This window comes from Myotis daubentonii, chromosome 6, assembly GCF_963259705.1.
Source record: "Myotis daubentonii chromosome 6, mMyoDau2.1, whole genome shotgun sequence".
Taxonomy (NCBI): domain Eukaryota; kingdom Metazoa; phylum Chordata; class Mammalia; order Chiroptera; family Vespertilionidae; genus Myotis; species Myotis daubentonii.
Window position 1 is genome coordinate 96,382,629 of NC_081845.1, and position 288,358 is coordinate 96,670,986.

The 288,358-nt window shown below is 40.9% G+C and overlaps 3 protein-coding genes, 2 long non-coding RNA genes and 1 pseudogene across 17 annotated transcripts; all 6 read left to right on the forward strand.

The window, feature by feature from the left end:
• The first annotated feature begins 17,818 nt into the window (after positions 1–17,818).
• Positions 17,819–137,873, forward strand: LOC132237505 (butyrophilin subfamily 1 member A1-like). Of its 11 annotated transcripts, XM_059702060.1 has the most exons (15): positions 17,820–18,004; positions 18,515–18,602; positions 18,785–18,966; positions 28,981–29,001; positions 31,760–31,780; positions 32,481–32,501; positions 34,273–34,293; positions 36,156–36,176; positions 36,877–36,897; positions 38,670–38,690; positions 134,234–134,254; positions 135,530–135,556; positions 136,035–136,061; positions 136,621–136,647; positions 136,825–137,873. In XM_059702060.1, exons 3-15 carry the CDS (start codon positions 18,819–18,821, stop codon positions 137,376–137,378), a joined length of 951 nt encoding a protein of 316 aa, XP_059558043.1. In that variant the 5' UTR covers positions 17,820–18,004; positions 18,515–18,602; positions 18,785–18,818; the 3' UTR covers positions 137,379–137,873. The 11 variants fall into 11 exon arrangements, with proteins under 11 accessions (XP_059558054.1, XP_059558043.1, XP_059558042.1 ...); XM_059702071.1 differs by lacking the exon at positions 18,515–18,602 and having other exon boundaries at positions 17,819–18,004; positions 136,621–136,715; positions 136,825–136,959; XM_059702059.1 differs by lacking the exon at positions 18,515–18,602 and having other exon boundaries at positions 17,821–18,004.
• Positions 41,954–44,614, forward strand: LOC132237506 (butyrophilin subfamily 1 member A1-like). Of its 3 annotated transcripts, none has more exons than XR_009453537.1 (3): positions 41,954–42,580; positions 43,061–43,674; positions 43,852–44,614. XR_009453537.1 is itself a non-coding variant. In XM_059702072.1 (3 exons), exons 1-3 carry the CDS (start codon positions 43,066–43,068, stop codon positions 44,403–44,405), a joined length of 603 nt encoding a protein of 200 aa, XP_059558055.1. In that variant the 5' UTR covers positions 43,051–43,065; the 3' UTR covers positions 44,406–44,604. The 3 variants fall into 3 exon arrangements, 2 of the variants coding, with proteins under 2 accessions (XP_059558055.1, XP_059558056.1); XM_059702072.1 differs by lacking the exon at positions 41,954–42,580 and having other exon boundaries at positions 43,051–43,087; positions 43,648–43,674; positions 43,852–44,604; XM_059702073.1 differs by lacking the exons at positions 41,954–42,580; positions 43,061–43,674 and adding an exon at positions 43,718–43,742 and having other exon boundaries at positions 43,852–44,604.
• A 26,138-nt stretch (positions 137,874–164,011) lies between the features above and the next one.
• LOC132236581 (uncharacterized) lies at positions 164,012–167,201 on the forward strand. Its single transcript, XR_009453328.1, has 4 exons — positions 164,012–164,096; positions 164,831–164,863; positions 165,620–165,652; positions 167,174–167,201. It is a non-coding gene; the product is annotated as an uncharacterized LOC132236581 (long non-coding RNA).
• Positions 167,202–208,320: 41,119 nt separating this feature from the next.
• Positions 208,321–228,385, forward strand: LOC132236582 (uncharacterized). Its single transcript, XR_009453329.1, has 6 exons — positions 208,321–208,344; positions 208,970–208,993; positions 210,283–210,303; positions 210,878–210,898; positions 227,067–227,087; positions 228,368–228,385. It is a non-coding gene; the product is annotated as an uncharacterized LOC132236582 (long non-coding RNA).
• A 13,475-nt stretch (positions 228,386–241,860) lies between these two features.
• Positions 241,861–251,146, forward strand: TSBP1 (testis expressed basic protein 1). The gene is made up of 4 exons (XM_059699725.1): positions 241,861–241,984; positions 244,473–244,493; positions 245,778–245,792; positions 250,252–251,146. The coding sequence occupies exons 1-4, from the start codon at positions 241,861–241,863 to the stop codon at positions 250,992–250,994; spliced, it is 903 nt and encodes a 300-aa protein (XP_059555708.1). The 3' UTR covers positions 250,995–251,146.
• A 14,198-nt stretch (positions 251,147–265,344) lies between these two features.
• Positions 265,345–266,638, forward strand: LOC132236632 (T-complex protein 1 subunit zeta-like; annotated as a pseudogene).
• The last annotated feature ends 21,720 nt before the right edge of the window (positions 266,639–288,358 follow it).

Genomic DNA, 288,358 nt, shown 5'->3' on the forward strand with positions numbered 1-288,358 from the left:
TCCCAAAAGTCATGCAAGATTTGCAATTCAATTCAATTGCAAATCTAGCATGAATTTTGGGACACCCTATATAATAAAGCGATAATATGCAAATTGACCATCGCCCCAATACACAAAGATGGCTGCCCCATGTGGTCAAAGATGGCTGCCCCCATGTGGTCACAAGATGGCTGGCAGGGTAGCAGTTGTGGGCAATCAGGCCAGCAGGGGAGGTCAGTTGGGTAAGACCAGGCCGGCAGGGGAAGGCAGTTGGGGACGACCAGGCCAGCAGGGGAGGGAAGTTGGGGGTGATTGGGCCATCAGAGGAGCAGGTAGGCGTCAATCAGGCTGGCAAGGGAGTGGTTAGGGCAGTGATGGCGAACCTATTGACACGCGTGTCAGAGGTGACACACAAACTCATTTTTTTGGTTGATTTTTCTTTATTAAATGGCATTTAAATATATAAAATAAATATCAAAAATATGTCTTTGTTTTACTAAAGTTGCAAATATCAAAAAATTTCTATATGTGACACAGCACCAGAGTTAAGTTAGGGTTTTTCAAAATGCTGACACGCTGAGCTCAAAAGGTTCGCCATCACTGGGTTAGGGTGTGATCAGGCTAGAAGGCAGAAGCGCTTAGGGGTAATCAGGCAGGCAAGCAGTTGGGAGCCAGCAATCCTGGATTGTAAGAGGGATGTCCGGGATCAAACTAAAATGCTTCTGCACAGCAAAAGAAACCATCAACAAGAAAAAGTAACCTATGGAATGGAATAGGAGATGGCATTTTCAAACAACAGCTCTGACAAGGAGTTACTATCCAAAATATATAAAGACTTCATACAACTCAACAACAAACAAACCAACAATCCCATTGAACAAAATGGACAAATGAGTGAGCAGACACTTTCCCAAAGACGTACAAATGGCCAACAAATATTTGAAAAATGCTCAACTTCACTAGCTATTAGGAAAATGAAAATCAAAACTACAATGAGATACAACACACACCTGCTAGAATATCTATTATCAACACAACTAGTAATAACAACTCTTGGGTAAATGGTGAAGAAATAGGAATCCTCATTCACTGCTTGTAAAATGTTACTGGTGCAGCCACTACAAAAAATAGTATGAAGATTCCTAAAGGACTTGTATGCATGCATATAAGGATAACCAATGAACACAGACACTGTGGGGGGGGGTGGGCGGTGAGGACATGTGCCGGGGGAAGGTCAATGGGGGGAAAAGGAGACATATGTACTACTATTTCTAATACTTTAAACCTTAAAAAATACTCCCACATTTTTCAAATTTTCTACAATGAGCATGTAATATCTTTATTACACTAATTTTATTATAAGTTATGGTTAAAAACCACACAGATTCTCCACAGTAAATGTTGAGCCAAAAGGGATTTGGTGTTAAAGCTCAATTAAATTTTTATAACTGCCAGTATTCAGATTAATTGAAGTCTGGCTGTATTAAGTGACAATAAATGAATCCTCACATTTGTATCATTTAATAGTGCACTTCCACACTTGGATGCCTCCCTTAACCATAAAAAAAGTTAAACATAAAGTTACCATATTACCCAGCAACTCCTCTGATAGATATCTACTCCAAAATTTTGAAGGCATTTATTTGCTGGAATATATGCACCTTTATGTTCATTGTGCCATTATTCAAGATGACCAAGAGGTGAAAACAACAAAAGTGTCCCTCAATAGAGGATTGGAGAAAGATATGCCACATATATACAATGGAATACTCAGAAGATTAAATATTGCCATTTGTGGCAACATGGATGGATCTTGAGAGTATCATGCTAAGTGAAACAAAAGTCAAGAACCAATGGTTGATTGTTTACCTATGAACCAGGAGGTACAGATTTCAGGTCAGGGCGCATGCCCTGGTTGCAGGCTCAATCCCCATTAGGGGGGAATGTAGGGAGCACCCTATCAATGATTCTCTCTCATCATTGATGTTTCTATCTCTCTCTCTCTCTCTCTCTCTCTCTCCCTTTCTTATTGAAATCACTAGGTAAGGAAGTAAACATGGCTCTGATCAAGTCTTATCTCTGTCACTTACAAGTTAATAAATGGTTGATTTAAAATTCTTCACTCTTTAGTTGATATAAGATTACCTGTAAGCTACTAAATTTTGGAAATGGAAAAATATCTTAGTCCTTCAAGTTTTGAGGTTGGGGCACCTCAAATCTACCTGGGACATTTACAGGTAGGCATAGTAGAGAGGTTGGAATTCTCTAGTCTCTTGTCATGTTTTCTGCTACAGAAAATCCCTTAACTGAGTCCTAAATCCCAACCACCTTTGAGTCTCTCTATTCTTAGGAATTTATTTCTAACTAGAGGTCCGGTGCACAAAATTCATGGACTGGCGAGGGGGGAGGGTCGTCCCTCAGCCCAGCCTGCTCCCTCTCACAGACTGGGAGCCCTCAGGGGATGTCCTACTGAGCTGCTGTCTGGCCTCCCTCTGCAGGAGGTGACCAGGCTGATCAGGGGAAGGCGCCAGCTCCATCACCCCGCTACTGCTGTCACTGCCGGCCACCACAGCTGTCAAGGTGTTTTCATCAACACAGAGTCCAGTACCTTCACCACAAAAAAATGACAACTTAATTTAGGCATTTTCAAGATGTGTCTTTCATAGGATATGACCTTTCTTTTTTTTTTTTTATCCTCACCTGAGGATATGTTTCCATTGATTTTTAGAGAGCTTGGAAAAGAGATGGAAAGATAGAGAGAAATATCACTGTGAGAGAGACACTTTGATTGGTTGCCTCCTGCATGAGCCCTGACCTGGGCCCTGGCCAGGGAGGAGCCTTCAACTTAAATTAAGTACATGCCCTTGATAAGAATCGAACCTGGACCCTGCAGTCGGCAGGCCGAGGCTCTATCCACTGAGCAAAACTGGCTAGGGCAGGATATGACATTTCTTATCCCCTGCAGCGGTGGACCTTAGTTTTTTCCTCCAGGAGTGTGGTGGAAAAACCCTAGATCACCTTGGATTCTTATTACCCAAATTGCCAAGAACACTACGAGTGATGGTGTACAGTTAACTTAGCCAATGAGCAGTTAGAAAAGGTGTTTCCTCTGCAGCTCATGTGCAGAGGCCCCCTTTCATTGTTTCCACTGGGGTGGGGATTGCTCCGAGCTGCGGCGGCTGCCGGGAGCACACCCCCAGCCCTGCGTTGTGTCCGCTGGGCTGGAGGTGTGCTGCCTGCCATGACACCCTCCCTCCTTCCCTCTCTCCCTTTCCTCCCTTCCTCCATGGCCAGGATGCAGGATGCTGGCCTCGTGGCCAGTGTGATGATGCCAACATCCCGCCCTGGCTGCTGTGGGCACTACCATGGGCACTGCCATCTTTGTGGTGGAGTGATGGTTAATTTGCATATTATCCTTTTATTAAATTACATGGTTCACTTGAGTATGGGACACTATTTAAATCCACATCCTCTATGCAACATAGGTTTTGGAGAAGACTTCTGTTTCACCTAGATCTGAACACACACTTTCTAAGTTGCTTGAACATTGACAGCCTTGCTATTTTTTCCCTACAATTTTAGAATAATCTGTATCCCCTGCGTCTGAAAGCTTCACTCTGCATATTTTAATGTTCAAGTGCCTGTAACACTCGTGCTCTCACTCACCTACCATTACATCCTCCACCAATCATAACATTTCTCAGATTTCACAAGGTCCCCTTGCACATAGACTTCTGAAGACTTTTCTAAAATCACAGAAAACCCACTTGTTTCTGTGTGTGGAAAGCCCATAGGCTTCATTAAGCATCATAAACCTACCCTCTGTGGTTCCAGCACTAGTGCCTCGTGGGCAGCTGAACAAAGCAGGCTGACTGCATAGGTCCAGAGAAACCAGGCTCACTAAAGGGGATGGCGAAGGTTAGTCAGATACAGGATGCAGTCCAACAACTGCAAGAGGAAGGAGTTTCTTAAAGCCAGGAGACCTCATCTATACTAATAAAGAGCTAATATGCTAATGGTCAGGATGATGTAATGCATAACGACTGGACCATTAACATATTAGCTCTTTATTAGCTCATATCAGCAGGAGACAGCCTGTGGGCACCGAGGGGTGTTGCTGCAGAGACAGGACAAAAGTGGGGAGGTGCCCGGAGGAGGCAGGACCAGCCCGAGGTGACTCAAGGGACTGAGGGCGGGGCTTGAAGCAGCCATAGAAGGCCAGAGAATTTGGAAGCTGGGCCCAGCATGATGGAGCTCTGTGTGGAGAGGTTTGGGTGTCAAGGCAGGGTGGCAGGTGGGTGGGCTGTGCCACAGATTCCACATGCTGGGCTCCTAGTATAATATGAAAGAAGGGACAGCTGGGCAAGTGGTCAACTTCAAGGTTAGAGGACTTGTCATAAAGAAAATGCAGAAAAACCTATAGAGAGTTTGGTGAGCATGCCGAGCAATCAGAAAGCTAACCAAGTAGGCACTGGTATTGGAAGAACAGATGCTAATCCTTGGACAAGTGAAGATCCAGTATTGGAGCTAAGTCTAGCCTTAGCCGCCTGGAAGAGACAGGGATTAGCAATGCCAAAGCAGAAACAAGAGGCAACTGTATACCTGAGAGGACAAGGCAAAATCTCAGCATGGATTATAGTGCCCGAGTTCTTAGAGCTGAAATAGAAAGAAAGTGGCTGAGTTACTAGACATCTAAACAATGACTGTACTAAAGTAGAATCAATGCTTGTGGAATGATATTATTTTGCAGTACCTATGTGAGTGAAAAGACATTTTCCAAGATGAAATACATAAAATCTCATTACTGATAGACAGAGATGAACACTTGTCTTCAATTTGGAGATAGCAAACAGTAATTGTTAACCTCAATTAAACAAAATGTTATCACCCAAACCCTGAAAAAAAAAAAAGTTGCATTTTTCTTATCACTAGACCTATTACCAAAAAAGTACTTTATTATATTTTTAAATTTATCAAAAATGGGAATTTTTAATCTTATTATATAAGTATGCATACCTTTGGTTTTGTGTACATACTTATACATAGCTGCATTATATCTTTGGTTTTTCCCTCTGGGCCTACAAAGGCTAAAATAGCTACAATCTGACCCTTGTTGACATATGTCTGGAAGAGTTTTTCTTTTATCACTTGAGTTTTAGTGTCATTTCTCAGAACTTGCATGAGGCTACAAAGTTTTTTCTCCAATTTTTAAAAATGGATCTTACACTTCTGGCTTTTATCCTTAGGCCAATCCACATTCTAAGTCAATTTTGTGGAGGAGTAATGGAAGATCTAAATTTATCTTTTTACATGTGGGTATTCAATTGTGCTAACACCAACTCTTGAAAAGACTACTCTTCTCCCACCGAATTGCCTCAGAACCTTTTGACAAAATCAATTAGTCATAACTATATATTTTTCTACTCATCTAGTTGTCTACCATTATGCAATACTTCACTTTCTTTATTACTAGAGATTTATAGTATGTTTTGAAATTTAAAAGTCTAAATCTTCTTACTTTTAATCTTTTAAATAAATTTTTTTGGCTCTTCTGTTTGTATTTCCAAATGGATTCTAGAATTTTACTTAAAAATTTCTGCAAAATAAGCTGCTGAGCATTTTATAGAAATTATGCTGAATCTATAATTTAGGTTGAATTGCCATCTTAGTAACAGTGTGTCTTCCTATTTATGAGCAGAGGGTGTTCTCCTTTCACTTTATGTCTCTTTTATCTGTCTCAGCCATGTTTTCTGGTTTTCGGTGCACAATCTTGCACTATTTTATTAAATTTCTTACTGAGTATTTATATTTGTAATTGAGAATGGGATTATTTTCTTACTATCATTTCAAACTGTTAATTTTAATATATGTTAATACAAATAACTCTTGTGTATCACTTTTTATACTCTGACCTTGTTGGATGTATTTATTTGTTGTAGTTCTAGTAGGCATTTGTGGATATATTATGATTTTTCCACAGGCACAATAAGTCAACTGTGAATAAAAGTGTTTTGGGGTTTTTTCAAATCCAAATGCCTTTTTTTTCCAAAACTTCACTCTATGGATCTCTTATTAGAATTTTAAATAAAAAGAGAAAGGCAGAGACATCCTTGCCTTGACCCCTATCATGGAATAAAAGTATATATATTCTTCTGTTAAATATTTTGTCAGTCATAAATTTTTCATAGATACCCTTTGTCAACTGATGATTATTGGCATTAATTCAGTGCCAGCAGTAATCTCAGTTTGGGGTACAGTTAAAAGGAAATTTTATTCAGTGTAAAACAGCTCAAATGTGATACAGTGTGGCTGTGAAAACAGCATGGTGTGAGGCAGCCCTGGGACCCGATTGCCGCTAGGCAGGGCCCCTCTCTGGCTAGGCAGCTCTGCTTTGCCCTGCACTGGTGCACTTCGCTCTGCTCCAGTGAGACATATTTGCTGTTTCATTTTTGGTGTTTGAACTCCAGGTGGGGAGATGCAGTCTTCAGTCTTCAGTCTTCAGTGGAAAGGGAAAGAACACTCTCAGAGCCAGAGGGTGGCTGACTTACACAGTCAGAGTCCTTGCTCCTAGTGCATGATTTGTTCATCCTCATGCGAATAAGGCATCCAAATCCTCACAGTTTGATTGATCTAAATGTCACTGTCCTCATTGGTCAGAAAGGAGCTGCTCTGACTGGTCCACAAAGAAGCTGATGAAGATATAGTTGCACAGCTCTGGGTGGATGGAGAAAAGCTAAGTCCTATTGGTTGAAATAGGATTTCAGGAACCACTTTATAAGGGCCTGCACAGATGGCCCAAACACAGTGCAGGCAGGAAGATCAGTGCAGGTTTCTCCCTGAAGTGCAGTCTGAATAAGTGGCCCTTGTGCAGACATGTCTGCTAGGCTCTTTTCCTTTTTAAAATTTGAGCCCAGTTAGTGATGAGGAGCACTTTTTAAAAAGTATCTTCTTTTGCAAGGTCCACATTCTTCACCTATCCATCAGAACCTCTTGGCAGACAGCAGAGAATCTCATTTCCTCCAGCTACATACAACCCTAGTAAAGAAAGTTTTACACTATCTAACAAAAGCACATATAAATTTAGCTCAAACCAGCAATCCCATTCCCAGGGGTTTACTCTGTCCCCAATAACACAAACATGTTTTTGTATAATGTACTCATATCAACATCCTTTTGTAATGGTAAAATATTGGAACAACTTAAACACCCACACGTCAGAGAGGGGCTCAATAATCTATAGAACATCCACACAGGGGAGCCCTCTGTACCTGCAAAGAATGAGAAAGATATCTAAGCTTATGCAGAGTTTTCCAATACATATGGTTATGTAAAAAAGAGAAAATGTGCAAAAGAGTATCTGTGTAAAAGGAAGGTAAGAAAAAAAACAGAGAGAACACATGTATGTATCTGCTAATTTTTTCAAAAGGAAACATGGGTAGGATAAACCAGAAACTAATACAATTGGTTATCTGTGGAGATGGGTGGGAACAGAGTGGAAAGAAGAGTGGCTGTGTTGAGGTAGACTCATTGAAAAGATGTAAATACTCTCATAGTATACCTCTTTGTACAGTTCTAAGCTTTTGAAAATGTACTATCTCATATATTTTAAAACAAATAAATAAAAATGAGAAAAAGCACCCTAAGCACAAATAGCAACAAATACAATTTCAAATGAATAGTATAAGCACACTAAAAAAAAAACACGTAACTAATTCAAGTAACTTCTAAGTACAATTTTAAAAAAATGCTTCTGAGATCAGATGAGATCGGGCTCATTGAAGTATGGTGGTTACCAGAGGGAAGGGGCCTGGGCGGTAAAGGGGTCACCCCTCAGGTGAGTTTGGCACCAGGGAGAATATGCTCCAGGGAGGGTTTTCCTCCTTTGCGATTGGTACCCAAGGAAAGAATCTTCCAGTTGCATTTGGTCCTGGGGAGGGTCCCCTCTAAGTTGGGACTAGACTTGTCTATAAGGCTGTGAGGATGCTTACACTACAGGCAGCTGGAGGAGTGAGGGCCCATAAGGAGGAGCGCAAGATGGGTAACCCAAACTCTAAATTTTCTCATGCTAATCGGCCACTTTTGGGGAGTTGGGCTGATTACATGTGTTCAAATTATCATCTAGAGAATTGCAATTGGCAATACTGTACCTCTCAGAAACAATGGAAAGTTTTATTTTATTTTTTTGAAAATCTGGTACCTTGAGAGTTCTAAATGAAAGCAAGAGGCTCATCTACCTTAGAGAAATATAATTCTAATTTAGGCAAATGCCTGATAAATTAAAAAGGAAACCAGTGCTCATGAAACTGCAGCCTTGGAAAATTTTTCCTCTGACCCTTGGGCTTACAACTCAAAAACTAGGTTTACTAAAAAAACCTCAGAGATCCCTCACTTTCCAGGCCCTCACCCTTGCCTGCCACCCAGCCTCCCTAGCCTACCCTTTACCTTCTGCCCCTGCCCTATCGCGGTTTGCAGATTGACTACAACCATCTGATGCCCAGGCTTCACCGATGGAGCCACTTTTCAATATTTTCTCTAGTAAAATATGCCCTTTTAAGACCCAGGTCTTTGGAGGCCATTTTCTTTACTTTTGGAGCTTTTCAACTTCATGGTGAACACTCATTTTCTATTTCCTTTATTTGTGTTTGTTGATAAGTCCATGTTAAGGTGAAATGTTAAAGGAAAAAATGTTAAACCTCTCAGAGAAATACATCCTTTGATTAAAAAAATCTTTAAAAAATCCCTCTTTTTAGTATCTACCTGAGAAATTTGAAAACATTTATTTTCAAAGATATATGCACCCATATGTTCATTGCAGCATTATTTATGGTGGCCAAACATCGAAAATTAACATAGTGTACCTCACTAGATGATTGGATAAAGAGGATGTGGTACCCGTATACAATGGAATATTACTCAGCTATAAGAAAGGATGAAATAATTCCATTTGGATGGACATGATGGACCTTGAGAATATGATGTTAAGTGAAATAAATCAGTCAGAAAAAACTAAGAACCGTATAATTTCACTCATATATGGCATATGAAATTGAAACACACAGACACAGACAACATTATGGTGGTGATCAGAAGGAAGGAGGTGGAAAGGATTAAAAGGTAAAGAGGGTCAAATATATCATGATCGAGGAAAATTTCAATTTGGGTGGTAAGCACAGAATGTGCTATACAGATGATGTACAATAGACATGTACACTTGAAACCTATGTATATGATCTTATTAAGCATTGTCACCCGAATTAATTTAATAAAAAAATTAAAAATAGCACCCTAACATTAAAAATTAAATAAATAGCTTTAAAGAAATTCTTATAACACACAAAACATTAACCAACTGAGACAAACGTAAACATTAGTCCATTTGCCAGAAATCATATTTGGATCCATAGTTTTGTTTTTGTTTTTTTTTTAGTTTTGTATTACTGTGCTGTTTGTGTGGTTATGTGTTTCTATGTCTGTTGTAGATATGATGTTACTGCCAGAAAAAGATTTTAAAATACAAATTTAAATTGTAAAAAAGCCTATTCAATTAGCAACCAAAGGACTTGTATGCATTCATATAAGCATAACCAATGGACATAAGACGCTGGGGGATAGGGGAGGCTAGGGGACTGTCAAGGGCAGGAGGAAAAAAAGGACACATATGTAATACCCTTTGTAATACTTTAAGCAATTAAAAAAAAAAGAATTCTCTTTATAAAAGTGGCCTGACACCAAAAAAAAAAAAAAAAAAAAAAAAAAAAGAATTGACAAACCCTGACTAGACTCACTAAGGAAAAAAGAGAAAAGACCCATATAAACAAAATAAGAAATGAGAGAGAAGTTACCACAGACATCACAGATATACAAACTATCATAGTAGAATACAATGAAAGATTCTATGCCACCAAATTTAATAATCTGCCTATACCAGTGGTCGGCAAACTGCAGCTCGGCAAACCGCGGCTCGTGAGCCACAAGCTACTCTTTGGCCCCTTTAGTGTGGCTCTTCCACAAAATACCTGCTCTTCCACAAAATACTGACTTCTGCGCATGGGCCACGAAGTTTCAATCGCACTGTATGTGCACTCCTGTACGTGGTATTTTGTGGAAGAGCCACACTCAAGGGGCCAAAGAACTGCATGTGGCTCGCAAGCCACAGTTTGCCAACCACGGGCCTAGACTAAAGCACGGAAAATTGGAACTCTAAAGAGACCAATCAGCATTGAATAAATTGAAATAATCATCAAAAGCTCCATATAATAAAATTCTAGGACCAGATGGCATCACCAGTGAATTATAATAAACATTCAAAGAAGATTTAAAAATCTATCTTTTTCAAACTCTTTTAAAAATTTGAAGGAGAGGCAATACTTGTTAACACATTTTATGAGGCCAACATAACCCTGCTGCCAAAACCTGCCAAGAACAACACACATAAAACTACAGACCAAAACACAACATTAACAAAACAAAGGTTAAAATATGTGACTTCCTCAGCAGATGTGAAAAAAGCATTTGATAAGATACAACATCCATTTATAATTAAAACACTCCATAAAATAGGAATAGAAGGAATGTACATCAACACAATAAAGGCCATATATGACAAACCCTCAGACATCATCACACTCAGTGGCGAAAAACTGAAAGCTTTTCCTCTAAAATCTGGAACAAGACAAGGATGCCCACACTCACTGCTCTCATTCAACATAGCGCTGGAAGTCCTAACCAGAGCAATATGGCAGGAGAAAGAAATAAAAGGCGTCCAAATTGGGAAGGAATATGTAAAGGTGTCACTTTTTGAAGATTATATGATTCTGTATATAGAAAACTCTAAAGACTCCACCAAAAAAAAAAAATTAGAAACAATAACCAAGTACAGTAAAGCTGTAGGATACCAAATTTATGTACACAAATCTACGGCTTCCTTATATACTAAGAACAAAACTTCAGAAAAAGAAATGAAAAAACTCCTATTGCAACTAAAAGAATAAAATGCCAAGAAAAAAACATAACAAAGAATGTGAGAGACCTATACACTGAAAATTAAAAAGCATTATTAAAAGAGATTTTAAAAGAAACAAGGAAATGGAAAGATATTCCATGCTCATGGATTGGAATAATCAACATAGTTACAATGGCCATATTACCCAAAGAAATATAGACTTAATGCAATCCCCATTAAAATCCCAATGACAATTTTTAAAAAAATAGGACAAAAAATCAACAGATTTATATAGAACCATAAAATACCCTAATTAGCCAAAGCAATTCCAAGAAAAAATATGAATGAAGCTGGAGATATCACACTACCTGACTTTACATTATACTACAGAGCTATGATAATCAAAGCAGCATGGTAATGGCAGAAAAACAGACACACAGAACAATGGAACAGCATTGAGAGCCCACATAAAAAAAGGAAACCCACATCTATATGGGCAGTGAATTTTTAACAAAGGAACCAAAAAGACACAATGGAAAAAATAAGATACTTTAAGAAATGGTGCTAGGAAATTTAGAAAGCCACATGCAAAGAATGAAACAGGATTATAGTTTCTCCCCATGTATGAAAGTTAATTCAAAGTGGATCAAAGAACTAAACATAAAGTCTGAAACAGTAAAATACATAGAAGAAAACATAGGCACTAAACTTATGGACTTTGAGCATAGAGAACATTTCATGAACATGACCCCAAAGGTATGGAAGTACAGGCAAATACAAATTAATATATCTATATCAAACTATAAAGCTTCTGCACAGCAAAAGAAACTGACAACTAAACAGAGGCAGCTGACAGAATGGGAAATGATATTTGCAAACAATAGCTCCGACAAAGGTTTAATATCCAAAAGATATAAAGAACTCATAAAACTCCAAACCAAACAAACAGTCCAATTTAAAAATGGTCATAGGACTTGAACAGATACCTCTCCCAAGAAGACATACAAAGGGCCAGTAGATATATGAAAAGATGTTCAACCTCACTAGCCATTAGGGAAATGCAAATCAGACCTACAATGAGATACCACTTGACACCTGTTAGAATGGCTACTACTAACAAGACAAGTCATAACCAGTTTTGGAGTGTTTGTGAAAATGAGGGAGCCCACCTTCACTGCTGGTGGGAATGTAGACTGGTACAACCACTCTGGAAAACAGTCTGGCAGGTCCTCAAAAATTTAACAATAGAGTTAGTATATGATATAGCAATCCCCATCCTGGGTATCTACACAGAAATCTTGGAAACATGTATTAGCAAAGATATATGCACCTCATGTTCATTGCAACATTATTCACAGTGGCTAATACATGGGGACAACCAAAGTGTCCTTTGATAGAAGGTTGGAAAAGGACATGTGGTACACATACACAATGGAATACTACTCAGCCATAGGAAATGATGAAACATGGATGGATCTTGAGAATATCATGTTAGTGAAATGAGTCAGGCAGAAAAAGCTAAGAATCATATTATCTCACGACATTGAGATATAAAACTGCAACTCATAGTCACAGACAGCAGTATGGGGTTGCCAGAGGGAAGGAGTTGATGGGAAATGATTTGATTTGTGTGGTGGGCATACCATGCATACAGATCTTCTATCATAGAAATGTAGACTTGAAACATATGTAATGCTATTAACCAATGTCACCCTAATATATTTCATAATAAAAAGATAGGAAATAAAGAAAAACACAACCACAGTTCATAGTTGACTTGTATTTTGAAGTTGAATGTGGTGGCTAACAGCAGAATAATACTCATGATCCAACAACTGGAAAAATGACTAAATTGAAAAAGAACCATGTATTTAAATAAGTAAAAAATCTAAGGAAGAAATATTGACTTGATGAACTAGATGAACTGATTCCCTGGCAATATCACACCCCCACCCCCTCTGATTAGGGCAAGGGGCAGGGCCCAAGCGGAGGGATGACCCTGGGAAAAGGAAAACCACAGAGCAGTGGACAGCTGAATGTGGAACAATGAGTTAGAAACTAGAGGCTCCCAATCTCAGGGTTATATTTTCCCAAGGGGCATTTACTAATTGTCGGGGCAGTGAAGGAGGCTAGCAGGGGAGGGCAGGGAGAAGAGGAGGACAGAGTAAATTTTCTAAAGTTTTCAGGTGCTTGGGAAAAAATATCCCTGCAAAGAAGAGGCCATCAACAAATGCATATTTGCCAACTTTGAAACATGTTTTCCAACATAGCAGTATTTTAAAGAAAATGAGTATTTGCACTTTTATGACTATTGCAGTATCAGGTCGAGTAGATAGGATTAAGATACCAAATAAAGCTACTCATATTCCCAGCAGTAACACTCTGAAATTACAGTAAAAATGTTAAAGTCTATTGTAATTTTTTTAAATAAAAATTTTCCTTTTATTAAAATATTTTCTTGACATAATCATTATCAGTAAAGTAAGAATGGAAAGTGTAAAATATAATATGTGTGGAAGACTTGACATTCTCTGAGAACGGGATGACAGCCACAGGAGAACTTGGAGGAGAGACCATGCATTCAGCTTTGCATGTGCTGAATTTGAGTGACAAGTAAGATGACCATGAGGAGACCTGCTGGGGGTAGTTGATATACCTCTCAAAAGCTCCGCAGCAAAGCCTAAAGCATTCACATAGGTGATCACTACAGTCAGGAGACTGGATAACATTAACAATGTAAATCACACGGTGAAAGAAGTAAAGAGCAAGCTTGCAGGCCCAGGTCAGAGGACATGAGCTGTGGTGAGGAGAGTAAGGACTGGGCTGAAGAGAAAGACCCTGTGATTGGCCCATGGAGACCCAGAGAGGCTGAAAATTGCACTCTTTCTGGGAAATCTAACAAGACAAGAGTGGCATAAACTTAATGACCGTGTATGTCAATCCTGTGGAAGTTCAAGGCTAAAAAATGTGGGAGTAGAACATGAAGGAATTGGCTGAGGCACTTTCAGCAGACTTGGGGGTGGGAGTGAGAATGGATATTAGGTAAGTGAAGAGGCTGGGGGCACCACACTTTCAAAGATATACTGGCTTAAAAGGAAGAAAGTTAGGGAAGAACCTACTAGAAAATAAAGGATGAAATTTAGCTTGTGCTTCTTCTCAATTATTTGTTATTTGTGTTCTGTTTTGAAATGGGAGATAACAACACATATGCTTATGTTGAAACTAGAGCAGAGAGTGAGAGATAGAAGTTACAAGAAAGATGTCACCTGAATCGTTATGGCTGGGGAAGAATAGAGGTGATATTTGAGCCCAGGACTGAAGCCAAAACAGAGCACTCTTGGTGGAGAAGACCTGTGAGGCAGAACACCACTATCAAATCTGTGGTTAACATGCTCACTCAGGCTTCAGTTATGATGACTAATCTGCACACGGAATGTTATATATAACTGGAGGCCTGGTGCACGAATTGGTGCATGGGTGAGGTCCCTCTGGGTGGCCTGATGGGATTGGGCTGAAACCCGCATTCCAATGCAGCCTGCAGCTCCTACCTGCTGCTCTCACTTATCCAGGCCCCACTGTGCCTGCCACAGGCTTGAGCCCAATCAGAGCCCTGTGTCTGGCACCCTCCAAGGGGAGTGGCCTGCGGAATCAGGCTAAAACCGTCTCTCCAACATCCCCCCGAGGGGTCTTGGATTGAGAGAGGGCTCAGGCCAGGCTGAGGGACCCCACAGGTGCACAATTGGCCTGGAGAGGGAACACAAGAGGGGCTCCAGGGCTTGTCTGGCCCATCTCGCTCAATCCTGATCGGCCGGACCCCAGCAGCAAGCTAACCTACCAGTTGGAGCATCCACCCCCAAGTGGTCAGTGCACGTCATAGCGACAGGTCGACCAGTTGACTGTCTACCTACTGCTGGTCAGTGCACGTCATAGCATGTGGTTGAGCAGCCTTAGATATCATTACTAGTAGCATATTATGCTTTGATTGGTTGGTTGGTTGTTCTGCCGTTCAGTCTATTTGCATATTACTCTTTTATTAGATAGGATTATATCCCAATTTATATACGTGATTACTTCTGGAGAGTGATTGCCTCTGGAGGCCAAGTCCCTAAAAACAGGAAGTAACATCCTGAGAGTAGTGGGAATCCTGGGCTCTGGAGAAGAGGAACATCTCTGAGTGTCTGGGATGATGAAAGAGTATGAGGAACTGTGGAATTATTTGTGCAGATAGATTATAGAAATTGTTCCAGTTCCAATTTAGTCTCTCTTTATGGTCTGAGTTTGTCACCATTTGGCTTTTTTGAGAGGGGAGCTCACATACTGCCATATCCCATGAAGTTTGTGTTTAATTATCACAACCCCAGACTGAGCCCAGAGCCGCCTGTTATCTGTTCAGTTATTAACAAAGGCCAATGTTATACACATCAATGCCAAATCATCTCCCAACATTGTGTTGGCTCTCCCCAAATATATGCTCTTCAGTCTTTCTGAAAGTCCCTCAGACCTGTATATTCATTGGTTAGATTCTTTTCAAATCTCCTTTTCTCTAATTGTACTTGTGTGCCATTTTCATCTCTGAAATGTACTAATAATTATCTTTATTTTTATAAATCCTAAAAGATTTTCTGTTTTCAAAACTAAAACACATAAAAATGTCTGCATCAAATTGCTCTCCCAATATGTAAAACAATATCTCTGATTTCTCAACCCCATGGACTAAATAACAAAGGTTAATCAGTTTATAACCATATATCTTTACTAAGTTATTGGTTGTGCAAAATTTATTGCTATAATAATTCTTTTCCAGGTAATAAAAACATCCACATGAACTTTTTTCACATTATTTAAAGCAATATGTTCAAAGATCAACAATATATCAAGAAGGGAGGGAAAAGTGAGAAAACAACAGGAGACAGGCTCCTTATTATCCTCAGCAGAGAATTCACGGAGAGCAAATGGAGATGAAAAATTAGCAAACTTTGGGAAATGAAGATGTATGGATTATTATGAATTACAGTGGGGCCTTGACTTATGAGTTTAATTCGTTCTGAGACAGAGCTCGTTAACTCAAATTACTCTGTCAACTCAAAGCAAAAAATTGGCCAAGAAACAGCTGGTATCTCAAAAAACTCATTAGTCGGGACACTCGTAAGTCAAGGCCCCACTATACTTTGAAAATATAGGTGACAATAGAGTGACATAAACAATAAATATAAGGGAACGAAAAATTCATGTGTTCAACTCCTCATTTGTTCAAAATGCATTTACCAGGTTTTCATCCTGTCTCACACTGTGTGAACAGTATAAACTCACACATTTTCAAACATGCTTGCTATCAAGGCAGTGCTCTCTGAGAATTACATAAGACAATTCATGGCTTCCTGATTGGATGTGGATTTAATTCTACTGTTGGAAATAGGTTTTATGAGAAACACTATGTACCCGGGGATCTCAGGGTTGGCATCTCCTGCCCCACTGAGAGGTGTGAGGACTCAACTGCAGGTCTGGCGCCAACAGGTGGGACCACGGAGTCCACACTGAAGGCAACAGAAACACAAACTCAATGTCTCAAAAGAAAATATAACTCAGCAGGTGCAACTGCAATTCAAGGAAAGCTGCACAGAGAATTGATGCATCCGATGAGGCTCAGGCTCAAATTCGGGAATCTGACGCCATTGTCTTTTCCAGGCAAGCTCAGGATGTACAGTGAAGGAACTCCAGAAATGCCTTTCTCATTACTGACCCTTTTTCAGCCTCCATAAAGGTTCATGGCAGGGAATCCAACCCCCACTCCTTCAGTTAGTAATGGCCAAGGCTCCCCCCTGAGCAGCTTAAATTACAGCAGGTTTCCTTGGTAGAAGTTCCTCATCCTTTTAATGGTTGTTACTTTTTGGCTTATTTTATTTATTATTTACATTTTTTTATGTTAGCCATGGAGCTGTCAGTTTGGCCAGTAGTAAAACTTATTAGCAATTTTTAGGTACATGGGCTCAGAGAGATATGGAGAACAGCATCTGGGCATCTTGTTTTCTGTGCAGTTGAAGGCCATAATTTCCTTCAAGTTCCAATTGGAGGAGAGTGTGGATTTGGTAACTTTTCTCCCTAAGTCATCCAAATTTCCAACCTGAGAATGAGGATCATGTCAGGTATTCTCAGCCATGAAACAAACTTCTTTAAGACCAGAGAAGTGCAGGATGCTGGCATAGGTGTGGGGGACCAAGAGAAATGAGGGCCAGTTGGGGCCTCAATCAGACACCAAATCCATGGCATCAGGACATCAATCAGGAGAGCTCTGGTAAATCCAGGTTATTTCCCTAGGATTTACTTCATCTCCTGTGTCAGAGGTAAAACTGAGTGCAAATGACCTCACAGCACATCAGTGTGGGTGTCCCCTGTGCTCTCACCTAGAGCCACCATCAAAGTTCCCGTTCGGCTCCGTGGGCACTCCGTGCACAGCGTGTCCAGGAGAAAGCTCGCTCTCCAAGACCGTGAGTGTCTGCACTAGGTTTTGCACGGACAGACTGCAATCATGGGGCTGGAGATGTAAAAGCAAACCTCAGCTCCCCTCAGTACTCTGGGTATATTTTCCATAAAGTATAGGACCAATCAGTCTGGATGATAAAACACTGTGGAGGTAGCATGTACACACATCCCTTACTCTGAACAAGATAAATACATAAATCTGGGAAGTTGGTATGAGAATATTTCACTTAAATTTCTTCTATCTATTGTCATCCTAAAAATGAAAGGAGAAGAAATAAAAGCAGGCAGAAGGGCAGCCATTCTTCAGAGATGTGTGTTTTCATATCAGCACATAAATATCTAGATTGAACACCTGGCTTTATGGTCATGAGAGGTCTTTATCACCATCATATTAATGAAGAGGAACAAAGTGCATTCTAGAGTCCCCTTCCTTACCATCCCATTTCCTGTGCTTCTCTCCAACATGCTGGTCACGGTGCAGGGAGGCAAACAACTAGGTGGTCTGACTGAATCTTCCAGGTAACAAGCTTCCGTGTTTCAGAGGAGAAGAAATATGTCATATTTATCCTGAGAAACTGATTTGTCTATTGATGCTTCAGCCAGGTAAGTTTAAGTTGTAATTTTTATCATGGGATAAAGAGCAGTGTGTGTGTGTGTGTGTGTGTGTGTGTGTGTGTGTGTGTGTGCATGTGTGTGGTTATGAAGACCCTGAGAATGGTCAACAGAAACAACAAAGAATCTAGGAAGAAAGTCACAAGTTTAGCATCTTTGATGCACATAATTTGTCTATTTTTGTTTTAATTTATTTCTTTTCTTAGAAACCTTAAGGATTATTTTGAAAAGCTATAATTCTCTCCAGTCTTAAATATGAGACTGTAATCTTAGTCTCTCTTGTCCTGAGAACTTGCCTGACTCAATCGCTATTGGTTCGGGATTCGTTCTCTTGTATTTTCTCTACATCCCTCAGTTCTCCTTCCATCAGGAACATTTATTTTCTGGTAGATGAGAACATCCTGCACCCCATTCTTGATATTAACCATTCACCCAAAACCCATGCAAGAATTCACTCAGACAAACCCTCTAAATAACTGGGATCTTCAATATTATTTCCAGCTACCCTCATTCAGGGAGAAAGATGAGTATGAGAGCAGGCCTGTGATCAGACAGGGCTTCTCTCACTGCCATGGGCTGGTGCTGCCAGGTGAGGTCGCCTTGCCCAAAGCCCACACCTGACCCAGGGGAGCAGCTCCTCCCGCCCCAATGCAGTTCTCAATTCCCCATTGCAGACCAAGCCCAGGCAGCATCTTCCCTTGTCCCAGACAGTGGTGGGCGACACTTCTGAGGAAAACTGATCTGGGTGTTGATTATCCTGTTTTGTTTCAGGAAAGAAGTGAAGAAAAACACGATTATCATCAATATGGGAGTCAGAAAAAAACTTCTCCAGATTCCATTCTTCACATTTAACATCCCAATGACTAATTTACAAGTGATCACATCAGGTGTCCTTCTAATTCTGTGGATACCTTTGTCTTATCAAGTGTTTTTCAAGCAACCCAAAGAAAACAGTAAGTTTCAAAATGAGTGAAGAGATAGAGCTGGGTGTTTTTGGCACTGACCTTGTGAATAGAGCCAAGGAGACTTTTAGACAGAGATTTTAGTGTGTCTGTAAAGAAAGTAATTTCCACAGGAACCACCTTATAATCTCCTTCTAACGTCCCATCATTCACGGCTCACAGCAAACCTGCATTAACCATGGGCATCAGCATTGGTAAGGACATGAGGTTATAGTGTCCAGAATCTGCAGGGCCCCAACACTCTAATTCAGAAAAAAATGATTAAATAACTGTAAGATGGTTAGATTATGGAAAGGAAACCTTTGCAGAATGTGGCTGTTTCTTTCAAATACATAAAGGGCTATCAATTTTGATAAGATGTCTAACTGGGTGGATTCATACACAGAATTAGAACTAATCTGTATGAGCTTTAAACAGTCCAACTGGGATAGATCCTTCTTATGATTGTGGTGATGAAGAATGATTGTGCCTGAAGTGCATGCACCCACAGGGGGGAATGTTGTCTCACTCACTGGGGCATCCTGCACAGGAAAGATCACATGTGCAAGAAGTTACTGAGGAAATGCTAGGACCAGACAAATGGTGGGAATCAGGACCTTAGAATTATTTTCTGCCCCACTCACTGCCAAGGATAATATTTCTTAAAATGAATGCCCATTTCCATTCACCATCCTTCAGTTCCCTGTTTTCAGAAGTTTGTTTCCTGCTGCCCTCCCTTAGTCCCCTAACTGGGTTTCCCTCCCCAGCCTCTTCCCAACAGTGTTCTCATTCTTCCAGGCGGCACCGCATGTAACTGGGCAGTTCCTGCTTCAGGGTACACACAGAATAAACTATTTTTTTAAATCTTTATTTCTGAAAATATTACAGATGTCTACTTTGTTGTGTGTGTTTTTCCCATTGAACACCTCCACTCGGCACCCATTATATCCCACATATGAGTGAGATCATGTGATATTTTTCTTTCTCCGACTGGCTTATTTTGCTTAGCATAATGCTCTCCAGTTCCATCCATGCTATTGCAAATGGTAAGAATTCCTTCCATTTTATAGCAGTGTAGTATTCCATTGTGTAGATGTACCACATTTTTTTAATCCACTCATCTGCTGATGGGCACTTAGGCTGTTTCCAAATCTTAGCCATTGTAAATTGTGCTGCTGTGAACATAGGGGTGCATATATCCTTTCTGATTGGTGTTTCTGGCTTCTTGGGATATAGTCCTAGAAGTGGGATTACTGGGTCAAATGGAAGTTTTATTTTTAACTTTTTGAGGAAACTTCTACTGTTCTCCACAGTGGCTGCACCAGTCTGCATTCCCACCAGCAGTGCACAAGGGTTCCTTTTTCTTCACATCCTCTCCAGCACTTGTCATTTATTCATTTGTTGATGATAGCCATTCTGACAGGTGTGAGATGGTATTCATTGTTGTTTTGATTTACATCTCTCAGATGATTAGTGACTTTGAGCATGTTTTCATATGTCTCTCAGCCTTCTATATGTCCTCTTTTGAAAAACGTCTATTTCGGTCCTTTGCCCATTTTTTGATTGGATTGTTTATCTTCCACAGCAATTCTGAGAAAGAAGAACAAAGTAGGAGGGATCACCATACCAGATATCAAACTATATTACCAAACCACGGTTCTCAAAACTGCCTGGTACTGGCACAAGAACAGATATATACACCAATGGAACAGAACAGAGAACCCAGAAATCAACCCAAGACATTATGCTCAATTAATATTTGACAAGGTAGACAAAAGCATGCAATGGAGTCAAGAGAGTCTATTCAATAAGTGGTGTTGAGAAATTTGGTCAGATACATGCAAAAAAAATGAAACTAGACCAACAACTTACACCGTACACAAAAACAAACTCAAAATGGCTAAAGGACTTAAATGTAAGATGGGAAAACATAAAAATACTACAAGACTCCATAGGCAGTAAAATAGCAGACATATGTCATAGCAATATTCTTATCTACACAGCTCCTAGGGAAATGGAGATTAAGGAGAAAATAAACAAATGGGACTACATCAAAATAAAAAGCTTCTGCACAGCAAAAGAAACCATCAACAAAACAACAAGAAAACCCACTGCATGGGAGAACATATTTGCCAATACTCTTTCAGATAAGGTTTAATCTCCAAAATTTACAGAGAACTCGTACCCATCTTTTAATTGAATTGTTTGTCTTCCTTTTGTTATGTTGTATGAATTCCTTATATATTTTGGAAATTAACCCCTAATCAGAAGTATCATTGGCAAATATCTTCTCCCAAACAGTGGGCTCTCTTTTCATTTTGTTGATGGTTTCTTTTGCTGTGCAGAAGCTTTTTATTTTAATGTAGTCCCATTTGTTTAATTTCTCCTTAGTGTCCTTTGCCCTAGGACAGTGGTCAGAAAACTGAGGCTTGCGAAACACATGTGGCTCTTTAGCCCCTTGAGTGTGGCTCTTCCACAAAATACCAACTTCTGTGCATGGGCCACGAAGTTTCAATCCACTGTAAATGCGCGCCCACACGTGGTATTTTGTGGAAGAGCCACACTCATGGGGCCAAAGAGCCGCATATGGCTCACAAGCCACAGTTCGCCAACCATTGCCCTAGGAGAAGTATCAGTAAACATATAGTTACAAGAGATTTCTGAGATTTGGGGGCCTATGGTTTCTTCTCAGATTTTTATGGTTTCACAACTTACATTTAAGTATTTTATTCATTTTGAGTTTATTCTTGTATTTGATGTAAGTTTGTAGTCTAGTTTCATTTTCTTGCATGTGTCTGTGCAATTTTCCCAACACCATTTATTGAAGAAACTGTCTTAACTCCATTGTATGCTCCTGCTTTCCTTCTCAAATATTAATTGAGTGTAATAGCTTCAATCAGTTTCTGGGTTTGATGTTCTGTTCTATTTATCTATATAGTGTTCTTGTGCTAGTACCAGCCTGTTTTGAATACAGTGGCTTTGTAGTATAACTTGATATCTGGTATTGTGATTCCTCTAACTTTGTTCTTCTTTCTCAAGATTGCTGCAGGTATTCAGGGTCTGTTTTGGTTTCATATGTATTTTTGCAGTATTTTTTCTACATCTATAAAATATGCAATTGTTATTTTAATAGAGATTTCATTGAATCTATAGATTGTTTTGGGTAGTATGGACATGCATTGATGTTGATTCTACCAATCCATGAACACAGTATATCTGCCTCTACCTCTTTTTCAACATCCTATAGTTTTCTGAGTATAGGTCTTTTACTTCCTTGGTTAAGTTTATTCCTAAGTATCTTAAATATTTGTTGCAGTGGTAAATTGGATTGTGGTTAGTTTTATCTGTCTTTTATTATTGTTTTATAAAAATGCTAATGATTTCTACATGTTAATTTTGTATCCTGCTGCATTGCCAAATTCATTTATTAAATCTAGAAGATTTTTTGATGGATTCTTAGGGTTTTATATATACAACTAGAGGCCCGGTGCACAAAAATTTGTGCACTGGGGGGGGAGGGGGTCCCTCAGCCCAGCCTGTGCCCTCTCGCAGTCTGGGACCCCTCGGGAGATAACAACCTGCTGGCTTAGGCCTGCTCCTGGGTGGCAGAGGACAGGCCCAATCCCTAGGTGCAGCCCCTGGTCGGGCTCAGAGCAGGGCCGATTGGGGAGTTGGGGTGCCGCCCCCTGTCATGCACAGAGCAGGGCGATCGGGAGGTTGTGATGCCACCCTCAGTCACACTCAGGGTAGGGCCGATTGGGGGGTTGGGGCACCGCCCCCTGTCACACTCAAGGCAGGGTCGATGGGGAGGTTGTGGTGCCACCCCCTGTCACACACAGAGCAGGGCCAATCAGGGGGTTGGGGCACTGCCTCCTGTCACGCACAGAGCAGGGCCCATCAGGGGGGTTGGGGCTCTGTACCCTGTCACGCACAGAGCAGGGCCAATCAAAGGGTAGAGGAGCTCCCCAAGTCATGCACAGAGTAGGGCCAATAGGGGAGTTGGGGAACCACCCCCTATCACACACAGAGCAGGGCGGATCAGGGGGTTGAGGAGCTCCCCACTGTCACTCACAGAGCACCGCCCCCTGTCACACACAGAGCAGGGTGGATCAGGGGGTTGGGGCACCGCCCTCTATCACCCACAGAGCAGGGCCGATCAGGGGGTTGGGGCGCTGCCATTGTCACACTCAGGGCAGGGCCGATGGGGAGGTTATGGCTCTACCCCATCACCCACAGAGCAGGGCTGATCAGGGGGTTGGGGCGCTGCACCGTGTCACACACAGAGCCACAGGGTGATCAGGGGGTTTGGGTGCTGCCCCCTGTCACGCTGATCCCGGTGCCGGGAGGCATAAATAGAGGCCTGGTGCACAGGTGGGGGCTGGCGTGTTTGCCCTGAAGGGTGTCCTGGATCAGGGTGGGAGTCCCCACTGGGGTGCCTGGCCAGTCTGGCTGAGGGGCTGAGGGCTGTTTTCAGGCTGACGGGTGACTGAAGCTCCCAACCGCTCCTTTCTTTTTTTTTTTTTTTATTCTGGGCCAGCTTTAGCTCTGAGGCCTCAGCTGCTGAAAACAGGTTTCTGGCCTTTGTTTACCGTCTGTATTTGATACAATGTTGCGGTCCGGTTGGCTGAAGCCCGGCTGAGTAAAGCAGGTTTCTGGGTTTTTTTTAGCTTCTATATTTGCAACATAGTTGTTTAGAGTTGCAGCTGAGAGGCCGGCAAGTCAGGCGGGGAACGTTGGAGTCCTCCGTCACTGAAGCAAGCAAGCCTTCCTGTTCGCATCAGCTGCCTGGCTGCCAGCCGCCATCTTGGCTGGCAGTTAATTTGCATATCTCCCTGATTAGCCAATGGGAAGGGTAGCGGTCGTACGCCAATTACCATCTTTCTCTTTTATTAGATAGGATGTTATGTCATATACCAATAATTACAGTATTACTTCCTCCTTATATTTTTTCTTTGTGCCTGATTGTTATGACTAGGACTTCCAGTACTATGATGAATTAAGTAGTGAAAGCAGACATCCCTGTCTTGTTCCTGGTTTTTGTTTCTGTCAATTGAGTATGATTTTGGCTGTAGGTTTGTCATATATGGCCTTTATTATGTTAATATAGGATCCCTCTCTTCCCACTTTGCTAAGACTTTTTATAAAAAATGGGTGTTGGATTTTGATGAATGTCATTTTTCATCAATTGATATGACCATGTGATTTTTGTCTTCCAATCTGTTTAAGTGATGTATCACACTTATTGATTTGCCAATATTGTACCAGCCTTTCATCCCTGGAATAAATCCCACTTGGTCATGATATATGATTTTTTAAAATATACTACTGTATTAGATGTGCTAATATTTTGAGGATTTTATCATCTATGTTAATCAGAGATATTGGCCTGTAATTCTTTGTTGTGGTGTCTGTATCTGGTTTTGGAATTATAGTAATACTAGCCTCATAAAAATAGATTAGAAGTGTTTTTGTGTTTTTCTATTTCTATTTCTTCTTCTTATAACAGTCCCTTTAGCAGTTCTTATAATTCTGGTTTGGTAGTAATAAACTCTTTTAGCCTTTTTTTTTCTCTGTGAAGCTCTTTATTTCACCTTCATTTTGAATGATAGCCTTGTTGGATAGAGTAGTCTTGGTTAAGTCCCTTTGTTTTCATTACTTTGTGTATTCATGCCATTCCCATCTGGCCTGATGTGCGTCTAAGAAGGAGTCAGTTGACAATCTAATGGGAGCTCCATTGTAGGTAACTTTCTGTATCTCTCTTGCAGCTTTTAAGATTCTTTATTTGTCTTTGATGTTTGCCATTTTAGTTAATATGTGCCTAGATGTAGGTCTTTAGGGATTCATCTTTATTTGGACTCTCTGTGTTTCCTGAACTTGAGTGATTTTTTTCCTTCGCCAGGTTAGAGAAATTTTCTGCCATTATTTTCTCAAACAGGTTCTCTCTTACTTTCTCAGATTCTACTCATTCTCCTATAATATGAATGTTATTATGTTTCATGTTGTCCCAATGATAGTGTAGACTATCCTCCTGATTTTTTTTTCATTTGCTGCTCTGAATGGGTGCTTTTTCTACCTTATCTTTTAAATCATTAATTTGGTCCTCAGCTTCTTCTAGTCTATTATTGAATCCTTCTACAGTGTTCTTTATTACAGCTATGACATTCCTCATTTCCAATTGATTCTTATTTATTGGTATGAGGTCTCTTTTCATGTTGGCATAACTCTCATATTGTCCCTTGTAATTATTAAGTTGCTTGTAGTTCTCAATGAGTTGTTTTAGTACCCTTGCTACTATTGATTTGAATTATTTATCTGACAAAGTACTTGCCTCCATTTCACTTAGTTTCTTTTATGGCAATTTCTCCATTTCTTTCATTTGGTGCTTGCGTCGTTGTCTCCCCAATTTTGCTGTCCTTTTGGTTTGGTTTCTGTGTATTAAATAAAACTGCTATGCCTCCCTGACATTGTGGTTTGGTCTTATGTAGTAGGTGTTTTGTGGGCCCCAATTGTGCAGTCTCTTAGATATCCTCAGCTGGGGACTCTAGTAATGACCCTTGTTAAAATCATTTGTGTTTTCCTGTTGTAGTTTGGTCCTGAATGTTTATGACCCATTCATGGATGAGTATCCTTTCAGGCTGGCTTAATATGTGGCTCACACCTGACCATGTCAGGGTAGCTGTTGTGGAAACTCTAACCAAACAGAATAAAATACAACAGAACAAACCTTGAAACAAAAGAAACAAAAAAAAAATACATACACAGGATTCCTAAATCACCAAAAAAAGTAACCACTAGAAAATAGAGAATTATGAAAGAGGAAAAAGAACAAGAATGATAGGAAAAAAACAAAAGAAAAATATGAGGAGAAAAGAAAACAAAACAAACAAACAATGATAAAAAGTCTGAACAAGAAACAATAAGAATAGGGAAGGTTAGAGTTATATAGATGCAGACTGAAATAAATAAAATAAGAATAACAATTAGGGGGTTAGGGGAAGGAAAATGATTACAAATAAATGAAGGGAAAAAGTCAAAAATAAAATTTGAGGAGGAAAATAGAGGAGAAAGCAGAAGACCTAAAATAAGAAGAAAAAAAAACCTGAGAAAGCAGGAGAAAAAGAAAATAAACAAAAATTGAGTAGTGAAAAATGGAAAAAAAAATGAGTAGGCAAAGGGAAGAGGAAAATTAGTTACATGAACACAACAAGAGAATAGAATAATAAAAAAATCAATAAAGCAGATAAACAGATAAAATTTAAAAGGGAAAAAGGGAAGGAATGAGAAAAAAAATGAAAAGAAAAAATAAGCAAAGTAGCATTTGTTTCAGCAGAATTTAGGGCCACATAGGAGCTCCCCTTGGATCCTACTCTTTTGATGACTGTGTTTGACTGTTCTGTTTCTCAATTCTGGGCTGCCTGTGAAGCTCAAAGTGATCCCCCTTTTGTGTCTGTCTCTTCAGAGACTAATTACAGAGTGAATTGTGAAGAGGGTACCAATGTTATTCTCCTCCCTTCCCCGTGTTATGTTTTCACCTGACATGAGTTGTTTATTTCTCCCTTTTACTTTTCAACGGACAGTCACAAGAGAAAAGGCAAGTACCAATATCAATCACTTCTTTGAACTCCTGATTTAAATGCTGAAAATGGCAAGGTGTTTACAAGAGGTAATTTTAAAATTTATATCTTTTGAGAATTAAGTGTGTTGAAATTTCATGAAACTCAAAGATTTAAAACCATTAAACTTGCACAAAGATTTGTGTCCACAAGTTATAGTCATGCACTTTCTCAATGATTATAAAAACTACTAAAAAAAATTTGCTAGGATTTGTAGATTATCTTGTAATTGTTCAAAATAGATTTCCCTGAAAGACACCTTGCTTAATTTAATATACATGGAAAAATTGGCAAAATTAAAATACCAAATTATATATACTACTGCTAAGAAAATATTTGAAACAAAATTATTTTATTTCAATAAATAAGTGATGTGGTCCAAACCTTGAACTTCCCAAATACCTTAAGCCACCCAAAAAGAAATGTGTGTGGGGCACAATCCTAGGAGTGATTTCTCTACCACTTCAGCAACATTTTCCTTGTATTTAGTCATTTGAGAAGATTCGCTTGTTTTTCTCTCTTTTCCAAGGAAAAAGAAGTGCTAATTTTTCTGTTTGCATTTGTTCCCCGCTTACTCTTTATTCATATTCATTGTACTAGATGAGTTTGCAGTGGCAATTTTTAACGGATCTTAATTTTCTGTGATTATTGCCCTTATATTTACAAAAGTTTCTCATTGTCTTTTTCAGAAAAACTTCAGCAACAACTTGGTAACTTTCCTCAGACTCGCATTCCATTAGAGATATATTTCTCTGAAAAGATTCTTTTCTTGTCCATATCTTCATGTCTAAATCATTACCCACCACCATCTTTACTCTTTTTTTATTTTTTCATAAATGTTAAATTATGGTATCCATTTCCTTGTTTGCTTCCTGGGATTCTCCCATCCTCTGCCTCTACCCTTTCCATTCTCTTTCCTTCACTCGCTATATCTACCTCACATTTGCGTCCTATAACTGCATTTCAAAGTGGGTGAGCTAAGATCAGGTAAGGGAGCTTGTGCTTGCTTCCACGCCAGGTATCTTCTGGAAAACTACCTTTTACTTGGGTTCTCCAGCAGGGCCTCTGGATGGGTGTGCCCATTGCTGTGCACACAATACTATGCTAATTCTTAAGGGAAGGAATCAAGCTTCAAAGTTTCTGATGTATGATTTCTCTTCTATTGGACTTTTAAACACTCTGAACATACAGACTGGTGGCAAGTTGACCTTGAGAATTGCTATTCTACTTCCCTTGACCATATTCTCACATGATCCAAGATATATAACTATTTTTACCTGATTGTGCCTGGTTATTTGCTCTTTCCAACCATAGTTATTACTGCACTTTCATTTTTATTCAATTGTTTACTAATGCACCAAGTTGCTCTTCCTTTGGGATCTTTATACATATGTTTTTCACTCAAGAAAATTGTCTAAAATCTAAGGTTGGTTTCTAAGATATTCCCACGTCACTCTTCAGTACCCTACTCAGGAGTTATTTCAATCTTTCTGCCCCTCCATATGAGATGACATTTTTATGCAATTGTACCAATGATTTCGGTAGAATGGACTTTCCTGAGTTGTTCTCCATTTACAGAAGGGACGTGACTGGCCATGTTGTAGAAATAGTTGTGAGCAGATGTGGGACTTTAGTTTCATCTCTGCACAATGTTTATAAAACCTCTCTCCTAGAAGTGCGTTTAGATGTCGACTTTTCAGTTAGGAGACAGGCACAGTAAAGGTCCAGTGAGAGGCAGAATCCCTGTCAGAGAATCCCAGTCCTTTCTCTCCCCTGCATTCAGCACCCATGTGAATTGATTAAGAAAAGCTCGTTCAGGAACGACCTAACACAGAAGCTCTGGTGCAGTTCCACTGGAAATTAATCCATGGACTAAAGCACTGTGAACACGGGCACCAGCACCCTGACCCTGTATTGTCTAGCGCAGCTTTGTCTCAGTGTCCCCTTCCCCAGGCTTTGTGACCACTTTGTACAGTGTAGCTGCCACAGTGATGAAAGTGACCCATAAATTTCAAGGTAGCCAATGACTAAAGTTAACAAACTGACTAGCAGGAACATAAACTTACCAAAATCAAGAGAGTCTTAACAATTAACTACCAAAGGAATATTTTAAAACTTTGTTATTTCACTAAATTAACTCCACTTTCCTCCTGTTTATTTACTGAATAGTAGTGAGCTCTGATCCACTGAGTGTGAAGGCAGCATGATGTGTGTGCGCGTGGGTGTTGGGGCATTGTGTATATGTATGTGTTCATGCATGTGTGTGGCTTTGTGTTTGCATATTCCTTTACATATGTGTGCGTTCATCTGAAACCTGGTAAAGTTATTATTAAATATGAATTTATTTGTAAATGTTAATTCCCTTTGTGATCCTTTCCCACTCACCTGACATTGGTCTTTCCTTTTCTTTCAGAGGAGGCTCAGAACAAACTAGGTAAGACTTCTGATATCCCTTTACTCTTGGTAATGAAAATGTTATTCATTGGTGAAGTGTAAGTTGCCCTTGAATATATAACCCAGGTGTTCTAAGGACATCCTATCTAATAATAGAGAAACATGGTAATTAACCATAACTTCGCTACCCTTCCCATTGGCTAATCAGCGAGATATGCAAATTAATCACCAGCCAAGATGGCAGTTAACCGCCAACAAAGATGGTGGCTAATTTGCACGCTGCAGGCAGGGCAGGACAGCGCCATCCCGCCTGCCCTGCTGCCATCTGGGCCTGCTATTTGCAACCCAGGTGGCAGGCGGCCCGTATGAGAACAGACCCAGGGCTGGCGGCTGGACCGCAGCGATCGGCCACCGGCCATGCCAACAAATATCCATCCTGAGGGGATATGAGGCTGACAGGTGCTAATACACTGATCTGCCACCTGCCATGCCCACAAATGACCCTCCGGGGGGATCCCAGGCCGACAGGTGCTAATGCACCAATCTGCCACCGGCCATGCCCACAAATGGTCTTCCCAGGGGGATCCCCGGCTGACAGGTGCTAATGCCCTTATCTGTCACTGGCCACGCCCACAAATGTCCCTCCGGGAGGATCCCAGGCTGGCAGGTGCTAATGCACTGATTTGCCAAAATGCACACCTGGGCAGCCTTTGCCCTGCACGAACTATGCAGCCGGGAAAGGGGAGTGGGGTCACTGGGAGCAGGGCATTAACTTCACTGGGTTTGCATCAGGCAGCTCAGAGCAGAGTGCGAACTATCTCCGCTGGTAGCTCCTTGCTCATTCACTTACTCGCTCATTTGTTCACTCATTCACTCACTCAGCAACCCTCTCAGGTCCATGGCACCAGGCCAGGCACTGAAGTAGAAGCAGGATAAGACAGAGCTATGTCCTCAAGATGTTAGTAATTCAGTATGCAGCCAGGAGAGGGGCCCCAGGCCGCTGGGAACAGGGAAGACCTTTCCTGGGGTGGGCTTCAGGGAGCTGGGAATGGGGCCTGAACTTCTGCCATGTTGCCATGGCAACGCGTTCCTGCTCCTTAGCTGCTTGCTCATTCACTTACTCACTCATTCAATCACTCATTCATTCACTCATTATTCACTCACTCAGCAAACTCTCTCAGGTCCATGGCACCAGGCCAGGCACTGAAGTTGAAGCAGGATAAGACAGAGCTATGTCCTGAAGATGTTAGTAATTCAGTAGGGCGAAGCAGGCACAGGAACGAGGCAGTTGTATGCACAGATGCAGTGTACTGAGTTCTGTGAGAGCTCTAACTAACGCCGACTTTGTTCTCTTGATAAAATGGGGCCTCGGGAGCCAGGCTGCCCAAGCCTGTAGACCTGTGCCTAGGCCAGGAGTAGCTGGGGTCCCAGAACATGACAGAGGGTGCAGGTCGGGCTGAGGGGTCTGGCCCCACTCCTCACCCTCACCCCTGAGTGCACAAATTTTTGTGCACCAGGATACTAGTAGGTTAACATATAAGTATTTTTTGTAATTTTTCTGGATATAAAAAATACTCAACCGTGCCATTTTTTTATTCTTTTGCATTTACATTGACTCAGTTATCAAATGACAAACTGCACTTTTTAAAAACCATTTGCAGCCCTACCTCTGTAGCTCAGTAGCTAGAGTGCTATCCTGATGCACACAGGTTGCAGGTTTGATTCCCGCAGGTTTGATTTCTCTTTGATAATGAAAATTCCAATCATATTTTGTTTGCTCGGGAATGGTCTCTAAGAATATGTTTCTTATACCACAGCTCTTTCTAGCCACTCATCTGCTGATGGGCAGAGGGACTGTTTCCAGAACGTGGCTATTGTAAATAATGCTGCTATGAACATAGGGGTGCATATATTCTTACTGATTGGTGTATGGGGATTCTTAGGATATATTCCCAGGAGTGGGATTACACAATGGAATATTTGGGGCTGAAAAAGAAGGAAATTTTACCTTTTTTGACAGCACGGAGGGACCTGGAAAGTATTTGTTAACTGAAATAAGCCAGTCTGAGAAAGACAAATACCATATGATCTCACTAATATGTGGAGTCTAATGAACAAAATAAACTTCTGAACAAAATGGAACCAGAAGCATGGTGGCCAGTGTCTGAGGGTGTGGGGTGGAGGTGACAGAATAAAGAAGGTGAAAGGATTGGCTAAAGAGCCTATATGCCTACCCCGTGGACACAACAATAGTCTGCTGAAGGCCAAGGGAGTGGGAGGTGGCGGTAGGTTGAGGTGGGCAAAGAGGAGGGATGGGAACATCTGCAATAGTGTCAACATTACAAATTATTAATTTAAAAAGAATATACTTATTTAGTGTACAGTGCAAGTTCCATATGATCAGTGCAGCAGGTACAGTTTTGAACAGATGGGTGTCTTTCTTGTACGTGTCCTCGTACCTGTCTCATGTAGGAATTCATGTTTGCATTTCAGTCTGAAACAGGTGATAGTCCACAGACAGAGGAATGATTGGTACTGTGCCTCCAAGAAGGTCTGTCCCAGCTCCCTCATGAGTTTATTTCCTCATTTAGTTCCTTTTGCACAAGGCATGGAGGACGGAACATGTTGCCTCTGATGGTTGAGCTGTCGTTTGGAAACTTTTGTTTGCAATTTTCAGAAGCATGCAATTTTTAACTACAGAGTGAGCCATGAAGAGGGTACCAATTTTATTCTCCTCCCTTCCCCATGTTGTGTTTTCATTTGACATGAGTTGTTTATTTTTCCCTTTTACTTTTCAGCGGACAGTGACAAGAGAAAAGGCAAGTACCAATATCACTCAACTCTCTGAACTCCTGAGTTAAAAGGGCAAAGTGTTGACAAAAGTTAATTTTAAAACTGCTTTCTTTTGACAATTAAGTTATTTTGCAGTTTGGCTAAACTCAAAGATTTAAAACCTGTCGACTTGCAAAAAGATTTGTGTCCACATATTATAGTCGTGCGCTTTCTCAATGATTATAACAACTACTAAAAAGACTTCTAGGATTCACAGATTATCTTTTAATTGTACAAAATAGAGCTCACTGAAAGACGCCTTGCTTAATTTAATATACATGGAAAAAATGGCCAAATTAAAATACCAATTTATATATACTACTGCTAAGAAAATATTTGGAACAAAACTATTTTATTTCATTAAATAAGTGATGTGGTCCAAACCCTGAATGTTCCCAATACCTCACGCCACCCATACAGATATATGTACGGGATACAAGTCTAGGTGTGCTCTCTCTAACATTCTAGCAACATTTTCCTTTTATTTAGTCATTTCAGAAAATTCACTTACTTTTCGCTTTCCTAAGGAAAAAGCACTGCTAATTTTTCTGTTCCCATTTGTGTCGTGCTTACTCTTTATTCATATTCACTGTACCAGTTCACTTTGCAGTGGCAGTTTTCAACGGATCTTAATTTTCTGTGGTCATTTCCCTTATATTTACAAAAGTTTTCCATTTTCTTTTTCAGAAGAACTTCAGCAACAACTTGGTAACTTTCCACTTTCCTCAGACTGGCATTCCATTAGAGATATATTTCTCTGAAAAGATTCTTTTCTTGTCCATATCTTAGTCTCTAAATCATTACCCACCACCATCTTTGCTCTTTTTTTAAATTTGCTTCCCGCCGCCCCCAAACCCCCCCCACCCTCATGAATGTTAAATTATCCTATTCATTTGTTTTTTGGTTGTGGTTTTTTTGTTTTTGTTTTTGTTTTGCTTCCTGGGATTCTCCCACGTCCTGCCTCTACCCTTTCCATTCTCTTTCCTTCACTTGCTCTCTGCCTTGCAGATGCTTCCTATAACTGCATGTCAAGGGGGATGAGCTGAAGATCAGGTTAGAGAGCTTGTGCTTGCTTCCACGCCAGGTATCTTCTGGAAAACTACCTTTTACTTGGGTTTTCCAGCAGGGCCTCTGGATGGGTGTGCCCATTGCTGTGCACACAATACTATGCTAATTCTTAAGGGAAGGAATCAAGCTTCAAAGTTTCTGATGTATGATTTCTCTTCTATTGGACTTTTAAACACTCTGAACATACAGACTGGTGGCAAGTTGACCTTGAGAATTGCTATTCTACTTCCCTTGACCATATTCTCACATGATCCAAGATATATAACTATTTTTACCTGATTGTGCCTGGTTATTTGCTCTTTCCAACCATAGTTATTACTGCACTTTCATTTTTATTCAATTGTTTACTAATGCACCAAGTTGCTCTTCCTTTGGGATCTTTATACATATGTTTTTCACACAAGAAAATTGTCTAAAATCTAAGGTTGGTTTCTAAGATATTCCCACGTCACTCTTTAGTACCCTACTCAGGAGTTATTTCAATCTTTCTGCCCCTCCATATGAGATTACATTTTTATGCAATTGTACCAATGATTTCGGTAGAATGGACTTTCCTGAGTTGTTCTCCATTTACAGAAGGGACGTGACTGGCCATGTTGTAGAAATAGTCGTGAGCAGATGTGGGACTTTAGTTTCATCTCTGCACAATGTTTATAAAACCTCTCTCCTAGAAGTGCGTTTAGATGTCGACTTTTCAGTTAGGAGACAGGCACAGTAAAGGTCCAGTGAGAGGCAGAATCCCTGTCAGAGAATCCCAGTCCTTTCTCTCCCCTGCATTCAGCACCCATGTGAATTGATTAAGAAAAGCTCGTTCAGGAACGACCTAACACAGAAGCTCTGGTGCAGTTCCACTGGAAATTAATCCATGGACTAAAGCACTGTGAACACGGGCACCAGCACCCTGACCCTGTATTGTCTAGCGCAGCTTTGTCTCAGTGTCCCCTTCCCCAGGCTTTGTGGCCACTTTGTACAGTGTAGCTGCTACAGTGATGAAAGTGACCCATAAATTTCAAGGTAGCCAATGACTAAAGTTAACAAACTGACTAGCAGGAACATAAACTTACCAAAATCAAGAGAGTCTTAACAATTAACTACCAAAGGAATATTTTAAAACTTTGTTATTTCACGAAATTAACTCCACTTTCCCCCTGTTTATTTACTGAATAGTAGTGAGCTCTGAGCCACTGAGTGTGAAGGGAGCATGATGTGTGTGCGCGTGGGTGTTGGGGCATTGTGTATATGTATGTGTTCATGCATGTGTGTGGCTTTGTGTTTGCATATTCCTTTACATATGTGTGCGTTCATCTGAAACCTGGTAAAGTTATTATTAAATATGAATTTATTTGTAAATGTTAATTCCCTTTGTGATCCTTTCCCACTCACCTGACTTTGGTCTTTCCTTTTCTTTCAGAGGAGGCTCAGAACAAACTAGGTAAGACTTCTGATATCCCTTTACTCTTGGTCTCCTTCACAACATCTGCTTTCTCTCCCCCTCTGACATTTCCTGCCTTTTTACCTGTGCCTTCCATTGGCCTTTTCTTCTCCTGATGTCTGCTCTCCCCCCGACCTCCCCACGCCCCCGGATTTTGGGGACTGGGCTGCTCCTATTTTGAATTCTGGCCCTTTGGTTTTCCCTACTTTCCATCCCTTCCTGTTCCTCCTTTTTTCATTTTATACAAAATTATTTCCCTGTAAACATTGGCTGCTGTCTTGCCGAGAATTGACAGTTTCATTAAGAAGTTGGTGAGATGAAGGGTGGTAACCTCATAGACACATGGCTCCTTTTATATTTATTTCTGGAAAATATCCAAACTCAGTACCTCTGTCAGGTATTCCAAGTTAGAGGGTCCATTATTATGCAGCTGATACTTCTCCAAATCCTTAAGAGGCCACAGAAGATTCCAAACTTCAAGTTTCTCTGTCCATTGTTTTTCCAAAGTCTCTGATATAATGAAAATGTTATTCATCAGTCAAGTGTGAGTTGCCCTTGCATATATAACCCAGGTGTTCTAAGGACATAGAATTAATATATAAGTATTTTTTGTAATTTTTCTGGATATAAAAAATACTCAACCGTGCCATTTTTTTATTCTTTTGCATTTACATTGACTCAGTTATCAAATGACAAACTGCACTTTTTAAAAACCATTTGCAGCCCTACCTCTGTAGCTCAGTAGCTAGAGTGCTATCCTGATGCACACAGGTTGCAGGTTTGATTCCTGCAGGTTTGATTTCTCTTTGATAATGAAAATTCCAATCATATTTTTGTTTCCTCGGGAATGGTCTCTAAGAATATGTTTCTTATACCACAGCTCTTTCTAGCCACTCATCTGCTGATGGGCAGAGGGACTGTTTCCAGAACGTGGCTATTGTAAATAATGCTGCTATGAACATAGGGGTACATATATTCTTACTGATTGGTGTATTGGGATTCTTAGGATATATTCCCAGGAGTGGGATTACACAATGGAATATTATGGGGCTGAAAAAGAAGGAAATTTTACCTTTTTTGACAGCACGGAGGGACCTGGAGAGTATTTGTTAACTGAAATAAGCCAGTCTGAGAAAGACAAATACCATATGATCTCACTAATATGTGGAGTCTAATGAACAAAATAAACTTCTGAACAAAATGGAACCAGAAGCATGGTGGCCAGTGTCTGAGGGTGTGGGGTGGAGGTGACAGAATAAAGAAGGTGAAAGGATTGGCTAAAGAGCCTATATGCCTACCCCGTGGACACAACAATAGTCTGCTGAAGGCCAAGGGAGTGGGAGGTGGCGGTAGGTTGAGGTGGGCAAAGAGGGGGGATGGGAACATCTGCAATAGTGTCAACATTACAAATTATTAATTTAAAAAGAATATATTTATTTAGTGTACAGTGCAAGTTCCATATGATCAGTGCAGCAGGTACAGTTTTGAACAGATGGGTGTCTTTCTTGTACGTGTCCTCGTACCTGTCTCATGTAGGAATTCATGTTTGCATTTCAGTCTGAAACAGGTGATAGTCCACAGACAGAGGAATGATTGGTACTGTGCCTCCAAGAAGGTCTGTCCCAGCTCCCTCATGAGTTTATTTCCTCATTTAGTTCCTTTTGCACAAGGCATGGAGGACGGAACATGTTGCCTCTGATGGATGAGCTGTCGTTTGGAAACTTTTGTTTGCAATTTTCAGAAGCATGCAATTTTTAACTACAGAGTGAGCCATGAAGAGGGTACCAATTTTATTCTCCTCCCTTCCCCATGTTGTGTTTTCATTTGACATGAGTTGTTTATTTTTCCCTTTTACTTTTCAGCGGACAGTGACAAGAGAAAAGGCAGGTACCAATATCACTCAACTCTCTGAACTCCTGAGTTAAAAAGGCAAAGTGTTGACAAAAGTTAATTTTAAAACTGCTTTCTTTTGACAATTAAGTTATTTTGCAGTTTGGCTAAACTCAAAGATTTAAAACCTGTCGACTTGCAAAAAGATTTGTGTCCACATATTATAGTCGTGCGCTTTCTCAATGATTATAACAACTACTAAAAAGACTTCTAGGATTCACAGATTATCTTTTAATTGTACAAAATAGAGCTCACTGAAAGACGCCTTGCTTAATTTAATATACATGGAAAAAATGGCCAAATTAAAATACCAATTTATATATACTACTGCTAAGAAAATATTTGGAACAAAACTATTTTATTTCATTAAATAAGTGATGTGGTCCAAACCCTGAATGTTCCCAATACCTCACGCCACCCATACAGATATATGTACGGGATACAAGTCTAGGTATGCTCTCTCTAACATTCTAGCAACATTTTCCTTTTATTTAGTCATTTCAGAAAATTCACTTACTTTTCGCTTTCCTAAGGAAAAAGCACTGCTAATTTTTCTGTTCCCATTTGTGTCGTGCTTACTCTTTATTCATATTCACTGTACCAGTTCACTTTGCAGTGGCAGTTTTCAACGGATCTTAATTTTCTGTGGTCATTTCCCTTATATTTACAAAAGTTTTCCATTTTCTTTTTCAGAAGAACTTCAGCAACAACTTGGTAACTTTCCACTTTCCTCAGACTGGCATTCCATTAGAGATATATTTCTCTGAAAAGATTCTTTTCTTGTCCATATCTTAGTCTCTAAATCATTACCCACCACCATCTTTGCTCTTTTTTTAAATTTGCTTCCCGCCGCCCCCAAACCCCCCCCCACCCCCATGAATGTTAAATTATCCTATTCATTTGTTTTTTGGTTGTGGTTTTTTTGTTTTTGTTTTTGTTTTGCTTCCTGGGATTCTCCCACGTCCTGCCTCTACCCTTTCCATTCTCTTTCCTTCACTTGCTCTCTGCCTTGCAGATGCTTCCTATAACTGCATGTCAAGGGGGATGAGCTGAAGATCAGGTTAGAGAGCTTGTGCTTGCTTCCACGCCAGGTATCTTCTGGAAAACTACCTTTTACTTGGGTTTTCCAGCAGGGCCTCTGGATGGGTGTGCCCATTGCTGTGCACACAATACTATGCTAATTCTTAAGGGAAGGAATCAAGCTTCAAAGTTTCTGATGTATGATTTCTCTTCTATTGGACTTTTAAACACTCTGAACATACAGACTGGTGGCAAGTTGACCTTGAGAATTGCTATTCTACTTCCCTTGACCATATTCTCACATGATCCAAGATATATAACTATTTTTACCTGATTGTGCCTGGTTATTTGCTCTTTCCAACCATAGTTATTACTGCACTTTCATTTTTATTCAATTGTTTACTAATGCACCAAGTTGCTCTTCCTTTGGGATCTTTATACATATGTTTTTCACTCAAGAAAATTGTCTAAAATCTAAGGTTGGTTTCTAAGATATTCCCACGTCACTCTTCAGTACCCTACTCAGGAGTTATTTCAATCTTTCTGCCCCTCCATATGAGATGACATTTTTATGCAATTGTACCAATGATTTCGGTAGAATGGACTTTCCTGAGTTGTTCTCCATTTACAGAAGGGACGTGACTGGCCATGTTGTAGAAATAGTTGTGAGCAGATGTGGGACTTTAGTTTCATCTCTGCACAATGTTTATAAAACCTCTCTCCTAGAAGTGCGTTTAGATGTCGACTTTTCAGTTAGGAGACAGGCACAGTAAAGGTCCAGTGAGAGGCAGAATCCCTGTCAGAGAATCCCAGTCCTTTCTCTCCCCTGCATTCAGCACCCATGTGAATTGATTAAGAAAAGCTCGTTCAGGAACGACCTAACACAGAAGCTCTGGTGCAGTTCCACTGGAAATTAATCCATGGACTAAAGCACTGTGAACACGGGCACCAGCACCCTGACCCTGTATTGTCTAGCGCAGCTTTGTCTCAGTGTCCCCTTCCCCAGGCTTTGTGGCCACTTTGTACAGTGTAGCTGCCACAGTGATGAAAGTGACCCATAAATTTCAAGGTAGCCAATGACTAAAGTTAACAAACTGACTAGCAGGAACATAAACTTACCAAAATCAAGAGAGTCTTAACAATTAACTACCAAAGGAATATTTTAAAACTTTGTTATTTCACGAAATTAACTCCACTTTCCCCCTGTTTATTTACTGAACAGTAGTGAGCTCTGAGCCACTGAGTGTGAAGGGAGCATGATGTGTGTGCGCGTGGGTGTTGGGGCATTGTGTATATGTATGTGTTCATGCATGTGTGTGGCTTTGTGTTTGCATATTCCTTTACATATGTGTGCGTTCATCTGAAACCTGGTAAAGTTATTATTAAATATGAATTTATTTGTAAATGTTAATTCCCTTTGTGATCCTTTCCCACTCACCTGACTTTGGTCTTTCCTTTTCTTTCAGAGGAGGCTCAGAACAAACTAGGTAAGACTTCTGATATCCCTTTACTCTTGGTCTCCTTCACAACATCTGCTTTCTCTCCCTCTCTGACATTTCCTGCCTTTTTACCTGTGCCTTCCATTGGCCTTTTCTTCTCCTGATGTCTGCTCTCCCCCCGACCCCCCCACGCCCCCGGATTTTGGGGACTAGGCTGCTCCTATTTTGAATTCTGGCCCTTTGGTTTTCCCTACTTTCCATCCCTTCCTGTTCCTCCTTTTTTCATTTTATACAAAATTATTTCCCTGTAAACATTGGCTGCTGTCTTGCCGAGAATTGACAGTTTCATTAAGAAGTTGGTGAGATGAAGGGTGGTAACCTCATAGACACATGGCTCCTTTTATATTTATTTCTGGAAAATATCCAAACTCAGTACCTCTGTCAGGTATTCCAAGTTAGAGGGTCCATTATTATGCAGCTGATACTTCTCCAAATCCTTAAGAGGCCACAGAAGATTCCAAACTTCAAGTTTCTCTGTCCATTGTTTTTCCAAAGTCTCTGATATAATGAAAATGTTATTCATCGGTCAAGTGTGAGTTGCCCTTGCATATATAACCCAGGTGTTCTAAGGACATAGAATTAATATATAAGTATTTTTTGTAATTTTTCTGGATATAAAAAATACTCAACCGTGCCATTTTTTTATTCTTTTGCATTTACATTGACTCAGTTATCAAATGACAAACTGCACTTTTTAAAAACCATTTGCAGCCCTACCTCTGTAGCTCAGTAGCTAGAGTGCTATCCTGATGCACACAGGTTGCAGGTTTGATTCCTGCAGGTTTGATTTCTCTTTGATAATGAAAATTCCAATCATATTTTTGTTTCCTCGGGAATGGTCTCTAAGAATATGTTTCTTATACCACAGCTCTTTCTAGCCACTCATCTGCTGATGGGCAGAGGGACTGTTTCCAGAACGTGGCTATTGTAAATAATGCTGCTATGAACATAGGGGTACATATATTCTTACTGATTGGTGTATTGGGATTCTTAGGATATATTCCCAGGAGTGGGATTACACAATGGAATATTATGGGGCTGAAAAAGAAGGAAATTTTACCTTTTTTGACAGCACGGAGGGACCTGGAGAGTATTTGTTAACTGAAATAAGCCAGTCTGAGAAAGACAAATACCATATGATCTCACTAATATGTGGAGTCTAATGAACAAAATAAACTTCTGAACAAAATGGAACCAGAAGCATGGTGGCCAGTGTCTGAGGGTGTGGGGTGGAGGTGACAGAATAAAGAAGGTGAAAGGATTGGCTAAAGAGCCTATATGCCTACCCCGTGGACACAATAATAGTCTGCTGAAGGCCAAGGGAGTGGGAGGTGGCGGTAGGTTGAGGTGGGCAAAGAGGAGGGATGGGAACATCTGCAATAGTGTCAACATTACAAATTATTAATTTAAAAAGAATATATTTATTTAGTGTACAGTGCAAGTTCCATATGATCAGTGCAGCAGGTACAGTTTTGAACAGATGGGTGTCTTTCTTGTACACGTCCTCGTACCTGTCTCATGTAGGAATTCATGTTTGCATTTCAGTCTGAAACAGGTGATAGTCCACAGACAGAGGAATGATTGGTACTGTGCCTCCAAGAAGGTCTGTCCCAGCTCCCTCATGAGTTTATTTCCTCATTTAGTTCCTTTTGCACAAGGCATGGAGGACGGAACATGTTGCCTCTGATGGATGAGCTGTCGTTTGGAAACTTTTGTTTGCAATTTTCAGAAGCATGCAATTTTTAACTACAGAGTGAGCCATGAAGAGGGTACCAATTTTATTCTCCTCCCTTCCCCATGTTGTGTTTTCATTTGACATGAGTTGTTTATTTTTCCCTTTTACTTTTCAGCGGACAGTGACAAGAGAAAAGGCAGGTACCAATATCACTCAACTCTCTGAATTCCTGAGTTAAAAGGGCAAAGTGTTGACAAAAGTTAATTTTAAAACTGCTTTCTTTTGACAATTAAGTTATTTTGCAATTTTGCTAAACTCAAAGATTTAAAACCTGTCGACTTGCAAAAAGATTTGTGTCCACATATTATAGTCGTGCGCTTTCTCAATGATTATAACAACTACTAAAAAGACTTCTAGGATTCACAGATTATCTTTTAATTGTACAAAATAGAGCTCACTGAAAGACACCTTGCTTAATTTAATATACATGGAAAAAATGGCCAAATTAAAATACCAATTTATATATACTACTGCTAAGAAAATATTTGGAACAAAACTATTTTATTTCATTAAATAAGTGATGTGGTCCAAACCCTGAATGTTCCCAATACCTCACGCCACCCATACAGATATATGTACGGGATACAAGTCTAGGTGTGCTCTCTCTAACATTCTAGCAACATTTTCCTTTTATTTAGTCATTTCAGAAAATTCACTTACTTTTCGCTTTCCTAAGGAAAAAGCACTGCTAATTTTTCTGTTCCCATTTGTGTCGTGCTTACTCTTTATTCATATTCACTGTACCAGTTCACTTTGCAGTGGCAGTTTTCAACGGATCTTAATTTTCTGTGGTCATTTCCCTTATATTTACAAAAGTTTTCCATTTTCTTTTTCAGAAGAACTTCAGCAACAACTTGGTAACTTTTTTAGACTGGAATTCCCTTAGAGATGTATTTCTCTGAAAAGGTTCTTTTCTTGTCCATATCTTAGTCTCTAAATCATTAGGGTGATATACTATTATAATTTAGTAATGGAGTTATTCCATTACATAGAAAGCTTCCTTTAACTTGGGTTCCTCCCCCCGCCCCTCACCTCCATGCGCTCTGAGATGGAGAGCTATTGTTTTATGTGTGATGTCCCAATTCTTAATGGAAGGTTTCAAACTCCAAAACTACTGAGTGAGATAGTTCCTTCTATGCTGCCTTCTTCACATTTGTCTAGAGTCTAGACCAGTGGTTCTCAACCTTCTGGCCCTTTAAATACAGTTCCTCATGACCTAGCTGGTTTGGCTCACTGGATAAAGCGTCGGCCTGGAAACTGAAGGGTCCCAGGTTTGATTCTGGTCAAGAGCATATACCTTCGTCGCGGACACATCTGCCGTAGAGGCTGTGCAGGAAGCAGCTGATTGATGCTTCTCTCTCATCGATGTCTCTAACTCTCTATTCCTCTCCCTTCCTCTCTGTAAAAAATTAATAAAATATATTTAAAAAATAAAAATTAAAAAACAATAAATACAGTTTCTCATGTTGTGACCCAACCATAAAATTATTTTCGTTGCTATTTCATAACTGTAATGTTGCTACTGTTATGAATCATAATGTAAATATCTGATATGCAGGATGGTCTTAGGCGACCCCTGTGAAAGGGTCCTTCTATCGCCAAAGGGGTCACGACCAACAGGTTGAGAACCGCTGGTCTAAAGTCATGTCAAATATAATCTTGAGACTTGCTTCTCTTGACCATATTCTCAAGTTACCCATGGTACATAAATATTTTTGCATGATTTTGCCTGGTTATTTTTCTTAGTTATTACTCCTCTTAATTTTTATTCACTTAATTATTAATTCAACAAATTATGTTTCCTTCAGAGTGTTTTATACATGTGTTTTTCACTCAATTTAACATAATTGACAATTTATCTCTAAAGTCTAAAGCCATTTTCTAAGATATTCCTATCCCCTTACAAGAATTCTTTAAATCCTCATGTATTTTTAATTTGTAGGAACGTTTTTTAGATGGAACAAACATTAGAGATTTCTTTCATTATTTTTGAAATGGGCATTACCTGGCCAATATGCAGACACAAACATTGTTGAATGTATGGCTTTAACTGCATCTTCTTAATGAAGTTGAGGAAACCTGTCTCATATTTGTGTGTTTGTATCTTTTATCTCAGCTTGGAGGAAGGCTCAATTTAAGTTGGGTGAGTAACGCTTCTTCTCAGAAAGCTCCATTTGTTTGTCACTCGGGTCCTGCCCTGATGGCAGTAGGAGAGGAGGCAGAAGTACAACAAAGTGTCTATAGTTTGCAAAGGAGCATTTGAAACATCTTCTTTTTAAATGTCAATAAATTCTCTCTGAACTGCAAACCACACATGATTCTGCATGACCTTTCTCCTCTCCTCTTTCTTCCTTCCTGTCTTCATGCTATGCTCCCTCCTTCCACTCCTCTCTCTGTGGCTCCCACGTTTTGTTGCTTCTGTTTCCATCTGTCCTACACCAGAACATTATTATCATGCTTGAAAAAAATGGAATATGAATATAATAGAAGACAGAAAGAGGAAGTTCAAAGAATTCATAAGAAATGGGACAAAGACGGGGAGAAATGGAAAGACATTGAGAGAAAACAGGAAAAGAACAAAGCTAAAGCTCCCTGTTTTGTTTTTGTTTTTTGTTTTTTGCAGTTTGGATGAAGGCGCCATTGTATGCTGGTGAGTGACATGGACTGTGATTAAAGAAATCTTATTATCAAAGATTTTTAGTTGAATACTGTGTGTGCAATTCTGAAAATCAAAGAAACCCCAAAGTATACATTCCATGAACTCAATAGATTATTCAATATTTTAACAGATAAGGATGTGTTTAAAACATTACATTTTAGTAGATTTTATTTATTAATTTCATCTCACATTGTCTTAAGCATAGGTAGAGTGTTCATCATCTGCTAAAAATTTAGGAAACTAAAGCAAAAAAATAAGTTATTTGGTCAGACTCACCTTATGCCCTATTTACTGTCAAACATCCTAAATAGATTATAGATATTTATCCTATAGGAATGTTGTGTGAGGAGCGCATAAGAATGGGTCAGATCTTCAAGTCAGACATAATTTAGGAGGTGGTACAAGAGCCTGTAGTATATTACAGAGTATTATCTTTTGTTGTTTTATCTTGAATTAACCCCAGTGAATTTATACTAATAGAATTCTGGACAGACAGACAGCGTATCTTTCAAATGGTGGGTCCTGATGTTCATTTGTTCTGTTCCTTTCAGATTGGAGAAAAGAGGAGTTCGAAACTGGTGGGTCTGTGATGGTCCCGAAGAGACCCTGATCCTTGTGGGGTGACCTTGGGGAAAGATGGGTGGAGGTGAGCTGGGTCTACCCAGGGCCAGAGCAGATCTCACAGAATGGGGACTCTCTGGCCCAGGTCTATGGAAACTTTCCTAGAAAACATGGCGGTCCACTTGTCTTTGCAGTAAATGTGATTCTGGATGCAGGCACTGCCCATCCTGCCCTCCTGTGTGAAGATGGGAAACGAGTAACCTGGCGAGAGCCTTGTCAAGATCTACCCCACTCCACACAGAGATTTGACTCCCTTCCCTGCGTGCTGGGTCAGCTGGACCTCAGGAGAGGGAGATCCTTCTGGGAGGTGGAGGTTGGGAACGCACGTTCCTGGGACCTGGGAATTTGCAGGGATAATGTCACGAGGAAAGGGAGGGTTACTATGTCTCCACAGAATGGTTTCTGGGCCATAAGGCTCTATGAGGGGGCGTACTGGGCCCTCACTTCCCCAGAAACCCCTCTTAGTCTAAAACAAAGACTCCTTAAATTGGGGATATTCCTGGATTATGAGGCTGGAGATGTATCTTTCTATAACATGACAGATGGGTCCCACATATTCAGCTTTCCTAAGAACACGTTCTACGGTGCCCTAAAACCTCTTTTCAGGCTTTGGTCATCTGACTCAGGCTCCCTAACCATCTGCCCGGGGGGAAGAACGCCTGATGTTACAATTGATATTCCTAATTAACTCTCATAAGAAAGTATTACTTTGGGCCCCAATTATGATATAAACTGATTTTGTCCTTCTTCTTACTGGTTCATGTTCAAAATGAAGCTCTGAGACACTGATGATTTCCCTCATATCAGTTCCTCCTTCTTCCTTAGTTAGACTCCTCTCATTATTGCCTTGTCCTAGGACAGCCTAATACAGTGATGGCGAACCTATTACACGCATGTCAAAGGTGACATGCGAACTCATTTTTTTGGTTGATTTTTCTTTGTTAAATGGAATTTTAATATATAAACTAAATATCAAAAATATAAGTCTTTTTTTTACAATGGTCGCAAATATCAAAAAATTTCTATATGTGACACGGCACCAGAGTTAAGTTAGGGTTTTTCGAAATGCTGACACGCCAAGCTCAAAAGGTTTGCCATCACTGGCCTAATACAAATGTTAGATTTCCTAACCTCCCCTGCTGCATGTGACTGAATAATGGCCCCTGTATTGTAAGGTGAATTATCCTATATGACTGCTGAAATGTGTCCTTAAGGGAAATTATGTCCTTTTTCCTTTATTTTTTGCTGGCTATAATGTTTCATCATGGATGGAACTCAAAACACATCTATGACCATGTACAATGACATGGATGATAGAAAAGACAGAATGAGCTTGGGTATTTGACAACATCATTGAAATACTGTATTGCCCAATTCCAGAATTATTTTCTGTGAGAAATAAACTTGTATATCTTTAAGATGTTTATATGTTGAATAATTGTCTCTAGTGATTGAATCTGACTGACTGATGAATTCTCCCTTGAAGGATGGTAGCAGATGACATCTACAGTTGAATATTCAAGTAAACCCCGAGGTGTAAAGTCCTGCGCCCCCAGTGTGTCAGTCTCCTTGGGGCCTCTCACTTTCTCCTGACCCGTCAACACTCCTGACTTCACTTACTCCCCTTTTCTCTATCGGTGTCATGGTTCATACTGTCAAGTATTCTATTGCTAATAAATGGAAATCTGGATGCTGTTGTTCTCCTGTCACATCAGCTTGGAAAAACAATATTGATTAATCTAGTTATCTATTTCTCAGACAGGCAGCTTACCATGCTACAAAGATCTACACATACAAGATAGTACAGTCACTATCACAGCATGGACACCAGCACTCTGGTACTCCTCACATGTATCTCCAACCATTTGCATTTCCTTAGTTTTGTGGTCAATTTTATTAAAAATTTCACTTTCTTTTAAATTCCACCTTTACTGCTCCCCTTTTCTCGATATTGCTATATGTCCACTGTGAATACTAATAATTAAGGAGGAGATGTCAAAAGGTAATTGTCTCAACATTGTAAGATGAAATTGTCTCAACTTTGTAATAACTAATATAACAAACCTATTTGAGTAAGCATCTCTCCACTACTCCTCCCTGGCCATTACCTTAAGGGAAGCATCCCTCTTCCTTTACAGGGATCACCACTCCTTCTTCTCTGCATCCATCCTGTACTCTCCTCTCTGGTACTAGAATCCATCAGTTACTCCTCTCAGCCTTTATCATAGCTTTCTTTTCCATTGATATTAAAATTTTTTAAATATTTCTCATCTTAAATTCAAAACTATACAATTTTTCATCAGCTCTGTATTCTCTGAGATATGCTCCTAATTCTCTTTTCATAATCAAACTTTTCAAAATAGTTACCTAGTATATAAATAGTCTATTTATATTTCCCTGTTTCCCAGTCCCTCCTCAGCATACACTATGATACAGGTTGAATTGTACTCCCCCACTCCAAATTTCAAATTCATGGGTTGAAGTCCTTACCTCCAGTGTTCAGAATGTGACATTATTTGGAAGTAGGGTCATCACAGATATAATTCATTAAGGAGAGGTCATACTGGATTAGGGTGGATCCATAATCCAATATGACTGGGTCCTTTTAAAAGGGGGAAATCTGGACACTGACACGCACACAGGGAAACATGACGCCAAGATTGGAGTTTCACTGCCACAAGTCAAGGAATGTCCCTGGTTGCTGACAAACCATCAGCAGTGAGGAGAGAGGTATGGGACAGAGCCCTTCCTAGTCCATTCAGAGGTGCTGTGGCCCTGCCAGTACCTTGATCTCAAACTTCTAGTCTCCACAACTGTGAGACAATAGACTTCTGTTGTTTAGGCTGCTCTATTTGGGGTTGTTTGTTACAGCAGCCCTAGCAAACTAATGGACTATTTTTATCCCAATAATTCCACTGAACTTTTCATCCTAATGCCACCATTCTCACAGGGCCTCAGTGGGTGCAATAGCAGAGATGCGGCCCATATGTGACTGCTGTATATGCCCAGGTGCCCCTGAAGAGACGGCGTGGAGCTCTGGTATGTTGTGGGACCAACTGAGTGCAGCCCTCAGGCACTGACTGCCAGGCATCAGGCAGTCAAGCTACACACCCACAAAGTGCCATCAATTCTTCTAAAACAGTTTTCTACAGTTCAATCAAAATGTTCCCCAAACAAGATTTGAACCCAACATACTATCCAAGCCTCACCTTCCCGTTTTATGGTTAATCTCCCATGGCTTTTATACGCTTAAGAGACAGAATCTGGGGGGTAAGAGATCAACCAAAGGACTTGTACGCATGCATATAAGCATAACCAATGGACACAAGACACTGGGGGGTAGGGGAGGCCGGGGGAAGGTCAAGGGGAAAAAATAAAGGAGACATATGTGCTACTCTTTGTAATATTTTAAACATTAAAACAAAATGAAAATAAAAAAGAGACAGAATCTAAGGAGAGGAAGTCTCCTTATAAGTCAGCAGGCTTAAAGCAAAAGCCTACATCCTCCAAAGATAATTTCTTTGGAACTCCTATCAAAACCACTCATCCTTCAAGGCTGGCTTCATGGCGAACAGGATTCTAACAAGGAGAAATAAAGTTCCACCTCCAGAGCAGTACTGCTCCTTCTCTGTTTTGTCATACAAAACCCCTAATTCATGCTCTATCACAAATGCTGTTCACAGTTCTACAGTAATTTCTTGGGATAGAGAGACCTGGACTATATGCTAATGACAAAGTAACTGTGTGTTCATACTGAACACCAAACCATATGCAATGGATCCTGGGACTGGCACCACGGGCACCGAGACACAGCCTCATTGTTTCCACGTCAGAGAGCCACAGGCCCACTTTAGTGCAGTGTCAGCCTGACCCACATTTCCCAAATGACATGAGAGTCCGATTTACTATAAATATCACCTCATCGCTTGCTTTGGTACAAGGAACCTGGGTTCAGATCACAGGGCACTTTAAAAGACTCAGCCTTGCCCTGGCCAGTGTGGCTCAGTTGATTGAAGCATTGTCCCAGGCACCCAAAGGTGGCAGGTTCAATTCATGTCAGGGCACATACCCGGGTTGTGGGTTTGATCCCTAGTTGGGAATCGAGGCGCATATGGGGTTGGGGGAGCAGCCAATCGATGTTTCTCACTCACATGGATAGCTTCACTCTTTTGCACTCTCAAAGAGAGAGAGAGAGAGAGAGAGAGAGAGAGAGAGAGAGATCATTAAGTCTAGAGGAATGATTGACTATGAAGCAATGAGGGGAGAGGGGGAATTAAAAAATTATATAAGTTGCCTTTGGCCCTCCCCCTGCCATTTATGATTTTATTTTTATTGTATGTTATTTATTTACTAGAGGCCCGGTGCATGAAATTTGTGCACGGTGGGGAGGGGGGATCCCTCAGCCCCTCCTGCACCCTCTGCAATTTGGGACCCCTACACCTTTTTCTTATGTAGCTGACCCTTCACAATCTGTATCAAGTATTTTCATAGATATCATTTTTTTTCTTTTGCAGCAACTTAGAGTGGATGCAATGTGCTTCTCATTCTTGCATCTGAATTTTTTCTTCTTGCTTTGTAATAGCAAAGCTTATCCAATTTACATTTGCCCCTCAAGGGCTTATATTTGGTTCAGTTTTTAGTTGGCTCCCTGCTTTTTTTTAAGCAATAAATGTGGGTTGTGATAGTAAACCTCACTTGTAATCAAGCCTGTAGGTCTCCCTATCTGAATATTTCTATAATACCTATCACTTTAGCATACCAGAGATGGTGTTCATTTATAGAAAATAACAATAAATGTCACCTGATCATTTGATCTTCTAGTAATATTTTATAGCAAGATGTATTATTCTAGTAATTAAACTATTACAAAACTGAGGCGTACAGAAATATATCACATTGAACAATAAAGAATGACTCAAATATCAAAGCATAGTACACTTAGGGCCTCCCTTGTCCTATGCCTCAGATATCATAGCATATTACCCAGTTCACATGGAACTCAGCTTCCTTTAAATAGGAAGGGATGCCATACCCATGAAGCAACTACTTACACACATTTTTTTATTCAATTCACAGCACATACTCTTTGTACTAATTGTTGGAAAGTCATCCTAGTAATTGCCTCTGTTCCTCTCTGTATTGTTGCCTTATGTTCTGATGTTATTACTGCACTTTTATCATCCACTAGCTCTAATAAGATTGTGAATTTTTTAAGGGCAGAGATCATGACTTGAACTTGTGCGTCTCAGTCATGGTGCCTAGATCAGTGATGGCGAACCTATGACACGCGTGTCAGAGGTGACATGCAAACTCATTTTTTTGTTGATTTTTCTTTGTTTAATGGCATTTAAATATATAAAATAAATATCAAAATATAAGTCTTTGTTTTACTATGGTTTCAAATATCAAAAAATTTCTATATGTGACACAGCACCAGCGTTAAGTTAGGGTTTTTCAAAATGCTGACACGCTGAGCTCAAAAGGTTCACCATCACTGCCCTAGATAAATACTTAAATGCCACCCAGTCCCAATGACTGTGATGAGAGAGGCCCACCATTGCTGGAGACCTCTGATTTTTATTTTTATTCACTTGTTCTGTGCCTTTACAAAGGGGTTATAGATTTTGCTAAGCTGGTGCCCGGGACCTGGGGCGACTTCACCACAGGCACTCAGGCTGGCTTTGTCAGAAGAAAAAAAGATAAGAAAGCATGAGAAAAAGCAAAGAGAAGGAAGAAAAAAAAAGTTGACTTGTGGAAAAAATAAAAAAAAGAAAAACTGGAGTAGGAAAAGAAAAGAGAAAAATTGGATATATGAACAACAGAGACTAGAATCAATAAAGCAGATAGATAAGGGTTTAAAAAAACTGAAAAAATACAAGAGAAGAGAAAAGAAAATAGAGAAACATAACAAAAAGGAGACAACAATGAAGTGGCCTTCATTTCAGCCGAGTGTAATGCCCTGTGGGAGCTCACTTTGGAACCCACTCTTCTGTTGCTTGCCAATTCTGGGCTTCCTGTTAGGAACTTTGGTGCTAACCACTGGTCAGACACTGACTTTTGGATTTCAGCAACCCGCTTGAAGCTCCAAGAGATTCCACTGATCCACTGCTTGTGTCTGTCTCCACAGGCCTTGGCTGCAAACAGGAGGGGCCAATTGCCCTCTAAAGTATATATACTATCACAATGGGGTCCACAGCTGGGTAGGCAAACTTCCCCTGGTTCCCTGGGCTCCCCCTCTGCCCGCCTTTGCCTGCTAGCCAGCTGTGGATCTTAATCACTCAAGTCTGTTTCTGAAAGGGCTTTAGGTAGGAAAGGTGCTGTTTAGCTTTGAGGAATATGGTAGGTGTTTTTCCCTTTCCCAGAGCTATGTCTCAGCAAGTGGCCCAAAATATTACTCTGCCCTGGGCTGGACAGGGATCCTTGGATGGGATCTGCTGGAAACCCAGAGTTTTTCTCAGTTCTCCCGCATGTGGAAAATATCAGCCTGGCTCCCAGGATAGTGGGCCAATGGCCTCTCCCCCAATCCAGTCTCTGAGGGCTCCTTGAAAGTGTTTGCCTCTGAAAACCTCAAAATGCAGGGTGTGCAGGCAGGGCTCCTGAGGCTGAGCTGTATCACTTAGGGTGGGGTATTACTTCTTCACCTGCCCTCTGGCTGTTGGGAGCAGCTAGCTCTTCTCAGGAAAAATGGCCTTTTCAGCTTGGGGGCCAAGGACCAAATGCTCCTGGCTGCTCCCTGCAATGCTTCCCACCTCAGCCTCTCCCTGAGCACCTGGAGTGCACATCGCCCTCTCTCCCTGCACCAAATGAGTATTTGCAAATGAAATTCCTGGGCTCTGGGTTTAGAGAAAAAAAAACATGAAATTGTGGCTTTCTCTCCAACTGACTCTGGTCTGTGGCCTCCAGACTTCCTTGCAGCTAGCAACCCTGCCACCTTTCACGCCTAAGTGTTACAGGGGCTGCCTGTCTTGGCTCTGGTGTTTGGTGCTGTGAAGCCCAGTCAGGGTTCCAGCCCTCTATCTTATGAGGGGACAGACTAATGTAGCCAGCAGTTCCCGCCTCCCTCTCTGCCTGCTGGCCTGTCACCCTTGATAGCTGGGTCAGCTCCTCTAACCACCTCGCCCTTCCTACCAGTCTCCAGGTGTTTTCTGTCATTCTTTGATATAAGTCTCCTCCTCAGCTGGACATCAGAAATGCCAGGTGAATGTTCTCCAATTTAGTTGTATTTCTACTCTGGCCCTAGGACAGTGGTTCTCAACCTTGGCTGCACATTAGAATCACCTGGGAATCTTTTTAAAATGCTGATTTCTGGGCCTCATCCTCTGGAAATTCTGTTTCTTTGTTGTGGGGTGGGGCAACAACATTAGTAAAAAAGAAACAGAATTTCCGGAGGATGAGGCCCAGAAATCAGCATTTTAAAAAGATTCCCAGGTGATTCTAATATGCAGCCAAGGTTGAGAACCGTTGCCTGAGGTGCATGACATGTCTGCCTATTTGGCCAGCACTTTTTTTTTTGTCAAAGTGTTTTTATTTTAAATATGCGAAAGGAAAAAACTATAATATAATCATGTCGTTTCATGAAGAGGGCAAACCATGGTAATTTATTATAATTTGGGGCTAATTATTTGTGGATGACATGGAATAGCAGTAATTACCTTAGATTCAAATCACAGTGTCTTCAAGCTGTAGGCAGGGAAAATATAACCTGCACTCTAGTGTATTTCTTTAAAGAGATTTTTAATGGCTGCTCTAGCTATTACATTTATATAAATACTGTTTCCTCTAAAATCCGGAACAAGACAAGAATGCCCACTCCACCACACTCATTCAACATAGTGCTGGAAGTCCTAGTCAGAGCAATATGGCAAGAGAAAGAAATAAAAGGCATCCAAATTGGGAAGAAAGGTGTAAAAGTGTCACTTTTTCCAGATGACATGGTTCTATATATAGAAAACCCCAAAGACTCCACACACAAAAAATTAATAAAACAATAAACAAGTACAGTAAAACTGCAGGATACAAAATCTATGCACAAAAATCTATGGCTTTCTTATATACTAACAACAAAACTTCAGAAAAAGAAATGAAAATATTCCTATTGCAATTGCATTTAAAAAAATAAAATACCAAAGGGGAAAAAACATAACAAAGGATGTGAAAGACCTATATACTGAAAACTACAAAGCATTATTAAAAGAGATTTTTAAAGAAACAAGGAAATGGAAAGCTATTCCATGTTCATGGATTGGAATAATCAACATAGTTACAATGATCATACTACCCAAAGCAATACAGACTTAATGCAATCCCTATCAAGATTCCAATGACAATTTTTAAAGAAAGAGGACAAAAAAATCAACAGATGTATATAGAACCACAAAATACCCTAATAAGCCAAAGCGATTCTGAGAAGAAAAAAAATGAACGAAGCAGGTATCACACTACCTGACTTTACATTATACTACAGAGCTATGGTAGTTAAAGCAGTATGGTATTGGCAGAAAAACAGACACACAGGTCAATGGAACAGAATTGAGAGCCCACATTAAAAGAAAACACCACATTAATATGGGCAGTGAATTTTTGGCAAAGAAGCCAAAAACACAAGATAAAAATAATATTCTTCAATAAATGGTGCTAAGAAATTTAGAAAGCCACATGCAAAAATATAAAACTAGATTATAGTTTGTCCCCATGTACAAAAAATTATTCAAAGTGGATCAAAGACCTAAATATAAGGTCTGAAACATTAAAATACATAGAAGAAAACATAGGTTCTAAACTTACAAACTTTGGTCATATAGGACATTTTATGAACTTGATCCCTTTACTTTGGAAGTAAAGGCCAAAATAAATGAATAGATCTATATCAAACTACAAAGCTTCTTCACAGCAAAAGAAACTGACAACTAAACAGAGACAGCTGACAGAATGGGAAATGATATTTGCAAACAATAGCTCCAACAAAGGTTTAATATCCAAAAGATATAAAGAACTCATAAAACTCCACACCAAAAAAACAGTCCAATTAAAAAAATGGTCAGAGGGGAGGAAGAAAATGGCAGAGGTATAGATGGACGTGTCCCATGCCTTGTCCTGGAGCAGATAGGGTGAGCAGCTGAAACAGGTAACATACAGCCTGAATAAGCAGAAGGTATTCAGCTGGGAGACAGTTTGCAGCTGGGAAAGGCAAAGGACTCTCGGAGAAAGGAGACGGTTGGAGACTGCGGCTGAAATCTCTCCCGGAGCGCCGGCTCAGCAACGGAGACCACGCCATCTGGAGTGGCTGTTATTGGAAGCCTATACATCCAAAGACCCGGCATCCACGGCATCCAGAGATTGGCTACTAACCCAGAAACACCGGATCTCAAACAGCACGACTATGTGGACTCAGAGGATCCCACTTCTTCTCACGGAAAGGTCAGATTTCGCCTAGATAAAGGTGTGGTTTGCACTTCAGGTTGGAGAGAGGTATGCGCATGGGAAATCTGCACCCCAAAAAGTCTGCGGCCATTGGGGCCAGCGTGATCCTCGAGTGTGGAAGGGGTCCTGGCAGAAGGGAACGCTAAAAATAAGCCCATAGCTGGACTGGATGCAAAAAGGCAGCAGGGCTGCTGGCAGAAGGGAACGCTAAAAATAAGCCCATTAGCTGGACTGGATGCAAAAAGGCAGCCTCGGATTTTGCCAGTGTGCTGGCTGCTTAGTGCCAGGGGAGAAAGGATGCACAGAAGAGACTGCGCACAGAGTTGGAAGGTGGAGGGTTGCAAATTTGTGCAACTTCTCGGGATCTTGTTTTTTCTCTCCCTCTTAAATCTTTGTGTTTGATGATTAAACTCAATACATAGGATTGCCCAATTGGGGTCACTCACAGAGTCTGCATGGAAAAGTTGTTATTGTGGAACCTGGGAAACACAGCAGGGAGTAATGATTAAAGAACCAGCTCAGGGCAGTTGACTCTCCCAAACCAGTTTTAAGTGCAATAGGGAAAATAAACACTAACTACTGGATAGAGAGGACTTATAGCCTTGGCGGTCAATCCAGAAACACTGCAACCCAGGGGCTGAACCATGAACTGACTCTTCTGTAAATAGAAATTAAGGCAGTCTGGGAAACAAATACAGCCTGCTTTAAAATCAGGACTGTGGTTTAAAAGACGGAGGAACAGTGTATCACAGGGAAATTCAACACTCTCCTGAATACCTGGCAGGACTAAGGCGAGCCAGACTGACGAGTACAGGATCTGAAGGACCTTTACTACTGCACATTTTTATTTTTCTTAATTCTTTTTTCACCTCTTAATTAATAAACAATTTCTTTTCTTTTTTCATCACCTGATTTTATCTTTTTAATGACTACATTTCTATTTTTAAACCAGTATTATTACTACTACAATTTTACCATTTTTTAATGTGTCATTTTATTTTCTCTCTCTTTTTTTTTTTTTGCTTAAAGTATTACAAAGGGTATTACATATGTGTCCATTTTATCCCCCCGCCCTAGACTCCCCTATCCCCCAGTGTCTTATGTCCATTGGTTATGCTTATATGCATGCATACAAGTCCTTTAGTTGATCTCTTACCCGCCTACCTCCTGCCCCCAAACCCTCCCCGGCCTTCCCGCTGCAGTTTGACAATCTGTTTGAGGCAGCTCTGCCTCTGTATCTATTATTGTTCAAAAGTTTATAATGGTCTCTATTATCCATGAATGAGTGAGATCGTGTGGTATTTTTCCTTTATTGACTGGCTTATTTCACTTAGCATAATGCTCTCCAGTTCCATCCATGCCGTTGCAAATGGTAAGAGTTCCTTCCTTTTTACAGCAGCATAGTATTCCATCGTGTAGATAGATGTACCACAGTTTTCTAATCCATTCATCTACTGATGGGCACTTAGGCTGTTTCCAGATCTTAGCTATGGTGAATTGTGCTGCTATGAACATAGGGGTGCATATATCCTTTCTGATTGGTGTTTCTGGTTTCTTGGGATATATTCCTAGAAGTGGGATCACAGGGTCAAATGGGAGTTCCATTTTCAGTTTTTTAAGGAAACTCCATACTGTCTTCCATAGTGACTGCACCAGTCTGCATTCCCACCAGCAGTGCACGAGTGTTCCTTTTTCTCCACATCCTCTCCAGCACTTGTCGTTTGTTGATTTGTTGATGATAGCCAGTCTGACAGGTGTGAGATGGTACCTCATTGCTGTTTTGATTTGCATCTCTCGGATGATTAGTGACTTTGAGCATGTTTTCATATGTCTCTTTGCTTTCTGAATGTCCTCTTTTGAAAGGTGTCTATTTAGGTCCTTTGCCCATTTTTTGATTGGATTGTTTATCTTCCTTTTGTTAAGTTGTATGAGTTCCCTATAAATTTTGGAGATTAGGCCCTTATCAGATATGACATTGACAAATATGTTTTCCCACACAGTGGGTTTTCTCATTGTTTTGATGATGGTTTCTTTTGCTGTGCAGAAGCTTTTTATTTTGATTTAGTCCCATTTGTTCATTTTTTCTTTAGTTTCAAGTGCCCTAGGAGCTGTATCAGTGAAGAAATTGCTTCGGCATATGTCTGAGATTTTTTTTTTTTTTATTGCTTAAAGTATTACAAAGGGTATTACATATGTATCCATTTTATCCCCCCGCCCTAGACAGTACCCTAGCCTCCCCTATCCCCCAGTGTCTTATGTCCATTGGTTATGCTTATATGCATGCATACAAGTCCTTTAGTTGATCTCTTACCCCCCTACCTCCTGCCCCCCAACCCTCCCCGGCCTTCCCGCTGCAGTTTGACAATCTGTTTGAGGCAGCACTGCCTCTGTATCTATTATTGTTCAAAAGTTTATAATGGCCTCTATTGTCCATGAATGAGTGCGATCATGTGGTATTTTTCCTTTATTGACTGGCTTATTTCACTTAGCATAATGCTCTCCAGTTCCATCCATGCCGTTGCAAATGGTAAGAGTTCCTTCCTTTTTACAGCAGCATAGTATTCCATCGTGTAGATGTACCACAGTTTTCTAATCCATTCATCTACTGATGGGCACTTAGGCTGTTTCCAGATCTTAGCTATGGTGAATTGTGCTGCTATGAACATAGGGGTGCATATATCCTTTCTGATTGGTGTTTCTGGTTTCTTAGGATATATTCCTAGAAGTGGGATCACAGGGTCAAATGGGAGTTCCATTTTCAGTTTTTTAAGGAAACTCCATACTGTCTTCCATAGTGGCTGCACCAGTCTGCATTCCCACCAGCAGTGCACAAGTGTTCCTTTTTCTCCACATCTTCTCCAGCACTTGTCGTTTGTTGATTTGTTGATGATAGCCAGTCTGACAGGTGTGAGATGGTACCTCATTGCTGTTTTGATTTGCATCTCTCGGATGATTAGTGACTTTGAGCATGTTTTCATATGTCTCTTGGCTTTCTGAATGTCCTCTTTTGAAAGGTGTCTATTTAGGTCCTTTGCCCATTTTTTGATTGGATTGTTTATCTTTCTTTTGTTAAGTTGTATGAGTTCCCTATAAATTTCGGAGATTAGGCCCTTATCAGATATGTCATTGGCAAATATGTTTTCCCACACAGTGGGTTTTCTCGTTGTTTTGTTGATGGTTTCTTTTGCTGTGCAGAAGCTTTTTATTTTGATGTAGTCCCATTTGTTCATTTTTTCTTTAGTTTCAAGTGCCCTAGGAGCTGTATCAGTGAAGAAATTGCTTCGGCATATGTCTGAGATTTTGTTGCCTTTGGCTTCTTCTAGAATTTTTATGGTTTCCTGTCGTACATTTAAGTCCTTTATCCATTTTGAGTTTATTTTTGTGTATGGTGTAAGTTGGTGGTCTAGTTTCATTTTCTTGCATATATCTGTCCAATTTTCCCAACACCATTTATTGAAGAGACTATCTTGGCTCCATTGTATGTTCTTGCCTCCTTTGTCAAATATTAATTGAGCATATTGGTTCGGGCCGATTTCTGGGCTCTCTATTCTATTCCATTGATCTATATGCCTATTCTTGTGCCAGTACCAGGCAGTTTTGAGAACAGTGGCTTTGTAATACAACTTGATATCTGGTATTGAGATCCCACCTACTTTGTTCTTTTTCAGGATTGCTGCAGCTATTCGGGGTCTTTTGTTATTCCAGATGAATTTTTGGAGAGCTCGTTCTAGATCTCTGAAGTATGCTGTTGGTATTTTAATGGGAAGTGCGTTGAATTTATAGATTGCTTTGGGTAGTATGGACATTTTAATGATGTTGATTCTACCAATCCATGAACACGGTATGTTCTTCCATCTGTTTATGTCTTCCTCTATCTCTTTTTTCAACGTCCTGTAGTTTTCTGAGTAGAGGTGTTTTACCTCTTTAGTTAAGTTTATTCCTAGGTAGCTTAATGTTTTTGGTGCAATGGTAAACGGGATTGTTTTTATAATCTCTCTTTCTGAAAGTTCACTATTGGTGTATAGAAATGCCTCAGATTTCTTGGGGTTAATTTTGTATCCTGCTACATTGCCAAATTCATGTATTAAGTCTAGTAGCTTTTTGATGGAGTCTCTAGGGTTTTGTATGTATAATATCATGTCGTCTGCAAATAAGGACAGTTTTACTTCCTCTTTTCCAATTTGGATGCCTTTTATTTCTTCTTCTTGCCTAATTGCAATGACTAACACTTCCAGTAATATGTTGAACAGGAGTGGTGAGAGGGGGCATCCCTATCTTGTTCCTGTTCTTAGGGGAAATGGTGTTAGTTTTTGTCCATTGAGTATGATGTTGGCTGTGGGTCTGTCATATATTGCTTTTATTATGTTGAGGTATGATCCTTCTACTCCCACCTTGCTGAGAGTTTTATCAAAAATGGGTGTTGGATTTTGTCAAATGCTTTTTCTGCATCAATTGATATGACCATGTGGTTTTTTTCTTTCAATTTATTTATGTGATGTATCACATTTATTGATTTGCGGATATTGTACCATCCTTGCATCCCTGGGATAAATCCTACTTGGTCATGGTGTATGATCTTTCTGATGTACTGCTGGATTCGATTTGCTAAGATTTTGTTGAGGATTTTGGCATCTATGTTCATGAGGGATATTGGCCTGTAATTCTCTTTCATTGTGTTGTCTTTACCTGGTTTTGGTATTAGGGTGATGCTGGTTTCATAGAATGAGCTTGGAAGTGTTCCTTCCTCTTGAATTTTTTGTAGCAGTCTGAGGAGGATAGGTTTTAGTTCTTCCTTGAATGTTTGGCACAACTCCCCTGTGAAGCCGTCTGGTCCTGGGCTTTTGTTTGCTGGAAGCTTTTTGATGACTGCTTCAATTTCTTCCATAGTTATTGGCCTGTTGAGATGTTTAGATTCTTCCTGATTGAGTTTTGGAATGTTGTATTTTTCTAGTAATTTGTCCATTTCCTCCATGTTGTCTAGTTTGTTGGAGTAGAGCTGTCCATAGTATTTTTTAACAATCATTTGTATTTCTGTGGGGTCTGTTGTTATTTCGCCTCTATCGTTTCTGATTTTGTTTATTTGGGTCCTCTCTCTTTGCTTCTTGGTGAGTCTGGCTAGAGGTTTGTCAATCTTGTTTATCCTTTCAAAGAACCAGCTCTTGGTTTCATTGATTTTCTGTATTGTTTTTTTGGTCTCTATGTCATTTATTTCTGCTCTAATCTTTATTATCTCCTTCCTTCTGCTCACTCTGGGGTTTTCTTGTTGCTGTCTTTCTAATTCTTTGATTTGTAGAGTTAGATGATTTACTACCATTTTTTCTTGTTTTTTGAGATAGTCCTGTAGAGCTATAAACTTCCCTCACAGGACTGCTTTCATTGTGTCCCATAGGTTTTGGATTGTTGTGTTTTCATTGTCATTAGTTTCCAGGATGTTTTTAATTTCTTCTTTGATTTCATTGGTAACCCAATCAATATTTAATAGCACGCTATTCAGCTTCCAGGTGTTTGAGTATTTTGGGTTGTTTTTATTGTAGTTTATTTCTAATATTATGCCATCGTGGTCTGCGAAGATGCTTTTTATGATTTCAATCTTCTTGAATTTGGGGAGACTTTGCTTGTGACCCAATATATGGTCTATTTTTGAATATGTCTTATGAGCACATGAGTAGAATGTATATTCCCTGGCTTTGGGGTGAAGTGTTCTGAAGATGTCTATTAAGTCCATCTGATCTAGTGAGTCATTTAGGATTGCTGTATCTTTGCTGATTGTTTGTCTAGAGGGCTTATCCAGTGCTGTCAGTGGTGTATTAAAGTCCCCTATTATGATTGTATTGTTGTCAATCTCTCCTTTGATATCTTCCAGGAGTTTTTTTATGAATTTGGGTGCTCCTGCATTGGGTGCATATATGTTTACCAGGGTTATATCTTCTTGTTGTATTGATCCCTTTAGTATTATGAAGTGGCCTTCCTTATCTCTTGTTATGGCCTTCACTTTGAGGTCTATTTTGTCCAATATAAGTATTGCTACCCCAGCTTTCTTTTCCTTTCCATTTGCCTGAAAGATATTTTTCCATCCTTTCACTTTCAGTCTGTGTGAGTCCCTTCTAATGAGGTGAGTTTCTTGTAGACAGCAGATGTATGGGGCATGATTTTTTATCCATTCAGCCACTCGATGGCTTTTGGTTGGAGCATTTAGTCCGTTTACATTTAAAGTTATTATTGAAAAGTACTTGTTTGTAGCCATTTCTTTTTGTGTGTGTGTGTGGCTGTTTTCTTTCTGAGCTTTTTATTTCTTCTTTTTGTACCAGTCCCTTTAGCATTCCTTGCATTGCTGGCTTGCTGGTGATAAACTCCCTTAGGCTTTTTTTGTCTGTGAAGCTTCTTATTTCCCCTTCAAGTTTGAATGATAGCCTTGCTGGATAGAGTATTCTTGGATTCAGTCCTTTGCTTTGCATCACTTTGTAAATTTCAGTCCATTCTTTTCTGGCCTGATGTGTTTCTGTTGAGAAATCATTTGACAATCTAATGGGAGATCCCTTGTATGTAACTTTCCGTCTCTCTCTTGCAGCCTGTAAGATTCTCTCTTTGTCCTGAACATTTGCCATGGTAATTATGATGTGTCTTGGTGTGGGTCTTTTCGGGTTCACCTTGTTTGGGACTCTGTTGGCTTGTGTGACTTTTTTCTTCCCCACCTCAGGGAAGTTTTCTGATATTATTTCTTCTAATAGGTTTTCTAATCCTTGTTCATCCTTCTGTTGTTCTGGTACTCCTATTATTCGTATGTTGTTTCGTTTCATGTTGTCCCAAAGCTCCCTTAGGCTCTCCTCCTGTCTTTTAATTTTTTTCTCCAATTGCAGTACATTTTGGGTGTGTTTTGCTTCCTTGTCTTCTAATTCACTAATTCGGTCCTCCGCTTCTCCTAGTCTACTGTTGATACTTTCAATGGAGTTTTTCATTGCAGCTATATCACTCTTCATTTCTTCTTGGGTCTTACTTAAGTTGTTAATTTTTTCATCTGTTTCTTCTAGCTTCTTCCATATGTTATCGATTTTTTCATCTGTTTCTTCTTGCTTCTTGCGGAGGTTGTCAATTTTTTCCTCCATCCGGTTTATGCACTCTAGGACCCTTATTCTGAATTCTTTTTCTGTCATGTTGCATGCCTCTGTATTACTTAGCTGCTTTTCTGGAGAGTCCTCCTTCTCTTTCCTTTGGGGGTTTCTTTGTCTACCCATGTTTCATCTCACTGACATATCTAGACGTTGAGTCGTTCACTGGTTGCTCCCTTGGTGGCAGTGACTCCTTGGTCTGTGGTTGCTCTTCCGGTGGTTGCGGTAGCAGCTGCTCTTCAGTTGGCAGCAGCTCCTCTGGTGGGTGCTGTTCACAGCTGTGGTGGCTCTTCTGGCTGGTGGGGCGAGGTTTCACATACAGCTGCTGTTCCTCAGCAGAGGGTGTGGTACTCAGGAGGTTGCTGTTGCTTGGACCTGCTGCGTTGATTTAAAGGCACAAAATACAACACAACAAGGCACCATGTACCAGGCACTCTACACAAATATATTCACGATATTAATAACCCCAAATAAAGGTGACCACCCGAATTAAGAGAATTAGGGGACAAGGAAGAAGGAAGAGAAAAAGATAAAAGAGAAAAAAGAAAAGAAAAGTAGGGACCAAAAAAAGGAGTGCAAAAATGAAATTGGGAAAAAGGAAGGGGGAAAATAAAAGCGAGAAAAGAAAAAAAAAAGAGTGAAAAGAGAGAATGAAGTGGAAGAGGGGAAGAGACTTTTTATATGAGGAGAATACTCCTATAGAACAGCCATTAATCCCAACAAATTCCAGCAACAGCTCCCTGGAGATGAATGCAAACTAGAAACAACCAATAATAGAATGATGAAAATAGAATGGAGAACACTAATCCCAAAATAAAATAAAGAGAAAATAAAATGGCACTTTAATAATGGTAAAATGGTAGCAGTAATAATACTGGTTAAAAATAAGAAGGTAGTAATTAAAAGGGTAAAATCAGGTGATGGAAAAAGAAGAAAAGAAAAAAAAAGAAGAAAAAGAGAAAAAAAATTGGTTTCTTAGTTAAAAGGTGAAAAAAGAAAAAAAAATTGCAGTAGTGAAGGTCCTTCGGTTCTTCTATTCTTCAGTGTGGCTCACCTTAGACCTGCCAGGTATTCAGGAGAGTGTTGAGTTTCCCTGCGATACACTGTTCCTCTGTGTTGTAAACCACAGTCCTTATTTTAAAGCAGGCCGCATTTGTTTCCCAGACTGCCTTATTTTGTGTTTAGCAAAGAGTCAGTTTGTGGATCAGCCTCTGGGTGGCAGTGTTCTGGGGTTGGCCTCTGAGGCTATAGGGCCTCTCTGTCCAGTGGAAGTTCACTGCCCAGAGCTGGCTGTGTAATAGTTAGTTACCGGCGCTGTGTTGTTGCTGGGATTAAAGAGCCCTCTATAGGCCAGACCCTGTTAACTCCCAGGGACTGATCAGGTTATTTTAATCCTGGATCTCATATAGGGTGGAATCTGGGTGTGGCTGTGCTCCTTGCCTGGGGGCTGTGGGGAGGAATCTCACTCTCCAGAGAGAATGGCTGCCCCAGTCCTGGACTCAGGGGTGTCTCAGCACTCAATTCGCTGCCACCTCTCCCAGCTCCCCCTCTCTCCTCAGTCCCTCCCCAGATTCCACTCCTCCGCACACTCTCCCTCTCTTCAGCACAGGTGAGTGTCTGTATCCAAAATGTCCCATGGTCAGGATTCAGTGAAAACAAACAAACTAACGCCGGCCGTGGAAACGGGGAAGGCTTGGTTTCTGTAAGCTTCTTCTCTTACCGGGCCTGCATGGTCTGGTCAGCTCTTCAGGCTGCCCCCTTTAGGTTCAGTCCTCTGTGCTCACAGAACCCAGCTCTCAACTCCCCCGGCAGCGCCAGGAATCCCTCGGTTCTCCTTTCCCTCCGTCAGGGGCTATGCCTGTCCCAAGGGACGCAGTCTTCCTCCGACTCTCTGGGCTCAGAGGTCTGGCAAACTTTCCTGCCCAAATCCCTGGTTTTTTTTTACCTTTCCAGGGGAGTTCTGCTCTTCCCGGCTGCAAACCATCTCACCAGCTGAGCAATTTCGCCAATTCGGTGTGGGTGTTACTAGTTTCAGCTGCTCACTCCATTTGCTCTGGGACAGAACCTGGGACGCGTCTGCCTATATCGCCGCCATCTTCCGTCCCCCTCTAATTTTCTCTTTATTTTATTTTGGGATTAGTGTTCTACATTCTATTTTCATCATTCCTTTAGCATCATTTTTCTCTACCTCAACTTTACCTTGATGCCAAAACTCTTCTCCTCACTTTTCCCCTTTTGTTGTCCTGCTTCTGTTACCCTATTCCTGCTTTAGATTTTTCCTATTCCTTCTTTTTACCCCCTGTCAAAACTTCACCCCACTTATATATCTAATTTCCAATCCCCTACTCTAAATCCATATACACCTCTCTCTTATCTTTCTTCACTATCCAATTTTATTTCTTCTCTGTCATTCTGTTGTTGTTTGCTTGATTGTTGAGTATATTGGGTTTTTTTATGCTTGTTTGTGAGATTGTCTTGCTTTTACTTTTTATTTTTCTGTTGTTTTTTTTTTTCTGGTTATTTTTGGGCTTCTGTTTTCTCTTGCCTCGCTTAATATTAGTGGTTGTTTGTAGTTTGCATTCATCTCCGGGGATCTCTTGATGAAATTTGTTGGGATTAATGGCTGTTCTATTGGAGTTTTCTCACCATATAAATAGTCTCTTCCCCTCTTCTATTTCATTCTCTATCTTTTCTCTCTTACTTTTTTCTCCCTTTTTCCAATTTCATTTTTTCACTCCTTTTTTTTATTTTTGTCTTTTATCTATTTTCTTCCTTATCCCTTAAATCTCTTTGCTCGGGTGGTCACCTTTATTTGGGGTTATTAATATCGTGAATACATTTGTGTTCAGTGCCTTGTATGTTGTGCCTTGTTGTGTTGCATTTTATGCCTTTAAATCAATGTAGCAGAGAGAACTACATAACCAACACCTGGAGAAGAGAGATCATGGGTAGACAAAGAACCAGCCTGCATATGAAAGAAAAACAGATATCACCAGAAAAGGAAGTAAATGAGATGGAGGCAAGCAACCTGTCAGAGAAAGATTTCAGAGAAATGGTCATTAGGTGGATGAAAAAAATGGAAGACAAATTCAGCAATATGTGTAAGAACCAAGAGGAAATGAAGAAAAACCAAGAAGAAATGAAAAAATGACATCACTGCTATAAAGAACTCAATAGAAGGCATCAACAGTAGACTAGAAGAAGCAGAGGACCACATCAGTGAGTTAGAAGACAAGGTAATAAAAAATACCCAAGCAGAGCAGCTTCTGGAAAAAAAGAATAAAAAAGCAGGAGAGCCTAAGAGAACTCTGGGACAATACGAAACAAAACAACATCCACATAATAGGGGTGCCAAAAGGAGAGGAAACTGAGCAAGGAATAGGAAACCTGTTTGAAAAAATAATGACAGAAAACTTCCCTGATATAGGGAAGAAAAAACTCACACAAATCCAAGAAGCTCACAGAGTCCCAAACAAAATGAACCCCAAAAGACCGACGCCAAGGCACATTATACTTAAATTGGCAAACACCAACGACAAAACAAGAATCTTAAAAGCGACCAGAAAGAGACAGAAAGTTACCTACAAAGGATCCCCCAACAGACTAGTGACTGATTTCCCAAGAGAAACACATCAGGCAAGAAGGGAATGGAATGAAATATACAAAGTCATGCAAAGGAAGGGTCTAAATCCAAGAATACTGTAGCCAGCAAGGCTATCAATCAAAATTGAGGGTCAAATCAGGAGCTTCACAGACATAAAAGGACTACGGGAGTTTATTACCACCAAACCAGCAATGCAAGAAATGCTAAAGGGTCTGCTGTAAAAATAAAAATAGGAAACAAAGAAGGAACACAGGGGTAAAGAATAAAAATGGCGACAAACAAGTATCTATCAATAATAACTTTAATTGTAAGTGGATTAAATGCCCCAATCAAAAGACATAGGGTAACTGAGTGGATAAGAAAACATGACCTGGAGAAGAACCAAGATGGCGGCATAGGTTAACACCGGAGTTTGCTGCTTTGAACAACTACTTCAAAAGTGAAACTAAAAGACTGAACAGACATCACCCAGAACCACAGGAACGCTGGCTGAATGGAAGTCCTACAACTAGGAGGAAAGAGAAATGCATACGGACACTCAGAGGAGGCACAGTGCTGAAGTCAAATTCTGAGGTGCGGAGTGCGCGGAGCGGGCTGGCAGCAGAGGGCGGGGTTGTGGTTTTCAACCGGGAGGGAGTCACAGACTCTGAGCTCCAGATACAGGCGAGTCTTTAGGGACCCAGACTCAAACGGGACTGTCTGGCTTCGGTCAGAGCGAGTGCAGCTATCTCTCTGAGCTTTGGAGCGGGTGCTGGGACTCAGAGAGGCAGAGCCCCTAGGGACAGGACTGAGAGCCACCATAACTGCTCTCTCAGGCCCACCCTGTTGATCCTGTGCGACCCGCCCTGCCCAAGCCCTGCACAGAGGCATTTGCCCGATAGCCTCAGGCAAAGGCTAGATTAGCACCTCCCTAGAGGACAGAAGTTCTCTCACTGCTGACACAGCTGCTTCTCATAGCCACTTGGCCTGGAGGTCAAACCCTCCCTGGTATTAGCTACAACAATCAAGGTTTAACTATAAGACTGCGCACAAAGACCACTAGGGGGTGCACCAAGGAAGCATAACAAAATGTGGAGACAAAGAAACAAGACAAAATTGTCAATGGAAGATATAGAGTTCAGAACCACACTTTTAAGGTCTCTCAAGAACTGTTTAGAAGCCGCCGATAAACTTAATGAGATCTACAAGAAAACTAATGAGACCCTCGATGTTATATTGGGGAACCAACTAGAAATTAAGCATACACGGACTGAAATAACGAATATTATACAGACTCCCGACAGCAGACCAGAGGAGCGCAAGAATCAAGTCAATGATTTGAAATGCGAGGAAGCAAAAAACACCCAACCGGAGGGGCGGAATGAAAAAAGAATCCAAAAATGTGAGGATAGTGTAAGGAGCCTCTGGGACAGCTTCCAGCGTACCAACGTCAGAATTATAGGGGTGCCAGAAGATGAGAGAGAGCAAGATATTGAAAACCTACTTGAAGAAATAATGACAGAAAACTTCCCCCACCTGGTGAAAGAAATGGACTTACAGGTCCAAGAAGCGCGGAGAACCCCAAACAAAAGGAATCCAAAGAGGACCACACCAAGACACATCATTATTAAAATGCCAAGAGCAAAAGATAAAGAGAGAATCTTAAAAACAGCAAGAGAAAGTAACTCAGTTACATACAAGGGAATACCCATACGACTGTCAGCTGATTTCTCAACAGAAACTTTGCAGGCCAGAAGGGAGTGGCAAGAAATATTCAAAGTGATGAATACCAAGAACCTACAACCAAGATTACTTTATCCAGCAAAGCTATCATTCAGAATTGAAGGTCAGATAAAGAGCTTCACAGATAAGGAAAAGCTAAAGGAGTTCATCACCACCAAACCAGGATTATATGAAATGCTGAAAGGTATCCTTTAAGAAGAGGAAGAGGAAGAAAAAGGTAAAGATACAAATTATGAACAACAAATATGCATCTATCAACAAGTGAGTCTAAGAATCAAGTGAATAAATAATCTGATGAACAGAATGAACTGGTGATTATAATAGAATCAGGGACATAGAAAGGGAATGGACTGACTATTCTTGGGGGGGAAAGGGGTGTGGGAGATTCGGAAAGAGACTGGACAAAAATCATGCACCTATGGATGAGGACAGTGGGTGGGGAGTGAGGGCGGAGGGTGGGGCGGGAACTGGGAGGAGGGGAGTTATGGGGGGGGGGGAAGAGGAACAAATGTAATAATATGAACAATAAAGATTTAATTTAAAAAAAGAAAAAAGAAAACATGACCTATAAATATATCTGCTGTCTACAGGAAACCCACCCTAGAAAAAAAGACGCACACAGACTGATGGTAAAGGGATGGAAAAAGGTTTTTCAATCAAATGGAAACAGAAAAAAAGCCAGGATAGCAAGACTTATATCTGACAAATTAGATCTCAAAGTGAAGGACGTAAAAAGAGATAAGGAAGGCCACTTCATAATACTAAAGGGAACAATCGAACAAGAAGAAATAACTCTGGTAAACATATACACACCCAATATAAGAGCACCCAAATACATAAGAAATCTTCTGGAGGATATCAAGGGACAGATTGACAACAATACAATCATAGTAGGGGACTTTAACACCCCATTATCACCATTGGACAAATCCTCTAAACAAAACCTCAGCAAAGAAACATCAATCCTAAATGACTCACTAGATCAGATGGAATTAATTGCCCTCTTCAGAACTATTCACGCCAAAACCACAGAATATACATTCTTCTCCAGTGCACAAGGGTCATTTTCAAAGATCGACCATATATTGGATCACAGGCAAAGTCTCTTCAAATTCAAGAAGATTGAAATCATATCAAGCATCTTCTCAGATCACAATGGCATAAAACTGGAAATCAACTACAATAAAATCAAACAAATGGAGAGTAAATAGCACTCTATTAAACAATGACTGGGTTACCAGAGAAATCAAAGAAGAAATAAAAAACATCATGGCAACAAACAACAGTGAAAACAGAACAATCCAAAACCTATGAGACACAGCGAAAGCAGTCTTGAGGGGGAAGTTCATAGCTCTACAAGCCTACTGCAAGAAACAAGAATCAATGAGAATAAATCACCTAAACCTACAACTCAAAGAGTTAGAAAGAGAGCAACAAGAAAAGCCCAGTGTAAGCAGAAGGAAGGAAATAAAAAATATCAGAGCAGAGATAAATGACATAGAGACCAAAAAAAAAAAAAAAAAAAAACCAACAATACTAAAGATCAACAATACCAAGAGCTGGTTCTTTGAAAGGATAAACAAGAAAGCCACTTGGCCTGGAGGTCAAACCCTCCCTGGTATTAGCTACAACAATCAAGGCTTAAAAACAAGACTGCACACAAAGACCACTAGGGGGTGCACCAAGGAAGCATAACAAAATGTGGAGACAAAGAAACAAGACAAAATTGTCAATGGAAGATATAGAGTTCAGAACCACACTTTTAAGGTCTCTCAAGAACTGTTTAGAAGCCGCCGATAAACTTAATGAGATCTACAAGAAAACTAATGAGACCCTCGATGTTATATTGGGGAACCAACTAGAAATTAAGCATACACGGACTGAAATAACGAATATTATACAGACTCCCGACAGCAGACCAGAGGAGCGTAAGAATCAAGTCAATGATTTGAAATGCGAGGAAGCAAAAAACACCCAACCGGAGGGGCGGAATGAAAAAAGAATCCAAAAATGCGAGGATAGTGTAAGGAGCCTCTGGGACAGCTTCAAGCGTACCAACGTCAGAATTATAGGGGTGCCAGAAGATGAGAGAGAGCAAGATATTGAAAACCTATTTGAAGAAATAATGACAGAAAACTTCCCCCACCTGGTGAAAGAAATGGACTTACAGGTCCAAGAAGCGCGGAGAACCCCAAACAAAAGGAATCCAAAGAGGACCACACCAAGACACATCATAATTAAAATGCCAAGAGCAAAAGATAAAGAGAGAATCTTAAAAACAGCAAGAGAAAGTAACTCAGTTACCTACAAGGGAATACCCATACGACTGTCAGCTGATTTCTCAACAGAAACTTTGCAGGCCAGAAGGGAGTGGCAAGAAATATTCAAAGTGATGAATACCAAGAACCTACAACCAATATTGCTTTATCCAGCAAAGCTATCATTCAGAATTGAAGGACAGATAAAGAGCTTCACAGATCAGGAAAAGCTAAAGGAGTTCATCACCACCAAACCAGTATTGTATGAAATGCTGAAAGGTATTCTTGAAGAAGAAGAAAAAGGTAAAGATACAAATTATGAACAACAAATATGCATCTATCAACAAATGAATCTAAGAATCAAGTGAATAAATAATCTGATGAACAGAATGAACTGGTGATTATACTAGAATCAGGGACATAGAAAGAGAATGGACTGACTATTCTTCGGGGGAAAGGGGTGCGGGAGACGCAGGAAGAGACTGGACAAAAATCGTGCACCTATGGATGAGGACAGTGGGTGGGGAGTAAGGGCGGAGGGTGGGGCGGAAACTGGGAGGAGGGGAGTTATGGGGGGAAAAAGAGGAACAAATGTAATAATCTGAAAAATAAAGATTTAATTTTAAAAAAAAAAGGATAAACAAGATTGATGAACTTCTAGCCAGGCTCACCAAGAAACAAAGAGAGAGGACACAAATAAACAAAATTAGAAATGAAGGAGGAGAAATAACAACAGACCCCACAGACATACAAAGGATTGTTAGAAAATACTATGAACAACTCTACTCCAACAAACTAGACAACATGGAGGAAATGGACATATTCCTAGAAAAATACAACCTTGCAAAACTAAATCAGGAAGAATCTAAAAATCTCAATAGGCCAATAACTATGGAACAAATTGAAGCAGTCATCAAAAAGCTTCCAGCAAACAAACGCCCAGGCACAGATGGCTTCACAGGGGAGTTTTACCAAACATTCAAGGAAGAACTAAAACCTATCCTCCTCAGACTATTCCAAAAAATTCAAGAGGAAGGAACACTTCCAAGCTCGTTCTATGAAGCCAGCATCACCCTAATACCAAAACCAGGGAAACGCAACACAATAAAAGAGAATTACAGGCCAATATCCATCATGAACATAGATGCCAAAATCCTCAACAAAATCCTAGCAAATCGGATCCAGCAGTACATCAGAAAGATCATACACCATGACCAAGTAGGATTTATCCTGGGGATGCAAGGATGGTAAATATACACAAATAAATAAACGTGATACATCACATAAACAAATTGAGAGATAAAAACCACATAGTCACATCAGTTGATGCAGAAAACACATTTGACAAAATCCAACACCCATTTTTGATAAAAACTCTCAGCAAGGTAGGAATAGAAGGATCATATCTCAACATAATAAAAGCCATATACAACAAACCCACAGCCAACATCATAATCAATGGTCAAAAACTAAAACCATTTCCCCTAAGAACAGGAACAAGATAGGGATGCCCACTCTCACCACTCCTGTTCAACATAGTACTGGAAGTACTAGCCATTGCGATCAGACAGGAAGAAGAAATAAAAGGCATCCAAATTGGAAAAGAAGAAGTAAAACTGTCCTTATTTACAGATGACATGTTATTGTACATAGAGAACCCTAAAGACTCCATCAAAAAATTATTAGACTTAATAAATGAATTTGTCAATATAGCAGGATACAAAATTAATGCTAAGAAATCCATGGCATTTCTTTACACCAATAGTGAACTTACAGAAAGTGAAACTACAGAAGCAATCCCATTTACCATTGCACCAAAAAAATTAAAATACCTAGGAATAAACTTAACTAAGGAGGTAAAAGACTTATATGCGAAAAACTACAGGACACTGAAAAAAGAGATAGAGGAAGACATAAACAGATGGAAGAACATACCGTGTTCATGGATTGGTAGAATCAGCATCATCAAAATGTCCATACTACCCAAAGCAATCTATAGATTCAATGCAATCCCCATTAAATTACCAACAGCATATTTCACAAATCTAGAACGAACATTCCAAAAATTCATCTAGAATAAAAAACGACCTTAAATAGCTGCAGCAATCCTGAGAAAGAAGAACAAAGTAGGTGGGATCTTAATACCAGATATCAAGCTGTATTACAAAGCCACTGTTCTTAAAACAGCTTGGTACTGGCACAAGAACAGACATATAGGTCAATGGAATAGAATAAAGAACCCAGAAATCGATCCAAACCACTAGCCCAATTAATATTCGACAAAGGAAGCAAGAGCATACAATGGAGTCAAGACAGTCTCTTCAACAAATGGTGTTGAGAAAATTGGACAGATACATGCAAAAAGATGAAACTAGACCACCAACTCACAACATACACAAAAATAAACTCAAAATGAATAAAAGACTTAAACATAAGACAGGAAACCATAAAAATACTAGAGGAATCCACAGGCAGCAAAACCGCAAACATATGCTGAAGGAATTTCTTCTCTGATAATGCTCCTAGGGCAATGGAAACTAAAGAGAAAATAAACAAATGGGACTACATCAAAATAAAAAGCTTTTGTGCAGCAAAGGAAACCATCAACAAAACAACAGGAAGACCCACTGCATGGGAAAACATATTTGCCAATGATATCACCGTTAAGGGTTTAATCTCCAACATTTACAGGGAACTCATGAAACTTAACAATAGGAAGATAAACAATCCAATCAAAAAATGAGCAATGGACCTAGATAGACACTTTTTGAAAGAGGACATACAGAAGGTCGAAAGACATATGGGAACATGCTCAAAATCACACATTATACAAGAGATGCAAATCAAAACAACAACGCGGTATCATCTCACACCTGTCAGTATGGCTATCATCAACAAATCAACAAACAAGTGTTGGAGAGGATGTGAAGAAAAAGGAACCCTTCTGCACTGCTGGTGGGAATGCAGCCTGGTGAAGCCACTGTAGAGAACAGTATGGAGCTTTCTCAAAAAACTAAAAATGGAACTCCCATTTGACCCAGTGATCTCACTTCTAAGAATATATCCCAAGAAGCCAGAAACAACAATCAGAAAGGATATATGCACCCTTATGTTCACAGAAGCACAATTCACCATAGCTAAGATTTGGAAACAGCCTAAGTGCCCATCAGCAGATGAGTGGATTAGAAAACTGTGGTACATCTACACAATGGAATACTACGCTGTGGTAAAAAAAGAAGGAACTCTTGCCTTTTGCAACAGCATGGATGGAACTGGAGAACATTATGCTAACTGAAATAAGCCAGTCAGAGGAAGATAAATACCACATGATCTCACTCATTTGTGGAATATAGAGAACAACATAGACTGATGAACAGGGACAGATCCAAAGACAGAGAAACAGCGATCAGATTATTAATCCTCAGAGGGAAAGTAGGGGAGGGTGGGGGTCAGGGGAAGAGATCAACCAACGGACTTGTATGCATGCATATAAACCAAAACAATGGACATGGACAACAGGGGGATGAGAACATGAGTGGGGGGGGAGGATAGGGGTTAATGGGGGGATGAGGACACATTTGTAATACCTTAACTAATAAAGAATTTAAAGATAAAAAAATGGTCAGAGGACCTGAACAGATACCTCTCCCAAGAAGACATACAAATGACCAATAGCTATATGAAAAGATGTTCAACCTCACTAGTCATTAGGGAAATGCAAATCAGACCTACAATGAGATACCACTTGACACCTGTTAGAATGGCTACTATTAACAAGACAAGTCATAACTAGTTTTGGAATGTTTGTGAAAATAAGGGAACCCACCTTCACTGCTTGTGGGAATGTAGACTGGTACAACCACTCTGGAAAACAGTCTGGCAGGTCCTCAAAAATTCAACAATAGAGTAACCATATAATATAGCAATCCCCATCCTGGGTATCTGCACAGAAATCTTGGAAACATGTTTTAGCAAAGAGATATGCACCCCATGTTCATTGCAACATTATTCACAGTGGCTAATACATGGAGACAACCAAAGTGTCCTTTGATAGAGGGTTGGATGAAGAAAATGTGGTACACATACACAATGGAATACTACTCAGCCATAGGAAAAGATGAAATATGGGTGGACAACATGGGTACACCTTGAGAATATCGTGCTAGTGAAATGAGTCAGGCAGAAAAAGCTAAGCATCATATTATCTCACTAATATCTATACTAATAAAAGAGTAATATGCTAATTAGACCAGGAGACCTTCCAGATGTCCTTCTGGACAAAGCCATGGTGGCGGGGCCAAGGCAGAGGTGGTCAAGGGCGATCAGGCCAGGAGGAGAGGGCAGTTCAGGGTCATCAGGTGGCAGGGGAGGACAGTAGGGGCAAACAGACTGGCAGTGGGCACAGTCGTGGGTACACTTGGGGGTGATCAAACTGGTCGGGGGGCAATTGGGGGTGAGCAGGCTGGCGGGGGCGCAGTTTCAGGCAAGTAGGCCAGCAGGTAGAGTGGTTAGGGGAGATCAGGGAGGCAATTAGGGGAGCGGTTAGGAGCCAGTAGTCCCGGATTGCAAGAGGGATGTCCGATTGCTAGTTTAGACCTGATCAGGCCTAATCCGGCAGTGGGACATCCCCTGAGGGGTCCCAGATTGGAGAGTGTGCTGGCTGGACTGAGGGACACTCCCCCCCCTGCACGATTTCATGCACTGGGCCACTAGTTGAGATATAAAACTGCAACTCATAGTCACAGATAGCAGTGTGGGTTGCCAGAGGGAAGGAGTTGATGGGAGATGATTTGACTTTGTGTTGTGGACACACCATGCAATATACAGATCTTGTATCATAGAAATGTAGACTTGAAACATATGTAATCCTATTAACCAATGTTACCTCAATATATTTCATAATAAAAAGATAGGAAACAAGGAAAAACACAACCATTCTTCATAATTAACTTGTATTTTAAAGTTGAACGTGTTGGCTAACAGCAGGATAGTTAGTACTCATGATCCAACAACTTAAAAAATGACTGAATTGAAAAAGAATCATATATTTAAAGAAGTAAAAAATCTAAGGAAGAAATATTGACTTGATGAACTAGATGAGCTGATTCATTAGCACTATCACACCCCCACCCCCTCCGATTAGGGCAAGGGGCAGGGCCCCAGCGGAGGGATGACCGTGGGAACAGTACAACCACAGAGCAGTGGACAGCTAAATGGTGGAACAATGAGTTAGAAACTAGAGGCTCCCAAACTCACGGTTATATTTTCCCTAGGGGCATTTACTAGCTAACTGTCGGGCAGTGAAGGAGGCTAGCAAGCAAGGGCAGGGAGAAGAGGGGGACAGAGTAAACTTTCTAAAATTTTCAGGTGCTTGGGGAAAAAATATTCCTGGAAAGAAAGGGCCATCAACAATACATATTTGCCAGCTTTGAAACATGTTTTCCAACATAGCAGTATTTTAAACATGTAAGAAAATGAGTATTTGCACTTTTATGACTGTGGCAATATCAGGTTGAGTAGATAGGATTAAAATAACAAACAAAGCTACTCATATTCCCAGCAACAACACTCTGAAATTTCAATAAAAATGTTAGTCTATTGTAATTTTTAAAAGTAAAAATAAAATTTTCCTGTTATTAAAATGCTTCCTTGACATAATCATGATCAGTAAGAATGGAAAGTGTGAAATAGCATATGAGTGGAAGACTTGACATTCTCTGAGAATGGGATGACAGCCACAGGAGAACTTGGAGGAGAGACCATGCTTTGCATGTGCCGAATTTGAGCTACAAGTAAGATGACCATGAGGAGACCTGCTGGAGGAAGTTAATATACCTCTCAAAACCTCAGCAGCAAAGCATCATACATTCACATAGGTGATCACTACAGTCAGGAGACTGGATAACATTAACAATGTAAATCACATGGTGAGAGAAGTAAAGAGCAAGCTTGCAGGCCCAGGTCAGAGGACGTGAGGTGTGGGGAGAAGAGTAAGGACTGGGCTGAAGAGAAAGACCATGTGATTGGCCCATGGAGACCCAGAGAGGCTGAAAAGTGCACTCTTTCTGGGAAATCTAACAAGACAAGAGTGGCATAAACTTAATGACCGTGTATGTCAATCCTGTGGAAGTTCAAGGCTAAAAAATGTGGGAGTGGAACATGAAGGAATTGGCTGAGGTACTTTCAGAAGATTTGGGGGTGGGAGTGAGAATGGATATTAGGTAAGTGAAGAGGCTGAGGGCACCACACTTCCAAAGACACACTGGCTTAAAGGGAAGAAAGTTAGGGCAGAATCTAGTAAAGAATAAAGGAAGAAATTTAGTGTGTGCCTCTTCTCAATTATTTGTTAATTCTGTTCTGTTTAAAAATGGGAGATAACAACACATATGCTTATGTAGAAAGGAGAGCAGAGCGTGAGAGACAGAAGTTACAGGAAAGGTGTCACCTGCAGCGCTTCTGACTGGGGAAGAACAGAGGTGATATCTGAGCCCAGGACTGAAGCCAGCACAGAGCACGCTTGGTGGAGAAGACCTGCGAGGCAGAACACCATCAAACCTGGGGTTAACATGCTCACTCGGGCTGCAGTTATGATGACTAATCTGCACACAGAATGTTATATACTGATTATATCCCAATTTATATAGGTGATTACCTCTGGAGAGTGATTGCCTCTGGAGACCAAACCCCTAAAACCTGGGAGCGACATCCTGAGAGCAGCAGGTCTGGAGAAGAGGGACATCTCTGAGTGTCTGGGATGATGAAAGAGTGTGAGGAACCGTGGAAATATTTGTGCAGGTAGACTGTAGAAATTGTTCCAGTTGCGATTTAGCCTCTCATTATGGTCTGGGTTTGTCACCATTTGGCTTTTTTGAGAGGGGAGCTCACATACTGCCATATCCCATGACGTTTGTGTCTAATTGTCACAACCCCAGACTGAGCCCAGAGTCGCCCATTTTCTGTTCAGTTATTAACAAAGGCCAATGTTATACACATCAATGCCAAAATCATCTCCCAACTTTGTGTCAGCTCTCCCCAAATATATGCTGTTCTGTCTTTCTGAAAGTCCCTCAGACCTGCTTATTCATTTGTTAGATACTTTTCAAGTCTCCTTTTCTCTAATTGTACTTGTGTGCCATTTTCATCTCTGAAGTGTACTAATATTTCATCTATATTTTTATAAACCTTAAAAGATTTTCTCAATTTTCAACACTAAAACACGTAAAAAGTGTCTGCAACAAATTGCTCAGCCAATATTTAAAACAATATCTCTGACTACTCAACCCAACGACTAAATATCAAAGGTTAACCAATTTATAACCATATATCTTTACTAAGTTATTGGTTGTGGAAATTTTATTGCTATGATAATTCTTTTCAAGATTCAAAAACATTCACACGAACTTTTTTCACATTATTTAAAGCAATATGTTCAAGAGCAACAATATATCAGGAAGGGAGGGAAAAGTGAGAGAACAGGAGACAGGCTCCTTATTATCCTCAGCAGAGAATTCACGGAGAGCAAATGGAGATGAAAAATTAGCAAACTTTGGGAAATGAAGATGTATGGATTATTATGAATTACTTTGAAAATATAGGTGACAATAGAATGATATAAACAATAAGTATAAGGGAACAAGCAATTCATGTGTTCAACTCCTCATTTGTTCAAAATGCATTTACCAGGTTTTTACCCTGTCTCACACTGTGTGAACAGTATAAACTCACACATTTCAAACAAGCTTGCTATCAAGGCAGTGCTCTCTGAGAATTACAAGAGACAATTCATGGCTTCCTGATTGGATGTGGATTTAATTCTACTGTTGGAAATAGGTTTTATAAGAAACAGATGTACCCGGAGATCTCAGGGTTGGCATCTCCTGCCCCACTGAGAGGTGTGAGTACTCAACTGCAGGTCTGGCACCAACAGATGGGACCACGGAGTCCACACTGAAGGCAACACAAATGCAAACTCATTGTCTCAAAAGAAAATATAACTCAGCAGGTGCCAACAACTGCAATTCAAGGAAAGCTGCCCAGAGAATTGATGCATCTGAGTGAGGCTCAGGCTCAAATTCGGGAATCTGATGCCATTGTCTTTTCCAGGCAAGCTCAGGATGTACAGTGAAGGAACTCCAGAAATGCCTTTCTCATTACTGACCCTTTTTCAGCCTCCATAAAGGTTCATGGCAGGGAATCCAACCCCCACTCCTTCAGTTAGTAATGGCCAAGGCTCCCACCTGAGCTGCTTCAGTTACAGCCGGTTTACTTGGTAGAAATGCCTCGTCCTTTTAATGGTTGTTACTTTTTGGCTTATTTTATTTATTATTTATATTTTTTATATTAGTCATGGAGCTGGCAATTTGGCCGGTAGTAAGACTTATTAGCAATTTTTAGGCTCATGAGCTCAGAGTAGTGGAAAACAGCACCTGGGCATCCTGCTGTCTGTGCAGCTGAAGGCCGTAATTTCCTTCAAGACCCTGAAATTCCCCACAGCAGGAAAGAAGTTTGGGGAGCAACTTCCCCTTCTGATTTCCTTTTGCATGCAAGATCTTTCAATTCTGTTCTTAATCTTGCCCATCATTGCAAAATAACAGCCTCCAAACATACAGTTCTGCATTTTTCACCTGCAGAGTGTCTGTACCCATGCTTTCTTTTTTAAAAAAAGATATTTTATTGATTTTTTACAGAGAGGAAGGGAGAGGGATAGTTAGAAACATCGATGAGAGAAACATTGATCAGCTGCCTCCTGCACACCTCCCGCTGGGGTTGTGCCTGCAACCAAGGTACATGCCCTTGACCAGAATCAAACCTGGGACCCTTCAGTCTGCAGGCTGACACTCTATCCACTGAGCCAAACCAGTTAGGGTCCCATGTTTTCTTAAATCTGGTGGATGGGAAGAGGGGGTGGGTTTGTAACTTTTCTCCCTAAGTCATCCAATTTTCAAACCTGAGAATGAGGCTCATGTCAGGTATTCTCAGACATGAAACAAATTTCTTTAAGACCAAAGAAGTGCATGATGCTGGCATCTGTGTAAGGGACCGAGAGCCATGAGGGTCAGCTGGGGCCTCAATCAGACACCAAATCCATGGCATCAGGACATCAATCAGGAGAGCTCTGGTAAATCCAGGTTATTTCCCTAGGATTTAGTTCATCTCCTGTGTCAGAGGTAAAACTGAGTGCAAATGACCTCACAGCACATCAGTGTGGGTGTCCCCTGTGCTCTCACCTAGAGCCACCATTAAAGTTCCCGTTCGGCTCTGTGGGCACTCCGTGCACAGCGTGTCCAGGAGAAAGCCCGCTCTCCAAGACCGTGAGTGTCTGCACTAGGTTTTGCATGGACAGACTGCAAACGTGGGGCTGGAGATGTAAAAGCAAACCTCAGCTCCCCTCAGTACTCTGGGTATATTTTCCATAAAGTATAGGACCAATCAGTCTGGATGATAAAACACTGTGGAGGTAGCATGTACACACATCCCTTACTCTGAACAAGATAAATACATAAATCTGGGAAGTTGGTATGAGAATATTTCACTTAAATTTCTTCTATCTATTGTCATCCTAAAAATGAAAGGAAAAGAAATAAAAGCAGGCAGAAGGGCAGCCATTCTTCAGAGATGTATGTTTTCATATCAGCACATAAATATCTAGATTGAACACCTGGCTTTATGGTCATGAGAGGTCTTTATCACCATCATATGAATGAAGAGGAACAAAGTGCATTCTAGAGTCCCCTTCCTTACCATCCCATTTCCTGTGCTTCTCTCCAACATGCTGGTCACGGTGCAGGGAGGCAAACAACTAGGTGGTCTGACTGAATCTTCCAGGTAACAAGCTTCCGTGTTTCAGAGGAGAAGAAATATGTCATATTTATCCTGAGAAACTGATTTGTCTATTGATGCTTCAGCCAGGTAAGTTTAAGTTGTAATTTTTATCATGGGATAAAGAGCAGTGTGTGTGTGTGTGTGTGTGTGTGTGTGTGTGTGTGTGTGTGTGCATGTGTGTGGTTATGAAGACCCTGAGAATGGTCAACAGAAACAACAAAGAATCTAGGAAGAAAGTCACAAGTTTAGCATCTTTGATGCACATAATTTGTCTATTTTTGTTTTAATTTATTTCTTTTCTTAGAAACCTTAAGGATTGTTTTGAAAAGCTATAATTCTCTCCAGTCTTAAATATGAGACTGTAATCTTAGTCTCTCTTGTCCTGAGAACTTGCCTGACTCAATCGCTATTGGTTCGGGATTCGTTCTCTTGTATTTTCTCTACATCCCTCAGTTCTCCTTCCATCAGGAACATTTATTTTCTGGTAGATGAGAACATCCTGCACCCCATTCTTGATATTAACCATTCACCCAAAACCCATGCAAGAATTCACTCAGACAAACCCTCTAAATAACTGGGATCTTCAATATTATTTCCAGCTACCCTCATTCAGGAAGAAAGATGAGTATGAGAGCAGGCCTGTGATCAGACAGAGCTTCTCTCACTGCCATGGGCTGGTGCTGCCAAGTGAGGTCACCTTGCCCAAAGCCCACACCTGACCCAGGGGAGCAGCTCCTCCCACCCCAATGCAGTTCTCAATTCCCCATTGCAGACCAAGCCCTGGCAGCATCTTCCCGTGTCCCAGACAGAGGTAGGCATCACTTCTGAGGAAAACTGATCTGGGTATTTACTCTCCTGTTTTCTTACAGGAAAGAAGAGAAGAAAAACACTATTTTCTTCAAAGTGGGAGTCAGCAAAAAACTTCTCAAGATTCTGTTTTCCACTTTTTACATCATAATGACTAAGTTACGCAAGAAAAAGTTAGCTACCCTTCTAATCATGGTGATCATGATGACAACTTTGTTTTATCAAGTAACTTCTGAGAATCCCGAAGAAAGAGGTAAGTTTAAAAATGAGTGAAGTGAGTATTGGCCAGGTAACTCAGTTGGTGGGAGATTTCTTTTGGTACACCAAGCTTTTAGGTTTGATCCCTGATCAGGGCAAACACAAAATGTACCAATGAATGCATACATGTGTGGAGAGTAAATGGATCTCTCTCTCTCTCTCTCTCTCTCTCTCTCTCTCTCTCTCTCTCTCTCTCTCGTAAAATGCTTATTTAAAAAATTGAGTGAAGTGTTAGAGTTGGATATTTTGGGCACTGAACTTGTGGATAGAGCCAAGAACAATTTTAGACCATGTTTTAGTGTGTCTGTAAAGATAGTAATTTCCACAGAAATGATCTTATAATCTCTTTCTTATACCCAGCAATTCACTGCGAACAGCAAATCTGTATTAACTCTGGGAATCAATATTTGTAAGGTATAATCTCCAGAATCTGCAGGATCCCCAAACTCTAATTCAGGAAAAATGATTAAATATATGGAAGATGTTTAGGTTATGGAAAGGAAACCTTTGCAAGATGTAGTGGCTGTTTTGCTTTCAAATACATAATGGACTATCAATTTTTATGAGATGTCTGAATGGATTAATTAGGCAGAGTTAGAGCTAATCTGTATGAGCTTTAAACAGTTCAGCTGCCAAAGATCCTTCTTATGATTGTGATGATGAAGAATGATTGTGCCTAAAGTGCATGCACCCACAGGGGGGAATGTTGTCTCACTCACTGGGGCATCCTGCACAGGAAAGATCACATGTGCAAGAAGGTACTGAGGAGATGCTGTTTTGCCTCTCCCTTAAAGTCCATGAAGAGTTTCTTTTTTATATTTGGTTGCTCCTGTATTGGGTACATATATGTTTACAAGGGTTATATTTTCTTATTGAATCATTCCATTTTCTATTATATAGTGGCCTTCTTTGTCTCTTGTGATGGCCTTCATTTTGAAGTCTATTTTGACTCCTATGAGTATTGTTACACCAGCTTATTTTTTTTCTTTCCATTTACGTGGAATAATTTTTTCCCATTCTTTCACTTTAAGTCTGTGTGTATCTTTTGTTCTGAGTTGGGTCTCTTGTAGACAGCATATATATGGGTTATGTTTTTCTTATCCATTCAGTCACCCTATGTCTTTTGCCTGGGGCACTTCATCCATTTACATTTAAGGTTATTATTGAAGTGTATTTATTTATTGCCAATTTTATTTTCTTTATGCCTATGATTCTCTCTCTCTCTCTCTCTCTCTCTCTCTCTCTCTCTCTCTCTCTCTTTCTCTCCTTTTCTTCTCCTTAAAGCAGTCCCTTAACATTTCTTGCATTACTGGTTTGGGGATAATGTATTACTTTAACTTCTTTTTTCCTAGAAAGTTTTTTTTTTTATTTCACCTTCAATTTTAAATGATAATTTTACTGGATACAGTAGTCTTGGATTTATTCTCTTCCTTTTCATTACTTTGAGTACTTTATGCCACTCCCTTCTGAAGTGTTTCTATTGAGGAGTCAGCTGACATTCTAATGAAATCTCATTTGTAGGTAATTTTCTTTCTCTCTTGCTGTTTTTAAGACTCTTTCTTTGTCTTTAACATTCTCCATTTAATTCTGATGTGTCTAGGTGTGGGTCTCTTTGTGTTTACCTTGATTGAGACTCTCTGTGTCTCCAGAACTTGTGTGACATTTTCTGTCACCAGGTTGGGGAAGTTTTCTGTCATTATATCTTCAAACAGGTTCTCTGTTCATTGCTTGCATTCTTTTCCTTCTGGTACTCCTATGACCTGTATGTTGTTACTTTTTATGTTGTCCCAGAGCTCCCTTAGGCTATCTTCCTGCTTTTTTATTATTTTTTCTATTTGCTGCTTTAATTTGGTATTTATTTCTACCTTGTCTTCCAAATTTGATTTGATCTTCTATTTCAGCCAACAAGGACCTGATTCTGCTTATGCCTTTAGATCATCAGTGAGCTTGACATTTTTCTTTATAATATTAAGATTTTTCCTCTACTTGTGATGATGTGTTAATCCACATAAAGCAAGTCTCATTTATCAGATCGCATGTCCCTCCTACTTCTGCTATTAGTATGTTTAGGACCTGTTGATTCTGAAGGACCACAGATGCTAAGGGGCATAGTGACTCCTATTGGGCTTCAATTTCTCCTACCATAGCCTTCCAAAACTGGTAGTTTAAGAGGGTAAGGTTAAGGACAGACCTTTCAAGCAGGGGAATCGCAGCAAACCAAAGTAAACCTGGCACAATGGAATGACCAAAGCCTGGTCTCTGGAGAAGGGGGTTGTCATGGGTGTGTTTGACCCAACCCCAAACTTCAAATCCTGAAGTGAGGCCGGGGGTGTGGGGAGGACACTATCTCTCTCTTTTTCCTTGAAAAAGTTGTTAATGACTGTTCAAGTAAGGATCCCAAATTAGAAAAGCTGCTTGATGATATCATTTCTGTGGTTTTAAGAAATGTCACCCTAACCAGCTTGGCTCAGTGGATAGAGCATCCACCTGCGGACTGAAGGGTCCCAGGTTCAATTCCGGTCAAGGGCATGTACCTTGGTTGCAAGCACATCCCCAGTAGAGGATGTACAGGAGGCAGCTGATCAATGTTTCTCTCTCATCAATATTTCTAACTCTCTATCCCTTTCCCTTCCTCTCTGTAAAAAATTAATAAAATATATTTTTTTAAAAAAAAAAAAGAAAGAAATGTCACCAATGGGACTGCTGTTACAATGGTACATAAGCCCCACCAATTCCTGGGAAATGTAAGATATAGCCATTCACCAAACAGGAAATAAAATCCAGTTCCTTTGAGAGAGGGTTCCCCAAATATGTCAAAAGGAAAAAAAGTGGAGTAGTTAAACCAGAGGACATGAGGTGGGAGTCGTTAGGGAAAAGGTAATAAACTCCCAGCTAGCTTGGATCATAAGCTGTATTTCCAATAAATTGGGTAGTCTCACAGGCTAGATGTTTGGGAGAGAGACTATATATGGTGGTTCTAAGTATTTTTTTTATAAAATATTGCTAGGATAGGTTAACAATTGTGATTGATTGCAAAAGTTGGGGATCATCACAGGCCCTGTAATCCCACAAAGTAATGAGGAATAACCTGCTGGACTAGTCAGTTTGTTTCAGATCCTTGACCCACTTATTTGGATATTGCCATGAGACATTGTGTCTCTCATAGAAATGAATACCTCCCTGAGGCTACCAGAAAAAGCTTCCCCAAACGGTGGCATCTGGCATATCAGATGAGCTAGAGATAATTCAAAGGAAAAAAATTGTAAAGACTATGGTGTGATTGCAATTCTCCCAGGAAACCCATCCCCATAAGCGTCCTCTTGAATCACATGACTTAAAGCAAATAGAAGTATTGCCCATTATTGCGGATATTGCCCCTACCCTATGTGTGAGTGTGTCTTCTTGCTCACTGGTGGACAGCTGGGTGCCTCTGATATACTGGATGCCCCTTCCCTTCTCTTGGAGTGTGGGAGGCACTTCTCCATTTCAAATCCAGCCAGGCACTGGGGGATAGGGGAGGCTAGGGGACTGTCTAGGGCGGGGGGAGAGAAAAAAAAGAAAGAAAAAGAAAAAAAATGGACACATATGTAATACTCTTTGTAATACTTTAAGCAATAAAAAAAAATAAAATAAAATAAATAAATAAATAAATAAATAAATAAATAGGAAAAAAAAAAAATCCAGCCAGGACCCATGTTTGAGCTGTATGTTCCAGGGACAAGAGAAAAGCCACCAATGGGAATTGGTCAGGGTGTGTTTGATTGTACTCTTTGGGACAAACCCAGCAATTAAAATAATTTCCCACCTTGGCCATAAATAATGGAGCTGGGGCCATAGGGTGGAAATTTCCATGACCACTATAGGTTGTGAGGAAAAGAAAAAGCAAAATATTTAAATCCAATGGAGCCATTGTTAGAAGAATTTTAAAGTTGGATCATGGAGTAGTGTGATTCCCCTGCTCCAGGTGTACAAATTAAAAGTACACAATCCCCCAAAATCTATAAGTGTGTAAGTCAGACCAAACCCTGTCTGGAGTGTTAGGGACGTTAATCACCCAGAACAGTGTTTCCTTCTAAAGGCTGTGTTCAATCATTACTTATCTGAAGTCTATGGGGTACGCTGGGGCTCTCCAGAGAGGAGTTTCAGGTCCTCCAGGGGCTCACGGGAATACTGGTGACTGATCTGGTGTCATTGGATGTTCTTCCTGGTCTTCCCCCTCCTCAGCCGTATCTGGTGTCCAAGCTTTCACTCTCGAGTGGTGAATCCAGGAGTCAATCCCACTGACCTTGACTGCAGTGAGTGTAGACAGGATTACTGTATATGGCCCTTCCCAAAGTGGGCTAAGGGTGGATGGAAGAGAAGGGAGAGGCTTTAACAGTACTAGAGATCTCCAAGGGAAAAGAGAGATTTGCCAATTTCCTTGGTGCAGGCTTCAGCAAGCTGTTGAAAACTCTGCTGAAACCTGGCCAGGATAGGAATATCTAAGGGGGTTTCTCTCAGGTCCTCTCTAGCTGCATAAGTCTGAAGTATAATCTTCACAGTCATGACTAATGCCTTCACCCTCTTCTGGGAGGAAAGTGGCTGGATTAAGAATGGGTCAAGTTTTTAACTGGACAGCTGGTCCCTCTGACAAGAGTGCCTGATATTTGAGAAGGCAGCTGTGTGAAAGCCAAAGTCCTCCCTTAAAGGCTAACAGAGTGGCTACATTATGAGGGATATAGACAGTTAAATCTCTCTCCCCAAGGTTAACTTAGTGGCTGCTGGTTCCCAGCAGGGCTACTGCCACTACAGCTCAGATGCAGGATGGCTAGCCCTTAGCTATGATATCTAATTCTTTCTCAGGTATCCCACTGATGGGGCCTGAGTCAAGACCACCAGGGCGATGTCTCCCCTTTCTATTACATATCGATAGAAATACGTGCTGGTGGGAAGGCTCAGGGCTGAAGCCTGAAGGAGGCCCTGCTTGAGTTGCTTAAAAGCCAATTCAGCTGCTGGCTCCCACTCCAGCAAAGTTAAGTTCCCTTTATGAGCTTCTTTAATCATCAACACTAATAAAAGAGAAAAATGGTAATTGGCGTACGAGCTACCCTTTTCATTGGCTAATCAGGGCTATATGCAAATTAACTGCCAACTAAGATTGGCAGTTAACTGCCAACAAGATGGCGGTTAATTTGCATATGTAGGCACAATGCAGGGAGGCGAAAGGGAAAGCAGGAAGAAGCCCCCTGCCACTGACAGTGATCAGAAACCCAGGGGGGAGCTAAGAGCTGGGGGGCAGGGCAAAGGCGGCCCTCCAGCCATGATCGGAGAATCAGGTGCCTTTTCCGCCCTGGCCAGTGATAGCAGGAAGTAGGGGTGGAGCCAGCGATGGGAGCTGGGCACGGTCGAAGCTGGCAGTCCCAAGAGCTAGGGGTCCCTTGCCTGGGCCTAAAGCGAAGCCCACGATCATGGGGCCGCTGCAGCTGCGGGTCCCTGCTGCCCGAGCCAGACGCCTCAGCCAGAGGCGTCAGGCCTGGGCAAGGGGCCGATCCTGTGATTGGAGGGTGATGGGGGTCAACGCCTGAGGGCTCCCAGTATGTGAGAGGGGGCAGGCTGGGCTGAGGGACACTCCCCCACACACACACCCAGTGCACGAATTTCGTGCACCGGGCCCCTAGTCCTATATAATAAAAGGCCAGGGACCATAAGCATAACAACCAGAATGACCACTCGACCGGTCACCATGAGGTGCATTGACCATCTCTCGGTACCTCCACTCCCCGGCCCACGAGAGGTGATGGGCGTGGTGGTGAGTGGTGGTGGGGCAGGACTGGGGACTGGCAAGTGGGCTGAATGACTGACCTCTTGGTCTCTCCCTGTGACCTGCAGGCTCCAATGGATCAGTGATGGTGAACGGGCAACCTGGGATAGATGGCAGGACAACCGGGCTGGCTGTCAGGCTGGTGGGACCCACAGGTCATCCCTGGCTGCACGGGGGCTCGGGCTTGTGGGAAAGTGGGTGCTGGCAGTGTTCAGCCTGGGGACTGGTGAACAGGCAGAAGATGGCCCTGATCACAGGCTTGGCCTAGGGACCCTACCCGCACGATTTTGTGTGCTGGGCCTCTAGTGTGATATAAGGGACTAGTAATCTCCCCATACCCTGGAATCCATAATCTACAAAATCCTGTTATGTATTAAGGTACAGGGAAAGGGGAAGGAATAGGCTTGACCATATCTTCCCCGATGGCCCTACTTCCTTTTGTTAAAACCAAACCCGTATTTGTTACAGATGACTGGCTAAGTTGTGCCTTAGGCCTCAGGACTTTATTATTTAATTTTTTAAATCTTTATTGTTGAAAGCATTGAATATGTCACTTTTCCCCCCAATTGACACCCTCAACCTACCCCCACCACCCACCCCAGGCCTTCACCACCCCATTGTCTGTGTGCATGGATTATGCATATATGCATACAAGGTCTTTGGTTAATTACCTTCCACCCACCCTCCCTCTGAGAGTCCACACTCTGATCCATGCTTCCATGTCTCTAAATCCACTCCGTTCATCAATTTATTTTATTACTTAGTTCCACATATGCGTGAGATCATGTGATACTTGTCTTTGTCTGACTGACTCATTTCACTTAGCATGATACTCTCCAGGTCCCTCCATGCTGTCTCAAAGAGTAAGAGGTCCTTCTTTTTTACCACTGTATAGTATTCCATGTTATAAATGTACCAGAGCTTTTTTTTTTATCCACTAGTCTACTGATGGGCATTTGGGCTGTTTCCAGAATTAGCTAATGTAAATTGTGCTGCTATGAACATAGAAGTGCATACATTCTTTTTTATTGCGTTTCAGGTTTTTTAGGATATATTCCTAGAAGTGGGGTCACTGGGTCAAATGGCAGTTCCATATTTAGTTTTTTGAGGAAACTCCATACTGTTTTCCACAGTGGCTGCACCAGTCTGCATTCCCACCAGCAGTGCTCTAGGGTTCCCTTTTCTCCACATCCTCATCAGCACTTATCATTTGTTGATTTGTTGATGGTAGCCATTCTGACAGGTATGAGGTGATATCTCATTGTCATTTTAATATGCATCTCCCTGATGTTTAGTGACTTGGGACATTTTTTCACATGTCTCTGGACCATTGACATGTCCACTCTGGAGAAGTGTCTATTCAGGTCCTTTGCCCATTTTTTAATTGGATTGCTTCTTTTCCTTTTGTTAATTTAAATTAGTTTCTTATATGTTTTGGATATTAATGCTTTATCAGATCTGTCATTGCCAAGTATGTCCTCCCATGCAGTGGGCTCCCTTTCATTTTATTGATGGTTTCTTTTGTTGTACAAAAGCTTTTTATTTTTATATGCTCCCGTATGTTTATTTTCTCAGTTTCCTTAGCCCTGGGAGATGTATCTGTGAACATATTGCTGTGAGAGATGTCTGAGATTTTTCTGCCTATGGTTTCTTCTAGGATTTTTATGGTTTCCCAACTTACATTTAAATATTTTATCCATTTTGAGTTTATTCTTGTGTATGGTGTAAGTTGGTGGTCTAGTTTCATTTTTTTCTTTTTGCATGTATCCGTCCAATATTCACAGCACCATTTATTGAAGAAATTGTCTTGACTCCATTGTATGTTCTTGTCACCTTTGTGAAATATTAATTTAGCCTAATGGCTTGGATCAATATCTGGGTTCTCTGTTCTGTTCCATTGGTATATATGTCTGCCCTTGTGTTTTGAGTACAGTGGCTTTGCAATATAAGTTGATTCCTCCAACTTTGTTCTTACTCAAGATTGCAGCAGCCCTTCAGAGTCTTATTTGGTTCCATATAAATTTTTGGAGTATTTGTTATAGATGTGAGAAATATGCTGTTGGTATTTAAATAAGGATTGCATTGAATTTGTAGATTTATTTGGGTAGTATGTACATTTTAATGATACTGATTCTACCAATCAATGAACACAGTATATTCTTTATTTTTCCTTTTTAAAATTCTTTATAGTTACAGTATTAAATATATCTCCTTTTCCCCATTCCCATTGACCTATCCACAGCTGTTCCTACTCTCCACCACATGCTCTCATCCCCCTATTGTCTATGTCCATGGGTTATGCTTATATACATGCATACAAGTCCTTTGGTTAATCTCATACTGCCTCCTTTCCCCTGCCTTCCCTCTGAGGTTGGATGATCTGTTTGATGTTTCTGTCTCTGGATCTATTTTGCTCATCAGTTTATGTTGTTCATTATATTCCACAAATGAATGAGATCATGTGATATTTATCTTTCTCCAACTGGCTTATTTTGCTTAGCATAATGTTCTCCCGGTCCATCCCTGCTGTTGCAAATGGTAAGAGTTCCTCCTTCTTTACAAGAGTGTAATATTCCATTGTGTAGATGTAGCACAGTTTTCTAATACACTCATCACCTGATGGGCACTTAGGCTGTTTCCAAATCTTAGCTATTGTAAACTGAACTACTATGAACATAGGGGTGTATGTATACTTTCTGATTGGTGCTTCTGGTTTCTTGGGATATATTCCTAGAGGTGGGATCACTGGGTCAAATGGAAGTTCCATTTTTAACTTGTTGAGGAAACTCCGTACTGTTCTCCACAGTGGCTGCACCAGTGTGCATTCCCACCAGCAGGGCACGAGGGTTCCTTTTTCTCCACATCCTCACCAGCACTTGTTTGTCGATTTGTTGACGATAGCCATTCATTTTAATTTGCATCTCTCAGATGATTAGTAACTTTGAGCATGTTTTCATATGTCTCTTGGCTTTCTGAATGTCCTCTTTCGAAACATGTCTATTTAGGTCCTTTGCCCATTCTTTGATTCAACTGTTTATCTTCCTTTTGTTAAATTGTATGAGTTCCCTGTGAATTTTTGAGATTAAACCCTTATCAGAAATAATATTGGCAAATATTTTCTCCCTGCAGTAGGCTTTCTTGTTGTTTTGTTGATGGTTTCTTTTGCTGTGTATAAGCTTTTTATTTTGATGCAGTCCCACTTGTGTATTTTCTCCTATGTTTCCATTGCCCTAGGATTTATGGTATATCGTTAAAGATATTGCTATGACATATGTCTGATATTTTGCTGCCTATGCACTCTTCTAAGATTTTTATGGTTTCCCATCTTACATTTAAGTCCTTTATACACTTCGAGTTTATTTTTGTGTGTGGTGTAAGCTGTTTCATTTTTTTGCATGTATCTGTCCAATTTTCGAACACCATATGTTGAAGAGATTGTTTTGACTCCATTGTATGCTCTTGCCTCCTTTGTTGAATATTAATTGAGCATAATGGCATAGGCCAATCTCTGAGTTCTCTGTTCTGTTCCATTTGTCAATATGTCTGTTCTTGTGCAAGTACCAGGCAGTTTTGAGAACAGTGGCTTTGTAATTTGGCTGGATATCTGGCATTGTGATCCCTGCAACTTTGTTCTTCTTTCTCAGAATTGCTGCAGCTATTCGGGGTCTTTGTTTATTTCATATGAATGTTTGGAACGTTTGTTCTAATTCTGTGAAATATGCCATTGGTATTTTAATAGGGACTGCATTGAATCTATAGATTGCTTTGGGTAGTATGGGCATTTTAATGGTATTGATTTTACCAAGCCATAAACATGGTATATTCTCCTGTTTGGTTATGTCTTCCTCTATCTCTTTTTTCAACATCCTATAGGTTTTGGAGTACAGGACTTTTACTTCCTTAGTGAAGTTTATTCCTAGGTATCTTAATTTTTTTGGTGCAATGGTAAATGGGATTGTTTTTTAGTTATTCTTTCTGTGAGTTCATTATCTATACTAATAAAAGGGTAATATGCTAACTAGACCAGATGTCTCTAGACATCCTTCCAGACGTCCTTCTGGACAAAGCCATGGTGGTTAAGGCCGAGGCAGAGGCAGTTAGGGACAATCATTCTAGCAGGGGAGAGCAGTTAGGGATGATCACGCAGTCAGGGGAGCAGTTAGCGTCATCAGGCAGGCAGGCAGAGTGATTAGGGTCAATCAGACAGGCAGGCAGGTGAGTGGTTAGGAGCCAGTGATACCAGATTGAGAGAGGGATGTCCGACTGTTGGATGTCCCTGTGGGATCGGGCCTAACCTGGCAGTCGGACATCCCCTGAGGGGTCCCGGATTGGAGAGGGTGCAGGCCAGGCTGAGGGACACCCCCCTCTGCACAAATTTCGTGCACCAGGCCTATAGTTGGTGTATAAAAAGGCCATAGATTTCTGGCTGTTAATCTCATATCCTGTTACCTTGCTGAACACATTTATTAAGTCTGAAAGTTTTTTGGTAGAGTCTTTAGGGTTTTCTATGTACACTAGCATATCATCTGCAAATAATGACAGTTTATTTCTTTTTCAATATGGATGCCTTTTATTTCTTCTTCTTGTCTGATCACTATGGTTAGCACTTCCAGTACTCTGCTCAACAGGAGCAGTGAAAGTGGGTCTTCCTGTCTTGTTCTTGTTCTTAGGGGAAATGGTTTTAGTTTTGCCCATTGAGTATGATGTTGCCTGTAGGCTTTTATTATGTTGAGGTATGATCTCTCTATTCCTACTTTGCTGAGAGTTTTTATAAAAAAAAATGGTGTTAGATTTTGTCAAATGTTTTTCTACATCAATTGAAATGATTATGTGATTTTTGTCTCTCAATTTGTTTATGTGATGTATAATGTTTATTGATTTGCAGATATTTTACCAGCCTTGAATCCCCAGAATAAATCCCAGGTGGTCATGAAGTAAGATCTGTCTAATGCAGCCGTGGGCAAACTACTGCCCGCGGGCCGGATCCGGCCCGTTTGAAATGAATAAAACTAAAAAAAAAAAAGACCGTACCCTTTTATGTAATGATGTTTACTTTGAATTTATATTAGTTCACACAAACACTCCATCCATGCTTTTGTTCCGGCCCTCTGGTCCAGTTTAAGAACCCATTGTGGCCCTCAAGTCAAAAAGTTTGCCCAACCCTGGTCTAATGCAATACTAAATCTAATTTGCTAGAATTTTGTTGGGGATTTTAGCATCTATGTTCATCAGGGATATCTTTGTTTGTAGCAATTCTATCTGGTTTTGTGATTAGTGTACTACTGGCTTCATAGAAAGAGCTTGGAAGTGTGCCTTCCTCTTGAATTTTATAGACTAGTATGAGAAGGGTATTTTTTAGTTCTTCTTTAAATGTTTAGTAAATCTCCCCTGTGAAACCATCCCCACCAGGGCTTTAGTTTGCTGGAAGTTTTTTGATTTCTGCTCCATTTCATCAGTAGTTACCAGCCTATTCAGGTTTCCTATTGAGTTTTGGAAAATTATATACTTGTAGGAATATGTCCATTTCCTCTAGGTTGTCCAGTTTGTTAGAATAGAGTTGTTCATAGTATTTTTTACAGTCCTTTTTATGTCTGTGGAGTCAGTTGTTAGTTCACCTCTTTCATCACTGATTTTGTTTATTTGGGTCCTCTCTCTTTGTTTACTGGTGAGACTGGCTGGAGGTTCATCAATCTTGTTTATCCCTTCAAAGAAGCAGCTCTTGGTTTTATTGATCCTTTTATTATTTCTTTTGTCTCTATGTCATTTATTTCCACTCTGATCTTTATTATTTCCTTCCTTCTGCTTTCTCTGGGCTTCTCTTCTTGCTCTCTTTCTTATTCTTCAAGTTGTAGGGTTACGTAATTATTACCATTTTTTTCTTGTTTTTTGAAGTAGGCCTATAGATCTATGAACTTCCCTCTCAGAACTGCTTTCACAGTATTCTATAGATTTTGGATTCTTGAGTTTTCATTGTCATTTGTTTCTAGGATACTTTTTATTTCTTCTTTGATCTCTTTGATAACCCAGTCTTTGTTTAATAGCATACTATTTAGCCTCTAAGTGTTTGATTTTTTCATTGTTTTTATTGTAGTTGATCTCTAATTTTATGGCATTGTGATCTGAGAAGATGTTTGAGATGATGTCAATCTTCTTGAATTTGAAGAGACTTTGTCTGTGTCCCAATATGTGGTCTATATTTGAAAATATCTCATATGCACCTGAGAAGAATATATATTGTGTAGCTTTGGGGTGTTCTGAAGCTGTCAATTAATTCCATGTGATCTAGTGAGTCATTTAGGATTGCTGTGTTTTTGTTGTTGTTGTTGTTGATTTTTTGTTTAGAGGATTTATCCAGTGGTGTAATGGGGTATTAGAGACCCCTACTATGACGTTATTGCTGTCAATCTCTCTCTTGATATTTTCCTGAAGTTTTTTATTTTTTAATGTATTTGGGTGCTCCTACATTGGGTGCATATATGTTTACCAGAGTAATATTCTCCTGTTGTATCAATTTCCTTAGTATTATGAAGTGGCCTTCCTTATCTCTTGTTATGACCTTCAATTTGAGGTCTATTTTGTAATATATAAGTATTGCTGCCCCAGATTTTTTTTTTTTCATTTTCATTTGCCTGAAAAATATTTTTTTCATCCCTTCACTTCAGTCTCTGTGAGTCCCATGTTCTTAGGTGAGTCTCTTCTAGACAGAATATATATATAGGTCATGTTTTCTTATCCATTCAGCCACCCAATGTCTTTTGATTGGAGCATTTAATCCATTTACATTTAAGGTTATTACTGATAGGTATTTGTTTGTAGCCATTTTTATTCTTTATGCCTGTGTTCCTTCTTCCCTTTCTATTTCTTCTTTTTACAACAGTCCCTTTAGCATTTCTGACATTGCTGGCTTGGTGGTAATAAACTCCCTTAGCACTTTTTTGTCTGTGAGGCTCCTAATTTCACCTTCAATTTTGATTGATAGCCTTGCTGGAGAGAGTATTCTTGGATTCAGTCTCTTGCTTTGCATCACTTTGTATACTTCATTCCCTTCCCTTCTGGCCTGATGTGTTTCTGTTGAGAAATCAGTTGATTGTCTAATGGGAGATCTCTTGCAAGTAGCTTTCTGCCCCTCTCTGGCAGCCTTTAAGATTCTTACTTTGTCATTGACATTTGCCCATTTAATCATGATGTGTGTTGGTGTCAGTCTTCTTGGGTTCATCTTATTTGAGACTCTCTGTACCTTTTGGACTTGTGTGACTTTTTTCTTCCCAAAGTCAGGGAAGTTTTCTGCCATTGTTTCTTCAAACAGATTTTTTTTCTTTGGTCAGCCTCCTCTACTTCTAGCACCACTCTTATGCAGATGTTGTTTTGTTTTGTGTTGTCCCAAAGCTCCCTTAGGCTCTCCTCCTGCTTTTTAATTTTTTTCCAGTTTCTGACCTACTTGGGTGTTTTTCACTACCTTGTCTTCTAACTCACTGATGCAGTCAGCTTCTTCTAGTCTACTGTTGAAACTTCCCATTGTGTTCTTTATTGCTGCTGTGTCATTCTTCATTTCTTCTTGATTCTTCTTCATTACTTCTTGGTTGTTACACAGATTGTTGATTTTGTCTTTCGTCATTTTTAGCATTTTTCTAACAATTTTTCTCAATTCTTTCTCTGACAAATTGCTTGCCTCTGTTTTGTTTATTTCCTTTTCTGGTGATTCCTCCTTTTCTTTTGAATCGGGGTTGTTTTTTTTGTCTCCCCATTTTTGCTGTTCCTTTGTGATTGTTTCTTTGTATTAGATCAAACTGCTATATCACCCTGATTTTTTGAGTTTGTCTTATATACTAGATGTTTTATGGGACCCAGTGGTGCAATCTCTCAAGTCTTCTGTTCTGGGTATTCTAGGCATGACCTACTTGGGATATTTGGGTTATCTTGGTGTAGTTGGGTCTTGAGTGGTATTACATGGAGTGTCCTCTCAGGGTATCTGGTTATGTGGCTCGCGCTCTACCATGTTTACTGAACAGCACAAAATACAACTTGACAAGGCACGACACAAAGGGAACAAAACACAAATGTACTCATGACATTAATAACACTAATAAAAGTGACCACCAGAGAAAAGAGAATTAGGAGAGAGAAAAGAAATAAAAGATAAGAGAGAAAAGAAAAAAAAGAAAGATATATGAGGAGAAAACACCACAAAATAAACAAATAATCCAATAAATGCAAACAATAAACATCCAGAAAAATGGGGGGACAGAATCTGTAGAGGCAGAGCTTATATACAGAAATTAATTTTAAGGAATTGAATGAATTGGGGAATGACCATGGTTCAGTATGAGGAGGTGAAAAGAGAGTGAGTGGATAAGAAAAGGAAAATAAATAAATCAACCAAAAAATTTTTTAATTTATCTATTTATTTATTCATTCATTTTTGGAAAAAGAAAAGAAAGGAGAGAGCAGATAGGTTTGAGTTTAGTGAGTGAAACTAAACAATTAGGAGAAGAAGAGAGCAAGAGAGGACAGGGAAAACAAACGCGTAAAAAATTGACTAGCAAAGAAAGAGAAAAGTGAAGAGTGTATGGACTTGGAACAGGGAAGAGGAAATTAGGTATACAAGTAAGTCAACAATGACTACAATAATCATAAAATGTCACTAAAGCAGATAAAGAAGATAAATTTTAAGAAGAGAAAAACTAAAGCATGGACAGGAGAAGAGAAAATAGGACGAGGAAGAAAAGTGTGAGGGAAAAAGAAAAAATAAGATAAAATAAAATAACTACATAAAAATAGAATAAAGAAAAATTATACATAGAATAAAAGATTTAACAAATACAGGAAAATAATTTTATATAAACATTGATGTGTTGTTCGCTTCAGCTGAGTTTTGATGCACTAAGGCAGTGGCCAGCAAACTCATTGCACAACAGAGCCAAATATCAGCAGTACAACGATTGAAATTTCTTTTGAGAGCCAAATTTTTAAAACTTAAACTATATAGGTAGGTACATTGTTATTAACTTAATTAGGGTACTCCTAAGCTGGCCTTTGCTAAAAACATCCTCAATCTGATTGAGGTATGTTCGCTGAGGTCGACCCCTTCCTACTCTCCCATCCACACTCATCTGGACTGGCACACTCAACTCATGCATCTCATGCATGAATTGCACGCGCCTCCCCCCCCCACCCCCCCACCCCCCCTCCCCACCCCCCCCCCACCCCCGCGCTGTCTATCCCGCATCTGCCTGCACTGCCTCTCCCGTCACCAGACCAACCAACAACCCCCACTTCCGAAGGACTTCTTTGGAGGACTTCTTCAAAATAGACTCGCCCCGGCTGAAAACTGACTTCTGCACATGAGCCACGAAGTTTCAATCACACTGTATGTGCGCACCCGCACGTGGTATTTTGTGGAAGAGCCACACTCAAGGAGCCGCATGTGGCTCTCGAGCCACAGTTTGCTGACCACTGCCCTAAGGTGATTGGTTTAAGGCACCACTCTTCTGTTCTCTCTTCTACTTCTTAGTTTCCTGTTAAATAGTCAGCACTGTGTTGAAGTTCCAAGGGATCCACTGCTCCTCTGTTTGTGTCTATCTCCACAGCTTTGCCTGCAAGCATTCAGGGTCAATCTGCTCGCTTTGCCTGTCTGCCTACTGTCAATCTTAATCACTCCAATTTCTGTTTCTGACAGGGCTTTAGATGGAGGTGGTATTGTACTGCTTTCCAGGACTGAAAGGCCCCCTTCACCCCAGTCCCTGTGAGCTCTTTGGGGCTTTTCAGAGTCCTTGTTTCCTTTGTAAAGCTCCCATGTAGGCAGGTGTGGCTATATTAGCTGCCTTGAGGCTGCTGGGAGGGGCTGGCCCTTCAGGAGAATAATGGCTGCTTAAGTTTGGAGGGTCAGGAAGGTCTCAGTGCCAGATTCCTGGTCACCTCTCCCTGTCCTGCTGTCCTCCAACGCCTCTCCCTAGACTCCCCAAATCTGCACCTCTACCTGGACTACAGCCTCGGGTGAGTGTTTATAATTGAAAGGTCCTATGAACTGAGTTTAGCGAATTAAAGCAAAGACAAAACAGAGGCAAACAACCACATACCTGCAAGTTACTTTGTCCCTGGCACCGGCACCACATCAGACTGCCTTTGAGGGCACAGCCCCTTGCAGCTATGAACTTAGATCTAGATTCCCCAGCCATGAGCAGCCCTGTGGAATTCCTGTCCACAGTCAGATGTTATGTCTGTTCCCAAGAGTTGCAGACTTGGTGCAGTGCAGCTTCCTTTTGACCCTCTCAGCCTAGTAGTCGCACTTCTCTTTCCAGCACAGATCCTATCCTACTGATCTCCAGGCGTCCTCTGCCCTTCCAGATGTGAATTGTCTCGACAGCTGTGTCTAATTTGCCAATTCCAGGTGGATGTTATTCAATTCTATCTCCTCCAGGCCAAAGCACAGGCAGGGCACATTCAGCCGCCATTTTTTCTGTCATCAAGGTTCCATTAAACATTCAAACACAGTATATTCTTCCACTTGTTTATGTCTCCCTCCTTCTCTTTTTTTTCAAAGTCCTGTAGTTTTCCATGTAGAGTTCTTTTATCTCCTTGGTTAATCTTATTCGTGAGTATCTTATTTTTTGTTGGTATGTCAACAGTAAATGGGATTGTTTATTAGTTTCTTTTCTGAGACTTCATTATGGTTGTATAAAAATGCCATAGATTTCTGGGTGTTAATTTTGTATCCTGCTACATTTTTGAATTCATTTATTAAATCTAGTAGTTTTTTTTCCATGGTGTCTTTAGGGTTTTCTATGCACAATATCATGTCATCTGTGAATAATTTGAGTTTTACTTTCTCATTTGCAATTTGGATACCTTTTGTTTTCTTCTTCTCTATGGCTAGTACTTCCAGACTTATCTATACTAATAAAAGAGTAATATGCTTATTAGACTGGACATCTTCCAAAGGTCCTTCCAGGCAAAGCCATGGTGGCAGGTGCCAAGCAGAGGCAGTTAGGGGCAATCAGGACAGCAGTGGGGAGCAGTTAGTGGGTGATCAGGCTGGCAGGGGGGAGCAATTAGGGGCAATCAGGCCAGCAGGGGGTAGCACTTAGGGGCGATCAGGCCAGCAGGGGATGAAGTCAGGGGGCGATCAGGCCAGCAGGGGAGGGCAGTTAGGGGCAGTCAGGCCAGTAGGGGAGCAGTTAGTGAGCAATCAGGCTGTCAGACAGAGGCAGTTAGGGGCAATCAGGTCAGCAGGCAGAAGTGGTTAGGGGCAATCAGGCCAGCAGGAGAGAAGTTAGGAGCATCAGGCCAGAAGGCAGAAGTGGTTAGGGGCGATAAAGCAGGCAGGCAAGTGAGTGATTGGGAGCCAGCTTCCCTGGATTGCGAGAGGGATGTCTGACTGCCAGTTTAGGCTCAATCCTGTGGGGTCCCGGATTAGGGTGAAGGCTGGCATGAAGTACCCTCCCATGAACAAATTTTGTGCACCAGACTTCTAGTCCTATATAATAAAAGCATAGCATGCAAATTGTCCCCTCCACCAGATTTCTTCTAGTTCTTCCTGGGGGAGGGAGGGAGTCCCTATTGCTGGCAGGTGGCTGGGGGAAGGCAGGGAGTGCCTGGCCAGCAGCCAGAAGCTGCTAGGGACCCTACAAGTGCACACACTGGGCCTCTAATATTAAATAAGAGTGGTGATATTCCTGTCTGTTTCCTGTTCTTAGGTGAAATTGTTTTGTTTTGCTCCATTGAGTATGTTCACTGTAGATTTGTCATATATGGCTTTTATTAATTTGAGGTAAGATTCCTCTAGCCCCAGTGTGCCAAGTGTTTTTATCAAAAAATGGGTGTTGAATTTTGTCAAATGCTTTTTCTGCATCTATTGATATGATTATGTTATTTTTGTCTCTCAATTAGTTTAGGTGATGTGTCATGTTTATTGATTTGCAAATATGATACCAGCCTTGAATCACCAGAATAAACCCTACTTGGTCATGCTAAATCATCTTTTAAATATACTGCTGGATCCAATTTGCTCGAATTTTATTGAGTATTTTATAATCTACTAGGGGCCCGGTGCACGAAATTCGTGCACTGGGGGGGGGGGGAGTGTCCCTCAGCCCAGCCTTCCCCCTCTCACATACTGGGAGCCCTCAGGCGTTGACCCCATCACCCTCCAATTGTAGCATCGGCCCCTTGCCCAGGCCTGACGCCTATGACAGAAGCGTCAGGCCTGGGCAGGGGACCCTCATTTCCCCCCATCACTGGTTCTGCCCCCAGCCCAGGCCTGATGCCTCTGGCCCAGGCGTCAGACCTGGGCAGGGGACCCCCAGACCCCTCCGATTGCTGGCTCTGCCCCTGCCCAGGCCTAACGCCTCTGGCCTAGGCCTCCGGCCCGGGCAGCGGGGACCTGCAGCTGCAGTGCCACGATCGCGCAGGCTCTGCCCGTGCCCCTGCAGGGCGTCTCTGGCTGAGGTGTCCACCCCGGGCAGTGGGGACACGCAGCTGCAGTGGCCCCGCGATTGTGGGCTTTGCTTTAGGCCCAGGCAACGGACACCTAGTTCCTGGGACTGCCAGCTTCGACCGTGCCCAGCTCCCATCGCTGGCTCCACCCCTACTTCCTGCTATCACTGGCCAGGGCGGAAAAGGCACGTGATTCTCCGATCATGGCTGGGGGGCAGGGCAAAGGCGGCCCCAGAGCCGCCTTTGCCCTGCCACCCAGCTCTTAGCTCCCCCCTGGGTTTCCGATCACTGTCAGTGGCAGGGGGCTTCTTCCTGCTTTCCCTTTCGCCTCCCTGCATTGTGCCTACATATGCAAATTAACCGCCATCTTGTTGGCAATTAACTGCCAATCTTAGTTGGCAGTTAATTTGCATATAGCCCTGATTAGCCAATGAAAAGGGTAGCGCCGTACGCCAATTACCATTTTTCTCTTTTATTAGTGTAGATGTCCATCAGCATACTGGCTTGCAATGCTCTTTCTTTGTAGTGTCTTTATCTGGTTTTGGGATTAGGGTCATTTTGGTTTCATAGAAAGAGCTTAGAAGTGTTCCTTTCTCTTGCATTTTTTGGAATAGTGTGAGGAGGGTAGGTTTTATTTCTTCTTTGAATGTTTGGTAAAATTCCCCTGTGAAGCTGTCCAGACCAGAGGTTTGTTTGCTAGAAGTTTTGTGATTACTTCTTCAATTTCCCTCATAGTTATCAGCCTTTTCAGATATTTTAATTCTTCCTGATTGAGTTTTGGAAGACTGCATTTTTTTAGGAATATGTACATTCTTACTAGGTTTTCCAGTTTATTCGAATAGAGTTGTTCATAGTATTTTTTACAAGTATTTTGTATGTCTGGAGGTCTCTTGTTACTTTGCCTCTTTGTTTTCTGATTTTGTTAATTTGGTTCCTCCCTCTTTGCTTCTTGATGAGTTTGGCTAAAGGTTCATCAATCTTGTTTATCCTTTCAAAGAACCATCTCTTGGTTCTATCATTCTTTTTTATTATATTTTTGGTCTCCACGTCATTTATTTCTGCTCTGATCTTTATTATTTCCTTTATTCTTTTTGCTCTGGGCTTTTTTGTTGCTCTCTTTCTAATACTTTTAGTTGTATATTTAGATAATTTATTAGCAGTTTTGCATGCTTTTTGAGATAGGCCTGTAATGCTATGAGCTTCCCTCTCAGAACTACTTTCACAGTTTCCCATAGATTTTGGATTGTTGTGTTTTCATTGTCATTTGTTTCCAGGATGTTTTGTATTTCTTCTTCGATCACTTTGGTAACCCAATCATGGTTTAATTACATGGTATTTAATCTGCAAGTGTTTGATATTTTTTTATTGTAGTTGATTTCTAATATTATGCCATTCTGATCTGAGAAGATCTTGATATGAGTTCAATCTTCTTGAATTTGAAGAGACTTTGCCAGTGTCCCAATATGTGGTCTCTCTTTGAAAATGTCCCATGTGCACTTTAGAAGAATGTATATTTCGTACTTGTGGGGTGAAATGTTCTGAAGATATCAATTAATTCCATGTGATCTAGTGAATCATTTAGGATTGCTGGGGTTTTTTTGTTGATTTTATCTATAGGGGATTTATCAAGTGATATCAATGTGGTATTCAAGTCTCCTACTATGATTTTATTGCTGTTGATCTCTCCTTTGATATCTTCCAGAATTTATTTATGTACTTGGATGCTCCTGTAAACGTTCATATATGTTTACCAGAGTAATATCCTTTTATTGTATCCATTTTTTTAGTATTATGAAGTGGCCTTCCTTATCTCTTGTTATGGCCTTCAGTTTGAGATCTATTTTGTAATATACAAGTATTGCTACCCCAGTTTTTTTTTCATTTCCATTTGCCTAAAAATATTTTTTTCATCCCTTCACTTTCAGTCTGTGTGAGTCCCTTGCTCTGAGGTAAGTCTCTTGTAGACAGCATACATATGGGTCATGTTTTTTTATCCATTCAGCCACCCAATGTCTTTTGATTGGCACATTTAATCCATTTACATTTAAGCGTATTATTGATAGATACTTGTTTGTAGCCATTTTTATTCTTTATGCCTGTGTTCCTTCTTCCCTTTCTATTTCTTCTTTTTACAACAGTCCCTTTAGCATTTCTGGCATTGCTGGCTTGGTAGTGATAAACTCTCTTTGCCTTTTTTGTCTATGAAGCTCCTGATTTTCCCTTCAATATTGAATGATAGCCTTGCTGGATAGAGTATTCTTTTTTTAATATATTTTATTGATTTTTTACAGAGAGGAAGGGAGAGAGATAGAGAGTTAGAAATATCAATGAGAGAAACACTGATCAGCTGCCTCCTGCACACTCCCCACTGGGGATGTGCCCACAACCAAGGTACATGCTGTTGACCGGAATCCAACCTGGGACCCTTGAGTCTGCAGGCCAACCAACACTCTATCCACTGAGCTAAGCTGGTTAGGGCAAGTATCCTTGTATTCAGACCTTTGTTTTGTATCACCTTGTCTACTTCATTCTCTTCCCTTCTGGCCTGATCTTTTTCTGTTGAGAAATCATTTGATAATCTAATGAGAGATCCCTTGTAGGTAACTCTCTGTCTCTCTCTTGCAGTTTTTAAGATTCTCTCTTTGTCATTAACATTTAATATTATATTTACGAAGTGACTTAGTGTGGGCCTTTTTGGGTTCATCATGTTTGGGACTCTCTCTGCTTGTGTGAGATTTTTGTTCCCCAAATCAGGGAAATTTTCTGTCATTATTTCTTCAAGTAGGTTTTCTAATTCTTGTTTCTCTTCTTGTCTTTCTGGCATCCCTATTATACATATGTTACTTCATTTCTTCTTGTCCCAAAGCTCCCTTAAACTTTCCTCCTGCTTTTTAATTTTTTCTCCAATTTCTGTTTAGATTTGGTGTTTTTCTGCCCTGTCTTCTAACTAACTACTAATTGGTTCCGTGACGGAGCTCATAACTCAAATTACTAGTATGTCAAATCACTGTGACGGTCACTGCGCCAACTAGCGGTGGGGTATCTGAAGCTGGCTCGTACGTAACCCAAATTTTAGCCCACAACTCAAAGCAAAAAATCGGCCGAGAGACGGCTCATATCTCGAAAAAACTCATTAGTCGGGACACTCGTAAGTCAAGGCCCCACTATATTTCGTTCCTTTGCTTCCTCTAGTCTACTGTTGAAAACTTCCATTATTTTTTTTTATTGTCACTATGTCATTCTTCATTTCCTCTTTATTCTTACATTAGAAGCCATATGAATGAAATTCGTGCAGGAGTCTCGGCGTACGCAGCCTCTCTGGCTTGCCTGGCCCCTCACAGCCCTGGCTTTGTCCAGAAGGTCATCCAGAAGGATGTCCAGAAGGTCATTCAGCTGTCTCGTCTATTTAGCATATTACACTTTTATTCTTATAGATAAGTTATTGACTTTCTCATCCACCCAGTTGGGAACTGTATGACCCTTACTCTGAATTATTTTTCTGACATATTGCATGCCTCTGTTTTATTTCCTTCCTTTTCTGTTGATTCTTCCTTCTCTTTCCTTGGGGTTTTGTTTCTTTGTCTCCCTATTTTTGCTGTCTCTTTCTGGCCCTGGGCACTCTGCTTGTGGTTTGAGAGGTTGAAGACCCTATCAAGGCAATGGTTCAGAAATCATGGTCCCAGAGGCTTGGTCTACCTTGAGTTTCACACCTTTATTTTCTTTGCTCTGAGTTGTATCCCCTTTTCCCTCAGTTGCCTGGTCCCTCAGTTGTCTGCTTCAGATCCTCGGGGTGGTGGGAAAGCATGCACAGTTCCTTTAATGTGTGACTCCCTGTGAGGACCCGGAGCCCTCTGGCATGCAATGTTCTGTGAAGCCCCAGAACCCATGGCCAGGTGGTGCCCTAGGTTCCTCTGGCAGCGCAGTTGCTGCACAGTCCCTTGGCCCCTGGCTTGGCACACTGGTTTTCTCCAGGCTGCAACTGCAGCACTTTCTTGTTGCCCGGAGTGGGTCGCATGCTGGGTTGCTCTAGGTAGCCACTCAGGACCGTCTCAGAGACCAGGGTTAAGGGGGTGCGGGTTGCTCTGGCTTGCAGCATCAGAGCTCTACTGTGGCTGGGGATGGGCCACATGCTGGGTTACTCCAGGTTGGCCCAGCAGCCAGTCCCTTGGCTCAGATGGAGTGGTCACAGGTTGCTCTGAGTCTCAGAGTCCTGGTTTTCTTGTAGCCCAGATTGAGGCACATGCTGGGTTGCTCCAGTTTGCCCTTCCCCAGTGTGGACCGAGGGCAAGTTTCTCTGGGTCACACAGTCTGTGCTTTCCTGTGGTCCGGAGTGAGGTGCTCACTGGGTTGCTTTGTGTTGAACAGTCTGTGCTGGCCTGTGGCCCAGAGTGGGTCATGCACTGGGTTGTTCTGGGTCACCCCAACAGGGCTGTTTCAGGGGCTAGGGTGGAGCAGGTGCCAGTTGCTCTGGGTTGCACAGTCTGTGCTCTCCTGTAGCCCAGTGTAGGACATACTCTGGGTTGCTCCGGGTCTCCCGGGCATCAGGTCCTGGGGTTTAGGGTGGAGCATATATGGGGTGGCTCCAGGTCAGGGTAGCAGTATGGTTCTTGGGCCCAGGGCAGGGGTGGGGCACAGGGTTCCCCCTGGCTTGCACTCAATGAGGGATACTGGAGACAGATCCTAGGATGCTGGGTCCCGCCAGGCTGATGAGGAGGCCTGGTGCAGGAGATCACTCTGGCCAGCACTCCCTGCAGACATCTGGGAGCCTGCTGAGAGGCACTGTGCCACTCAATGCCAGGGCATGGTGGTGGTTCCATGTGGGTTATGTCTGGCAAGCGGCATTCTCCAGGTGTCCTCGGCCCTTCCTTATTGAAAATTGTCTCCTTAGCTGTGTCTAATTTGTTAATTCAGGGTGAATGTTCTCCAATTTTGTCTATGTTTTCTTTATACCTACAATTTCTGATTTGACATTTGGGTCTATAAATGTAATTAAATTTGTATACAGTTCAAGGTATAGATCACAGCTTTTATTTTTATATGGATATCCATATTTATCTATCTACTGTCTTTTTACCTTTGATGACAGTCACTTGTTTATATGTGCTTAGGTAAGTTTAACTGCCACACTGTCTTTACTACTGTATCTTTATAATAAATCTTGTCACTGGATGTTACTTACTTACCCAAATATTTAGTTGCAATAATAATGCTCTCTCCTTTGTTCTTCGTTCTTCTTTTTGTTTTGGTTATTCAAAGTCTTGAATTTTCATGTGAATTTTAGAGTAATGTCAATTTCAACAACATAAAAGTATGCTGGGAATTCAATTGATATGTTGAATCTGTAGATCAATTTGGAGAGATTTGATGTTCTAACAAATTGAGTATTCTAATCTATAAACATCCATTTATTTAGGTATAATCATCAAGGTATTTGTCTTTTTTTATTATTTTCAGCTAGTTTTCATGCTGAGGTAGTTTTTTCACATGCATGTGCTATTCAACACTTGCTGGAGGAGTCAGGGTGGTCCCTTTGCAGAGCTTTGGAGTCATTTCTTTGTGCATCTCTCTTCTCTTCTATCAATGCCTTGGTCAACTAGGCCCTCAATTCTTTCCCCTCAATTCAGGGAGTCTCCAAGTCTCTGCCTATGTTCATCCCTTTGTCTCTCCCACTCATTATATTGGGTTTATCATAATTTATTTCATACTGCTTTTTACATCTTACCTTTTTTCCAGACTATACTTATGCAGTTTGGATGGAAACATTATTCAGAGAATAATCAGTGTCGATTTTAGATTTTATCTCAATATTTTCTTATCTCTAGTGATAAGACATATAGATAAAGTAAATATAGTTAGCGTTATTTCATCTTCACTGGAATCAGAAATCTTGAACCAATTTTAAAACCGTTTCAACCAACCAATGTTTTAAATAACACTTTAAGGCATATTTTGTGGAGTTGTGGCACTATTACTGTACATATACAGAATTTTCTTTTAAAAATAAAGGAGTTCTAAGTGTGATTTTAGAAAATAAATTCAAACTGTGAACAAATTTTATGTTATGTTAATGTGAACAGTTCTTTCCAAATACATTGGCAAGGTCCCTTATATGTGTAAAAGAATCCAAGAGTGACAAGCAGCTCTGAAGTGTGTCATCAATGAGTTTTCTCAAAAAAAGTGTTAAGGAGGAAATATTGAAATAATCTGGGAAACTGATGTTTAAAAATCAATATTTATTCCAACTAAACATGACAATTAAATGTTTGGACGGGCTGGATTGCCAAAGGAAGTAGACCTGTTAGTACAGTCTGTCACTAAATGTTCTGGGAGTAGCTTTCAGAGTATATAGGAGCGTGATCTCTCTCTCTCTCTCTCTCTTTTTTTTTTTTTTTTTTTTTTTTTTGCCCTTGACCAGAATCGAACCAGGGACCCTTCAGTCCTGAGGACAATGCCCTATCCACTAAGGCAAACCAGTCAGGGCGTGATCTGTCTTCTGAGGCTAGAGGAAAAGAGGCCTTGGGTAAGTAAGTAACATCCAGTGACAAGGTATAGATAGGTAAGTAGTGTTTGCTTAAATGAAATCCTAATATCATTTAGTGTAAATGGAAACCCCTGGAAAAAGAGTTTGATGGTATTTATTAACTTTCTGTAATATAAAGAGCCAGAAAAGAGAATGGCAAAAATAGGTTAATTCAGAAAACAATATCTGAATTGAATGAAAATGAGCTCAAAGGTTGAACCTCACATGGGACATGTGAGGCTTTTCCTCCCCTCCTTCCTTATTGCTTTCCTATTCCCTTTGGGCTTTCTTCTTCTCCTTCTGAATGAAGGGCTACCTTCCCTTTATTTTGTAAATATAGACCTTTTGCTGTTTCCAGAGAAATGGAGGTTTACATCTTAGTGAACTGGAATTTTTGGATGGGACCCCTGATTCTGTGTCTGCAGGAATTGAAGAATGAATCCATGGACAGAAGGTGGAATAGCAAAGGTGGAGATTTATTGAAGAACAAGTAGACTCCTGTTATGCCCAGATTTCAAGATCCCCAATAGACCATCAGGGAGCCAGCTGAGCCCAATGCAAAAGCAGAGAGTCTTTATTCAAACTAGTTTGTGCCCCCCCCCCCCCCTTCCATCAGCCACATTTGCCGAAGCAGCGGCAAGCAAATGGCCAAGAGAGCACCTGAACCCCAGGGGAAGAGGGGTTTAATAGGGGGGTTGGAGTAAGGGGGTAAGGGGAGGAGAGATGGCTGTGGGCCCTGCGGATTGGCTGGGCGTAAGTCAGTGTCTCCAGAGTAAGATGGAGGGCTTAGCCCTCCTTCTTTCAACCCCCACGTAGGGAGGGGGAAAGAGTCCCACTGAGTTCCTTTTCCCTGCAACCTTATAAAGGCTGCAGATCCCAGTGCCTTGATACCCCTCTGCTTGGTCACTATTTCCTATCTGCCTCTGTTTGCTTGGACTGACTGACTGTGGAGCTCCTAGGCAGTTTATCTGCCTCTGTTTTGGGACTTCCCAGAGAGTAAGTAAAACTCAGACTGCAATAAGAGTCCAAGTTTAGGGGCAGAAGGGCTCAGTAACTTCTGAGCTCAAAGGTTGAACCTCACATGGGACCTGTGAGGCTTTTCCTCCCCTCCTTCCTTATTGCTTTCCTATTCCCTTTGGGCTTTCTTCTTCTCCTTCTGAAAGAAGGGCTTCCTTCCCTTCATTTTGTAAATATAGACCTTTTGCTGTTTCCAGAGAAATGGAGGTTTACATCTTAGTGATATGGAATTTTGGGATGGGACCCCTGATTCTTTGTCTGCAGGAGTTGAAGAATGAATCCACGGACTGAAGGTGGTATAGCAAAGGTGGAGATTTATTGAAGAACAAGTAGACTCCCACGTGGGGAGGGGGAAAGAGTCCCACTGAGTTCCTTTTCCCTGCAACCTTATAAAGGACGCAGATCCCGGTGCCTTTATACCCCTCTGCTTGGTCACTATTTCCTATCTGCCTCTGTTTGCTAGGACTGACTGACTGGAATTTTTGGATGGGACCCCTGATTCTTTGTCTGCAGGAGTTGTAGAATCAGTCCACGGATAGAAGGTGGTGTCGTGTTATGCCCAGAGGTCGGGGTCCCCAATAATCAACCACCAGTGAGCCTTCTCCGCTGCAAAAGCAAAGAATCTTTATTCAAACCCAGGTTTGGCTCCCAGCCTCTTTCTGACTCAGCAGTGAGGGGGGGAGAGAGAGAGAGAGAGAGAGAGAGAGAGAGAGAGAGAGAGAGCACCCTGGGAGAACAAAGGTTATATAGGGCTAGTCATTTGAGTGGGCTCAGGTAAGTGATGTGAGTTACAGAGTTTGGTCACTCTGGTCAGTGTTTTTCAGCAGGGTCTTATAGCACAAAGGTCAGGAAGTGACCAGCACATTCTGAGGCTTGAGCCTTTCCCCACTATAGCCTATTAGGACCTTAACTGCATTCCTCGAGCTTCATTGTTCCACTCAGGTGCTGGTTGGGGGAGTTAGGACAGTACTGGTATTCTTGTGGTCACTCTCAGAAAAGGGAGGGGGCTTAGGCTGAGGGCCCAGCCCTACAAGACAAGATGGAGGAGAGTTCTTTGTCCTTTCATTCCCCCCTTGTCTTGGAACTCACGGCTCAATCATGAGACGGACCACATTTCTACCTCATTTTCCAATGCTCGAGGCCAGTATTGGGCTTGTAAGACCATTAATTGAACTACTCCTATGCGTTCCTTGACAAATTGGACTAGTTTGTTAATAATACAAGCGCCGAAAGTTAGCAACATTAGGAGGATCACAAGGGGTCCGACGAGGGCGGAAATAAGAGTAGTTAACCATGGGGACCAGTTAAACAATGATTCATACCAAGACTGAGATTGCTCTCTCTCTAGCTTTCACTTCGGTAGTCCTTCCCTAATGAGGGCCATGGATTCTTTAACAACTCCTGAATGGTCAACATAAAAGCAACATTCCTCCCCTAAGGCTGCACATAAACCCCCCTGCTGCATGAATAGTAAGTCCAATCCCCTTCTGTTTTGGAGCACCACTTCAGACAAGGAAGTGAGGGATTCTTGCAGGTGGGTGATGGATTTTTCAATTCTTTCTATGTCTAAGTCAATGGCTGCTTTTAGGGCTCCATAGTTTTTGTCTTGTATGACAAGCGAGGATATTCCAGTTCCTGCTCCTGCTAGTCCTAGCCCCAAGAGGGCTGCCATAGTTAAGGTAGTAGCTGGCTCCTTTTTACTTTGGGGGTAAATGGTGTCTAATTTGTTAAGTACTTCTCCTTCTGAGTGGTATATTAACTTGGGGATTAACTGCACAAGCATGCAGAAGCCCTCCTTTTGGGATTTAAGGACTGAGGAGTGGATGCAAGGAGCGAGGCCACTGGAACAGGCCCACCATGCATTCTCAGGGGGTAAGAGGTATGCTGCCACCCCAGGGGTAGCCAGAGTTTTGTTACAGTGATGTGACTGTTCAGAGGGTACGTTGCCTATGTAAGTTTCTTGCCCTATTACCACCTGGAGGGTTAGCCTTGCAGCAGTTTGCTGCCACCTGCAGGAACTGGCAGTCGAGGCTGTTGTATAATTGCCTTTCATCGCGATGCCCTCATAATATGGTGGCCTGACATCTAGACAGAGCCAACAAGACTTGGTTAGGTCAGGCCTCGAGGTGTTCAACACATAATACGCTCCAATGACCATGTTCCAAAGGGGGTCTACCTCAGATGGTAAGGTATGTCCCAGGGCCTGGTTCCCGTCATAGGTGTAAGTGGGGTGAGGGGCTGTGATGCTGGGTCCAGGTTCCTTTGGGCGTGGGCACTCGGGGCGTGGTAGGCCGAGGTCTGGGAGCCAGTATTTGGTTGGGCCCTACTCCCAAAGGGGTGTGATGGTGGAGGGGAGTGTTTTGGACCCGGAGGGTGAATAACATTGCAGGGTAATCAGTAGCGTACACCATTCCAAATTCTCTGCACTGATAGATTCGGAGTCCCCAAGTCTTCCTGGTGTCCCATCCGGTAGCCTTTCTCCCCTCTTCCGTGAAGGAAATGTGCACGGGGTTGCAGTAGACCCGGCCAAAACAAGGACAAGGTGGAGCAGCTGGTCGTCCAACGGTAATCAGGTCACCCTTCTTTGGGGCCTCTCACCAAATGTGTCAAGTTGAGACACATGACCAGGAAGCACAGAAATAGTCTCCAGTGCCTCCACAAGGTCGAGGGCCGAGTTCGCGAGGGCTCAGGGCAAACGTAGAAATTGAGTGTCCTTTATGGTTTTGAGTCAGTAGGTAGGTTGCCTATCTTAGCAGATTTACAGGCTACATAGGTTGTTAGTTTGGGAAGGAGAGTCAGGAGGTCAACCCACAACTCGGGGAACCAAGTATCTTTGGGATGGATTTGAGAAGCCTGACAGAGAACCACCCCTGATTTGGTGTCTATAATTTGCCAGGTAACATTATAGGGAGTGTGTGGGCTCCCGGTGGCAGGAGTGATCATGAGCAAGGTTACCAGCATCAGGGAGGTCGAGCGCGCCATAGCTTGAGCTTGAGCGGGTTGCGCTGATTGTGCTCAATGTTCCATTGCGCCACGAAGTCCTCCCAGATTGCAGAGGGGTCGGCTGGGCGAGCGTGGGTGTGGTGGATCCAAGTCGCAACGCCATCTACCTTGAGAGTGGTGGGTGTAGTCAGCACGACGACGTAGGGGCCCTTCCAACATGGCTCAAGGGTCTCCCGGCAGTGTCTCTTGAACACCCAGTCTCCTGGCTTGTATTGATGAGGTGTAGGGGTTGGGCCAGCCTCGTAGACAGTGTGGAGGCATGGCCAAATGTCCTCATGCGCCCTCTGCAGTCCTCTTAAGAGAAAGGATATCTCCTGATTTTCAAACTCAGCAAGAAGCTCAGCTTTGAGGTTAGGAATGATGGGGGGGGAGGGGATCTGCCAAACATGATCTCGTAAGGGGTAAGACCCAGGGTGTAAGGAGAGTTCCTCACCTGGTAAAGGGCATATGGAAGGAGAGCCACCCAGTCCCCGCCAGTCTCCATGGTTAATTTGGTAAGGGTCTCTCTTAGAGTTCTATTCATTCTTTCTACTTGCCCTGAACTCTGGGGCCTATAAGCACAATGTAATTTCCAATCTGCCCCTATGACCTTGGCTATTGCCTGTGTTACCGATGAGATAAAGGCTGGTCCGTTGTCGGATCCTATCATAGCAGGAAAACCATACCTGGGTAAGATGTCTTCCAGTAGTTTCTTGGCCACCATCTGGGCTGTTTCATGCTTGGTTGGGTACGCCTCTACCCAGCCAGAGAAGGTGTCTATGAACACTAAAAGATATTTATAACCATACTTCCCTGGTTTGACTTCAGTGAAGTTGACCTCCCATTGTTCTCCTGGTTTGGTGCCTCTGAGCCTGGTTCCTCGTTGGCCTGACTCGGCTCTCGCATTTGTGAGTTGGCAGGTCTTGCAGGAGGTCACAATTTGATTTATTTTGGAGTCTTGTTGGTGAATCTTAATTCTAGCATGCTAAATTAAGTCCTTTAATTCCCGGGCTCCCAAGTGGGAGGACCAGTGCATGCCTTCTAACACTGTGACCCCAAGCCAGTCCGGTAGTATGAGTTCCGTTTGGTGTGTACCACCATCCTTTTATCTCCTGCACATGGGGAGGCTTCCTGATCCGCTGCAGCTCTTCCTGAGAGTACCCAGGCTGGTCTGATAAAACTGGGTCCCAAGAGTCTGGTAGTTATAAGGCCATGGTGGGGACTGAGGTGAAGGCCGCTGCCTTGGCTGCCTGATCAGCCTTTTGGTTACCTCTTGCCACTGGGTCATCTGCCTTCTGGTGCCCTTGGCAGTGGATAATGGCTAGCTTAGCAGGGAGCCATAAGGCCGCAAGCAGGTCGAGAATTTCCTGCTTATACTTTATTGTCTGTCCCTCTGCTATCAACAGCCTTCTCTCCTGGTAGATCGCCCCGTGAACATGAGCTGTAGCAAATGTATAACGGCTGTCTGTGTAACTGTTAAGCCGTTTCCCAGCTCCCAGTGTCAGTGCCTTAGTGAGTGCAATGAGTTCTGCTCACTGAGCTGATGTCCCAGGGGGCAGAGCTTCCGCCCACACGGTGTCCGTGTCGGTGACCACTGCTGCACCCACGTACCTGCACCCATCCCACACGAAGCTGCTTCCATCCGTGAACCAGGTGGCCTCTGCATCAGGGAGGGGCTGATCGGTCAAGTCCTTCCGAAGTCCATGTACCTGTTCTAGGATTCCCGCACAGTCATGTAGTGGGGCATCTAGGTTGGGGTCAGGCAACAGGTTAGCGGGGTTGAGGGCCATACTGGGATGGAACCCTACTCTAGGAGGGTTGAGCAGCAAGCTTTGATAGTGGGTCATACGTGCATTGCTCATCCATCTATCAGGAGGCTGTTTTAGGACCCCCTCAATGGTATGCGGTGTCATAATCCAGATTCCCTGTCCCAGGGTCAAATTTGTCCGCATCCTTGACTAAGAGTGTGGTTGCCGCAATGATTCTTAGGCACGGCAGCCAGCCGGTGGCTACTGGATCTAGCTTTTTAGATAAGTACGCTACTGGGCGGCTCCAGGGGCCGAAAGCCTGAGTTAAGACCCCTTTTGCTATTCCCTTGCATTCGTATACAAAGAGGTGAAAGGGCTTTGTAATGTCTGGCAGCCCCAGGGCTGGAGCAGCTGAAAGGGCTTTCTTAATCTGATTAAAGGCAGTTTCTTCTGTTTCAGTCCATTCAAATGCCTTCCCCTCCTGAGTAGCTTCATATAGGGGCCTGGCGATCTCAGCAGAACTTGGTATCCAGAGGCAGCAGTAGCCAGCCAATCCTAGGAATTCCCTTACTTCCTTCCGGGAGGTGGGGATAGGGATTTTCAGGACTGTCTCCTTTCTAGCGTCAGACTACCGCTGCTGTCTGCCCTCCAGGATGTATCCCAGGTAACTCACCCTCTCTCTGCATATTTGAGCTTTCTTCGCGGAGGCCAGGTACCCTAAAGTCCCCAAGGTGGCCAACAGATCTCTGGTTCCCTGCTCACAGTCCTTGGCAGTGTCAGCAGCAATCAAGATGTCATCTACATACTGGAGGAGGGTGAGACTGGGGTGCTCTCTCCTGTACTCACTGAGGTCCTCGTGTAGTGCCTCGTCGAAGATGGTAGGCGAATTCTTGAACCCTTGGGGCAATCACGTCCAGGTTAATTGTCCACTGTAGCCTTCCTCTGGGTTGTGCCATTGGAAGGCAAACGGGTTGGCTTTGAGCACTAGCAGCAGGCTGAAAAAAGGCATCCTTCAAGTCTAATACAGTATACCAGACTCTAGAGGGTGCCAAAGAGCTTAGGAGAGTATATGGGTTAGGATTGGTTGGGTGTATATCCATGACTCTTTTATTTACTTCCCGGAGGTCCTGGACTGGTCGATAGTCATTTATGTGGGGCTTTCTGACTGGCAGGAGGGGGGTGTTCCAGGCAGATTGTCATGGAAACAGTACCCCTAGGCTTCGCAGTCTCGGGATGTGAGGCTGTATTCCCTTCCAGGCCTCCTGGGACATAGGGTACTGTTTGACTCTTATCGGGCCTTCTCCTGGTTTTAGCTCTACCAGGGTTGGGGCCCTGTGAGCAGCCAGTACTACTCCCCTCGTCTCTGCACAGGCTGTGGGGAATTCTTGTAGCCATCTGTCCATATTGTTCTCTACTGGGGGCACCCCCTGGTTGAGGCAATATTCATCCTCCAGTCTCAGAGTCAGAACCTGGATGGGGTGGCCTTTACCATCGGTGACCTGGGGTCCCCCTTGTTTGAAAGTTATTTGGGCTCCAATCTTGGTTAGCAAGTCCCGTCCTAATAGGGGGTAGGGGCATTCTGGTATTACCATGAAGGAATGGGATACGCGGCCCGTTCCTAGATCTACTGTTCTTCGGGTAGTCCATGAATACTGGCTCATGCCGGTTGCTCCTTGCACCCAGGACTTTTTGTTGGCTAGCTTCCCTTGAGGTGTGTGGAGGACCAAATGTTGTGCTCCATTGTCAACAAGGAAGTCAACAGGGGTCCCCTCCACTCTAAGAGTTACCCTGGGCTCGGGGAGGGGGTCCGAACCCCAACTCCCCTAATCACTCAGTCCTTCCAGCTCCAAGACCTCCACCTGGTCCTTCTTGTTTTCCTTTTTACCAGCCTTCTTTGGGCATTCTCGGACCCAGTGTCCTGTCTCTTTGCAATAAGCACACTGGTTCCATTGCAGCTTCTTTTTCCGGCCCAAGGCGGCCCCCTTACCTCCTTCTTGATCATCGGCAAGCTGGCGAAAGCGGGGGGTCTGCTCCTCAGGGGACTCTGTGGTGGTGGCTAGCAGAATCTTGGCCAGGTTTCAGATCTGCTTGTCATTGGCAACCACCATGGCGTGGGCCTGCCTATCCTCAGGGGACTCCCGGTTATTATACACATTCTCGGCTACTTCCAGCAAGTCCCGAAGACTCTTTTCCCCTAATCTATCTATTTTCTGCAGTTTCTTTCTGATGTCTGCAGCTGACTGGTTTATAAAACTCATGACTACAGCCGCCTTATTCTCAGGGGCTTCTGGATCCATGGGGGTATAAGTGCAGTATGCCTCCATGATCCGTTCTAAAAAGGCAGCTAGAGACTTGTCCCTTTCCTGCTGTACGTTCCCTACCTTGGTCAAATTGGTAGGCTTTCTAGCAGTCATGCGGAGACCCCCCCATTAGAGTCTGGCGGTAGACTCGAAGCCTCCCCTTACCTTCTGCCGTGTTGAAGTCACAGTCAAGCCTAGTTAAGGGAAAAGAGACATCTGGGACTGGTTGGTGGTTGGGTTCCCGTCCATGCCGGGAACCACCTTCTGGGCCTCATTGAGGATTCGTTCTCTCTCCTCCGTTGTGAACAGGACCTGCAAGAGCTGCTGGCAATCATCCCATGTGGGCTCGTGGGTGAAAAGAACAGAGTCTAACAAGTCAATAAGCCCCGCTGGCTTCTCGGAGAACTTAGGGTTCTGTGCCTTCCAGTTGTAATGGTCACTAGTGGCGAAAGGCCAGTAGTGATGGGGCTGATTGCCATTCACATCAGGGGGGGGGCAGCAGCTCGTAAGGGCAAGGTCTTGATAGTGGAGTCAGGGGCTGTGACAGACAGCTCCCACTGAGCTTTTTGCCTGGTGAGAGGCGGGCCTCCTACCAGAACCATGGCTGCTCCCGGAACTCCACCCCCAGCCGCTCCCGGAACTGCATCAGCTTCCCACAGCGGGGCAGGATTGAATCTCTCCGGCATCCTGGGGAGTTGATATGTGAGAGGAAAAATTAACTCTTCTCCAGTTCCCTCCTGCAAAACCGGGTTGAGGGGAGCCAGAGCTGACAGCGGGGTGGCTTCCTTCTCCTCCTTCTTTTCTGCTTCCTACAAGGTAAGAATGGGCTCCGGCTCCGGAGGGCGAGGAGCCAGGAAAGGCTTGAGCCAAGAGGGAGGGTCCTCCATGAGGTCCTGCCAAGTAATAATGTGAGGGAGTTGATCAGTATGGCCCCCCTTTGGCTGAGAAATGATTTCTCTGCCCCGGCGAATGGTGGGGAGGTCGAGAGTCCCCTCCGGCAGCCACCTGGCATTGAGAGCTGGCCACTCGCTGGAGCAGAAAGTTTGCCATCGGCCCTTCCTCACTTCTACACTAAGGTTGTTAGCCCTTTCCTTAACCTCTTTAAAATGATCAACCATAATGCTTAAAGGAGTAGTCTGAGTCTGTCCCATAACGTCCGTCCAGTGAGTCCACAAAAGTAGACAGAAAGACACAGAAATCAAACAAACAAAGACACCCAAGAACAGCCTTCCGACCCCGCAGAAGCAAAACTGAAAACTGGACGATGGCTGTGCGCCAACCAGCAGACCAGCAGGAGCGACCCGCCTCATCCCAGAGTTTTGAGGGGAACCCACTCCCCTCATCAGGGGTTTTTACGCCCCTCCAGATGGAGGATAAGAGCATCCTCCGACTCCCCCTGCCCGAGGTCCTCCAAGTGCGTCCACCTAGACCGTATAGGGCACTTAAGATTTCAGAAGCGAGTTCGCAAAGAACAGAACAGACAACACAGACACTTACTGCAGTCAGACTCTCTCCAGATCGAGGTCCCTCGTGGGTTTTGGGGATCCCGGATGAGCCCCCAAATGTTATGCCCAGAGTTCGGGGTCCCCAATAATCAACCACCAGGGAGCCTTTTCCAATGCAAAAGCAAAGAGTCTTTATTCAAACCTGGGTTTGGCTCCCAGCCTCTTTCCGACACGGCGGTGAAACGAGAGAGAGAGAGCCCCGGGAGAACAAAGGTTATATAGGGCTGGTCATTTGGGTGGGCTTAGGTAAGTGATGTGAGTTACAGAGATTGGTCACTCCGGTCAGTGTTTTTCAGCAGGGTCTTATAGCACAAAGGTCAGAAAGTGACCAACACATTCTGAGGCTTGAGCCGTCCCCCACTATAGCCTTATTAGGACCTTACCTGCATTCCTGGAGCTTCACTGGTCCACTCAGGTGCTGGTTGGGGGAGTTAGGACAGTACTGGTATTCTTGTGGTCACTCTCAGAAAAGGGAGGGGGCTTAGGCTGAGGGCCCAGCCATACAAGACAAGATGGAGGAGAGTTCTTTGTCCTTTCAATAGCAAAGGTGGAGATTTATTGAAGAACAAGTAGACTCCCACGTGGGGAGGGGGAAAGAGTCCCACTGAGTTCCTTTTCCCTGAAACCTTATAAAGGCTGCAGATCCCAGTGCCTTGATACCCCTCTGCTTGGTCACTATTTCCTATCTGCCTCTGTTTGTTTGAACTGACTGACTGTGTGGCTCCTGGGCAGTTTATCTGCCTCTGTTTTGGGACTTCCCAGAGAGGAAGTAAAACTCAGACTGCAATAAGAGTCCAAGTTTAGGGGCAGAAGAGCTCAGTAACTTCGGAGCTCAAAGGTTGAACCTCACATGGGACATGTGAGGCTTTTCCTCCCCTCCTTTCTTATTGCTTTCCTATTCCCTTTGGGTCATCTTCTCCTTCTGAATGAAGGGCTTCCTTCCCTTTATTTTGTAAATATAGACCTTCTGCTGTTCCCAGCTCCCTCATTCTATGCAAATGTACCTGTTGCAACTTTTCAGCTCCCCTATGCTAAGGAAATCTGCCTTCTGTGCTCTGCAGCCAGTGTTTCTTCCCGGGTCCTCTTAATTTCTAAAATTTCCTAAAACCTGTCTTTTTCACCCCCCAAAATTCCTGTTTCATTAATTTGCAATTATGCAGTACATAGATAAGTGAGATAGGTGTCCCAGGAAGAAAGGGCATTAGTTCAAGGAATCCCTTGAGATAAACTTTAACTGTGCAGGTATCCAGACATTTAAAGTAGTTGCCAGCAAAAAGACTCCTTTGAGCTGGCAGGACCAAGAGTTGGCCTTTTCCTCTAACCTTATATTAGTATAATTACGGCTGCTGGAGGCATTATGCCACACAAATAGTTACAGTTGCAATTCACAGGAAATTTATTCTCCTTTTAACATTGCAGTGGGCACAAAGCTTATCAGCATACAGCACACTGTTATTCACAAAATTCCTGGCTCTGTGGGTACAAGCTTGGGGGGACCCCAAAATGTGGCTTTCCTCTCGCGGCAATTTCTGCTGCGTATTACTACAACAGTAGGAAATTAAGAAGTAGAAAATATAAGAAGTTAAAATGTAGAATGAGAGGTAATTCGAATTCTACTGGGAATACTGATGTAGAATGACACAGTTTTCCATTCCACATTTAGCATAGCCTTGACTCTGTCCCATTAAAGATCTCTGCAAGTTCCCTTTCCTAGTTCAGTTCTCTATGGTTAAACTAAATTAATCAAGCATTTACTGGCCATTATTGTGTGGCTGCACCTGACCTTTTAAGGAAGAAAATTTCTGGAGACTCAACCGTATCTTCTAACTTTGAGTGAAACTTTCTGAGCACAGAAAGTGCATCGATATATATAAATGGCTAAGTGACCAGATGACCAGATGACCGGCTGACTGGATTGTAGCTATGACACGCACTGACCATCAGGGGGCAGACGCTCAATGCAGGAGCTGCCCAGAGAAAGCAACTTTGCAGAGTGCCCTCTTGCACTCTGGGACCTCTCGGGGGATGTTGGATGGACTGTCAGTTTCGGCCCGATCCGCACAGGCCAGGCTGTGGGACCCCACTGGTGTATGAATCCGTGCACTGGGCCTCTAGTGTTTCGATAAGTTCCCCATAGCAATTAGTGTAATGTTGTGAAAGTAGTTGATGTTCAAACACATGATTCTCTTGTTTTGAGAAGGAAAATAGGGGGGCAACTTTGGGGGCTTACAGCCTAGTTCAGTATCTAGTTAAAGAGTAATTTTACTTCCCCATTTTGACTGACTTTGGATCAAAGTCCCTGAACTAGCAGTGCTGGGTAATAAAGGACCTTTCCTGATCACTCTGCTGATGGTTGTAGTTCTCTTGGGCCATTTGCCACAACAGTCTGACCAAAGACACAATTCTCAATCCAACGCATATGGGAGCAGAAAACTACAAGGGGCTCTTCTGGGGTGAAAGAAGACTGAGGATGAAAACTGAGTCTAACTGCATGTATACATTTCTTTTTGTTTTTCAGAAACTTGCACAAAGAACAATCAAATTATCATTATTGTCCTTGTAATCATCTTGATTGTCCTTGTCATCATCGTAATAATTTTATTATGTATATATTCACGTCCCAATAAAAAAGGTAAGATGTGAAAAATGGAAGGCAATAAATTATGCCAAAGCCAATAGAATGAGTGGGACAGTGACAACGGGATGTTAGGTGTTTAGGAAAAATAATGAAGATCAAAATAATAATAGAAGGTTTTTCTTCTATAGCATATTCCAAGTAAATAAACACTAAGTCTATACATAACCATGTTTTGAAGTTAAAAGAATATTTTTGTTGTAAAATGGTTACTACTAAAAAATAGAAACCAGGAAGCTGCAAGAATTTTATGCAAATTTTATCTTAAAGTCAAATTTCCACCTGGTCCTCAATGATCTCAGCCTCTAAAGCTGAGTAACTGGATTCTTATCTGAAGTTTGAAGGGATGGCACTTAAATTACAAAAGACTTTGATGTCGGTCTCACTAGCAGAATCCCTCCCTTACTATCCTTGACAAAGCAAGTTGCCATTTTGAGGAGAACCCCATGGCAAGGATCCCATGGCAGCCTCAGTCCAACAGCCAGCTGGGAATTGAGGCCTCAATCAAATGGCCATCCTGTTGGAATTCTGCCTGTGGCCATATCAGTGAGCTTGGAAACAGATCTTTCCCTAACCAAATCCCAGTGGTGGGGAGCACCTGATTGCAGCCTCCTGAAAAACCCTGAGGTACAGGACACAGTAAAGTGATACCATATTCCTCACCCACAGAAACCATTGGATAATAAGGGTGTGTTCTTTTAGGCTGCTGAATATGTGTCACTTGTTATTTAGAAATAGAACTAATACAAGCTTTATTAATAATTATCCTTGGAAAACAGGCATAATCGTGGAATAGATCAAGCAGAATAAGACATAGAAACATCCTAAATAAAATTATGCAGTGAAACTAATGATGTTTTTTAAATGAAAATATTTGTCTGTTAAGTTTAATTCACCTACTCTTTTAGAATATGTTTTATTGGTCTTTTTAAGTTTTAAAGTTTGCAGTTGACTCTCAAAATAACGACAGTATTATTCAGTCTGCAACAAAGTTAAACAGACAAATTATTTATTTTCTTAATTTCATTTTTCAATTACAGTTTGTATTTAACATTGTTTTGTGTAAATTTCAGGTGTACCATATAGTAGTTAGAAAATCGTCTACTTTGCAAAGTGTTCCCCACGATATTTCAAGTTCCCACCTGGAACCGCAGTTATTACAGTACTGTCCACTATGTGTTTAACATCCCAGGGACTGTTTTGGAGCTACCAATTTGACCTTCTAAAGCCCGTCACTTTCATCACCTAACCCCAAACTCCTAACCCCTCTGGCATCCATTAATCGGTTCTCTGTGTCTGTAAATCTGTTTGCATTTTGTTTGTTCATTTTGTTCTTTAGATTCCACATATAAGTGAAATCATAGGGTATTTGTCTTTCTCTGACTTATTCCACTTAGCATAACACCCTCTAAATCCATCCACGCTCTTGCAAAATGTAAAATGTTATTCTATTTTATGACCAAGTAATATTCCATTATATATATGTATCACAGTTTCAGAGAGGAAGAGAGAGGGAGAGGGAGAGAGAAAGAAACATCAGTAATGAGAGAGAATCATTGATTGGCTGCCTCCTGCATGCCCCGCACTGTGGATCAAGCTCACAACCCAGGCATGTGCCCTGATCATAAATCAAACCGTGGCCTCTTGGTTCATAGGTCGACGCTCAACCATTGAGCCACTTGGGCCATGCTCTACCACAGCTTTTTTATCCACTCATCTATTGAGGGGCACTTGGGCTGCCTCAATATATTGGCAATTGTAAATAATGCTGCAATGAACATAGGGGTGCATACATTCTTTCAAATTAGTGGTTTGGGCTTCTTCAGATATATATCCAGGAGAGGAATCTCGGGTTTTAGGTAGTTCCATTTTTAATTTTTGAGGACTCTCCATACTATTGATTATAATTCCTGCACTAGTCTGCATTCCCACCAACAGTGTTCAAGGTTCCTTTTTCTCCATGTCCTTGCAAACACTTGTTGTTTGTTGATTTATTGATGATAACCTGACAGGTGTGAGGTGGTATCTCATTATGCTTTTAATTTGCATTTCTCTGAGATTAGTGACATTGAGCATCTTTTCATATGTTTATTGGCCAGCTGTATGTCCTCTTTGGAGAAGTGTCTATTCAGGCCTTATGCCCACCTTTTAATTGGGCCATTTGATTTTTTTGGTGTTGAGTTATATGAATACTTTATAAACTTTGAATATTAATCCCTTACGGATGTATCCTTAGTGAATATCTTCCGCCATTCAGTAAGTTGTCTTTTCATTTTGTTGATGGTTTCTATTGCTGTACCAAACCTTTTTAGTTTGATGTAGTCCCATTTGATTATTATTTCTTTTGGTACCACATGGCCCAGCAATCCCACATGTGGTCATTTGTCTGAAAAAGAAAAACAAACACTATATTCACTGCAGCACGATTTATAAAAGTAGCCAAAACCGGTTTGGCTCAGTGGATAGAGCATTGGTCTGCGGACTGAAGGGTCCCAGGTTCAATTCCAGTCAAGGGCATGTACCTTGGTTGTGGGCACATCCCTAGTAGGGGGTGTGCAGGAGGCAGCTGATCAATGTTTCTAGCTCTCTATCTCTTGTTGGGGTCCAGCCCCAGCAGGTCCAGGGGTTCCCAAAGGTGTGGACAGAGTCATCGAGGAAGGAATGACATGGAGACAGCATTCAGGTGATCATCATGGCCAGCTTCCTCCTAGCCAGGTTCCTCTCTTTATTGTCCTCTTACATTTGTATTTATCCTATTTGATCTTAATCCCATCCATTCCATTCCAAAGGTTAGGGCGTTTCTTATCTCCATTCCAAGGTTACTCTATTGTTCTATTAAGCTACAAGGAAGTAACTGAAGGAGGTTATTCTAAGTAAAGATTATGTAGTTTAAGCGTGATTGTTCATAGTTAAAGTGATTAACTACCGCTCTGGCACTTAGTTAAGGGGTTTACTGATAAAAAATCCTCACCTGGGGAAACAACCTTTCTTGGAGAGGTGACCTTGGTTAAAACACATAGCACTTAAGAAGGGGAGCAAACATATTAAGAACAGTGTGCCATATACGCCAGGGCCCTTGAAACATCCCTGCAGCGACTGCGTCAAGCAGCCAGGGTGGATTGGCTTCCATCAATCTCTCTCCCTTCCTCTCTGTAAAAAATCAATAAAATATATATATAAATATATATATAAAAGTAGCCAAAACAGGGAAGCAACCTAAATGTTCATCAACAGATAATTGGATAAAGATGTGATATCTATACTAATAATAGCCTAGGTGGTCATCAAGCCCTCAGTTGTCACAAGATGGCCATAACAAGATGGCTGCATGCGCGGCAGAGGCAGGGCCCAGCAGCCGCTCTGCACAGTGAGGCCTGGAGGTCCCGCAGCTCCTGGTGGTGTGGAGGAGGCCGGTCCCTGAGTCTCTGCCACCTCGCACAGAGGAAGTGGACCCTGGCAGAGGAGGCGGGTCGTGGTAGGGGAGGGAAGTTGTGGGTGATCAGGCCAGCAGGGAAGCAGCTAGGGGGCAATCAGGCTGGCAGGGAGAAGCAGTTAGGGGCAATCAGGCAGGCGGGCAGGAGGGCAGTTATGAGCCAGCAGTCCTGGATTGTGAGAGTTATGTCTGACTGCTGGCCTGGGTCCCAGATTGGAGAGGGTACAGGCCAGGCTGAGGGACACACCCCCCCCCAATTTCGTGCACTGGGCCTCTAATATATAATATATACATATATATAATTACTTAGCTATAAAATAAATAAATCTTACCATTTGCAATACCATAGATGGATCTAGAATGTATTATGCTAAATGAAGTAAGTCAGAGAAAGACAAAACTCATAGATTTTACTTCTATATGGACTCTAAAAACAAAATATCCAAAAACCCAAAACAGACACAAACTCATATAGAGAACAAATTGATGATTGCCAGATAGGAGGAGCGTTGGAGAGCTGGGTGAAAAAATGGAGGGATTACAAAGCACAATTTGGGAGTTACAAAATAGTCATGGAGAATACTGTGGTTACCATGTATGCTGTCAGGTGGGTACTAGACTGATCAAGGAGTAAGTTAGTTAGATGTCTAGTCACCATGCTGTACAGCGGAAACTAATAGAATATTGTATGTCGATTATATTTGAAATATTTTAATTAAATAAATAAACAAATATAGCCAATGACCATACTAAAGCTAACCAACTGAACAATGAGAAAATAAATACTGTCAAAAGGGTTTTATAAATTAACCAACAAAACTAATATTCCCAAATGTTACAATATCTCAACAAATTAACTCCATGTCCCCCTTTTAATTTATTGTAGAATATGTCAGCACAATAATGAGCTCTGAGCCAGTATGTGCATGTTTGTGTATGGGGGCAGGGGGGCAGGGGCGTCTGTGAATGAGTGTGTTCATCTGAAACCTGGTGAAATTATGATTAAATATGAATTCATTAGTAAATTTGAATTCTCTTTGTGATTCTTTCCCATGCACCTGACACTGATCTCTTTTTTTATTTCAGAGGCTTGGAGCAAATTAGGTAAAATTTTTGATATTCCTTTACTCTTTTTTTTTTAATGATGGCATTTTTTTTTTCTTTATTGATTAAGGTATTACATATGTGTCCTTATCCCCCCATTGCGACTCCACCTCCCCACTCATGCCCTCACCACCCTGGTTTCTGTGTCCATTGGTTAGGTTTAAATGCATGCATATAAGTCCTTTGGTTGATCTCTCCCCTTACTCCCACCCTCCCCTACCTTCCCTCTGAAGTATAATGGTCTGATTGATGCTTCTCTGTCTCTGGATCTACTTTTGTTTATCAGTTTATGTTGTTCATTATATTTCACAAATGAGTGAGATCATTTGACCCAGTGACCCCACTTCTAGGAATATATTCCAAGAAACTAAAAACACCAATCAGAAAGGATATATGCACCCCCATGTTCATAGCAGCAAAAATTTACCATAGATAAGATTTGGAAACAGCCTAAGTGCCCATCGGCAGATGAGTGGATTAAAGAGCTGGGGTAAAAAAAGGAATCCCTTTACTCTTGGTCTCCTTCACAACATCTGCTTTCTCTCCCCCTCTGACATTTCCTGCCTTTTTACCTGTGCCTTCCATTGGCTTTTCCTTCTGATGTCTGTTCTTCCCACCCTGATTTGGGGGACTGGACTTTTCCTATTTTGAATTCTGGCCCTTTCAGTTTCCCTACCTTCCATCCCTTCCTGTTCCTCCTTTTTTCATTTTACACAAATTATTTCCCTGTAAACATTGGCTGCTGCTGTCTTGCCGAGAATTGCCAGTTTCATTAAGAAGTTGGTGAGATGAAGGGTGGTGACCTCATAGACACATGGCTCCTATTACATTTATTTCTGGAAAACATCCAAACTTAGTACCTCTGTCAGGTGTTCCAAGGTAGAGGGCCCTTTTTAATGCAGCTGATACTTCTCCAAATCCTTAAGAGGCCACAGAAGATTCCAAACTTGCAGAGTCAAGTTTCTCAGCCTATTGTCTTTTCGAAGCCTCTGTTGTAATTAAAACTAGAGACAAAGTGCATGAATTCATGCATCAGTGGGGTCCCTTGGCCTGGCCTGCGGGATCATGCTGAAACTGGCTCTCTGAAGGGTCCCAGATTGCGAGAGTGAGCAAGCCCAGCCGAGGGACCCCACCAGTGCATGATTGTGGCCCAGGAGGGACTCGGGAGGTTGGCTAGCGGGGGACAGACTGCAGGAGGGCACCAGGGTGGGTCTGGCCCATTTCGCTCAGTCCTGATAGGCCAGACCCCAGCAGCATGCTAACCTACCAGTTGGAGCATCTACCCCCTGGTGGTCAGTGCATGTCATAGTGACTGGTTGACCAGTTGACTGTATGTCCCCTGGTGGTTGGTGCACGTCATAGCAAGCAGTTGAGCAGCCTTAGCATATCATTAGCATATTATGCTTTGATTGGTTTAATGGCCGATGGGACCACATGACACAGCATATTAGACTTTTATTATATAGGATGTTATTCATCAGACAAATGTGAATTGCCCTTGAATATATAAACCAGGTGTTCCAAGGTTATCTATTCATATATAAATATTTTACAGAGATTTTCCTGACATTTGAAAATATTCAACCATGCCATTTTTTTATTCTTTTGCATTTACATTGACTCAGTTATCAAATGACAAACTGCACTTTTTAAAAACCATTTGCAGCCCTAGCTGGGTAGCTCAGTAGCTACAGTGCCTTCCTCATGCACCCAGGTTGCCGGTTTGATTCCTGGTCAGGGCACATATTAAGCATCAGCTAAAGCTTAATATCCCTCTTTTATAATGAAAATTTCAATCATATTTTTGCTTCCTTGGGAATGGTCTCTAAGAATATATTTTTTTTACCACAACTTTTCTATCCACTCATCTGCTGATGGGCAGATGAGCTGTTTCCAGAAATTGGCTCTTATAAATAACTAGAGGCCCAGTGCACAAAAATTTGTGCACTCGGGGCGGGAGAGGGGGTCCCTCAGCCCGGCCTGTACCCTCTAGCAGTCTGGGACCCCTCGGGAGATAACGCCCTGCTGGCTTAGGCCTGCTCCCGGGTGGCAGAGGGCAGGCCCAATCCCTAGGTGCAGCCCCTGATCGGGCTCAGAGCAGGGACGATTGGGGAGTTGCGGCGCCACCCTCTGTCATGCACAGAGGAGGGCCCATCAGCGGGTTGAGGAGCTCCCCCCTGTCACTCACAGAGCAGGGCCGATAAGGGAGTTGGGTCATCGCTCCCTGTCACCCACAGAGCAGGGCCGATCCGGGGGTTGGGGTGCTGCCACTGTCACACTCAGGGCAGGGCTGATGGGGAGGTTATGGCTCTACCCCATAACACACAGAGCAGGGCCCGTGGGGTGGGGGTTGGGGCACCGCCCTCTATCACCCACAGAGCAGGGCCGATCAGGGGGTTGGGGTGCTGCCGCTCTCACACTCAGGGCAGGGCCGATGGGGAGGTTATGGCTCTACCCCGTCACACACAGAGCAGGGCCAATCAGGGGTTGGGGCGCCACATCCTGTCACACACAGAGCCACAGGGCTGATCAGGGTGTTGGGGTGCCTTCCCCTGTCACAAACAGAGCAGGGCAGATAGGGAGGTTGTGGCCCCACCCCCTGTCACACACAGAGCCGCAGGGCGATCAGGGGGTTTGGGCGCTGCCCCCTGTCACACTGATCCTGGTGCCGGGAGGCCTCTCGGCTCCGCTGATCCCGGTGCTGGGAGGCATATTACCCTTTTACTATATAGGATAGAGGCCTGGTGCATGGGTCGGGGTCAGCTGGTTTGCCCTGAAGGGTGTCCTGGATCAGGGTGGGAGTCCCGACTGGGGTGCCTGGCCAGCCTGTGTGAGGGGATGATGGCTGTTTGCAGCTGGTCACACACCTTTCAGGGTGGGGGTCCCCACTGGGGTGCCTGGCCAGTCTGGGTGAGGGGGTGAGGGCTGTTTTCAGGCTGGTGGGTGACTGAAGCTCCCAACCGCTCCTTTTTTTCATTTTCTTTTTATTCTGGGCCAGCTTTAGCTTTGAGTCTTGGCTCCAGCTCTTAGGCCTCCGCTACTGAAAGCAGGTTTCTGGCCTTTGTTTACCTTCTGTATTTGAAACAATGTTGCGATCCTGCTGGTTGTAGCCCGACGGACTAAAGCAGGTTTCTGGGGTTTTGTTTAGCTTCTATATTTGTAACATAGTTGCTTAGAGTTGCAGCTCAGAGGCCTGCAGCGGCAGGCGGGGAACGTCGGAGTCCTCCATCACTGAAGCAAGAAAGCCTCATGTTCACTTTAAGCTGCCTGGCTGCCGGCCACCATCTTGGCTGGCAGTTAATTTGCATATTTCCCTGATTAGCCAATGGGAAGGGTAGCGGTCGTATGCTAATTACCATGTTTCTCTTTTATTAGATAGGATGCTGCTATGAACATAAGGGGACATGTATTCTTTCTGATTGGTGCTTCTGGATTCTTAGGATATATGCCTAGGAGTGGAATTACACAATTGAATACTATGGGGCTATAAAAAGAATGAACTCTTACCCTTTGTGACAGCATGGAGGGACCTGGAGAGTATAATGCTAATAGAAATAAGCCAATAACAGAAAAACAAATACCATATGATCTCATTAATATGTGGAGTCTAATGAACAAAATAAACTGATGAACAAAATGGAACCAGAAGCATGGATTCATAGCACAGTTAGGCCAGTGCCTGAGGGTGGGGGTTGGGTATGACAGGATAAAGAATGTGAAAGGATTAGCTAAAGAGCTTATATTCATACCCCATGGGCACAAACCATGGTTTGGTACAGGCCAAGAGGGTTAAGTGGGGGAAGGTTGAGGTGGGCAAAGAGGGGGAATGGAGACATCTGCAATAGTGTTAATATTAAATTTTTTAATTTAAAATGAATATATTTATTTAATGTACAGTGTAAGTTTCATATGACTATTCACTAGTGCAAAAGGTTCAGTTCTGGGAAAATGGGTGCCTTTCCTGTATGCTTCCTCGTACCTGTCTCATGTAGAAATTCATGTTTGCATTTCATTCTGAAACAGGTGATAGTCCACATACAGAGGAACAATTGGTACCGTGCCTCCCAGAAGGTCTGTCCTAGCTCCCTCATGGGTTTATTTCCTCATTTAGCACCTTTTGCACAAGGCATGAAGGAGGGAACATGTTGCCTCTGTGATGGGTGAGATGTCCTTTGGAAACTTAAGGTTGCAATTTTCACAAGCATGCAATTTTTAATTTGAATTCCAGAGTGAATTGCTTAAGGGGTAGCAACTTTGTTCAACTCGGGAGTGAACTGTGAAGAGGGTACCAATTCTATTCTCCTCCCTTCCCCATGTTATGTTTTCATTTGACATGAGTTGTTTATTTCTCCCTTTTGTTTTTCAGTGGAGAATGAGCTCAGAAAAGGCAAGTACTATTATCACTCAATTCTTTGAACTCCTGAGTTAAATGCTAAAAACTGCAAAGTGTTTACAAAAGCTAATTTTAAAATTTCTGTCTTTTGACAATTAAGTTATGTTGCAATTTCGTGTAACTCAAAGTTTTAAACCCGGTAGACTTGCAAAAAGATTTCTGTCCACACATTATAGTCATGCACTTTCTCAATGATTATAACAACTACTAAAAGGACTTTTCTAGGATTTATAGATTATCTTTCAATCGTACAAAATAGATTTCACTGAAAGATGCCTTGCTTAATTTAATATAATAGAAAATTTGGCAAAATTAAAATACCAATTTATATATACTATTGCTATGCAAATATTTAGAACAAAATTATTTTATTTCATTAAATAAGTGATGTGGTCGAATCCTTGAATGTCCCAAGTGCCTCAAGCCATCCATAAAGATAAATGTATGGGATACAATTATAGGTGTGCTCTCTCTACCACTTCAGCAACATTTTCCTTTTATTTAGTCTTTTGAGGAAATTCACTTATTTTTCTCTCTTTTCTAAGGACAAATAAGTGATAATTTTTCTCTTTCCATTTGTTCCCTGCTTACTCTTTATTCATATTCACTGTACCAGTTCACTTTGCAGTGGCAATTTTTAACGGATCTTAATTTTCTGTGTTCATTTCCCTTACATTTACAAAAGTTTTCCATTTTCTTTTTCAGAAGAACTTCAGCAACAACTTGGTAACTTTCCTCGGACTGGCATTCCATTAGAGATATATTTCTCTGAAAAGATTCTTTTCTTGTCCATATCTTAGTGTCTAAATCATTACCCACCACCATCTTTGCTCTTTTTTTTAATTTTTTCATGAATTATAAATTATCCTATCCATTTCTTTTTTTAGTTAAATCTTTATTGTTCAGATTATTACAGTTGTTCCTCTTTTTTCCCCCCCATAGCTCCCCAACACCCGGTTCCCACCCCACCCTCTGCCCTTACCCCTCCCCCCTCCACTGTTTTCATCCATAGGTGTATGATTTTTGTCCAGTCTCTTCCCGCACCACCCATACCCCTTTCCCTCCTGAGAATTGTCAGTCCACTCCCTTTCTATGCCTTTGATTCTATTATATTCACCAATTTATTCTGTTCATCAGATTATTTATTCACTTGAATTTTAGTTTCACTTGTTGATAGATGTGTATTTATTGTTCGTAATTTGTATCTTTACCTTCTTCTTCTTCTTCTTCTTCTTCTTCTTCTTCTTCTTCTTCTTCTTCTTCTTCTTCTTCTTCTTCTTCAAGAATACCTTTCAGCATTTCATATAATACTGGTTTGGTTGTGATGAACTCCTTTAGCCTTTTCTTATCTGTGAAGCTCTTTATCTGACCTTCAATTCTGAATGATAGCTTTGCTGGGTAAAGTAATCTTGGTTGTAGGTTCTTGCTATTCATCACTTTGAATATTTCTTGCCACTCCCTTCTGGCCTGCATAGTTTCTGTTGAGAAATCAGCTGACAGTTGTATGGGTACTCCCTTGTAGTTTTTTCTCCCTGACTTTTTTCTTTTGCTGCTTTTAAGATTCTCTCTTTGTCTTTTTCTCTTGGCATTTTAATTATGATGTGTCTTGGTGTTGTCCTCTTTGGATTTCTTTTGTTTGGGGTTCTCTGTGCTTCCTGGACTATTTCTTTCATGAGGTAGGGGAAGTTTTCTGTCATTATTTCATCAAATAAGTTTTCAATATCTTTCTCTCTCTCATCTTCTGGCACCCCCATAATTTGGATGTTGGTACACTTGAAGTTATACCAGAGGCTCCTTACACAATCTTCATATTTTTGGATTCGTTTTTCTTTTTGTTTTTCCGGTTGGGTGTTTTTTGCTTCTTCGTATTTCAAATCTTTGACTTGATTCTTGCAATCCTTTAGTCTGTTGTTGGAACTCTGTATAATATTCTTTATTTCAGTCAGTGTATGCTTAATTTCTAGTTGGTCTTTTTTCATAACCTCAAGGGTCTCACTAAGTTTACCGGTGGTTTCTAGAGAATTCTTGAAAAACCTTAAAAGTGTGGTTATGAACTCTATATCCAGTAGTTTGCTTTCCTCTATTTCTGTCATTTGTGTCCTGTTTCTTTGTCTCTGCATTTTTTATGCTTCCCTGTGTTGATAGAGTGGCTTTTTGTGCTAGGTGTCCTATAGGTCCCAGTGGCTCAGCCTCCCCAATTACCTGAGGTGGACACTCTTGGGGCACCCCTTTGTGGGCTTTGTGCACAGTCTTGTTTTAGTTAAGCCTTGATTATTGTAGGTAACACTGGGAGGGATTGACCTCCAGGCCAATTGGCTGTGAGAATCAGCTGTGTCTACGGTGGGAGAACTTCTGTGCTGGAGACACCCTTCTGGGGCAGGACTTGCTTCAGTGGGGCTTTGGTGCTAACTGAGTCTGCCCCCTGAGTGTGTCCCTTATGGATCTGAGGAGCTGTAATCTAGATGGTCCCACTTTGACCACTGGGTACACTGGCTCTTGGATCTCTAAGGAGGTGCTAATTTAGCCTTTGCCTGAGGCTACCCAGCAGGAGCTATGGAGAGATCTGCAGATTCCTCTTCTTTGTTTTGGGTTTGGAGGTGCCCAGATGAGGCTCAGCTGTGAAGCAATGCAAGCTGCTGTGGGGCCTTGGCCTTCTTTTGGAAGTTCTGGATTTCTCTGACCCAGCTGCAGTTTGTTAGGTAATTTTCAGATTGCAAAGGGCCAGGCCTTTCATATGCAAAAGCCTCTGCGCATAGCTTGGGTGGTTCTGGGTCTCAGGGAATCAACAGGGCGGAGCAAACAGCTATGGTTGATCCTCAGTCCTACCCTAAGGGGCCTGCGTCTCAGTGTCCCAGTAATTGGTAATCATTGCAAGCACCTCTGAGAGAAAGCCGCCCTCGAGTTCCACCTGCTGCCAGACAGCCCAGTTTCTTCCGGTATGAGTCTGGAACCCCAGAGACTTGCCAGGAACTGGAGTTCAGAGCAGTTGGGAGCTTGAGACTCCCTCCCAATTGAAAAAGACAACCATGTCCTCAGTTGCCAGCCCTTTCCACATGCGCCTCCATACCTCTGCACTTTACTTCCGCACCTCCTCTGAGTCTCGGTGTGCTTTTCTCTTTCCTTCTAGTTGTAGGATTTCCATTCTGCCAGCCTTCCTGTGGTTCTGGATGATGTCCATTCTGTCTTTTAGTGGTATTTTTGAAGTGGTTGTGCGAGGCAGCAATTTTCGGTGTTTACCTATGCCTCCATCTTGGTTTCTCCCTCCTCCATTTCGTTTTTTTCCTTCCTGGGGTTCTCCCATCTTCTGCCTCTACCCTTTCCATTCCCTTTCCTTCACTTGCTATCTCTACCTTGCAGATGCTTCCTATAACTGCATTTCAAGGCTGGTGAGCTGAAGATCAGGTGAAGGAGCATGTGCTTGCTTCCATTCGAGATATCTTCCAGAAAACTGCCATTTACTTAGGCTCTCCAGCAGGGCCTCTGGATAGGCGTGCCCATTGCTGTGACCACAATAATATGCTAATTGTTAAGGGAAGGAATAGGGCTTCAAAGTTTCTGATGTATGTTTTTCCGTCTATTGGACTTTTAAACACTCTGAACACACTGTTGGCAAGTTTACCTTGAGACTTGCTATTCTACTTCCCTTGACCATATTCTCATATGGTCCTACATATGTAAATATTTTTACCTGATTGTGCCTGTTATTTGCTCTTTCCAACCATAGTTGTTACTCCACTTTCATTTTTATTCAATTGTTTATTAATTCACCAAATTCCTCTTCCTTTGGGATCTTTATACATATGTTTTTCACTCAAGTAAATTCTCTAAAATCTAAGGTTAGTTTCTAAGATATTCCCACACCACTCTTTAGTACCCCACTCAGGAGTTATTTAAATCTTTCTGTCCCTGTATATCAGATGACATTTTTATACAATTGATTTTGGTAGAATGGACTTTCCTGAGTTGTTCTCTAATTACAGAAGGGACGTGACTGGCCATGTTGTAGAAACAGGCATTAACAGATGTGGGGCTTTAGTTGCCTCTCTTCGCAATGTTTATAAAACCTCTCTCCTACAAATGTGTTTAAATGTCGACTTCTTAGTTAGGTGACAGCACAGTTAAGGTCCAGTGAGAGGCAGAATCCCTGTCATAGAATCCCAGTCCTTTCTCTCTCCTGTATTCAGCTCCCATGTGAATTGATTAAGAAATGCTTCAGTCAGGAATGACCTAACATAGAAACACAAGTGCAGTACCATTAGAAATTAATCAATAGACTAAAGCTTTGTGAACACAGGCACCAGCACCCTGACCCTGTATTGTCTAGCACAGCTTTGTCTCACTGTCCCCTTCCCCAGGGTTTGTGGCCACTTTGCACAGTGTAGCTGCCACAGTGATGAAAGTGACCCATATATTTAAAGGTAGCCAATGACTAAAGTTAACAAACTGAGTAGCAGGAACATAAACTTTCAAAAATCAAGAGTATCTTAAAAATTAACTACCAATACGAATATTTTAAAATTTTGTTATTTCACGAAATTAACTCCATTTTCCTCCTGTTTATTTACTGGAGAATATCTCTCAACAGTAGTGAGCTCTGAGCCACTGTGTGTGTGTGGGTGGGTGGGTGGTGGCACAGTGTGTATATGTGTGTATACATTTATGTGTGCGGCCTTCGGTGTGCTTATTTCTTTACATATGTGTGTGTTCATCTGAAACCTGGTAAAGTTATTATTCAATATGAATGTATTAGTAAATGTTAATTCCCTTTGTGATCCTTTCCCACTCACCTGACATCGGTCTTTCCTCTTTCTTTCTGAGGAGGCTCAGAACCAACTTGGTAAGACTTCCGATATCCCTTTACTCTTGGTCTCCATCACAACATCTGCTTTCTCTCCCTCTCTGACATTTCCTGCCTTTTAATTCTGTGCCTTCCATTGGCCTTCCTTCTCCTGATGTCTGCTCTTCCTGCCCTTACTTAGGGGTCTGAACTTCTCCTGTTTTGAATTCTGGCCCTTTCAGTTTCCCTACCTTCCATCCCTTCCTGTTCCTCCTTTTCTCATTTTATACAAAACTAGAGGCCCGGTGCATGAAAATCGTGCACTCAGGGAAGTAAAGGTTCCTCACCCCGGCCTTCGCCCTAACCACAGTCGAGGACCACTCGGTGGATGTCCACCTGCCAGCTTAGGCCTGTTTTTCTAAGGGTGTAGGCCTAAACTAGTAGTGTGCCATCCCTCTCGCAGTTCAGGGCTCTCACATTTGGGGCTCTCGCAATCTGGAACCCCTCGCTACTTACTACTCCCCTGCAATGGAGGCAGGAGAGTGTCCCGCCACCACCACTGTGCTCACCAGCTGTGAGCTCAACTTTTGGCTGAGCAGCGCTCCCTTGTGGTAGCACACTGACCACCAGGGGGCAGCTCCTGCATTGAGCGTCCGCCTCCTGGTGGTCAATGTGTGTCATAGTGACTGGTTATTCTGCCATTTGGTCAATTTGCATATTAGGGTTTTATTATATAGGATTATTTCCCTGTAAACATTGGCTGTTTCTGTCTTGCCAAGCATTGCCAGTTTCATTAAGAGGTTCGTGAGATGAAGGATGTTAAGCTCATGGACACATGGCTCCTACTGTATTTATTTCTGGAAAGCATCCAAATTTAGTACCTCTGTCAGGTATTGCAATTTGGAGGGCCCATTATTATAAAGCTGATACTTCTCCAAATCCTTAAGAGACCACAGAAGATTCCAAACTTGCAGAGTTGAAGTTCTCTACCCATTGACTTTTCAAAGCCTCTGTTTTAATTAACTAGAGGCCCAGTGCATGATTAAATCATGAGCGTGTAGGGTCCCCTGGGCCTAGCCTGCCATCAGGGCCATGTCTGCTGCCACCAATGCCTTACATGCTCCATGGACAGTGCCAGTGCCCCACGATGCTCTGCCGATGCTTCTGGTGCCTGGTGGGTGGGGGGTGAGGGGGGGGGCTTGAGAGGTGCTTCATGCACCTCATGGTGACCGGTTGTTTGGTCATTTTGGTCATGACACCTCTTGGCCTTTTATTATTATATTTCATATCATTTATTAATCAAGTGTGAACTGGGGCATCACTCTTCCACTCCCCTTGAAAATATGACCCTGGCCCAGGTGTTCCAAGTTATCTAAATATTTTGCAAATTTTTTTGGCTTTAAATTTATCCAACCATGTCAATTTTGTTCTTTTGCATTTTTGTTGACACAGTTATCAAATTACAGACTGCATTTTAAGAATAATTACATATCTTAAGACATGTTGAAAAGCAATATAATTCTCATTGGGATTTTTTTATGTTAAGGGCACAAGACACAATGACCTTGGATTTTTAAGAGAACATAACAATCATTTATTGCTTAATATCCTCTTTTTCCAATGACAATTTCAATTATAGTTTTTATTTCCTTAAGAATAGTCTTTTCGTATATATCTCTTTAATGTACATAGGAGATGTTATATGATTAGTGCATCAGAAACAGTGTTGCCTTTACTCGTCATCACTGTTTAAGCACCTGTCTCATATATGAATACATGTTTGCTTTTTAATTTAAAAAAATATGAAGGCCCAATGAAAGAGAAAAGATTGCTGGTGTTCACCTCAGAACAGGTTCTGGACACCTCCTCTCAAAGTTTCATTTCTTAATTTATTTTTTTTAATTAAATCTTTATTGTTCAGATTATTACATTTGTTCCTCTTTTTTTTCCCCCCCATAACTCCCCTCCTCCCAGTTCCCGCCCCACCCTCCGCCCTCACTCCCCACCCACTGTCCTCATCCATAGGTGCACGATTTTTATCCAGTCTCTTCCCACATCTCCCACACCCCTTTCCCCCCCAAGAATAGTCAGTCCATTCCCTTTCTATGTCCCTGATTCTATTATAATCAACAGTTCATTCTGTTCATCAGATTATTTATTCACTTGATTCTTAGATTCACTTGTTGATAGATGCATATTTGTTGTTCATAATTTGTATCTTTACCTTTTTCTTCCTCTTCCTCTTCTTAAAGGATACCTTTCAGCATTTCATATAATCCTGGTTTGGTGGTGATGAACTCCTTTAGCTTTTCCTTATCTGTGAAGCTCTTTATCTGACCTTCAATTCTGAATGATAGCTTTGCTGGATAAAGTAATCTTGGTTGTAGGTTCTTGGTATTCATCACTTTGAATATTTCTTGCCACTCCCTTCTGGCCTGCAAAGTTTCTGTTGAGAAATCAGCTGACAGTCGTGTGGGTATTCCCTTGTAGGTAATTGAGTTTCTTTCTCTTGCTGTTTTTAAGATTCTCTCTTTATCTTTTGCTCTTGGCATTTTAATTATGATGTGTCTTGGTGTGGTCCTCTTTGGATTCCTTTTGTTTGGGGTTCTCCGCGCTTCTTGGACCTGTAAGTCCATTTCTTTCACCAGGTGGGGGAAGTTTTCTGTCATTATTTCTTCAAATAGGTTTTCAATATCTTGCTCTCTCTCATCTTCTGGCACCCCTATAATTCTGATGTTGGTGCGCTTGAAGCTGTCCCAGAGGTTCCTTACAGTATCCTCGCATTTTTGGATTCTTTTTTCATTTTGCTTTTCCGGTTGGATGTTTTTTGCTTCCTCACATTTCAAATCATTGACTTGATTCTTGTGCTCCTCTGGTCTGCTGTCGGGAGTCTGTATAATATTCGTTATTTCAGTCCGTGTATGCTTAATTTCTAGTTGGTTCCCCAATATAAGATCGAGGGTCTTATTAGTTTTCGTGTAGATCTCATTAAGTTTATCGGCGGCTTCTAAACAGTTCTTGAGAGACCTTAAAAGTGTGGTTCTGAACTCTATATCTTCCATTGACAATTTTGTCCTGTTTCTTTGTCTCCGCATTTTGTTATGCTTCCTTGGTGCACCCCCTAGTGGTCTTTGTTCGCAGTCGTATAGTTAAATCTTGATTGTTGTAGCTAATTCCAGGGAGGGTTTGACCTCCAGGCCAAGTGGCTATGAGAATCAGCTGTGTCAGCAGTGAGAGAACTTCTGTCCTCTAGGGAGGTGCTAATCTAGCCTTTGCCTGAGGCTATCAGGCAAATGCCTCTGTGCAGGGCTTGGGCGGGGCGGGTCGCACAGGATCAACAGGGTGGGCCGGAGAGAGCAGTTATGGCGGCTCTCAGTCCTGTCCCCAGGGGCTCTGCCTCTCTGAGTCCCAGCACCAGCTGCAAAGCTCGGAGAGAAAGCTGCACTCGCTCTGACGGAAGCCAGACAGTCCTGCTTCTCCCGTTTGAGTCTGGGTCCCTAAAGACTCGCCCGGATCTGGTGCTCAGAGTCTGCGACTCCCTCCCGATTGAAAACAACAACCGCGCCCTCCACCGCCAGCCCGCTCCGTGCACTCCGCACCTCAGAATTTGACTTCAGCACTGCGCCTCCTCTGAGTGTCCGTGTGCGTTTCTCTTTCCTCCTAGTTGTAGGACTTCCACTCAGCCAGTGTTCCTGTGGTTCTGGGTGATGTCCCTTCCGTTTTTTGGTTTCACTTTTGAAGTAGTTGTTCAAAGCAGCAAACTCCGGCGTTAACCTATGTTGCCATCTTGGTTCCGCTCTCATTTCTTAATTTAAAGAAATAAATTAAGGGGTGTATTTTCACAAGGGGTATATCTGTATAAATAAAAGGCTAATATGCAATTTGTCTCCTCTGGAGTTCAACTGATCAAGAGTTCAACCGCTCGCTATGATGTGCGCTGACCACCAGGGAGCGGCGTGGAACAAAGGAAAGCCCTCGTCTGCAGCCAGCAGCCAGCAGCCAGGGGAAGGAAGGCCTTGGCCAGCAGCCAGAAGGCCCTGATTGGCCCTGATCCCTAGCCAGGCCTAGGGACCCTACCTGTGCATGAATTTTGTGCACCGGGCCTCTAGTTTGTTTATCAAAAAAAATTATGTATTGGGAAATTTTCTACTTATATGTAAGTTAATGGGCCAAATGTTTATACCTTCTGCAGTAGATCATAAAATCAGAGAGTACAAGTTTTAAAGTTAATTTTGAAAGTCCTATCAACTGAAAACTAAATTAAATTTGATTGCAATTCAATTAAATATAAAGAATTAGAAATCATCAGACTTACAAAATGATTTTACCTTAAATGCTTTGTATTCACTATCTCAATGGTGGTTATATCTTCTAAAAATATTTTTTTAGGACTTCTATATATAATTAATTACCATTAATTATACCAGCAACATTTTCAATAAAGACATCTTGTTTAACAGGACATAGAAAGATTTTCACAATTAAAACTCAATTTCAATACACTATTATGAAAATAACAATTGTTACAACATTATTTTGTTAAATCCATATTTTGGTTTAAATATTCAATTACTTATATCCTTAAAAATTTCCAAAAGAAAAAACCTATGTAATTAAATCCTATTTATCTGTCTGTCACATTTTTAACATCTTTCTTTTATTCAGTCAATTATGAAAATTCATTCTTCCTTTCATTTTTCTAAGATAAAAATGTGCTTTTTTTATTACCTAGTTTTTGTTTTTGCTTGTTTGTTTTCCTGATTACATTCATCCTGCTAAATTTCTGTACACCAAAAAATGTTAACTGATTTTTGTTTTCTGTATTGATTTTCTCAACATTTACATGAGTGTTTTTTTCCATTTTACTTTTCAGACAAACTTCAGAAGGAACTTGGTAACTTTTTTCTGATATTCTTTTTATTGATGTATTCCTTAGAAAAATTATTCTCTTTTCCCCCTTTCCTTCCCTCTGATATATTCTTGGGCTTCTACCTTCTGAATATACACCATAATGTTATTATAAGATTGGTGATATGCTATTATAATTTGGTAATGCAGTTATTCCATTACATAGAAAGCTTCCTTTAACTTGGGTTCCCTCACCCCACCATGTGCTCTGAGATGGAGAGCTATTGTTTTATGTGTGATATCCCAGTTCTTAATGGAAGGGTTCAAACTCCAAAACTACTGAGTGAGATAGTACCTTCTATGCTGGCCTTCTTCACATTTGTCTAGACCAGTGGTTCTCAACCTTCTGGCCCTTTAAATACAGTTCCTCATGCCCTAGCCGGTTTGGCTCACTGGATAGAGCGTAGGCCTGGGGAATGAAGGGTCTCAGGTTCGATTCTGGTCAAGGGCATATACCTTGGTTGCGAGCACATCCCCAGTAGGGGCTGTGCAGGAAGCAGCTGATTGATGTTTCTAACTCTCTGTCCCTCTCCCTTCCTCTCTGTAAAAAATCAATAAAATATATTTAAAAAATAAAAATTAAAAGAAATAAATACACTTTATCATGTTGTGACCCAACCATAAAACTATTTTCCTTGCTACTTCATAACTGTAATGTTGCTACTGTTATGAATCGTAATGTAAATATCTGATATGCAGGATGGTCTTAGGCAACCCCTGTGAAAGGGTCGTTCGACCGCCAAAGGGGTCACGACACACAGGTTGAGAACCACTGGTCTAGACTCATGTCGGATTTAATCTTGAGACTTGCTTCTCTTGACCATATTCTCAAGTTACCCATGGTACATAAATATTTTTGCATGATTTGCCTGGTTATTTTTCTTAGTTATTACTCCTCTTAATTTTTATTTTTATTCACTTAATTATTAATTCAAAAATTATGTTTCCTTCAGGGTTTTTTATACATGTGTTTTTCACTCAATTTAACTTAACTGACAATTTATCTCTAAAGTGTAAAGCCATTTTCTAAGATATTCCTATCCCCTTACAAGAATTATTTAAATCCTCATGTATACGTACTTTGTAGGGACGTTTTTTAGATGGAACAAACGTTAGAGATTTCTTTCATTATTTTTGTAATGGGCATTACCTGGCCAATATGCAGACACAAACATTGTTGAATGTATAGCTTTAACTGCATCTTCTTAATGAAGTTGAGGAAACCTGTCTCATATTTGTGTGTTTGTATCTTTTATCTCAGCTTGGAGGAAGGCTCAATTTAAGTTGGGTGAGTAACGCTTCTTCTCAGAAAGCTCCATTCGTTTGTCACTCGGGTCCTGCCCTGATGGCAGTAGGAGAGGAGGCAGAAGTACAACCAAGTGTCTATAGTTGACAGAGCAGCATTTGAAAAATCTTCTTTTTAAATGTCAATAAATTCTCTCTGAACTGCAAACCACACGTTATTCTTCATGACCTTTCTCCTCTCCTCTTTCTTCCTTCCTGTCTTCATGCTATGCTCCCTCCTTCCACTCCTCCCTGTGGCTCCCACCTTTTGTTGCTTCTATGTTTCCATCTGTCCTACACCTGAATATTATTATCATGCTTGAAAAAAAGGATATGAATGTAATAGAAGACAGAAGGTGGAAGTTCAAAGGATTCAGAAGAAATGGGACAAAGACAGGGAGAAATGGAAAGACAGTGAGAGAAAACAGGGAAGGAACAAAGCCAAGGCTTCCTGTTTAGTTTTTGGTTTTTTTCTTTTGCAGTTTGGATGAAGGCGCCATTGTATGCTGGTGAGTGACATGGACTGTGATGAAAGAAACCTTATTATCAAAGATTTTTTAGATGAATACTCTCTGTTCAATTCTGAAAATCAAAGAACCCCAAAGTATACATTCCATGAAATCAATAGATTATTCAATATTTTAACAGATAAGAATGTATTTAAAACATTACATTTTAGCAGATTTTATTTATTAATTTTATCTCACATTGTCTTAATAATAGATGGAGTGTTCATCATCTGCTAAAAATTTAGGAAACTAAAGCAAAAAATTAGTTATTTGGTCAGACTCACCATATCCCCTATTTACTCTCAAACATCCTACATAGATTATAGATATTTATCCTATAGGAATGTTGGGTGAGGAGCCATAAGAATGGGTCAGATATTCAAGTCAGGCATAATTCAGCAGATGGTACAAGAGCCTGTAGTATATTGCAGAGTGTTATCTTTGGCTGATATTATCTTGAATTAACCCCAGGGAATTTATACTCATAGAATTCTGGACAGACAGGCAGCATGTCTTTCAAATGGTAGTTCCTGATGTTCATTTGTTCTGTTCCTTTCAGATTGGAGAAAAGAGGAGTTCGAAGCTGGTGGGTCTGTGATGGTCCCGGAGGGACCCTGATCCTTGTGGGGTGACCTTGGGGAAAGATGGGTGGAGGTGAGCTGGGTCTACCCAGGGCCAGAGCAGATCTCACAGAATGGGGACTCTCTGGCCCAGGTCTATGGAAACTTTCCTAGAAAACATGGCGGTCCACTTGTCTTTGCAGTAAATGTGACTCTGGATGCAGGCACTGCCCATCCTGCCCTCCTGTGTGAAGATGGGAAACGAGTAACCTGGCGAGAGCCTTGTCAAGATCTACCCCACTCCACACAGAGATTCGACTCCCTTCCCTGCGTGCTGGGTCAGCTGGACCTCAGGAGAGGGAGATCCTTCTGGGAGGTGGAGGTTGGGAACGCACGTTCCTGGGACCTGGGAATTTGTAGGGACAATGTCACGAGGAAAGGGAGGGTTACTATGTCTCCACAGAATGGTTTCTGGGCCATAAGGCTCTATGAGAGGGCGTACTGGGCCCTCACTTCCCCAGAAACCCCTCTTAGTCTAAAACATGAACCCTGTAAATTGGGGGTATTCCTGGATTATGAGGCTGGAGATGTATCTTTCTATAACATGACAGATGGGTCCCACATATTCAGCTTTCCCAAGAACACATTCTCTGGTGCCCTAAAACCTCTTTTCAGGCTTTGGTCATCTGACTCAGGCTCCCTAACCATCCGCCCGGGTGGAAGAACGCCTGATGTTACAATTGATATTCCTAATTAACTCTCATAAGAAAGTATTACTTTGGGCCCCAATTATGATATAAACTGATTTTGTCCTTCTTCTTACTGGTTCATGTTCAAAATGAAGCTCTGAGACACTGATGATTTTCCTCATATCAGTTCCTCCTTCTTCCTTAGTTAGACTCCTCTCATTATTGCCTAGTCCTAAAACAGCCTAATACAAATGTTAGATTTCCTAACCTCCCCTGCTGCATGTGACTAAATGATGGCCCCGGATTGTAAGGTGAATTATCCTATATGACTGCTGAAATATGTCCTTAAAGGAAATTGTGGCCTTTTTTCCTTTATTTTTTGCTGGCTATAATGTTTCATCATGGATGGAACTCAAAACACATCTATGACCATGTACAATGGCATGGATGACAGAAAAGACAGAATGAGCTTGGGTATTTGACAACATCATTGAAATACTGTATTGCCCAATTCCAGAATTATTTTCTGTGAGAAATAAACTTGTATATCTTTAAGAAGTTTATACGTTGAATATTTGTCTCTAGTGATTGAATCTACCTGACTGATGAATTTTCCCTTGATGGATGGTAACAGATGACATCTACAGTTGAATATTCAGGTGAACCCCGAGGTGTAAAGTCCTGCTCCCGCAGTGTGTCAGTCTCACTGGGGCCTCTCACTTTCTCCTGATCCGTCAATCACTCCTGACTTCTCTTACTCCCCTTTTCTATATCAGTGCCATGGTTCATACTGTCAAGTATTCTATTGCTAATAAGTGGAAATCTGGATGTTGTTGTTCTTCTATCACATCTGCTTGGCAGAACTTAGGATAGATTAATCTAGCTATCTATTTCTCAGACAGGCATCTTACCATGCTACAAAGTTCTACACATACAAGAAGATTGCACAGCCACTTTCACAGCATGGACACCAGCACTCTGGTACTCCTCATATGCATCTCCAGCCATTTGCATTTCCTTAGTTTTGTGGTCAATTTTATTAAAAATTTCACTTTCTTTTAAATTCCAACTCTATTGCCCCCCTTTCTCAGTACTGCTGTGAAAATAATAATAATTAAGGAGGAGTAAAAAGAGGAGTAGGAGGAGATGTCCAAAGGAAATTGTCTCAACTTTGTCAGAGGACATTGTCTCAACTTTGTAATAACTAATATAACAAACCTAGTTGAGTAAGCATCTCTCCACTACTCCTCCCTCACCATTACCTTAGGGGAAGCATCCCTCTTCCTTTATAGGGATCACCACTCCTTCTTCTCTTCATCCATCCTGTACTCTCCTCTCTGGTACTAGAATTTATCAGTTACTCTTCTCAGCCTTTATCATAGCTTTCTTTCCCATTAGTATTAAAATTTTCAAAATATTTCTTATCTTAAATTAAAAACTATACAGTTTTTCATCAACTCTGTATTCTCCTCTATATGCTCCTAATTTTTTTTCATAATCAAACTTTTCAAAAATCTACACTAATAAAAGAGAAACATGCAAATTGGTGTCACTCCGCTATACCCACTAGCCAATTCAGATGTGAATGCAAATTAACCCAACAAAGATGGCGGTTAATTTGCATATGCAAGCAAGGAGCAAAGACTGAAGGCTCTGGCAGAGCGCGGACTGAAGGCTGAAGAAGCTTGGATTCTCAGCTGAGGCCGGAGTGAAGGCCTGGGTGCTAGGTGCCAGAGGAAAACTGGTGCTGGCAGCCAGGGGAAGGGAAAGCCTATTGCATGAATATCTTCATGCAAGGGGCCTCTAGTAGTTATATAAACTGTCTATTTATATTTTTTCTGTTTCCCATTTTCTCCTCAGCGTACACTATGATATAGATTGAATTATACTCCCCACTCCAAAATTCAAATTCGTGGGTTGAAATCCTTACCTCCAGTGTTCAGAATGTGACATTATTTGGAAGTAGGGTCATCACAGATGTAATTAATTAATGAGAGGTCATACAGGAGTAGGGTGGATCTGTAATCCAATACGACTGGGTCCTTTTAAAAGTGGGAAATCTGGACACTGACATGCACACAGGGAAACATCATGCCAAGATTGGAGTTTTGCTGCTACAAGTCAGGGAATGTCCCTGGTTGCTGACAAACTATCAGCAGTGAGGAGAGAGGTATGGAACAGAGCCCTTCCTACTCCATTCAGAGGTGGTGTGACCCTGCCTGTACCTTGATCTCAAACTTCTAGTCTCCACAACTGTGAGACATAGACTTCTGTTGTTCAGGCTGTTCTCTTTGGGGTTGTTTGTTACAGCAGCCCTAGCAAACTAATGGACTATTTTTATCCCAATAATTCCACTGAACTTTTCATACTAACGCCACCATTCTCACAGTGGCCTCAGTGGGTGCAATGGCAGAGAGGTGACCCATATGTGTCTGCTGGATATGCCCAGGTGCCCCTGAAGAGACAGCTTGGAGCTCTGGTATGTTGTGGTACCAACTGAGTGCAGCCCTCAGGCACTGAGTGCCAGGTATCAGGCAGTGAAGCTACACACCCACAAAGTGCCATCAATTCTTCTAAAACAGTTTCCTACAGTTCAATCAAAATGTTCCAAAAATGAGATTTGAACCCAGCATACTATCCAAGCCTCATCTTCCCATTTTATGGTTAATCTTCCATAGATTTTATACTTTTAAGAGACGGAATCTAAAGAGAGGAAGTCTCCTTATAAATTAGCAGGCTTAAAGCAAAAGCCTATGCCCTCCAAAGATAATTTCCTTGGAACTCCTATCAAAACCACTCATCCTTCAAGGCTTGTTTTTTGGGTGAACAGGATTTTAACAAGGAGAAATAAAGTTCCACCTCCAGAGCAGTACTGCTCCTTCTCTGTTTTGTCATACAAAACTCCTAATTCATGCTCTATCACAAATGCTGTTCACAGTTGTAGAGTAATCTCTTGGGATAGAGAGACCTGGACTATATGCTAATGACAAAGTAACTGTGTGCTCATACTGAACACCAAACCATATGCAATGCATCCTGGGACTGGCACCACGGGCACCGAGACACAGCCTCATTGTTTCCACGTCAGAGAGCCACAGGCCCACTTTAGTGCAGTGTCAGCCTGACCCACATTTCCCAAATGACTTGAGAGTCCGATTTACTATAAATATCACCTCATCGCTTACTGTGGTACAAGGGACCTGGGTTCAGATCACAGGACACTTTAAAAGACTCAGCCTTGCCCTGGCCAGTGTGGCTCAGTTGATTGGAGCATTGTCCCATGTACCCAAAGGTGGTAGGTTCAGTTCATGTCAGGGCACATACCCGGGTTTTGGGTTCGATCCCTAGTTGGGGTCGAGGCATATGGAGTTAGGGAACAGCCAATAGATGTTTCTCACTCACATGGATATCTTCACTCTTTTTCCCTCTAAAAAAAAAGAGAAAGAGAGAGAGAAAGAAAGTAAGAAAGAGAGAGAGATCATTAAGTCTAGAGGAATGATTGACTATGAAGCATAAAGGGGAGAGGGGGAATTAAAAAATTATATAAGTTGCCTTTGGCCTTCTCACTACCATTGATGATTTTGTTTTTTATTGTATTTTATTTATTTATTCTTTTTTTATTTAAATTCTTTATGATTTAAAGTATTTTTGTGTGTTTTTTGTCTTGTTTTTAAATTAAATTTTTATTTTTCAGATTATTACAGTTGTTCCTCTTTTTTCCCCCATAGCTCCCCTCCATCCTTTTCCCCCCCGCCTCTGCCCTAACCCCCCCCCCCCCACTGTCCTCATCCATAAGTGCACAATTTTTGTCCAGTCTCTTCCCGCATCCCCCACACCCCTTTCCCCCCCGGGAATAGTCAGTCTACTCCCTTTCTATGCCCCTGATTCTATTATAATCACCAGTTTTTTCTGTTCATCAGATTATTTATTCACTTGATTTCTAGATTTACTTGTTGATAGATGTATATTTGTTGTTCATAGTTTGTATCTTTACCATTTTCTTCTGCTTACTCTTCTTAAAGGATGCCTTTCAGCATTTCATATAATACTGGTTTAGTGTTGATGAACTCCTTTAGCTTTTTCTTATCTGTGAAGCTCTTTATCTGGCCTTCAATTCTGAATGATAGCTTTGCTGGATAAAGTAATCTTGGTTGTAGGTTCTTGGCATTCACCACTTTGAATATTTCTTGCCACTCCCTTCTGGCCTGCAAAGTTTCTGTTGAGAAATCAGCTGACAGTTGTATGGGTACTCCCTTGTAGGTAACTGACTGTCTTTCTCTTGCTGCTTTTAAGATTCTCTTTTTGTCTTTTGCTCTTGGCATTTTAATTATGATGTATCTTGGTGTGGTCCTCTTTGGATTCCTTTTGTTTGGGGTTCTCTGTGCTTCCTGGAGGTGTAAGTCTATTTCTTTCACGAGGTAGGGGAAGTTTTCTGTCATTATTTCTTCAAATAGGTTTTCAATATCTTGCTCTCTCTCTTCTTCTGGCACACCTATAATTCAGATGTTGGTATGCTTGAAGCTGTCCCAGAGGCTCCTTACACTATCTTCATATTTTTGGATTCGTTTTTCTTTTTGTTTTTCCGGTTGGGTGTTTTTTGCTTCTTCATATTTCAAATCGTTGACTTGATTCTTGCGATCCTCTAGTCTGCTGTTGGGAGTCTGTATAATATTCTTTATTTCAGTCAGTGTATGCTTAATTTCTAGTTGGTCCTTTATCACAACCTCGAGGGTCTCATTAGATTTCTTGAGGGTCTCATTAAGTTTATTGGTGGTTTCTAGAAAATTTTTGAAAAACCTTAAAAGTGTGGTTTTGAGCTCTATATCCCGTAGTTTGCTTTCCTCCATTTCTGTCATTTGTGTCCTGTTTATTTGTCTCCACATTTTTTTTATGCTTCACTGTGTTGATAGAGTGGCTTTCTGTACTAGGTGTCCTATAGGGCCCAGTGGCTCAGCCTCCCCAATTACCTGAGGTAGACACTCTAGGTGACCCCCTTGTGGGCTTTGTGCACTGTCTTGTTGTAGTTAAGCCTTGATTGTTGTAGGTAACACTGGGAGGGATTGACCTCCAGGCCAATTGGCTGTGAGAATCAGCTGTGTCTGAAAAAGCCTCCCTGCACGGCTTTGGTGGGGCAGGTCCCAAGGGATCAACAGTACTGGGCTATCAGTTAGTGCGTCTCCGCTTCTCAGTATCCTGGAAATCCCTGACAGCCCCTCTGAGAGAAAGCTGCTCTCGAGTTCCGACCGATGCCGGACAGTCCCGCTTCTCCCGTATGAGTCTGGGTCCCTAGAGACTCGCCCGGAACTGGAGCTCAGAGCCTGAGACTCCCTCCCAATTGAAAATGACAACTGTGCCCTCAGCCACCAGCCCTCTCCACATGCACCTCCACAACTTAGTATTTTACTTGCGCACTGCACCTCCTCTGAGTCTTGGTATGCTTTTCTCTTTCCTTCTAGTTGTAGAATTTCCACTCAGCCAGCCTTCCTGTGGTTCTGGATGATGTCCGTTCCGTCTTTTAGTTGTATTTTTGAAGTGGTTGTTCGAGGCAGCAAACTATGCCGCCATCTTGGTTTCTCCAAAGATTATCGGGAAATGGGTCCCCCATCTTATGTTTAAGTCCTTTATCCATTTTGAGTGTATTTCTGTGTATTGTGTAAGTTGGTGGTCTAATTTCCTTTTTTTTTTTTTTTTGCATGTATCTGTCCAAGTTTCCCAACACCACATGTTGAAGAGACTGTCTTGACTCCATTGTATGCTCTTGCCTCCTTTGTCAAATATTAATTGAGAATAATGGCTTGGGCTGATTTCTGGGTTTCCTGTTCTGTTCAATTGGTCTATATGTCTGTTCTTGTGCCAGTACCAGGCAGTTTGGAGAACAGTGGCTTTGTAACATAGCTTTATATCTGGTATTGTGATCCCTCCAACTTTGTTCTTTCTCAAGATTGCTGTGGCTATTCGGGGTCTATTTTTATACCATATAAATTTTTGGAGAGTTTGTTCTAGGTCTGTGAAATATGCTGTTAGTATTTTAATGGGGATTGCATTGAATCTACATATTACTTTGTGTAGTATAGAGATTTTAATGATGTTGATTCTACCAACCCATGAATGCAATATATTCTTCCACTTGTTTATATTTTCCTCTATCTATTTTTACAATGTCCTGTAGTTTTCAGAGTAAAGGTCTTTTACCTCCTTACTTAAATTTATTCCTAAGTATCTTAATTTTTGTGTTGCAGTGGTAAATGAGATTGTTTTTTTAGTTTCTCTTCCTGAGAGTTCATTATTGGTGTATAAAAATGCCATAGATTTTGGGGTGTTAGTTTTGTATCCTGCTACATGGCTGAATTTGTTTATTAAATTTAGTAGTTTTTTGATAGAGTCTTTAGGGTTTTCTATGTACAAGATCATGTCATCTGTGAAAAATGACAGTTTTACTTCTTCTTTTCCAATTTAGATGCCTTTTAATTCTTCTTCTTATCTGAACACTATGGCTAGCACTTCCAATACTATGTTGAACAGGAGTGGTGAAAGTGGACATCCCTGTCCTTTTGCTCTTCTTAAGGGAAATGGTTTTAGTATTTGCCCATTGAGTATGATGTTGGCTGTAGTTTTTTCAAATAGAGCTTTTATTAATTTGATGTATGATCCTTCTATTCCCACTCTGCTAAGAGTTTTTATCAAAAAAAAAGGTGTTGGATTCTGTCAAAAGCTTTTTCTGCATCAATTTAGGATCGTGTGGCTTTTGTCTTTTAATTATTTATGTGATGCATCATGTTTATTGATTAGCGGATATTGTACCAGACTTGCATCCCCAAAATAAATCCCACTTGGCCATGGTATATGATCTTTTTAATGTATTGCTGGATATGATTTGATAATATCTTATTGAGGATTTTAGTATATACGTTCATCAGGAATCCTGGCCTGTAATTATCTTTCTTTGTAGTGACTTTTTCTGGTTTGGGGATTAGGGTAATGCTGGCTTCATAGAAAGAGCTTGGAAGTGTTCCTTCCTCTTGAATTTTTTGGAATAGTCTGAGGGGGATAGGTTTTAGTTCTTCTTTGAATGTTTGGCAAAAGTCCCCTGTAAAGCCATCTGGACCAGGACTTTTGTTTGCTGGAAGTTTTATTATTATTATTATTATTATTATTATTATTATTGGCTCAATTTCATCCATAGTTATCAGACTATTCAGGTTTTCTGATTCTCCTGATTTAGTTTTTGGAAGATTTCATTTTTTAGGAATCTGTCCATTTCATCTAGGTTGTCCAGTTTGTTGGAATAGAGCTGTTTGTAGTATTTTTTTTTTATAAACCTTTGTATTTCTGTTGGATTTGGTTGTTACTTCACCTCTTTCATTTCTGATTTTGTTTATTTGGATCTTCTCTCTTTGTTTATTGGTGAACTTGGCTATGGGTTCATCAATCTTGTTTATCTTTTCAAAGAACCAGCTCTAGGTTCTATTGATCTTTTGTATTGTTTTGGGGTCTCTATGTCATTTATGTCCTCTCTGGTCTTTAATATTTCCTTCCTTCTATTTACTCTGGTATCTTCTTGTTGCTTTCTTTCTAGTTCTTTAATGTGTAGGGTTAGATAACTTATTACCAGTTTTTCTTGTTTTTTCAGGTAGGCCTGTAGTGCTATGAACTTCCCCTCATGACTGCTTTCACTGTGCCCATATATTTTTGAATTGTTGTGTTTTCATTGTCATTTGTTTCCAGGGTGTGTTTTTTATCTCTTCTCCGATCTCTTCAGTAACCAGTTTATTGTTTGATAGCATGCTATTCAGCCTCCAAGTGTTTGATTGTTTTTTTATTATTTTTATTGTAGTTGACTTCTAATTTTATGCCATTGTGATCTGAGAAGATGCTTGATATGATTTTAATCTTCTTAAATTTATAGAGACTTAGCCTGTGTCCTAATATGTGGTCTATCTTTAAAAATGTCCCATATGCATTTGAGAAGGATGTATATTCTGTAGCTTTGCCTTGAAATGTTCTGAAGTGAACTGCATCCAGCACGGCCATGGGTGAACCTGAGGAGGGGCGGTGAAGGATTATAGAAGACAGACAAGAGAACATAGTTGGGGCCAGGTGGATCACTGTGCCTGGATGAGGAAACAGTGACCCGGCCTGTAAGCAGGATCTTTATTTTATAGTCAGGTCACACAAAGCAAAACAAGGGCAAGATGTTTACAATGTTCTTGCCAGTTTCAAATCTTCTTTCCTGTTGTTGCCAGGAAACTCTATCAAGCACTTGCTGCACCTCCCACAGCCCACATCCCTTAGCTACGTAGGACTGCAGGGTCAGACTATAAGGTCAAGCTTATAACCATAGCCTTTGGCTATAACTGTGCTGGGAGGGCTTTTCTCTCCAAGCTGGGACTTGTATGTGGCTTTGCCACAGGTAAGTCCGAGGCTTGATCCTGTCCAAACACGGTAACCACTCTCCACACTGAAGATGTCATTTAGTTCCATCTGGCATAGTGAGTCGTTTAGGATTGCTATTTCTTAGTTGACTTTTTCCTAGGAGATGTATTGAGTGATATCAATGGGATATTAAAGTCCTCTACTATGATTGTATTGCTGTCTATATCTCCCTGGATATCTTTCAGAAGTTTTTTAATGTATTTGGATGCTCCTGTATTGGGAGCATATATGTTTATCAGAGTTATATCCTCTTGTTGAATAGATCCCTTTAGTATAATGAAATGACTTTCCTTATCCTTATTATGGCCTTCACTTTGAGGCCAACTCTGTTAGAAATAAGTATTGCTACTCCAGCTTTTTTCTTTCTTTCTTGCATTTGCCTGAAATACTTTTCCCATCCCTTCAATTTTCAGTCTGTGTGAGTTCTTTGTTCTGAGGTGGATATCTTGTAGACAGCTTATATATGGGTCATGTTTTCTTATCCATTCAGCTACCCTATGTCTTTTGATTAGAGCATTTAATCCATTTGCATTTAAGGTTATTGTTGATAGGTATTGTTTGTAGTCATTTTTATTCTTTATGCCTGTGCTCTTTCTTCCCTTTCTATTTTGTCTTTTTACAGCAGACCCTTTAGCACTTCTTGCATTGCTGGCTTGGTGATAATAAACTCCCTTACCCTTTTTACGTCTGCAAAACTCCTGATTTCCCCTTCAATTTTGAATAACAGCCTTGCTGGGTACAGTATTCTTGGATTCAGTCCCTTGCTTTGCATCACTTTGTATACTTCCTTCCATTCCCTCCTGGCCTGATGTGTTTCTGTTGAGAAATCAGTTGATAGTCTAATGGGAGAACCCTTGTAAGTAACTTTCTGTCTCTCTCTGTCAGCCTTTAAGATTTTTACTTTGTCATTACATTTGCCAATTTAATTATGATGTGTGTTGGTGTCGGTCTTCTTGGATTTATCTTACTTGGGACTCTCTGTATTTCTTAGACTTATGTGACTTTTTTCTTCCCAAAGTCAGAGAAGTTGTCTGTAATTATTTCTTCAAACAGGTGTGTGTTTTTTTCCATTATTTTAAATTTTATTGGGGTGACCTTAGTCTACATGAACATATAGGTTACATGTGTGGATTACTATTTTACAAAATCTGTATATAGGACCATGTGCCCACTACCCAAAGTCAAATCTTCTCCTGTCACCTCATATTAAAACCCCTTTTTTCCTCCACCCCCCTCCTTCTGGCAACCTGTTTGTGTACATAAGTTTCAGTTTTATATTCCACATATGAGTTAAATCATATATTTCTTAGCTTTCTCTGTTTGACTTATTTCTCTTCTAATAATGTTCTCAAGTTTCATCCATGTTGTTGTAAATGACGCTATTTCATCTTCTTATGGCCACGTAGTACTCCATTGTGTGTATATACCACATCTTCTTTATCCAGTCCTCTATCATAGGGCACTTTGGCTGTATCCAGTCCTCTATCATAGGGCACTTGGCCACCGTGAATAATGCTGCAATGAACATAGGGTGCATATATTTTTGTGTATAAATGATTTTTGAATTTTTTGGGTATATGCTCAGGAGTGAGATTATTTGGTCATATGGTAGCTCTATTTTTTAAGGAATCGCCAGACTGCTTTCCATAGTGGTTGTACGATTCTACATTCCCACCAGCAGTGAATGAGGGTTCCCTTTTTTCCACAACCTCTCCAACACTTGTTGTTGCTTGTCTTGTTGATAATGGCCACTCTAACTGGTGTAAGGTGGTATCTCATTGTAGTTTTAATTTGCATTTCCCTGATTGCCAGTGAAGTTGAACATCTTTTCATATATCTATTGGCTGTTTGTATGTATTTTTGGGAGAGGTATATTTTCAGGTCCTCTGCCTACTTTTTGATTGGACTGTTTATTTGTTTGGTGTTGAGTTTTATGAGTTCTTTATTATTTTGGAAATTAAACCTTTGTTGGAGCTACTGTTTGTCATCTCCCATTTGGTTGGCTGCCTGTCTGTTTTGTTGTCTGTTTCTTTTGCTGTGCAGAAGCTCTTCAGTTTGATATAGTCCCATTCATTTATTTTTGCCTTTACCCCCCCTTGCCTTTGGGGTTAAGCATATAAAATGTTCTCTACCACCCACGTCTATAAGTTTGGTACCTATATTTTTTTCTATGTGACTTATAGTTTCTCATCTTATGTCTAAGTCTTTGATCCATTTTGAATTAATTTTTGTACATGGGGACAAACTGAAATCCGGTTTCATTCATTTGCATATGGCTTTCCAGTTTTCCCAGCACCATTTATTGAAGATACTATCTTTACTCCAATGTGCATTTCGGATTCCTTTGTCGAAAATTATCTGTCCGTATATGTGTAGTTTTATAGCTGGGCTCTCTATTCTGTTCCATTGATCTGTGTATCTATTTCCCTGCCAATACCATTGATTATCATAGCTCTGTAATATATTTTGAAGTCAGGTAGCATGATACCTCCAGCCTTGTCCTTTTTTTTTTTAACCTGGTTATGACCTAGATTTTTTTTTCAGTATTTTTTCAAGAAAATGATTTTATATATAATAATGTTACATGCAATAAACCTTAATATTTTAAGAAAAATGGTCTTAAATATGATAATGCTACATGCAATAAACACCAATTATTCAAGAAAAATGATCTTACATATAATAATATTACATGCAATAAACATTAATATTTCAAGAATAAAAGGATTTTAAGTATATAAAAGTATTACCAAAACTGTACTAACATAGTATGACATCACAAAAGTTGTAGGAAATATTAAAAATATGCAAATAACAGGATTACTTCTATTATATTTTAGTATATTTTTCCCCTCTGGCTCTATTTTTGTTTATCAGTTTATGTTGTTCATTATATTCCACAAATGAGTGATATCATATATTTATCTTTCTCTGACTGGCTTATTTCACTTAGCTTGATGCTTTCCAAGTCCATCCATACGGTTGGAAATGGTAAGAGTTCCTTCTTTTTTACTGCAGCATAATATTCCATTATGTACATGTACCACAATTTTCTAATCCATTCATCTCCTGATGAGCACTTAGGCTGTTTCCAAATCTTAGCTATTGTAAATTGTGCTGCTATGAACATAAGGGTGCATATATCCTTTCTGATTGGTGTTTCTGATTTCTTGGGATATATTCCTAGAAGTGGAATTATTGGGTCAAATGGGAGTTCCATTTTTAATTTTTTGAGGAAACTCCATACTTTTGTGAATGATCCATGTGCACTTGAGAAGAATGTATATTATGCTGAATTGGGTTTAAATGGTCTATAAATGTCTATTAAATCCAGCTGATCCAGTGTGTTCTTTAGAGTCTCTGTTTCCTTGTTAAGTTTTTCTCTAAAAGATCCATCCAGGGAAGTCAGAGGGGTTAAAGCCTCCTCCTATGACTGTATTGTTGTCAATTTCTCCATTAAAGTCCTCTAGAAGTTTGTTGTTATTTTTTAATATATGTAGGTGCACCTATATTGGATGCATAAATTTTTACCAGGGTTATATCCTCTTATTGAATTGATCCCTTTAGTATTATGTAGTGACCTTTGTTGTCTCTTGTGATGGCCTCCATTTTTTTCTTTCTTTATTGATTAAAGTATTAGATATGTGTCCTTATAACCTCATTGCCCTCCCCCACTCCCGTTCATACCCTCACCCCCCTGGTGTCTGTGTCCATTGTTTATGCTTATATGCATGCATACAAGTCCTTTGGTTGATAAAGTCTATTTTGTCAGATATGAGTATTGCTACTCCAGCTTTTTTTTTTCTTTTCCATTTGCATGGAAAATTTTTTCCCATCCCTGTCGTGACCTGCATGGCACAGTTCAGGATCTGAAGGAGGGGCCAACACCCAAATAAAAATGCTAGACAAAATATAAATTATTAAGGGGTGGGGGCCAGATGGAGCCTCTTTCTTGAAGAGACACTAAAGAGTCCTGGCATAGTCTGCTTTTATACATCTTGCCCTCAGTAAAGCATGGCAAACAGGTAGCAGACAGACAATCTCAAAGGTCAGTAAAAATCAGTAAGGTCCAGTAAACATTTACTTGGAAGCTATCAGGTCAGGAAATTGCTTCAAGTCACTGCTATCTCAACATGAACAATTGGTGCTTAGCGTAAGCCCTGCTAACTCTCAAGGTCATTGGCCTCCCGCATTCCTTGGTGCACACTCATGACAGTGTTGGCATGTGGTGGTTTCCCACACATCCTTTCACTTTCATCCTGTGTGTGTCTTTTGCTTTGAGGTGTGTCTCTTGTAGATAGTATATAGTTGGGTCATGTTTTTGTATTCATTCAGCTACCCTACACCTTTTGATTTGAACATTTAATCCATTTACATTTAGGGTTATTATTGAGAGGTACTTATTTATTGCCATTTTAATTCTGTACAGCTAGGTTTCTCTCTCTGTTTCTTCTTCTCAGCAATCCTATATAGCTATCCTTTTAGCATTTCTTGTAATGCTGGCTTGGTGGTGGTGAACTCCTTTAGCCTTTTTTTGTCTGGGAAACTCTTTATTTGACCATCTACTCTGAATGATAGCCTTGCTGGATATAGTAATCTTGGTCTCAGATCCTTGCTTTTAATTACCTTGAGTACTTCATGCCATTTTCTTCTGGCTTGCAGAGTTTCTGATGAGAAATCAGATGTCAGCCTTATGGGAACTCTTCTGTAGGTAACAGTTTTCTTTTCTCTTGCTGCCTTTAAGATTCTCTCTTTGTCTTTATCTTTTGGAATTTTACTTATGATGTGTCTGGGAGTGGGTCTGTTTGGGTTTTTCTCGTTTGGGGTTCTCTATGCCTTCTGAAATTATGTTACTTTTCCCTTTACCAGGTTAGGGAAGTTTTCTACCATTATTTCTTCAAACACCTTCTCTATTCCTTTCCCCCTTTCTGACTCTTCTGGCACATCTATTATTCTAATATTGTTACTTTTCACATTGTCCCACAGGTCCCTTAAGCTGTCTCCTGTTTTTTAATTGTGTTTTTGTTTTCTTTTTGGTTCTCTAATTGAGTGATATTTTCAACTCTGTCTTCTAACTAACTGATTTGATCCTCGACTTCCCCTAATCTGCTGTGTATTCCTTCCAATGTGTTCTTTATTTGTTGTCATTCTTTATCTCAGACTGTTCTTTTTTTCATAGTTACTATATCTTTTTTCATACTGTTGAGCATTTTTACCATAATTACTCAGAACTCTGTTTCAGATAAGTTTCTTATCTCTGCTTCATTTATCTCTTCTGGAGAATTCTCTAGTTCTTTTATTTGGGGGTTGTTTCTTTGTTTCCTCATTTTGGTTGTCTGTTTGGGTTTGTGACTATGTATTAGTTAGATCCTCTATACTCTCAATCTCTAGTGTAGGACAGTGTTAAAGGCTGTTTCTGACTAATTGGATCAAAGACTCAAAGCCTCCAGAGACCACCACTGTCTACAGACTAATAGGACTTGAATTGCCCCCAGGCAGTCATCCTCAGGTGTTGCAAGAGTTTTTGGAGGCTAATTGTTACTTTTAATCTCTTAAGTGGCTTCAGGGCAAGGTGTTTTCCAATAGGGGTGTCAACTGTCTTCCCCCCAGGCAAGGCAGGTGTCTATGTGGGAAAGTTGTCCTCCGCTGTGTGAGGGAATGACTCAGCCCAGGAAACTTGGGGTGTCTGCCTTCTGAGCTCTATCCCCTGAGTCCCCAGTCCTGGGTTCTTCTCTCACAGCTCCAGTCCATTTCACCCTCCCTCTGCCAGTGCACAAGATGGGTGGCTCCACAGGGAATTTTTGTGTGTTGGCCCTTCAAGTGGGTGCCCGAACTTTCAGCTGCCCTTCCCTGGCAGACAGCACCCCATGGCTTTTCACAGCTAGATGTTATGTGGGTACCCTCCTCATATTTGGTGCTCTCTGCTGGGAATCCTAGCTTCAAGATTAGATCTGAGTTCTCAGTGGCACCACTCCCCTACCACAACCACCACAGCTGAGATATCTCTCCAGGACTTCAGTTGCTGTTTGTGGGTGCCCGGCAAGCCCTTTCACACCTCAGCCCCTCCTACCAAAATCTATGTGGTCTTCATCAGTGTTCTCTCCGTTGATTATTCAGGAAGCATTTCCATATTTCAGTTGTAATCCCAGCTTGTTCCTGGGAGCATGTCCATGCAGCATCCTCCGACTTTGCCACCATTTTTAATCTCCAGCCTTGTTCTTTTTTTTTCAGGATTGCTTTGGCTATTCTGGGTCTTTTGTGGTTCCCTACAAATCTGATTATTTCTTCTTCTATTTATTTAAAAAAAAATGACATTGGGATTTTGATGAGGCTTGCCTTAAATCTGTATATTGCTTTGGGTAAAATGGCCATTTTAACTATGTTGATTCTTCCAATCCAATGAACACAGGATATTTCAAACAGGTTTTCTATTCCTTGCTCAGCTTCCTCTCCTTCTGGCACCCTCATTATGTGGATGTTGTTTTGTCTGTGTTGTTCCAGAGCTCTCTTAGACTCTCCTCCTGCTTTTTCTTTTTCTAGTTGATGTTCTGCTTTGATGTTTTTTCTGTCTTGTATTCTAACTGGCTAATTTGGCCCTCAGCTTCTTCTAGTCTACAGGGGAAACTTTCCATTGTGTTCTTTATTGCACCTATGTCATTCTTCATTTTCTTTTGGTTCTTACACATGTTGGTGAATTTCTTATCCAAATGTTTGAGCACCCTTATAATCATTACTCTGAAATCTTTGACAAATTGCTTGACTACATTTCATTTAGTTCCTTTTTGGGTGATCCCTCCTTTTCTTTCATTTGGGTGTTGTTTCTTTGTCGCTTCATTTTTCCTATTCCTTTGTAATTTTTTCTATGTATTAGTTCAAACTGCTATGCAACCCAGATTTTTTGAATTGCTCTTATGTAGTAGATGTTTTGTGGATCCCAGTGGTGCAGTCTCTCAAGTCTCCTGGGCTTGGAGTTCTAGGGAAGCCCCTACTTGTGATAATTGGGTTCTCCTGATGTATTTGGTTATTGAATGTTATTGTCCCAAATGTGGATGGAGCCTCCTCTCAGGGTGTCTGATTATGTGGCTTGCTCCCTACCATGTCATGTCAACTGTTGTGTAGGCACTGACCAAACAGCGCAAAAGATAATACAACAAGACACAACTCAGAAGGAACAGGACACAAATGTACACAAGACACCTATAACCACAATGAAAATGACCATCAGAGAAAAGAGAATTAGGAAAGAGAAAAGAGAACAGGAATGATAGTGAGGGGGAAAAAAGAAAGACTATGGGGAGAAAACACAACAAAACAAAGAAATAAACCACAAAGCAAAAACAAAAATACCCAGAAAAAAGGGGGTGGGAGACTCTGTAGGTGCAGAGCTTCAGTAGAGAAATAAGGTTGAAAATTGGATCAATAGAGGAAGGACAATGGTTTAGAATAGAGGAGGGAGAAAATAAATAAGAAGACAAGATGAAAAAATAAAAAGATTAATTTCTTTTCATTGTTGAAAAGGTGAATAGAGGAGAGAGCAGAAAGGCCTAAATTTAGGAAGTGAAACAAGATAAAATAGCAGGAGGTGAAAAGAGCAAGAGAAGAGAGGGAAAAAATAAACATTGAGTAGTAAAAAGAAAGGAAAGAGAAGGGTAAATGCAGTAGGAGCAGGGAAGAGAAAATTAGGTATATGAATAAGCCAACAGAGACTAGAATAATAACACATCAATAAAGCAGATAAAGAAGATATATTTGTAAAAGGGAAAAAAAGAAAGTGAAGAGAAAAACTAAAATGGGGAAAGGAGAAGAAAAATGGGTGGAAAGAAAGGGAAGTGAGGAAGAAAAGGGTGCAAAAAAGTAAAAAATGTATATTTAAAATAAAATAGGATAAAATGAAAAATAAAAAATTAAAAAGTGAATTGTCATTCGCTTCAGTCAAGTTTTAATGCCCCATAGGAGCTGGTTAAGGACCCCACTCTTCTGTCTGCTAATTCTGGGCTTTCTTTTAGGTACTTTGGTGCTGGCCACTGTCAGACACTGTCTTTTGGCTTTAAGCTCCTGCTTGAAGCTCCAAGCCATCTACAGTTCCTCTGTTTGTGTCGCTCTCCACAGGTCTTGGCTGCAAGCAAGCCAGCAAGCCAAGTGGGACCAATCTGCCTTCTCTGCCTGTCTGCCAGTTATCAGACTTAATCACTTAAACATTTGTTTCTAACAGGGATTTAGGTGGGGTTGGTGGATTTTAGCTAGACTATGTTTAGTTTTAGTAGATACTGCTGAACAGTTTTCAAAAGTTGTTGTAATAATTTGCACCCTAAAGGCAGTCTATAGTAGTTCTAGTTGCATTTACATTCTAAAGATACCCCAATTTTTGGTTTACAAGCTAGTGCTTAGAGGGCATGGCATTAAAGATGATTGACTTCATTCATCATGAATTTATTTAATTAATTAAATTGCCAACCTTAACTATATTACTGTAACTATTGATGCATAACAAATTACACCCAAATTTAGCAGCTCAAGACAACAAACATTTATTATCCCACACAGGGTTTGAAGAAAGGAATTTAGGAGTGGCTTAGCCAGGTGATTCTAGTTTAAGGTCTCTCTCAAGATTGCAGTCAAGGTGTTGACCATGGTTGTAGTCATCTGGAAGCTTCTCCAGGGCTAAAGATGCGCTGCCACAGTGTCTTACTCATAGGTTGTTGGCAGAAGGCCTCAATTTCTTGCCATATGGTCTTCCTCAGGGGGCTGCTTATGGCAAGAGAGGTCAGATGGTTAGCAACATTCATCACCTGCTACTTTAATTCTCCTTTGCCATGTAACCTAACATGCTCTAGATTCTGGAAATTAGGACATGGACATCTTGTGAGAGGGTGGGCATTTGCTTACCTCTTTCTATATATCAGTCTATCTATATTCCAATCAATATATCCAACTAGCTATGATCTTAGGATTTCTTTAAAAGGTTTCCAGTCCACCTGCATCATTCAAACCCTGGGAACTGAGAAAAGATGCTTGGACCCTGTGCCACACTCACTGATATATGTCCACTCTGGATTCACAAGAATCTATTAGGTTTCAGTGCTTCCATCAATTTTGAGAATGTTCAGATTAAATATGAGGATCCTCTTACAAATTAACACTATTAGATGCTGTTGCCAATTCCTCAATGTCTTGCCTCCACTTGCCTTATGACTATTTTTGTATAGTGGGCAAATAATAAATTTCTCTATTATTCTTTTCACCATATTATTCACTTCAACACTCATCATCAATATGTTATCAAAATATCACAAGAGGTACCCTTGCTTAATATAAGAAAACTTGTAGGAATAAATTAATGGTAAAAAATTATTGAACAAAGATGTCTAGATTATATAATCAGTAGCCTTTAAGATTTAGTCAATAGGGATTAAAAAAATATTTTTATTGTGGACAGTGTGATTATGTGCTTGGAAATTTCTCTTTTCAGTTTTAGAAATGATTAGAGAGACCACTGTATTTTTGTAAAATATCAGAGAAACATGAGGGATGGGTCAGAGGCAGCATGCTTCGGATTTATTGAGTTATCAGCACCCTCGGAAATACTAACAATTTTAGAGCAGGAGGCTTTAAAGGGAGATCAAATGATGGAAATGGAATGCAAACACTTCAATTTCATGACAGATTGGTGTCACTTTCTAAAAACAAAATCATAAGTCCTAGGTGCAGGGCCAAATGCAATTTATAAAATTTTCTAATTCTGCCTCTCCCCATATTGCCTCACAGTCAATCATTCTTCTAGACCGGTGGTTCTCAACATGGGCACATGCCTCACAAGGGGATGTTTGATTTTTAAGGGGGGCAATTCGAGAATGAGTTATTAAGAGCAAATTTTTTGCATTTCTTATGGTTCTAGGGGCCTCATATCCTATCTAATAAAAGAGAAACATGGTAATTAGCCATATGTCCGCTACTCTTCCCATTGGCTAATCAGGGTGATATGAAAATTAACTGCCAGCCAAGATGGCAGCCAGCAGCCAGGCAGTTTGAAGCTAACATGAGGCTTGCTTGCTTCAGTGACGGAGGACTCCAACGTTCCCCGCCTGACGCTGCTGGCCTCTGAGCTTGCAGTTTGAAACATTGTAACAAATATAGAAGCTAAACAAAACCCCAGAAACCTGCTTTCAGCCGGCCGGGATCTCAGAGCTGGAGTTGAAACAGTGTTTCGATTATAGAACCCAAACAAACCAGATACCTGCTTTCAGCAGCAGAGGCCTAAGAGCTGGAGCCAAGCCTCAGAGCTAAAGTTGGCCCAGAATAAAAAGAAAAGAAAAAAAGGAGCGGTTGGGAGCTTCAGTCACCTGCTGGCCCGAAAACAGCCCTCAGCCCCTCACCCAGACTGGCCAGGCACCCCAGTGGGGACCCCCACCCTGATCCAGGACACCCTTCAGGGCAAACCAGCCAGCCCCAACCCGTGTACCAGGCCTCTATCCTATATAGTAAAAGGGTAATATGCCTCCCAGCACTGGGATCAGCAGAGCCGTGAGGCCTCCCGGCACCAGGATCAGTGTGACAGGGGGCAGCGCCCAAACCCCCTGATCGCCCTGCGGCTCTGTGTGTGACAGGGGGCGGGGCCACAACCTCCCTATCCACCCTGCTCTGTTCGTGACAGGGGAAGGCGCCCCAACACCCTGATCAGCCCTGCTCTGTGCCTGATAGGGGGGAGCTCCCCGACCCCCTGATCACCTTGCGGCTCTGTGTGTGACAGGCTGCAGTGCCCCAACCCTCTGATCGGCCCTGCTCTGTGTGTGACAGGGTGCGGCACCCCCCCCCACACACACACACACAGGTCCTGCTCTGTGTGTGACGGGGTAGAGCAATAACCTCCCCATCAGCCCTGCCCTGAGTGTGAAAGGGTGCAGCGCCACAGCCCCCTGATCCGCCCTGCTCTGTATGTGACAGGGGGCGGTGCCCCAACTCCCCTATTGGCCCTACTCTGTGAGTGACAGGGTATGGAGCCCCAACCCCCCTGATGGGCCCTGCTCTGTGCGTGACAGGGGGTGGCGCTGCAACCTCCCCTTCGACCCAGCCTTGAGTGTAACAGGGGGCAGTGCCCCAACCCCCCAATCGGCCCTACCCTGAGCATGACTGAGGGTGGCATCACAATATCCCTATCCGCCCTGCTCTGTGCATGACAGGTGGCAGCGACCCAACTCCCCAATCAGCCCTGCTCTGAGCCCGACCAGGGGCTGTACCTAGGGATTGGGCCTGCCCTCTGCCACCCGTTTGCGGGCCTAAGCCAGCCAATCGTTATCTCCCGAGGGGTCCCAGACTGCAAGAGGGCACAGGCCAGGCTGAGGGACCCCCCTGAGTGCATAAATTTTTGTGCACTCGGCCTCTAGTATATTTATATACTATACTAGAGGCCCAGTGCACAAAAATTTGTTCACTCGGGGGGAAGGTGGGGGGTCCCTCAGCCCAGCCTGTGCCCTCTCACAGTCTGGAACCCCTCAGGGGATGACCACCTGCTGGCTTAGGCCCGCTCCCTAGGGAATTGGGCCTAAGCTGGCAGTCAGACATCCCTCTGGCAGCCTGAGAGCCCTTGGGGGATGTCCACTTGCCAGCAGGGAGCAGGCCTAAGCTGCAGTCAGACATCCTTAGTGCTGCTGAGGAGGTAGGAGAGGCTCCCACCACCACCACTGTACTGGCAGCCATCAGCCTGGCTTGTGGCTGAGCAGAGCTCCCCCTGTGGGAGCGCACTGACCACCAGGGGGCAGCTCCTGCACTAAGCATCTGCCCCCTGGTGGTCAGTGTGTGTCATAGTGACCAGTCATTCCCAGTCGTTCTGCTGGTAGGGTCAATTTGCATATTACCCTTTTATTATATAGGAGTGCCTGGCCAGCCTGGGTGAGGGGCTGATGGCTGTTTTCAGACTGGCCACAGCACTTTCAGTGTGGGGGTCCCCACTGGGCTGCCTAGCCATCCTGGTTGAGGGGCTGAGGGCCATTTTCAGGCTGGCCACAGCCCCTTCAGGGTGGGGCTCCTGCTGGGGTGCCTGACCAGTCTGGGTGAGGGGCTGAGGACCGTTTTCAGGCTGGCTAAGCCCCCCCAGTGGGGACCCTCACCCCATGAGGGTGTGGCCAGCCTGGGTGAGGGGCTGATGGCTGTTTGAAGGCTGGCCACGGCCCCCAGCCACCCAAGCTCCCAGTGGAGGCTGGCAGGAAGCAGGTATCTGGGTTTTATTTGTCTTCTATAATTGAAACTTTGTTGCCATGAGCAGATTCCACAGTCGGCTCAGGGCAGGCGGGAAGCTTGGCTTCCTCCACCGCCTGGGCAACCAAGCCTCCTGCTTGCTCCAGCTCTGTGGCTGCCAGCCACCATCTTGGTTGGGTTAATTTGCATATAGTAGCTCTGACTGGCTGGTAGACATGGTTTGGGGCATAGCAAAGGTATGGTCAATTAGCATCTTTGTCTTTTGTTAGTGTAGATATTGAGACATATTTATGTATTTCAGTTCTCAGTTATGTTTTGAAACTTTATTTGCTATTTTTTCATATCACTTCATTTTATTATTTTTTAAACAATTTCTGTGAGGTCTTCCTCAGTACTTCAACTGTCCTTTTAGTCTTTTATTTTTCTCTTTCATGGATGCCATGTTCTTTGGAAGCTTGTTTATACCAAGTTAATTGCCTTTTAGGTTTCCTCCACATGATTAGGAGTTCAGTTTTTGAATAATAAGAATTATATGTCACTGGGGTGGAGCATCAGAATTTTAGAGATGTTTAGGTGCCAAAAAAGGTTGGGAACCACTGCTCTAGACTTAATATTCCTTTATTTTTCTAGAGAGGTAGAGAAAGAGAAAAAATATATCCATGTGAGAAACATCGATTGCCTGTTCCCTAACCCCATATGCCTTGACTCCAACCAGGGATCGAACCCACAACCTGGGTATGTGCCCTGACATGAATTGAACCTGCCAGCTTTGGGTGCATGGGATAATGCTCCAATCAACTGAGCCACACTGGCCAGTGCAAGGCTGAGTCTTTTAAAGTGCCCTGTGATCTGAACCCAGGTCCTTTGTTCCAAGTAAACAATGAGGTGATATTTATAGTAAATTGGACTCTCAAGTCATTTGGGAAATGTGGGTCAGGCTGACACTGCACTAAAGTGGACCTGTGGCTCACTGACGTGCAAGCAATGAGACTGTCACGGTACCTGTGATGCCAGTCCCAGGATGCATTGCATATGGTTTGGTGTTCAGTATGAACACACAGTTACTTTGTCATTAGTATACTAGAGGCCCAGTACATGAAATTTGTGCATGGGGTGGTGGGGGGTCCTCAACCTGACCTGCACCCTCTCCAATCTGGGACCCCTGGGGGGATGTCTGACTGCCCTGTGGGATCAGGCTCAAACCAGCAGTCAGACATCCCTCTCACAATCCACAATTGCTGGCTCCTAACCACTTACCTGCCTGCCTGCCTGATTGCCCCTAACTGCTTCTGCCTGCCAGCCTGATCACCCCCTAACTGCTCCCCTGCCAGCCTGATTGATGCCTAACTGTTCCCCTGCTGGCCTGATCACCCCCAACTGCCCTCCCGTTGGCCTGGTTGCCCCCAACTGCCCTCCCCTGCAGGCCCAGTTGCCCCCCAACTGCCTTCCCCTGCCAGCCTGATTGTCCACAACTGCCCTCCCCTGCCGGCCATCTTGTGGAGTCCATCTTGTGCAGGACATCTTGTGGCAGCCATCTTGTGATGAAGTCACCTAGGCTTTTATTATATAGGATAGTCCAGGTCTCTCTATCCCAAGAGATTACTGTAGAACTGTGAACAGCATTTGTGATAGAGCATGAATTAGGGGTTTTGTATGACAAAACAGAGAAGGAGCAGTACTGCTCTGGAGGTGGAACTTTATTTCTCCTTGTTAGAATCCTGTTCACTCAAAAAGCAAGTCTTGAAGGATGAGTGGTTTTGATAGGAGTTCCAAGGAAATTATCTGTGGAGGGCATAGGCCTTTGCTTTAAGCCTGCTGACTTATAAGGGGACTCCCTCTCCTTAGATTCTGTCTCTTAAGCATATAAAGCCTGCGGGAAATTTACCATAAAATGGGAAGCTAAGGCTTGGATAGTAAATTGGTGTTTTTGTTTTTTTTAAATGTATGGCCCCTGCTCTGGCTGGTGTACTCAGTGGTTAGAATTTTATCCCATGCACTGATCAATGTTTCTCTCTCTCTCTCTCTCTCTCTCTCTCTCTCTCTCTCTCTCTCTCTCTCCCTCATTCTCCCTTACTCTCTCTAGAATCAATGAAAAAAACATTCTCAGGCAAGGATTTTTTTAAGAAAGCATGGCTCATAACATAAGGTTTCCTAACCTGTCTCAATGGAGTAGAGAAATTTTCTGCTTTTAAAAAGAAAATAAGAGTCTTGCCCTTGCCCAAAAAGTTGCTATATGGCTGTATATCAAGAGTATTTAAATTATGTGGACCTCACATCAATCAACAATACGTAATATATGTACTTTAGATACTGGTTAGTAATATTAAGATTATATTTCCTCTTCTTATCCAAATGCCTAAATGAAAGGACAAGGATGCCTTTAATCTCTAAGCCTTGATTACCGCCAGAGGCAAACAATGAGGATGCTTGCTATTCATTACTCTACACTTCTTAAACTATAACCTCAATGAAGTCAAATCCACTGGAAGTTACATATCTGAACTCTTTCACATTATTTCTTTTTCCTTATTCGTAGATTAGAATTCCTATTGTGTGTGATCAGTTTTCTAAAATAGATTAAATGGCCTCCACCCCCTGGGACTGTAGAGAGGGCCCATATGTAGTTTTGCTAACACATACACTATATCATATTGTGGGCAATTCGATATTTTTAGCAAAGGGGTGTATAAGTCAGGATCCTTCAGAGAAATAGAATTTGAAGATACATATAAGATAATAAATTAAATAGATTTATTTAAGGGAATTGGCTCATTCACTGGCAGGGGGGCAGGGGGTCTGACAATTCTGAAATCTGTAGGGTGGGCCAGCAAATTCATGTAAGAGTTGATACTGAAGTCTTGCGTTCAAAGCTACAGGACAGGCCAAGCTGGCCAGAAACTAAGGCAGAGTTTCTATGATGCAGTCTTAAGGAATATTATTTTTTCCTTGGAAAATCTCAGTCTTTGCTCTTGAGACTTACAACTGATTAAAGGAGCCACACACAGATTATGGAAAGTAGCCTGCTGTACTTAAAGTCTTGTGATTGTAAATGTTTATCACATAAAAAAAAAACCTTTCACAGAAAATCTAGACAGGTGTTATAGCCTAGTCAAGTTGACACATAAAGCTAGCCATCACAGGAGTAGTAGTTTTGTTGCTTTATTTTGAGTTTGGGTTCAGATTTTATGAGGATAGTAGTAACTATGAGTGTACTATTATAGAATTACCATGTTTCCTCCATTTGAATTTTGCTGTCAGTTTACATTTATTCTATGGTTGGAGAGCTACAATTCAGAAACCATGCTGAGGTACTAGTCTCTTTTATAAAATGTTATGTAATTAAGTCCTAGTAATTCTATTATGAGGTACTATTACCCAAAATTATATAATTAATCATTATAATTGACTATTGGACTTATGATGGTTCTAATCACTTTGTAGTATAATAAGAATGAAACTGTCAATAGATGAGTCTTCACTGAAATAAATTGTGGGGTGATTGTTGAAATACTAGTAATTTAAATTTATATGTGTAAAAACTTTAAATGACTCCTTCTCCATCATCAACCTAGAGCATAAAATAGACTAAATAAGGATTTCAACTATCAAAGTTTATTTTAAAAATTAAGGTAGTCCCAAGCTGCCCAGACCTGGAAGGTGAAGCATCCTGAAACTGGAAGACATCACTGTCTCCCCAAGGCTGACTACTTAGCCTGAAAAATAGCATCACGGACAGTCAGCCTCCAAGACTGAAATGAAGTGTGGCTTTGTGAATACTGTGGGATTTGGAGTCAGAAACTGCCATTTGCTGGCTGGGTGAGTTCAGGTGCCTCAGTCTTGAAGGTTTTCATTGTGAAGGTTATTGAGGATTAAATGAGTTTGTACTTGTAAAGTACCTATTACAGAGCCTGATAGGTCATAGACGCTCAATAAAAAGGGGCGCTATTACTCCCCTGTTCTCCACACTGGCTAGGAAACCCCGTCCACTGGCTCATTCTTCCTATCACCACAAACCTCTGACTTTGCCTTACTATCTAACCCCAACAACTCGGTTTACCCTTCATTTATATTCTTAATATAAATATAGAAATTTGTCTCATTTTTAATCATCAAACATGTATTAAGTGCCTGTTCTATAAGAGGTTCTCAGACACAAGCATTACAAAGATAAACGAAACACAAGCTCTGACCTCACAATCTCTGGAAAATTAAAAATTATTCCAGAGCCCAGAGAGAGTAAGTTTAAGGTCCTCCATATTTCCTGATATCTTCCCAGAGTCTTTTTTTAAAAATATATTTTATTGATTTTTTACAGAGAGGAAGGGAGAGAGACAGAGAGTCAGAAACATCGATGAGAGAGAAACATCGATCAGCCGCCTCCTGCACATCTCCCACTGGGGATGTGCCCGCAACCCAGGTACATGCCCCTGACCGGAATCGAACCTGGGACCCTTCAGTCCACAAGCCGACGCTCTATCCACTGAGCCAAACCGGTTTTGGCTTCCCAGAGTCTTGAGCCTCCTCCTCCTTTCCTCTTGCCTCTCTCAAGTTCTAGTTCTTTGTTATGACACAAATTCCGGAACCTTCACAGGCCACACTTTTATAGCCTGCCCAGGTCTGATCAACCTGAGCCACACAATTCCTCTGTGACTCTCTGCACCTTTGTCTAAAGGGCTTTCCCACATCCAAGTTCATACTGCTCAGAAACAGTGAGCGTGGGTGTTGGTTTTATCTTGGCCTCCCCCTGACAAAGACACCCAGATGACACAGGACCCATCGAAGACAGTGCCCGGGAAATGGCAGTCTTGGGTATGGATGGACTCCCCGAGGCCTCCTCAACACTATTGGCTCAGGAGTTTTCTCTCTGGGGACCATAACACACTGTTTACCTTTCTTGCCTGCTCTCTTTCAAGTTCTTTTCTTTCACTCTTATTGATTCCTCTGGGAGCCTGAGTCAACTCAGCTTGATTTCTTCTTCAGTTTCTGGAATTTGAACTGCTCAAAGAAAATAACCATCATTCAGAGCAACAGAAAAATTCCTCAGCCTATTATCTCACTTCCTCCAATATTGCTCACTTTATAATCTGCTCAATTTGTCTTCTTATTTTCCTCATAAATGGAGATTATCTTCTATAGCTAGAGCATCTCACACATCAGTCAAAGGGAGTACTACTTTCCAGAGGTTTGATCTGAGTATACCACCTCGTTATCTTTTCTTTCCCTGATCATTCCACATCAGTTACAAATTCTGTCTTGCATGATAAAGGCCAAATTTATTATTTGCTGTTCATTTAGTGGCCCATGACGAGCATATTTTTGAAGGTTGATTTGGCAGGAGATTTTTATCACATAACCTAACACCTAATAGATTCAGTAGACATTTGCCTAATCTGCCTCAATTGGAAGAGTCATTACATCTTGAGGAGAATTCACCTTTTGATTTTCTGCAGTAGCTTAATCTTGGTATAACTAATTTTCTTACCTTTCAGAGTTCAGTTTTTTTTCAGCAATTTTTGCTGTCACAGGCATATTTATTATTGGTTCATTTGTTCATTCATTCATTTACTCACTGACTCTCTCCCTTCACTTCCTTTCTCTCTATTTTAGCATGCAGTTCTTCTATATGTATATTTGTAAATGTTATACATATAACTAGTGTACTAATATATGCTTTAAAATGGAAAATCTAAAAATTTCATAGCTAATAAATCTAAAATTACAAAAAATAAAAACAATATTTTTTCACACACCCCAGAGGATTGCTTTGCACGCCTCTGATTCTCTCTAATCTTCTCCCGCCTGCAAGAGTAAGGAGCTCAGTTGTGGACGGAATCTTACATACTCTAAACGAAGGTTACACAGCACCCAAGGTTCTCAGTATCTGAGCAAAAGAACCTTCATAAAAGCTAAGAAATGGCCAGTGAAGAAGTGTGAGGAGGGTAAGATGAGGAAGATAAAAGGAAAAAAGGAATTGAGATAACAGATGGAGGGTGTCTATCTGGTGACAACAGTAAGAGGTGACCAGAAGTCTCTGATAGTGCATGAGCATAAATACAGGTGAGTTTTTGTTTCAGAAATAACTTTGGCTGTCATCCTGACTCTACTGGGACTTGCTATTCTGGCTATTTTGTTAACAAGATGGACACGACGCAAGCAAAATGGTGAGTAACAATGAGTCAAAATGGAGATTCCCTGTGAAAGTCATAAAAGGAGGGATGCCAAGATGCAGTCTGAGTTCATTTCTACTTATCAGATAGCTAGAGACTTTGCCAATATTCTGGAAATTGATTCCAGTACATGAATCAACGAATCTCTGACCTATTAGTGATATACCCTGGCTTTTTTAACTTCCAAAGCTCACATTAACAATAATGTCAACTAAAAAAATCAGATTGAGTTTAACAATATTAATAACAAGAATACTCTAAAAGAAAATGATCTGAGCTCCAAGGGAAATTACCTGAGGAGAAAAATGGGAGAGAAGACACTGTGCTCCTAGACATCACTAGCTAGTAATTTAGTTACTTAAAATTGGGGAGGTAATAAGAACAGACAAATATAGAATAGTACTTGTGAAGGAAACGAGGTGGGCCTCATAAAGGCAATGACCTATTTCTAGGCCAGGAGGTCTCTCCAGCATTTTTCTCAGTATCTTTCCTACTTCCTTCTAGTCAGCTGCATCCCCCTCTATTTCTCATCCTCAGTCCCATGGTCCCTCGGGGACTAAGTGGTGTGGAAGGGTAGGTAGCACAGGGCTGGTTGGAGACGAGGTAATGCATCGGATCAAAAGGCTACCTTGGGAGCAATGAAGTTTAGAGTGAGGAGAGTTGGGACAGGAGAAAGAACCTCTCTCACAAGTAGCCAACAGATATATTTTTGCTTAATTCTTCCACAGAAATGGATGTCTCAAGATACAATTCAGAACAAAGTAAGTACTTATGCCAATGAGCAAAAGAAAGAGTGAGCAATTATGGAATTTGCCAGTGACCAAATCTGTCTTGTTTACCATTGTACTGGCAGCTCTAAGTTACTGGGAGAAATCCACCAGTGACTTCTATGCAGCAACTGGTTTGGACAGAATGAGTTAGTAGCGGAGGTCTGCGGAATTGTGAGGCTCTCTTCTGATGCCTGTGGTCTGAGAGCAGCAACAGAGACACCATGCCATGGAAGTAGCCGACTCCTCAGGCAATGAGGCAGAAAGTCTAAGTTTGACAGCTACGAGGGCCCCGGCAATGTGGCTGGGAGAAGAACTGAATGTAGCTAGAAATAATGAGAGTGAGCACGACTAAGATCATCATGACTGATAAGGACAGCACCAAGTTCAAGAGGGGAAGCAGGATTTCCATGGCAATGTCCAGTGAGATGCCCAAGTTGCAGAAAGATAACCCAGAAATAGTAAGACAAGGAAAACAGGAGCTAGGTGCTGGTGTGCCAAGAAGGAAAAGCAACTTTGAAGCCCCTTCTGATTATTATTTGGCCTAGCTGAAATGAAACTGTTGACTGGCGTGGTCACTTGTCATCATCTACTCCTGCTACTTATGCAGTCTCTAGTTCCTACAAAGTGAATTAATTTCCATCATTATTCACTACCAGGAGTTCATGTCTACCTTAGCTCTCAGATTCTTAAAGGTCCAATAATTTTCAAGAAGCAAAATCATGAAGCTCTTTCTCCTTTGTTCTCCAGGTGCCAGTCTTCTGGACTATGAGCATGGTAGAGGTAAGTAGATTAGAAACCACTAGAGAATTGATGGAGGAATATGTTCATTAGAGAGCAAAGTATGGTTTGTTAGGTCAGCACATCTTGTGGTGTTAGAATATCCAACCGCCAATCAATTTCTCTATACATGTATATACGTATGAAACATTTATGCATTTCTTCAGAAGAGGCAAATATGTCCCCTTATTAGAGCATTGAAAGAATTCTTTCCGGCCCTAGCCACTTTGGCTCAGTAGATAGAGCATTGACCTGCGGACCAAAGGGTTTCAGGTTCAATTCCAGATAAGGGCATGTACCTCGGTTGCAGGCTCCTCCCCGGCCTGGGCCCGGGTCAGGGCACGTGCAGGAGACAACTAATCGATGTGTTTATCTCACATCAATGTTTCTGTCTTTCCCTCTTTCTTCCACTCTCTCTAAATCAAGGGGAAAATATGCTCGGGTGAGGATTAACCAAAAAAAAAAAAAAAAAATTCTTTCCAGTTCCTTTTTATCCCAAGATCTTGAAAGGCTAAGGAATCTCTCCAAAACAATTCCTGGATGTGTAAAATAGGAATAAACTACATAATTCATGGGTTGTCATGAAGATTGAATAGCATACATGAAAAGATACTTTGTAAGCTATAAAGTACAATATAAGAGGTGAACACAACTTATATTATTATTATCTCCATTTTAGAAGATACAATTGATGCTCAAAGGTTAAGAGGTTTACCCAAATTCATGGAAAAGGAAGGAGTTGTCTAGGGAACCCAGGTTTGTGGACCTGAGTCCAGTACTCATATTCTTACACCATACTATCCCCACTTGATTTAAGACAAAAACATGTATACTGAATTAAAATATACTATATTTCAGTATTTCCTCTTAACAATAGAATTATACTCTGCCCCTCAAATCAGAACATGTGGTCTGGAACAAGTAAGGAATAATGATAAAGATTATTTTAAATAAAACATCCAGAAATCTGATGGTTCTAAGGAGATTCCAAGGCACACTGTACTTTTTTGTAGGGACACACACACACACACACACACACACACACATATACACACACACATACACACAGATACACACACACATACACACACACACAAACACAACAAGCATATAGACTCGTATCTCCCAGAGGAAAGAACAGAGGCAGCTTGGTACTCTGTTTGATGTCCATACCCTACACATGGTCTCTTGATCCATTAATTCTCTTCTTAACTCTAATTCAACTGTCCTGACCAACGAGAATGAGGAGCAAAGGACAATGGCATCCCCTCTTTCTTTTCTGAAATGGATTCCAAAGGAAATGAGAACATCTGGGAAAGTAGAAAAATCTCTTAGCAGTTAGCTTTAGACTAATGATGAAACATTTCTTGATAGGCTGTAGTAAACTTAATCTAGTATTTTTCCCGCAAAGATTTTTCCTCTCAGAGATCTGAAGGAGGAAGAGGTAAACATTTACACCTAATGAGAATATAATGTAGACATAGTGGTCAAGGTAGGTCTCATTTTTTCCATCTTGTCTTTTAGGACTCCGGCATTCATATTCGACAGAAAGCGGTAAATAAGCTAGTTACCAAGTTATTAAGAAATTAATACAAGAATCTGTTTATGAGAAATTAAGAATCTTATGTTCTTCCTCAATCCTCTAGACACTTCGTATGATGATCTACGTAAGTATATTTAGAGATTATAGTAAAATTCAAGGAAAATCAATGTTTTTCCTGTTATAACATGAGGGGCTGTAAAACCTACCCGGATAAAACACAAGAAACCAAGAACAGTATAGAAAATTTTGAGAAATGTTGAGAAATATTCATTTTCATATTATGAGGCAACTTTTCCCCAGTGCTACCAAGTTCCTCTCCTATCCACCTTCTAATCAGTTAACAAAAAAAATCTGAGTACTCAAGTGTAATTCAATGTCGCAGAGTTCAAAAATGCTAACCATTCGGCATGCCTTTCTTAATAGAAATGTTAAGAAGTGGAGGAATAAATCCCTGAAAATATTACATAGGGTATAACATATGCATTGAAATTCTAAGGGCACAAAGAAGTGCTGGTATTTTCTACGGTTGTCACTTATATCTCATGTTTCTTGAAAAACAAACCTCCTCATGGGAACACCATATCTAACCCGAATGTGAGGAATTGAAGGATACACAGATCAGTGAAATAAAACTGCACACTTGGGAAGGAAGAGAATTAGCATGCACTTGGCACCTACCATGTGCTAGTTACTCTGGTGGGCATTTTAAATTTTATTTTATTTTATATTTATAACAGCCTTAGCCCTGCCAACCACACAAGGATGAAGAACCAAAAAAGTTCCCCATGGCTGCCCAAGGCCTCTACTAGCTTATCCGTTACTTTGGTGTGAATTAGAGAGGAGTTCTCCCACCAGGTAGATGCAGCCCCACACCAGAGACGCCGGTAGGGATTTCAGTCCCCATATCCCTTTGTGCAGAGAACAACCTATACAGTCATTATACAATGGTCTTGAAGATGTATGAGGCATTTCCATCTTAACATGTCCAAAATCCAAATCCTGATTTCTACTACGCACAGGTAGTGGCAGCTGTATCTTCCCAATTGCTCAGGCCACTACCTTGGAATCATCCCTCACTCTTCTCATCCAATCCACCAGCAAATGTCATCCCTGATACGTTTGAATCACATCCCAAATTAGACCACTTTTTGGCATGATGACAATCTTAACCGAAGCCCCAACCTCTCTTGCCTGAACTACAACTGCCTGCTAACTGGTTTCCATGTTTCTACTCTTGCTTTCTTACTATCTATTCTCCTCACCAGTCAGGGTGAACCTTAATGAGCAGTTCTTAAATAATCAATTGATTTTCTATAGATTGTTATCCCTAATTTATACGAGAAACATATGCATGAAAAATGTTAGTGACTGGCCCAACGCCATAGCGATGAACATAGAATTGTCTAACTTCAAATTTCATGTCATTACTTTGTTCTTACACAATTTAGTGACAATTATTAATTTCCTGGTTATAGCTCTTCAGTTTACAGTCTGCAATCTTAGCTCCTTTCCATTCCAGATTACCCTTGCATTTTTAGGAAAAACGTGCATTGGTAAACATTTATAGTTGTCTGAATAAGCCATAATTTAAAATTCATAAAACCAAATAACAATTTATTTCTCTGGATTTCCACTCACCTCTAAATCTCAGTCATCCTAAATCTCTCAGTTGCCAAGCTCTACTAGTCTTCCAGACACCATTTCTTGACGTAGAAATAGAAATTTGCTCAACTTGTGACAATGGAATTCTCTGACAGGGAAATATTAAGTACAATCATTATATTAGTTTAGGTACATTAAATTTAGTATTTAAATCTTAGTGAATTTAGTTTAATTTAAACACATCACATATTATATATTAAAGTTGCTATGGTAATTCAAAACTTTTTAAATGCACTGAATTTATTTTTAACTAGAGGCTCAGTGCATGAAATTTGTGCAGGGGGAGGGGAGTCTCTCAGCCCAGCCTACACCCTCTCGCAATCTGGGACCCCTCAGGAGATGCCTGACTGCCAGTTTAGGTAGGATTGGGCCTAAACTGGGAGTTGGACATCCCTCTTGCAATCTAGGACTGCTGGCTCCTAACCACTCGCCTGCCTGCCTAATTTCCCCTAACTGCTTGCCTGCCTGTCTGATTGCCCCTAAATGCCTCTGCCTTGGCCCCCGCTGCTGCGGCTTTGTCCAGAAGGATGTCCAGAATGATGTCTGAAAGGTCATTTGGCTGTCCAGCTAATTAGCATATTATGCTTTTTTTATTATAGATATCAATTTTTATAGCAAACATAAGTACAGCACATGAAAGTATTTATCATCTCTTAACAATTACGTTCTTTAGTATTTATTATTTTTAAAATACCCACAGAACCATGAGAAATAAGTAACATTAATGTAAAACACAGATTTTTATGTGTCCTGCACTTAATTCCCATCACAATAGCAACCAAGTATGGAAGAAAAAACACTCTTTTTCCAAAAATAAGCTGAGAAAAAAATACATCTTGTCTTTACATTTCTAGATAGAGTTTAGCTACTTATATTTGCATAAACTATCAAATGCTATCATGGTATAACATAACTCAAGTCGCTTCCAGAAGTTTTTATTTATTTTTACACTTTAATGAACACATGTCTGGTTTTCTGGAATTTGCTTTGTCCTCAGATCTTTTAGAAAGTCTGTTTCCATGACATCACTAAGAAACAAATTTTAGGTCACAGGACACTCATGCAATCACCATAAATATATACATATGTATTCATTATAATTTGCTGTACCTTCATTGAACTTAAATTCTCAATTAGCTAAGTAAATATTTTGCCATCTTTCTCTTACATGGCCTCAATTTATGTTATAACTAACACTAGAGGCCTGCTGCACAAAATTTGTGCACTCGGGAGCTGGAAGTCCCTCAGCCTGGCCTGCACCCTCTCACAATCCAGGAGCCCTTGGTGGATGTCCGACTGATGGCTTAGGCCCGAAGCGGGACTAAGCCATCAGACAGACATCCTTAGCACTGCCATGGAGACGAGAGAGGCTCCACCACCACCACTGTGCTTGCCAGCCATGAGCCCTGCTTCTGGCTGAGTGGTCCTCCCACTGTGGTAATGCACTGACCACCAGGGGGCAGCTCCTGCATTGAGTGGGATCAAGCCAAAACCGGCTCTCCAACATCCCCTGAGGGGTCCCGGATTGTAAGAGGGCACAGGCCAGGCTGAAGGATCAGTGCATGATCAGGGTCGAGGAAGAACACGGGAGGTTGGCCAGCCAGAGAGGGTCCACGGGAGGGCTCTAGGGCATGTCCAGCCTGTCTTAGTCCCAATCAGCCAGACCCCAGAAGCAAGCTAACCTACCAGTCAGAGCATCTTCCCCCTGGTGGTCAGTGCATGTCATAGCAAGCAGTTGAGTGGCATTAGCATATTACGCTTTGATTGGTTGAACGGACAACTGGACAACTGGATACTTAGCATATTAGGCTTTTATTACATAGGATACTCTTCTGTTGCAGTGCTTCCATACACAGGTTACCATTTCTCCTCATTACTCATTTAACCTTTGCTGCTTTTTCATGTCCTTTGACTCATAAATTAAGCCCTGAGGAAATTGTGCTTCCAGTTTCTTGCCTATTTGGATATTTGAGGTTGTTGATTGGGTAATTATCTGTAATAATATCAAAACTATAGAAATACAGGGTTGCCCAAAAATGTATATACACTTTAGCAGTTGACAGCTCAGTTTTGAAAATGAAATGTATTTTAATAAGTACTGCCTTATAATTATATAAAATGTGTATATATGTTTTAGGGACACCCTATAGATAAAAAATGGACTCATAGATACAGAGAACAATAGATTGATGGCTGCCAGAGGGGAGAGGGGTTGGGGTACTGGGTGAAAGAGATGAAGGGGTTAAGAAGTACAAATTGGCAGTTACACAATAGTCACAGGTTGTAAAGGACAGCATAGGGAATATAGTCAATAATATTGTAATGACTATATATTGTGCCAGGTGGGTACTTGAAATACCAGTGGGATCACTTTGTAAACTATGCGTTATCTAACCAATATGCAGTACACCTGAAACTAATACAAACTAATATTGAATGTAAAGTTAACTTAAAGTTAACTACAGAAATAGAAAATCCAAACTGACTTTTGTTTTGTTTGTGGTTTAGAGGGATCCAGAGGAGGCTGTAGTAAGCATTCTCTTGTTCCTCAACAAAAATGTGCTTCCCATTAGTAAAATTTCTTTAGACTTTAAATGCTTTGAGGAAAAAGAAACCCTACCAGTTCATGTAAGTACTAAGAGACAGATAAAGTCTCCTGGCTGTACTAGTTTAGGATGGTCTATTAGTAACAAACAAGTTTCTAAATTTATTGAGAGGAAAAGGAAAAAATAGGGGAAATGATAAGTGAAAAGGGGAAGTGATAGGGATTGGGGGGAAGAAGAGAAAAAGAGACAAGAAGGAAAAAGGGAAATGATGAGGACAGAGAAAAATGTAAGCCATGAAGTTTCACAGGAATAGCATCAGTGAACTGAAAGATGAAACCCTTTATAGAGATTGATTCGATGAGCAATAGCTGGTGGGGTGATCTCCAGTACCCACCACCAGGCCAGCGGATCTCCCTGGCCCAGGGCTCACCTTCTGAAAGGAGGTTATAATGACTGAAACTGATACACTAAGGTTAGCCATCCAGATTCTGATAATTCACCCAATGTTTCTGTGTGTGTGTGTGCGTGTGTGTAGCACCATCAGCCAACTCCCCAGGTAAGATTTTGTGTTTTTATTTCAATTCTACTATCATCTGGTTTGCAAGTCCTGTGTTTCTGTATTTGTTTTTCTTTCTCTTAAAGAAGCTATAGATATAAAATACAAAAATAATTAACACATAAATTCACACTCTAGATTTGATAAATGATATTTTGTCATATTTCTCAAGTGGCAGATAAAATAAAAATTTTTATCCACAAACCTAGATCCATTCTACTCTTCATAAGACTTATGAATGTATTAAATTCTTTTAAGCATATTTTCATATGTTTATATAATCTCTATGTATCACTGAATGATATATAGAATTGTTTTGTATGTATCCTTTTAAAAATTTTACTAAAATGGCATCATGCTGAAAGTATCATTGTAAGATCTATGCAACCGATCTTTTAATTTCTCTCAGTAAGAGGCTCAAAAAAACAAACAAACAACCATACCATTGTAATATGGAGATATATAGAAATGCAGGTTACGCATCTTAATTGTTGAAAAATATTCCAACTTATGAATATATGACAGTTATTGTATTCTTTCCCCTACTGCTGCATCTTCAATGTTTCCAATTTCTGCTATCATAAATAATGCTGCAAAATGTCCTAAGTAAGTGGGAAGCAGCTTATCCGGGGTACACACCCTGAAGTGGGATGCATGAGTCACAGTGTGCCTGACATTGATGTCATTTGGGCACATTTTAACTTACTAGCTATTGTCTAATTGCGCTCCTTGGTAGTTACACAGGAGGCACACTAACATGTGTGAAAGTGTCCCGTTACCTGGCATCTGTAACAACCCTAGGTTTTGTCATCTTTTCACATCAGTGCTACTTTGATGAGCATAAAATGTTTTCATTTTCATCTTCCTGCTCACTCCTGAAATTGAGCATCTTCTCCTATGTTTACTAGCTAATTCGGCTTCACTTTATACAAATTGGAAGCCCCCGGCTGAAGCAGTTATGTAGTAATAGTTTGCTGCAACAAAGGACTTTTCAAATATAGAGGGAAAAGGAGAAAGAAAATTGAAGAGAGAGGAAGAGGAGAAGGAAGAGGCAGCGAGAAAAAGAGGGAATGAATGAAAGTAGCAGGATCAGAAGTAGAAGAAAGATAGAGGCAAAAAAGTTTCCATGGACTGAGAAACTAGTGATACCCAAAATATTGTTAGCCTCTTACTGAAAGAAATTAAAAGATCGGTTGCATAGACCTTACAATTCTACCCTACCACAGAGTATTCCTGAGAAAGCATACAACATTTGAAGTGTGTACCCCAAAGCAACCCATAAGTGGCTGTCCACCTGCCTGCCTCCCTGCATGGCAACTGATACTAGGAAATGAATGTGACCCTTGCTGCCCGCTCCACACCCTCTTCTTGATGCAGTCACTTATGCAAACGAAATTCTCCCTGGAAACACAGAGCTCATTCTCACTTTGTTTGTTTTTTCAGCACCATCTCGAGCAAGTATTGGTAAGTGCCTTACTTCTCATCACTGTACTGACAGACCCATTTAATCCCGGGACATTTTCCTAAATGGCCCAGACGTCTTCACTGAGGCACAGCCAAAGGCTTAACTTTTATTTCTTTCATTTCTTTTTTCTAAATAACCCAGACACCTCAGTAATTAACCAAAAGCACAGGATGTAATGACACTTTCTAGTGGCTTAGCATGATGACACGTCAGCGAGAAATAGGAAACATTTCCAAGCGCGTAGTGCTGGGGAAACAGGGAAGGAAGAGGGCAAGGAGCCGGTGAGAAAGATGAGACAGGGATGTGACACAGTCTGAGAGACAAGAGTCTTATCTGCCTGAGGGTTCCGACGCTTTGTGCGGCTGAGCAGTGCGGTGTCCCCACGTCCGGCTGGTGCCAGACGTCTGATTCCTACCTCCTGTGCGGGAACCACACTCGGGGGTTGGTGCTCCTGGGGTTCCCTGATCTGATGCTCCCAAAACAAACAAACAAACGCGTAGCTTTTGAGCCAGACAACCACATAAACCTTTAGATCTGTGTCTCTTTTTAAGAGAACAATGGGCTGAGGTCCTTTTCTAGTCCCAATTCCTATTCTGTTTTGTGTGTCACGCGGCTGTGTGTCAACCGCCCAGCTCTTGTCCCTCATCCTCTTCCTTCCCCACCATTGAACATTTATCTGAAATTAATGAAAATTTTAGTAACTAAAAAACCTACTTATTAAGAACAAAGAGAGGCCCTGGCCAGTGTGGCTCATTTGGCTGGAGCTTTGTCCCATTCACCAAAAGGTTGAGGGTTCAATCCCCGTCAGAGTACATACCCATGTTGCAGGTTTGATTCCCCCATCGGGGCACATATGGGAGGCAACTCTCCCTCTCCCTCTCTCTCTCCCTCTCCCTCTCAGCCTTCTCTCATTTTAGAGATTTTACAATAAAAACATATTCTCAGGTGAGGACTAAATTTTTAAAAATAAAAAAGGATAAGAAGAGGATTAAAATGGTTTTAGCTGGCCATGATGGTCCCAGCAAAATAATTTTATCTTCTTTGAGATATAAAACAAAAGAAGAAAGTGGGTTGTGAAGAGGGCAGGAAATGGAAGTAAAGGATGAGCGGAGAATGTAATTAAAGAAAGCCATGTTTATTTAATCCATATTTAAAGGAATTACAGATGAGAAAATTGAAGTTGAAGGACATTATTTAACTTGCCCTGCGGTACTTAGCTAATGAAGGTAAAACTGAGGTTCTAAATTCAGTCTTTGGATGCCAAATTCTGTGCTTGTCCAACCATCCCCAGGACACCATTAAATATATTGAATTTCCAATTCAAAGTATCTTTCTGAAATTAAAGATTTCAAGAAATTTGGGATATTATGCATCTGTAAAAAATATTCAATTTTTAAAATGTAATTTGGAAATTAAAAAGTGTAAATTAACTGAATTTCAAAATTATTTTGCTAGTTCAATACTGGGACATAACCCAATCCTACAAATAAGGCTGTTTTATGTTTTATCTTATATATATATCATAAGAGTGCCCTTGGAAAATATCAAGCTCAATGTTTTACTACTTTTATAAATCAAAAAAAGGTTTTATTCAGTTTTGCTCTGTTTTCATCCAATTAAGTCATCAAAAGGATAATTTACTATAGAAACAAAGTAAAACAATAAACTCACATCTTTCATTTCTCTTGCACTAGTTCCAGGCTCTGTTGCATATGGTTATGGGATCAAAATTAGCCATTGCTCAGAGGGCTGTAGAGACAGTATTTCAAAGGACCGTGGGGCTTATTTTTAAAAAGATGGTGAAGAGAACAGCATGGTTGTTGAGATTTTAGAGAGTAAGGAGGGATGGAAAGAAAATCAGAGTAAGAGTTATACCAATCATTATGATACTAAACTGAGAGTCACCCTCTGATGACGAAGAAGGTAGAGTGTTTAGCTGAAAGTTGCATGGGGCCACCAGGGAGCTCTTTACTCCTGAAGTTCAATAGGATGTGTGGTCCTGCCAAGTGAGGGTGGCCCTCTTGTGAGATCACCTCACCGGCAGCTCACGGGACTGGGTAAAATGGGAAAGCGGTCCCAAACCGGGAACTCAAAGGGCTTAAAACTATTATTTCTTTGAAAATCTCAAGCCAGCAGAGTGTCCAAGGCCGAGGAAGCTGTGGTCCATCCCTCCTGAGGGACACATAGATAAAGACTGCAATTTGAAACAATAATGTAATAATTAATAAATATATTTAGTGTATGTGCCATGCTCTGCCCCAGGCCCTCTACATCTCCATAGCACTTGTATGAAGTAGACATAAACCCTCTATGTAAAATAAATAAACTTAGGTACCAAAAAGTTAAGGAATTGTGCAGGCTCATACAGCTACTAAGTCAAGAAACTGAGGTTCAAACTCAAGCATTCTAACATCTGGCACTCGCATTAAAGAGAATTAGGGTCCCCTTTCTGAAAAGAGTTCAGTGAGAACTATGTGCTTTTTAAACCAATTAATCCAGACTTCGATGGATTTTAATTTTTATTCTTCAGTGTCAACTCCAGGAATCATATTTAAGTCTCTTTTCTATTTCTCAATTTAGGAAATAGAAAGGAGTAAATGGGTAAAAAGAAAGGAGTATATAGGGCGACTAAAGAAAGTTTAAGCTAGACTAAGTCATCCAAGTTCCCATAAGAGCTTCAACTTTGCAAAGGCTGAAACGCAAGAGGAAATGGCCTGCATGCTCATCACCAGTCCTCCGTCTCTCTGGGCCATTTCCACAGCCAAAGCACAGGATCCTTAAACATCAGTGACCAAATCCTGCCACGGGTGGCATCAAGGATGGAGGGAGTGCAAGGGCTTCCTCCTGATGCTTCTCTTCAAAGGGGATTAACTTGCGTGCCTTTTAGCAGCAGCCCTCATGAATGTGTCTGTGTGTCCACTTAGCACAGCCACAAGGGGACTGAGCAATGCCTGGCTGTTCTTCCACCATCAACCCTTGGTGCCTGGGGACCTTGCTCTGCCCGTCTGCTCTTTTCTAGGTAGGCCCTAAGTTTAGAATGCCAGCCCTTTTGTTCCCCCATGACCCTAGATGTTATCAGATAAGGCTGAAAGGCCCAGAAATATAGGACTTCAGTTTGTGAATTTAGACTAAGTAAACCATTAAAAGTTGAGCTGAAAAGAGTATTGTTAAACCCTGTCATTTTAGCAATTAGTTAAATAAGGTCCTAAGAGATGGTGGAAATTATCAAACTTCACTAGCAACTTAACACCAACGCAGGCAACTAAGACAAATGCTCAACCTTCTCCGCTGAATACTGCGGGTGCATTTCATAGTAGTTTGCATATTACTATTATTTCTCATGATTAATATCATTAAAACTCCCATGTCTTCCCTATAATTTACATCATTTTTCAAGAGGAGCACTACAGAAATTAATAAAAAGAACAGTAAAATTAGGAGAATCAATATGTAGAAAAAAGTAAATTACTATTTAAAGGAATATTCCAGAAAGAATAGAAAGAGGAGAAAATGGTTTGAAGTACAGAAGAAAAGTACACTGAGCGTAGAATCAGAATGTTGGAGGCTAAAACCGCCTACAGTAGTGTCCTGCCTTATCCATGGGGAATTCTTTCCAAGACCCCCTGTGGATGCCCAAAACTGCAGATAGTACCGAACCTTATGAAGACTATGTTTTTTTGCTGTACATACCTAGGATAAGTTTACAGCTTCTCCTTGGCATAGCCAAATTGCCAGCATCACTACTCTTGGACTTGGTGGCCATTATTAAGTAAATGAGAGTTACTTTGAACACGAGCACTGTGATACCTCCACAATCAATCCAATAGCCAGCCAGCTACTAACTAACAGGCAGGGAGTGTCTACAGCATGATGCACTAGACAAAGGGATGATGCACGTCCCAGGGGCACCAGCCAGGACAGAGCAAAATTTCATCACACTGCTCAGAACAGCGTGCAATTTAAAACGTCTGTATTGCTTATTTCTGAAAGTTTCCATTTGATACTTACGGACTGCAGGTAACTGAAACCATGGACAGTGAAAACGTGAATGAGGGGGACTATTGTATGATTTCAGCATACACAGGCCCAAGGCTTCCCCTCTCAGACTCGGTTTTCTATTATACGGTTGAACCTTTCTAACATTTCTTGTCTCTGGTTCTTGAAGCAATCCCATTATGGACAGGAGACTTCCAAAATGAAAAGAGGAAGGAAAGAGAGGAGGGAATGGAAAATACGGGATACTGGAAGTATAGTAAACCTGAATTCTCTGCAGAAAACTTGCACTCCTGGCTAGAGTCCAAGGGGGAAGGGGACTCTCATGGGTGTGCTAACCCATGTGCCCACTGGGCAGTGGAGAGCCTAATGCATTCTGGGGCACATTTCTGGAAAGACTCCTGGGATATGGGTGGATTATTGGGAGCATTAACTCTAGACTAATATTTCTTATTGTTCCTTAGCGTTACTGCAAGGATCTGTAAGTTTTTCTTCTTGTTTGGTATTGTAGGGCTCCTGCACTAGGCAGAGGGTGCCTCCCTGTTCTACCTGCTCCCTGTGTGTCAGAGTGACAGGGCTTGAGGCTCATGATTCTCCACCTTCTCCTTCATTACTTACTTTACCCATATCATGCTCACCTGTCTCACTTTTCTCTCTAGAACAATTAAACACCCATGTTGCTTTCAAGCAAATTCCTCCACTCATGCTTTTGACCTCATCTCCCAACCTCACCTACCTCTTCAGCAGTCATAGCTTCTCCCTTCTATCTATATTTTCTTCATCCATTAACAATTCCTTGAAGTACCGAGGTCTGATTTTCTTCTACCCCAAAGAGACTTCTCTTGACTCTGTGTCTCTACCTAAATTCCACCCACAAAGGAGGAAATTATGCTGTCCACTTTGGCTGTGGGCTTGGTAAAAGGTTGCCTTTCACCCTTGCTATGGGAACCATGCATTATTTCTCCAAGAACTGAGAATAGGATAGTAAGACCTCCTCAAAGCCACATGTAACATGTTGGTTAATTGAAGTGTTTCAGGTACACAGGGGGCTGCTGCCTAGCAGTGACGCACACAGCGCTGCAGCCAGGCTGCCCCGAGCTGCATCCAGCTCCCTCCTTACTGATTCTTTGAATTTAGACAAGTTATTTGAACTCTCATTTCGGTATTAAATCAGTTACATAACTAATTTCAACAACCAGTTGGAAAATTAAAGAACTGGACAGAGTAGTGAGGGAAATTAGAAGAAATAAATGGAGAAGGGGAGAAATCGAGGTGATAGACCTTAAATCAGTGTCCTAGAACCAATTTCCATTTATTGTCAAAGCAAAATGAACACACTTTCTAAAGGAAGAGAGAACATTGAGAAATGAGGGACAGAAAAGTGAGGAAATCAAATAAAATGACCCCAAAATATAACAAAATTTCAGAAACAAATAGTCCTGGTTGGACACCTTTTTTTCCTTCTGAGTTATATGCCTGTTGTAAAATTTTTCACATTGAATACTATAGTTTGGTCATATTTTCAACTAGCAAAATTGCTTCTTGTACAAAGATGGAATTATGTATATCACTATTTCATTATTTTCTCTAAAAAAATACCACCACTTAAAGGTGCTTCCCAACCTGCACATGTTTGGGAATCTTAAGCTTTAATTAAATGTGATCCAACAAGACACTTATCCTTACATTAATGAAAATATGTGATTCATTTGGCGAATCCCAATTCAGGCCACAGTCTGTGTGATGCCAATCTCACTACCCTGTAGTCCAAGTATGCAGGGTGCTCAAAGCAGAGCTCCCAAATTCGCAACCCTCTAGCCCAGTGGTCGGCAGACTGCGGCTGGCAAGCCACATGCAGCTCTTTGGCCCCTTGAGTGTGGCTCTTCCACAAAATACCACGTGCGGGCGCGCATGTACAGTGTGACTGAAACTTCGTGGCCCATGTGCAGAAGTCAGTACTTTGTGGAAGAGCCACACTCAAGGGGCCAAAGAGCTGCGTGTGGCTCTCAAGCCGCAGTTTGCCAACCACTGTTCTAGCTCAATGCTACCTGTACATGTGCTTTGGCTAGAATAGCACTATTTTTTAACTTATATTATTTTACTTTATTTTTACTGTTTATACTATTAAAGATGTCCTCATCACCCACCCTTGGCCCACCTCTCACCCACCCTTGGCCCACCTCTCACCCTCCCTCAAGCCTCCTTCCCTCTGGTCATCATCACACTGTTGTATGTGTCTATAGGTTATGCATATATGTTCTTTGGTTAATTCCTTCACCTTCTTTCATCTTGTCCCTTCTGAGACCTGTCATCCCTTCTGAGATCTGTCAGTCTGTTCATGTATCCATGCCTCTGTTTCTATTTTATCTGTCAGTTTATTTTGTTCATTAGATTCCACATATAAGTGAGGTCATATGGTATTTGTCTTTTATCGACTGGTTTATTCCACTTGTTCATTAGATTCCACATATAAGTGAGGTCATATGGTATTTGTCTTTTATCGACTGGTTTATTCCACATGCCATAATAATCTCTGGGTCCATACATGCTGTCGCAGAAAGGTACAATTTCTTTCTTTTTTATGGCCACATAGTATTCCATTTCATAAATGTACCACAGCCTTTTTATCCACCCATCTACTGAGGGGCACTTAGGCTGTTACCAGATTTTAGCTATTGTAAGTAATGCTGCTATGAATACAGGGATGCATATATTCTTTCTGATTGGTGTTTTGGGGTTCTTAGGAAATATTCCCAGAAATGGGAAGGCTGAGTCAGTGAGATAGTTCCATTTTTAATATTTTGAGGAAATCCCATACTGTTTCCCATAGTGGCTGCAACAGTCAGCCTTCCCACCAACAGTGCACAAGGATTCCCTTTTCTCCACATCTTTCTGTTGGTTAATTTATTGATGGTAGCCATTCTGGCAAGTGTGAGGTGATAATCTCATTGTGGTTTTAATTTGCGTCTCTCTGATGATTCGTGATGTTGAACATTTTTCATGTCTTTGGCCATCTGCATGTCTTCTTGGGAGAAGTATCTATTCATTTCCTTTGCCCATGTTTTAATTGGGTTATTTGTCTTCCTGGTGTTGAGTTAAGTTCTTTATATATTTGGAGGTTAACCCTTATTAGATGTATCATTGGCAAATGTGTTCTCCCATACATGGGCTCCCTTTTCATTTTGTTGGTGGTTTCTTTTGCTGTGCAGAAGCTTGTTAATTTGATGCAGTCCCATTTGTTTATTCTTTGCTTTATTTTCATTGCCATAGGGTACATATCACCAAAAAATGTTGTTATGAGACATGTCTGAGATTTTACTGCCTATGTTTTCTTCAATGATTCTTATGGTTTCACAACTTACTTTTAAGTATTTTATACATTTTGAGTTTATTCTTGTGTATGGTGTAAGTTGATAGTCTAGTTTCATATTTTTGTTTGTATCTGTCCAGTTTCCCCAATAATATTTATTGAAGAGACTGTCTTTACCCCATGAGATGTTCTTGGCTCCCTTGTCAAATATTACTTGACCTTATAGGTGTGGATTGATTTCTGGGCTCTCTGTTCTGTCCTAAATCTATATGCCTGTTCTTATGCCAATACTAGGCTGTTTTTATCACAATGACTTTGTAGAATAGATTGATATCAGTTATTGTGAAACTCCAATTTTGTTCTTCTTTCCCAAGATTGCTAAGGTTATTTGAAGTCTTTTTTAGTTCCATATAAATTTTTGGAATACTTGTTCTAGATATGTGAAACATGCCATTGGTATTTTAATAGGAATTATATTGAATCCACAGATTACTCTGGGTAGTATGGGTATTTTAATTATGTTAATTCTTCCAATCCATGAACATGGAATATGCCTCCACTTATTTGTATCTTCCTCAATTTCTTTCTTCAATGTCCTATAGTTTTCTGAGTATAGGTGTTTTACCTCCTTGATTAAGTTTATTCCAAGATACCTTATCTTTTGTTGCAATACTAAATGAATTTTCTTGTGGGTTTTTTTTTTTTCTTAACTTCATTATTGGTGTATAAAAATGTCACTGATTTCTGGGTATTAATTTTGTATGCTGCTATTTTGCCAAATCCATGTATTAGCTCTAGTCATTTTTGGTGGAGTCTGTAGGGTTTTCTTTGTATAATAATATCATGTCATCTGTGAATAATGACAGTTTTACTTCTTCCTTCCCAATTTTAATGCCATTTATTTCTTCTTCTTGTCTAATTGCTGTGGCTAGGATTTCTAGTACTATGTTGAATAACAGTGGTGAAAGTGACATCCCTGTCTTGTTTTTGATCTTAGGGAAATGCTTTTATTTTTGCCCATTGAGTATGATACTAGCTGTATGTTTTTTATATGTGGCCTTTATTATGTTGAGGTATGATCCCTCTATTCCTACTTTGTTGAGGGTGTTTAACATAAATGGGTGCCATATTTTATCAAATGTTTTTTCTGTATCAATTGTTATGACCTTGTAAGTTTTATCTTTCATTTTGTTTATGTGATGTATCACATTTATTGATTGGTGAATATTGTACCAACCTTGCATCTCTAAGATAAAACCCACCTGATCATGGTATGCAATCTTTAATGTATTGCTGGATGTGGTTTGCTAATATTTTGTTGAGGACTTTAGCATTTATGTTCATCAGAGATTTTAGCCTATACTTTTCTTTCTTTGAAGTGTCTTTATCTCCTTTTGGAATTAGGATAATGACGGCATTGAAAAAGAAAAAAGGGGGGGTGGTGGAAGTGTTGCCTCCTCCTGAATTTTTTGGAATAGTTTGAGGAGTATAGGTATTAGTTTTTCTTTGAATGTCTTAAAATTTGCTTGTGAAGCCATCTGCTCAGGACTTTTGTTTGCCAGGAGATTTTTTATTACTCAAACATCATTAATTGTTAACAGTCTATTCAGTTTTTCTGATTCTTCCTGATTCAGTTATGGGAGATTGTGTGTTTCTAGGAATTTGTCCATTTTGCCCAAGTTATTCAATTTGTTGGCATATAGTTGTTCATAGTTTTTTCTTACAACCCTTTGTGTTTCTGTGATGTTAGTTGTTACTTCACCTCTTTCACTTCTTTTTTTAAAAAATTGTTTTATTGATTAAAGTATTACAAAGGGTATTATATATGTGTCCTTTTTTCCCCCGCCCTTGACAATCCCCTGGCCTCCCCTAACCTCCAGTGTTTTATGTCCATTGGTTATGCTTATATGCATGCATATAAGTCCTTCGGTTGATCTCTTACCCCCCGCTTCTGCCCCTCTATTCTCCCCGGCCTTCCCACTGCAGTTTGACAATCTGTTTGAGGCAGCTCTACCTCTGTATCTATTTTTGTTCATAAGTTTATAATGGTCTTTATTATCCATGAATGAGTGAGATCATGTGGTATTTTTCCTTCATTGACTGGCTTATTTCACTTAGCATAATGCTCTCCAGTTCCATCCATGCCGTTGCAAATGGTAAGAGTTCCTTCTTTCTTACAGCAGCATAGTATTCCATCATGTAGATGTACCACGGTTTTCTAATCCATTCATCTACTGATGGGCACTTAGGCTGTTTCCAGATCTTAGCTATGGTGAATTGTGCTGCTATGAACATAGGGGTGCATATATCCTTTCTGATTGGTGTTCTGGTTTCTTGGGATATATTCCTAGAAGTGGGATCACAGGATCAAATATGAGTTCCATTTTTAGTTTTTTTGAGGAAACTCCATACTGTCTTCCATAGTGGCTGCACCAGTCTGCATTCCCATCAGCAGTGCACAAGTGTTCCTTTTTCTCCACATCCTCTCCAGCACTTGTCATTTGTTGATTTGTTGATGATAGCCAGTCTGACAGGTATGAGATGGTACCTCTCATTGTTGTTTTGATTTGCATCTCTCAAATGATTAGTGACTTTGAGCATGTTTTCATATGTCTCTTGGCTTTCTGAATGTCCTCTTTTGAAAGGTGTCTATTTAGATCCTTTGCCCAATTTTTGATTGGATTGTTTATCTTCCTTTTGTTAAGTTGTATGAGTTCCCTATAAATTTTGGAGATTAGGCCCTTATCAGATATGACATTGGCAAATATGTTTTCCCACGCAGTGGGTTTTCTTGTTGTTTTGTTGGTGGTTTCTTTTGCTGTGCAGAAGCTTTTTATTTTGATGTAGTCCTATATATTCATTTTCGCTTTAGTTTCAAGTGCCCTAGGAGCTGTATCAGTGAAGAAATTGCTTCGGCATATGTCTGAGATTTTATTGCCTTTGGATTCTTCTAAAATTTTTATGGTTTCCCATCATACATTTAAGTCCTTTATCCATTTTGAGTTTATTTTTGTGTATGGTGTAAGTTGGTGGTCTAGTTTCATTTTCTTGCATATATCTGTTCAATTTTCCCAACACTATTTATTGAAGAGACTATCTTGGCTCCATTGTATGTTCTTGCCCCCTTTGTCAAATATTAATTGAGCATATTGGTTCGGGCCGATTTCTGGGCTCTCTATTCTATTCCATTGATCTATATGCCTGTTCTTGTGCCAGTACCAGGCAGTTTTGAGAACAGTGGCTTTGTAATACAGCTTGATATCTGGTATTGAGATCCCACCTACTTTGTTCTTTCTCAGGATCGCTGCAGCTATTCAGGGTCTTTTTTTTTTTATTCCAGATGAATTTTTGGAGAGTTCGTTCTAGATCTGTGAAATATGCCATTGGTATTTTAATGGGAAGGGAGTTGAATTTATAGATTGCTTTGGGTAGTATGGACATTTTAATGATGTTGATTCTACCAATCCAAGAACATGGTATGTTCTTCCATCTGTTTAATGTCTTCCTCTATCTCATTTTTCAATGTCCTGTAGTTTTCTGAGTAGAGGTCCTTTACCTCTTTAGTTAAGTTTATTCTTAGGTAGCTTAATTTTTTTGGTGCGATGGTAAATGGGATTGTTTTTTTAGTCTCTCTTTCTGAAAGACCTCTTTCACTTCTGATTTTATTTTATTTGGGTCCTCTCTCTTTGCTTCTTGATGAGTCTGTCTAAAGGTTCATCAACTTTGTTTATCTTCTCAAAGATCCTGGTTTAATTGATCTTTTGTATTTTGCATTGTTTTTAGTCTCTTTGTTATTTATTTCCATTCTGTTCTTTATTATTTGTTTCCTTCTCCTTACTCTGCTCCTTATTCTGGAGTTTTCTTGTTGTTTTCTTTCTTTCTAATTGTTTCAGTTGTTGAGTTAGATCATTTATTAGAAATTTTTCTTGTTTCTTGGGGGAGGTATGTAATGCTATGAACTTCCCTTTCAGGACTGCTTTTTCTGTTTCCCCTAGATTTTTGGGTTGTTATGTGTTTATTTGTTTCCAGGAAGTTTTTACTTTCTTCCTTGATCTCATTGTTAACCCATTCATTGTTTAATAACATGCTATTTAGCCTATTATGTGTTTGAATGTTTTGAATTTATTTTTTATAGTTGATTTATAGTTTCATGTCCTTGAGATTCAAGAAGATGCTTGGTATGATTTAAATCTTCTTGAATTTGTTAATACCTATTTTGTGGTCTTACATGTGGTCTGTCTTTGAGAATGTTCCATGTGCACTTAAGAAGAATATATTCTGCTGCTTTGGGATGAAATATTTTGTAAATATCAATTAAATTCATGCAAACTATGTGTCATTTAAGGTCACTGTGTCCTTGTGGATTCTTTGTCTACAAGATTTTTCCATTGATGACAGTAGGATGTTAAAATCCTATGCCATGATTATATTGCTGTTGATCGCTCCCTTAAAATCCACCAAGATTTTCTTTATATGTTTAGGTGCATATATTGGGTGCATATATGCTTACAAGTGTTATATCCTCTTGTTGAATCAATCCCTACCTCATGTTCATTGTTTTGAACTTTATTTTGTCAGATATAAGTATTGCTACTCTGACTATTTTGTTTATTTCCATTTGCATGGAATATTTTTTTCCATAACTTCACTTTCACTCTGTGTATAACTTTTGTCCTGTCTTTTGTATGTCTCTTTTTTTTCTTATTCATTCAGCTACCCTATGTCTTGAAGTATTTAATCCATTTACATTTAAAGTTATTGTTGATACGTACTTATTGCCATTTTTTCTTTATAACCATGTTCCTTTCTATATGTATTTATTCTTTTTTAATGTATTTTTATTGATTTCAGAGAAGATGAGGGAGAGGGAGAGGGAGAGGGAGAGGGAGAGGGAGAGGGAGAGGGAGAGGGAGAGGGAGAGGGAGAGGGAGAGGGAGAGGGAGAGGGAAGAGGGAGAGGGAGAGGGAGAGGAAGAGGGAGAGGGAGAGAGAGACATCAATGATGAAAGAGAATCATTGATTGGCTGCTTCCTGCACACACCCCCACTGGAGTTTGAACCCACAATCCAGTCATGTGTCCTGACTGAGAATTGAACCGTGACCTCCTGGTTCATAGGTCGACACTCAGCCACTGACTACACTGACAGGGCTATATTTCTTCCTTATTAAAAAGCAGTCCCCTTAACGTTGCTTGCAATACTGGTTTGGTGGAAATGAACTCCTTTAGTCTTTTTTGTCTGAAAAGTCCTTTACTGCCCCTTACATTTTAAATGATAACATGCTGGATAGAGTATCTGTTTTTCATCACTTTGAATACTTCATACCAATCCTTCTGGCCTTAAGTGTTTCTCTTGAAAATCAGCTGACAGCTTTATGAGAACTCTCTTGTAGGTAACGAAGTGTCTTTCTCTTGCTGCATTAAAGATTATCTGTCTTTAATTTTTGCCATTTTAATTATGATGTGCCTTAGTATGGATCTTTTTGGGTTCATCTTGATTGGGACTGTATGCTTCCTGAGCTTGTGTGACTTTTTCCTTTACTAGGTTAGGGAAGGTTTCTATTCTTATTTCAGCAAACAGGTTCTCTATCTATTGCTCACTCTCTTCTCTGCTGGTACTCCCATTGTTATGCTTGGTGTTATCCCAGAGGTCCCTTAGCCTGTCCTCATTTATTTTCATTCTCTTTTCTTTCTCACGCTCTGCTTGGGTGCTTACTGTTATCTTGTCTTCTAATTCACTGATTCAGTCCTCTGCTTCATCTTAGCTAATGTTAATTTCTTCTAGTGTACCCCTCATTTCAGATACTGCATTTATCATTTCTGACTGGTTCCTTTTTTTTTTTTTTGGTTTCTATGTCCGTTTTAATACTTACTATCTCTGCGTTTAAGTTCTCACTGAAATCATCCATTCTTCCCCTAACCCTGAGCATCCTTATAAGCATTATTTTAAACTCTGCATCTGGTATTTTGGTTGCTTTCATTTCATACATTTCATTTCTTTTTCTGGGGATTTCTCCTGTTCTTTTATTTGAGCACTTCTCTTTGTCTCCCCTATTTTTTTCTGTGTATTTGGTAGATCTGCTGTGACTCCCAAACTTGTTATGATGGTGTCTTGTTGGGCTGAGTAGCACAATCTTCCAGATCACCTGAGCTCTGTGCTCCAGGAGTATTTCTTGTGGGTTCTGTGCAGCCCCTGTTGTAGTTGAGTCTTGAATGCTATTGGCCTTTTTGTGGATGGAGTTAACCTTTCAGGATGGGTGACTACAAAGGTAAACCTTGGGACACTATGCTGGGGCAGACCCATGAAGTGGGGTTGTTCCAAGCAGGGTCTTGTGCCTGAGGGAATCCCCCTTAGGAGGTGCTGTTTGTGTGGCTAGTTGGGTCAAATTCTGGTAAGGTCTGAAGCCCACAACTGGTTGTGTTTGTTCTGGGTCCACTTGTCTGGGGATCAGGTAGATTTTGTGTGTAACTGGCCTTGGGATACCTGCCAATAGCTGCCAAGCTGTTCAATATGTGTGTCTGCATCTACTGGACCTTAGTGTGCATGAGAGGGGTCAATCTGTGCAAACAAGTCAGCTTTTTCTTCAGCTTAAAGCTGGGGGCAGATGTGTAAAAAACCAAGGCTCCCTGGAGTCTGCAACCACTTGTCAGTTATTTTGCCTCCCCCTGAGGTTGTCAGTCTTCCTCTAGAGCCTTTCAAAGAGAAGCTGTAGGTTGAGCAAAGCTAGCTGAGATAGGGCTAGGGGGATCAAGCAGTGAGGCATTCAATGAGGGGAAAGTAGCCCCTCCTTCAAAACCAAACACTTCAGTCTCTGCCAGAGTCTCCAACTCTGTTTCCCCCATGGGAGCTTGCCGAAGGTTCAGATTGGGTACAGCAAGCCATCCCCTCTTCAGAAGCAAGCTCAGTACCACAGTTTTCTAATCCATTCATCTACTGATGGCCGGGGAGGGTTGGGGGGCAAGAGGTAGGGGGGTAAGAGATCAACTAAAGGACTTGTATGCATGCATATAAGCATAACCAATGGACATAAGACACTGGGTGATAGGGGAGGCTAGGGGACTGTCTAGGGCGGGGGGATAAAATGGATACATATGTAATACCCTTTGTAATACTTTAAGCAATAAAAAAAAAAAAAGAAGCAAGCTCAGTGACCTGGGCTCAGGGGGATAGATCAAAAGAGCCTCCCTTTGGGGATGATGCCGCCCAGCCTGCCGGAGGGGTCTAAGCACTTCGACCCGATCTCAGACAATAGTCTCTGAGGTTCTCACACTTTGAATGTCCCTACTCCAAGCCACTTCCTCTTCCTCCCATAGAACTGTACCCAGTGGTTCTTGACAGGGCTGATCTAAACCGTATCCCATTTGGAGGGTGCCCACAACCCTGTAGGAAAGGGGTGGGCACTTCTCCTTCCCCGGGTACTGCAGGCTGAATTTGCAGGGAAGCTTGGCTGTACCTCCCCCTCCAAACAGTCCAGCACTCGCCCATCTGGCTCCTGAACAGAAGCCTCCCTGGAAGACAGTTTGAAAATCCCAGTTCCAATGGCTCCCCACACAACCACCCCCTGCCACGAAACCAAACAGGTCAGGGTGAAATTCAGCCCTGCATGGTACTCTGGTCCCTTCTGAGGTTGGTCTCGGCAAAACAGAGCCAAACATCCCAGCTCTGCATGGGCTCTGAGCCCATCAGGACTGGCTGAAAGCCCCAGCCCTGCCCAGCTCCTCTGAGCTGTCAAACCCAGCAGAGTGGGGAAGACCAAGCTGCTCAACCGGTGGGGGAAGGAGCGCTGGCTATGTACTTGAGGTGGGGGAAACCAGTCCTCTTTCCAAGTCACACAGTTTAGTCACTGTCTGGGTCTCCACCAAAAGCCCTCCCAGAAAATAGAGGGGCCCCTTAAAGTCACTGCTGGTGCAACCAACAGACCCATCTTCAGAACCCAAGTAAAGCAGTGTGGCCTCGCCAGCAGTTGGAGTCCAGACCGTGAACTCCCCAGGCTGGTGCACTCTTATGAACAATAAGAGTGTTCATCCCTGAGAGGGTGCAGTCCCAGTCCCACAGGTAGACTGAATCCCCACTGATTCCCATCACCAGATGCTATGCAGACTCCTCTTCCCATCTATGTTGCTCTGGGTTTGGGATTCCCACACTCATAGGAGGAGGGAGTCCCACAGCCATGATATCCCTCCTGCTTCTTAACCTGCATGAGGGGGCTATCCCTTTCCATGTCCCCATCCTTCTTACCAGTCTCTATGTGGCTTCTTCTGTGCTCCTTGGTTATATTTCAGACCATCTAGCCTTCCATTGGTTTTCCAGGTTTATTGCTCCATATTTAATGGTAAATCCAGCTTGGGGTTGGGAGCAAGTGGCACATCTTGGAATCCCTCATTTTTTTTCTTCTTTTCCCTTCATTATTATTTTTAAGTAGTTTCAGGTGTACAACATAGTGGTTAGACATTTATATAATTTACAAAGTGATTTCCCATAAATCTAGAGCACACCTGGCACCATACATAGTTATTACAATATTACTAACTCTGTTCTCTATGCTGCACTTTACGTCCCCGGGACTATTTTGTAACTGCCAATTGTACTTCTTCCCTTCACCCTTTTCACCCAGCCCCCTACCCATCCCTCTAGTAACTATCAGTTAGTTCTTTGTACCAATGAGTCTGTTTCTGTTTTATTTGTTCACTTATTCTGTTCTTTAGCTTCCACCTATAAGTGAAATCATCTGGTCTTTGTCTTTCTCTGGCAGATTTATTTCACTTAGTATACACTCTAGGCCCATCAATAGACAACTGGATAATGAAGACATGGTACATACATACCATGGAATATTATTCAGCTACAAAAAGAATGAAATCTTACCATTTGCATTATTTTAAATTTTGAATTTGAATGCCTCTAGATATGGGGTGGCCAACTTTTCAAATGGCCAATAGCCCCACTATATTGATAAATCCCCTCTTATAATGGACAAATTCCCAATTCATGAGACTGCTGGGCCCTCACAAAGACAACCAGTATTTCTGTCCAGTATGGAAAAAGTGGTGCTCTCTAAGAGAACTGCTTCTGATATCTTCATTAGACAGAATATCCAAAAATACACAATGGTATTTTGGCAAGATACTCAAGTCTTTATGTTTTTTACCTGCTTCTCCACTCAGAAAAGAAATAAGCGGATACCTTTGACTATCCTGCTTATCTGTCTTCAGCTGAGCAAGGCCACAAAACTCTCAGTTCAAAAATTTTCTTTGTCCTCATTATTCTGAATTACTTTAGGTCAGGAATAGTAAATACATGATATGGTCCACCTATTCCCAGGCCTTTCCCCATGGCAGACTTCAGTAATTGATAATAGTTCTCTTTCCTGCTCAGTCCACAGGCAACCTAAAATTCTTCTCATCGCCAAGGGCCTACTACTAACTCAACACAAGTAGCACATAACTCATATATATTTGCCATTCCTAATATAGGCTAATATTACTAAATCTTAAAAATCTTAAATATATGAGAGCTGTCTTTTTTAAATCATCTGTATTTGCTAGTGGGAATGCTGTATATTACTTCAGTTTAATACCACATACAAAAACTGACATCTCATTCCAAGTGCTAAGGTAGATCTTATCGCTACGATTTCCCTCAAAACACAACAAAATAAAAAATAAAAAGAGCTGTAAGTACACAGGCAACAACTGTATGTAATTATTTTAAGAGACATCAATTGCCAATTTTTTAACTCACACAAAGCTTTCTAACTAGATACGATTTTTTTAAATAATGCTTCAACACTCATAGAAATTTCAACAAAGAGAACTAAAGGCACATAAAGAGCAAAGAGTTGAGCAGGTAAAAGAGGAAGAGTGGTAAGAAAAGGGAAAAGGAGAATTTCAGTGAAAATCTTCAGAACAGAAAAATGAAAGACCAAAATAGTTTCTAAGAGTGCCAGTCATAATTTCACATACATGCAAAACCTTTGAAATTCCATGGAAAAATTAATTCATTTCATAAATCAACTTGCTTCAATATAGAGGTTTTTGAGTTAAGATTAGTGATTATTGAGACAGAAACAACAGTCAGACCACTGAAAAAGTCACTGGAATTTCAAAGGACATAATAAACTCTCAAGGTGACTAAGGAATATATATATATATATATATATATATATATATAGAGAGAGAGAGAGAGAGAGAGAGAGAGAGAGAGAGAGAGAGAAACACAGTTTATTTAAAGAGTAAAATCACACAGATTAACAAACCAAAACAATTTTTTTCATGAAATGCAGCATTCAGACCTTTCCAAATGACAATAAGGAATAAAAGAAAGAAAAAGAGATGGTAGGAGAAAAGTTAAATGAAGCAGAATGCCTCCAATGCAGTGAACACTTACCACTTTGCAGAAGAGTTTTATAAATCCTGTGAAGCCACTCACTATTTCTCTCCATATCATTTCTCATAGAACTTCTCAGTTTTCCTGTCCGTTGCCTTTCATTTTTCACTGCAGCCCTGCAGTATAAGTCAAACAGGAGATACCATTACCACTTTAAAGATTAGAAAAATAATGTTTCACAGGTTTAGAAACTTAGCCAATCATAGAGCTAGAGAGGAGCAAAGCTGAGACTCAGGTCTTCAACATCAAGAGGATTTATAGGTCACACCTGGGAGAGGGGAATGGGATTGCCTACACTCCATGCCCTCTGAAAATTTAGCTTACTCTTATATTTGTCAATTTTCTTTTCTTTCCTTTTTGTTTTAAGCAGAAAACATTTATTTTTCTCAGTTCTTGTCAATTTTCATTATAGGTGATACAAAAAGCTTAAAAGCAACTCCAGGACTTTTTTGTAAGTTTCACCTATTTCTCAACCCAGTTCTTTTTAATCTTCTACAGAGTACCTACTATTGGGGTGCGGGGGAAGGGGTTAAAGAGGCTCATAAATATTGAGGAAAGGAGGACAAAACTCATTATTTTACTGTTCTCCTTTCACTTACCAGTGTAGGAAGTAGAGGCTGATTCTAGGATCCCCTAAAAACTGATGATTTTCTTATTAGCAAAGTGAAAACTCTGCTAATCCACACAAATAAAAGACAAAGATGCTAATTGACGATACCTTCACTACGCCCAAGCCATGCCCACCAGCCAATCAGAGCAGCTATATGCAAATTAACCCAACCAAGATGGCAGCCGGCAGCCACGGAGCTGAAGCAAGCAGGAGGCTTGTTTGCCCTGGCGATGAAGGAAGCCAAGCTTCCCGTGGCCGGCTGTAGCCTCCACAAAAGGCAACAAAGTTTCAATTATAGAAGCTAAATAAATCCCAGTTACCTGCTTCCAGCCAGCCTCCACTGGGAGCTTGGGTGACTGGGGGCCGTAGCCAGCCTGAAAACAGCCATCAGCCCCTCACCCAGGTTGGCGAGGCACCCCAGCAGGACCCCCCACCCTGAAGGGGCTGTGGCCAGCCTGCAAACAGCCATCAGCCCCTCACCCAGGATGGCCACACCCTCATGAAGTGAGGGTCCCTGCTGGGGGGCTTGGCCAGCCTGCAGCCATCAGCCCCTAACCCAGACTGGCCAGGGATCCCAGCAGGACCCTCCACCATGAAGGAGCTGTGGCCAGCCTGCAAACAGCCATCAGCCCCTTACCTGGGCTGGCCAGGCACCCCAGCAGGGACTCCAACCCTGGGGCTGTGGCCAGCCTGAAAACGGCCCTCAGCCCCTCACCCAGGCTGGCCAGGCACCCCAGCCGGATCCCCACCCTGATCCGGGACACCCTTCAGGGCAAACCAGCCAGCCCCCACCCATGCACCAGGCTTCTATGCTATATAATAAAAGGGTAATATGCAAACTGACCCTAACAGCAGAACGACCAGGAATGACTGGTCACTATGACACACACTGACCACCAGGGGGCAGACGCTCAATGCAGGAGCTTCCCCCTAGTGGTCAATGTGCTTCCACAGAGGGAGCTCTGCTCAGCCACAAGCCAGGCTGACAGCTGCCAGTACAGCAGTGGTGGTAGGAGCCTCTCCTGCCTCCTCAGCAGCGCTAATGATGTCCGACTGCAGCTAGGCCTGCTCCCCACTGGCAAGTGGACATTCCCGAGGGCTCCCAGGCTTCCAGAGCCATGTCTGACTGCCAGCTTAGGCCCATTCCCCCGGGGAGTGGGCCTAAGCCAGCAGGTGGTCATCCCTTGAGGGGTCCCAGACTGCGAGAGGGCACAGGCCGAGCTGAGGGACCCTCCTGAGTGCACAAATTTTTGTGCACTGGGCCTCTAGTAAAAATAATAGTTAGTTAGTTAGTTAATCAATTAATTAATTAATTACAAGGTAAAAGAAAAATCCTGGGTTGGATGGAGTTGTTTATCAAAAACAAACAGAAACTAAGAAGGATCTGATAGCAAGAACATAGTAAAAATTGAAAACCAAAAAAACTAATTGCAGGGTCTCTGATCTCATCTGTCTCCTAAAGAAAAAGGGGAGGAATGCAGACTTACCTTTTGTTAGGTCCATGCCAACAGGAGCCAGGCCAAAAGATGTGAGAGTTTATGAAATTTTATTACATTCTCTCACAGAAGGCTAAGACTGGAAACTGGAATCTGTTAGTCATGTCTTGCAAAACCAGAAATGAGAATAATAGGAATGCCACAGGGAGGTTGAGAACCCCAAGCAGGGGGTAATGGAAAAATACTGAGCACAGGGGAAAGGTAGAGAATATGCCTAAATTCCAGCCTCTTTTTCTTTTCTTATAAGCTGGGGTTCATGTAAACTGGGACTTCTCTAAGCTGGGGTTGATGAGGGAGGCCAATCTCATTCTTCTGTAGCTTCATCTTGCTTAGGTGGGATGTAGAGATGTCCCTAATTAGTCGGTGATTGAGGGAGGGGATGGTATCTGGTGTAGGTCTGGAATAGCATCACCTCCTTGTAAGTCTATTGGCAATTGCCTGAATGTGGTTTTGGAGGAAGGAGGAAAGGGCTGTTAGGATGCACAGGCCAAAGATGAGTGCCAGGAAGAGCACTGGCGGGGTCTGATAGAGGTAGAAGCCAGGAGGCCCAGTTTAGATTCTGTAGCAAGGTGTCCCAGAATTCTGAAAGTTGTGGTTGGACTTAGAGGCCCTATCAGCTAGTTTATTGGCCCCTTCCATTATCTAGGAAATTGAGAAGGGCATGGATGTGTAGTTGGGAGGGAGTTAGAGAAGAACTGCATAACAGAAGATCATTGACATATTAGAGGAGGGTGCTGGGAATTAAGTCGAGGTGTGGAAGGTCTGAGGCTAAGACCTGACCAAATAGGTGAGGACCATCCCGAAATCCTTGTGGCAGGACAGTCCATGTTAGCTGCTGTGAAGTATTGATGTCAGGATCTGTTCGACTGAAAGAAATAGGTTTTGGGAGTCTTTACCCAAAATTTAGAATGTATGAGGTTGTGGGAGGGAAGTTGACGATAGTTAGATTGTAACTGTGAGTTGCAACTCTGCCATGGGAAATAGCTAGCACAGGAAAGAGGTCGACCTGAACAGAACTGGGAGTTGTCAGTTGTTGGGAAGGTTGCTGATATGGTAAGCCAGGCTGAGAACAGAACAGGCTTTGAGAAGTGGGCTGTTTGGGTAACTGTATAGCTTGCCCAGCACTTGAAAGAGGGCTGAAGTTCAAGAGTAAAGTTTCATAGGAGTTGATCAAGATGTCCCATATGACAAGGTCCACCAGTAAGAGGTCTAAGGGGGCAGCTTTAGGGCTGGCGGTGGGTGTCAGGAAGAGGAGGAAGGCCGAGGCTAACAAGTGGGAAGAAGGTTCAAGGGAACTTAGGGTGATAAAGGCAAGAAATTTGGAAAGAATATCCCTCCACAGGATAGGGGTGAGGCACCAATGTAGGACAAGAAAAGAGTGGATAAAGGGAGTGTTTAGTAAAATGCAGTATAGAAGTGAGGCAGCTAATGGCTGTGAGACTAATCTATCAATCCCCATAATAGAGACTGAGGAGGGGACAAGGGTGCCAGTGAATTCAGGGAGGGTAGACTAAGTGGTCCCAATGTCAATTAAAAAGGAGATCAGCTTACCTGACACCACCATCATTACCCGAGGCTCTGTCCTGGTAATGTCAGTCTATGGGGCCCTGTCAGGGCCTAGGAAGTTTCAGTCTTTGGTGGCCAGTCCCAGGAGGTCTGGGAGCTCTTAACTGGATCCAGAGGGCACTCTTGCTGGACTGGCCAAGGTCCGACCTAGAGGGGCCAGACTACAGTCTGATTTCCAGTGGCCTTCCCTTCTGCACCTCGGGTGGGGGTCTAAGGTTTGGGCAGGACTTGGCCCAGTGTCCGTCCTTGTTGCATTTGAAGTGGGGCCCCGAAGAGGCTTAGTCCCTGACTTACCCTTGGTAGGAGGACAGGCACCCTGTATGTGGTTTGTGGGAACAGTGGCTGAGAGCTGAAAGGCCTCCTTCTGGGCCTCAGCCTTGGCCTGACCTCGCCTTTGTTTTTGGATTTGGGTCTCCTCATTTTTATTATTAAAGACCTTGAAGGCCAGGTTAACGGGGTCTTTTTGAGGGGTTTGTGGGCCTGTGTCTACTTTGTGCATTTTGCAACATATGTTGAGGGCTGATCTATATAATAATACTATATAATAAAAAAGGTAATATGCAAACTACTGGGAATGACTGGTCACTATGACACACACGGACCACCAGGAGGCAGATGCTCAATGCAGGAGCTGCCCCCTAGTGGTCAGTACGTTCCCACAGGGGGAGCTCTGCTCAGCCACAAGCCAGGCTGATGGCTGCCAGTACAGCGGTGGTGGTGGGAGCCTCTCCCGCCTCCTCAGCAGCACTAAGGATGTCCGACTACAGCTAGGCCTGCTCCCCGCTGGCAAGTGGACATCCCCAAGGGCTCCCAGGCTTCCAGAGCCATGTCTGACTGCCAGCTTAGGCCCAATCCCCCAGGGAGCGGGCCTATGCCAGCAGGTGGTCATCCCCCGAGGGGTCCCAGACTGTGAGAAGGCACAGGCCGGGCTGAGGGACCCCCCGAGTGCACAAATTTTTGTGCACCAGGCCTCTAGTTGGGACAGAAAATGGGTGTTCAGAAGAAGGGCTCCCTCAGGGGAGGTGGGGTCTAAGGTGGTACATTTCTGTAAGGCCTCCGTGAGGCAGGGGAAGAAGAGAGCTCGGTTTCCGTCAGGGCCCTGAGTGATCTCATTAAGTTTGCCGTAGTTGACAGCCTTATGGGCAGCCTTTATTATGAGAGGCAGGTAGGAGGAGGGAGCAGGCCCCACTGGCTTGCCAGCCACTTGGATTCAAAATCACCACATTCTTTCCTTGCAAGGGGAGGGGCTGTATTCCTCCCTGTAGCTTCTGAAAGGCATAGCTGCAGTTGGAGGTAGAGTGAAAGGTTAGCATTGAGGATGCCCATTCACCCCAGTGATCACACAGGTTTTGGAAGAAAGAGGCCTTGGTGAGGGTAAACAGCCCCCATATCTAAAAAAGAATTAATTGTCTTACCTGTCACATCGAGGCCACCCTTGGCTCCATCCCTTAGTGGGGGCTGACTGGGGTGTTGGGCCCCATCAGTTCAAGGCCATCGTGTGGGTAGGCTCTGGTCCTGGTGACCTTCCAGCCCTGGGGACAGTCCCTCTTCCAATGGCTACATTTGTGGCAGAGGAAGCACGGCCCTTGAGGTGACATATGGCTTCAAATTGAGCCATTTGTTTCTAAGGGATGGCTTTCTTGCTCTTCCTCTGCCCCGTCTCAGGTGTTAAAAACACTGCAAGTTATTTCTACCCATTGCTCAGTGGGAATCTGGGGTCCTAAGGCTAGTTTTTGATAACTTTTTCCTAAGGCTTGAGGCTGTCTATTGGATAAATGTATCCCAAAATTTCTCGGCCCTTAACAGACCCAAGTGATTTCTTTATCATGTTTTCTATGTGTAACTTTCCTCAGAGAGAGTGGGCTAAGGTTTGGGTGATAATGAGCTCCACTCCTGGTAGTGGCTGGACTGTTAGGCAAGTGCCTGCAGTTCTGCAAACAAGTGTCTGCAGTCTGGTAGCAAAGAAAGGGTTAAACAGCTGCTGTTCCCAGGGAAAGTGGGGTGGGGGCGAGGAGGGTGGTGCAAATCAGGAAAGCATGTTGTTCTGCCTTTGTGAGAGGCAAGCAGTTTGCCAGGACTGTGAGGAAAGTTTCCTTTAAATCCCTATCCTGGCAGGCGGGCAGTGAACGGGCTATAAACATTTGCAAAAAAAAAAAAAAGTAATTGGAGAACATGCTACAATTTATAGGCCAGAATTATCTGCCCTGGAGTTGGTATTGGGGCTAAGCTGTATTACAAGAGAAAATCAATCTCTCTTTTTAAAGTTTGAGGGTCAGATTTTCCTACTTATTCAAGAGACAAATACTGTGGTTTTCTATTTAAAAGAGAAGAGAGGAGACTGCAGGAGAGAATGGTCAGTAAGAGAGGAGCAGTAGGTCTTGGCACCGAATGACCAGCTCGGGCAAAGAGAGGTTCAACCCGAGGAAGGCTCAGAATGAAAAAGGAGCATTTGCTAAGCTGTCAGTCCTGGCAGAGAGAAGGGCAACTGTGAAGAGGGAAGGGGGCCTGGATGTAGGGATCACCCAGCACTTCCCAGCGCCCTGGCAACAGCTGTCTAAGTCAGTGAGGTACTGAAATTGAAAGTGTCCTTTTTAGGTCCGACAGACTCATTGTTCAATTTCTATTGGGACCAGGCCGTGTTGCCGTAGGAAATGAGCCATCTGGATCTGATGTCATCTGTGAGGTTAAGGCGGTTAAGATTCCATAAGAGGCAACCCAAAGGGGTGCTGGTTCCCACAATGGGTTGGTGTGGGGAGGGAGAGAGATGGGTAAGAAGCCCATCCTGGAGGTGAGAGGTCCGAAGGGAAGGCACCCCAACCACCGGACAAGCACCAGAGAGAAGAGGAAGGCTGACCGCTATGTTAGGGCGTCCCACAGACAAGGTAGCCAGGGACCTGGTCCAGGAAGAGTGGACCCGCTGGCCCCATGCACAGGACTTTTATGAGGCAAAAGCCCACAAATCAGAGGGTTAAGGGAGGTGGCTCTTCCCAGAAATTTGAATGGCGGTGCGGTCTGGAGAAGCCTGCGCTGGGAGTGGGGGTCCCCACAGGCTCCCTCGGCGTATCCAGGGTTTCAGCACCAAAATATTACATCTACACCACCAGGAGCCAGGCCAAGAGACATTGTGAGAGTTTAGGAAATTGTATTACATTCTGAGACCAGTGTGTCGGTGTCAGCAAGCAAGAGTAGGGAGAGCGGGATTTTGTATCTCCCAGGCAGGTCAGCGTAGCCTGTCAGACCAGCTGCAGGTGGGCTGGAAACTGGAACCTGTTAGTCATGTCTTGCAAAACCTGAAATGAGAATAATAGGAAAGCCTCAGAGAGGTCAAGGACCCCATGCAGGGGGTGATGGGACAGTACTGAGCGCAGGGGACGGTGGAGAACATGCCTTACACCTTCACTGCCCGCCTGCCAATCTAGTAGGTGTGATGCCTGATATACGCATCCCCTCCATCTGCTCCCTCTGACTTACCTGTTTGTTTTGTGTTGCAGCCAGCACTGCAGGAGCCATAAGTAAGTACTTTTCTGACCTTTCACTCGCACGTGCTCTGCTCGGCGACACGTCAGGATGTGGGAGTCCTCTGCCCGGATGTCTTTATTTCCCTGCACAAATACTCCACTCCCTTCCCCTTCTGTACTCCCATTGCTATCTTAGTGGCTGGGATGCCTCTGTGAGGAAGTACTATGCTCTTAAGTTTCTCAACATCTTGAGATTGAACAGCAAAAGTAAGTGCTAAGAATAAGTTAGAAAGGTCAGAAGGCTTCCTGCTGAAAATCCCAGCAACACTCAGAGGAAGAGGGCAGTAAGCCCCGCCCCCTGACTGAGGGTCCCGGCTGCCACGGATGGGTGTGTGGAATGCACATGCCCAGCTGTGAATAAGTCTGGAAGAAGTATCCTGACAGCATTTTAAGCGACATCACCACATACATCTCTGGCAGAAGCACTGGGAGGAAATAGAGGGGAGGTGGCTGGGACGGACTGGATGAAAGAAGGTGAAGAAGAGAATAGCCAGTGGACACGGACAACAATGTGGTGAGGTCCAGAGGGAGGGGGTGGGGGCTGGACAGAGGTGGGCAAAGGGGGGAAAATCAGGAACATCTGTAATAGTGTCAACATATAAATAATTGAAAGGGGGGAAAAAGAGAGTGATGGATGAGTGAGAGGCAGTGGATCTAGAAAAGAAAGTCAGTGGTACATGGAAATGTATGTGTACTCTGAGACGTTGCCAGTCCTTTGTGGCCTTGCTGCTTAAAGTAGGTCCAAAATTCGACATGGGCATCACCTTGGAGTTTGTCAGAAACGCAGAACCTCAGCCTAACAGCCATGCTCAGAGCTACTGGATCAGAATCTGCATGTTAGCAAGATCCATGTGGGTCTAGAGCAGTGATGGCGAACCTATGACATGCGTGTCAGAGGTGACACGCGGACTCATTTTTTTGGTTGATTTTTCTTTGTTAAATGGCATTTAAATATATAAAATAAATATCAAAAATATGTCTTTGTTTTACTATGGTTGCAAATATCAAAAAATTTCTATATGTGACACGGCACCAGAGTTAAGTTAGGGTTTTTCAAAATGCTGACACTCCGAGCTCAAAAGGTTCGCCATCACTGATCTAGTGCCCCCATCCCTCCACCACTACCCATACCTACGAAGGTCTGGAGTCCATCTAGCAGTTCCCATCCCCTTTTGGACTGAGACACTCAGGCCAAGTCACTCTGCTGAATAAGGGAGCCATGGTCACCCACCCTCAGGAGACAGAACTTCCCACTGCCTGCTTCAGAAGAGTCTTCGTAAGCATGTTCCAGTGAGCCCAGCTGGGAGAAAGGCAGCAGCCTGTGCAATCGCAGAGATGCAAACAGGACACCCACCCTGCTACCTGCTGCACCCGCAGCTCCCCTGTCAGATCACAGTAGTCACTGAGGTCCCCCAGGATGAGGATGAAAGAAGAAACCTTATTTGCTCCTCCAATGGAATGGAAATTTTGCTCCTGTTGCCTACATTTCTGATGTTTTCCCCCAAATAATTGCAATGCATACTGTATCTCCTATGCCAGAGAACCATTCTAATTGTCTTGTTTTTGTCCTATTTTAGTTGGAGCTATTGGACCCATAAGTGAGTTCCTTTATTGTTTCTTAATTCTGACAAGCTTGAGTCTTCTGTGGGACATGGAGCCGTCTCCTCACTCTAGATGTTTCCTTTTCCATAGCTGTAGGCTTCCCATTCATGCCTCTTGCTTAGAGTTGAATCTCCTGACACTTCCTGTTGAAAAAAGGAAAAAATCCCTGAATTGTCACTGAGCTTAAGAAAAGGGAAAGCCAAATAATTTTATTTAAAATAATTACCAAGATAATCAAAACAGCTATTTGTTGGCTCTTTCTAAGCTGGGGGAAGGTCAAAAACAGGTCATTCTAGGAAAAGGCAAAAGAATAAAGCATAATAAGGACAAAGGAGGCAGTGGTGATGAGAAAGAGATAAACTGACATGTTACCCCATCCTAAAGAATCTCTACCCCCTAAGACAGCTGAGGGGTGGACAGGGAAGAGAGAAGGGATGGGAGTGAAGAAGAGCTGACAACCTTCAGTCTGATTCCTCACTTACTATGAACAGTGAGTGACGTGACCTGGTGGGAGGGTTATGGTTTCCACACTACAGGTGCTGCAGTAATAGTTCTCCTTCTGCATGAGTTGCTTCACAGCTTCTTTGAAGAGAATATCGGTGGCTTGAGAATTCTGTTAATATAAAATCACACTGATTTTTCTCCTCTTGTATTTCAGTGCAATTTTCAGCCCCTATTCGTAAGTATCAATTTCTCCCCCTTCTGGTTCCCCCCTTCCTTTGACTTCTGACCGGCAAGGCCTTGAGGAGTGACCTATTTTTTGCACCATATTTCCCAACTCCCTTAGCATTCCTAGGACACCATTTAACGGGATCTCTGCATTGAGTAGCAAGAAGGCAACACCCATGGGACAACCTAAGAAAATAGAAAGAAGAGGACCCTCTTAGCACTCATAATGCTCTCTCAGCAAGGAGGGCCCACTTTTCAAATAACAAGTCCCTCATGGAATGGGGTGGGGCACAGGAAGAAAAGAAAACTGTAAGGAAAGACGAGGTATTACAGATGAGTGTGGAATGAATCTTTCCCACTCAAATGTTTTGTCATCACTGAAAACAAGGGGAGGCCTCTATTCCTGTAGGTCCCTATACTGTGCACCATGGTGCCTGACCGAGGACTGCAGTACAAGCAACCCTCGATCTCCCTCAGATTTCCATTCTGACATCCCCTCCAGAGTGAGTGTTAGAGGTGGGTATTTCCTTCACAGTGACGCATACTGACCTGTCTCTCTCTCTCCCTCCCCCTCGCTGGTTCCTCAGCTGGAGCGACAGGACCTATAAGTAAGTTTACTGATTCTCTGCTGAGGGGCATTTTAATTCCCAGCAGTGTTGTGGGGATCCTCCCCTGATTTCATGTTGGGATTGCAGGCTTTGAGGTCCACATTGCCTTGGCCTTTCGGTTCTTTCTACCTAGCATTTCAGTAGGTCACTGATGAGCCTGTGACTGTACATGCCACTGCTAAACATAAACTGTGGAGTGGAGGGTGAGCCCTTGTAGAAGGGTCCCAGTGCCTTATCAGTGTTACCCACAGGGCTTTTAAAAGCAGAGTGAGATATACATAGTGAAATAATGAGAGAAAGGAAGAAAATTAAGTTTAAATGGAGAGGGTTCCTTTTCAATCCTCTACAAGGGTTTAAGTGGAGTAAATGTATGCTCTCTACGTAGTACCTTTGCTACTTATCCTCTTAGTGGCTCTTCAGAAGAGGAGGCCCTTATATGTATGAGATTCCCTGAGTATCCCAGTAAGAGTCAACACCCCCACTACCCAAATGCAGTGAACCCCAGAGCCTTAAATCACTTACTGATTTGTTTTACTTCTTTTCTCTTCTCTTTTCTTTATTTATTTTAGAGCTCACTCAGAAAACCATCGGTAAGTCATTTATGTCTCAGCTATGCCTGTTGATCCTTTACAATGCTTAGAATGTCATTCTATTTTTATTTCAATGATTCAGGCCCACAGGTTCCGGTATCAAGTGGTTCCACTGCCTCATTCTCCTACCCAGGATTCTGAGAGCTTGGATTTGCCCAAGTTCCACATTTAGAAAAATATTCACTTTGAAGCTGAAATACAAACTGAGAAAAAGACCCCCATGGGATGGTCCTTTCTGAGCCATTACCACTTAAGTATATAATCTAGCTCTTTAGAACCAATATATAATAAAGATTTAGAATATGGCACAAAATTTCTGTGCAAATAATTGTTATTATTAGATTAAATTCATTTTGTAAAATAATGAAAACTTTAAGTTACTTTGCATTTATAATTGCTCTGACAATTTCTCTCTAAGATAGTTAGAATCTATCTTCACCAACTCCTAGCAACTTGCCCTAATGCATTTTTCCATGGAAATATTACAAGTAATGGTTAGGTTCCAAGATGAGATTGTCCATAATTACATGTTTATAAAGTAACAGCAAACAATTACAGCTTCACACACTCAATTATAGTATTCCTAACAAAAATTAAGAAATTTTTAATTATAAATGTAAAGTAATATGATTTGAGGTCCCCCTATAGTCATCTGACAGAATGACTATGAGTCCTGTATTTATACCTACCATATTCCTCGAGTGACTTCTATAATGTCTTACAGTTTTCCTAATTCTCAAATTATTGGGTCTACAAACGTTCCACTAGTAGTGGGGGAAGGAGTTACATACTCATCTTTAGAAATGAGGAAACTGAGGCTCAGGAATCATTTCTCGAAACAATCGGGAGAGGGGTGGCTAGCTAATGACAAAACTAGAATTGAAGTTTCCCTGACTCATAGTTGAGATCCTTCCACTTCCATTTTGGGTGTTTTAATGGTTTATTAGCAAAGAATAATAAAATGAACTTCAAATGTTAGAATTCAGGGGACAAAATGACTTATGGGTAAAGGAAGTGAAAGTACAATACAAAGTATAAAAGAGAACGAAGATATGAGTTAAGAAAAACATCAAGAGAAAGAAAATTGGAAGGCAAGATTAAGTAAATTAGGCAGATGTGACAAAAAAGAAGAGTAAATGAATGTAAATAAAGCTGAGAAAAAGAGGAAAGGAGGATACAAAGAGTCACAAATTAAAAGTGGAAAAGGGGAATAAAATATATAGAGAAACTGAAGACACAAAATAAAATTTGAAATGATTATCTGTCCAAAGATTTAGTGGCTCACACCAAAGGGCAAGAATCCTAGAAGTTCTAGTCCAGGATCACGGGCACTTTTTTATAGAGACAATCAAGGCAAATATTAAATTACTTTTGCAAAATACCTAAATTTCTAGCTTGACTACAGCTCAGAGCCCAGGATATTCAGAACTGGTAAGCTATCTTCTAGTTTTGGGGGGAATGGTTTGTGGGTCAGAACCAGAATTTTTCCCATCATGAGTGCCATGCGTTGAGGAGCTGTGGAGAATAAAGATGCTGCAATGCCCACTGAGAGGAGGGGTGATCTTTTTAAATTCAACTAACCATGCAGACTCAGAAGATTATCACAGCCCTCACCTGGCACCAGACTACTCATAGGACACAAGGCACACTTGCCAGCAGGGCGGCACCAGCCATACCTCTGGGGTGGGAGTCGTCTTCCCGTGGTCTCTGCAGGTGTCCACAGAGCCAGCCAGGAACTATTCTCTTTGGCCTTCATTGGCTCAGGACTGGAGCTGCCCTGGCTTAGAAGATCCAGGAGCCAAATTTCCTGTAAGAACTCCATATACATAACCTTCAGGGCTCTCAGACACATGCCCAAATACATGGTCACTGCATTCAGGGAAGCCAAAGGTATGGGTTTCTAACAGGAATTTATAGTTCTCCCAGTTCATGTGCAATTTACCAATCAAGAATAATTCTTAGGTAAAAGCAATGTTGGCAAATAACACAGCAGACTTACAATGTCTATCAGGTCACCAGGGGATCAGTGCTAGGAAACCAACTGAAGGCCAAATTCTCATTTAAAAAATGGAGGTTTATTGACTCTGCCCACAGACACTAAGCAAAGCAGCAGTCAGATGGAAACTGTGAGATGACGGATCCTTCCCTCCTACCCAAATGCCTATCCTGGAACATATTAGTTGGTCAAAAATAAAGATTTTAGTACAAGGACAGTCTTTTGAAAAAGCAGTATCTTCTACTGTTACTGACAGGAACGAAAAGTATAGAGCTTCAATTTTCCCTAATGTCTTCTAGGTTCACAGGATCCTAGAGAAACCCTCACTTCAGGCTGAAATATCACAGAATATGCAAAGTGCCCCTTCTGGTCTATACTTAACATGACTGGATTAGTTTTCCATAATGATCTCATTACAGACACCACTTCCTCTCCCCTACTCTACCTGCCAAAGGCCCACCCTAGAATAAAACTAATGAAAACTGTATTCTTCATCTGAACACCCATACTAAATATGCCAATTTCAATTTCTTTTCAGTGCTATCTCCAGGACCTATTGGTAAGTCACCTGTATATATGTCAACTCATATGTATTACTCAAATTCCTAATAGGTAGCGTAACATTTTCCTAATAGTGATTACAGTGCTTTGTCAATAATCATTACAAGAACGTTCCAAAACAAAGATGCAATAGAGAGAATCTGGGAGAGGGTGTAAGAAATGAGCAAGAAGACAATAGAAAGATGGCTGAGAGTGAAACAAAAGTGATATGAAGAAAAAATAGTGAGGAAGATGGAGGGAAGGGAATACAACTAAGATTTCACCTCAGACACCTCTAATGAAAGGCAAGAATGAAGTGGTTTTCCTTCCAACTAGAGTTATGAGTTAGGACTTCCCTGGAGGAAAATCCAACTCTTATAGAAAGGCTATAGTACAGCAGAATTAAACAGATTTAATCCAAAAGATTGGGGTTTAGTAATTCCCGGGAAACTGTTTTCACTGCTCTCCTATCAAAAATATCAGTGATGCATGTGTTTTTCATGTTCAATAACCACAATATGTTTGTTTCTATTTTTAGTGCAATATGCTGGATCCAGTGGTAAGTCCCTTGTCTATTTTTTCCTCTGGTGTCATTGATCTTCTTCAGTGTCTAGAGAGCCTGTTTCCTATCCTAAACATATCTATGGCTATAAGAGCACTGGTATTAAATATGTTTTCATCCTTCCAAGTTTCCACCTGCTGAAAATTCTCCAGGGTTACTTTTTTAATAAAAAGAGTAATAAAATTCCCCTAGTAATGGTGATGATAGCTTCTATAACAATATAGAATTCTAAAATAATAAGGGTAGGCCTGGTCGGCATGGCTCAGTGGTTGAGTGTCGACCTATGAACCAGGAGGTCAAGGTTCGATTCCTGGTCAGGGCACATATGCCCAGGTTGTGGGTTCGATCCCCAGTGTGGGGCATGTAGGAGGCAGCTAATCAATGATTCTCTTTCATCACTGATGTTTCTATCTCTCTCTCCCCTTCCCTTCCTCTCTGAACTAAATAAAAATAAGAATTAATAATAATAATAATAAGGGTAGCTTTCCAGTTCTGGAGTGCTTTATAGCTTACTAGAGGCTCAATGCATGAAATTCATCCAAGCGGCTCAGCCCTCACAGTCCTGGCTTCATCCGGAAGGTCATCTGGATGGTTGTTCCACTGTTCAGCTGTCTGATCTAATTAGCATATTATGCTTTTATTATTATAGATAAAGGACCTACTCAAAGAAAATGGAGATAATATAGAGAAAATGAGAAAATGAAGGCAAATTTTAAAAATAAGTATGCAAGAGGGAAAAGACAATCCATTTGAATATTCTTCCCAGTATCTCAGGGGAAGTCTACCAGTGAATACTACTCAGGGCCTAGTCTATCCTGAGTTGCCCAAGGCTTTTCTTTTTCCTCATGTACTAGCCTGCCCTCTCACCCCAAACATGCGTGTACACACTCACACACACACACACACACACACACACACATACACACACAGAGAGAGTCAGAAAACAGGCTATGACAGGGAGGCTGCAGTTACAGGATTTGGCAGAAGCATCAGGCAGTTACAAAACAGGAGCAGAACAGATGAAGAGGAAGTTCACTCTGTGACTAGCCGGGCAAAGACAGTGCCAACGTCCAGTATCAAAACCAACCCCCAAGTCATAGGAAATTCCGAGTCTGGACATGAAGTGACAGCGACAGCATTCCAAAGTTTAAGCCAAACAGGAGGAAATTATAGAAGGCAAGTCAGAGGTGTGCAAGCATTTCTTCACTAGCTGTGCTCCTCCTGTGAATCAGAAGCTGTGCCAGGCACTGGGCATAAAGCCATGAATTAGAGAGAGAACGGTGTGATTAACCTCTGGTGCCAAGGAGTGCACAGTCCTATGAGAGGTCTTAGCAACATGAACTCAAAGTGTGGAGAGGGCAAGCAGTGTTCAATACAAACACCTTCTGATACCAAAGCTGATGGTGCGCCCTAAATGCTGGTCCCAAATACCCCACCTGTTGTCAGTGATCAGAGACATCAGTCACCAACTAGTCCCCTCCATCCAGGCTGCTCTTTCAGTCTCCTGATGATCACCAAGCCCAACAGCCTCGGGAGGCCTCATAATTCCTATAGGCCCTATAGCATAAGGAGAATACATAAGCCAGCTCACCTCAGAGAGTCTCACTGTAGCTAAAGTGGGGGTCTCTTCCAGCCCAAAGTTCCCTAATAACCACCATGTGCCAGAAAAACGATATAGGTATGTGGATTCTACTACTTTTCTTCCCTGCTTAACTCCTCCTCCCCTGTGTGTAAACACTTCCAAAATAAAAAATGTATACCTGAACATGGACTGCTACATTCGTTTCTTCCCAGCTTCCCCCTAAATCACAAGGCGTTTGAAGACAGTGCAAAATGCATTGATTTTTCTTGATTAACAAAAATGAGTGCTCCAAATGGGACTCGTAAAGAGGAGTAAGAATAATATGTTCGAGTGAGTTGAAAGGTTAGGTGGAAACTGAGGTGAGTGGAAATGAGAGTGACAGAAGTCCAGTAATAGGGTGGGCCTCAGGGTTATTCCCTGCCACAGACCAGAAGGATCAAGCCTGAGGATGTCAGGGCGAGGCGGGTGCTACGCCCAGACACGGGAGCTGTGGGCAGAATTTAGAGCTCACTGCCTCCGCTCTGCAGTTACCCTTTCTAGACCCATCGCAGGAGAACTGACGACTCTTGGTTCTAAACACACTAATTTCTCCCTTCTTTTTTCCTTCCATTTTCATATCAGCTGATACTTCAGATATGGCAAGTAAGTTCCATGCCTATTCTTATATGATAGTTCAATTCAGCTCCCTACAGAATCTGGAATACTTTGTGTCTTAAGGGTGTAGAAATTCATGTTCCCTCTTCCACTCTCTAGCTGCCCCTACTAAGGAATGAATAAATTGGGGGATATATAAACCCTCAATCGAGGCTGAATATATATATTCAGAAGAAGCTATCCAAAGTTTCTTGTGGCTTTTCAACAAGGAGGGAGGCTATTTGCATTACTGAATGAAAGCTTGCATTGGATGGCAGAATTAGGGAGAGGTGAAGCCACAGAGTTTAACGTACTAATAGCCTATAGGGTTTTTTAAATTATCAGTCAGTCCTTCACACAGGGAAGAGATATGTCATCTCACTGTCCTGCAGCCTCTCAGACTAGGCAGAGGCAGACCCACCAAGACCTGGTGGCAGCCACCTTCCCAGCCATGGACTGCAGCACCGCAGGGGTTTGCTGCGCCCCTCTACCCACCCACCCCACCCCTCGCAGCCATTTCTGACCTCCCTCGCAGAATAGCAGGGAAACTGGCTCCTCTCTCAGCAGCCTTTCCATGCTGATTTCTCTCTTTGTTTTTCAGCTACAGAATCCTCCTGTAAGTTTGACTCTCTCTCTCCATGATGGAACTCATCTGTCTCCAGCAGTATCTGACAGATCTTGGACCAGAATTCGCCTGTCTGTATTGGGACTGTAGTAGTTTAAAGCTCCTAATTCCTCGACCCCTTATGTTTCCATGACTCAGAATTCCACTAGGTTACTAAGAAGTTTCTAGAATATTCACTGGCTCGCATACAAATTAAAAAGCAGAGAATCTTTCCCCATGATTCTAAAGATTCTCAATTAGTGACTTTCCATACAGAAGGAAAACAAATGAAAGTAAAAGGTATAGAGAAGATTTCTGCTTTCCAGATGGGTCGCCTACACAAGCAATTAGTAAATTGTCCATTTGCTTCTCGGTGGGGTCCTGGTCGAAGTCCAGCGATGTCTATTGGAACTTGATTCCAGCCAGAAACTTGAAACTCCTATTTTCTTAGCCTTTTGATTCCCCATTAAGCAGCATATCCCCAGCTGATTATAAGTTTTTTTGGAAAGTTCAAATGCCTGTAATCAGAAAAACTTTACAAGCAGTTATATCACTAAGAAATATACTGATAGAAAAAAAATGAATAGTACAATAAGTAAGAGAGGGTAATAAGGAATCTCTCTGCTTGTGTTTCAGTGGGAGCAACTCCTCACAAAACCCGTAAGTCTGTGTGTTCATGTGATTCTCTGCTGCAGGGCTCCATTGGTCTCCAGCGGGGCCAAGAGTCTGTGCCCTATTGAGATGGGGAGGGAGTGAAGTCCATCTTGGCCTCTTGCTATCTCACTGTCAAAATCCCTCTGGGTTATTAATGATGTATTTGAAAGTTCTAACACTATTGATTTACATAAATTTGAGAGGGAGAAAATGTGCTTAGTCATAAAGACCATCAATAGCAGATTGTCTACAGAAAAGGGAGATGAATGGTAGGAGAGAAAGGAAGAGAGAGGAAGTTTCTAAAACAGTTCTTTCTTTGAACTTCATGCCTCACCAGGTCTGTTCTTCCACATTTGGATTCTAAGATATCTGAGAAAAATTTCCCTGAGTATATAAGGGCTTTAGGGGTGTAACATTTTGATATCTTGCCTGCATACTAACAATAATTATCTCAGCTTCTTCATAATTTTATGAAAACATCAAACTCCATAGTTTACATAAAAAATCAAGAACAGAGAAAAGGTTTCCCAGCCGTTTAAAATGACCTGTTACAAGGGACTTCACACATTGAAAATCAAATTGAACAGGGATGAAAGGAAAAGGAGATAATTTTCTCTGTTCTGTTTTCCAGATGAATCAACTCCACATGCCCTGGGTACGTCTTTCCCTGGTCCCTCCACTGTGGGCTCCTGTAACTGGGCTCTGAGGGCCAGCGCTGGGGTTTCTGGCCATGAGATACATCTAGCTTCCCGTTACCAAAGTTCCACGACATTACTAATTATTTTGGGGGAATTTCAAAAGCTGCTGGTTTACATTAAAAGTAAATAAAACCAAAGGGGATAGTTTCCCTGTTGGTATAATAACCTACTGAGAAGGAATTCTGCAAATAGAAGGGAAAATAGTGGGAAGAAAAGGTTATAAAGGTGTGTCAGCTGCTCCACCTTCACTGCCCGGGGGTAACTGTAGTTGCTCCTACTGCTCTCTGTCCCTCTTGTTCTCCACAAGGCCAGGCACCGTCCCTGGCCTGCTCGTTGCTAACTCTTGTGCAGCAACCGGAGACCCACTGCTCTGTTTCCTTTGCCTGCTGCGCATCCCGCTTTCTGTTCTGTGAAGTAAATTTACATTGACTTACTATATATTTACATGTCCTGTGTGGCACAGGTGCTTTAATTACGTTATCCCATTTCATCTTTTTCCCTTTTTATTGAATTTGTTAGGATGACATTGGTTAACAAAATTATACAGGTTCCAGGTGTACAATTCCACAGCACATCATCTGTACACTGTATTGTGTGCTCACCACCAAAGTGAAGTCTCTGTCCATCACCATTTATCCCCCTATACCATCCTCCACCTCCTTCCACCCTCCCCACCCCTTCCCAGCAATCACACACTGTTATCCATGTCCATGAGTTTCTTTCTCCTGTGTGTGTGTGTGTGTGTGTGTGTGTGTGTGTGTGTGCGCACGCTCATTCTCACCCCCTACTACTCCACTGGCAGCTGTCTATTTAATCTTTTTTTGGAAGCAAGGGGAGAGGGGAAAGAATTGGCTGAAAGGCTTTATTCAACATTTTTATATACATTTTTTATGATCCATTACTTCCTGCTGGAATTAGCATTGTCCTCTTCAATGAACCACTAGTTGAACAGCCTGACAAACATGACTTAATCATACAGCACTTGTAATCTGTGAAACCTCTTTAGAATGTTAGCACAAAATAGAAATACGATGGGTCTATTTAACCTTTAGAGTAACTCCGCTCACCTCTTTGTAAGGGCTGAGAAACTGAGGCCACATACCTGCCTAAGAATACATAGTCACAGAAGCATGATCTGAACAAAAGAGCTGTGTCACTATCAAGAAGCTGCTCCCCTGTACAAATAATCCTGTTACGCTTGTTTCTTTCCATCAAGTATCTAACAATATCTAATTTGTTTTTTCAGGTCAACCCCTGGCACCCATAAGTAAGTACTACATCTGCTCTCTACTTTGGTCTTCAAGGTCGGAGGGACTTAGTTCTGTTAAAGTGATATGACTTTCTATTGCCCTCTTGCTTCCTTATGACCCAGCTTCCCCTACGTTGCAGATAATTTAAGAGAATACTGATTAAAAAGAAGACTAAGCTAACATTGGTCAACAAAAAAACTGAAGAATATTTAAAAAATCATAGAGTAAGCAGAATTTTTGAGAGAGAGACAAGAAGTCCAAAAATGATATTTAAATGGAGAGAGGCCTTTGAGTGTTATAGTGCTATTCAAAGAAAACAGAAAAATCCAGTGGTTTTCACCTGAGACTATACCCAAAATTGTTCAGGTCCAATAAATAAAGAGGCCTTTTAAGGAAACCCTGTTGGCTTCTTCATGCATCATCACTGCTTAATCTTTATATCTAAGTTTGCATTGAATACTTTGGGGCACTTTCTTCTTATGCCCACCCAAGTACTCCCCTCACAGATGACAGATGCCAGTAGACTATATTAGACATACTGTTTTTTCTGTTTAAGAAAAATTACATGGATTTCTTTTGCTTATTTTTTAGCGATTTCACAGAGAACCTCAAGTAAGTTCTTTATTTATCAGTTGGTCATATGTGGGACTTTTTCTGAGCTTTGATGTTTCTATCTCTAAGTACACAAGAGAGTGAGACTCATGTTTCTCATATTTGTTCGCACCCACCTTACCCAAAGGCCTCTAGATTAGAATTGAAAGACAATCTCTTTGATTCATAACTGTAGGATTTACCATTATTTCAGTTCTTAACTCAGTTTCCCAGGTAACAGACACCAAAAAATGACAATATTTAAACCAGATCAAGCACAAACAGGGTGATATTGAATACAGAACTCAGGAAGTCACTTTCACACTGTGCACTAATTTTCCATAAATCAAATCTCATATGTATGTTACAAATGATTTTTATGCAATCCCAATATTCCCTGGGTTTCCCAGATTGAAATTAAATCACATTAATATTAAAACACTAAGTTCCTATCCAGGTTAAAATTTCAGTATCAACAAAGCCTAGGCAGGTAACGGAAATGAGTGAGATGACTTACATCCCCTAGGAACTGTGCAGAACAGTCTAAAGGGCAGCTGCCACTCAGCTCCAGCCAATCTCTCCATGCAAGAATGCAAATCTAGAGTGCCAAAGCATCTCTCTTAATCCTGACTTTAGGTAAAATTTCCCAATTTTTAAGCCATGATGGACATCTTGATCACTCTGACAGATTACAAACATACTTATATACATCCATCCCACACTTCCATCTATAAACATTCTGAATATGTTTTATAATAATATTGTTTTAATAATTTCAATAATGTTAGGACATGGGGATTGGTATTTGAAAAGGGAGAATTGAAACTGTTTACTTAGAATGATCTAGTGTCCTTCTGAAGTCCCCATCTACACATTCTTTCTGAATTGTAAGCTAGGAAGTTGATTAGCCAAATATTCTCCGCACAGATGAAAATGCTTAGTCTACAGAGTCAATGATGCAAACCCAAGGGTGAGATTGAAAACCTCAGGCATTCACATTTAGGCACATGCCCCATAATTGGGACCAGAGACCAAGGCCTATGTGATGTCAGCATTGGGTTTATTGGTCCTGCAGATAGAAATCATAATCCAGAATCTAAATTGAATAAATAGTGTTCCTTTCAGCGGAGGCATCAGAAAGGATAGGAAGGCAAGGAGATATAACAATCCAAGACCCAAGGGATTAGGAGGAGGAAAAGGGTATGCCAAAGGAAGTAGGAAATATGCCACCTGACTTGGCTATTAATTTTTTAAATTAAAACCTAGAGGCCCACTGCACAAAATGTATGCACTTCAGGGGGGATCGTGTCTCTCAGCCCGGCCTGCACCCTCTCACAGTCCAGGAGCTCTAGGGGGATGTCCGACTGCCACAGAGGCAGGAGAGGCTCCCATCACTGCCGCTGCACTCACCAGCAGTGAGCCCAGCTTCTGGCTGAATGGTGCTCCCCTGTGGGAGCTCACTGACCACCAGGGGGCAGCTCCTGCATTGAGCATCTGCCCCCTGGTGGTCAGTGTGCATCATAGTGACTAGTTGTTCTGCGGTTTAGTCAATTTGCATATTAGTCTTTTATTATATAGGATACACAGCCAAGCTTAAGCATAAAAGGGGAGATTAGATGATTTCCGAGGAGCATAAACTGAATAGAAATACATTGTGAGGAAAAGCTAAAGATAATCCCCTTAGCAAGAATGGTGAGCAATGAGGGCAGAGGGAGCAACTGCACCCCAGAGACAGAGTTAGAGTTTCAACATCTGACAAGACAGCACCAAGGTCTCAGGACTCAGCAGAGCGAGAGCTGGAACTGAGCATCGCTGAGCGAAGCGAGGAGCAGAAAATACACTGCCTGTCCGGGAGAGGCACCAAAATATGCCCGCCCACCTGCCCCAGCCCAGGAGCAAGGCCCGCTGCGTGGGCGAAGGCCTCATTCTGACTGGGAGCAAAGCCCTGCTGGGAGTGTGCTACCCATGCAGTGTGGGAACCTCCAGTCAAATGCGTGAGCTCTCATTTGGTGATGGTGAGTCCCAGTGGCTGGGGCAGTAGCAACCATGAAATGCCCCACGAGAAGGGATCCACAACCCAGATTCATAGGATAAAACGTCCACAAAGATAACTACCAAGGAATAAGAGACTTCCAAAAAATTATTAAATGTATGAGGAAATCCAGCACCTTATGACTGACACGTCACAATCCTCAACAAACTGGAGGATTCCAACCCAGAGAAACGCAGCTGTAGCAATCTGAAGAGCATTAAAGTGAGAAACTTAAAACCTTCAAACATATTAATGCATTTACTAGATATGTATTGTTCCAGGCCAGGCATTACCTGGGCACTGAGAATGCAGAGGTTAAAAAGACAAAGCCCCTGCATGAAAGGAGGTGGCATTTTGAAATGAAACCAGGCAAATAATAGTAAGCCAATACATACTAGATGTCAGGTAGATAAATGCCATGCAGAAATGTAAATTGGATAATTGACTAGGCCAGAGAAAGGTGGGACAGAGAGGGGATAAAAAGAGTCCAGACAAGAGAAGCAAGTCCACGGGGCCTGCTGTGGGGAGCACATTCCAGCCTGGCTAGAATGCAGAGAAGGAGGTAGAGCCGTAGATCATGAAGTCAGAGAGACAGAGGCCAGGTTATGTGGCCCTTGAAGCACTTGGTAAAAATGCAAGGTGTGTGATGAGAGCCCACTTCAGGGTTTCAGTGGGGAGTCATAAAGTCTGCTTTACAAGTTTACAAGATCTCTCTGTCTCCTGTATTGAAGATTAACTGGGGTGGGAGTGACAAGGGCAGGAGGCTCAGGAGAAGAGTCAGGAACACCAGTTAGAAGGACTGGAATTCTAAAAATACCAGTTACAGGTGAGTGTGGTCAAAAGTAGAGTGGTCATAGGGGAGGTCACAGGGCCTGCTGTCGGATTGAATGTGGGTTTAGCAAAAAACAAACAAACAAAAACAAACAAACAACAACAAAAAAAACAACAACAACAAAAAACAACCACAAGTTATCCCTAAGTTTGGGGCCTAAACAACTGGAAGAATGGGGTTGGTTATTTACTGAACTAGGTAAGTTGGAGAGAAGAGCAGGTTTAGAGGAAGCAGTCTTTAGCATCTGTTAAGTTTGAGATGACTTGGCCATCCATGGCTAGTTTATTAAATAGTCCGCACTTAGTAGGTTATAAGCATGTTCTCTGACACATATCTTTTTTCCATTCTGTAATATCTTAGGTACAACCCATAATTATCTAGTCATTTTAAATCAATGAAAATAAGGCAATCTTAGGCCACTAATCAGAATAGGAAGGAAGTAGAATCTGCTTTTCCATCTTGCCCACCCTCCTGGTGGCTATTGTTCCCACTGAGCTGAGGCTGAGAAATGGATTTTACTTAATTGAGCTTGCAATTTCTCTCCTCTGTTAAGTGTAGATCCTTTTCTCTCGGATATGAGAATGACTGTTTCCACATCATCAAGAGCAGGCACCTAAATGCCTTGTAGAAAACATGCTTGAGTTCTTTAAAGGAATCTGGACAGAGTTTGCCAGTCGGGGCTGCAGGAGCTGCGGGTGCAGGCACTGCGGAGGCGCCAGTTGGCCTGGAGGTCAAATCCCCCTAGTATTAACTAGAACAATCAAGGCTTAACTACAACAAGACTGCGCACAAAGACCACTAGGGGGTGCACCAAGAAAGCATAAAAAATGCGAAGACAAAGAAACAGGACAAAACTGTCAATGGAGGATATTGAGTTCCGAACCACACTTTTAAGGTCTCTCAAGAACTGTCTAGAAGCCGCCTATAAACTTATTGAGATCCTCAAGAAATCTAATGAGACCCTCGATGTTGTGATAAAGAACCAACTAGAAATTAAGCATACACGGACAGAAATAACGAATATTATATAGACTCCCAACAGCAGACCAGAGGAGCGCAAGAATCAAGGAAAAGATTTGAAATGCGAAGAAGCAAAAAACACCCAACCAGAAAAGCAAAATGAAAAAAGAATCCGAAAATACGAAGATAGTGTAAGGAGCCTCTGGGACAGCTTCAAGCGTACCAACATCAGAATTATAGGGGTATCAGAATATGAGAGAGAGCAAGATACTGAAAACCTATTTGAAGAAATAATGACCGAAAACTTCCCCTACCTGGTGAAAGAAATAGACTTACAAGTCCAGGAAGCGCAGAGAACCCCAAACAAAAGGAATCCAAAGAGGACCACACCAAGACACACCATAATTAAAATGCCAAGAGCAAAAGACAAAGAGAGAATCTTAAAAGCAGCAAAAGAAATAAACTCAGTTACCTACAAGGGAGTACCCATATGACTGTCAGCTGATTTCTCAACAGAAACTTTGCAGGCCAGAAGGGAGTGGCAAGAAATATTCAAAGTGATGAATACCAAGAACCTACAACCAAGATTACTTTATCCAGCAAAGCTATCATTCAGAATTGAAGGTCAGATAAAGAGCTTCACAGATAAGGAAAAGCTAAAGGAGTTCATCACCACCAAACCAGTATTATATGAAATGCTGAAAGGTATCCTTTAAGAAGAGGAAGAAGAAGAGAAAGGTAAAGATACAAATTATGAACAACAAATATGCATCTATCAACAAGTGAATCTAAGAATCAAGTGAATAAATAATCTGATGAACAGAATGAACTGTTGATTATAATAGAATCAGGGGCATAGAAAGGGAATGGACTCACTATTCTTGGTGGGTAAAGGGGTGTGGGAGATGCGGGAAGAGACTGGACAAAAATTGTGCACCTAGGGATGAGGACAGTGTGGGGGTAAGGGCAGAGGGTGGGGTGGGAACTGGGTGGAGGGGAGCTATGGGGGGAAAAAAGAGGAACAAATGTAATAATCTGAACAATAAAGATTTACTAAAATAAAAAAATAAAAAATAAAGGAATCTGCAAGAACTTGGCCAATGCTGAGGGCTCCACTGCATGATTCCTGATGGGGGAGGATTGACTGAGTCTGGCCTATTCCAGAGCCCCTCAACTCCCTCCCCTCAGTACACCTCATAGCCTGTCACTGCTGAGGGGCCCTCACCAAGTAGGCCACTGACAGGTGCAGTAATAAAATACTATAAAAACTATATGCCAACAAACTGGAAAACCTGGGCAAAATGGGCAAATTCCTAGAAGCATACAATCTTCCAAAATTCAATAAGGAAGAATCATAAAACCTGAATAGACTGATTACAACTAATTAAATTGAAAAGATCACTTAGAAGAGAAAAAAAAAAAAAAACTCCCAGCAAACAAAAGTTCTGGACCAGATGGTTTCACAGGCAAATTCTAAAAAATTCAAGAGAAGAGAAGATTCCCAAGCTCTTGTTACTAGGCCAGTAATATCCTAATTCCAAAACCAGATAAAGACATTACAAAGAAAGAAAATTAAGGACCAATATCCCTGATGAAAACAGATGCTAAAGTCCTCAACAAAATATTAGCAAATCAGATCCAGCAATATATAAAAAGATCATATACCATGACCAAGTGGGATTTATTGCAGAGATGCAAGGTTGATACAATATTCACAAATCAATAAGTATGATATATCACATAAACAAAATGAAAAGTAAAAATTACATGGTCAGAACAATTGATGCAGAAAAGGCACTTGACAAAATCCAACACCCACTTATGATAAAAACTCCCAGCAAAGTAGGAATAGGGGGATCATACCTCAACATAATAAAGGCCAATATCTGACAAACCTACAGCCAAATCATTCTCAATGAGCAAAAACTAAAACCATTTCTCTTAAGATCAAGAGCAAGACAGGGATGTCCACTTTTACCACTCTTATTCTACATAGTACATGAAGTCCTAGCCACAGGAATCAGACAATAAGAAGAACTAAAAGATGTCAAAATTAGAAAGGAGAAAGTAAAACTCTCTTTATTCACAGATGACATGATATTGTACATAGAAAACCCTAAAAACTCCTCCAAAAAAAACTACTAGATCTAATAAATGAATTCAGAAAATTAGTCAGATACAAAATTAATACCCAGAAATTGGTGGCTTTCTATAAACCAATAATGAACTCTCAGAAAGAGAAAGTAAGAAAGTAATCCCATTTACTATTGCAACAGAAAGTAAGGTACCTGGTAATAAACTTAATCAAGGAGGTAAAAGACCTGTACTTCGAAAACTATAGGACACTGAAGAAAGAGATAGAGAAAGATACAAACAAGTGGAAGCATATACCATGTTCATGGATTGAGAAAATTAACATCATTAAAATGTTCATACTACTCAAAGGAATCTATAGATTCAATACAATTCCTATTAAAATATCAATGGCATATTTCACAGATCTAAAACAAATATTCCACAAGTGTATATGGAACCAAAAAAGGCCTTGAATAGCCTCAGCAATCTTGAGAAAGAAGAACAAAGTTGGAGGTATAACAATACTGACATCAAACTACACTACAAAGCCATTGTAATTAAAATAGCCTGGTATAAGCACAGAACAGGCATATACATCAATGGAACAGAAGAGAGAGCCCAGAAATCAACCCATGTCTTTATGGTCAATTAATATTCAACAAAGGAAGCAGGAGTATACAATGGAGTAAAAATAGTCTTTTTAATAAATAGTATTGAGAAAACTGGACAGGCACATGCAAAAAAATGAAACTAGCCCACCAATTTACACTATACACAAGAATAAATGCATAATGGATTAAAAACTTAAATGTAAGTCATAAAATCATAAAAATTCTAGAAGAAATATAGGCAATATAATCTCAGACATCTTGTGTAGCAATATTTTTACCAATATATCTGCTAGGGAAAGGGAAACAAAGGGAAAAATAAAGGGAACTATATCAAACTAGAAAGTTTCTGCACAGCAAATGAAAACATCAACAAAATAAAAAGGGACTCTGTCCTAACCAGTTTGGCTCAGTGGATAGAGTGTCGACCTGCGGACTCAAGGGTCTCAAGTTCAATTCCAGTCTCAAAGGCATGTACCTTGGTTGCGGGTACATCCCCAGTAGGAGGTGTGCAGGAGGCAGCTGATCAATGTTTCTCTCCCATCGATGTTTCTGACTCTCTATTCCTCTCCCTTCCTCTCTGTAAAAAATCAATAAAGTATATTTTTAAAAATAAATAAATAAATAAAAAGGGAATCCACTGTATGGCAGAACATATTTGCTAATGATTAGGGGTTGATTTCCAAAATATATCAAGAACATATACAACTCAACACCAGGAAGACAAGCAATCCAATTAAAATATGGGCAAAGGATCTGGATAGACACTTCTCTAATGAAGACACACAGATGACCAATAGGCATATGATAAAATGCTCAACATCACTAATCACCAGAGAGATGCAAATTAAAACTACATTTAAGTATCACCTCATACCTGCCAGAATGGCTACTTTCAATAAGTCAACAAACAACATGTGATGGTAAAGATGCAGAGAAAAGGGATTCCTAATGCACTGTTGGTGGGAATGCAAAATGATGCACCCACTGTAGAAAACAGTATGGAGTTTCTTCAAAAAATTAAAAATGGAACTGCCTTTTAACTCAGCCTTCCCACTTCTGAGAATATATCCTAAAAATCCTGAAACACCAATCTGAAAGAATATATAGACTTCTATGTTCATAGCAGTGTGATTTACAATAACCAAGATCTGGAAACAGCCCAAGTGCCCATCAGTAGATGAGTAGATTAAAAAGTTGTGGTACATCTATACAATGGAATACTATGCAGCTGTAAATAAAAAACTCCTACCATTTGCAACAGCATGAATGGAACTAGAGAGCATTATGCTAAGCAAAGTAAGGCAGTCAGAGAAAGATAAATATCACATGATTTCACTCATATGTGGAATCTAATGAACAACATAAACTAATCAACAAAAATAGACCCAGAGACATGGACACATCGATCAGACTGTAAAACCTCAGAGGGAACGCAGGAGAGGGTGGAGGGGGGGAGATCAACCAATGAACTCATGTGCGTAATGTGCATAACCCATGTACACAGATGGTAGGGTGGTGAGGGATTGGGGGAAGGAGGATTTAAAAGGGCAATAGGGTAAAAAGGACATATGTAATACTTTCAACAATAAAGAATTACTTTTTACAAAAACTGTGGCATAGTCACACAATGTAGCTATAGAACAGAAGGAACTCTTAACCTTTGCAACAACATAGATGGACCTAGAGAGTATTATGCTATGTGAAATGTCAGTGAAACACAAAAACCATATGATCTCACTTGTATGTGGAATTTAATGGACATAATAATTTGAGGAACAAAATAGAACCAGAAGTATGGATACATGGAACAGATTGACAGAGGTCAGAGGGAGGGGCAGGTGGATTGCGCTGGATGAAAGAGAGTAGCCAAAGAACATATATACATAGCCTTTGGATGCAGACAACAACAATGAAGACCAGGGGAGGTGCATATGACACTATTACATATGAGGACATCTGTAATAGTGTCAATAATTTTAAAAAACTGCTAAGAGATAATATTTTTTAACTGAGAATTGGTCATTGAATTTTAATAATAAAATGGGGTTTGTTATTAGCCTTGATAGGGTTGAGGGGAACAACAGCCTAATTGAAGGTGATTAAGGAGAAAAATTAAAGTTAGAATGGTAAGACATCTAATATGGTATATAGCATATGATAGAGCTAATATAACAGGAAAGGGTAGCGAAGACTAGAGTTCTTATAGGTTTCTGCTTCCCTCATGGGAAATAAAATAAAGACTATCCATTTAAAAACTTAAGAAAAATAACATATATTCATGGTAGTTTGGGAAAACAATAGGCAGATATAAAAAAAAGAACAAAGCTGAATTTGTTTGTTTGTTTGGGGTTTTATAAATATTTATTCTTGAGAATATTACAATGGCCCTCTTATTCCCCTCATTACCTCCCTCCACCCAGTTCCAGCCCTACCCCAGGCCTTCACCACCCTATTGTCTGTGTCCATAGGTAATGCATATAAGACCTTTGTTTAATCTCTTCTCGCCCCCTCTCACATCCCTACCCTCTGGGAATCACCAGTCTGTTCCATTTCCATGCCTTTGATTCTATTTTATTCACCAATTTATTCTGTTCATTAGATTTCTTATTCATTTATTTTGATTTTTAGATTCAATTGTTGATAGATATGTATTTATTGCCTTTTTGTTGTTCTTTTTCTTCTTCTTCTTCTTCTTCTTCTTCTTCTTCTTCTTCTTCTTCTTCTTCTTCTTCTTCATCTCCTTCTTCTTCCTCTTCATCTTCTTCTTAAAGAAAATGCTTCAACACTTCATGTAATACTGGTTTGGTGATGATGAACTCCTTTAGCCTTTTCTTGTCAGTGAAGCTCATTATCTGACCTTCAATTCTAAATGATAGCTTTTTTGGGTAGAATAATCTTAGTTGTGGGTCCTTGCTGTTCATCACTTTGATAATTTCTTGCTACTCCCTTCTGGCCGACATAGTTTCTGTTAAGAAATCAGCTGACAGTTGTATGGGCACTCCCTTGTAGGTAACTAACTGCTTTTCTCTTGCTGCTTTTAAGATTCTCTCTTTGTCTTTAGTCCTTGGCATTTTAATTATGTTGTGTCTTGGTGTGGGTCTCTTTGGGTTTCTCTTGTTTGGGATTCTCTGTGCTTCCTGGACTTGTAAGTCTATTTCTTTCACCAGGTAGGGGAAGTTTTCTGTCATTATTTCTTCAAATAGGTTTTAAATATCTTTCTCTCTCTTTTTTCCTCTGCCATCCCCACGATGCAAATGTTGGTATGCTTGAAGTTGTCCCAGAGGCTCCTTATACTATCTTCATGATTTGGATTCTTTTTGTTTTTGCTCTTCTGATTTGGTGTTTTTTCTTCCTTATATTCCAAATCCTTGATTTGATTCTCAGTATCCTCAATTCTACTGTTGAATCCCTGCAAATTATTCTTTATTTCAGTTAGTGTATGTTTAATTTATGACTGATCATTTTTCTTTCTTTTTTTTCATTCTTACTAAGATCCTTGAAAGTCTTACTAAGGCCCTTGGAGGTCTCATGAAGATTCTTGAATAACCTTATAACCATGATTTTGAACTCTATATCTAGTAGTTTGCTTTCTTCCATTGTGACATGATTCTTTATCTCATTTGGCTGCTTCCCTATGTTTGTTTCTATGTATTGGGTAGAGCTGTTATGTCTCCTTGAGTTGGTAGAGTGGCCTTGTGTAGTAGGTGTCCCCAGTTACCTGAGCTAGACACTCTAGGTGTGCCCCTTTGTGGGCTGTGACCACTGTCTTATTGTAGTGGGGACTTGATTGCTGCTGGTATCACTGGGAGGAGCTGACATCCAGGATAATTGGCTGTGAGGCCCAATTGAGACTACAGTGGGAGAGCTGTTGTACAGGAGACACCCCTACGGAGCAGGACTTGCTTCAATGTTGCTTCAATGGGGCTTTGGTGCTCACTGAGTCTGACCCTTCAGTGTGTCACTTATGAATGTGTAGAGTTGTAATCTGCTATGGTCTGAAGCTGTCCAAGTTAGCCACTGTCTGGGGCTACAGAAATATCTGCAAATTCCTTGGATTTGTATCGGGTTTAGAAGTGTCCAGATGATGCCCAGCTATGAAGCAAGGCAGGCTGGAATTAGTGCTGGGTCTTGGGCCTTTTATTGATAGGTTTAGGGCTCCCTGACCCAGCTGCAGCTTGTTTGGGAGATTTTAGCATAGTGAAGCCTGAGCAAGGACAGGCCATTCCTATGCAAACGCTGCTACACAAAGGTTGGGTGGGGTTGCAAATTGGGTGGGTTAGGGTCTCAGGGAATCACCAGGGTATTACCAACAGAAACGGCTACTGGTCAGCCTTGTGATGGGGGAGGTCCCAGCATAGGAACAATAATCCCTGTGAGCAGCTCCATCTGGGAGAAAGCCGCCCCAAATTCATGCCCTTTTGCCAGACAATCCAGTTCCCCTGTATATGTCTGGGTCTCCCAGAGCCTTTCCCTAGTGCAGCGGTTCTCAGCCTGTGGGTCACGACCCCTTTGGCGGTTGAACAACCATTTCACAGGGGTCGCCTAAGACCATCCTGCATATCTGATATTTACATTACAATTCATAACAGTAGCAACATTACAGTTATGAAGTAGCAACAAAAATAATTTTATCGTTGGGTCACAACATGAGGAACTGTATTTAAAGGGCCAGAAGGTTGAGAACCACTGCCCTAGTGGGACCTTGTAAGTTCAATTTATGTGCCAGCCTTTTAAGAATATCAGCTGGAAATCCAGCAGCCTCCATGTCACAAGTTCCAATCCCCACTGGTTTATACAGCCTGTATTTACAGGGACCTCTTTTCCCAGATCTGGGAGCCTGAGCTGGGGATCTGGTGTGGGGTTGGGACCCCTTTATCCTCCCAGGGGGCCTCTGCAGAGAGGATCTCCTTCTCAATTAAAATAGTGGTACATGTGGGTGCCAGTCCAGCCCATTCAGTGCCTCTGCCCCTTCTACCAGTCTCACTGTGCTTTCTTCTTTACTTCTTTAGTTGCAAGCCTTCCATTCAGCCAGATTTCCAGCCATTCTGGATGATGGTTGTTCTGTATTTTAGTTGTAATTTTGATGTAGTTGTAGGAGGTGAAAGTACAGTTGTTTACCTACACCATCTTAGTTCTCACAAAGCAGAATCTTAGAAATAAAAAATAGTTACTGAAATTGAAACAACAGATACTTACATAATATAATAAAATGGTAGAAATATGTTATATATGTAATACTTAAGTATTATACTTATCATAGCTAAAATGAGTGAATTGGAAGATAGAACTGAGGAAATACCTCAGAATTGAACACATACGTGAAGAGCTTGAAAATATGAAACCGAATAAAGCCATGGTTGAACAGAATGAGAAGGTCAAGTGAAATAGGAATTCCAGAAGGGAGAATTCAGATAATATGCCAACTAATAGTTTAAGAGATAATAATTGACAATATTCCAGAAAAAAAAAAGAGACTTAGCTCCGCAAATGATCAAAAGTGAGGCCTAGAATTTGATAACTTTAAAATACACACACAGAGGTATACATGCTGGCCAAGACAAATATTGCACTGACAGAGATCAAAAGAAAATCATAAAGACCACCAGAGAAGCAGATTATTTAAAGAATCATGGTAATACTCGACTATCCATTGGTAATAATAATGTTCCAGAATTCAATAGAACAATATCATCAAAGAACTGATGGAAAAGTACTATAAATCTATATGAGTCAACCAGCCAAATTATCATTTATGAATGAAGGGAAATGAAGCCATTTTCCATATATTCAAGAATGTAAAAGTTACTAACAGCTGATTCTCAGTGAAAGAATTATTTCAGTGAAAATAAGAACTCAAGATTAACTGGCAAAAATGATGTTCAATTTATAACGTGAATATAAAGAGAAGAAAAGAAGAAAAAGAGGGGAAGGAGAAGAAAGTGAAGGAGGAGAAATGTATCAGTGTGTTTTAAAATCAATAGACCTAAAGCATTAGAAAAATAACTTAGACACAAGGTTGGTGACTATGGATGAAGACCATTTGACAGGACAGAAGTACTTAATTTTACACTTTGTTAAAAACTGTGTACATATATATATTTGAGCATGTACACTAAAAAATAAAAGTTAACTGTTAATATAATAAAAATGAAACACATATATTTTAACCCATAGGGAAAAAATAAAAGGAATACAGAAAACTTTATTAATCCAAAAGAAAGGGAAAAAAAGATAGAAAAAAATGTTTAAGTGAAGTAGCAGAGAAAATACAGTAATGAGTTAAACTAATATTAAAAACTAGACCAATCAGAAAGAATATATGCACCCCTATGTTCATAGCAACTTTATTTACAATAGCTAAGCTTTGGAAACAGCCCAAGTGCCCATCAGTAGATGAATGGATAAAAAAGCTGTGGAACATTTACAACAAAATATTATGCAGCTGTTAAAAAACAGGGACCTCTTTTACCCTTTGGGACAGTATGGATGGACCTGGAGAATAGTATTCTAAGTGAAATAAGCCAACCTGTGAAAGACAAATATCATATGATCTCACTTATTTGTAGAATCTAATGAACAAAATGAATTGGCCAGTAAAATAAGCAACCCAAGTGCCCATCAGTAGATGAGTGGATAAAATAATAAAAAGTTGTGGTACATATATACAATGGAATATTACTTGGCCATAAAAAGAATAAAATCTTACCATTTGTAACTGCATGGATAGACTGAGAGGATATTGTACTGCGTGAAATAAGTCAGACATATTATTTGTTTCACATATGTGGAATCTAAAGAGAAAACTAAATGAACAAAGTACAAACAGATTCATAGATACAGAAACCAGACTGATGGTTGCCAGAGGAATGGGGCAAAATCAATTTCCCAAAGACAGAGCCTTGTTATATGACAAAATTATCTCAAAACAGTTGGAGGCTTCAATAAATAACCATGGGTCAATTGAGTGTCTTTATGGAACAACAATAAAAACAACAAAAAAGATGTTCTACCTCACACATTTCCTAGGAAAAAAACATATTAGCCCTAGCTGGTTTGGCTCAGTGGATAGAGTGTCAGCCCATGGACTGAAAGGTCCCAGGTTCAATTTTGGTCAAGGGTACTTAACTCAATTGCTCAATCCCCAGCCCTGATCAGGGTGTGTGCAGGAGGCAACCAATCAATGTCTCTCTCACATCAATATTTCTGTCTCTCCCCACCCTTCCATTCTCTCTAAAAATCAATGGAAAAAAATATCCTTGGGTGAGGATTAACAACAACAAAAAAGACAAGAGGCAGGCAGTCTGAGAAAATTTTTGCAGTATGAATAATTATCAGCATTAAAAATATATATAAAATCCCACAATCAGTAAGAAAAATAAATTAAGTGGGATAAACATAAACTTCACAAAATAAGGAAGATTGATATCTAATAAACATAAGAAAAGTTTAATGATAAAAATACGATGTAGAAATGAGATACTACTTTTCTCAAAATATATTGGCCAAAACTTTAAAGCCTGATAAAATCAATTATTTAGTGGGATGTGTGGCAAGTAGAACTCTCATTCTCTGAAAAGCAATTTGTCAGTATCTAAACTAAATATGCACATACCCATGAATTCTACTTCTCATTATAAACTCTAAAGAACAGTTTTAACTATGATCATAAGAAGACATGTAGATGTTTTTGTGACATGTTAGTAAGAAAAAAATAAAAAATAAATTAATATACACCCAGAAAAGAGACCTATACAGCCGTTTTAAATGAATAATAACTTTGTGTGTCTATGTGTATAATAAAAGAAACTTCTCAATATATAGTGTTGAACGAAACAAGTCAGATGCAAAAGTAGGTGTACAGTTGTTCATAAGGAAAATAATATAAGAATAATAATACAAGAATAAAGTCTACTTTGCATACTCACTGCTGGAAACTTACTTTGCCCCTTCCTGCATTTTCAGATATAAAATAATATTAAAGATGACACATGCAAATTAAAAAATGTATTTAAACCTACAATATTGCTTAGGAATCCACACATTTATTAAATTACTTTTAAAAGTTCTTGGGTGCACATTGAACTCATAATAGTGGTTGCCTCCAAAGAGCAATAGGAAGGAAATGAACCTGGTATTGGCGATTCAAAGGGATTTTAGCCATCTCTGTAATATCTTTTTTCTTAGAAGAAAGTAGGAACAAATATGACCAATGTTACATTACAGATAGTACGACTATTGATTCCTGAGATATTGCAATTTGAGTGTTTTTAATATCTCAAAATGAAAACAAAGCAAATAAAACAATACACTGACCTAAGGAAGTGGGTTGTCATAGCAGATTGGGCTGTGGATCACCACTGTGTCCACCTGCAAAAGACCCAGCCCCTCTTGCAGTGCATCTCCCCTTCAAACCCTGGGATCTCTAAGGGAGTGAGCACACATCCGCACCCTAGTCTATGAGAGCCACCCTTCTCTGGTCTCCTTTATTTTCATCCCTGTCCATGAGGCTATTTGAAGGAACTCCTCTTACTTCCATGGTGAATGCTCTTCTTCTCCAAGGTGCAGCCTCTGGTGCTGAAAAAGCCACTGATCCACGAGGAATGAGGACTTCCTTCTCCACACTGAGCCCCAAAAGTTCAATTTTATCTCACATTTCAATAAAGTTGCTTGCTAGTGGTATTTGAACAGGAGCACGCACACACTTACACACTGAATGAACATTTTCAACCTTAGTCCAACCCAAATTCATTCTTTACAATAGTTTCCTTCTGGGTAGGTTTTCTCATTATTACATGGAGCGGTTTGATTACTTGGAGCTATAGGCTATCAATTATTTCCTTTGCAAATCTCACTTTCCATATTATTATCCCTGCTTTGCTTTTTCCTACCTGGCCCTTCCCAGGATTTCCCAGAACAAAACAACAAGCTGCCCTAAATATCTATTAATTATTTCTCCTCTTACAAACAGGAAATTCTTTATAACTTTGAAATTATTATTCCTAGCCTCATCAAGTTTTCAAAACCTTATAGCTAAAATTCTGCCAGCGCTTAGGCACAAAATACCATGTGATCACCCCTCCCCGGCAGTCTCTTTTGTTCAGCCTCGTGCAGGGCATGGCAGGGATCACTTCCTGTCTGCAGATGCCCCTGCCCTTTCCCTGTAAACACAAAATCTTCCTGACCAGTGGGAGCCTGGGGAGCACAGAGGGAGAGGAAGAGTGCTCTGCTGCTGGCCACGGTTGGAGAATTTCTTCACTGATTCAGCATGCATTTAAGTGCCAGGTCTCAGAGACCATGCTAAGTGTGCGATTAATGGAGAACAGAGAACTTGCTCTCAGACAAGGGAGTGACAGCCTGGGCAAATCTAAAATGTTGGTGGAGGTTGGGAGAGAAAAATGGCAAAAGGGGGCCAGGAAAGCTCAACGGAAACAGGAGGGGGCGGTGACATACTCCCTGACATGACCGACTCAGAGCCCTGGGTGGGAAAGGTACGAGGAGCTCCATCACTGGCTGTGCACCTCCTTCCCCAAGTCCCGAGGCAGCGTAGTCCTGCCTGACCCGCCTCTGCCCACTGTTGTTCAGTGTGTGATGCTCATCCTGAAAAGACATCAGTGAAAATGTGTTTCTGTTTCATCAGACAACCACACTAATTTGCTTTTTTGCCTTTTTTATTTGAAGCAAGACCTGGGATATCTAAAGGTGAGTCCCATGTTGCTCTCAAATTCTATTGTTATCTTTGGTTTTGGTGGTTCCTAGAAGTCCCCTCTGTGCCTGTTTTTAGTGCGAATGTACCAAGAACAAGATTTATATTTCTGACTCTATGGTTTATTAATTTTTTTCAGCATTCCTCTCCTAGCTTCTTATTTCCCTATTCCTGTTTTCAGTAGCTGGCTCCATTTCAGCTATCAATGTCATTTGGAGGCTATATTGAAACTAATTGGTACTAATTATGCTACTAAAGTAATAAATAATATGTATTACAATGTACCAGGCACTGTACTCAGGGCTTTATACATAAACTAGAGCCCCGGTGCACAGATTCATGCACTTGGGGGGGGGGCGGGGCATGGCCTGCGGGGATCAGCCCGCTGTGGAGTGCCACTCATCCCAGTCAGCTGAGTAGTGCTCCCACTGTGGGAGTGCACGGACCACCAGGGGGCAGCTCCTGCATTGAACATCTGCCCCTGGTGGTCAGTGCACATATAGCAACTGATTGATTTGGTCATTCTGGTTATTCTGCTGTTTGGTCGCTGGGCTTTTATATATAGAGATATTCATTATATCAGATACGCATTGTTACTCCTATTATACAGAGAAGGAAATAGTGAGACTGGGTGACTTGCCCATGATCCCACAATTATGAGAGCAGAGGCTGGGATTCAGATTCAGGTCTATTCACCTGAATCTAAATTCAAGCAGTGCCTCTGTCCCAGTCAGATGGTGAGAAATATGGCCAACCAGCCCTCAAATATTTACACTTGCAGAAAAAAGAAACATTTCTAAAATTAACCCAAAGAGCAGGAATTAGCAAGCAAGAATTATAATGATCATAATAAACCAGCACAATAATTCCAAATAATAAAAAAGGAGGAATAAGAAAAGGACAATAAAGTCTTACCAGTCAATGATGTTTATCTATTTTGTTTGTTAGTTTATATTGTTCATTATATTCTACATAATAAATTAATTCATATGGTACTTGTCTTTCTCTGACTGACTTATTTCACTTAATATACTACTCTCCAGTGAATGATTTTTGAAAGTTTGAATTAGCAGACAGAAGTCAAAAGGAAAGAATAGCTTGAGTGGAGTATCTGAAGACTTTTATTCTCTCACTATATTTAACTGATTCCAAAAAGAGTTTGTTGATCTTTCAAAGTCCTGTATCTAAGACTTCCAGTATAAAAAGTTTGATAAGTAACCCTGTTCCTAATCCAGAAACCTCTTATTTATGTATTTATTTCATTTTGTTTTCACAGTAAAACAAGAGCAGCCACGTAAGTTCTATAGATATTCATCAATTCTGGGGTTGACTCCTGTACTGATTGCATCCTTTTCTGAACTTGCAAGATCTTGACATTCAATTTTTTTCAATCTTTTTTTTTTTAATTGAATTACTTCCTCTAAAGTTACTGGTGAATATTTTAGAAAGTAAAAATCACTCTAATGGGAAATCAAATAATGAGGTGACTAAAGGAGACCTGAAATTAGAAATAATGCTTTGAACATGTTTTTTTGTAAATAGTCACCTATGGAAAAATATGCTAGTTGTTAATATTTTTGTTATTAGAGTTTATAAATGCTTTTTGTAGGGAATAGAAATGTGGGAGATGACAGAAATAGAATTAAATTGACAAAGTTAAAGTAATTGATATCGTATTTTTTAAAATACATTTACTGAGGGCCTACCTTGTGCCAGGCACTGAGAATAGAGCAAAGACCAAAGCAGAAGACCCTCTCAGAGCTAACACGTGAATTTAAACATTTCTGACATGTTTCTCATCCACAGAAGTTGAGGAGAATAGGAAGAAAAAGTAGTTCATCTATCCCACTTCTAGAAATGGAGTTGTTGGGTCTGAAAAATATGTTTGGTAGTACTTGAGAATATGTGTCTGTCTTCACTCCCTGAATGCTATCAATTAAAGTCCACTTTAATGACACCTAAGAAATTCACTTTCTATCTGATATTTCTGTTATGCACCCACTATGAGCTTTTTCCTAAACATGGCTGTTTTTGTTTCAAAGGAAAGACTGACATTTTTATTTCTTATACCCTTTCCCCAAATTCTGCTAGAATATTTATTAATTTATACAAAACATAGACCACAAAGATTATTGGCGGGGAGAAGAGGGAGGCGGCAAATGATTGATTTTTTCCTAGTAAGTTAAAATGTCCTACTAGAAACAAACAAGAGTTTACATGTTGAAACGCACTCCTGGTCAGGACAGAGTAGAGATGGCTGAGGAGGAGCAGGAAGAGTGGAGCTCTGCTCACTTCTGGCTGTGCTGGAACTGCTGGCCTTCACTCACTCGGCACACACATCGACCACTTCTCCCCTCTCAGATTACTAAATAGCACCTGAGAAATGAAACTGATGAACAGAAATAATTTTGTAGGAAGTAGAAATGAGAGAGATGACAATCTCCTAGGACTGGCCCTATTGACTTTTCAACAAAATAGTTCACTTTCAACTAAATGTAAGGTAGAGATGACAAGGAAAAACTCATGGAAGTTAGCAATGAGAAAAGGGAGTAGAATGAAAATAGAATCAAAATTTAAAGGACATGAGGTTTTTCCAGCTCTGTGCTATTTCAATTTCCAAGAGAAATTGGATGACAAAAGGAAAATAACTTACCTCCCTCCCACCCTTTCAAAGTGACTACAGTCCTAGAAAAGGGAGACTAACTAACTCAGGTAAAAGGCTTTGGAGTTTGCTCATCCTTTTCATTCCAGAAATTCCTTTCTGGAAACAGTATCAGTAAGAATTCTATTATCAATGTCAATTCTGTTATCAGTGTCAACCCATACTAATCATTTGTTTGGATTCCAGCACGTGCAGCTGTACCTATCAGTAAGTTCCCTTTTCTTTCTTAAATCTGGTACAAACTGGGAATCCCAAAAAGAGGAGAAACTTTTTTCTAATTCTGACCAATTCCATTTAATGTTTTTACTTATAAATATTCCCTGTCCCTCTTACTTGGCAAATTGATGGGTTATTAATTATTCAATAATAAAATAAACTGATTAAAAGACTAAGTTTAAAAGAAATACTTTGTTTTCTAAAAAAAATTTCAAATAGCTTTTAATAACAAGCTTTTCATTCTGCAAAAAAGAAAGATATATAGGGTGGGATACAACAAATGTGGAGATGCCAACAAGAAATAGAAAAAGCTATGTCAGTGTGGAAGAGGAAAGAGGTCACCTGCAATTAGCATTCAGATCTGTAATTGTTTAAAACTTCAAATCCTCCATGGGAGGAAAGAGAGGAAAAGAATGGCCCAGGCACATGTGTATGAGCTCTCCGGGCCTTTCTGCTGCATGGAAATACACTGACGCCAGTCACGTCACACGGGGGCTCCTCCGTCACCACAAACCAACGCCACCCACTCTGGTTCCACCCCGGATGTCTTCCCGGGGGAGGTCGGTGTCCTCCAAAGATCGTTCTGTTAGTGCCTTAGAAAGAATAAGAACGGGAAGAATATATATCTATAGCCTTTATCCAAAAACTTTGCTAATATGTTTTTATTTCATGTTGTTCTGCCAGTTACAGCAATACCGATTGGTAAGTTGTTATTCATCTATTTGCTAATCCTAGTGTCCTGTATGCCGGGAGCCGGTCCATCCTTGCTGTTTCAAGGGACCTGGCATATATGGCATACGGTTCTTAATATGTTTGCTCACCTTCTTGGCGCTGTGTTTTAACCAAGGTCACCTCTCCGAGGAAGGTTGTTTCCCCACGTAGGAATTTTTCCCTGAAGTCAGGGAGGGGATGCCTCTCCTAGAAAGGTTGTTTCCCCAGGTAGGAATTTTTCCCTGAAGTCAGGGAGGGGATGAAACTCCTTAACTAAGTGCCAGGCGGGTAGTTAATCACTACAAACAATCATGCTTAAGCTACATAATCTTTACTCCCTGGAATGGAGATAAGAAACGCCCTAACCTTTGTAATAGAGATTGATAGGATTGAATCAACTGGTATAAATACAGTTGTAACAAGACAGAAACACTCAGAACTTAGAACAGAATCAAGAAGACAGAACCCAGAACCAGACAGAAAGACACAGAAGTTAGAACACAGAACTCAGGAGACAGAACTTAGAACACAGAGCCAAGAAGACAGAACCTACACAGAACCTACAGACAGAAGAACTTCGCTGGAGAGAACATGGCAAGGGATCCTGGACTGAACCTGACTGCAGAGGTTGGCAAGAGAGCCTGACTAGAACCTGGTGACCGAACCTGGCTAGAGATCTCAGACAGAACCTGGCTGGAGATCCTGGACAGAGCCTGGCTGGAGAACCTAGCAAGAGAACATGAAAGCAGAACTTCTCTGGAGATCGAGACCAGAACTTGGCTGGAGATCCTGGCTAGGCTGCTGATCAACTGAATGCTGTCTCCATGTCATTCCTTCTTCGCCAACTCCGTCCACACCTTTGGGGACCCCTGGACCCGCTGGGGTTGGACCCCGGCACCTGTAGACATTTTCCCTGATGGAAAGGATTTCACGCTCACATTGTTCCACCCCCTGTGCCTCCCTATTACAGAGTACACTTAAGTTACTAAAGAATTCAGAAGCTATAATATGGCCAGTGAGTGGCAACAAAAAAATTGAATAAGAAACAGAAAATTAAGACCCTGACGTAATATGTTTTACCTAATGAAGAGAAAAATTTAACTGTAATAAGCAAGGCTTTGCTAAAACTTATACATTCATACATCATGGATCCTGCTTAAATTAATCTAACCCTTCCAGAAAGGAAATTTGCAGTATGTTGCAAATACATAGAATATAGTACCCTTTAAATTTATAATTCCATGTGTCCTAAGGAACAATTTAAATATGGAATAAAATAATTTTCATGATATTTGGTTGAGGGAAAAGGCCTGGCCTGTGTGGTTCAGTGGTTGAGCCTAGACCTATGAACCAGGAGGTCACACACACAAAGCAAAAGGGCCGGTGCATTGCTAATCAATGAGAACTGAATACATAATTCAGAAAGATAATAATTTGTTGTATTTTCTTTTTCAGCATTTGCTCCAGTAGCAGCTGGTGAGTTCACTGTCTTTCTCAGTTTCCTCTGGTCCTGTTACATCTGGGTTCCTTTGTTTGCACTGACACTCTCGACATCTGACAACACTGAACCCAGAGAGTCAGGTCATCTTCCATCTCTTTCCTCCATGTTTTCTCGTACTTCTTTAAGTTACAGTGGTTTGGGAACAGGGGGCTCTCGGGGGTGGTTTCTTTTTAATTTTGGTTTTGGTTTTGGTTTTGGTAAGTCAGAGGCCCATAGGAACAGGAATCAATGTGTCAAGAACAGAGAAAAAAAAAGTTGTTCATTTGTTTAGAGAATGAGGTTATGGAAGAGAAACAAAAGGACACAATGCTGGCACACATGTGAGGGTGAGACGACAGGAAAGACCAAGGAAATAACACACTAAGACATTTATATTCAATCTGAAGCTACAGGTCACAAAATAAAACTCCGAAACATAAAGGTGAAAAAGTTAAATGAGAAGATATGAGTAGAAGGAGGGACAGGCTGCACAATGTAAACAAAGGAAACACTAAGTAAAATAGAGTGGAGACAGAAGAGGTCGGCCTTTGCCCTCTCCGTGGAGTTTATCAGACGTAAACCTGGACCATCACTGCCGCTCAGAGAGTAAGGGTTAGGAGCAGCACCTAGAAAGCCTTTTCTGACTTCTTCTCCCCGAATAAATTGAGTTGGTACTTGCCTTTAATAATGCTCAGGCAAACAACAAACCTTTGTGCTTCCATTTTTTAAAAAAACACTGCTGGTCTAAATGTACCAATTAAAAACAAAAAATTAATAAAACACCAAATCAAAGCCAAACTAAATAAATGGAAAGATATTCCAAGACTCAAAATTGTCAAAATGTCATTTTTTTTCCCAACGTGGTCTGACCACAACATCCTTTAGATCATCAGAGCCATTGGCTGGAAAATGGCACTTTTGATTTCCAAATCTTAACTGATCTCGACAGTTTAATTCAGCGTAATGGCAAGTGGTCCGAGGTTCCATATGTCCAGGCTTTCTGGACACTTAGATCTTGTCCTTTCCTCTGTCGGTCCGTCACCTCTTTTCCGATCCTACTTCTTAATGAGAAAACTCCTGAAACTCAATCCCCTCTGGTAATTAATAGGACACCAGTCAATGACACCTCCCCCCCCCCCACCATGATGTTACTTCCTCTGACTCTGCAGACCACTTTCCCCATTCTCCCCTCCATATGCAACCCCTCTTCGCCTTCCTCACCCTCACCCTCTGCCCCCTTCATTTCTCCACTTCTTGTTAAGCCCCCTTCTCAACCCATCCTCTATCCTCCTATGCCCTCTAAATCCTGCACCAAGGGAGCCTGTCACTTCCACTCAAACCTCCATGCCATTTCCCCCCAATACTTTTCTTGGGGTCCCCCTCCCCCTGAGACCAAAGCTCCCTCCCCTTGGGTCTGTACACCCTACGGGAGGTTGCAGGACGACGGGGCATCATGAGGGCCCACGCCCCATTTTCCTTCTCGGATCTCACACAAATAGAAAAGAGATTAGGCTCCTTCTCGGATGATTCAACCAAATTTACAAAAGAATTTAAATACTTAAACATATGGTCTGACTTCTCCAGCTGTCCATCCATCCTTACCTCCACAACACCCCCCTCCCGCCCCCCCCCCAGGAAAGGGGTCGCATCTGGGCAGCTGCTACAGCTCACGCGACAAAGTATTTGCTGAAAATTCAAAGGAATTTAGGGGAATGCGAGGCACAAGTGCAATTCCAGCAGCGAGCCAGGCTGGGCTGTCAGGAGCTTCCCCCCCTGCCCCACAGGAAGAGGACGGCACATTTCCTCACTTGTCTTTCAGAGGGAATGTGAAAGGCAGGATTTAAAGCCATCAACTATGACAGAGTCTCAGAAATCACCCAAATGTCCTCTGCTGGCCTGTCAATCATATTAATATCACATAAAATACACCTCAGAGCAAAAATTTACCAGGGACATTACATAATTATTCAAAGAACAATCAATACGCCAAGAAGTCACAGAAATCCCAAATGTGTACCAGAATGTCCCAAACAACAGGGTTTCAAAATTCATTGGAGAGAAAACTGATAAAGCTGAAAAGAGAAACAGAAAAACTCAAAGTTATAGCTGGTGAACTCAACATCCTATTCTCAGCAATTGATAGATCATGAAAGAGGTGAATTAATTAGCCATGCAGATATCTGAGGGGAGAATATTTCAAGCAAAGAGGACAATAAGTAAACCACTCTGGCATAGAAATATTTTCAGACTCTTTGAGGGAAAGCAAGTGAGGCTGGAGCAGAATGAAAAATAAGGTGAAGGGAAGCTATCAAAGAGTTATAGGGGATTTTGACCTGTCATGTTTTTACTTATTTTCCCTGGAGCATGTTAGCCATGTATAAATAAAACATTTCTTTTACATTCAAGAAAAAAGTTATGGGGGACAGCCTGTGTTCCTGGGGTCTTCCTTTGAAAGGTGTGGTATGGTAATGACTTTGGTCAAGCAAGATATGGCCAATCGCTGGTGGGTCTTAAGCAGGGGAGTGACCTGGTCAGACAGGAAGTGTAAGAGGTGGCTGCTGGGCTACAGACCTCCGGGAGTGCCCCAATCAAGGACCCCACCAGCCTGTGGACACTCTCCAAAGCCAGAGGGGTGTTAAGCCATATCTCCCCCAACTCTGCTGAAAGCACCTGTGTGTTCCCAAGTGCAGCCCCAGAGCCAGGTCCTGGAGGAAATACCACAAATTGTTATAGCGTCACCTTCTAGAATCAAAAAAAAAGAGGGTGCTTTCTTTAAAATCTTTATTATTGAAAGTATTATATATGTCTCCATTTTTCCCCATTGACCCTTTCAAACCTGCCCCCGCCACAGGCAAAAAAAAAAAAGTTTCTAATTGCCAGCCTAAATTGTAAGAAACAAAGTAAATATAAATTCTTAGCTAGTATGTGTTTGCTACTTCAAATGCAAAAGCAGAAGCACATATCATCAAACACCATGTAAAATAAATAAGTATCACAACAAAAAGAGAATAATAATTTTTCAGCAACCAAACTCTGAGGCACAGAATATTACATTATACCTAATAAAGAATTTAAAATTCTGTTATAAAGAAATTTAATGAGCTAGAAGAAAACTCAGAAAACCAATTTCATGAACTCAGGAATGAAATCAATGAACAGATGAAGTTATTTATCTAAGAAACTGAAATTATAAAGAAGAACTGAATAAATTCTAGGGCTGAAAAAGTCATAAATGAGATGAAGGAAGCAATAGAGTGTATACTAGTATGTGGCAAGGCAAACCAAATGGAAAAAAGAATAAATGACTTGGTGGATAGGAATATAAAAATAATTCAGTTATAAAAGGAGAGCAAACAGATTTTTTAAAAGTGAAAAAACCACAAAAGCCATCAGATTCTATCAAAAATGCAAATATAAGAATAATTGGTGTGCCAGAAGAAGATAGGGAGATGGGGACAGAGTTTAAAGAAATAATAGCTGAGAACTTCCCAAACCTTGGGAAGGAATTAGACATACAAATCCATGAAGCTAATAGGACATCCTATTACCTCAATGCAAAAAGACTTTTCCAAGACACATTGCAATGAAACCATCAAAAGTCAATGATAAAGAAATAATTTCTCACAGACAGCAAAGAAAAAAAGAAATAACCTGCAAAGTAACCACCATTAAGCTAGCACAAGATTTCTCAGCAGAAACTCTACAAACCAGGAGAAAGTGAAATGTATATTCAAAGAGTTGTAAGATAAAAGTTGCCAGCCTAGAATACTTTCCAGCTGTTATCTTTCAAATATGAATGAAAAAATAAAAGCTTTCCTAGAAAAACAAGATCTAAGGGAATTTACCAACACTAGACTTGCCTTACAAGAAATGCTGAGAGGAATTCTTCAAGCTCAAATGAAAACACACTAATCAGCAACATAAAAACATATGAAGAAGCCATCTTTCTCAGGCAGAGCACATGCCTCCATATGACATCAGCTGGAGGTGGGGAGAGCAATAGCCCGGCCCTCTGGGATCCCTCTTGCCCCACTCTGTGAAGCTTATACTTGGCTGAGAAATAAAGCCAGAGGCTCTTTCAGTGACTGAGCCTAACAGGCAACTTGCACGGGAAGGAGAGATGGATCTCTGGGTGCTCTGAGATTTTGATGACCTGCCCCCAGGCCCTGTGCTGGTAAAAGCCAGACTTGGTGCACAGCTTGGTTCTTGCCACATGCATCAGGCCCAGCAGAGGTGGTCACAATATGTGGATCACTGATAGCTCCTAAAGGTTGCCAGAGCTAGTCACAGACAGCACCTGCCATTAGCCTGTTTCAGAGTCACCCCCAAGAGGCCCAGACCAATAAACTCTGTGTCCAGCTTCAGACAACAGAGCAGGAGCCAATAAGTTTCTCAAGCAGCACATCCAAGGGGCGATCTCAATAGGCACCAAACCCTGCTGAGGGGAATTCTGCTTTATATGCTCAGCACCTGCACAGCAGCTTGCAGGCCATGTTGGAGGTTGAGCCTCACAGTCAGCCAGCTTTAGACTCAATCTCATGCACAAAATAGCAATCAAGACTCAATTACAAAAGGAGGGCCAACATAACCCACACAAGGAACACTACTAAAGCAGGTGATCAAGGAAACTGTGCCAAAAGACACCTACTACATAAGACCACCCTAGCAAGCCTGGGAGTCTTAGCAGATCTACCTAATACATAGAAACAAACACAAAGATGCAGCCAAAGAGGAGAGACAAAGAAAGAGGCCCAAATGACAGAAGAGAAGAAATCTCCAGAAAAAAAAGAGCTAAATTAAGTGAAGGCAAACAGTTTATCAGCTATAGAGTTCAAAGTAATGATTATAAGGAGGCTCACTAATTTGTAAAAGGATATAGAAACCATAAAAGAGGGCCAGTAGAAATGAAGAATGAAATATCTGAAATCAAGAATACACTGGAAGGAATAAACAGGTTGGATGAAGCAAAGGATCAAATCAGCTATTTGGAAGACAAGGTAGAAAAAACACCAGTCAGAGCAGCAAAAAATAAAATGAATGAAGATAGTTTAAGGGACCTTTGGGAGAACATGAAGTGCAACAATATCCATATCAGAGGGGTACCAGAACAAACAGAGAGTGAGCAAGAGATTGAGAACCAATATAACCAGGTGAAGGAAACCAGGTGAAGGAAAAAGACACACAGGACCAAGAAGCGTAGAGAGTCCCAAACAAGATGGACCCAAAGAGGCCCATACCAAGACACATCATAATTAAAATGGCAAAGTTTAAAGACAAAGATAAAATCTTAAGTCACAAGGGAAAGGCAGTTAGTTACCTACAAGGCAGCTCTCATAAAGCTGTCAGTTGATTTCTCAAGAGAAAGATTTCAGGCCAGAAGGGACTGGCATTAAATATTGAAACAAATGAAAAGCAAAGACCTACAAAAAAGGCTACTTTACCCAGCAAGTCTATCATTTGATATTGAAGGAGAAATAAAGAGCTTCTCAGACAAGACAAAGCTAAAGGAGTTTGTTACCACCAAACCAGTATTATAAAAAATGACAAAGGGCTTGTAAAGAGGAGGAGGAGGAGGAGGAGGAGGAGGAGGAGGAGGAGGAGGAGGAGGAGGAGGAGGAGAAGAAGGAGGAGGAGGAGGAGGAGGAGGAGGAGGAGGAGGAGGAGGAGAAGAAGGAGGAGGAGGAGGAGGAGGAGGAGGAGGAGGAGGAGGAGGAGGAGGAGGAGGAGGAGGAGGAGGAGGAGGAGGAAGAGGAGAAGAAGAAGAAGGAGAAGGAGAAGAAGAAGAAGAAGAAGAAGAAGAAGAAGAAGAAGAAGAAGAAGAAGAAGAAGAAGAAGGAGAAGAAGGAGAAGAAGGTTTAAAAATAAAATGAGAAAACCCACTGTGTGGGAAAACATATTTGCCAATGACATATCTGATAAGGGCCTAATCTCCAAAATTCATAGGGAACTCATACAACTTAACAAAAGGAAGATAAACAATCCAATCAAAAAATGGGCAAAGGACCTAAATAGACACCTTTCAAAAGAGGACATTCAGAAAGCCAAGAGACATATGAAAACATGCTCAAAGTCACTAATCATCCGAGAGATGCAAATCAAAACAGCAATGAGGTACCATCTCACACCTGTCAGACTGGCTATCATCAACAAATCAACAAACGACAAGTGCTGGAGAGGATGTGGAGAAAAAGGAACACTTGTGCACTGCTGGTGGGAATGCAGACTGGTGCAGCCACTATGGAAGACAGTATGGAGTTTCCTTAAAAAACTGAAAATGGAACTCCCATTTGACCCTGTGATCCCACTTCTAGGAATATATCCCAAGAAACCAGAAACACCAATCAGAAAGGATATATGCACCCCTATGTTCATAGCAGCACAATTCACCATAGCTAAGATCTGGAAACAGCCTAAGTGCCCATCAGTAGATGAATGGATTAGAAAACTGTGGTACATCTACACGATGGAATACTATGCTGCTGTAAAAAGGAAGGAACTCTTACCATTTGCAACGTCATGGATGGAACTGGAGAGCATTATGCTAAGTGAAATAAGCCAGTCAATAAAGGAAAAATACCACATGATCTCACTCATTCATGGACAATAGAGACCATTATAAACTTTTGAACAATAATAGATACAGAGGCAGAGCTGCCTCAAACAGATTGTCAAACTGCAGCGGGAAGACCGGGGAGGGTTTGGGGGCAGGAGGTAGGGGGGTAAGAGATCAACTAAAGGACTTGTATGCATGCATATAAGCATAACCAATGGACATAAGACACTGGGTGATAGGGGAGGCTAGGGGACTGTCTAGGGCGGGGGGATAAAATGGATACATATGTAATACCCTTTGTAATACTTTAAGCAATAAAAAAAAATAAAATAAAATGACAATAAATACTTATGTATCAATAATCACTTTAAATGTAAATGGCTTAAGTACTCAATCAAATGGCATAGGGTAGCTGAATGGATAAGGAAACAACTCCCATATATATGCTATCTGTAAGAGACCCACCTCAGAGGAGATGGGAAAGGTATTTCATGCAAATGGAATTTTTTTTAAAAGCTAGGGTTAGATATAATATTTATTATATCTAACAAAATAGACTTTAAAGCCAAGGCTATAGTAAAAGACAAAGAAGGACACTACATAATGATAAAGGGAGCAATCTAACAAGGCAATATAATCCTTGTAAGCACCTAAATATGTCAAATCTTTGTGACAAAAAGAAAGAAGTTGACAGCAATACAGTCATAGTAGGGGATTTCAACACCCTATTGATATCAATGGATAGATCTTCCAGACAGAAATCAACAAGGAGACAGTGGCCTTAAATGACACACTAGATTCAATAGATTTAACTGATATCTTTATAGCATTTCACCCAAAAGCAGCAGAATATGCATTCTCTTCAAGTGCACCTGGAACATTTTCTAGGATAGACCACATGTTGGGACACAAAACAAGTCTCAATAAATGTAAGAGCCTTGTCTGGTGTAATTCCGTTTATTGGAGCATCGTCCCCAACACTAAAAGGATGTAGGTTCAACTCCCCGTCAGGGCACATACCTGTGGGTTCTAATCCTCCTCAGGGTGCATGTGGGAGGCAATCGATCGATGTTTCACACATCGAAGTTTCTCTCCAGCTCTTTCTCTCCCTTCTCCTCTAAGATTAGTGAACATAACCACAGGTGAAGATTAAAAATAAATAAATAGCCCTGGGCAGTGTGGCTCAATTGGTTGGAGCATCATCCAGTGCACCAAAAGGTGGGGGGGTTCAATTCCCAGTCAGGGTAAATACCACGGTTGCAGGTTTGATTCAATCCCCAGTCAGGGTGCATGCAGGATGCAATTGATTAATGTTTCTCTCTCACATTGATGTTTCTCCTCTCTCTCTCTCTCTCTCTCTCTCTCTCTCTCTCTCTCTCTCTCTCATTATATATATATATATATCCTATCAAATTAAATAAACAATAAATATAAATAAATGTAAGAAGATTGAAATCATATCAAGCATCTCTGACCATAATTGTATGAAACTAGAAATCAACTGCAAGAAGAAAACTGGAAAACACCTGAAGACCTGTAGGCAAAATAATGAAGTACTAAAAAATGAATGGGTTAACAACAAAATCAAGGAAGAAGTTAAAGGATACCTTAAACAAATGGAAATGAGAACACAACAACCAAAAATCCATGGGACACAAAGAAAGCAGTCTAAGAGGAAATTCATAGCATTCCAGGCATATCTCAAAAAACAAGAAAAATCTTCCCCCCAAAATCTAACTTTATACTTAAAGGAACTTGTAAAAGAACAACAAAATCCAAAGTGAATACAAATTAGGGAATAATAAATATCAGAGTGGAAATAAGTCTAACAAAACAATAAAAAAGATCAATGAAACCAAAAGCAAACCTTTAACCAGCTTATTAAGAAAAAACAGAGAGGACGCAAATAAATAAAATCAGAAATGAAAGATAAGAAGTAAAAACTGACAAAAGAAATTCAAAGGATTGTAAGAAAATATTATGAACAACTATACAACAAATTGAACAATCTGGACAAAATGGATAAATTTCTAGAAACATAATCTTCCAAAACTTAGGGAAAAGGACAGTCTCTTCAACAAGGGTGCTGGAGAAACTGGATAAATACATTCAGAACAATAAAGTTGAACCCCTATCTTAAACCACTCATGAAAGTTAATTCAAAATAGATCAAAGATTTTAAAATAAAACCTGATACCAAAAAACTTCTAGAAGAAATGTAGATCTTGGCATCGATTTTCTGGATATGACATCAAAAGCACAAACAATAAAAGCAAACACAGATAAGTGGGACAACATCAAACTTAAGAGCTTCTGTACAGCAAAAGAAACAACAAAATGAAAGGCAGCCTTCAGAATAGGAGAAATTTTTTACAAACTAATTTCAGATAAGGGGTTAATATTGACTTTACTCATATGTGGAATTTAATGAACAATTTGAACTACCAAAAGAAAAAATAGAGACAGAGTCATAGATAAAGAATAAACAGACACCTCTGGTGGAGGGGTGGTGGTGTGGGGGTTGAGGGTGGAAGGGTTGAGTGAAAAAGAGAGAACTCATGGACAAAAGTATGGTAATTGTGGGGAGACAGAAGGGGCGAGGGGGGTGGATGAGGGAATAGAGGGGGAATATGGTGATAGAAAAAATAGAACAGAACAGGAATAGAATAGAATAGAATAGAATAGAATAGAATAGAATAGAATAGAATAGAATAGAATAGAATAGAATAGAATAGAATAGAATAGAATAGAATACAACTCAATATCAAAAAACAATCCAATTTAAAAATGGGAAGAGGAACTGAAGAAAAATTTTGCCAAAGATATCCGAGTGGACAACAGGTACATGAAAAGATTTCATCACTAATCATCAGGGAAATGCAAAGCCAACCACAATGAATTATCACCTCATATGGGTTAGAATGACTACTGTCAAGAACACAGAGGTAAGTGTTGAAGAGATGTGCAGAAAAGGGAACTCATACATTATTGGTGGAAGTGTAAATTGGTTCAGCCACTAAGGAAAACAATATTGAGTTTCCTCAATAATTAAAAAAGAACTACCAGAATCTTTACAACCTGGACCCAACAAAATGGCTCCCACTAAGAAGGGTGATGAGAAGAGCGCTTTTTGGCATCAATAAGGCAATGACCAGAGAACACACTATCAACATTCACAAGCTCATCTATGGAGTAGGTTTCAAGAAGCATGCCCCTCAGGAACTCAGAGAGATCTGGAAATTTGCCATGAAGGAGAGGGGGAACTCCAGATGTGTGCATTGACACCAAGCTCAACAAGGCTTTCTCAGCCAAAGGAATAAGGAATGTCCCTTATGTGTCTGGGAGTGGTAGTCCAGAGCACGTAATGAGGATGAAGATTCACTAAACAAGGTCTATATGTTGGCTACCACTTTCAAAAATCTATAGTTAATGCTGATTGTTGAACAAAGTTATAAAACTACAAAAAAAAGAAAAGAAAATAGGTTCTCCAAATGGTACAGCAATTTCCAGTGTACACCAAAGAAAGGCCTTGGGGAGGGGCCAGGAGTTGGGAGGGAGGAGGTCATTGGAGTGGAGGAAGGGGAGAACATCTGTAAAGCTTTCAACAATAAAGTTAAATTTTTTAAACAAGGAAATGAAAATGGGGTATTAAAAAGATGTATGTACTCCTTTGCTTATTATAGCATTATTCATAATAGCCAGAACATGGAGACAACCTAACTGTCTGTATCAACTGATGAATGGATCAATTAGATGAGCCCTATATACACAGTGGAATATTATTCAGCCATGTGAAAGGAGGACATCTGCAATTTGCAACAACATAAATGAACCTTGAGCATATTTTGGTAAACTAGATGCCCAGTGCATGGATTCGTGCACCAGTGGGGTCCCTCAGCCTGGCCTTCACGGTCTCACAATCCGGGACCCCTCGGGGGATGTCAGACTGCCAGTTTCGGCCCCATTCCCGCAGGCCAGACCGAGGGACCACACACATGCATGAATCTGTGCACCAGGCCTCTAGTATGCATATAAGACCTTTGTTTAATCTCTTCCCACCTTCTCCCCTCCCCTCCTCCCTCTGAGATTCATCAGTCTGTTCCATGTTTCCATGCCTATTCGTTGAGTGTCTGCTTCCTGGTGGTCAGTGTGCATCATGGCTACTGGTCAAATTGTCAAACAGTCAAACAGTTGAACATTTAGCCAGTCACTTAGGCTTTTATATATATAGATGAACAAGACAGACAGAGGAAGACAAGTACTGTATGGTATCATTTGCATATGGAATCTAATAAAGCCAAACTTATAAAAACAGAAAGTTCCAGAGAGTAAGGGATGTGAGATAGGACAGATGTTCAAAAGTACAGGCTTGCAATGAGTCATAAATAAGACCTAGAATAGCAGTTCTCAACCTGTGGGTCACGACCCCTTTGGGGTCAAGCGACTCTTTCACAGGGGTCACCTAAGACCATCGGAAAACACATATATAATTACATATTTTTCTTGTGATTAATCACTATGCTTTAATTATGTTCAATTTGTAACAATGAAATTGGGGGTCACCACAACATGAGGAACTGTATTAAAGGGTTGCAGCATTAGGAAGGTTGAGAACCACTGATCTAGAAGTTTAATACACAGCATAGTAAATGTAGACAATAATATTGTATTATAATCATCAAACTTGCTAAGAGACTAAAACATATGACTCCAACCACAAAAAAAGAAAGTATCATTATGTAACACTAGAGGCCTAGTGCATGAAATTCATGCACTGGGTGGGGGAGGTCCCTCAGCCCGGCTTGTGCCCCCTCACAGACCGGAACTCCTCGAGGGGTGTCCACCTGCTGGCTCCTTACCGTTCGGTTCTCTGCTTCTTAGCGGCAGGCTCCTTACCAGCAGACCCTACAGCTCAGCTCATTGCTCCTTAGCGCTGCCGCAGAGGTGGAAGAGGCTCACTAGTCATGAGCCTGGCTTCTGGCTGAGCGGCTGCTCCCCCTGTGGGAGCACACTGACCACCAGGGGGCAGCTCCTGCATTGAGCATCAGCCCATGGTGGTCAGTGTGCATCATAGTGACCAGTCGTTCTGGTGGTTCCACCGTAACAGTCCCTTAGGCTTTTATTATGTAGACTAGAGGCCCGGTGCACAAAATTGGTGCATGGGGGGAGGGGGGTCCCTCAGTCCAGCCTGCACCCTCTCCAATCCAGGACACCTAGGGGAATGTCCAACTGCTGGTTTAGGCCTGATCCCGCAGGGATCATCCTTCTTGCAATCTGGGACCGCTGGCTCCTAACCTCTCACCTGACTGCCTTCCTGATTGCCCCTAACCACTCTACCTGCCTGCTTGATTGCCCCTAACCATCTCTGCTTGCTGGTCTAATTGTCCCCTAACTGCTCCCCTGCTGGCCTGGTTGCCCCCTAACTGTCCAGAAGGAAGTCGCATGTCCAGAAGATGTCCGGTCAATCGGTCTAATTAGCACATTACCCTTTTATTAGTATAGATTGTCCCTACACAGGCAATCATATTACTATATGTAAATGTGTCAAGTTAATGTGCTGTTCACCTTAAATGTGCAAATGTATTTCAATAAAAAGTGTTTAAATAAAGCAGCTAAAGGACAAGAGCAGTGGAAGTTGCCCACATTTAAATAAATGGAACTTAAATGCATGACACAAATTCTACCCAGTGCAGAGACTTATGGAATGGAAAATATAGGAAATTCCAGTATCTACTGATGTGTTTGTCTTTCTCTTTCAGTTGACGATTCTGGAAAAATCAGTAAGTTTGGATCATTTCCTTACCTTACCTATTATTGTATCCAGGACCCTTGAGATTTTGTTTCCAATTTTTTTTGTATTCCACATTCTTCTAACTTAGTCATTATTTCTTAAATTATATTCTCATACTTTGATTCTCTCTTATCTATGTTTATTTTATAACAAAATAGAATGGTCTTATATTTTATTTGGGCTATTTACTACCAAAGATTGTTGGCATATATTCCCATCAAGTCTACCCACAAGATAGCCTGTTTTCCTTGTGTTATAATCTGGCAATGAATAATTTTCACTAAAAAAGAAAATCCTCTAAAACTGATGTAAAGAATAGGTGTCAGTCATCTACTGATGAGCACATTGGCTGTTTCCAGAACTGAGCTATTGTAAATTGTGTTGCTATGAACATAGGGGAGCATACATTCTTTCTGATTGGTTCTTCAGGTTTCTTAAGACATATTCCTAGTGGTACATTTACACAATGGAATATTATGCAGCAGTAAAAAAGTAGGATCTCTTACCCTTTGAGACAGCATGGAGGAACCTAGAGAGTATGTTAAGTGAAATAAGCCAGTCAGAGAAAGAGAAGTATCATGTGATCTCACTTATATGTGGAATCTAATGAACAAAAACTGATGAACAAAATAGATTCCAAGATAAAAGCAAAGAACAGACTGTCAAATCTCAGAGGGAAAGTGGGGAGGTGGGGGGGAGATATTAACCAAAGAACTTGTATGGGTATATATGGACACAGACAATAGGGTGGTAAAGGCCTGGAGGAGGGGGGTGCAACAGGTGCAGTCTAGAAGGAGTCAATGGGGAAGGGAAGGGGGCATTTGTAATACTTTCAACAATAAAGATTAATAAAAGATATAGATTAGCTATGCATGTAAAAAAGAATAGGTGTCAGGACAAGACACAATTTTGACAATTGACCAACAACACACATTTTCAAACTGATCTGATGGAGAATGCGGGGTGGGGTGGGGAGGACTGACTTGTGAAAACAATGAAAGTAGGAAATTACAATGGGAAGGTATGAAATTAGTAAAGCGGATATTGCTTATCAAGGATTCAATCCCACACACCAACTAAATGACACCCTAGTGTTGCTGTGGAGGAGGATGTAGAGCGTGGGCCAGCAGCAATCCTGGGGCTGAAATTACTGGGGGATTCCACATCCCCCGCTGGTCCTGCAGGACATTTACCCACAGAGGGTATCATTAGAACTGGGTTCTCCTTGAGTTAGGAAATTCCCACTAATCTTTCTTTTGTGTTTTATTTTTAGCATTATCTCCTATGGGTAAGTTCCTTATCTATTCTTAAATGATATTGTACATTGTTTATAGTTATTTTCTGGCCTGGCTGTTTCTACTCCCAAAATACATACTTGTGCTTCTAAGGCCATTTTAAATGTCCCCATTCTCCAAAATGAAGCAATACTTTCAATAACTATTTTTGGAGAGATTGCTATAGAGGAGATGAAGTTCATACAAAAGAGTGGCATAATCTCTGGCCATCTTCCTGACTCTGAGTCGCCTCACTGACTCCCAGCAAAACACGATAAAAGAAAGGTTGGTTCTGAATCCCATTAGTTCCTCACTGGTAATTCAAAAGTCTTTTTCAGTTGTAAGTAAAGGCCTACTGTATCATATGAATAGAAAAAAATAGTTCAGAACAAAATCTTATCTATTTTCTATTGCCCCTAAATAACTTTACTTTGAGGGATAGTAGGTAGTGAACACCTACTATACACTAGGCACTGTGCTAGGCATTTTCAAAGCCCGTAAGTATCTCTTATTCTTACCATAGCCCTGCTTGGTAGCTATTATTACCCCCTGCTTTACAGATCAGGAAACTGGCTCAGGCATTTCTGAGGTTAAGGAGTTGGTAAAAAGCAGGATGCAAACACAGGGCTTCCTGTCCCAACGTGAACACACCTTCTGCCTCTACACACTGCATCTTATACTGAACCACAAATGCCTTTGTTGTGATTACTCCGAAGCCTTATCTATAAAGCAAATATTTGTAAATACAAATATGCATCTACTAGAGAAGCTGTAAATTAAATGCACACAAACGGTTAAAAATAAAAGGCATCCATTTAAATTGATGCGTGGCTTTTAACTGTTTTCTAAATTCAAATTTCTCTATGTCGGGATTATTTAATGTAGGCTCAGCTCTTCAAGGAAATCCATCATATGAAATGAAAGAGAAAGGCAATTTTTAAAACTCTGTAAACATATCATAAGAAGCAAGTAAGACTGAGATGTAGTGAGATACACTCAAGCATCTCAAACATTCTAACCACTGGCAAACACAAAAGATGCTCCTATTTACACCTCACTCTTCTTCCTCAGTTTCCACTGGAACGAGGGTTGGCTTGTGTTTGGGGGAGAGGCCGTGAAGTTGGGAGAGAGGGCATTCCCAGCAGTCATGAGGTGCCTGCTCCCCAAGTGCCCTCCCCACCCTCCCCACCTGGGGAAGGTGATAAGACCAAGCATGTCCCTTAAAAAGGAAGGGGCGATGAGAAAGGCTCACAGGCCAAGTCCCTTCCTAGGAATGAATTCATTCTTGGTAAATGATTTTTAATTGCCAGAAATACAATCTGTTTAACTTTTTCATTTCTTTACTTTAAAAGATATATTGTTATTGACAATATTTCAAACATGTTCTTCCCTGTTAATATTTTTAATAAAAGAGGATTAAGGTTGAATTCCTTTATTCAAAGAAATATCTATGACACATCAGCCCATCAGACTTGATCACCTCTCAGGTTGAGGCCCTTATTTTCTCTCCTGTATAGTCAGCTGATAAGTATGTGACCTTTTAAATGTTGGTTCGTGGTCTGAGAACCAGGATGCTTCATCTCTCAAATCTTCTACAGTCCAGATCTGACTGTGCTCTCACTGGCGGGCACTGGATTAAGAACCAAGTAATGTTAGTTTCCTAAGAAAACCCCTGATCTATTTTCTACATTATTTAAGAATCATAACAATTATGATGATTAAATGTGATAGTTATTTCTTGATATCTTTCAGCTTTGACAAAACTTATCAATTAAAATGTTTTTTCCAATTTAAACTTTTTAATCAGCCTGAATACATTACAATGATTGTCAAGGTCTTGATTAAATCTTTTAATTTTATTAGAATTTTGTTGTATAAGCTACCACCTGCAATGAATGGACACTTAGCCAGGATTTACAAAGATTTGTATTATGGAACTCGTGGGGAGCAAGGGGGCGGAAAGACTGATGCACCATCTAGAAATCTGGAAGAAGAGAGAGAGAAATTTAGGGTTTGGTGGAATGATGATTTGTGCCTTCCTTCCGTAATACAAAGTTGAAATAAAGGGAACCTCACTTTATGGGATAACTAGATTCCTAAAAAATACATCCCCAGCAAAACTAATTTCTTTCATTTAGTTTGAGATCAAAAATATTAAAACATTCAAGGGTATGAAGATCCTATGAGAAGTGACTGGAGGTATTTTGTATTGGGAAAAATAATAAACATTTTATAAATTCTACAAAATTGTAGCTAAAACAGACACTGATTGTTTCCTTAAATACTAGAATACTTAATTTTGATTGACAGAATCTATATTATTTAGGAGGTAAATTTAGGTTAAAAATGGGTAATGCAGTAGTGTAAGTGACAGTAAACAAGGAATAAATTACCTCCAAGAGATGGTAAAACTAAAAATTATTCATAAACTAAGAAAAGTCAGTTTGTTTCGAAGTACATTCCATTGAATTCATAAAGTTAGACGCTTTGGTGGGAAAATACACTCTCTTCACTCCACACCACACCCCAAACAGAAGGTGTCCACTGGTGATACTGACAGATAGCAAGATATCCGGGGCTGTTTTTCTCAGTACAGAAGCACCAGGGATATAGTAGCACTGACTTTCATTGGAAAATTGGAAATGAGTTTGTCTAAAATAAAATATCTAGTTTTTATATCTTAATGAACAAGGTAGAGAGGAAAATACACCAAAAAAATAAAAAGTTCAGAAAGCATTAATTCAGAGTTTCAAATAAAATTTTTATTTTGATGTCAAAAGTTTAAAATGTCAAACAGGAAACACTGAACTACGACATCCATTTTGATTCAGTTACCTCTCTATCTAATACAGGTGTGTCTCACTTTTTACTACTGATAAAATACAGTTCTATATATGTCAATTTTTCAAACAACAAACTCTAAATGTACCAAAAAGCTTTTAATATTGAAAAAGTCAAATAATTAGTTATTATGCAAGAAGTCTTCCTGTAATGTATATATCATTCCTCTAAATTATTTGGTTGGAACTAAGAATAACTCGTCTTAATAGTTTTGAGAAAGTTTTTGCCTGGTCTGTCTCATTTGGTTGAAGTAATAGCCAATACTTATTGACTACTTACTATGTCCCATGCACTGTACTGAGTGCTTTACTTAGATGATATTATTTAATCCTCACAACACTTTTGTGAAGAAGTTACTACTATTGCTCCCATTTTACAGTTAAGAAAGTAAAGTTTACAAAAGGTCACCCAGCTAGTTAGGTATGGAGCCAAGATTTGAACTAGTCTGACTCTAAAAGCCATCCTCCTTAAACTATCTGTCTAGAAAACTTAACTCTACAAAATGGGCAGAGCAAACAAACTAAATATGAGGCGTGAGTCTTTGGGGGTTAACCGACTTACCTAAATAAACCCTGCTGGCAGGAATACTAAACCCAGGTGTTCTGATTCGGCTTTTAAATTCAGTATTCTTTCTACTATATTAATATTGAATGTTAGCTTTGTTCAAAGCAAGACACACCTCTGCTCCATAGCATGAATCCACACAATTCTTCTTGATAGCACAGATTTTGTTTTTCTTAATTCAGACAGTCAAATTGCTAAAAAAAATAATAATAAAAAAATTTTAAAAGCTAGCTAAAAAATTCAATCTTTTTAGGTAACGCATAAATAAGACATAGCAGAGCTGCTTTGCCTAAACATAATAAAAAGTCCCTGAAATTTTTGCAAAGTGAGTTAGCCCATATTGCAAGAAACAGTCTAGTAGTAGTGATTAAAACTGAACTCTGGAGTCTAACTGCTCAGTTCAAATCCTAGCTCCAGCACCTGCTAATTTCATGACCATATTCACATTTATTTAAACTTTCTGTGCCTCAGTTTCTTTATCTGTAAAATGGGGGTAGTAATAGTCCTTACCCTAAATGGTCATTGTGAGGATTACATAAGTTAATGTGTATAAAGTGCTCAGAACAGTGAGTGCCTGGTATGTGGTGAGCACTTAATTAATATCAACTAGCACTATTATTACTTTTGCACAATGAGATGTGCTTTTATTTAATATGGAAAGTATATTTTGAACTTCCTTTTTCTATTTTAAGAAACAACATTGTTTCTTTCCACAATTGTTTCTAAAATTAAATTATATTTCTTTTCCGAATACATCCTTCTTTAGCTCCTATTCAGCATTATTCATTTGGTAGAACATACTGAACAAATGCCAGCTCGCTTATACTACATTTTACTTTATCTTTCATTAATCTTCCAATTTATCGAAAGAGTCTGGAATGTTATCAACACTTAATTTCACGTGTAGCATTCCACCATTTTATATTTTCAGGAAAAACTCAAGTTATCCCCAGTCTGTCAGTTTTAAAACACACAAAATAAAGAAAGAAAGGAAACCAATATCAGGGGGGAAAGTAGGAATAGAGAGAAAGTCCTTATCTGAATTGTGCACGTTTGTTGTGTGCTCAGTTATATTTCCAGGTTACAAGGATGGAGAACTTGCAAAAAAATCAGATCCCAGAGTCTCGATTCTAAAAAGTGGAGGCACTGCGAAGTCAAAGAGTAGCGAAGACAAAAACAAGGAAGCACTAAAGAAGGAAATCTCCTTCACAGGTTCTGAGGAGTCCTTGGTGCACAAAACAGAGTCAGAAAGAAACGCAAAAGACCCTGATTTGGACACAGGGAAGGTAGACATGGAGGCCAAGGTAAAGGGGAGTGATATGGGAATGCCAAGAAGAGAGGAAGCCCAAGCGAAGGTGAGTGAGGCCGGAATACCACAAGGACAAGCATCTCAAGAAAAGGAGAGTGAGGTGGAAATACCACAAGGACAAGCATCTCAAGAAAAGGAGAGTGAGGTGGAAATACCACAAGGACAAGCATCTCAAGAAAAGGAGAATGAGGTGGAAATACCACAAGGACCAGAATCTCAAGTGAAGAAGAGTGGGGCCAAAACACCAAAAGGACCAAAAGCGAAAGTAAAGAAGAGTGAGGCTGGGACACCACAAGGACAGAAACCTCAAGAAAACACTGAGAGTTCTGAGGCTAAAGGAAACCAGGTCAAAGAAAAGGAAGATGCAGGAAAGACTAAAGATACGAAAGAAACTGATGCCAAAGACAAGAAAAGTGGTGAAGGAAAGGACCAAGTTAAGGGAAAGAAAGAACCACAAGTCAAGCGTAAAAAAGCAGAAGCAAAAAAGGAGACAGGCAATTAAATGAAGGAAGTACAATGAAAGGAGGCAGAGTGAAGATAAATGAAAGGAAAGCCCGTGTGACAACTGATTATTATGGATCCTATCGCCCTGATCCGAGTCATATCCCAGCCATCGCTTAAATGGATTATAATTATAGGATGCTTATGATCCATATATCTTTAGAAGTTTCACCATTTTTAGACCTCTCAGCCACAAACCTGTTTCCAACCTTTTTATAAGTTGATACTTATATTACTTAGTCAAGAAAGCCTGGATACTTTCTGAAATAAAACATTTTTATTAAAAACATGTATAATGTTTTTTGACAAGTATTATATTTGTGATAGCCTAACCAACCAACCAACAAATTCTCATGGTGGGCCTAATGCTTGCAAGGCACTGTTCTAGTAATATGGGATATACAGAAACAATGTCAGAGTCCCTGCATTAAATTGCTTGTAACATATATAGTGACATAATATGACAATTTTTAAAAAGTAGACTAAAGTGTCAGAATGTAGTTTAGATGGACAATATAATAAAAGTCATCACCTTCTTGGTATAAGAAGGCAAAGAGATTATCTTCGTGGGGAAGGGAAAGATGGTATGTGACATGTCTCAAAAGATGGATAAGATGTTGCTAAGCTGATGGTGTAGAAAGAGCAAAAAAAAAAGGCAAAGGGGTAAAGACTGCTGTGCCATGCTCCAGGGGAAGAAGGAACTGAATTGTAGCAGCAGGTTTATGGGAAGTATTCAGGGGCACAATCTTGAAAAGGGGGGTTAAAAGAAAATTCTGAAAGGATTGGCAACACAAGCTTCGAATTTGTATTATACTCATCAGGCAAATGGAAACTTTCTGAGGTCTTTGTGAAGAAAAGTCAAGTGAATAAGGTTGCATTACTAAAATGATAATTTTGTGATTGTGCAAAATAGAGTGAAAAGGAAAAACATCATAAGCAGTAAGTCTAGTTAGAGGTGCTTGGAAGAATAAGTGGTGGAAAGAGAATAAACAGAAGGATGAGATGTGAGATATTTTTTCAATGAAGAATCACTACTTCATGATGACTGACTACATACGAGTAAGGGGGAGAATTTATGACTCCCTAACTTTTGAAACTGGGTGACAGAAAACCAATAACATACTAGGAGCTAGTTTTAGAACTGGGAGGGAACCACAAATTGAGTTTGAAGAGGCAAACAATAATATTTATCATTCAGGAGAGATCTGGAGTCAGTCCAACGGAGGTAACAATTGAAGGCCTAAGAGTAGGAGCTCCCAAAGGAGCAAGTACAGAGCTAGCAGAAGTAGAGCTAGAGCAGGTGCAAGAACTACACCTGTGATACGTAGTAGGCTGGAGGAGAAAACTTACTAAGTCAGGAAGATAGAGGGAAAACCTGCACAATGAATGAGTTGCAAAAAGAAAGGATGATTATAGCATAGCCGGGACTTCGAGGAGACGAAGGACTGAAGACACCATTGCAGGGGCTATTTGTAGATAGCTGACGGACTTGTAAAGAGCACTTTCCAAAGACAGGCAGTGAGGAGGTTTTCAGAAATTTTATTTTTATACTATTCACTCTGTGCTGGTTAGTCCTTACTCTGAATATTATACTCATTTTTGTCATGGGATATGGATAAATGAAAGTACCTTCAGATGACAGATGATGATAGTAAGGGGACCCAAATCATTTCAAGAGAGTAGGCAGTTCCACAGTTTCACCTGGGGGAGAAAAACATACAAGGAGACAATAAGAATTATTTTCAAATATATGAATGTCCATCATGGATTAGGATATTTTGTACGGCTCCAAGGAAATAACACCAATGAATGAAAGGTTCAAGGTAACAGCTTTTTGTCTCAACATAAGGAAAGTGTTTAAGACTGGAAGAGATTAAGGCTGCGTGATCAGCCCAGCCGATGTGGCTCAGTGTTTGAGCATAGACCTATGAACCAAGAGGTCCCAGGTTCAATTCACAGTCATCGCACATGCCTGGGTTGTGGCTCGATCCCTAGTAGGGGCATGCAGGAGGCAGCTGGTTGATGTCTCTATCAGTGTTTCTATCTCTCTCTCTCTCTTCCTCTCTCAGTAAGAGACTGCATGATCTTTGGTGGATGTGTTGTGGAAGAGATTCTTAGGAATCAGCTGAGTGGTTGGAGTAGATTATTTTATGAGTCTGTAATTTAGAGTGTAAAATTATTTTGGACTCACCAGATGTCTTCCAAAGAACCTTCTCAAACCAATCTAATATGCTAGAATCCTTTAGAGAGGTTTGGCAAGAGAGCCCATACTTTAGTCCCTGCCCAACGTATAAAATGTTTCATAGATGGCTCGTTCTAAGTAACCACAAGCTGAAGACTGCAGCTCCACAGCTTCTAGCACAATTCAAACCACTGTGTGGATCCCCACCACGTGCTCACAGCCCAGCCACAGGGAAAGCCTAAGTTACTAGTAATTTTAGAGGTCACAAATGAACCACATCGATTTAGCAAGACTGCACTGCAAATAAGAGGGCAGGATAAAACTATGGAACATGGCATTTTTATATTGTAAACTACTTGCACAACTCTGGAACATTCACATTTAGAGATTTTACCAGGCTTAGTTGACTTATCTTTCATATATATTATGCTATTATCAGGGGGAAATGTGACAAGAAGGCTTTTCATATAGTTAAAGATATTCAGGTTTTCCTGACCCGTAAGTCACTTTTCCATAACTCTCTTTGGTTCACCTGCCAGCCTGCTAGCAGGTTTCAGAAGGCAATGAGAAACTCAGCTTCTCTCAGATTTCTGCTAAGAAGCAGGGACCCTGTCAAAATCAACTACAAAAAACAATAGTCCAGCTCAGGTGACTCCATATCTGAATGCATATCCTACTGAACTAAGGACCCAAAAGAGATGAACTCATAGACACCTCTCTGTATCACCTCTATAATGTCTAACTTACAGTGAACACATTCCCATTATGTCAGTGAAGGCCAGTTAAGTCATGGAATAAGAATTCCAACTGTGAGAACTGTGTGAACCATGTAATGGCCACCAAAAACAGGCCAGTTGAAAACAAATGTTAATCCCCTAAGATTCAAGAATGGAAATACAAAAGGCCTCCAGAAAACTGAAAGAATAAGGGTGAACTATCAAAATTACACCATGTTTAGCAAAATGATGCAATGATATTAAGAAAATAAGTATATGTACTTTCAACACAGTTTAGATAAAAGGTAGAACTTAACAGAAAACTAATGACAAAAAATTTTAATTTACAGATAAACTAATACAAATGTCAAACAAGCTGTTCACAAAACAAACAAAAACATGCATCAAAAACTTCAAGTTGGTTGCTAAGAAAGTAGACCTTAAAAAATCTCTTTACAAGGGAAAAAAAGAAAATTTGTAAGGTGATGAATGCTAACTAAACTTGTGATAATCATTTCACAATATGCACATATAGGGTGTCCCAAAAATGTATACATGCACTTTGAATAATTACAAAGGCAGTGTTTATTAAAATATATTTTGTTTTCAAAATTGAGCTATCAGCTGTTAAAGTATGTATACATTTTTTGGGACACCCTGTATATCATTATATTTTTGCACCTTAAACTTATACACTGTTATATGTCAGTTACATCAATAAGCCTGGAGGAAGGGGAAATCAAGTCTTACACCTTAAATATATACAGTTTTTGTCAATTTATACTAGCAAAGATGGGAAGAAAAAAAAGAATGAGTGAAAGCCTCACCATTAGTTACTTTATGTTTAGGAGAACAGCATAAGGAAATAAAAGCAGGAAAGTGAGTTAAAAGATAACAAAACTAAATAAGAAATGCAAAGATATTAGGAAATCAGCAATTTATATAAAATTAGTGTGGCTGGTATTAATTAAAAAATATATTTTTAAATGGAAAATACATTTCCTAGACTAGAATTGCATTAAAAATGTGATCCCTCATTGCTTCAAAATATCTCTCACCCCAGGTTGTAACTGATGTATCTAAGAAGTAAATGCAGGGAGTTGGTAAAAGGGAATAAGGATAGAATTTAAAAACAGGATCCAAAGAGAGAAAAGGATAAGCTGAAAAGTTGATTAGACTATTCAGTTTTATATTTAACTAGTAGCCCCATGCACAAAAATTTGTGCACTCGGGGGTGAGGGTGAGGGGTGGGGCCAGACCCCTCAGCCCGACCTGCACCCTCTGTCATGTTCTGGGATGCCGGCCACTCCTGGCCTAGGCACAGGCCTACAGGCTTGGGCAGCCTGGCTCCCGAGGCCCCATTTTATCAAGAGAACAAAGTCGCATTAGTTACAGCCCTCACCAAACCCAGTACACTGCATCTGTGCGTACAACTGCCTCGTTCATGTGCCTGCTTCGCCCTACTGAATTACTAACATCTTAAGGACATAGCTCTGTCTTATCCTGCTTGAACTTCAGTGCCTGGCCTGGTGCCAGGAACCTGAGAGGGTTTGCTGAGTGAGTGAGTGAATAATGAGTGAGTGAATGAGTGAATGAATGAGCGAGTAAGTGAATGAGCAAGCAGCTATGGGGTGGGAACTTCTGCCGCGTTGCCTGAAGCCCTCCCTGGGGAGTTCCCACCCTGTTCCCAGCGGCCAGGTGCCCCTCTCCCAGCTGCATAGTTCGCACCCCGCTCTCAGCTGCCTGACACAAACCCCGGGAAGTTCCCGCTCTGCTCCCAGTGGCCCCACGCCCCTCTCCCACCTGCATAGTTAGCGCAGGGCAAAGGCAGCCTGGGTTCTCTGCCTTTGCCCTGCCACCTGGCTCTTGCCTGCCGGCTGGGTTTCCAATCACCATCAGCCGCAGGCAACTTCTTCCGTCCTTCCCCTTTCATCTCCCATCATTGTGCCTATGTATGCAAATTAACCACCATCTTTGTTGGCGGTTAACCACCATCTTTGTTGGCAGTTAATTTGCATATCACCCTGATTAGCCAGTGGGAAGCATAGTGGAGGTATGGTTAATTACCCTTTTTGTCTTTTATTATATAGGATGAAATTCTATTATTCTCCCTCTTTAAAACAGTTAAGAATAGAAAGAATGACCAATGTCCTTACTCTGCAGCTAGAAGGTTCCAATTAGGTTTTGAAGAAATATAAGCCTATTTTTCTAGTGTTTAAGGAGTAGAGATACTTTTATTCATCATCATCTAGAAACCTGAGCATCTGCCAAGACTAGGAAGTCAAATTTATGGATTCCACACTATAGATTATATGCTTTGTAACCCAGGTCTCAAAACTATTTTGTTTAACTCTTTATTAAATTACTCTTCAAAAATTAAAAACTCACAGTGTCACTTATCAATGTTAACTTCCTATGAAGCCTATCTTAAATCCATGCTATATAAACACATATGCAAATCGGGTCAAACTACACACATGATTGGGCAAGTTGATTTCTTTGGGCACTGATGTAAATCGCTACAGGTCAGCAGACGTCACTCTAGACTCAGCATCATTGTCAAGGCACAGCGCCCAGCAGTCTGGATGAATCACTGCTTATTTGTTTCCTTAAAGATGGACATTTGGGAGAAACCAAGATGGCAGCATAGGTAAACACCGGAGATTGCTGCCTCGAACAACCACTTCAAAAATACAACTAAAAGATGGAACGGACATCACCCAGAACCACAGGAAGGCTGGCTGAGGGGAAATTCTACAACTAGAAGGAAAGAGAAAAGCATACCAAGACTCAGAGGAGGCGCAGTGTGGAAGTAAAATACTAAGGTGCGGAGGTGCCCACAGAGGGGGTTGGCGGCTGAGGGCGCGGTTGTCTGTTTCAATCGGGAGGGAGTCTCAGGCTCTGAGCTCCAGTTCCGGGTGAGTCTCTGGAGACCCAGACTCAAACAGGAGAAGTGGGACTGTCTGGCATCGGTCAGAACTCGAGGGCAGCTTTCTCTCCGAGGTTTGCAGCAGTTGCTGGGACACTGAGAGGCAGAGCCTCTGGGAACGGGACTGAGAGCAGCCATAACTGCTCACTCCGGCCAGCCCTGTTGATCCCCTGGGACCCACCCTGCCCAAGCTGTGCATGGAGGCATTTGCCAGATAGCCTCAGGCAAAGGCTAGATTAGCACCTCCCTAGAGGACAGAAGTTCTCCCACTGCAGACACAGCTGATTCTCACAGCCAGTTGGCCTGGAGTTCAAATCCCAGCCAGTGTTACCTACAAAAATCAAGGCTTAACTACAACAAGACTGCGCACAAAGACCACTAGGGGGTGCACCAAGAAAGAATAAAAAAATGCAGAGACAAAGAAACAGGTCACAAATGACAGAAATGGAGGATATAGAGTTCAAAACCACACTTTTAAGATCTTTAAAGAACTGTCTAGAAGCCGCCGATAAATTTAGTAAGGCCCTCGAAAAGACTGATGAGACTGCTGATAAATATAGTGAGATCCTCAAGAAATCTAATGAGATCCTCGATGTTGTGATAAAGAACCAACTAGAAATTAAGCATAGACTGACTGAAATAAAGAATATTATACAGACTCCCAACAGCAGACCAGAGGAGCGCAAGAATCAAGTCAAAAGATTTAAAATGCGAAGAAGCAAAAAACACCCAACCAGAAAAGCAAAATGAAAAAAGAATCCGAAAATACGAAGATAGTGTAAGGAGCCTCTGGGACAGCTTCAAGCATACCAACATCCGAATTATAGGGGTGCCAGAAGATGAGAGAGAGCAAGATATTGAAAACCTATTTGAAGAAATAATGACAGAAAACTTCCCCTACCTGGTGAAAGAAATAGGCTTACAAGTCCAGGAAGCACAGAGAATCCAAAACAAAAGGAATCCAAGGAGGACCACACCAAGACACATCATAATTAAAATGCCAAGAGCAAAAGACAAAGAGAATCCTAAAAGCAGCAAGAGAAAGAAACTCAGTTACCTACAAGGGAGTACCCATACGACTGTCAGCTGATTTCTCAACAGAAACTTTGCAGGCCAGAAGGGAGTGCCAAGAAATATCCAAAGTGATGAATGCCAAGAACCTACAACCAAGATTACTTTATCCAGCAAAGCTATCATTCAGAATTGAAGGTCAGCTAAAGAGCTTCCCAGATAAGGAAAAGCTAAAGGAGTTCATCACCACCAAACCAGTATTATATGAAATGCTGAAAGGTATCCTTTAAGAAGAGGAAGAAGAAGAAAAAGGTAAAGATACAAATTATGAACAACAAATACGCATCTATCAACAAGTGAATCTAAGAATCAAGTGAATAAATAATCTGATGTACAGAATGAACTGGTGATTATAATAGAATCAGGGACATAGAAAGGGAATGGACTGACTATTCTTGGGGGGGAAAGGGGTGAGGGGGATGTGGGAAGAGACTGGACAAAAATCGTGCACCTATGGATGAGGCCAGCGGGTGGGGAGTGAGGGCAGAGGGTGGGTTGGGAACTGGGAGGAGGGGAGTTATGGAGGGAAAAAAGAGGAACACATGTAATAATCTGAACAATAAAGATTTAATTTTAAAAAAAAAGATGGACATTTGACTTGTCTCCAGGATTTTGCCTTCGGCACACGGTACAATTGCCGGGTGATGCTGTAATAAACACCTTTGTACATGATAAGTAGTTTATTTCTCTAGGGTGGGTTTCCAAAAGCGAGTTGCCAGTCGAAGGAGATGTGTATTTTTAATGTTAATAGGTGTTACTCAATCACTTTCCCAAAAATTTCTGAAAATTCACATTCTGACCAGAAAGTGTGAGTTCGACTTTCCACACTATCTCACTGACACTGTGACCAGTAGCTATTTTACATTTTTGTCTATTTAATGAGAAAAATGGCATCTAACTCTTGCTTTAATTGCTTTCCTGGCTACTGGTGAGAATGAGCCTTTTTCATAGGCTTTATGAAGCTCTTGGACTTCCTCTTCTGTGAATTACTCGTTTTTTTAACTGGTTGTTTGTCCTTATTGTTTATAGGTGCTTTATTTTTTATATTAATGTCTTATCTGCCATTTTTGTTGAAAAATGTTTTCCCAATCTGCTAGTTTTTTCTCTGTGTCAGTTCATTCATTTCCCCTACAGTTTTATCTTGAATCTGACTTACCTCCTTCATCAGGTCATCCAGGCCACCACCACGAACTGCTGTGTCAGCCTCCAAACGGAACTTGTTTTTTTTTTAATAAAGAACCTGAATCATTAAGAAAAGGTTAAATTACAGGGAGCATTCTTCAGCTTAACACAACAGAGACATGTGCTACTTCCAAAATGTTTTCATCCAAACAAACATGAGGCTTTTTATTTCACACATCACACACTTTCCTGACAATCTGCTCGTGAGGGTGTAAACTGATGCAACTTTTATGGATATTAATTATCAATAGCTCTAGAAATTTTGAAGGGGATATTCTTTGCCCCAGTAAATCCACTTTAAAAAGTTCTCTTGCAGACACACAGGGTGTCCCCCCAAAATGTATACACAGTTTGAATGATTATGAAGGCACAAACTGAATTCCTTGATGCCACTCTCCTCTACAGTCAGAATCATACCTTTAAAATGTCAATTAGATCATGTTACTTCTCTCAAAACCCTCCAAAGGCTTTCCAGTCCCCCCTCAGTGTAAAAATCCAAAGTTCTTATGGGCTTGGAGGCCTTATAGTACCCAGCTCTGGCTCCCCTCCACCCGGCCTCCCTCTCTCCCTCCCCCGTGGCCGCCTTGTTCCTCACAGCTGCCAACCACACCCTAATTCAGAATGGGCCTGGAACCCTCCCTCAAACATTCACACATCTCACTCCCGCATTCTTTAACATGTCGGCTGAAATATGACCGACTAAAACAGTACATGCCATTCTCTATCCCTTCGTCCTGATGTATTCTCTTCCCAGCATTTATCACCACTTCACATTACATATCTATTGGACTGTTCATTGACTTTGTGACCCACCAGAATGTAAGCTCTAAGGGGCCTGTGTTCACTGCTGAGGCTCCAGAGTTTAGAAAGGGTCTCACTCATAGGAGATGCTCAATAAAAATTTGTGAAATAAAATAAAGGTGCCCGTTACTGTACAAAAAGGTGCTGCATTTAGTCAAATGTGTCTGCCTTGTCCTTGATAACTTCTGGGCTTTCAAAAGGGTCTCCACTATTACTGTGATACATATATTGAGGTTTTTTTTCTCTAAAACTTTTTTCTCCTTCATCCTTATTTAATTCATTTGGAGTGAACTAGGGGCTTCATTTTCTTTTCTTGCAGATAGAGAACAAATTTAGCAGCAGCAGCAGCACTTGTATAATAAGCCAACCTTTTTCCATTATACTACACATTCTCAATGGGAGCGATATTGCATTCCAACAGGCAAAAATCAGTTCTTGAGGATAAATCGTATTCTCTTCATCCATAAATCTTGACTATTCATAAAGTACATAAGCAGATATATTGTATATTTGTGGTATTAAAATTTTATTAGAGAAATGAAGATAAAAAATATCCTTAGAGGGATGATAATAAAAACATTTCCAATATTGTGCTGCTTTGATTAAATAGGTTTTATAGAAAGTTTGACTATCTAGTAGAAACATCCTATTCTATTCTTATTTTTTCATTGTTTTCTTGCCTTTTTTGGACATATATCCTGCCATGTGAACTTTAAAATAATTTACCTGGCTCCCTCCAAATAAATGTAACATTCTGACTGAAAATGGGTTTGATTTATATAAGTATTGGAGACATTTTATATTATTTTTAATTATTATTTATTATTTAAATCACCACCTAGAAATATATGAATCTTCATTAGTTTCAGTCTTGATTTTGGTCCTTTCACAATACTTTATAGTTATCTTCTTGTTAATTCTTGTTATATTTATTCCTAGGTACTTAGTTCTGTTGTAACTGTGAATGTGATTTCTTAAATTTTCATTCTATTTAGTTGTAACCAGTATAGAGAAAAGATATTAACTTTGCATATTTATCTTGATTCATATGCCTTACCAGACTTTTATATTAATATGAATAACTTTTAACCATTAGGAGGTTTTCTAATATACTTCTGTAAATACAGAAAATTCTGCTTTACACATCTTGCATTTATACATTTTGAACATGTGCTATTAGGTGTATATAAGCTCCAGATTCTTCTTGAAGAATCATTGATTTTATTAATATTGAATGAAATAATATTCCTATTAAAGCTTTCTGATTTAAATTCTACTTTAATTGATAGTTTTATTTTGGTTACTATTTTCCCTACTATGTCTTTTTCTATTATTTCACTTTTCAGATTCCAATGTATCATGGGAATAGAAAATAACTGAATTGTTTTCCCAATAGAGCATATGTCTTTTAAAGTTTTAGTCATCTACATTTGTGATAATTACTAATGTATTTGATTTTTGTTAGAACTAGGAATTTTGCATCTTAAACCTTCAGAATTGTGTTTTTCATTGACTTTGAAAAATTCATAAATATTATCTGTTCAAATTTTGCTCTTCATGTTTTCTATGTTCTTCTGGAATTCATATTAAATTGATTTTGAACTTTCTCATTCTAGTCTCTATTTCTGTTAACCTTGCTTTTACATTTTGAAAATCTCTCTGCAATGTATTATAGGTAGTTTCCTCAGTTCAGTAATTTTCTATTCAGTGTCCAATGTTCTGATTAGCCTATTGAGTTTTTAGTCCATTACTAATTGTTCTCCCTTTTAGAAGTTCTATTTGAACCTCCTAGTGTCTTGTTGGGATTTTACTAGTTTTTATTCTTTGGTTAATCACTTTAGGGTCTCTTTATAATTGCTCTATAATAGGATAAGCAAACTTTTTCTGTAAAGTGCCAGTAAATAAATATTTTCAGTTTTGCATGCCATACATTCTCTGTTGTAACAATTCAGCTCCATTATTATAGGGCAAGCATACCCTAGGCAATACACAAACCATTGGGCATGCCTGAGTTTTGCCTCTGGCGAGCTGCATTTGACCCGTGGATTAGAGTTTGTAATCCGTGCTGTGTAATCTTACAGCCTTAAAATATTAAGCATTCCTTCTAATTCTAGTTTACTGTCAACAATTTTGTCAAATGCTGTTTCTATATCTATTGAGAGTACCATGTAATTTTTCTCCTGTTAGTATTGCGAATTACATTGATTGATTCTTTTTTTTTTTTGTTTTTTTTTTTTGTTTGTTTTAGAGAGAGAGAGTGTGTAAGGTAGAGGGAGAGACACATCAATAGGTTGCCTCTCATGTGCATCCTGACCAGGACTGGGGATTGAGCTTGCAACCAAGGTACATGCCCTCGACCAGAGTCAAATCCAGGACTCTTCAGTCCATGTGCCAACACTCTAACCACTTAGCCAAACCGGATAGGGCTAAAGAGGTTGGTTTTGATCCCCACTAATGACACTTTGAGGGGTCATCTGTGACTTGCCTGCTTGGCTGCAGTGGAGGTTCCTGTGTGGGTGCTGCGGCCTGGACTTACAGCAGAGTCGCCAGGGAGCAGCCCCCAATACTGCTAAACCACCCCTGAATCATGTGACTGTTGGGGTCCAGCCCTAGCAGGTCCAGGGGTTCCCAAAGGTGTGGACGGAGTCGGCGAAGAAGGAATGACATGGAGGCAGCCTTCAGTTGATCAGCATAGCCAGGTTCTCCAGCCAAGTTCTCCATTGATTGATTCTTAACTGCCTCACCAACTTTGCATTCCTGGGTCATGGTATATTAAACTTTATATATATTGCTGGATTCAGAAATGATAATATTTTATTAAGGATTCGTGCATCCACATTCATGAGGGATATTGGGCTATAGTTTTTTCTTCTTGTAATAAGCCTTTGTTTGATTTTGGTAAAATAAGGAAGTTTTCACTCTTCCTCTAGTTTTCTATTCAGTTTCTGTAGAATTGATATTATTTCTTCTTCAAATGTGTAATAGAATTCACAGTGAATCCATATAGGCCTGGAGTTTTCTTTGTAGGAATGCTTCCAGTTGCAAAAGTAATTTGAATTAGGACTATAGAGCTACTCGATATATTTATATATTGATTGACCTAGTTTTAATAATTTGCGTCCTTCAAGGACTATGTCCATTTCACTTCAGTTGTCAGGTTTATTGACCAAAAGTTGTTCATAATATCCCTCTGCTGTAGTCTGCAGTGGTCACCCGTTTTTTCATTCCTTATATTGATAACTTATGTCATCTTCTCTTTTCTTAATAATCTAACTGTAGAGGTTTATCAATTTCATTAATGTTTCAGCATAGCTTCTGATTACATTGCTTTTTATTTCATTAATCTCTGCTCTTTCCTTAAGCCTTCCTTTCTGCTTGTTTTGGGCATATTTGTTAGCTTCCTATGTTGGAAAATTAAATTATTAGTTTTCAACTTATTCTTTGATAATATAAAATTTAAGGTTGTAAATGTCCTTCTTGACACTATTTTAGCTGCATGTCACAAATTCTGATATGCTGTGTTTTCATTTCTATTTAGTTTTAAATAATTTCTAATATCTCTGTAATTTCTTTAAGAAATTAAAGATTTATGGGCTCCAAATATTTTGAATTTTATTTCTCAGACATGTTTCTGTTAATTACTAATTTAATTCTGTTGTTATAGAACTTGTATAATTTTAATCTTTTTAATTTGCTGAGATGTGTTTTATGGCCTAAAATATAGCCAATCTTAGCCAATTTTCCAAATGTACTTTAAAGGAATGTGTATTCTTCTGTTGTTAGGTGGCTTTTCCATAAATATCAATTATGGCTCAGTTGATTGATAGGGCTGTTCTTATCTTCTGTATACTTACTGATTTCCTGCCTACTTGTTCTATCAATTAGTGATAAAGGAGTATTGAAATCCCCCATCTTAATTTTTAGTTTATTTCTCCTTTCAGTTTTGTTAGTTTGTGATACATGTTTTATAATTTGTTACTAGTACATAAACATCTGAGATTATGTCTTCTTCATATTTTACCACTCTTAAGTGTCCCTGTTTAACTCAGATAAATATTCCTTGTTTTGATGTCACTTTGTCTGATATAAATATAGTTTGCTTTCTTATGATTCAGTTTTGAATGGCGTAGCTTTTAATCTAATATAATATAATCTTTCTAATCTGCATCTTTAAAATTAATTTTTTAGGGCCTTTCCTGGTTTAGCTAGTGGATAGAGCATCAGCCCAAGGACTGAAAGGTCCCAGGTTCAATTCCAGACGGGCACATACTTCGGTTGAAGGCATGATCCCTGGACCTAGTCAGGGTACCTGTGGGAGGCAACAAATCAATGTTTCCATTTGTTGACTGTTAACAGATAATGTATGTATGAACATGGGGGTGCAATTACATTGTCGTTTTCATTTCCTTTGGATATATTCCCAGAAGTAGAATTGCTGAATCATATGGCAGTTCTATTCTTAATATTTTGAGACTTAGAAAATGTATGTTTTTCCCATTTATTCTAGGCTTTCCAGTTTGTTGGTGCATAGTCATTCATAGAGGCTTCTTATGATCCTTTGTATTTCTGCGGCATTAGATGTAATGTTTCCTCTTTCATTTATAATTTTGTTGATTTGCATCCTCTTTCTTTTTTACTTGGTTAATCTAGTTAAAGATTTATAGATTTTCAAAGAATCAACTCTTAGTTTGTTAATCTTTTCTATTATTTTCCTGTTTTCTATTCAATTTAGTTCTGCTCTAATCTTTATTTTCTTTCTTCTGCTAACTCTGAGCTCAGTTTGTTCTTTTTATTATTGAGAATTGAAATCATATCTCATATTCTTTTAGTGCTGTGTAATATTCCATTGTCTGGATGCACCAGTTTATTTATCCATTCACCTCTGAAGGACACCTTGGTTGTTTCCAAGTTTTGGCAACTATGAATAACACTGTTATAAACATCCACATGCAGGTTTGGTGCGGACACGTTTTTAACTCCTTTGGATAAATACCAAGGAGCATGATTGCTGGATCACATGGTAAGAGTATGTTTAGTTTTGTAAGAAACTAATAATCTCTCTTCCAAAGTTGCTGTGCCATTTACATTTCTACCAGCAATGATTGAGAGTTCCTGTTGCTCTACATCCTTGCACTTGATGGCAGAACTTGATGGCAGAACAACCAGAATGACCGTTTGCCATGATGTGCACTGACCACCAGGGGGAAGACGCTCAACACGGGAGCTGCCCCCTGGTGGTCAGTGCGCTCCCACAGGGGGAGCACTGCTCAGCCAGAAGCCGGGCTCATGGCTGGCTAGCACAGTGGTGGTGGTGGGAGCCTCTCCCATCTCCACAGCAGCGCTAAGGAGCAGCAAGCCAAGTGAGTGGTAAGAAGGAGCAAGCAGGCAGGCGGTAAGGAGCAAGGGGTTCTGGATTGCTAGAGGGTGCAGGCCGGGCTGAAGGACCCCTGACCCCCAATGCATTCATTTCATGCACCAGGCTTTTAGTATCATTATAATATGTAAAACTTAAGTAAATTCTAGCTTTTTTTACAAGAGTGCAGGAGAGAGGGAAACTAAAAGAAAATTCATTGAAGATGGAGTTAAAAATAATAGAACTAAGAAAGTCTGTGGTGACTCATATAAAGGATTTGCTGTTATTAATCAACAGGGAATTGATCCATTTTCCTTAAATGCTCTTGCAAGAGGAGGCGTGGTAACTGTACACAGAGCTAAACAGAGAAATATGGAAAGGCTGACTCTTGCTTGCAGTGGGGTAGCTCTAGATTCTTTTGATGACTTAAGTCCTGAATGGTTGGGACATGCAGGGCTTGTCTATGATCACACATTGGGAAAAGGAAAGTTCACCTTCATTGAGAAATGTAACAGTCCTCAGTCTGTCACATCAATGGTCAAAGGGCCAAATGAGCGCACACTCACTGAAATGAAAGGTGCAATACAAGAGGCTTGAGGGCTGTGAAAAACGCTACTGATGGATGTGTAGTTCCAGGTGCTGGTACAGTGGAAGTGGCCATGGCAGAAGCCCTGATTAAGTATTAGCCCATTGTAAAGAGCAGGGCTCACCTAGCCAGTTTGGGTCTCGGGTTTGATTCTGGTCAAGGGAACATACCTGAGCTGCAGGCTCATGTTAGAGACAACCAATCGATGTGTCTCTCTCACACTGATGTTTCTGTCTCTCCCCCTCCTTTCCACTGTCTCTAAAAGTCAATGGAAACATAACCTCGGGTAAGGATTAACAAAAAAATTATAGATAGATGATAGGTAGGTAGGTAGATAGATGATAGATAGATACATAGATATAGATAGATGATAGATGATAGATAGATAGATAGATAGATAGATAGATAGATAGATAGATAGAAGATAGAGATGATAAATAGATAGATGATCGATAGATAGCCCAACTTGGAGTTCAAGCATTTGCTGGTTCTCACTTGCTCATTATTCCCAAGGTTCTAGCTCAGAATTCTGGTTATGACCTTCAGGGAACACTAGTTAAAGTTCAAGCAGAAATTCAGAATCAGGTCAACTTGTGGGGGTGGACTTGAACACAGGTGAGCCGGTGGGAGCGGCAGAAGTAGGCATTGGGGTAGTATTCTGTGAAGAAACAGCTTCTTCACGCCTGCACTGTGATTGCCACCAACATTCTCCTGGTCGATGGGATCATGCGAGCTGGAGTGTCTTCTCTAAAAGGTAGATTGAAGCTCCCCCTGTATTACCTGGATAATGAAGACTCCCGAGTGAGCCTGAGAATACCGCTATGAACTTTTGTCTGAGCTTCAAATGATTTTCAAGGAAATTTTCGTTTCCCATATGAAGAAAGGCAGGAACACTGGCACCTATTCAAATTCCAGAGTCTGAAATTATAATTACAGGCTTTTCACTGCACTCAGTGTACACATTAGAACTGGCCCTTTTCACCCAGCGCACAGGACGTTTTGCTGTAGCTTCAGGTATAAAAATACATGTTAGAAAAGCATGCTCTCTACCTTATTAAACATTCCTTAAAAACATATACAGTGCCTTGATAAACTATCACTTTTTCATTTCTGCAGTTTTAATAAAACTATATGTCTTTGAATTTTCCTAATTGGAAATTAGCAATAATTTTGATAGACTAGGAAACTCTACTTTTGCATTTTCTACAGAGAAAGGATTTTGGAAACAGGACTTATTTTAAAGTATAATTTTCCAAAGTATATTCAACAAATATTAATGAATATCTACTATATACAAGATACACTGACACCAAGTTGTTAACATTGTCCCGCCTTTAAGGAACTCAGAAGTAATTTGAAGAAAAATATACACATAACTACAAATTAAAGTAATCAACTAATAATCTAATTTATCATATTTCTTTTTTAAATCAAATAACCTATGGAAAACAATTGGACTACATTCTATTATTGAACAGACTTTAATCATTGTGTATATTAAAAATAAATAGACTCTCCCTTTTCTTTAAAGAGCATATATAGCATTCAACCATCACATAATTCAAAGAAATGAATTCTCTACAAATTAAGAATCCAAATTATTTACCACTACAATAATGATGCAAGATATAATGCCAATAGCTCCATGGTAACAATTTGAAATGGGTTCAAGTCTGAAGGAAACCACCAAATATGCCAAATTAAGGATTTTATAACTAAAATTAAGATTCTCATAAATATATATATGAGCCCACAACTCGATTGGGAATCAAACCCTGACCTCCTGGTTCATAGGTTGATGCTCAACCACTGAGCCACACTGGCTGGGCAATATTCTCATAAATATTAACCATGGTGTCTAGTTATTCCACCATGCTTGACTCAATATACTAGAATTATGTGGTGTTAATGACAATCTCACATCAAATGTCCTACGTAAATGAGTAGGAACTGTCCCATAACCAATAAAATCTGCTGGTTTTTTCTTTTTTTGATATTATAACAAAAATAAACAGCAAGAGAAGTTGCCCTTGCCTGCCTGGTGTGGCTCAGTGGTTGAATGATGACCCCTTGAACCAGGAGGTCACAGTTTGAGCTCCGGTCAGGATTGTGGGCTCAATCCCCAGTACGGAGCATACAGGAGGCAACCAGATCAATGATTCTCTCTCATCATTTATGTTTCTCTCTTTCTCCCTCTCCTTCCCTCTTTAAAATCAACAAAAATATATTTTTTTAAAAACATATTTTAAAAGAAAAAAAGAAGAAGCTGCCCTTAAATCTTTTCTGAAATGGGAATAGTATGAAGAAAAATATATATACATAACTATATTTATGTTATGCACACATACAGTGTATATACATGATAGGGCAAAAGTAGGTATACAGTTGTGAGTATGCAAAACAGAGTTAATAAAGCTATTGTAGTAATCATGACCTGCATGTCTTTTTCCATACAAACAACTATAAACCTACTTTTGCCCTACTCTATATATAAAATCATACATGGTTTTTAAGTCATAGGAATGAAACCTCTGACGATTACTTATACTACCTTTTCAACAAAAAATGTTCTGTCTTTGTAGGGTGAGGATAGGGGTTATGTGAGTAGGGAATGAGAGTATAAGAAACAAAATAAGATAAAACAGAAGAAAATGGAAATGGAAGTACAATATAGTGTAGTGTTTGAACATCTCAGGGGCTGGATTCAAATCCTAGTTTGCTATTAAAGAGAATTATGGGCTTGAATAAATCATAGACAAGAAGAAACATAATTTCTTACTCAAGGCAAACCTCAGGCATTTCTTTATTTTGGTAGGCATTTGGGAAAGGAGGGAAGCCGTGCAAAAAACTATTAGAAAATCTTTACCTATTTAACATATCTAGTTTCCTTGTCCATGATAGGGACAGAAGTTAGTATTAATAACTGGATATTATCAAAATCTTGCTGTTCCTGTATCTAATTCCCTGTTTTCCCTTGCCCAATAGCTAGCATATCACTTGCTTACTAACAATTGGCAGAAGCATATAAGTACAGTCATTAACAAAATCTATTTTTCTACCACCCATATTTGGTTAAGATGTTCTGATGTGGGCTGCCTAACAAATAGGGAAAAGGTTGAAATATGATTAGAATGTGAATGCAGCAAGATTCATATGTTCTAATGCCTTAAGCCAGCGGTTCTCAAGCTGTGGGTCGCGATCCCTTTGGGGGTCGAGTGACCTTTTCACAGGGGTCGCCTAAGACCATCGGAAAACACATATATAATTACATATTGTTTTTGTGATTAATCACTATGCTTTAATTATGTTCAATTTGTAACAATGAAAATTCATCCTGCATATCAGATATTTACATGACGATTCATAACAGTAGCAAAATTACAGTTATGAAGTAGCAACGAAAATAATTTTATGGTTGGGGGTTTACATAACATGAGGAACTGTATTAAAGGGTCGCGGCATTAGGAAGGTTGAGAACCACTGCCTTAAGCCAACACATTAGCACTGTTCTTCAATCACGACAGGAACCACAAGCTGATTAAATCCCCGTAAGCTGACTTTTCCCATGCTATACTATCGGTTCATTTTCTGATGTTCCCCACTGAAAAAATATAAAGAGAAGCCTTGTTCTTAATTAAAAACATCAACAAAGAAAACCAGGTGGTACTTTTGTGGCAGAAGTTTCTAAACAAACTTTCTATTTCTTAGCAAATTTATGGAAATCTCAATAGCCCTTGAGAAAAGAAGAGAGAAAAGGGAAAACAATGGATACACAGATTTCCCAAATATATGGCATTCCCACTATAGAGTCTAAGAAAGCAGACAGAGATAAGGTGGGGCTTCAAACAGTCTCACTTTAAAATAGGTGCCCTCCAATGGAGTGAGTATTAGAGAAAACTGTGACATGGGGCTCCTTCTCCCAAGTTTGCATTTTGTGAAAGACTTGGCACCCTCAGCAAGTCCCGGAACTGGTCCTTAACGCTGCTGGACTTTAGTTTATTAATTATCTCTATTTACTAATGTGATCAGTCCTGCAAGTCATATGCCAAAATAATATTAAAGAAAAATAGTTTTCCCTTAAGCAAATGATACTTATATACTTATTTGTGTTTATATTTCAGGAAAGGCTCCAGAACCCAGCAGTAAGTTCCTGTTTGTTTGTTTGTTTGTTTCTTATTTGTGATTGAGTTAGTATTCAGTCCTGCAAGTCATATGCCAAAATAATATTAAAGACGAATAGTCTTCTTCCCTTAAGCAAATGATTCCTATATACTTACTAGTATTTGTGTTTATATTTCAGAAAAGGCACCAGAACCCAGAAGTAAGTTCCTGTGTGTTTGTTTGTTTCTTATTTGTGATTGAGTTAGTATTCAGTCCTGCAAGTCATATGCCAAAATAATATTAAAGACGAATAGTCTTCTTCCCTTAAGCAAATGATAGTTACATACTTATTTGTGCTTATATTTCAGAAAAGGCACCAGAACCCAGAAGTAAGTTCCTGTTTGTTTGTTTGTTTGTTTGTTATTTGTGATTGAGTTAGTACTAATGGTGTGGAAGATGTTTTACTCCTCTGTTAGCACTTCTATGTCCATCATGTTTAAATATGAACCCCAAAATGAGTTCAGGGTGGGTGGGAGAGGTTCGTTCCAGTTTAACAAGGCAATTATTCAGCTCCCTGCTAAAATACCACTGGAATAAAAATACAGAATTAGAAAAAAACATACACACAAAGGGAAAAATGGGGGAAGGAAATGAGAGGAATTTGTAAGTGCTGAGAAAATTTTGAAAGCAGATAAGTAACCGACTTAGGAGAGAGGAGAAACCTGAGTGTGAGCAGTAGGAAAAGGCAAGGAGAATATTAACTGAAACTGTGTAACTCTGGGAAAGCTCAAGAATTAAAGACAAAAGTGCAATTAGAAGATGGCCAATTAGAAGTCTTCATCAGAACCCTGGGTACTTCACTCCATCCCTGACAGCCAGGCAAGAAGCCTAATGATTTAATGGAGGTTAAAACCGAAGGTTAAAACTTCTGGACACCATCTACCGTTGAGAGCAGAGGGAGTGGTCCTGAAATTCAGCAATTAAATAAAAGGATATATAATAAGCACAAAAGACCCCAGAATCCTTCTACATAGCTCTTGTTACAATGGCAAGCAGGCATATACTTGCATACTAGGGAAGAAATGTTATGGAAACTCCCCAAAGAAAAAGCATACATATTTAAAATATTTTAAATGGAGACCCAAACCAAATAAGCAAAACAAAACAAAAAGCCAATTCACCTTACAATAAATGCCACTAATAATATCCATCTCTCCCAATGTATACTCTCAATGAACATTTTTATTCTACATTATTAACTTCAAATGGCAAGCCACTGGTTTCTGACATTTGAGGAGATACCCCATAAAAGACTAATAAAAGGAAGGTGGACAGAACTCTGAAGACCTAGAGAAAAGGCAAGGAGCAGGTGAAAACATTTTAATGTATAATAAATATCCACAAATAAGAGAAGAAAGAAGATAAGAAAAATCCATAAAATAAGAATGATCTCAAAACACTTCAGAAGGAGGGAAAATGATGGCGAAGAGGCAGGTCTGTCGTGCGCCTCCTCCCACGCCCGACTGGACCTAAAACTGAGGTGGAGAGCATCCTCCTGGAATTCCCAACTGCGGTCCGGCTGAGGAGGCGGCACATGAAGGACAGAAACACCTGGAGACCGGTAGGAAGGATGAGGTCGCAAGAGGAGCTGACCCAGCTCCCGGGGTGGCAGGCTGGGGGGGGGGGGGGGGGGGCGAGAGAGGAGGGAGCGCTGGGCTACGGGAGGGTCCGTCCCTCGGAGGGCAGAGGCCCAGAACCCAGGATGTGCTGGACGGCCCGGAGCACCAGAGCCAAACCACAGCCCGCACAGCTTCCTGCCGGGGAAGGCGGCAGGGCTGCTGGCCATGGCAGGGTCTGGAACCCGTAAGACAAAACCAGTAGGAGTGGAAGCCAGTTTCCTGGGGGGGGGAGGAGGGGAGGGGAGGGTTTGGGTTGGTTGGTTGGTGGGTTGGTTGGTTGGTGGGTTGGTTGGTTGGTTGGTTTGGGTTGGTTGGCTGGTTGGTTGGTTGGTTGGTTGGTTGGTTGGTTTTTTCCTCTATGAGCACAGGAGTGTTCATTTGCATCTCCTGACCCGAGGCTTTGGTGCAGGGCGGGAGGCGCGGACTTGAGGTTCCTAAGAGAGACGGGGTGGGGAGCAGTGTAGGGAGATGTGGAGAAGCGGCAGCCAGGGGTCCTGCATTTGGTCATTCACACGCACCCAAACCAAAATGGCCATTTTTCCTGAGCGGAGCTGGCGCCTCCTAGTAGCCACAGGGCAGGTAAAGAAAAAGAAAAAAACAGCCCCAGGTGATACCGCCCGCCCCACCCTCAGGAGCCCTGCCTGCTACACCCTGCGTTTTGACCTTTTCAGAAGAAACCAAAGCAGAAGCCAATTCTACGGGTTTGAACAGCCTCAGGAGCCCTCAGTGACTGGGTTGGGGGAGGAGCCATCCGCCCCACTGTCCTGGGCACCAGTCTGGCGCGGGAGAGCTGATAGAAACCAGGTTTCCAGCCCCTCCCACTGGACTGCATAAAGGACCCTGCCTAGCCGAGGGCACAGTAATATGTGGGGCCACTTGCTCCGGGAGTAGCTCTGGGTCAGGGAAACACTCCAGCCACATTCTCTGAAATCTGAACAGCACCTCCCCCGCCTAAAGCCCTTTCAGAAACAGACTTGTGAGTGATTAAGATTGACAGCTGGCTGACAGGCAAAGGCGGGCAGAGGTGGAGCCTGGGGAGCTAGGGGAAGCATGCTGACCAGCCCTGGGCCCCCTGCTGCTAACAAGCCTGCTTCAGAGGGCAGCCTGGCCCCTCCTGCTGGCAGCCAAGGCCTGTGGAGATGAACACAAACTTGGAACTTAAGCATGTTGCTGAAAGTGAAAGGAGGACAGTGTCTGGCAGTGGTCACCAACGAACCATCTCACAGGAAGCCCAGAATGGGCAGCAGAAGGGTCAGCCAAGGGCATCAGAAGAGTAGGGCCCACAGGGAGCTCCCATGGGGCACTAGCCTCGGCTGAAACAAACGCCACTTCACTTTCTTCTTTTTTCTTCTATTTTTCTTTTCTTTTCCTTTTTTAAAAATTTTTTCTTTCTTTTTCCTTCTTTTATTTATCTGTTTTATTGATTTGTTATTATTCTACTCTCTATTATTTATTCATATATCTAATTTTCCTCTTCCCTTTTCCTACACAATCTTTTTTTCCCTTTTATTTCCCTTCTTACCTCATCTCTTTGCTTTTTCTTATTTTGGGGTCTATCTGCTTTCTCCTCTATTTTCCTTTTCAAAATTTTTTTTACTTTTCTTCCTCCTTTTCCACTATTTTTAAACTGTTTTCCTCCCCCTTTTCCACTAATTCTTTATTCTTATTTTCATTACTTCAGCTCTGGACCTACATATTTCTTTTTCTCTCCATCCCTTTCTTTGGTTGTGAGGGGTCTTTTCATTTTGTTTCTGTTTGTGTGTGGGTTTTTTGTTTGGTTGGTTGTTTTGTTATTTTTCTCCTCATATTTTTCTTTCTTTCTTTTCTTCTATCATTCTTGCTCTCTTTTCTCTTTCCTAATTCTCTCTTCTCTGGTGGTTGCTTTTGTTATTACTATAGATGTCTTGTGTATGTTTTAGTTTTGTTTCTTTTGTTTTATATTTTGTTGTATTTTATCCTGTTCTGTCAGCACCTCCACAACAGCTCGCACAATGTGGTTGGTGTGAGCCACATAGTCAGCCAGCCTGAGAGGAGATTCTATCCACAAATAAGACAATAACATTCAAGACAAAACTACAAGAGAATCCAAATAACTCAAGCAAGGGACTTTCCTAGAGCACCCAGCTCGGGAGGTCTAAGAAACTGCACCACTGGGTCCCACAAAACCCCTACTACATAAGGCCACCCCACCAAGGCTGGGAGGCATAGCATTTTGATCTAATACATGGAAACAAATACAAAAGGACAGCAAAAATGTTGAGACAAAGAAACAGCCCACAAATGAAAGAAAATGAACTAAATGAGACAGAGGCAAGCAATTTATCTGGTAAAGATTTCAGAATAATGGTAATAAGGGTGCTCAATTCATTGAGAACTACAAGCAACTTAATGAGAATTATAAGAAATAATGAGAATATTAAGGGACTTAATGAGAACTACACCAACATGAACAGAGTGATTGAAACAATAATAAAAATCTATTGGAAATGAGGAACAACATACCTGAAATAAAGAACACCCTGGAAGGATTCAACAGTATAGTAGAAGAAGCTGGGGACTGAATTAGTGAATTATAAGACAAGGTAGAAAAAAACACCCATTCAGAGCAGCAAATGGAAAAAAAATAAAAAACAGGAGGAGAGTTTAAGGGAATTTGGGGACAATACGAATGATTTTCAATTAATTATTCTGTACCCACAAAAAAATATATATATTTACATTTTACAATAGCAAATGTGAAAATCAAATGATTCAAGGTCTTTCAGCCTTTCCTTCTATAGGAGAAACTGGAGGATGTATTCTATCAAAATGAAGATGTAAACCAATGAAGAGGAAATCAAGAAATCCCAGAAACATGCAATTCAATACAAAGTAAAATCAAAATGTGATTTCCCAATTGTGGGATCTTCTGATATATCAAATAGGCTAGGCACAGTTCATTATCCAATCAAAGACTAATCTAGGAGTTGTGTTGTGCACCCTTCGATAGCTTAGGTGGTAGCATCAAAGACTCTCAACATCCTTAGAAGTTGCTGTGAAGGTTCTTTGCAGATGTGATTAAAGTCCATAACAAGTTGGCTTTAAGGAAAGGAGATTACTTCTGATAATCTGGTTGGTCCTGACTCAATCCATTGAATGTGCTCTAGGAGCAGAGCCGAATGAAAGAGCCGAAGCAGTGATCAGAACAGCCTGGCTCAGACACTGTGGTACTGCTAGTGATAATGGTGTCTCCCTAGAAAAGAAATAGATGGATACTCTTCTTACTAAATTCTTACTTCATCTGTATATATGGAAGAGTTCCAGGCTAGAAACTACAAATATAACTTGAATCACAAGAAAGCCACAGTCCCTCAATCAATTCCCAGACCAGAGCCAGTTTAGAGATCCAGAACTCCTTGACTGAAGTGGAGCCAGATCCCCTTGACTAAAGGCCTGTTATAGAGCCAAAAATGCATCTTACTAATTTATTTTCAAGCCTTCCACAAGACGACCTAGGGCCAATTACCGGGAACACTGTGTATTTGGGAAAGGGAAATAATTGCACTTTTCAGGGACACTGGCTCTAAATTGACACTAATTCGTGGAGACCCAAAACATCACTGTGATCTATCAGAGTAGGAGCTTCTGGTCAAAGGATCAGTGGATTTTAGCTCAGATCTGTCTCACAGTAGCACCGATGGGTCCCTAGATCAATCCTATGGTTATTTGCCCAGTTTCAGAATGCGTAACTGGAAGAGATAGATTCAAACACTGGCAGAATTACAACATTGGTTCCCTGGTCTGTGGAATAAGGGCTACTACGCTACTTATGTCCAAATGAAAGCCTCTAGAACTGCCTTTACCTAGGAAAATGGTAAACCAAAACTAACAGGACATTCCCAGAGAGATTGCAGATGTTGTGCCATCACCAAGGATTTGATTCCCACCACATTCCCACTTAACCCACCGATTTTTCCTATACAGATAATAGATGAATCTTAGAGAATGACCATAGATTATCATTAGTTTCATCGGGTGATGTTTCAAATTGCACGGCTACTCCAGTTGCTTGGGCAGATTAACAGCTACTGCCAAATGATGTGCTCTCTATACTCCTTAGTAAGGACCACCAGAAGCCATTTGCTTTCAGTTGACAAAGCCATCAATACACTTACACTGTCCTACTCCAACCTTATGTCATACTTTAATCTTTGGGGACTTGGATCCCCTTACCCTTCCACAAGACACCACACTTGACCATTATATTAGGGATGTCATGCTCACCAGATCTGACAAACTTGGAGAAGCAACGACTCTAACCATATCAGTAAACCATTTGTATATAGAGGTGAAAAATAAATCCAGCAGTAAATGAAGGCCTTCCACCTCAGGAAAATTCCACCTTCCATAGTGAAGGATAAGTCGTTGCATATAAAAAAGGCATAATGCCTAGTGGCCTTCTTTGTATTCTGAAGGCAACATAATCCTCATTTTGGTGTGCTACTTCAGCTCGCTTACTGAGTAACCTGAAAAGCTGCTAGTTTTCAGTCGGACTCAGAACAAGGAAAGACTATGCAGCAGGTCCAAGCTGCCATGCAAACTGCTCAGCCACTTGAGCCACATGACCCAGCAAATACGATGGTGCTCAAGGAGTCAGTGGCAGACAGAGATGCCACTGACAGGTCTTTGAGATTTGAAGTAAACCTGCCATCCTCTGCAAATAACTATTTTCCTTTTAAGAAAAATAATTTTGGATTTCTACTGAGTCTTAGAAGAGACTGAATATTTAGCCAAGTTACGATGAGGCCTGAGTGCCCACCATGAAGTGGGTGTTGTCTAAACCAGCAAGCCATAAAATTAGGCATGCACAACAGCACTATAACCTTTTCTGAGACAAGCTTGAAGGAATGTGGTGAAGGAGTTCCTCCCAGTGAGCAGAATTTTGGGCAGTTCACCTAGTGGTTTATTTTGCCTGAAAGAGGAAATGGCCAGATAAGAGCACATGATCTTGTGGGCTCATGAACAAAGCGACATGGTAGCAGAGGTAATAGTTATGCACGGGCTCAGCAATATTGACTTTTACTCACCAAGGCCAGTCTAGTTACAGCAACTGCTAACTGCTCAACTTGCCAGTAGAAAAGATCAGCATTAAGTCTGCAATATGACCACTCACCAGGTGGCTTGTTGAATACATTGGGTTGCTTACATCATGAAAGGAGTAGCACTTTGTTCGCACTGGAGTAGACACCTACTCTGGATATGGTTTGTCTTCCTTACATACAATATTACCATCAATAGGTTTATAGGATGTCTTCCACCACCATGATATTCCACACAGTATTGTTTCTGATCAAGGAATTCACAGCAATTGAAGGCCAGCGTTGGGCCCATTCTGGTGGAATTCATTGGCCTTATCATGTTCCACAGTAGCCTAATACAATTTTCTTGGTATGTTAGTAGAAGGTATTTGGAGACTTAGTCACAGTGCTAGCTATATCGCAATACCTTGTCTGGCTGAGGCAATGTCCTTCAGGATGCTACATACCAGAATCAGGGCTCAGTGTATAGTCAGGAATCAAATGGAATTGGCTTCCTTCACTATTACGCCTAGTGGTTCACAAGAAAAAAGTTTGCCTTCTATCCCCATAAACTGAGGCTTTGCTAGTCTAGAGGTCTTAGGTCCAAGAAGAGGAATGCTTCCACCAAAATACAACAATTCCATTGAATTAGAAGTTGGAAATGCTAACTGGGCTCTTTGAGCTCCTCATGCCTTTGAAACAAAAGGCACATAAAAGAGTTACTACACTGGCAGGGGGGGGTCAATCCCAATTACTAGGGGGAAATTAGGTTGCTACAATGCAATGGAAGTAAGATTCCTCAGGTTTCTCTTAGTATTACCATATCTTGTGATTAAAGTCAATAGGTAACTAAAACAACCCAATTCAAGCAGGACTGCTAATAGCCCAGACCTCTCAAAAATGAAAGTGTGGATCACCCTAGATAAATAAGGCCAGCCGAAGTGCTTGCTGAAGGCAAAGGATATAAGGAATGGGTAGTGGAATGAGATCATTATCAACACCAGCTACAATCATGTGTGACTAGTTGCAAAAACAAGGTTATGAGTATTTCTTTCTTCCTTTTTTTATTAATATGTTTATATACATACTAGAGGCCCGGTGCACAAAATTCATGCGCTAGGGGGGCAGGGGGTGCCTGAGCCCGGCCTGCACCCTCTCGCAGTCTGACACCCCTCACTCCTTACTGCCCGCCTGCTCACTGCTCCTTACCACTTGGCTCGCTGCTCCATAGTGCTGCCATGGAGGCGGGAGAGGATCCCACTGCCACCACTGTGCTCTCCAGCCATGAACCGGCTTCTGGCTGAGCAGTGCTCCCCCTGTGGGAGCACACTGACCACCAGGGTGCAGCTCCTGCATTGAGTGTCTGCCCCCTTGTGGTCAGTGTGCATCATAGTGACCGGTTGTTCTGGTCGTCCTGCCATAATGGTCGGTTAGGCTTTTATTACATAGGTCAACTAAATATTCTTATTTTTCACTCTTATCCACTTATCATATAACAAGATGGATTAATAACTTTATATCACAGAGTTTAAATTACAGAATATCAAAGGAGAAGAGTGAACATCCCTCTTCTGGGAAAACTTGGGCACTTTTTTGTTTGTACACATGCTATTTGCATCACATGAACTGGAACTAGAACTTTGCTACTGCCTTTATTTGGAGTTTAATATGATTTAAGGAAATGTGTATCAGTGCTAAAATACAGTCTCCAAGTATTAAAACACTAAGAGTTATTGTGAAGGCTTTTTGTAGAGATGATTAAAGTTTATGATTTTACTAGAGGCCCATGGGGATTGGCCCAAAACCAGCTCTCTGACATCCCTCAAGGGGTCCTGGGTTGCAAGAGGGTGCAGGCCAGGTTGAAGGACCCCACCAGTGCACACTTGGGGCCAGGAAGGGGCACGGGAGGTTGGCCAGCTGGGAAGGGACCATGGGAGGGCTCAAAAGATGCTCAGTCCCGATCGGCTGGACCCCAGCAGCAAGCTAACCTACCAGTTGGAGCATCTACCCCCTGGTGGTCAGTACACATCATAGCAACTGGTCAACTGGTCAGCTCTCTGTCCCCTGGTGGTCAGTGCACATCATAGTGAGCAGCTGAGAGGGCTTAGCATATCATTAGCATATTACACTTTGATTAGTTGAACAGCCAACTGGTCGACTGGACACTTAGCATATTAGGCTTTTAGTATATAGGATTTTAAGTAAGGGAGGTTGTCCTAGATGATCTGAGTGGACCTAATTCAGTTACTTAAAAGGCCTTCAGAGCAGAGCTGAGGCTTCCCTAACAAAGAAGCAATTTCCTGTGCAGTTCCTGATGTGTAGGTGATTTCATCTACTAATGTACTAAAATGACTAAGAAAGAATAATAAAAGGCAACGTGAAAAAATGTTCAAAGAAAACCTCCAAAAGTCAGAACCAATAAGAAATAAAATAATTTTAATAGGAAAGTTGGCACAATACATGATTCCACAATGAACATTATTTATATGATCATGGCATTGCTAACAGCATATTGATTTATCATAAAAATGTGAGTTCAGTTGTTGGAAAATAGGAAGACAGAAAGTGAATTAAGGAAAGGTAAATCCTTGTGGCTCACATAGAAAGCCAATGTAAATTATCCAAATTTGGGCAATCATGAAATATCATACAGATATTCTATAATTAACTATTAGTTCTAGAACCCCCTTCAAAGAGTGTAAATAAAAAGGAAATAGCCCTAGCCAGTTTGGCTCAGTGCATAGAGTGTTGGCCTGCGGACTGAAGCGTCCCAGGTTCAATTCCGGTCAAGGGCATGCTCCAGTAGGGGGCATGCAGGAGGCAGCCAGTCAATGATTCTCTCTCATCATTGATGTTTCTCTCTCTTTCCTTCTCTCTTCCTCTCTGAAATCAATAAAAATATTTTTTTATAAAAAGGAAATAGGAGGTATCAAGAGATGGATCAGAAAACTGGTGGTTTTATTTACATTAAATAAATTTTAAAATTATATGTACTTTGTTATAAAAAACTAAACTTAAATAATTCATGTAAACTTTATATTATATAAATTTATTTTAGAGATATATTAAGGAAAATTAATCTTTTGATAGACAATGTGTTTTTTTTTCCTATTTCAGCTGTGCCTTCAAAACCTGACAGTAAGTTCCTCATTTGAATCTCAAATACTCCATGCTTTCATAACAACCTAGAAGGAACTCTCGCATACTTTGGTCATCATCATTTCTAATTTTTTAAATCAGTTGAGAGAATTGAAGAAATAATAATAACATTAAGTTCCTTACACGTTTGTGTTTATTTCTGTAGGGACAACATCAGGAAAGAGAAGTAAGTTCCTTTTCTATCTTATTATTGCTAGTAGACATTGGTATCTGAGGAACTGAAAAAGATTTTGCTCCTATAGTGAATGTAATAATAATTTAAATCCCATCATTGTAAGAGTTTTGCTGGGGTGCTGAGGTGAAAATGCACACTTAAACTTAATTTTCCTCCATGCGCTCTTGGAAACACCAACTTGAGAGAAAAGATTTTTTAGGGCAAAACTATATGGCTAAGAAATAATAGAAATAAGCAGATAAAATTTTGAAACAAAACAATTAAAGCTGAAAAGCATATGGATGAATAACAGTTTACCTAATCAACAAAACACGAATCCTAAGCAAATTTAGGAGAGCTAATCCTAAACAGTAGAGCCAGAGGTCTCAGGATTTCCGGGGACCAGGTAACTATTAGTCAAGTGTGTAAAGGTGGAAATGAAATAGGATGAGTAGCTAACAATTTGTTAAAAGAAGCTGTAAAAATCACCTCTTCCACTCCTCTCAATCAAACTTCTGCTTTGGCCCCACACTGCGATAGAGTAGAAGGAAATGGCTTATGCTCAAGAGAGGTTGGATCAAAGGAATCCTGGGTACAGGTGAAATCAGGGTAACATCTGACAACAAAGGAACAAAGTAAGAGTCTAAATCCTACATTTTTCCCATGAACTCATAAAATTCATAAATATAAGACTTATGTTTAGAGAAATAAACAACCTCAGAAGGAAGGACTCATCCAGAGAAATCTGACTGGCCCAGATGGCAGTTCATACCATTGCACACAAGATCAGGTATTTAAAGTTCCACTTTCTAATATAATGGACTTCCTCCAAGGATCACAAGACATAGTAGGACAGGCTCTACACCCAAAAACCAAAAAACAAATCATCATGTAATCAATAAATAATTGGGGAAGCAAAAAATATAAACTTTAAAAATGTACTTAAGTTGTATCAGAGATAAGATGTTGCACTTATAAATCAAGAGTATGTTGACATTTGGAAGGCACATTTCCTTCATTCAAGGAAAAAGAGAGGTTGGATAAATATGTAGAAGCGACATATCAATAATCTTTAAAATGGTTGGAAGATGATGTAAACTTTTAGAGGGTCAAATGAATAAAATGAAACAAGACAGAAAGTGGTAGGTAATAAAGGCAGAGCTCCAAAAGATCTGTCCCACTTTAACTGAACAGGATATAAGACTTGTTTAATGTGCTGGGAAGGGAAAAGGAGATGCAGAGAGAGACAGATGAGACAGTGTCCCAGATTTCAGCATAATGAGTAATAAATTGAGCCTACCAAGTACACAGCACAATGAAAGGAACAGACATGCATCAAGGCGTAGCATCACATGTATTCAGAACACTACAGCTAACGAAAGTTGACCAACAGGAGATAAGAAATCCTAATCTCATCCGATTTATCAAAAGCAACAGAGGAAATGAGGGGGCAAATGAAAAACTACTCTAAAACTCTGATTAAAGATTTCCAGTGGAGAAACCTGTACCTCCTAAAATCCTATCTAGCAAAGTTAAGGTCTGATGACAGTTTTTTCCTAAAGCAAGATTTTCATTTCTCATGCACTCTTCTTTCAAAAGTAACTGGAGAATGTGCTCCATAAAAAACGATGTAAACCAAGGAAGCAGAACTCAAGAAATCCCACAAACATGTCATTTTAGTACAAAGATCAAACCATGTCTTCCCGATCTGCTGGTGATAAAATCCCACAATGACTACTATTCTGAGATCTGAATTAGTGCTTTTGTTTTATTTAGATAAATTACCCAGAAGTGGACTTGCTAGATGATATGGTAGTTCAATTTTTAATTTTTTCGGAACTGCCATACTGTTTTCCATACATGTTACATCACTTTACATTCCAACCAACAGTGCGCAAGCATTTCTTTGCCACATCCTCACCAACACTTGTTATATCTTGTCTTTTAATAACAGCCATTCTAAGTGGTGGGAGGTAATATTTATTTTTGGTTTTGATTTGCATTTCCCTGATGATTAGTGATGTTGACCATCTTTTCATGTACCTATTGGCCACCTGTATGTCTTCCTTGGGGAAATGTCTATTCATATCTTTGTTTTTTAAAATTGATTTCAGAGAGAGGAAGGGAGAGGGAGAGGCAGATAGAAACTTCAATGACAAGAGAGAACCATCTATCAATCGGCTGCCTCCAGCACACCCCTCACAGAGGATCGAGCCTGCAACCTAGGCATGTGCCCCGACCAGGAATTGAACCATGACATCCAGTTCATGGGTCAACATCCAACCATTAAGCTACATTGGCTGGGCCCTCCACCCATGTTTAATCATGGTTTGAATTTTTGATATTGAGTTGCATGAGTTCTTCATATATTTTGAATATTGACCCCTTATCAAATATATGATTTGCAAATATCTTCTCCCAGCCAGTAGATTGCTTCTTCATTTGTTGATCATTTCCTTCTCTGGGCAGAAGTTTTTCCACATGATATAGACCCATTTATTTACTTTTGTTTTTGTTATTAGTTGCCTTTGCTGTTGGAGTCAAATCAATGTCATACTTTTCAGTGTGCAAGTCATACTTTTCAGTGTACAAGTCTTTCACCTTTTTGGTTAAATTTATTCCTAGGTATTTGATTATTTTTGTGCCATTGTAAGTGGGATTATTTTCTTATAGTTTATTATTAGTGTATAAAAACACAACAGATATTTGTATATTAACATTGTAAACTTCACCTTTGATGAATTCATTTATTAGTCTAACAGTTTTTTGGTGGAGTCTATAGGGAGATATATATTCATCTGAAAACAGTAACAGTTTACCTACTTCCCTTCCATTTTGAATGTCTTTTGTTTCTTTTATGTCGGGCTAGGCCTTCCAATACTATGTTGAGTAAAAGTGGCAAGAATAGGCATCCTTTTCTCTTTTTTATTTAAATTCCTTATTGTTTAAAGTATTACATGAGTCTCCTCAGGCATTTTTTTCTTGATCCTGATCTTAGAGTTGAGATCATTAAGTGTGATCATAGTGTGGTCTTCTCATATAAGTCTTAATTATATTGGAATATGTTCTCTCTATAACCACTTTGTTGAGAGTTTTTGTCATAAATGAATGTTAAATTTTGTCAAATGTTTTTTCTGCATCTATTGCGATAATCATATAACTTTTATCCTTCATTTTGTGTTATCATGTACTTAAGTCTGCCTTTATTTTAATAACAATGCCTTATTATTGCTAAGTAAATAATATTTGCTTATGTTTGTTTTGTATATCTTAATTTCTTGCTAAATTTTTTATAATATTTCTCTTTATTTCCTATAAAAAGGTAATACGACATTCTAACATACCTGTTTTCCTGATTTAAATAAACCAACTGTAAAACAAATATTGTTGAGATGGTCAAAGAAATTTGAATATGGGTTAGGTAATATATGATATTACAGATTCATTAAAATCCTCAGGTGTGATCATTACTGATTGTGAAAAAAATATTTCATAGATGCACAAAGAATAACTTTTTTTAACTTTAATTTTACACTATTATAGATGTCTTCATTTTCCCCCTTTGCCCATCTCCTTCTCTGCATTCACCACCCCTTCCCTCCGACCATCGCCACACTGTTGTCTGTATCTATTAGATTATGCATATATGTCCTTTGCCTACATTTTTATGCTTTAATTAGGAATGTTTTTCTTTTATTCCCTTTAATAACTGCCCAATTCTATCTACCTCCTATTTCTGTTACTACAGTTTCATGTTTATTAGTCTATTTTTCTCTTTCTTATGTCTCCTATACTCTTTCCTGAGGTATCCACTTCGGGGCTGGTTGCCAGCTGGGGCCACTCTAAGATACTAGACTCCCAAGGTTCCTATGCACATTGCCTTCTCGCAGGCACTCTCACAACATGGAAGCTCACGTCTTCAAAGTCAGCAGAATCTCTCACATCAATTCCCTATGACACAGGCATAAGTCATGTAAAATTATCATGAAAGTGGCTATTTACCACCTCAGCCAAATGCTATGGAATAAAAACAAGTCAGAGTGTCTGTCCTCACTCAAGGAAAATGCCTTACACAAGAGGGCAACTCATTGCGGTTATCTTAAAATATATCTATCACAGTAAGATAAAAGAGGTGAGATGTTGAGTAGAGGAACAGGAAAACCTAATCCTGAGAGTAAGAAGTCAGTATATACTATATAAAACTGAAATACAAGAAATTGCATTTTGAGAATGCTATTTTGAAATACTATAATGAATTCCAAAAAGAAAAAAGACTACATGTAAATTTCAGTGATTGTCTTTTGGGAGAGAAAATTTTACTGTGAATATATTTGGTAGGAAACTAATAATTTTTGAATCAAATCAATCATGAGTTGATTTTTTAAAAATAGAAAATATGTCACTTTAATAAAACAAATGAACTTTAATAATACATCTAAGCATTTCCATTTTACATTTGACTAAATCAAAAAGACAATAAGAGAAAACTAGTTTTCTTTTCATAAGCAAATAATAATTTTGTGGTTTTTTTGTTTGTGTTTTAGGTCAGGTTCCAGAATCCATCAGTAAGTTCATTTTGAATTTTTCAAATCTGCTCATTCTGCTTGTTGGAAGTAAGATTTTTTAGTTATTGAAGTTGCAATTTCAAACATTTCTTAATCACTCTAACCTATATTTGAGAGAGAAATATTCTTCACACTTACATTTTTATTTATAGTTTCCGTAAGTACCCACCCTTTCTGTTTCTAATCTTGAGATAATTTGTTATGGAAATTGGGAGGCATTTAAGATTTCTGAATATGACCACTTCTAACTGCATAATCATCAATGAAGATGGTATCAGAACCATGTAAAGATAACTAAATAAGAGCACAATCTTCTCTTTCCTCCAAAAACTCACTAAAATGACTGAGAAAGAACAACAAAAGACAAAAATCTACAAAAAACATTAAGAAAGAAAAAAGAATTACCTCATCAGAAAATAAAATTTTGCACATGAAAGCTGGAATATTCTGACTCAACTGTGAACAGTATTCACATAGTCATTATATTTTTAACACAATATTGTTATCAATTTACCATTTTTACCAATATGCTGATTTAATCATTGATTTATAGTGATTTACCCCCAAAAAATGTAATTTGAGTTTGTTAAAAAATAGGTATGAGAGTGAATTGGGGAAGGATAGAAAAGAGGCTAAGCCTAATTGCCCATGCTAGGAAGCCTAGGTACATTACCCATACTGCTCTGTCATCTTGAGTTGTCTTCGCCAGGTTTTTGTATCAGGGTAATGTTGGCCTCATAAAATGAGTTAAGAAGTATCTCCCCCAGTTCAATTTTTTTGGAAGTTTGAGAAGAATAGGTATTAAATCTTAGAATGTTTGGTAGAATATACTAGTGAAGCCATCTGGTTCTGGACTTGTACTTTTGGGGAGGTTTTTTATGACTGTTTCCATTTTGTTACTGTTAATGGGTCTAATTTAGATTTTTCAATTCTTCATAATTCAGTCTGGGAAGGTTACATAAGGCCAAGTATTTGTCCATTTCTTCTAGGTTATCGAATTCACAATGTTCTTGTCATACATTCCTTTGTAATGTTGTGGTGTCTGTTGTACTTCCTCTTGTTTCATTTGTGATGTTGTTTGTCTTCTCTTTTCCTTAGTAAGTCTAGCCAGAAGTTTGTCCATTAACTTATCTTTTCAAAAACCGGTTCTTTGTTGTATTAAATTTTTCTGTTATTTTTCTCTTCTCTGTTTTATTTCATTCTGCTCCAATTTTTATTATTTCCTTCCTTCTGATTTTGAGCTTTGTTTGTTCTCTTTTTTTTTTCTATTTAGTTACTGTAGAATGCTCTGAACATTGTATGAAAGACCAACATTATCAAACTTAAAATATTTAGACTACAAATCTCCTCTCTCTCCTGCCAGGTTATTTACACATTTAGAAAGTAAAAACAGTTCTGATGGATATAGAGAGGGTAATGCCCAGATAATGCTAAAAATATAGTTCCTAAACAACAAAAGTTAACATTTCATACATTTCTGTATTCTGTGACAGAAATAAAAATGGAGAGATTAGGGGGGCGGGGAGGGAGAGGGAAGGAAGCAATTATGATTGCCAAAATAGTGAGAAGTAGGGATATATTAAATGTTTTTAGTTTGGTTTACTGTAAGTTATCATTTTGTATTGTTTTTTGAATCTTTATTATTGAAAGTATTACAGATGCTCCCTTTTTTCCCACTGACCCTTTCTAGCTCTCACCCACCATCGTCCCAGCCCCAGGCCTTCACCACACTATTGTCTGTGGCCATGGTTTATACATATATGCATACAAGTTCTTTGGTTGATCTCTTCCCACCCACCCCCACCTTCTCTCTGAAATTCCAGTCTGTTCCTAGCTTCTACTAGTATGTCTCTAGAGCTATGTTCATAGCAGCGCAATTTGCAATAGCTAAGAACTGGAGACAGCCCAAGTGCCCATCAGTAGATGAGTGGATAAAAAAGCTGTGGTGCATTTACACCATGAAATACTATGCAGCAGTAAAAAGAAGGATCTCTTACCCTTTGAGACAGCATGGAAGAACCTGGAGAGTATCATGCTAAGTGAAATAAGCCAGTCAGAGAAAGACAAGTATCGTACAATCTCACTCATGTGTGGAATCTAATGAACAAAATAAACTGATGAGCTGTAAGGTTTTTTAACTTTGAATTAAGAGATCCAGTGAAAAACTGAAAGAAGCTATAGCCAAGCCAGCACCCCTGCAGTGGTTCTCAACCTGTGGGTCGCAACCCTGAAAATACATCCTGCATATCAGATATTTACATTATGATTCATAACAGTAGCAAAATTACAGTTATGAAGTAGCAACAAAAATAATTTTATGGTTTGAGGTCACCACAACATGAGGAACTGTATTAAAGGGTTGCGGCATTAGGAAGGTTGAGAACCACTGCCTCAAGGTCTACCAAACTTATCTTCATAAAAGCCAAAGAACTAGAGTTATTCGTACATTAAACTCTGAGATGCTGTGCTCAGTACATGTTATTACAACTCAGCAATATTGACAGTAAGGCACTCACTGAAAGAGTACAACTTTTAGATTCTAAGATTACATAAGACTTGGGTACTGATCCAAGTCTAACCTTATTTATTTATTTGGCTTGCTTTTAGGCATATCTTCATCATCTCTTGGTAAGTCTTTTTATTCTTAAATATTAATTTCTCAGGGCCTTCTGAACAATTTTTTGCATTTTCTATTTTCACTTCTGGATAGATTCAAATTCAGACTCAGTTGTTTTCACCTCTTTTTAAATTTATTTTTTCAATAACAATTACATTCAATACGGTATTCAGTATTAGTTCCAGGTGTACAGCAAAGTAGTTAGAAAATCATGTGCTTTACAGAGGGGTCCCCCTCTACTTCAGGTACCTACCTGGCCCCATACATATGTATCATGATATTATTGACTAGATTCCCTATGCTGTAATTCACATCTCTGTGGCATCTCTGTAAGTACCAATTTATGCTGCTTAATCCCTTCACCTTTTATCCACCCAGCCCTCGAAACCCCCTCCTCTCTGACAACTATCAGCCAGTTCAACTCTTTTAATTTTACATAAAGCATATCTCATTAGATTATTTTGAAATGCTTAGCTGTTAAAGGATGTATTAATAAAAAGGAATAAAGAGTAAATCAGGAAGAATTAAAACAAAAATTCAGGACCATGGTTCATTCAAGCAAGAACCTAGCAACTACATCAGAAGTATGTCAGCCTGAGAGAACCTCCAAATCTCTCCGCTTGAAGTTACAAGTTGGCCAGCCACAATTCCACAAAGGACTTCCTGCTCCACACATCTGTCTGAGGCATCCCCAATGACACCTGAAGGTGGGCCTATCCGAGTGAACAGCAGAGGTCAAGGAGGGGGAGTGACAGAGTGAAGTCATTTTTATTCTTAAATATGCCCAGCCCTGTCCTCACCACAGCCCCTCCGGATGCAATAATAGTGACAGGCTGAGTGCAGCCCCATGGGGCACAGCAAACTAGAGGGGCAAAGACAGCTATTCAGCCCATGTGACTGGAACACATTGAATTTGGGCCTAAGGTCAGGGGCAGAGAGAAATGGTGCAAAAAATGGCAGCCCTCCAAAGCCCACCCTGAACAAAAAATTCCAAAGAACCAGAAATCCATCCACTCTATTGCCCTGTGGCCCACCAGGCAGTGAATCCTCTAGGCCAGTGGTCGGCAAACTCATTAGTCAACAGAGCCAAATATCAACAGTACAACGATTGAAATTTCTTTTGAGAGCCAAATTTTTTAAACTTAAACTATATAGGTAGGTACATTGTTATAAACTTAATTAGGGTACTCCTAAGGCTTAGAAAGAGCCACAC

Excerpts from the sequence above, each read along its gene's own strand:
- TSBP1 (XM_059699725.1), top strand. The coding sequence starts at position 241,861 with ATGACCAGAGAACACACTATCAACATTCACAAGCTCATCTATGGAGTA. Across the intron at positions 241,985-244,472 it reads GGAGAGGGGGAACTCCAGAT|TTGACGATTCTGGAAAAATC; the intron begins GTGTGCATTGAC and ends TTTCTCTTTCAG.
- LOC132237505 (XM_059702060.1), top strand. The coding sequence starts at position 18,819 with ATGGGAGTCAGAAAAAAACTTCTCCAGATTCCATTCTTCACATTTAAC. Across the intron at positions 135,557-136,034 it reads GAAGGCTCAATTTAAGTTGG|TTTGGATGAAGGCGCCATTG; the intron begins GTGAGTAACGCT and ends TTTCTTTTGCAG. Across the intron at positions 136,062-136,620 it reads GAAGGCGCCATTGTATGCTG|ATTGGAGAAAAGAGGAGTTC; the intron begins GTGAGTGACATG and ends TGTTCCTTTCAG.
- LOC132237506 (XM_059702072.1), top strand. The coding sequence starts at position 43,066 with ATGAAGGCGCCATTGTATGCTG. Across the intron at positions 43,088-43,647 it reads GAAGGCGCCATTGTATGCTG|ATTGGAGAAAAGAGGAGTTC; the intron begins GTGAGTGACATG and ends TGTTCCTTTCAG. Across the intron at positions 43,675-43,851 it reads AAAAGAGGAGTTCGAAACTG|TAAATGTGATTCTGGATGCA; the intron begins GTGGGTCTGTGA and ends TTGTCTTTGCAG.